This window comes from Triturus cristatus, chromosome 3_1 (assembly GCF_964204655.1).
Source record: "Triturus cristatus chromosome 3_1, aTriCri1.1, whole genome shotgun sequence".
In the NCBI taxonomy this organism is placed as follows: Eukaryota; Metazoa; Chordata; class Amphibia; order Caudata; family Salamandridae; genus Triturus; species Triturus cristatus.
In genome coordinates, this window is record NC_140583.1 from 249,261,913 (window position 1) to 249,511,710 (window position 249,798).

Below are 249,798 nucleotides of genomic sequence, written 5' to 3' on the forward strand. Positions count from 1 at the left end.
AGTCTGAGAGCAGAGGGGCTCCTCGGCGGCGGTGCGGGGTTCTGGTTTTAGAGCTCCGGGGCTGTGTCTCGGAAGACTCGGGTGCGGCTGGGACTCTGCGCCGGTTTCAGAAAACTTTGTGGAGGGGCGAAGGGCTATTCCCGAGTCCCCGGGCGTGCCACGGCGCCAGACGCCCAAGCTCAGGTACCGAGATTCCCCGAGGACAGACAGACTGCCCAGCTCTGATTCTGAACTCGGAACTCCTGATGCTCCTCTGAGGACAGACAGACTGCCCGGCTCTGATTCCGAACTCTGAGGACAGACAGACTGCCCGGCTCTGATTCCGAACTCTGAGGACAGACAGACTGCCCGGCTCTGATTCTGAGCTCGGAGCTCCCGAGGCTCTTCTGAGGACAGACAGACTGCCCGGCTTTGAATCTGAACTCTGAGGACAGACAGACTGCCCGGCTCTGATTCTGAACTCGGAGCTCCCGAGGCTCCTCTGAGGACAGACAGACTGCCCACCTCTGAATCTGAACTCCCGGCTATCTAGGCTCCTCCTCCGAGGACAGACAGGCTGTCCAGCTCTGATTCTGAACTCTCAGCTCTCAAGGCTCCCCGAGGACAGGTGCACAGCAGTGTTTTGACTCTAGACTCTGCGTCCTCAGCTTTCAACTCTGACCTCCCAGGTCTCTCGTGAACTCCAAGCGCACGAGGCGTTCCAAGGCTCACAGCGGCCGGATCTGCACCTCCAGAATGGCGTTCATGGTGAAGACGGTGGTGGGGGGCCAACTCAAGAACCTCACCGGGGGTCTGGGCAAAGGAGAGGAGAAGGGCGAAGGGGAGAAGTCTGCGGCGGAGGCCCAGGGCATGACCCGGGAAGAGTATGAGGAGTACCAGAAGCAGCTGCTGGAAGAGAAGTAAGGCTGCTGTGCCTGTTGGTGGTTATTTATTGTGCAGATGTAATAAGCGCTGCGAGGCTGCACATTTAATAAGCGCTGCAAAGCTGAACTGTTCCATTTTTAGGCACCTCTTGAAGCGCATGTGGTTGAATCCAAGCTACTGGTCCGCTGTACTATTCTTGGGTCCCTGTGCATAGATGCTAGCCTGCTTCTAGTTACTGGACTGAGTACTTTTTATGGGTGCTAGTTGTGTGTAGTGACGCTGGCCCTGGTTAGCGGTTTGATTCTTGTTCTGGATCTTGGCGCTAGCTCTTGGCACTGTTACGGTTTAGTGGTTCTAGGTAGTGATGCTGGCTTCAGTCCTGTCTCTGGCTCCTCGGTGCAAGTACTCGCTCTGGGCAATGGCTCTTCGGACTAGTCGATGGTACCGGGCCTGGCTAATTAATATAGGCAGTGGTCATGATAGTTAGTTCTAGTTCCTGGACCTGGCACAAAGTTTAGGGCACAGGTCCAGAATACTGGCCATGGTAACTGGTTCTGAGCACGCTTGTTAGTGGTAATAGCTACACCTAGGCACTGGCCCTAGTTTCTGGGTCTAAGTACGGAAACTGGTTCTTAAAATATATTTTGAGTGCCGGGGCTAAATTCTTGCTCTCTCTTTGATAGCTTTATTTCGGTCGTTGACCATAAAAGCACAGATAAAATATGTACATACAAGATAAAACATAAATATTTATACATGCAGGTAAAAAGTTATTAAACAGAAGTTATCAAAGTTGAAATTTACACATCGATGGTTTAATTGATAAAAGTGGACCTCCTTCGCCACATGCTATGCAAAAAACGGGAAACAGTGAACACGATAGGGGGTGAGGTATCATAACGCAATATCCTGCATGCTTGTGCACATTGTTTTAAGCCTAAATTTCTACATAGTGGCACAAGCCATGATCTACGTATTTCTTTGTAAGCAGGGCAGAAGAATAGGATATGAGCTAAATCTTCTTTGGTTGCGTTACAAGCCGGACAAAGTCCCTCACTTCTTCCTGCCCATTTGCAGGTAAAGTCCCCGATTGGAAGGCAACCATGCCTTAGCTGAATATATAACTTCTTGGCAATCGGGGGCTGGATTTGGTCTAAGAACTCCTCCCTGCTGGGTGCCATCTTAACTTGCAAAACGTCTGTAGTCAGCCTACCCATAGTCTGTGAGCGGTATAGCAGAGTTAGTTTGTGCTGTTTGAATAGGACTAGCAACTCCTTCTTCTGTACCGCTAAACAGCTCACCCCTGGTGACTCCCAAAGTTGGGGCAGGCCTATCTGGTATATTAAGGCTTTAAGGTGGGATAACCAGGGTATATTTTTGGCCTTCAATTGGTCCCAGATTGCTAAAAATTCAGCTCTATAGTCGTTAAGCTCGGGCACTGTCCATAACCTTCTCCAATATAGGAGGGGTCGGTTTGATAGAAATTCAGAAATGGGTTCCAGGTCTAGATCTAACCTCATGGGGACGAGAGGTGTACTCTGGGGGAGCCCTAGCAAGTTTCTAACAAATGTGTGTTCAGCCTTTGATAGGGGTGATACACGAGTGTGGCCCCAGAGTTCTGCACCGTATGTAGCTGTAGGTCTTGCTTGAACCCTATACATTTCGAGGGCTGGGGAAACTGGTTTGAATTGCGTTTTCCTGTGAAACTTGCTGATGCCACCAGCTACCTGTGTCAACTTTAGGGCAGATTTGGTCACCTGGGGGCCCCAGCCGAAATCTTCGGTCAGGGTAACACCCAGGTAAACAAAGGTTCTGACCCTTTCGAGCGGGGTACCATTCAGAGATGGGCAGGGGCGGGTGCGCTTTGGTGGGCCGAAAATCATGTACTTTGTCTTATCTAAATTCATTTCAAGTCCCCGCAGAGCGCAGAATGTTACAAATCCGTCCAGGACCCTCTGGATGCCTGTTGATGTCCGTGATAACAATAGAGTGTCATCCGCGAACATCAGAGCAGGGACCCGCCCAGATGACAGGCGAGGGGCGTCATTATTCCTGACCGCATCCAGGTCACCAACCAAGCCATTTATATAAAGGCTGAAAAGTGTGGGTGCAAGGGCACAGCCCTGGCGTACTCCTCTGGTGACGGGGAAAGGGTCGGATAAATCACCGTTCTTCCCACAGCGTACCTGGGCGTAGTTCCCTTTATGGAACCGCTTTAGAAGCTCTGGTAAATATGGGGGGAGCTTTAGGTCTTCCAATACCCTCCATAGCTTTTCCCTGGGCACAAGGTCGAAAGCGGCCCGTAGGTCAACAAATACCAGGTATAAGCTACAACCCTCCAGTATTACCGTCTTCCAATACAAAACCTGCAACCTAAAAAGCTGGTCCAGGGTCGAAATCCCGGCTCTGAACCCGGCCTGTAGGGTGGTTAATATTTTATTTTCTTCTGCCCATTCTAGAATTCTGTCCAAGATAATCCGACCCATAAGTTTCTGTGAGGTGTCCAAGAGGCTTATCGGTCTATAATTTGAGGGTACCAAGGGGGAACCTTTTTTGAATATAGGGACAATTTCAGCCCCGGCCCATGTGTCTGGGATGTTAGCTCCCTCAAGTACTGCATTAAACAGTGCTGCTAAATAGGGTGCCCAGATCCTGGGTTGGGAGTGGAAGAGGTCGCCAGGGACTTTGTCAAGGCCGGGTGCTTTGTTATGGGGCTGCCTGGCGATGGCGTGCTCTACTTCCTTAATTGATATTCTAACAGTGCTTTCTGGAGCTACCCTGACTCTAGCATCTACGTGGTCCGGAAGTTCCGCAGATATCATAGATCTTCGCGTACTGGGCTCACTCTGGTAATCCGAGTTTGTTAACGTACCAGTGAAGCCATCCGGATGAGGTGCCCTCTCACCGACTTGGTGTACCAATACTTCCCCCGGGGGGGAGCTGTATAGGGTCGCAAAATGGGCTTCCCACACTGCGGGCGAAATATTTGGGAGAAAAGATTCCGCACTGTTTCTCCTGGTATTATTCACTAAAGCCCAGAAAAGTTTGGCGTCCTTGAGGTTCAGGGCATTCTTCAATTTTCCCCATGTATCCTCTTCCCAATCCAGCCGGCTCCTGCGTAGTTCCTCCTTGTATGCCTTCCTAAGGGTTCTGATGTCTGCCTTATTTTTTGACTTAATTGCCATTAAAAGTTCCCTGCGTAATCTCCTACAATCAGTATTATACCAAGGGTGGGTATTTGGTATGTGTTTCTTGGTACGGGTTACAGGATGGAAAACATCCGCCAATGCCGCATCTAATTGTTTATGAGTGCCCAGTATTTCGCGTACTCTTTACCTTCGGCCATCTGAGCTATAAATGGCGTGGCCAATTGGTAAATTTTGGCAAGTTGTTGAGGTGACTGCGCAAATGGGGCCATTTCACCCGTCTTCTATTATTGGTTAGTACGAGGGGGTGGGTTGCTAGAGCAGGATTAGTCGCAGTATTTTTCAGGCCAAAAGACCCTGGCTTCAAAGTAAGGATCAGTGCGTTGTGATCACTGTCCTGTCTTTTCTCGATTCTGAGATCCAGCAGCTTGCCCCAGTTTTTAGCCTCAACCATTACATAGTCAATGATGGAGACTTTGTTGGATCGATTGAATGTTCCAGCTGCTGGGCGATCGGAATCCAATCTACCATTGCATGCCCGCAGAGACATTGCAAGGGAGAAGGATTTTATTTGTAGTGCCAAGGGTGTCCAGGCTCTGACTGGTGCAATGTCGAGAGTAGGGATGTGCCACAGCTCATCTACTTCGTCCTGTTCACCCAGCTCGGCTTCGCCCAGCGGTTCGCACTGGCAGTTAAAGTCCCCTCCAATCACTAGGGCAAAAGAGGGATCAAGCCCTGAAATAAATGAGGCCAGGTCGCTGATTACGGGTGATTCTTTACCGCTTTTGGTAGGTCTTGAGTATACATTTATTATTGCCACTGGGGAGTTACCTAAGGGTTTTAAGAGGACACACTGGAAGTCCAGGGATTTTGTTGGTACTTGGGTGGCCTGGACTCCCAAGTGTGTGGCTATCCAGATTGATAGTCCACCAGAAGGCCGACCTTTGCCTGCGAATGATGCCAAGATATCGTAGGTGGCAAAGGTTGTGCTGGCGCTATTTTCAAGTGCCCAGGTCTCCTGCATAAGGCAGATGTCAAATTTGGCCATAAATCCTGCCCACTCCGGGGAAGGCAGTTTATTTTTGATACCGGCTATATTCCATGAGACCAGATGAATACAGCATTTGTTCGGATCCTCAGAGCCCATATTATCCCCGGTGTTGGCATTGATTGCCCTTTCCTTGGGTCTTTGTTCAAATGGTAAGGTGGTTATCAGATTCTTGCCACTAGTCATGGTTCTAGGTATTAGTTCAGGGTACAGCTAACGGGCACTGGTCCTGAGTACCCGTTCTGAGCACTAGTAGGTGCCATCCTCTGTTCTCATCTTGGGCACTAGTCTGGGCACCCCTGCCAAACTCCAGTAATAGCTTCCAGTTCCAAGTACTAGTAAAGGATAGTAGGGCCTGGTTCAGTGTTTGGCTGTCAGGTACTCTGCCACAGGCGTGAGTACCTTTGCCACCTTACTACAAATGACGTGGGATATGATCAGGACACGAGTCGGGGGTACACCCGGGTGGACGGCGTCCACCCACTTCTTTCACAGGGTGAACGCAGTCCACCCTGCCAAGAATTTGGGCCCCACTGAATAATGTGCTGAACTCTTCCCAGTGTTATTTTTAAACACCTTCACACTTTCAGCAGCGCCTGCACGTGTCTGCTTTACTTCTGCAACAAGCAACAGCGTGCAGGTGCAGGAGGGAGGGGGCTTTCTTAGTTAAGACTCCTGCTGAGCCCATAACAAAGGCCGAATTTGAGGGGTCATCAGGCCGCCTTTTGTTCAAGTCTCTTGGCTGGGAGCAGTCAGGAGCCTCACACCTGATGCAAATGAAGCGGAGGGGAAACAAAGGCTGCACCTTGTTAGCACTTCACACATACTCAAGAAAGGCAGCTTTTCGCTCTGTTCGGTCCCTGTTTAGGTGATCTGCATGCACTGTAAGAATATCAGATGTCTTGGTCTTTCCCAGTATTTACACAAATCAAATTGCATTTAAATAGAGCTTACTACACCTGAGGAGGCGTTGAAATAATTAAAGTATCACTATTTTTTCTTGTATAACGCTACTCATCCCAATGCAGGGTGTCAGAGAGCTTTACATCAACACGTGCATATTACATGTACAATAAATTATATAAGTTTGTAAATGAATGTACAGGATGTGTTACATAAAACTGGGGGGTTGCAAGGTGTAGAAGTCACATATCTTCTTCCATAGCTCACTGTGCTTAGTATCCTCACAATGCACCAAAACATACACATGATAGACCTGCTAAACATATATGTGAGCGCTTTAGATCTGATGTCGGTTCTTGTGATGCCACTTCCTGTAAAGTCGTGGTTTTTGATGCCACTTTCTATGATGTAAATTCCTGTGATGCCATGTGTGATGCCGTGCGGTGTGATGTCATGCACCGTGATGTCATGCGCCATGATGTGGCGCGCCATGAAGTCGCACGCCATGATGTCACATTCATACTGCCTAACTAGGTTAGTTAGGTTAGTCCTCCCACTTCTTTTTTTAGGACTTGTTTCCTGGATATGATGGATTTGAAATATCACAGACCGGAAGTCTGTAACGTTCGTGATGGAGTAACCGGTCCTCAAAACTCCAAACCAGGCCCTTAGATTAGATAATAGTCTCGGATACTAGTCTGAAGACTAGCCCAGAGCACTGGCCCTGTGTACACGAGCTCTGGGTACTCCGCGTCTGTTTCCTGGTACAAGGGCCGGATTGGTAGCCCGGGCACTCGGGCAATGGCCGAGGGGCCGGTATGGAAGTTCCAGCTGTGGGCCGATTTGGGCTGTGTCTGGTTTGTTCAGATGTCTCCAGCAGCCCAGTGGGGCCCTGAGTGGCCTTTCTGGAGGCAGATGGGCGTCCATTACCTCCCTTTTCTCAAGGACAGAGGTGTCACTCCTTTTCTCTCGCTGGGCCGCCAATTAATGTGTGCATACTGAGGGGGGCAGGGGGCCTGAGCAGAAGTGGCCTCACTTGTTTCCAGGTGCTTCGCCAAAACAGCGTTTTGAGGAAAGGCAATAAGCAAAGTGGGCCACTTTGTTTTTTAGCTGCTGGAGCCGATATCTAATCCCAATCCAACCCTGCCTGGTACTGGTCTTCGATACCGGATGTCGCTTCCCCCACCCCCCCCCCTTCCCTCCGAACCAAAGTAACATTTGTAGTTATTGTCCTTAAAATCCGTCGTGTTAATCCCCGTGCAATCTGTGCGCCGGGGGCGGGGCGTGGCGTCCACGGCCACCCTGCCCTGTTTATCTACATCCGCGCCCTCTGAACGTGAGGCTACGGGCAGCGATTAACAACGTGTTTCTAGGAGTGAAGGGCGGGCGGGAGTGGAGGGGGTGACGTGTGAAGGGCACTGAGACAAGGAAGGGGCAGTCAGAGGTAAAGAGAGAGCGGGAAAGGGGCAAGAAAGACACGTCGGTGCCTTCAGGCCCTCTTTCTTTGTGTGTCTGTTTGGGGGGCTCTAAGAAAGGCCCTCTCGTCCGAAACCCCCAAATACAGCAGCAGGGGGAAATTTTATGGCTATTAACAAATTTGCCCCCCCCCCCATCCCCCCACGTCAATTTGCTTTAGCCAGTGGCAGAGTGAATGAAAAAGAGCGAGAGAAGCAGAGAAGTTAAAGGGAGTAATACAAAGGGGGGGAATGGTGTGGCGGAGAAAGGTAGTAAAGGCGGTGTTTATAGCACTTTATGTTTTAGTTTTTGCAGCTACACCAGCTACAGGGCGTCTGGGTGCTATAGATAATTAAACACGCATTTAATCATGCATTTGAACAGATCTAACATGCAGTGGGCTTGGTTTAGAGGTTTCCTGGCAGGCTTTGCCACCCTCATCATGGGTGCATTCCCATCTCTGCCCAGGCTGCAGGGGCAAATCTGACCCACCCCCAGTGGTGCAATAGGCAGCTTTCTCCACCACCGGGGCTGCACCCACGGAATGCGAGCCACTTCGGGGACAGAGCCTATGGCGGAAAACCCACCCGTGCCCGGCACTGCTTGCAGAATAAAGACCTCCAAACGTGGGCACCAGAAATCCACCCTCTGAATAGTGGTGCCCTCTGCTTGCCCTCAGATAGGTCCTTCCTGCCACGTGGGATTTTAATGTAGTGAACTCAGTCAGACAGAGGGATCTCCAGAGGCGGCAGGCGTTACCCCTGTCCCACTAATGCCCCAATTACAAATGCCCCAGGCAGAATTGAGGTAGTTATCAGATATGGTTGAACCGACACTGCGCTGCGAGGTATATATTGTGTCCAGTAAATACCTTCTATTCTGTGTTTTCTCCTAAAACCGCAGCACAGCATGTAGTAATCAGTGCCAACTGTACCAAGTTACGCACGTCACAGTAATTACCCTGAAGGCTCCCCTGGTACATGTTGGCAGCTTTGGCCTGACGTCATTGACCGCAACTGACCCGGGAAAATGGCGGCCGTACGATACCGACTGCACCTGGTAACTACCCTCGGAATTCCAATCTACGACACAACAGGAGTTTGCACAGGTATCGAATGTGCGCCTCACACCTCACGAGGCCCTAGATGGGGGGCTGGCACCCCTGGGGCGTCGGGAGCACAGAGGTAATGTGCCACTTTTTGGCAGAGCCGCCCACCCTTATCTTGGCCCTTATGTCTACAGTCCAACTCAACTGTTATATATTTCTCTCCCTCCTCCCTCCAGACTAGCCTAACACACTCACTCACTGACTGACGCGCACGGTTCTAACCTACACGGAAATGGGAACCGATGTATGAAGACAAAATGAAGGAGTTGGGGGTAAAGGAGAGACACAGTAAAAGAAGAGGCTGATGGGAGTGATCAACAATCAGGGAGAAACTCCTTTGTAGTGAACATTGAAAGTTGAGGGAAGGAGAGAAAGGGAAAGAAGGAATAACTGAAGGTAAAGCAGGGCTCATGGGACGGCTGCTGCGCTCATCTATTAGCCGAGACAGCGATGTCTAAATAACACCTCCTTTTCCGGATCAATTTAATCCAATTCATGGTGCCAAAGTGGTGTTTACCAGAAATAGCTGCCCGGGCAGAGCCTGTGTGCGTTTGCGGTTATGGGGTGCATGAGTTAATGCGTCCCTGGACCCAGGCTTGGCCATCCCATATACTGAGTAAACTCCCAGTACTGAGTATACACGACGTGGCACGCTGAGTGCACACCCCACCGTAACATGCACACACTACTATAGCATGCACACCCAACATAAGTTCTAGCATGCACACATCACCCCCAAAATACGTAGATTACCCTATTATGCACACACATAATATACACACATTATCAAATGAGGGCCCCGGCAAAGTATCACGAGCAACGTCATAACACGCGCACATTACCATCAAGTGTGTACACCACCGCAACTTGACATGGGACCTAAACATGCGCACACCATCCCTAGCTCTTAGGATTGTGACCGCATAAACCAACAACTCATTAACAAATCAACACGACATGCACCCACCACAATACACACAAAGACCACCATCGCATGAAGACAGCACCAGAGCATGCGCAGAGCACCACAACCTGTGCACACAACCACGCCAAGAATATCAGACAGGGGAGCAGCATGCACGCAGCACAGCAATGTGCACGCGCGCACACACTGCAAGGTACACACACTTCAATCGTTTGCACACAATGCAATACCATGCACACTTCATCGTGACATGTATACAACCCTGGAACGCACACAAATAACATACAATGCACACCCTATAACAGGCACACTTCATCCCAACCCAACAAGCACAGAACTGTAATCCCTGCACATTAGCACAGCGCACACCCACTGTTGTTCCTATCTCGTAAGCCTCGTCGCCAAGTTGATCTGTGGCCTGCCTTTGACTGCTCATCTGGTTGGTGCTGTTCTGGGCGTTAATGTCCCCTCCTGGACCTCCTGCTCTTTCAGTTTCATATGGGGTGACATGCTCACAGCTGCTTCTGAGGTGGCGTCAGACACACATGCACAGATAAACACACACTCCCACACACACAGACGCACACACAGCCACACACACACACACACACACGTACACCCACTCCCCAGGCACACAGAAGTGCACCCCACATAGCACACCACTACTGTAAAGACTGACACCAGGTAACATCTACTCACGGACACCTTCATATGTCCGCCCATTCTTCTGCTTCTAGGCGCACGTCTGGTACTATTAAAGGCTGGGTACAGGGCGGGAGGCTGCTACCGCCGTGTGCCTGTCCTAGAATGGGACATGCAACAAAGAGGACCTCCCCTCTCCCCTCTCTTACCTCTAACCATAAACAAACTCAAAACACCCCACGTACTACAAATAAACATTTATCTGTCCTTCGACCAGGCCTACGTTAGGGCCTTTTGCAGCCTCTGCTTGGTCTGGCACTGTCCGTTGGCAATGCCCCTCGGAACAAACCTGGCGATGGCCTCTCCTGGTGACTTATGGGGTCACTCACGTCCTCAGCTCGTTGTGGGTCTCCCTTTGCTGTGCTGACCGTTCTCTGCTGTCAGCGGCATCGGGGCTTTACTTCCTGCCACCGTTCTCCTTTATCCTTCCATACCAGGTTACATGAGGATCCTGCCTCCTTGGTGATGGATGCAAGAACCCTTTTTTGCTTCCTCAGTGACATCACATCTACATCTATGTACCCTCCACGAGTCAATCTCGAGGTTGTGATACCACTATTCTAGTGACAATAGCACATGAGCTTCCACCACATTCATTGCTCGAACATCAGCTGATGGGTGACACGACACCAGTTCCACGTGCCATGCTCCATTACGATGACTAGAGGCCCTGCAGGGTTGGCATACGCCCTCATCTGGTTTTAAGGCACCTCCATGCATGGAACATTCCACCTACAAATTTCTAAGTAGATGATAGGGTGGCATGTAGGGTTTTACTCCAGTCTTCCAGAGGAATTCCAGGAAACCGTTGAACATAAATTATGACAATCAGTCTCGACAACAAAGTTGTGGCATAGAGCTGCCATGGTTGTTTTTCTCCTTTTGAAAACACGGGGACAGTCCTCCAGCCACTTTGAGGGTGCATCCTCCTGCACCAGATGAGGCGTACCATACAGGGGGCTCTGCAGAATCCACTCGTGACTAGGCTTTTCTTGGTGGCATTTAGTGCTGCCCTGGACACACTCTTTGCAAATGGTCAGGTACAGTACCCCATCTGCATCAAGGTGAGACAGGTTTACCGCTACTTGGACTCCAAGTTTGATCAGGTGTATTTCTATGAGGCTCCAGGTGCAATACCCATTGAGTCGCAAATAACAAAGCTCCATCGTATGTGTGCTGTGGTTTCTGGGGTGTAAATGGGGCTGAATCCGGATGTCTGTGTCAGAAAACACTCACTTTGCAGTCTGCATCCAACTAGAGCGATGAATGTTTCCACACGTCTCCGTATCTCCCGCAAACCAAACGCGGAAGCAATATGGTGGCTAACCTCAGACCAAGGGAAAGGGGAATGGGATAAGAGAGAAAAGAGAGACCCTGGATATCACCACTCTACATTCATTGATGTCTGCGGGTCATGGCAGATATCTAAAGACAAGATGAATATCTTTAATATATGATCTCTATATTGAGTCATATATCATTTACTATGGAAATGATACACCGTAAGAATATCTTTATGTTTCAGACTTTGTGTTTAAATATTCCTGACAAAGGATCATAAAGAATATATTATGTAATTATGGTTATACAAGTCTCTGACATAATCTCACTAGTCTCCTGAAAAGGTATCTACCTTCCATTTTTATGAAAACAGGCTCTGCGGTCCCTGATGCACATTCAAGGTTGACTTTTTAAAGTGCCTGGAAACCCTCACGGGTGATTAGTGTGCTATACAAATAGACATAACATAGCATAGCATAACATAACATATAACAACATAATATAACAACGTATAATATAACATAAACTGTAATTTTTTTACAAGAATTCAACATATATCCATAGCTTGCTCCGATACCACTTTAAGTACACCCCTTAACACTACCACTACCTTTAATATATTATGCACAGCATGAAAACTCAACACTCTTTTAGAGTAAAAAGGATCCTTTTCGATTCCTCGAGTAAAATTTGAATCACTACTTCAAACTATTCTACTTGGTTTCCAAACATGACTTAAATCCTGCGAATATTTATCTATGTTCAGCGTCAATTTTCAAACACTTTCAAAGGAAAATAAAGAGTCTCCAAGGTTTTCACAAGTTCTGATAGCAAGGTCATGGCTGCACCAACAAAGTGTCTCGATTGCTTAGGAAGGACGCTGTGAAACTCGAGGAAACGTATACACACATTTTCAAACCTGCCCAAAAGTTTCCCAAACAAAATGAGAGTTTATTGGATTCAAGAGAAATGTAGTATACATAAGAATGCAGATGTATAGGGCATCCTCCAGGGATGGGAACCTTTTACCAAGCATGCTGACATTCCAGGACCACTGTCAGCCTTTCTCTCTCCAGAATAAACTTAGTGCAGGTGAGTTTGGGGTACTGCACTTGCACCCCCACATGGCGCGGGAAGGTCAGCCACAGGTCAGGCTCTGACGGGCAATCCTGCAGCGCATAGTCAGAGATCTAAGACAGCATGCTGTGATGCAGCATCGCTGTGGCCAATGATTTAAGGTAAGAATATTAATTGTACACTTACCTATTTGCACTTACCTTCTCAATATTTTGGTCCTTGATTTTTTTGACACGATATTCTGTCCACACGATATTTTTGTTTCCAATATTCTGTCCGTGATCCACACAGGCAAGTACTGCATCTGTTAATCGAACATCCAGAGATATAGCTCATAATGTACAACAGCACAGACCCTAGCCCATAGGACAAAGCATCGTACACCACCTTCCACAGCTTTTCTACATGGTAAGGCACCATCATCCAGGAAGCTACGTATATCTCTATGGTGGCCTGAAATACTCTCTGACAATGAATGTTCTTCTTGCCGGGAGTCAAGGCCATCAGAAAACACTTTTGGTGACGTAGCGCGGCAGGATATCAGTAGACCCTGGTATCATTCCAATCACATGATATACTTGGTGTGAGTACCTTAGCCAGGGCTTCATCCATGCCATGTGCCAGAAGCAGGCAGTCCTTGTACACTATTTACATGTTGTGTTTATTTCCGATTTACTTTAACTTTATAAGACCATATCACATAAAACATGATGTGAACATTTTAACTTCATGAGTATTCATCACCACAATTAATTATTAGGAGTACACTCTTGTTTCAGTAACCCTGGACACCATCAGATATGTGCCCTTCTGCAAGGAGGTGATTACTAAATTCAAAGCAGCCTTCCATTATTCAGCATTAGTATTCGGAATAAAGAGAAAATGATGTCATTTCTAAGATTGTTAGCTGCAGTCCAAAGGGAAACACACAAGGCTGTATGTTTCTCTGTAACATCCACACTCTCCTCCTTAGAGATGCCAGGCCAAGTTCATACAACTGCTAAAACAGGAAGTTAGCTAAGTATAAAATCAAGATACTACAAAAGTGAGTGGTCTGAGCAGATAATTCAGGATCTGTCCTTGAACCAGGCTCCATATTTTGCTTACCCTAAGGATTTGCCCTCTCGGGACACACGGTCTTTGGTTGCAGAGCTCCTGTCATTGAGCCACCTTTACTCAGAGCCATAACCAGCCCTTCAAACTCATGTGTAGGTTTTTTCAAGGCCTTTAAATGGTCTGATAAGTTTTAGGGCCATATTACGAGTACCGCGGTCAAGGGACCCCCGAACTCGTGGTGGCGGTCTGACTGCCACCACTCTGGCAGTCCAACTGCTGTATTACGGTGGTGACTGTGAGATGGTAACAACACCGCTGCCTCCTCCGGGATCCAGGATCCCACAGCGGTGGCAGTGTGGAAAGGGGCTATATGTACTGTCGGTGCCGGTGCCGGCACTGCAAAGTATATTGCGACTTGGATTTCCACCACCCATTTCATAACGGGGAACCCATCATGAAAAGGGTGGTGGAAATGCAGGAAATTCTGTCCATTGGGGTGCATGCGGGGGTGGGGGCACATGTTGTGCCCCCTTAGAATAGCACCTATGTTCGTGCACTGTGTGGCATGCATAACATGGTGCATGCTAAACCATGCACGAACGTGCTGTAGGTGCGGTCACTGTGGCAGTATACTTTTTTTAGGCTCTCCTATAAGCCTATCATACCCACCAGCATGATACCGCCATGACACAGCCACAGCACTGAAACAACAAAAAGGGGGGGACGGAGGACCTTTTTACACTCAACTAGGAGTAGAGAGGTCCAGCATAAAAGGGGGGGCCCAGGAACTGGATTTGAAAGTGAATTTATGCTGTTCCTCAGTGATAGGTTATTTTGCAGAGTCACAATACTCTCTATCCCACTATTGCCCAGGATGGATCAAAAGGTGGGAATCCATATGTTGGATTCGAATGCCCTCACACACCTTTGCAGGTGTCATTCTTCATCATATGGGCTGCTCCTCGTGGGGTCGGCGGTGCAATACCCCACGGGCTCTCTATAGTAGGGGCTCTTTGTCGGAGATCTTTTATCCAACAGCCGTATGGTGAAGTGCGGGTGTGGGGACAAGGCTATGTAGACGTGGTGCAGTGGTTAAATAGGATTGGGAGTACCTAGAGGGGCAATTTTATTCTGGGGGTCTCCTACCCTAAATAAAAACAGTGAGCGAGGCACTAGATTGAGTATTAAATCTCACATGATGGTGTCCTCGTTTTAAAGCATGTGGGTCAACTTGTTTCTTGCTGTGTGTTTTAATCAACTTGCGATTCTTCTGGACCGAAAACAAGTTAACTATCTACATCTAAGGTTTGTGGCATCAAGTATTGCTCATGACATTAGGGTTTATTACTAAATGTACCTGTTTGTAACCTGGAACTACCCAATATGTGTGGGCCCTAGGCATCAACAGTACCTGATGGATTCACACACAAGGCATGGCTCCTGTGTGTGATGGAGATTGTAGCAATGCGCGTTAATCTCTCGACCTGCCCAATCCACCTTTTGATCCATCCTGGGCAATAGTGGGATAGAGAGTATCGTGACACTGTAAAACAACCTACTGCCACAGCACTGCCTGCCCTTGAATAAACTTGTAATCCGGCGGGCAGGTTCACCACGGGCTTGGCAGTCTTCCTGAGACTGCCACAGTGGGCAGTCCCAGGGGAAGAACGCCAAACTCGTAAATAACCTTATTGCAAACAAGGGATTCTCTTGTTGGCATTCAACTATCCCAAATAAACTGCCCTGCTTGCTTGGAACAACACAAAGGATACGAATAGTGTTGTCTTTATAGCTATGAAGTTTATAAGTCCAGATCAAAATTGATCAGCTGGAGCAGAGTTGACATTCCATCATACTGGGCTGGTGCATGATAATTATTTACCCTGCCAACCAAGATGCTTCAGATTTTGCCATCGTACTTCTGCACCCTGCCAATGATCTTGCACTGTGTTTCTTTCACAAGCATGTCATCTTACAAACATGTTTTAATACATAAATTACACACAGGGGCGGCTCCTCTGATAAGGTGGAGGAACATTGCCCCACTGCTCTTTGGGCAGGAAAAATAAAATGATATTAACGTAGTTATTTTTTGCAGGAGTGCAGCTAGGTTTCGGCAATGCGGGGCTGGAGTAACAGGGGAGGAGTGGTTTGCACACTCCAAGTGCGCATGACTGCTTGGCCGGCCGTCGTGGCAATTAAATTAATGTACTATAATATCATAAAATAATGTTCAATATATTTTTAGAGTTTATTAAACTTTTTACATATACTTTGGCATGTGGAAATCTACAGCCAGACTGCAGAGTTCCATGTGGTATAGTCTAGAGAAAATTAGAAAAGTTCCACAGGCAAGCACACCTCGGCACGCCTCGTGCCAAGTCTGTAGGAAATATGGAACAAGGTCTGAGTGTGCGTGCTTATCTCGCAAGCGACCATCAGCGAGTCGCCCAGTGCGCTAACTGCACAGATTCTTCTGCTTTCACGGCTATTCTCCGGTTTGGCTAGTAATTAGTTCCTGAGCGTACCTGTGCTTTTATTCTGTTCTTCCAAGCGCGCTCACAGGCCTGAAGAGTATCTGTTCCCGTCCTCCAACTGGACGTAGGACGATGGGCCTTCCACCGCGCTCTCTCCGATCTTTGCGATGCTGAAAGGAGGCCCCTCCTGCTCCCACTGCACCTGGGGAATCCACTGCCAAGCACTATGTTACTTTGTCGTAGGGCAGTAATGGGCCCACACCGATAGACTGTCACCGCTACTATTTCCCCGGTGTCACGCCCTTCAGTGTGCTGTTGATCTCCAGACAATGACGCGGTTCCCGCGTTTCTCTATTAGTCTTCCCTTCCACATTCATGCGGCCGGCCGTAGACGCCTCCCAGTAATTTCCACAGCCCCCGACATTTCTTGCGCCATAAGCGCTACACTCAAGCGCTCCTCCGCCGCTGTAGGCGTTGTCAAATGCAGCAATGTAGGAAGACTCGAGGTCCGCTGTGTCCTAGTCGTCACCCGAGGCCGCCTCAGTCACCCCAGGCCTTAGCACAGCTTCCTCACATCCTCCTCTTCCATCTTCACTGCCAGGCCGCTTACCCTCCACACTGCTGGGCGATGAAGGCCGCGCACCAATCGATTGTTTCTCCTCGGCAACGTTGTTCGCGCCTTCTGGCCTTTCCAATCCTCAAAGACCGCGCCCCCCCCCATACACCGCTTCGCCGCCACACAGCTCCACAGCACAGGAGAGATATCCGCGGTCTACGCGTTCAGCTCCCAATCTCTTGCAGACCGGTTCAATATTCAGCCAGATTACGGCACCGCTGGCGCCAGCAGCAGATCGGGAACATTTCACTCACACTCACGATCATTTTATAGTGAGTGATGCAGGATAAATGCCGGATTGTTGAGCCAGCCTGCGGGAGCCTCACAGATGTGCGGCCATTCCGCTCGTGCGCCACCTAGCGCCCCCCCAAAATTAGAAAAGTTTATTAAACTAAAATAGAGTACTAAACTATTTTTATAATAAGTAATAAGGTAAAATAATTTTATATACTTTCTTAAATATACAGTCAAATACAATAATGCTACATCACTATTAACTTAATTTTGAATACATATTTAATAATTGTAATTATAATACATTTACTTAACATATTCCTGAAGTTTAAATCAGAAAATAAATTCCCACCTAAAGGAAAAACTTATTTTTTTTATTATGCATAAGAAATATTTAAAACAATGTATAGAATTTATTAAAAGTAATGTAGTTATATTTTAATGCAATTCATTATTCTATTAATTTTTAAATGCCGAAATGGTTATTAAAATGTTTTATAATTAAAGTAAAATGTTTCTGATTTGTAGAAATGATTTGTAACATTAAATTATATTTATTTATATTTATTTATCTATTTTAAATAATGTAAATTAATTTAACATTGTTTCCCATGGGATTTTATTTTAAGTTTTTAGCTGTATTATTTTCTATGGGAGTGAGCTGTAATACCAGTGGTTGACAATGTTTAGTGCTAGGCGTATTCCATTTCTTAGCTGGAGTAATTTACTACTGTTTTTTTGTTCCTTTTTGATTGTATTAACAATAGATGTGCAGTTACCTGTGGGATTACTCTTTTGTGGGTTGGTTGTTGTCCCTCCCAATAACCGTCCCTCGCCTGCTCTGACACGCCCTAATCCCTCCTTATTACTCCCTTAATACCTCCTCTTTATTTGTAAGTTTCCCCATTTTCTAGCCATTTCCCTGTGTTCCTCCCACATTTACTACTAATGTATGCCTACGTGTGGAAGACTCCACAGTGTGGGTGGAGATCACTGCACAATAAGTATAGGACAGGAGGAGGTGTAAACTCCGCACCAAGGTGGCTGAATTGCATTTAAGAGAACATTTATTATCTCTACAAAATGTAGTTTGAGAATTGTCCCAATAATGGTTTCTGGTTGAGGATCATTGATACAGCATTTTTCAGGTTTGGCTGGCTCAATATTTACAATACTTACACTACTGTGTAAATGTGCTATTCTTTTGGTGTTCGCAAACAAACAATTTAATAGGAACCATACGATTACAGAGACTCTGCTGTCGCAGTTGTAAAGTTACTATTAAGTTGTTTGTAAATACCGAAAAGTGTAAACCTACACAAGGTGTGCTTACCTTTGTAAATCATGCCCTGTGAGTCCCAGAGATTATGGTACTATTGCACTGTATTTGCATAACTTTACGCTCTTGACTTTCCAAGAGTAACTGGGTTGCTCAGCCGTTCAGAGTTAGATATTTTAGAAACAAGAGATCTGTGAGTGATGTTATGGTGTAAGGATGTGGTTGTATATGGTGGCTATCTTCAAAAAGCCATGGCTGTCAACCCTTTTACAAAAACTTAGTTTAAATGCCAAGGGATATAGAACAAAGATAGCAGACAGAAAGGGTTCATTGTATCAAGTAGGCTATGAAAGTTTTGTCCTAGAATCTCAGCAGCTCTAAATGGAAGTGGGAACAATTCAGAAGATTTGAGCCCAAACTGCTGGGAATCTGCGAAGAAGTACACAAAGCAGAAAAATACTTAAAACGTCCTAAAAAACCGCCATCCAAAAATGAAGAGAGTGGATCATGGTTGTTTTATTGAGCGATCTCTCAGCAGGACAGGTATCCCACGAACAACGGGGTTCATTTCAGGTGATAGAGGACGCGCTGGACTCACCTGTTACGAGAAGTTGTTGAGTGTCTGGGATTTAATCTCACTTTTAAGTTAACCTCAGCCAGCAGGGCACTGTCCTAAGGTAAATTGTGAAAGTGAAAAGCCTAAGTGTCCCTCTCAGGCTGAAAACCATAACATAGCATGGGTATTTGTAGAGAGCACCTCATACAGCTTCTTGGCTCTAAATAACAGATGTTTATATTGACTCAACTGACTGGCATTTATTCACTTGATCGACCACAGAAGGATAAGAGGCTGAGGGGATTTGCTGCGGTTTGAACCTGTGACCTCAAGATCAAGCACAGGTTTGTGGAGTGGATGCGTTATTCCACGGAGCCCCCAGATCCGACAAGAGGTGAAACTGACTCCCACACTGATAGGGAATGCCTCAAGGTAGGCCCGTGAGGGCAGACTCCCCGCACTCACTGTTCTGGCATGTATCCTACAGGACCGCGACCCTCTTGTGGGGCAGATGGCTTTAGTTTGGTTCTGGCCAGTGGGTGGAAGGCTCCTGTGATTATTGGGTGGCTTGCTTCCTTGAGATGACCTCTGCGTAGGCTCCGGTTCTTGAACCATGTCTTCCTGGTGAGGGGTCAGGTCTTCTCTGTGCTTCGAGCAGAACAGCTTCTTCTTCTGGTAGGGCAGTCCTCAGCAGAAAGTCTTACCTTCGAGTGTTAGACTTGTTCTCACCCTTAGGTAAAGAGCCCTATTCCCGTCACATGTCTATCTGTGCTGGTATAGCAGGACTTCTCCAGAAATATCGAGGATTGCGAGCTACTGACTGGAGATGGGCAGTGTTTATCTAAAACTGGGGTACTGGTGGTTTGTATGGGCACTGCAAGCTGGGGTGCCAAGTTCAAAGTCATAACCCCAGCCAACCAAAGTAAAAGACATCTTCATGTGTGTTCTCCTGGGCCTTCATAAAGAAAGAGAAAGGTACCAGATGCATAAGAACATTTTTCTTGTTTTGTGTTGTATCAATGATCTGGGTTTGATATATCAAAGCTGCTCCCCAGACTGGGGCAACACTGCCCTGGAGTCTTTAGGGACGACGGAAAGCCTTTATGCAAAGCAGAGAACCAACATCCTGTACCACATGCATGTAATTTCATGCAACATGTCCTCTCAGAGGACAACATTCATACTGCAAACTGCTTCATGCACAGCACATTTAATTCAAGTAACACAACACACACTTATGGGGAAAAGAATGACCTAGTAACAGGAGACTGAATGGGTTTTAACTGTGGAGGGATGAAGTCATCCACTCCCAGGGATAGAGGTAAAATGCTTTATGCCTCGTGTAGATTCTCAGCATACATTCTAGTGAGTGGGGTGACTGTGCCCTTTGCATGCAATCCCATTCCAGCATAGTGTTGTCCTCTGATTGTCAGCAACATAAAAACACACAAAGCCCCTCGAGTAGACGCACAGATATAAAGTCCACTCAGGAAGAAAACCAATGCCGGACTGGCAGTACGGGGCACCAGGTGTTTCACTGGTGGGCCGGAAAGGTGGGGCCCAGTTTTAGACCCGTGAGGGCCATTTTTGTAACTGGGGGCTGGTTTTGCAGCAGTGCTGCAAAATCGTCCCCTTGTAACAGCTCAGCAGTATTGTTCCCTCTGAATTTCACCAGTTCACCAGTTATGGTTAGCCCAGCTAACTATAACTCGCACTCTCGTCATGCACTGCTTATGACTTCACATATTACATCACTCATGACAGGTTCTATGACATCATTGACAACATCAGTGATGACAACTGAAATTGAATACTTGATGACATCACCTTGCATGTCGAGGGTGCATGTTTTAGTAACATAAGCTAACTATAATTGGTAAATTTCAGTGCTTTTTTTTTTTTAGTTTAAATTGTGAGGGGCTGATTGACAGAACTAATCTGAGATAAAATACTAAACTTACTACTTTTGGTATTCACAGAAGGCATTTAGTAGTAGTAAAGTTAGGACTCCTAACTTTACTACTACTAAACTGAGACAAAATCCTAACTTTACGACTATCGGTATTCACAAAAGGCATTTAGTAGTAATAAAGTTATGAGTCCTAACTTTACTACTACTAAATGCCTTCTGTGAATACGAAAGTAGTAAGTTTAGGATTTTATCTCAGTTTAGTAGTAGTAAAGTTAGGAGTCTTAACTTTACTACTACTAAATGCCTTCTGTGAATACCAAAAGTAGTAAGTTTAAGATTTTATCTCAGATTAGTTCTTTGAATTGGCCCCTTAGGTTTTAACTTACATTTCCACCTAACTATAACATCACTTTGAACTTTGTTTTTAAGTGAACTTCTGAGGTTTTTTTTTTATTAACATATTAATATTATATTTATTTGTTAATAAAACATATATTAATGTATTGGTAATTTTTTATATATATAAATATATATAATATGTTATATATTAACATTTAATTAACATTTAGATAATGCTAATATAAAATGTAAATATAGAAAGTTGATATCTATATTATAAAATGTTAATATATAATGTTAGGTAATAAAATGTATGTATACATATATATAATAATGTTATAATGTATCTGTGAATGTTGTATTGTTACATTTATTTAACATATGTTAGTGTTAAATAAAACATATGTTAATAAAACATATTATTAACATACCTAATTATAACATCACTTTAACGTTTGTTTTTTTCAGTGAATATATATATATGCAATATACACTGTGTGTGTATATGTTGGGCCTGACACCCTTAGCGTGGTTTTACCCCAACTTTTTACCTTCTGTCCTCCTATTTTTGCTGATTTCATTTTTCTGGATTTAGGATACTACACTTTTATTACTGCGAACCAGTGCTAAAGTGTTTCTGCTTTCTCCTCTAAACATGGTGAAATTGGGTTACACCCAATTGTCACATTTAATTTACTTGCAAATCCCTAGTAAAAGGATACTACATGTACCCAGGGCCTGTAAATTAAATGCTATTAGTGGGCCGGCACCACTGATTGTGCCAGCCACCTAAGTATCCCTTTAAACATGTCTCAGGCCTGCCATTGCTGTGTGTGCAGTTTAAATTGTCTCTTTGACCTGGCAAAATAAACCTTTTGAAGAAAAACTCTAGCCTCGTCAGGCTACGAGCACCAAGATGCACAGCCAAGGAGATTGATTTTCAATCATATTCAAACACATTCTTCCTTTAGTAATCTCATTTAATCCATGTGTAATCCAGTCTGGAATCAAAAGTATTTTATTTGTAAAGTTCATCATTAATTTCTACAGGTGCCTGTCAGGCTTTCCCAACACAAATCAGTTCACTATCCTTCATAGCACAGTCAGGGAGATGTGGACACAATGCATTTCAGCTGGAACTACTCTTTCTCAGGGGTAACTACGATAAAAACATCCCATCAGTATTGATAACAATCATTTTAAATATAGATCTTATTTTAAAATCACTTGAACTGCACTTCCAGTCAACAAAACAGGTGGCTTCTAATCAACCAGGTGCCCATTCTAATCATAAACGTGCATTATTAAACCATCAAAAAACAGTGTCCATCTTCATGCTTATATGTTACTAGCATCCCACTTTCAAGTTTGTGAAAATAAATCTTTTTGTCAGACCTAACCCTTCCTTTTTAATTCATGTAAGTCACCCATAGGGTAGGACCGATACAATCCAGAGGGAAGACTGCAGTGTATTGAAAATGTTATACATGTCGTCTTAACCTTTACATGTCCTGGTAGTGAAAAATCATTAAATTTGGCTTTCACTACTGCCTCTCCCATAGCAAAAAATTGGGTAAAAGTAATGACTTTTAATTGGGAGTAGGTATGAATATCAAGTTTGGTCTAATTGTGAATCCTATTTCATGGTAAAGTAGGATTTAAAATCACAATTCTGAAAATGCCACTTTTAGAAAGTCGCCATTTTCTTGTCCTAACCATTTGGTGCCTGCTGCCTGTAACCTCGGTCACATGACTAGTTGTAACTGGCAGTTGCTCTTTGTATATTGCTTCCAGGCATTGTAACGGAGGAGAATAGTAGCTGACAGGAGGTGCCATCTCTGACTTGATGGGGGATGTCACCTATCACACTTGCACATCACACAGCCTCTGCCCAGCACACCCACAAAGGTTTTTGGCACTAGCCTTTTGTGGCCCCAGACAAGCTGGGACCAGGGCAGAAAGGGAGGAAATTCTAAGCACCTCAGGGGGTGAAAATCTCCTGAACCGTCTCCTACTTAAAAGTGGTCACAAGGTATAAATAATGGACCCTAAGATCCAACTCTTCAGTACACCTCTGGACCTGTGGAAGACTCAGGACTGCTGTGCTGCTCTGCAAGAAGGACTGCTACTCGGTTGCCCTGCTGACTGAGTGAAAGGACTGGACCCACATCTTGAACCCAGGACCACCAGAGTCACTCCGAGGGCTAGTTGGTGGGCCTCCTGATTAGAGCCTCTGGGACAGAAAAGGCTCCAATCACCATAAATCTGCTGTAAGTCTTACCCCCCAAGTGGTGCCACCCCAGTACTGGACTCTTGGAAGTGGGCCTCCTCAGCGCAGGCCTTTACATCGCAAGCCCCTCATCGACGGCACATTTAACGACAATACAGGAATCCACATCGAGACTTTTTCTGGACCACCGTTTGATGCATGCTCAATACAGGACTTCACATCGCAGCCCTGTAGCTCCATGTAACCACTTCTGCGTGTTGCATCTGTGACGCGGAAAATCGCAAGGCTCCGCAAACCAGGATTTAAGGCCTAACCTAGTCCATGTATCTGGCCCTGTTCCATCACAGTCTGCCTGAACTTGTGACTTTGTTCCGATCCGGTGTGATCAGATAACCACAGTTGGTTCTTTATGCTTCTAGGCACTATTTACACCTAAATATTTAAGATTGCTAATTTCCGGTTCTATTGTTTGATTTTTTCGTCTTTTGTTTTTAAATAATTTATACATTTTTGCTCTATTTTTCTAAATGTGTGTGGGGTTTCTTCTTGTGTTATGTTTTCACTTTATTACTATTTGAAGTGCTGCATAAATACTTTACATATTGCCTCTAAATTAAGCCTGACTTCTTTCTTTGTGCCAAGCTACAAGATGGTTAAGCACAGGTTAATTTGGGCTTTGCTTGCATTTCACCTTGCAATGGATTGTGGTTTCTGCGTGAGTAACCCAATTTCATACAGTATAAATATATAGATCTGTATATGAATATCAATCAGTGCCACTGCAATTATGTGGTAAAGCCCTGCCTGATATTGCACCGTGTTTTAAAGGTTCAATGCATTATAATGCCTGCGCAGTAAAAGCATGTGTGGTATTGACTGATATTCAATGCACAGACGCACCCATAATATGCCCATTCCAACATATAATACGAACATAATATGAACACATAATACATGTAGCATCATAACATGCACAGAACATCATAACCTGAGGCAACAATAACATGCAGACACGACCATAGCATGCATATATCCTATGTCTCACACACAGGATTAAAAAGGACAAATACTGTCACATGCAACATGGCAACAATAACATATAATACACCCAAAGATACCGCTATATCATGTCACCATTACATGTAACTCCTACAACAATATGCTCACAACATAATAAGATGCTACCACAGCATGCCTGCACCACCTTACCAACCAAACAGCAACATAAACAATAGTCATGAGTATTACATACACACATCATATAATGAATGCATAGGAACATGCCTGCACCGCCATAAAATGTACACATGACTGTTACATGCATACACCATAACTGCATACATGCACAACCATAGAAAGCACGTTTCCATAATGTGTACACACCACCACACTATATACATGCCACCAAAATTCATATGCAATATATCCATAAGGTTCAGACTAGAGGTGGGCGAAATGTTTCTTTCTGCCCATAGAATTTGGTGACCCTGTGTTACTCTTGCAACATGGAGCTCTTGCCAAATTCTGCCAATCTGCGGAACTTTTTCCAGCGAGGCTCCATAAATGCGATTTGCCATACCCTAGCACCATTTTCTAAAGCGGGCGGTAATGAGTGGTCGCAGTCAGAGGGCTGCTTCTTGAGTAGAATTGCTACCGCTCGAGTAGAATTCATACTCGAGCAGCAGCATCATCAACCCAAATGGCTGCTCCCACTTGTGCACCACATGGTTCCATTCGTGCTGATTGTTCAGCGCTACTGGTGCTAAATTGCAGCGCATGCAGCACGAGACGCATATTTCCGCCCATTGGCGGAACTCCGTGGAATTTTACAGAGTTTTTATGTAACTCCACCGAATTCTGCTGAGTGAAACTCTGCGAGTTTCTCCGAACCTAGTTCAGACACAGCAAATGTATGCTTATACAACAAACATGCATGTCATTATATGCAAGCATCATAACATGCACGCACCATCATACTTCCTAGCTGCAACTGCAACATACACGCAGCAATGCACCAGCCAGTCAACACTCTTTTTTTTATATTTCTTTTTATTAACATGCATCGACATAAACATACAGTACAGTGAATAGGGCATTTGATGACACAGTGGAGACCAATTACAATCACAAGTACAATAGGATGTTACATTGGGTGTCATGGAGAGGGGACGTCATCACAGTCAATGCTACAGGGCGGGACACATATATCGCCTCGGAATGAGTTCCAGGAGTCCCAAATCTTAGACCACTTGCGGGGGCAGCCTTGGGCTATGTAGACTGTCTTTTCCCTGTGCATACACCAGTCGAGATCCCTCTTCCAATCTGCAATTGTGGGTGCATGTGTAGCTCTCTAGAGCCATGCGATATTCCTTTTGGCCTCCATGAGCCCGAGTGTAACCCATTGTGTTTTGTAGGTGTTGAGATCCGTAGGCTCTCAGATGTTTAAGAGGCACCTGCGCGCCTCTGGGCGGAGAACCACTGCCTAAACCTCACTGACCACTTCATGCACCTTCTGCCAGTAATGTTGGATATGTTCGCAGTCCCAGAGTATATGGATGAAAGTGCCTAGCTGAGTACACCCACTTCTACAGTGCCCTCCCCCGGCCACTCCCATGTGTAATAGTTGAGGCCCCGTGACATAGATCCTGTGGAGGATTTTTTGTTGTATTAATCGGAGGCGTGCTGGGATTGCGACTGTCCTAGGGGAAGACACTGCCTCCTGCCATTCCTCATCTATTTCGATGCCATCTCTGACCCATTTTTCCCGCAAGGTACGGAGAGGGTTTTCCATGTTGTTTATAAGTTTTTGGTAGATGAGGGATATGGTTTTCTAGGGTAAGTGTCCATCGAGTATCCTGTCCTCTAGGGGGGATGCGTCGGTGGGGGGAAGTCCCTTTCTGCAAGATCGATCGGAGAGCATGTTGGGCCTGCAAGTATCGGAACTGTTCCAATTCCGCCAACTCATATTGGTGTTGAAGCGTGGCAAAGGATTTAACCTCACCCTTGTCCCAGAGGTCCTTTATACATGAGATACCTATTAGTTCCCACCTGTCAAAGCCCCTTGATTTCCACAAATCACCCAGCATCTGAGAGTCCCATAGGGGCGTTGCTCCAGTCAACACTCTTGCACAACATGTGCCAAACACCATAGCAAGCACACCAATGCATTCACCTTCTACAACAGACATGAAGTGTGGCATTTTGAGAGCTCTCAGTTGCTCCGCGGTAGAGGGCGGGGGGGGGGGGGAACAGTTTAGGTTAGAGAGAGGAAGTTAGGGGGTGCAGGGACCCAAAGCTAAATCATAAATGGGGATCACAATACAGCACCAAATGAGTAAGAGTAAGAATGCAGGCCTAGAAGAAATCACTTACGCCGTCCACCAGCAAAGGGGCAAATGACTGGGTTTAAAGTAGTTTCTGCAGATTGAGTTTTTATTGTAAAATGTGACAAAATGTGCTTACTTTTCTCACCTGACGACTCATCAGGACTCGCAAGAGATATGTCATGAGCTCACTGCGCTCTAGGGTTGAATGCCTGCTAGCGTTGTAGGAAAAAAGACAGGTCCCTGGGGGTGGGGAGGTCTCTGACAGATGCGGGGTCATTTAAAGGGATCCGCGAGGGGACAGGAAGCCAGGGCAGATTTTCCAACTCAAGGAAGATCGGCTCTCGTCGTTTCTGACCCAGAATAACCCTGGCAGCAGCATCCTGCAATCTTCTGATCAAACAGAGTGGGAGACCTATATAGAGTGACACAACAAGCACTTACAGCCTGTACACAACACCATAAGATGCACAACCCGATAACACGGGTACACCCGATAATAAAAAATGCACAAACCACAACAGACTACACATGGCAATGTAGCATGCACCCAACATAGCATGGATATATCACTACAACAGGCAGACACCACCAAAACATGCTCACACATCACCATAAAGGGCACACAGAACTGCAAATTGCACGATAATATATACTCATCACCATAACGTGCACAGTTCACCGTAACATTCACAAAGCTTCCTAGCATGCATACACCACAATAGCAGGCACACATATCTGTAGAATGCCCTCACCACTGTAGCATGCCCTCACCACCATAACATGCCCACACTGCACCCGCTTGCACACATCGCCATAAGACCATGGTGTATAGCCAGAGACACTGGAATTATGCGATTCTGCATTTTACACATAATTATGGATTGGCTGCACTTCACATATAATACATCATCTACTGCAAAAGCTGTAGATTTTAACAAAAAAATGTGTTTCATCCTCAAACTCAAACACCTCAAACGTTACACGTGTTGCCACGCAGTGTTAACCCTTTGCAACCGTCAACCGGTCATCTTTTAGTTGCTGATTGCTGTATTTAGATGTTAAACTAATACTAATGCGGTCAAACCTTCGCCCAGAGGGTGTTAACGTGTTGCAAATGACAAAAAGTATAGGAATATTGCACAAAATGTCCCGTATTATACGGAATGATCTTTTTCTTGCTTCATAATTTAGTCAACCCTGCTGCATAATTCCAGTGACTCTGCATATAGTACTATAATCAACAAAATATATATTTTCACTCATATACAGCGTTATCCACAGCATGGGGAAACGGCCTAAACCACGCGTGCTGTTCAAACACAAGCGCAACCATGCTTGCCTGAACCACGCACATGTGTGGCTAAGGCAATCCGCAGTCTAGATGCTGAGATGGGCGGGTCCAGAAACAGGAATGATCGGGAGAGGTAATTGGATATAGGGCTGGGTTTTGGGAGGGGTGGGGATAGCTTTTAAGGGTTGGGGGTAGTTTTGAGGGCTCAGGGTTAGGGCTGGAGGACGTCAGGTTGTTTTTAGGGCTGGGGGGGCGGGGTAGCTTTTAATGCTCATGGGTGGGGTTGGGTAGTTTTTAGGGCTTGAGGAGTCAGGGTAGTTTTTAGGGCTGGCGGGGTCAGGTTGCTTTTATGGCTTATTAGGGGGTCGGGGTAGTGTTTAGGGATTGAGGGTTCAGGGAAGTTTTAAGGCTCGGGGGGTGGTTGGGTTTGTTTTAAGGGCTCAGGGTGGAGTCGGGTTACTTTTCAGGGCTCGAGGGGGTTGAGGTAGTTGTTAGGGCTGAGGGTAGGGGCGTAGGATATGATCTTTATCACACATCCCTATATCAGGCATGCCTTTACCACGAAATTGCATGGTAAAGGCATGCATGGTTAGGGCATGCATGGTAAAGGCATGCGTGATAAAGGCATGCGTGCTAAAGTCATGCGTGGTAAAGGCATGCGTGGTAAAGGAATGAATTGTTCAGATGTGTTCATGGTTTAGGCAGAGTAGTAGAAGAACGCGTGGTTTTGCCATGTGTGCCTCTGTCATGCAACCCACAGCATGCACAAAGCACAACACCATAACTCATGAACAGAGTTTACAGCATAAGGCAACTATAGCATAGATAGGCAAGGAAGCAAATTCACATGAACGCCCCCTCCCCAGCCCAAACCTCCACTTGCAGCTAAAGGTGCTAGAAATCACACTCACTTCCTTAAAGGCTCAGCGTGCCTGTTAACACTCACAGGAGCTATTTTAACACAAAAAGTCAGGAAAGTGTCACTTGAAACATTTTTGGGCTGGTTTCAATTATCACTTGTATTTTATGTGAACATTTTTTTTTGAGTATGAAGTTGATGCGTTTTTGTATTCATTGGAAATCAAAACAATTTTTAATGTGAAAAATAACATACACAGAAGGTACTCCCACACCCCCACACACAGCACGATCTGCACGTTGGCTGTTGCCACGTCGCCTTTTTTTCCATAAAGATTTCCTGCTGGAAGAAGACATTTTAATACATTGCTGCGGAAATGGGGGTAATGCATTTTTTAATGAAAGGAGCTGTAATCCCCTAATCCGCTTTGGAGCCTTGGATGTGGGAGTGCGTGCGTGTTTTATTATAATCCAGCAACAACTCCGCTTTGTCTAGGAAGGTACTGCATCCTCTCGGAAATAAAATGAAGATGCATATTTACAGGATCTAAGTGAAGAGGCAGCCAAAGTCTATTTTTATTGTCCTATCTGTCGTTTAGCATTACAGTAATAGTTTACAAAGTGGACGGGTTAACCCTTAAATGCCTGCAACATCTAAGGAATTCATAATATGAAATATACATGGTTGAAACACAGTTGAGAGGATGTTTAAATGAGGGAAATATTATGGAAGTAGGTAACATTATGTCTGACCTTGCCTTTCACTTAATTTCCGAGTATCTATTGACAAGCCAAGTTAACTTTGAAACTTCATGTCATCAGTTAATTAGATTCAACTATCAGGTCACTGACAGCTGTGGGTAGATCTGTAGAAATCTGCAGGAGTCAGTCAGTGCCTGGCATGTGCCTGACTCTCACTCTGTCCTGGACCCTCTGAGAATCAGGATATTTCCACAGGTGATGGGTGCGATGCTTTAAACAACACCTGTCATTGGATAGTGACCCGAGTCGCAGTCCATTGTTATTTTGTGCCACAACAGACAGGACCATCCATATGTAAATCAGCATCGAACCCCTCCAATAGGAGCAGTCGAGAATTAACTGCTAGGCCACCCCCACCCCCAATGATCTGCAACACAAGTAACTCCAAAACATTTTCAGCCTTTTGGGCCTTATCAGTGAAATGGCCCTTGAGTCACATTCTTTACCACTGGAAATGACTCCGGCCGCATTCCAGTACGTCATTTTTCAGTCACTTTGTCACTACAAATAGGGACTGACCAAATGCAACTCAGAGCTCCAGAAATGAGATATATTTCAAATAGCATTCACTAGTTTGGCAAATGTAAAAGCTCAATTACTTCATATTGATCTAGATACATGTTTTACATGTTTCACAAGTGGATGAGTGTATAGTTTTATTGCACTTTCAATTTTTGTGCAAATAGATAGGATTCTAAACTAGTTACCCATCAGGCTAATATTAGAAGTTGATTCATGCTGAAAATCATGATAATTCCTCTCAGTTTTGAATTCAGCAACTTTCTACAGCATACAGGGAACACATTAGGTGATAGAACATTTAGAAAGCACATATGAACATGTATTTGTCTGTGTTAACAGACCATTGGAGAAAACATTTGCTGATAATTCTAGTGAAGGTGGACTTAATAGTTACTGGACCATGAAGAATGTCGATCAATGCAAACGCAATAAGATGATGGACGGAGCAATGAAACTTTTCAGACACTCACCCCTCAGTCACTATTAGATCTGGTTTGAACACATTATCGTTCTTTAGCTCACTTTTCCACCCCAGTTTGGACCCAGCCATATGCAAATCAGTCTTGACCCTGTGCCTCAAGAGAACTGTCCAGCCTGAACTGCCAAGCCATGTCTTCCCTGGACCGGAAACAAGCATCTTGGGACCGGTTTCGGGCTAACAGCCCACATCAGCCAGGCTAGCTTGAATCCAGTGGCAAAGTGAGCAAGAAGCCACGTCTGGGCATACCCTGCCAACTTAGGGCAAACAAAGCAAACACAAGGAGATGATGGACGAGGCGCTGAAACTTTTCAGACACTCACCCCCAGTCACAGATCTGGGTTGAATCCATCATCGTTCCTTACCTCACTTCGCCACCCTAGTTCAGACACAGCTATATGCAAATCAGTCTTGACCCTGTGACTCATGGGACCAGTCTAGCCCGAACTGCCAAGCCACATCCTCCCTGGACCGGAAACAAGCATCCTGGGACTGGTTTTGGGGTAACATCCCTCATCAGCCAGGCTAGATTGAATCCAGTGGCAAAGTGAGCAAGGGACCCACGTCTGGGCATACCCTGCCAACTTAGGGTGAACAAAGCAAACACAGGTGACAGGTCATTGACTCAATGGAAGAGCATATTGTAACTCTGATACAATGGCTACATTGCTCATAAACAAGTGTGAAAACAATTGGGAAGGTCGTTCTATACAAAACAAAATAATTACCAGAACGAATGCCTCACTAGTTCTAAGCTTAGTTCCTGGTTAGGACTAGACCGACTAAGTCCTGAGGCCAATTTTAAAGCTTAAGGACTCATTTAGAGTGTTCCAAATTTGGGACATTTGCCAAAAAAGTATCTGCTGTCCTGTTCACCATACTCGTGGTTACCCTGCTCTACTCAGAGGTGCATATTTTCAAGGGCTTATCGGCACCGGAACGTCACTTTTTATGGTGTTCTGGTGGCGGTAAGCTCTTTGTCTTATGTACAAGGCGGGGTGAAGCCATTTAACGTGACTTAACTCCACCTTGTAAATAAGGCCCCTTTTCACCCAGCACTTAGCATGAAAGGGGCATGCAATAGGTGTTGCAGTAGGCGTTCCATCGCAACAGCCATTGCTTTTGGCGCTGCCACCTATTTGCAAGGGTGGCGTAAATATTGGGAAGTGCCAACAATGAGACCAGAAAACCCCAGTCTTAACCAGGCAAATGATACATTTCTCCTCGTTTTTGCTGTTTCTATGTGTGAAGAATGCAGCACAAAAAGAAAGAGCAAAATGCCACTAGTGATTGTTCATTTGTAGGAAGGCGTCCCTTCCTGCACATAAACAATCATTAAATAATGACGTGTTGCAACTTCTATGTGTGCTGCACAAAGCAGCGCACATAGAAGTTACAAATTGCCATTAGTGATTGTTTATGTGCAGGAATGGACACCTTTCTGCACATTAACAATCATTCCCTGCAACGCAGGCACCCTTGCACTATGATGCAAGGGTGCCTGTGTTGGCGCTAGGCAGGTAGATTTTGCGCCAACACTAGGGGAAACTTAAGGACGCACCGAATTCTTGTGAGTTCGGTGCATCCCTGCTTTTTTAAACTAAAGTAGCACAGCGTTAGCAATTTTGGAACTACACCGCGCTCCGCCAGTTTATTTTAAATATGCCCCGGAGTTTGGGAAGTGCCATATCTCTAATGGAAGAGCCTCTTCTGAATCTAAACATTTGACAGATGGCCGGTCCACCACTGGTCCATCAGTCAGTATATGTCAGACTGTCTGCCCTATTTAGGGCAAATGGTCTCCTATTCATTTTTCATGTTTGGGATCACTAGTGAAAGCTTGGCAGGTCACAATAGTAACCCAAAACAATGATCGCCACCCACTAGGAGAAAACTCCCAGCACATCAGGGCCATTTGTTTTCTTTTGTTTTTCCCACTCTGGGAGTTTGTTTTTGAAAAAGAAAAAGCTCTGCAAAGCTGGCATGGTAAATATGTTCCCCACAAGGCAATGCTTGAGTGCCTTCAGCTGAGTGGCTGCTGAAGCCCAGAGCTCCCCGTCTTCTTGGCTGGCATGCATTGTAGGCAGTCTACCAGCTCGGTAGTGGAGGGCATCCCTCCCCTGACTTGAAGGGGTGGCAGGATGCCCGCCATACTCTTGAGAAGCCCCATGCCTACAATTCTATCCAGCCAGCTCACTTTTTTTTTGTTTAAGAAATTTTTATTGAATTTTCAGGAAGAGTTAAACAAAAACAATCACAGAATAAAAAACAACACCATATTACATACAATAATTAATCAATTAATATGAAAATGCAAAATATAAAAACAGAAGAGAGAAAAGACAAAGAGGAGAGAAAAGGAAAGAAGAGGAGGAGCAAAAGTGGACAAGATATGAAATATGCTGGAACCTTATAGGAGAATAGAGAAAGAAAGAGATTTAGGACATCGGAGCATGTGCAGAAAGATAAGATGTGAATGGTAGCCAGAGGAGGTCAGATTTGATTTTTTGAGAAAGAATAGGAGAAGAGACATTGGCAATTCTATGTTCATCACAAATAAAGTTCCACCAAATCAATGAAGATACTTTGGAATTATCTTTACAAGCTGACAAAATAACTTTGAAAGCTAATGCGATAAATAGGTCAAATAATAAAGAAATAGAGGTGGAGTCATCAAAATCGGGTGAGGAGGAACCTAGAAAAACATTTTGTAATGTTAATATAATATCACAATTAAAAACTTTCATGCAAGTAGACCAAACAGATTTCCAAAAAGTCAACACATTAGAACATTCATAAAGCTGATGTGTCAAAGTGCCGGTGTATTTAGAACAAGACCAGCATAAAGAAGAAGAGGAAGGGGAAAACTTGGATATACAAACAGGAGTAATGACTGCTCTAGTGTAAATAAAATACAAAGATTGGGTTATACGAGCCGCAGCAGAAACTTTAAATAACTTAGACCATAATTTGTCCCACATAGAAATAGAGAATGAAAGGGACAAGTCAGTTTCCCATGCAATTTCAATAGGAGATTTAGGTCTTTCAATAACAGGTAATAACGATGATTTATAAACAAGAGCAGCTTTAGGTCTATGCAACCGAAATAAACTATATAATGGTGTGGGTGGAGTAAGAGAAGGTATGACATTGGGCAGGCCGTGAGAGGCCAGTTGTAATTGTAAAGCGGTTGAAAGTAAGATGTATTCATTAAGAGATGTATTAGGTAATTGAAAGCGTGATTGTAATTCAAGGAAGGGGATAACAGAGTTTTGATGAATCAATTGATAAACAAAAATAATTCCCTTCTCCTTCCAGTGTTTGTAATAGAATGATTTGCCCTTATATTTAAGATATTTATTATACCAGATAGTAGAGGATAAAAAACATTGAAATGGGGTTAGGCCATTAGTGAATAGATTATACATTAAATTGCGGGAATATTTTAAAATAGGGTTATTGGATATGAAAGTACAGTTGGACATATACATTACATCATGGAAAAGAAAATCCTTTAATGAGGAACGTTCAAAAACAATCCATCTGGGTATCGGTGTATCAGCAAAATCATAAGATATAGCAAAGGATTGTTTAATCAAAAAAGCCGAGTGATATGCTTTAAAATCAGGAAAACGTACACCACCCTCAGATTTAGGACGTTTGAGTTTTGTAAGTGCAATTCGCGGGTGTTTCTTATTCCATAAAAATTTTGTACAGATGGAATTGATTTGTGAAAAGTATGAAATAGGAATGTGGTATTCGTTACATAAGCATTTAAGCATTTAGGTCTTGTCTCTTTAATTAGAACATTCTGTGTTAGAATACAGACTAGGTCATAGGCTTGTGGAGTTCAGTGTGGCAGTTATGATTTAACCAGGATCCAGATGAGACGCTCATCTTATATCTCTTGTAACCTGATATCTAAGCTGCACAAGATATAAATGGCAATAAACCTATATTGGATTTATCTTATCGTGTGAGTTGGAGTTCGTGTATGGTGGAGCTTGCCACAATTTGGTACCAGGAGTGGGGTTGAGTCATCGTACTGCAAATCAACACGGTTGATCTCAAAGGACCTCACTGGACTAATTAAACTTCAATTCACGGTACGTTTCAACATGGATATTAACTAAGCCATTGTGTTCATCTTACAAACAACTGGATGAGTTAGCGCCTGGTGGAATTGTTTATTTGATTACTCGATACTTGAATTTTATCGTGACAACCTGCAGTGTGAAGTATATTCAATTGCCAAGTTGACGATCTTTATCAGGAAGTGCCGTATTGTATGATTCCAGTTTCTTGTGGCCATTGAGTGTATTCGAGCGCATCCTGATTGGGAAAATCGTTGACCGGCAACATTTTAAATAGCGCTTACCTTCTGGCATCGTTCGGACGCAGGAATCACAGGCGGAGCTCAAGGTTCCATGTTCTGGCGTCCTCTCCATTTCAGCGCTCTTCCTCATTCTCTTCGACTGCGGTGCATTCTGGGATAAAAACGTGCTGACGTCACGCGCACGTTGGCGGCCATCTTGGATTGGGAAACATTTCAGACGAAGCGTAACGAGAGTCATTTCCAGGTGGAAAACAGTAGAAAATACATAATCGGAATACACGGACGACCTACGCTTATCAGTGTGACGGTGATTCACACACCATTATCCAAGGATTTGTGCACTGTGAGTTTTTTAAAGAACATTGTGGGGAGGAAATAATAACTGTGTCAACAACTATAATAATACCAAGAATCAGTTCATAATGGCATCCAGCCAGGGTGTTATCCAACCTGCGCCATTCCTACCAAAAGCAGGCAAACCTGATTTAAAATGGGTAGAATGGCTCAGAGATTTTGAAAACTACCTCACAGCCATAGATGCAGACAATTACTCGCCTAAAAGGAAGTTGGCTTTGTTGGTTAATCACCTAGGAACGGCAGGCCGTAGGGTCTTTGACAATTTACCAAGACATCCTGCTCCCTCAGCTGAAGACACAATTTGGAATGTATATGCTGAAGGGAAACTACGTATGGCTAAACAATACTCGGACACTCCGAGTGTTCTCCTAGAGCGATATAACTTCGCAATGTGCAAACAATCCAGTGAAGAGTCAGTTGAAGACTACATAGCGACTTTGCGTGTTTTAGCTGAAAAATGTGAATTTGGATCCGAAATTGACACTTATATTAGGGACCAATTTGTTTCTCAAAGAAAGTTCAAGAACGTTTACTTGCTTCACGTAACCCTAATTTGACTGAAACAATTGATATAGCGAAAAGCATAGAGAGATCAATTGTTACTTCCAAAGTATTGTCAGGGCAGCCAAATCAGACTTTAAGTACTGATTTACAAACATCGGTACGACCGGTGTGTGCTTCTAATGTAAGTTTGGTTTCTGATGAGAACATAGTGGGTGCTATCAATAATAGACAACCATATAACAGGAATAGAGGTTACAAAAACCAGGCTCAAAGGGGTCAATTGGTTTGTTTTCGATGTGGGTCAAGAACTCATATCGGGAACAACCTTAATTGCCCTGCTTTGAATAAAAGGTGCACTAAATGCCAAAAAATTGCCCATTTTCAAGGCTCTTGCAGGAGTAATGTGAACCCTAGCTTGAACAGAGTCAGAATATCTAACATTGCATTGGATGAACAAGAGGTTCAGGAGTGTATGACAGAATTTGAACACATTGTAGTCACCATTGAGGTACCGGAATCACTTGGTAAACCTATAAAAGGACCGTTAGTTGACATGAGTATAAGTGGTAAGATAATCCCAGCAATGGCTGATTCAGGAGCACCTGTCACTATTCTTGCAGAGTGTACATTTTATCAGCTGTGGCCCAAGGATATGTCTCTTATTGCTCCTGACATTAATCCCAAAGCATTTGGAGAGCAAGACATAGATCTTTTGGGTTACTTTCTAGACAAACTAGAGTGCTTAGGAAGGGCTGTCAGGACAAAGATATATGTAGCCATAAAGGGAAGAAACATCATAGGTTGGAAGGATCTTGCCTTGTTAGGGATCATACTGCGGCCTGGTCAAGACCCTCCAATTGTTCTTGGTGATCTCCCTTCGAGCATGGTGGCAAGTATTCAAATTGACATGAAGGTGGAAAACATCACGAAGTCCTTTCCCAATGTGTTCAGGAATACTGTAGGTGAGGTAAAAGGGTATGAACATAGCATAAAGCTAAAAAAGAGCCCAGTACCAATAATACACAAAGTTAGACCAGTACCTCTTACGGTCAGGAAGGAGTTGAAGGTTTTGCTTAATAATTTAGAGGCTGAAGGAATAATATCGCCGATTGATTCATCAGAATGGATTTCTCCGGTGGTTTTGCGAAAGAAAAAGAGTGGGGATCTCAGGCTGTGTGTAGATTTAAGGTCATTAAATCATAATATCCTTGTGGATTGTCACCCACTACCCCTTATACACGAGATGCTAGCGAAGATAGGGAAATCTAAAATCTTCTCCACTATAGATCTACACTCTGCTTATCATCAGATTAAACTCACCCCAGACTGTCAAGCACTCACTGCGTTTGTAACTCCCTTTGGAGCTTACAAATACTTAAGATTGCCGTTTGGGTTGGCATAGGCGGCAAGTGTTTTCCAAAAATTGATGGATGGTCTTTTTGGGGATACACTCGAATAAATAAGAAAGTATGCTGTTCCTAGAGAGAATTATTGGTGAGTAAAGAGATAAATGTGTCCCCGAGGTCAGGAGGAGAATCCTCCTTTAGGAAAAAGACCCTCACACACCCGGCATACTAGCTGTCATATGCCGTCAGCATGTGGCCCAGATGTTAAGTGTCATCATCGGGTCTGCTCCGAATCGGGGCGGCGCTGCAATCCCCGATCGGTGACCCCAATGGCGCCTTTTAGTGGAGATCTTTATTCCATAGTTGCCGGTGGGTGAATGCAGGTGAGGGCCTTCAAGTGAGAAAGTGTGTGGTGAAGGGAGTGTATTAAAAATAAGTAGTGGGGAACCTGAATAGTGTTTATTAAATGACTGGGGTCCCACTCTTATAATAAAAACAATAGAGTGCGTAATATTACAGTTAGATTGACTGTATTACGCTGTGGTCATAGATGGTCAACATGTTTCTTGCTTAAGTAAAGTAACCGCAATTCTTCAGGACCAGGTGATTCACACACTTATTGGTAGTGGTAGTGGCTACTGTGGCACTTACCACACATACAGCACCCTAATAAGTGGTGACTAGTGCGCTGGAGGCAGACACCGGATAGTACAGTGTCAGAAGTCCGTAGTACAGGACGCCTATCCACCTACCCTTGATCCACGCCGACTCGGGGGATCAAGGGTAGGTGGATAGGCGTCCTGTACTATGGACTTCTGACACTGTACTATCCGGTGTCTGCCTCCAGCGCCAGTTCGTTGGATCTCGCAGCCCTGCAGTTAAGGGTATTTTACCTAACCTGCACTAGTCACCACTTATTAGGGTGCTGTATGTGTGGTAAGTGCCACAGTAGCCACTACCACTACCAATAAGTGTGTGAATCACCTGGTCCTGAAGAATTGCGGTTACTTTACTTAAGCAAGAAACATGTTGACCATCTATGACCACAGCGTAATACAGTCAATCTAACTGTAATATTACGCACTCTATTGTTTTTATTATAAGAGTGGGACCCCAGTCATTTAATAAACACTATTCAGGTTCCCCACTACTTATTTTTAATACACTCCCTTCACCACACACTTTCTCACTTGAAGGCCCTCACCTGCATTCACCCACCGGCAACTATGGAATAAAGATCTCCACTAAAAGGCGCCATTGGGGTCGCCGATCGGGGATTGCAGCGCCGCCCCGATTCGGAGCAGACCCGATGATGACACTTAACATCTGGGCCACATGCTGACGACATATGACAGCTAGTATGCCGGGTGTGTGAGGGTCTTTTTCCTAAAGGAGGATTCTCCTCCTGACCTCGGGGACACATTTATCTCTTTACTCACCAATAATTCTCTCTAGGAACAGCATACTTTCTTATTTATTCGAGTGTATCTGGGCTATGTATGCTGGACCTGTCATAAACAGCCCCTGTTCCTCCTCTTTTTAAGTACCTTTTTGGGGATACACCACAAGTACAGGCATATCAGGATGATGTACTAATACACACTGAAACTGAAGAGGAACATATAGAAATTCTAAAGAAAGTTTTGTCCATTTTACAAGACAGAGGCATGACAGTTAAGGCCAATAAATGCAAATTGTTAGTTGATAATGTTGAATATTTAGGCCACAACATTTCATGTGAAGGTATAAAACCTAAATTCTGCAATGTAGAAGCAATACGCGATGCACCACCACCCACAGATAAGGATGCTTTGCGATCATTTTTAGGCTTGTGCGAAGATTACGCTAGGTTTGTTCCAGGCTATGCACAATTAATTCAACCATTAAGACTCCTTTTAAAAAAAGGAATGAAATTTGAATGGAATGACATATTGCATGGAGTCTTCAAGGAAGTTAAGTTGTTAGTTATTAATGCCCCAGCTTTACACCCATTTGTTTCAGATGCAAAATCTTTCATTGCAGTGGATGCCAGCCAGAAAGGTCTTGGTGCAGGTTTTGGCCAATGGATAGATGGAAAAGAAAAAACTATTGCGTTTGCCTCTCGCACTTTGACTTCCACAGAGTGCAATTACAGCACAATTGAGCGGGAGGCACTCGCTATAGTTTGGGCGGTACAGAAATTCAAAACGTACGTTTGGGGTACTCGTCGTGAGATTTTCACAGACCATAAACCGTTGGTTTCTTTACTGAGTGGCAATGGGTTGGGGAAATCTTCAGCGAGACTAGTTAGATTATTGTCCAAATTGCAAGAATATAATCTAAATATTGTGTATATTCAGGGTGGTAAAAATACTCGGGCTGACTGTTTGTCTCGTATACCTCTGCCTGATTGTGGTGAAGGTGAGGATGACTGTCACAAGGATTGCGTAGTAGGTCTCATAGATGCTGTTGACAAGTGCAATGGGAGCATTTCTCAGGAAGAGTGGGCTGCTGCAATGGATATTGATGAAACACTCAAGAAGGTGGAGATTTTCAACAAAAGTAAATGGCCAGCTGAAAAGTGGTTGAGTAATGAGTTAAGAAGTTTTGCTCAAATCAGTGAGCAAATTTCGTTTGAGAACGGGGTTTGTGTGAGGAATGGATTGTTTGTCCCTCCTGCATCGTTAAGGAATAAGATCATAGATATTGCACACGAAGGACATTTAGGAATTTCTGCAACTTGTAAAATTCTTAGGAACATATTCTGGTGGCCATCCATGGATAAACAAGTAGCATTGTTTGTAGAGAATTGTCCTAGTTGCGTGGTATCAGACAAACACTGGAAAGTTCATGTAAAACCTTTGATCACGGTACCCTTTCCAGAGCTACCTTGGGACAAAATCGCTCTAGATTTCTCAGGTCCATTCAACATATTGCCCTCTGACAAAAAATATTGCATAGTGGCGATAGATTATCATTCTAAATGGATTTATTATTCATTTGTTGAAGCAGCCAATTCGAACAATGCTATTTTATTTCTTCAAAACATCTTTAAAAGTGAAGGTACTCCCAGTTTTGTAATTACAGACAATGGCCAACACTTTACCTCACAGCAATTTACCAATTTCCTTGAGAGTGCTGACATAAAACATTGCCGTGTAGCGCTTTATAGTCCATCATCTAATGGATTAGTTGAGAGGGCTAACAGATTTATTAAAGAAGGGGTACAGACAGCCATTGCAACAAAGGTTGAAGTAGGTGCTTTCTTACAAAAGAAAGTATGGGCTTACTTGACAACACCTCATTCAACTACTGGTGTTTCACCCTTCGAAGCACTTAGGGGAAGGGAAGCCAGATCTAAATTGGTGCCACAATGGTTTAGGAATGTGGAAGCTGGCTCTTTGTTGTTGGAGAAAAGGAACATCATGACGAATCTTCAAGAGGTGAAAACTAGGGTTGAAAACAAGCAATTGGTTCAAAAAAGGAACTATGATGGCACTTCTGCTCATCATGTTCCTTTTATCAAAGTTAATGATTGGGTTATCATAAAGAAACCTTTTAAAGTGGTCAAAGGCCAATCTAAGTTTACTTTGCCAGTTAAAGTAGAGAAAGTTACCGAATCTTCTGTGTTCTTAGGTAATAAGGGGTGGTGGAACAAAAACAGTGTGGCAAAGGTTTCTGATAATCAAGTTAAGATTTTCAACAAAGTTTATTCTGATGTGCATAATGAAGAAGATGATGGGTTTAATTTTGGTCCTGATTTGAATGACAACTTTAGTCTGGATAACATTACTCCCAATCATGATTTGAATGTCAATCCTGATTTGGATGTCAGTATTGATTCTTCAGATCAGGGGTACTCATAGTACGGCCCGCGGGCCGCCAGCGGCCCGGCAAGCCTTCCCTGGCGGCCCGCGGACCTTGCAGACCTGTACCTGCAGTGGCGTCACTAGGGGGGGTGCGGGGGAGCGGACCGCACCAGATGACACCATCCCATGGGGTGACACCGCCACCGCGCCGGCAGAGGACGAGCTGCTCCGGACATCTGCGTTCATCACAAAGTCCTGCGCAAAGTGTCTGTAATCAATTGGAAAATTCCCTTGAGACAAAGTTAGTGAACTGTGAAAAGAGAAGAAAGGAGGGAAGCAAGGGGGGGGGGGGACTGTGGAGGCAGACAGAGACTGCAGCAAAACCACTCTACAGCAAAGAAGGCTGAGGCGCTGTTACATATATTAAGTGCTGGCGGAACACACGACACAATGTACAACAGGCCATGCACGCGATTATTACTGTGCCTTACAAACATGGCAAAACAATAGACAACCTTGTTGAACACTTTCCTTATAGTGCTTAATAGAAATAAAATATGTTTCAGAGCGCTCCAATATATCATCAAAACGGGCATGCAGACAATTAGGCAACCTCAGAATTCATTTGAGGGGGCAAAGCTACAATTCCAGATTTGCGATTTTACACAAAGCAATTTAGCCAGCAAAACACTTGTCACTCCTAATGGCCAAACCACTGTCCTAATATGTCCAAATTACGGAATATATCAGCAGTGCGGTGTTCGAAGGGAAGGGAGAAGCGCGGGGTCACAGAATGGGCAGGGGGTGGCAGGAAGTCTGACCTGGGCTTCTGTGGGTGAGCAGTGCAGGGTCTGGGACGGAGCAGCTCAAGAGAGATGCGCACAGGATTTAATGTAGGAATATTGCACCCTGTCCGGGGGTGACACCACGAGTTATGGCACTGGGTGACACCAACCCTAGTGACGCCGCTGTGTACCTGTGCAAGAGCTATGGGGGCCGGGCGATTCTTTTAAAAGCCAAGTCACTTGTTAATGAGGCTTTGTTGTATTTCACCTCTTCTAGCGCCCCTGCATCTCCCCTCTGAATGAGTGGAGATGCAGGGGCGCTAAGAAGAGATGAAATACAACAAAGCCTCATTAACAAGTGACTTCGCCTTTAAAAGACCTGTGAAGTACTTGGTTGCGGCGGCTGTTTGTGTTCCAGGGAAGCGGACTCAGCGCCGGGTGAGGTGAAGGACAGGGAAGGGGGGGGGGGGGGCAGCAGCTAGTGAGAGCAGCCGGTGAGTTTAAAGCGGGAGGAAGACAGAGTGCGACAGAGAGAGGGAGAGGGGGAAGACAGAGCAGGAGACAGGGAGGGAGAGACAGCGAGAGAGAGACAGACAAGTTGGGAGAGGGAGGGAGACAGAGGGAGGGAGGGGGACAGAGGGAGAACAGATGGAGAGGGAGGGAGACAGAGAGGGACGGAGACAGAGAGAAAGGGAGACAAACTGATTGAGAGAGAGAAGGAGAGAGATAGAGAGAGGGAGGGAGACAGAGAGGGAGGGAGAGAGAGGGAAGGAGGGAGAGAGAGGGAAGGAGGGAGACAGAGGGAGGGAGGGAGACAGGGAGGGAGACAGAGAGGGAGGGAGACAAACACAGTGAGTGAGGCAGAGAGAGAGGAAGAGAGAGAGGGAGGGAGACAGGGGGAGGGAGAGAGGGAGACACAGAGGGAGGGAGACAGAGGGAGGGAGATAGAGGGAGGGAGACAAGAGGGAGGGATGGAGGGAGGGACTGAGACAGAGAGAGGGAGGGAGATAGAGTGAGTGAGGCAGAGGGAGACTGAGGGAGGGAGAGAGAGAGAAATAGATAGAGAGAGAGGGAGACAGAGACAGAAAGAGGGAGAGTGATAGAGGGAGGGAGGGAGACAGAGCTAGATAGATAGATAGATAGATAGATAGATAGATAGATAGATAGATAGATAGATAGATAGATAGATAGATAGATAGATAGATAGATAGATAGATAGATAGAGATGTGTGAATGCCGGGTCTGGTGGCTCAGTGGACGAAGGCGTCTGCTGCAGGGGCCTGTGTTCAACCTCATGGTCACAGTTTTTTTTTTTTGCTCTAGCCCCGCCCCCTCCCCCACTGCCCCCGCCCCCACCGGTGCGGCCCTCGGCCACAAACCACACTGTAAATTTGGCCCCTGAGAGAAAGTTTGTGAGTACCCCTGCTTCAGATCAAGCCACCTGTTCCATGGACGAGGTATCTGCACGTGATCATCGTGTTTGTAAGATGCCTCAAAAATTCAATGACTATGTAATGTATTAATTTTTATTATTGTTTTAGGCTTTGTTGTTTTTGTTTATGGGGGGGGGTATGTGGTATTCGTTACATAAGCATTTAAGCATTTAGGTCCTGTCTCTTTAATTAGAACATTCTGTGTTAGAATACAGACTAGGTCATAGGCTTGTGGAGTTCAGTGTGGCAGTTATGATTTAACCAGGATCCAGATGAGACGCTCATCTTATATCTCTTGTAACCTGATATCTAAGCTGCACAATATATAAATGGCAATAAACCTATATTGGATTTATCTTATCGTGTGAGTTGGAGTTCGTGTATGGTGGAGCTTGCCACAAGGAATTCGAATGGGCAACATTGATAATGTATATACAATATGGGGTACAATCATCATTTTGATAGTGTCTAATCTACCCCACCAAGAAAGATAAAGGGGAGACCAGATAAGAAGGAGTGACTGAATTTTGGTGATTAGTGCATTAAACGTATATCTAATTGTGGTAGAGAGAGAAGCGGAGAACCAAATACCAAGGTATTTAATTTTTGTGGGGCACCAAGCAAAATTAGTGTCATTAAACATATGTTGGTAGCATAAAGAGTTCAGAGGTAAAACTTCTGTTTTAGAGAGTTTTAACTTATACCCAGAAATACTGGAATATAACCGAACCTCGTCCAAAAATGGAGGAAGTGAAGTATGAGGATTGGACATGTACACTAGTATAACATCAGCATACGCTGATATTTTAGTTTCAATGGAGTTTTGTGTGAAGCCAGAGATATGTGTATTAACACGGATACGCTCAAGGAAGGGTTCAAGGCATAGAACAAATAATAAGGGGGAAAGGGGACAGCCCTGACGTGTACCTCTAGATAAAGAAAAAAATCTGGAGAAATGGTTATTTACAAAAATGCTGGCGCGAGGGCATGAATATAACAGTTTAATATAGGAAATGAAAGTAGGACCAAAACCAAACCATTGGAGTGTTCTAAACATATATTGCCAATTAATACGATCAAAGGCCTTTTCGGCATCTAAAGACAGCGCTGCCAGTGGGCAGTTAAACTTTTTACCATATGAAATAACATTAGCAAACATTCAAGCATTATCTGAAGCCAACCTTCCCTTAACAAACCCAACTTGATCAGTCTTAACCAGAAATGGAATAATACTTTCAAGTCGAGAAGCAAGAATTTTGGCAAAAATTTTACAGTCATAGTTAATTAATGAGATAGGGCGGTAGTTTTTACATAGGGAGTGATCTTTATCAGGTTTAGGAATAAGAACTATTAAGGCGTCCATAAAGGAACCAGAAGCTTTAGCTTGATCAATAAAGGAATTAAAAAGATGCAAAAGTTTGGGAACAAATATGGAGGAAAAAGTAGAATAAAATTCAACAGATAGGCCATCTGGACCTGGTGCTTTTGATTTTTTTAAAGATTTAATGGCATTAGTTATTTCTTGAACAGTAACCTCTCCCTCTAATGACTCAAATTCATCAGGCATGGAAGGAGGGGTGGGAAGGCCGGTGAAGAAAGTATCAAAATTTTGATTAGATGGATTTGTGTCATCGGAGTAGAGTGATTGATAATATTCATGAAACACATTAGCAATATCTTCATCTGAGGATGCTAAACTTTTAGTGGATTCATTTAAGATAGGACCAATAGGTTTACGTTCAGATTTAATTTTCAGGTAATTGGCTAACATTTTACCAGCTTTATTTTGTCCTCCATGGTACTTGGATTTAATTTTAAGGAGTATATTACATGCTTCAACTGTAGCAAGTTTGTTAAGTTCAGATTTAGCCCTAATCAGCTCATGAAGAGCCAAAGACGATTTAGTAGTGAAATAATTATGTTCCAATAATTTGAGCTGATGTAACAGAACTGCATACTTATTTCGAAAAAATTTCTTTTTCTTTGCAACATATGAAATAGTGAAGGCACGAAAGGAAGCCTTGAAGGCGTCCCAGTTATTGGAAATAGAGGTGGCAGAGGGAATATTGAGCTGAAAAAACTCATTAATAAACGCAGTGGCTTCTGTAATAAACACATTATCTGATAATAGAGAATTATTAAGCTTCCAGCGGTTAAATTTTGAGGAGCTTAAGGAAAGGTCTAAGATAGTGAAAACTGGTGCATGGTCGGAGATAAAAATAGATCCAATCTCCGATGATTGAATGGATGGGAGTAGGGATTTACTGACCAAGATGTAATCAATCCTGGAACGTGTTTGGTGAACATTAGAAAAAAAAGTAAACTCGAGAGAGTCAGGATTACAGGTCTTCCAAGCATCATATAATGGACGGGAGGCAATGGCCGACTGGAATGCTTTGTGGGATTTATCAGGGTTAAACTTATATTTAGATTGTCTGTCAGAAAAGGGGTCCATCCATTGGTTAAAATCTCCAGCAACAATAAAATTAGGACATTCAATGGAAGAAAGTAAAATCTTAATGTCATTCCAAAATTCGGGATCTGGTCTGACCGGGCCATAAATATTTAATAAAACCAGTTCTTTTTTTTGTATAACCACCCTGGCCATTGCCCACCGTCCAGCAGCATCATTTTGCGTAGAAAGGATTTGTACAGACAATGACTTATGAAACAATATAGCAACACCCCCTCTTTTACTAGAAGCAGGAGAGTAAACAACTTGACCAACCCACTGTCTTTTTAACTTAAGCGATTCCGCTTCATTACAATGTGTTTCTTGAATAAAAGATACCTGAGAGTTTAGTTCAGATAAGTGAGAAAGTACCTTTTGACGTTTGACAGGGTTTCCAAGACCACGAACATTCCACGAAACAAAATTACACATGATAAGAGAGTGTGGGGGAAATACAAGGAAAACGTTGATACACCTCAAGGAAACATCTAGAAAGAAAAAAATACCACAAATGAGATATATAAATAACACATGTTATAGAACAGCAAACAGCACAAATGGACACATGCCATAGATTGAACAACATGAAATAGAGAGAACAGAAAAACAGAAAAATGATAAAAGAAAAAGAGGAAAAAAGGGATAGACATAAAAGAAAGAAAAGATAGATCAAGGAAAGCCATCCAGATCTAAGCGAAAGCAACAATAACTGATGCATGGGGCGCAACAGTACCGACGAAAGATGGAGCGACAGAGAAAAGGTAAAAAAGAGTAGAAAATAAGAGACAGCCGAGTGAATAAGATATAGAAAGGAGGCAGGGATTCAAGGGCGATACGAAGAGCCAGTTGCAGAATTTATAGGGAGGGATTGGAGAAAAGACCTCAATTTAAGAGGATCATCAAAAGAACGAGTAGAACCATCATGAGTAATTTTACATAAGCAAGGATGAAGGATACCATTTTGAATATTCAATTGTCTCATTTGAGGTCTAAGAGCCAAAAACTCTTTCCTTCGTGCATTAGTGGCGCTGGAGAGGTCCTGTGATAAAAAGATGTTATGACCAGACCATTTGAAGTGACGTTTTGCTCTGGCAGCAGTAAGAACTCGCATTAAGTCAGTAAATTCCAGAAACAACATAATGATTCCTCTAGGTTTGGAAGCATTAGGTAGAAGACGACCAAGACGGTGCGCTCGTTGAATATTTAATGATTGATCCGGCGGAAGGTCTAAAAGTTCTGGCAAAAATTTATTCAGGAAGAGAAGTAAATCTGGACCTTCAAAATTTTCTGGCAGGCCGTAAAGACGCAGGTTGTTGCGTCTATTACGATTTTCAAGGTCCTCAGTGTGGAGCTTAAGACGCTGAATTTCCTGTTCCAAAGATGGAATTTTAGTAGATACATCATGAAGATCACTGATGCGTTGTTCCATATCCAACACCTTGGCTTCCATGGTAATCCATCTATCCTCTATTTGCTGAAGCTTGTCATTAGTCGTGGACATAAAAGATTTAAGTCCTCTCACCTCATCCAGAATGATGTCAAGCACAGGATTTTGAGAGGATAAGATGGGTGAGGGGGGATCATTTTTGGCTCTCTTGGGTTTGGTACCTAAGGACGAGGCTTTAACAGAGATTGGAGCTTCATTAGCCATCTTGGAATGCGGAGGACGAGAGGTGGTTATTAAGAGAGATTTCAGTCTGCCCATAAGACACTCCAGTAATTAATGGGGTTCACACACCAAAAAAAAAACACTCTCCGTCAGCGCTCAAGTATCCATTAATATGAAACCAGGCAAAAACGATGTAGCATTATGTGATGACAAATGCCATTTAACAAGAGGCTAGGAGGTGTAGCAAGGTCAGAAGCTCAAAAGATACAGAGATGGGCATCATTCTGAATGACCATGCATTTTGAAATAAGAAATATGCAAATTGATATGCATAATGATGTTAGCTTGAGGAGAGGCACAAGCATAGGAGCACTAGCTGGAGCAGGACAGAGAAAAAAAGAAAGAATATAGCTGCTTTGTTTTAAAAAAAAAAAAAAAAAAACATTACAAGAGAAAGTCTTCTGCAATAAGTCAGGAGGAAGAAATGAAGATGTAACGGTGCCGCGCGTTCAAAAATAGAAACGCCGATATTACCTTGAAGAGAGGAGAGGATATGCGGGCGACCGATATAAAATGGCCGCCGTCACTCGCATTTTCTGAGGAGATAACACCGCCTCTGCTGCTGGTTCGGCAAATGCATGAAAAACGGTAAAAGCGGTCTCAATCACCGCTCCGACCCTTCACCCAAGATACTCTGCATCTGAATCCCTCGCGGGAGGCAGAAAGCCGGCTGAAGTCCGTAAATTCGCTCCGTGTACGAGCGGAGCTCAGAGGCGAGCCGCCATCTTGTTCGCGGCACGAGACCACGCCCCCCCCAGCCAGCTCACCTTTGCATTGACAATAATGGCAGCACCATGTATTAAGAAATGGATAACGTCAACTATTAAAGGTGAGAAAGATCTGCTTCCCATGTTATCACTTAAACCATCCTGCACATCACTGATTTATCCATGGACGTTTTTGAGATCTATATGGATCTTTAATCAAGGGTGTTATTGAATTGTAACCTTAGGTAATTGTATTCCTTGAAAAGTTCCACTTTATAAGTGAATGAGTGCTTGTTCATGCATTTCCAAAGGTCATGACCTTATTTTGTAATTAATGCACTGTTAAGAAGCTAGAATTACCTTACTACATTCTCTACTCTTTGAAGTAGGTGGTGTAATCCTATTGCTGTGTGAACAAGCAAGATCATATTACCCACCTAGAAAAGTGTGAGCAAGTTAATGATGCCTGTTTTGGGAGAAAGACCATTAACTCTGACAATATGTAATATGTCTAGCAGAAGAGTGTCCTCAGTCCATGTACTAAATTAAATCCACAGTCAGTGCCTCCTGGCTACTGAATGTACATTCTCACCATGCTGTGTTAGCAAATCAGTACTCAAAAATAGTCGCCACCTAAATGACCTGCTTTCAAGGCGTGGCATTCCATTACCAATTGTTTAGTAAATATACTGAAGACTCGCCAATGCCGTTACATAGAGGGTGGAGCAGAATATACGACTATAAAATATCTACTAATAAGTTGTCACACGTAAGTGGAGGTGTCCTCCACCAGGGCAGAGGTCTCAGTATTGTAATGTGTAGGGACATTTTTCTGATATATTTTTCTACATATAAAATAGATCAGGAATATTAATTTACATTAATATTCCTGATCTATTTTATATGTAGAATCAAATAAAAACGATAATGCAATAGTAACTAAATTTTGAAATCAATATTGATTAATTTAATATATTAATTGAATATATAAAATTAGATTAACATTATCTTTATTGATTTACTTTAAAAAAATCACACCTAAAATAAAATGTACATGTTTAAATATTATGTGTTACAAATTACTTAAAATTATGTACATCATTAATTTAAATTAATATGTTTAAAAAAAGTGACATTTATTTTTAAATTAAAACGTTAGCAAAATGTTTTATAATAAAATAATATATATATATATATATATTTTAACATTTAACTTTGTATATATTTTTTATAAATTAATTTATTCCCTGTGTGGTTCTATTTTAAGACTCTGCCTCCATTATTTTCTATGTGGAGTGTGTTGCAGTACTAGTGGTTGGCCATGTGTAGAGTTGGACTTACTCCAGGTCTGAGCAGGCATACATTTATGACTATTTGGAGTCCTTTTTGGCTGTAGAAACTTTAGAAGGGCAGTTTGTGAAAACCAATATGCTACTCTTTTGTTGGGGGGTGGTTGTCCCTCTCCAAAGTCCTTCCTTAACTGCCTCTTTCCACTCCCTAAACCTCTCCTCCTTATTAGTAAGCAGTCTCCATTTTCCAGGCCACGTCCTCCATCCCTCACACATTTACTACTAAAGTGTAGGCGTATGAGTGTTGAGATATCTGCAATCGGGGCGGAGAACTCCCACAGCAAAGATAGGAGAGGTGAAGGCAGAGACCTATGCACATAGGTTAGAGAAAAGCATATTGTAGCATGCGAGTAGTACTATTAAATGCACGGCAAAGTGCAGTTTGTGATTAGGCCCTAGAAAGGGCACTGTAATTTCTAGCAAAGACCATTAGATTTAATTTATTTTTCTCAACCAGGGTGTTAAGAATAGTGTGGCGGGAGCTTACATGATCACATTCTTTCTCACAATAACTTACCAAAGATGGTAAAAGCAGGTTCAAGCATCATGTGAGGTAGAAGTAATGTTTACTGTGTTATCAATGGTTTCTGGTAGAGAGTCAAGGTGGGTGTCACTGTTTCCAAAGCATGTATTTACCATATTCACCACATTTATGTGGTCGACCTCCACTTCCTTTAGGGCAAGAGAACCTTTAGTCAGCAGGTCAAAGTCATCTTGAATGAGTACACATGTGGACCCGACAGCATGCAACCATATTCCAGTCAATATTTCAATATTGTTTGTTAGCAAGGACCTGACATAAACAGCGTTCTGTGGTTCCCTACCTATTTCCATCATGTTACGTTCAGCCACATCATTCTTTCATGGAATTGTAAGGCAGGTGTATGAATATTAGTAGTAGGTAAAGGCAACACCGGAAGGGGATGACTGCGGCCGCTCTACATTGCTGAAGTGTTTCGACTGGTAATACGGGGTATAATATTAAGTGTACATGCAACAATCCCAACACATAACAAACCAGGCGGGCGGTAAAGTATGGAGTACGTAGTTCACTTCTCACAAGGTTTGCAATGGCAACTGAAAGCTTCTCAGGAGTTTAAATGTGCTTAAAATCTGCAAGAGTCCTTCTCAAACCGACATTGTTGCATTGTGATTGTTAATTAGACGTAAATGCAGGGCTCCCAAAAAAAAAAATGAGTTGAGCAGATGGTCAAAATAATCAGTAATTTACTTGGCAGCCATAGAGTCAGATATGGTGATTGAAAGTTCCTCAGGATCTGAAGTGTGCCTACAGTTTGAGGAGACACAAAATGCTTGTTCGGGCTGGAGTGTTCCCATGAGGCACAGGGTCAGGACTGATTTGCATATGGCTGGGTTCAAACTGGAAAGGCATGGGGTGAATGTATGACATTGTTCTGCATTCTGTCCATCAACCGTTGTTTTTGCATTTACAGTTTTAAGAGATCTTCTAAATTTAGACCTTGTGACGTATACAACTTCAGAATTTTGGTTGTCAAGTTAACAGCTAAGGTAAAAACATGTAGGGCCAGATGTATCAAAAACCAAATTGCGAGTCAAAATAGTGATTTGTACTGAACCGATATTTGAAAATCACAAATTGCTATGCAGAAAAAAAATGGTAACATTTAGGGTTCGGTATATTAGCAATTCTAAATACAGAATCGCAATTACAGATTCGTTATTTGCGAGTTCGCAAATTAAGAAATCGCAAATTAGCGAATCTGCAAATCTGTTGCAGTTTGATGACATCACAAGCAGGAAGTGAGACTGCCTATGCTGTTTCTGAGTGCCTGATGCTGTGGGAGAGGCTGAGAGCAGGAGCACACCACTCAGGAGCCCATCAGGAGTGCTAAGACAGGCACAAAGTCACATCATGGCCATACCGGAGAAGGGAAAGGAGCCTGCAGGACGGAAAAGAAAACATAAATTCAGTGAGAAGGAATTGTAGGTCCTCATTGAGGAAATGGTGAAGAGCTATGAACAACTCTTTGGCAAAAAATCACTGCACATACCTGAGTCTGAGAAGAGTAAGATCTGGCTGACAATACAAGCCAAAGTAAATGCCATTGGGGTCACACAATCCTCCATTGAAGACCTACGCAAGCGCTGGTGCGACTTGTGCTCAAGGGCAAAAGAGAAGGTGGCAAAAAGGCTTGAGGACGCAAAGAAAACTGGTGGAAGACCATCGACAGAGCCAGCGACAACACCCCTGGAGGACTTGGTGGAGTCCACCCTACAGACAGAAACCACCAGTAGCATAGCAGAAATTGACAGCTCAGCCACAGTCAACACCAGACAACGTAAGATGGATACTAAATTCCCCCTGAGCCATCACTCACCAAACTCCCCACTCCTAAAAGACCCAATGACCCAGTAAGATTGCCACTACAGACCACATTTTGTTAACACCCAGCAATGCATCATGGGAGATGCAGTCCCAAACATTAGATAGCAAAGCAGTGACACAGAGAAACATATCCGCAGTGTACTCACACCAGTCAATGAGCAAGCGAAGCGCAGTATTTTGGTATACTGATTCGATTAAATAAGCTTTATCCGGTTAAAGTGTAGCAACCATAAAAGCAAGTAATTACATACACAATAATAAAATCCAGTTACAACTTCATAAAAGACATAAAAGTATATCACAGTTCATAAAAACATTAAAACACCATACTTTTCCTTGCATGAATTGATTTTAGAATAAATGTTACAGCATAGAAACAAATCTCAGGCTCTCTTAGTGTAAGCAGAAGACTCATAGCAGCATTAGTGGTTATGACATTATATATGTTTTTAAAAGAGGTTTTAAAAAAACAATTTGGAAGTTCAGATACAAATCGCATAAAAGGAGAAAGTGCAAGGTGCTTTGTTTAGTGTGCCCATCACATGGACAAGGAGAGACTGGTCGCTGTTTCATACTAGGGTACGCTACTAAATAGTGGGCAAGGCCTAGTCTCATTCTTGTTAAAACATAGCAATGTGAGGGTCTCGTAACTAGGGATAGATAGGATTGAAAACCATTAGAATCTATGTAGAAATGATAAAACTGGTAAGTTGTTTGCTTCCCTACAGATCTCAGTCTGCACTCCTTCTTATGGGACAGAAAAGTATTCTTTATCTCTTGTTTAGACAGCCCTGTTACTTCATTTGGATTTTCCATGATCATACTTTTAAAAAGGTCTTTTAACATATTGGCTATATATTTGAGCCAGGGGATCTTAAGACAGTTGTCCAGTTGCAAGCAGTCCTTGATGATGGATTTAAATGTTGTCTCCTCTTTTGACCATATTGATCTCCAAAGTAAAAGCGGTCTGAGTGCAACCAAGTCTATCAGGTAGTTAAGCCCCACCTCACAATGGATATGTTCAGAGGATGCTGAAGCAGGCAGACATAGGAGCTGTTTAAGAAAATAATTTTCCTCTATTTGCAGTTCTTCGCTGGAATGATAACCCCATACACCTGCACCATATAATGCAATAGAGGTACATCTGGCTTTGTAAATATGTATCCTGTCTTTAATTCGGCGATCCCCTAGTTTGGAGGCGAACCTGAAGACCCCATGCAGACTTTTAGACATCTTAGACTGAACGTTAGACATTTCCCGTGTCCATTTACCATCCCCAGTTAAGGATATCCCCAGGAAACAAAAGTTATCTGCAGTTTGCACTTTTTGCCCATCTATAAAAAACAATTTCAAATTCCTTGATTTCGGACCACAGACCATGGTATATGTTGTGGCCTTGTTGATAAGCAGTTTCCTCTCCTTAATGATATCTGCAAACCTATCAATCAACCACTGTAGGCCTACTGGTGTTCTGGATAAGAGTACAGCGTCATCTGCATAAAGCAGAACCGGTACATACTGGCCCTCAACTCGGGTGGTGTCTGCCTGGACCAATTTTAGGGCTGCGTCTACTTCGTTAATAAATGAGTAAAAAGCAATGGTGCTAGGACGTGGCCTTGGTGGATGCCATGTTTTACTTTGAAGTTAGGGGTACATTCGCCCCTTTTGCCAAACAGTACTCTAGTGATAGTTTCTCATATAGCCTGGCTAAAAAGTAAACAATGGGCTCTGGCGCACTAAGATCAGCAAAACATAAAAAGAGGCACCCTTGCTTAGCACATGTATATTTTCCAATTAAAAGCTCTAAGTTGATACACTGTTCTAACGTGCCCAACCCCTTTCTAAAAAACCATATTGGGCCTGTGTCAGTATCCCCTTTTCCTCAACCCACTCTTCCAATCCTACTAATAAAACCCTGCTCATCACCTTTACAGATGAGTCTAATAAGAAAATTGGCCTATAGTTCTTGGCTTCGGATTTGTTCACCTTTTTATAAATGGGGATAATGACGGATTCGCTCCAAGTGGTGGGGGCTCCCTCCGTCACTGCGGCATTAAAAACTCTAGCGAGTATAGCGCCCCAGAGGTCTGGCACAGTTTTATAAACATCTATGGGTACACCATCCGGGCCCGGGGCTTTTCCTCCTTTGCTGCATCTAATTCCTTGCTCGACTTCATCAAGGGTAATGTTTAGGGGGATAGCGGGCCATAGACTTGGGTTTGTGGAATCCTCAGTATAGGTATGCGGGGGTTAAAAATGCTGGAAAAATGTGCCACCCACTCCTCACTGCAAACATTGCATAAACATTCGGAGTAGGATTCATTTATTTAGAAATGTTGAGTTAACAGTTTCCCAGAATAACCTATTGTTAGATGAATCTGCAGCCAGTGCAAGTTTATCCCAGGCCTCCTCTTGGAGTTCCCTCTTCCTCTGTTTTAATGTTAATTTATATCCTAGTCTTAGCTTGTTAACTAACACTTTATCCCTGGGGCTGCTGGAGAGTGCTTGTTTCAACTGGTTCAGTGAGTCGGTACAGGAATGGCTGAACCAGCCCCTAGTTTGAATATGTTTCCTGCTCGGTGGTGCAGTTAGTAACTTATCAATAGTAGCGCTGATTTTACAGAAGTTAGTTAGTATCAAGGCTGGTTTCTAAACTGTTGTGTATCTCATAACCACATTCTGAAACAATATTTTTGAAGATCTTATCAGAGTTAATACCTTTCCATCTTATTCTCGTGCCGTTTGGTCTACACGGGGCAATATTACCTGTGGCCGTTAGTTATAATATAGATCTATTGCCCCATACCGCCATAGACATGATAATACAATTATGGTCGCTAACCAACAATTCAACAATCCACGGGGCGTAACAAAATTGCACAATGTTAGCGGATACTAGTACATGATTAATTATGCTGTCAGCATTTCTACTAGTGAAAGTTGGTATCTCCCTCCCATGCCCCTCTCGTGCACATTGCATTATATCAAGGTCGTATTTGGCCAAAGTAGTGTTTAAGGTATCCCCGTAAGTGTTATGTGGGAAATGTACAGTCATCACCTTCGTCACTCCTATACCCACACACTCTGGTCATGGACAAGGTGCAAGTTGGAATGTTAAAATCTCCGACCCATACAATATCGAAGTTAGTATTTACTTCTGTGACTACCTTATCTACTTCCATCTCTAGTTCGGTAACTACGTTGTGGCGGGTAGAATCCAATATGTTATTGTAGAAGTTAATCAATAAAACATCGCGATCTTCTTTATGGTACAGCCACAGCATCTGTGAGTGGGACCCTACATTGATAGCCCTTTTAACTACTAGGGGCAGTTTATTAGACAAAATGATTAGCAGCCCGTCCTTAGCTCTGCCAACCGTGGAGGGTGATGCTGGTAAATCATACGATGTAAACCCATCAAAATAAGCAGGGTCGGTACTCCATGTTTCTTGTAAGCAGATTATATCGTGTTTGTTGATAAAATCCATCCAGCCTAACATATCTTTTTTACTAGCTAGTCCGGCTATGTTCCAGGTGACAATGGTATAGCCGCTGACCGAGGGACTTCCTGTACTATCAATAAGTTGAGCATTTGTACACATACAGCCCTCTACCTCGCTGATTAAAGGTTCCAATAGGGGTAATGACCTTTTCAGTTGATTGTCCTGAATTTCCATCCAGGTTGGCCCCTAGCACCCTATTTGATAGGTTTGGTGCAGGCAGAATTATATGCCCGTCCGTTTTAGGTACACTATCTACTGGTAACCCTGAACCCGTCAGCCCGGTACCTACAAGTCCCACCCTCCCAACCGGTAGACGGGCAGTGCTCTGTCAATCATTTTCCTCTAGTGTTGTTAGTGGGTAAAATCTATTGGATGTAGGTAAAGCATAATGCGGCTGGGGTAACAATGCTAATTTAGTTCTACGTGGCTCCTGATCACCTCCCATATTGGCTGGTGGTCTTAAGTGTCTATAAAAGAAACCTAGGGGGAGAAGTGATATTTTGGAATCATTGCATGGTAAAGCCGCTGCTCTCTCCAGTGAAGTCCTAGCCCAGTTGGGGTTCCTAAAATTAATAATTACGCAGTCACCTTGTGATGTTTTCCTTAAGGGTCCTATCCAGTTTACTCTTCTGGTCAAGAGTATCTGGTCTGCATGATCCACAGGGTAGCTACATTTTTGATTTAACCAATGCACCGCCTTATTTTTTTAAATAAGGTGCGTTGGGGCTGTCGTCCTGCTCCGGAGCTCCCGCCGAGGTCGGATATAGCACCGGCCACCAGGCCGTCATTAGCATCGACGGTACCCGAACTGCTTTCCCCAGAGTCCCGGGACCCGAAATGCCTGCAGCGGTGAGGAGTTCGGCGGCCGAGGGCTGTTTTCGGCACAGGTGACAGGAGGAGGCGTACGGCGGCGCTGAGACCGCGCAGGAGAGACCAGAACCGGCAGGAGCACCGGAGGTCTGTGGAGCCGCGACGGAGACCTCTTGTGCCTGGGGCAGAAGGTGAACGACGGTGATCCCCAAGAGTAGTGGCTGTGAAAGAGGTAAGGGTCCCCGGGAGCCGGCGACGCGGTGCCGCGACCGTGGCCGGGTCCGGCCCGCCATCTTGAAAAGCCGGGAGCGGCGCTGGAGCCGGGGCGGAGTAGCAGGAGGCCCGTTGCGGGCCGCGGGGCCTGGGCCTAGACCCGACGCATTGGCAGGGGACTGCGGGGCTAGGAGTCATGCGCCCCCGCTCCGAGGCAGAAGACGAGGCGGAGAGGAGCGCGGAAGGCCGCGAAGACAGGCAGCACAGGGGAGCGATTCATACCCGGTGAGAGCCGAATCGGGATGGGGACAGCGGTGTCCGGGGGCTAGTTGTGTGCTCCCCCTCCACCCCCAGCGGCGGCGCCATTGTCCGGGGCCTGGTGGCAGCCGGCGTGGGGACTCTGGGGGCCTAGGGCTCGCAGTCCGGTGGCCCATTGGGTCTGGAATGCAGAGTTTGGCCCTCGCTGCCGGAGTCGAGCACGGCCTGAGGCACTGGCCACGACGAAGCAGGAAACAGCGGGGCGCAAAGACGAGCGGCGCCGGAGAGGGACCTACCGTTTGAGAGAACAGAGCCGGAATTGGGGCGGCGGAGGCCGGAGGCCTGTCGCGTGCTATACTTCCTCTCCCCGGTAACGGTGTAATAACCTGGAGCCCATTCGCGGCTGGCACGGGGCCTCTGGACGTCTGGGCTCCGCGGTCCGGCGGACCCCTGGGATTGTGGCGCCGCGCTGGGCCCCCGCCGCACAAAGGAGAGCGTGGACTGGCAAGCCAGGGGCACGACGGGCAGGCAGCGTACCTGTCAATAATAAAAGAACAGACACCGAGTGCCGGAAGGGACAAGGAGATTGACGTTCGCATTAGCAGTGCGGAGGCAGCCTGAGGTCGCAGACGGATCGAGCGGGGGCAGAGGTGCATTCAAGACATACAACACGCCTACAGGGTGCAGGGGCAGGAGCGCCACAGGTGGCTGAGAACGCTGGAGCAGCTTAGTGCGGAGGCAGAGACTTTGGGTCTTGCGCAACCTTTCTAGAAATCGGCCGGGTCCTGTCCCCCGACGGAGGACTGGTGAAAAAGGGATAGGGCCTCTGCACGATACTTCTGGGGTCCCGTGGGAAGCGCTATGTCCACCTCCAGGAAGCGGCAGTACAAAACTATTAAAGATCTGTTCTCCAACACCCTGGACGGACAGATGGCCGCTGCTGAGGACTCCTGGGGCTCAGGGCGGGGGACGCCGGGGGCCGGGGGATCGGAGCCCATCACCAAGGCCTTTCTGGAGTCGATGTTTGTCGCATTACGGGATGATATCCAAACCTTCAAGCAAGAGTTCACGTCTGAGCTCAAAGAGGTCCGTCGCGACACGGATGGCATCGGTGAGAGGGTTGCAGATCTGGAGGGTAAGAGCGATGGAAGGGATGAGGAAATAGCGAATCTACAGCAGGAGATCATTCGACTGCACGATCAACAGGTGGACCTTCAGGTCCACCTTGAGGACCTTGAAAATCGCTCCCGTCGCCACAACATCCGAATCAGGGGAGTGAAGGCGGATGACACCTCGAGGGATCTTTTCACCTACACGAGGGAGCTCTTCAACCACATCCTGGACCGACCTTTGGACACGGACTTGGGGATAGATCGGGCGCATAGGGTGGGTCCCCCTAGAGTGCCGTCAGCCCCCCCCCCGTCGGACATTCTAGTGTGCGTGCAGGACTACCGCACTAAGGAGTTGATAATGCAAAAAGCACGTCGTTTACACCCCTTACAGTTTTGTGTACCAGGACTTATCCGCTCTCACGCTGCAAAAAAGGCGCCTATTCAAACCCATTACGACACACCTCCAACACAATAACATTCCCTACAGCTGGGGTCACTACTTCCGCTAGGTGTTTCGTAAGGATGACAAGCTATACCAGTTGCTCTCTCTGTCTGAGGCCAGCAAATTGTTAGGGGTGGACCTCCCGGACGAGGAGGGAGGTGAGGGGGCCTCCACGACAGGAACAGAGAACGCTGGGCCTCGATGGCGTCAACAGGGTTGTAAACGCCATCTCAAGAAACCACCAGCTGCGGAGATTACGAAGGGCCGACTATCGGCGCTGGAAGCTGTGTCCACGGATTTTTCTGGTTCTAATCTTGGCTGACCCGGTTACGCACGGTACCTGAGAGACTTCCTTCCTTACATCCAGATCTTTGGCGGGAGGGGGGCTTTCTTCCACTGTTGGTGGACACACCCCAATGACTTTCACCAATCACAGACGAGTGATGGACTATATGTTTCCAGTTATTACGGTACTCTGTTTTTTTTGTTGGGGTTTTTTGGGGTGGGTGAGGGAGGGAGGTTAGTGCTCCGCGTCCACCTTTCCTTTAGGGTTAGTGCGGCCCCCTGCGCCCCCGTGTCTCTGATTCGTTTACACACCGGATGCTCCGGAGCCACAATACACGACGCTTCACAGTTGCAGTGTCTCCCATGCGACACATATCATGCCACCCACCACACTTAAGATACTGACCCTGAACGTCCGGGGTCTTAACAACCCAGTTAAACGTAGGGCTGTCCTATCATGCTTAGAAAATTCCCACGCAGATCTTTGCCTGCTGCAGGAAACCCACCTATTAGCGCGTGATTGCCATCGTCTTAAGTCCCGGAAGTTTCCCACGCAGTTCTTCTCCTCCGGGCCTACTAAAACAGCAGGGGTGGCGATTCTAGTGGCACAGCAGTTTCAGGGGGAAGTTCTGCATAAAGTGGCTGAGATCAGGGGGCGCCTACTGACATACCGCTTTGCCCTCGGAGGAGTATCGTTCACGATTAGCTCCTTGTACGTCCCGAATGAGGGATCCGAGCGATTCTTACATTCAGCACTCTCAGAGGCCACCGCTACACCTGATCGCAATGTCTTCCTTGGGGGGGACCTCAATTTGGTTTTCGATAATGCTCAGGATAGATCCAGCCAGCACTCGCATCAGGCCGTGGCAATTTCTGGGGCTATGCGATCTATGGCGCAGCATGCATCCTCGAGACAGAGAATACTCCTTTTATTCTAATGCGCATAAGACCTACGCCAGACTAGACCATTTCTTAGTATCTGCCTCGGCATGGGCGCTCTCGACAGCAGCCGACATAGGAGTAGCATCTTTATCAGATCATGCTCCGGTGACTGCGACTTTCACCCACCCGCCCACGTCGCGTCCATCCAGGGTGTGGCATCTTAGAGACGCTCTCCTGCATCGGGAAGAGGTGGTTAAACGCATCCAGCTCCACATTCACGACTACCTCAAACATAATGATAACCCAGACACTACACTTGCCACGCAATGGGCAGCGCTGAAGGCGGTTCTTAGAGGGGAGTTCATCTCGATCTCGGCGGCGGACAATAGAGAACGAGGGTGCAAAAGGGAAGAGCTTACACAACAGGTCCGGGAACTTGAACGGATGCATCAGCGGACAGGAGCTCCGAGAATATGATGGCAACTCAAGGCCGTTCGCCAACAGCTAACGGCACTCGACCAAGACAGGGCAGAGTTTGCGGCACTGAGGCTGCGACACGCCTACTATGTGGGTGGGGACAGGTGTGGGCGCCTCTTGGCCCATAAGCTTAGAGAGGTTCGTCAAAGACAGGGAGTTAAAATGATCTCTCGGGAGGATGGCACAGAAGCAACGGAGGATAGGGATATCGCAGAGGGATTCCGAGATTTTTATGCGACTTTGTACGCGGAGGCCCCCTTGGACTGTTCTGATGGGACGGCTCTCTTAGACTCCGTCACACTGCCGGCTCTGTCCACGGCATAGGCCGACCGTCTAGATAGAAGCATTCAACTGGAGGAGGTAGTGTCCGCCATTTCTCATCTCAAACTGGGGAAGGCCCCTGGTCCAGACGGCTTTCCCGCTATCTTCTATAAGAAATTTTGTTCCCTGTTAGCTCCGATTCTTACCCGGTTGTTTAACTCCTTTGCTACTCAGGGAGCTATCCCAGGCGACCTCTTAGAGGCTTCGATAGCAGTAATTCCCAAACCCGGGAACGATTGCTCGCACTGCGGATCTTACTGTCCAATATCCCTCCTTAACATAGATTTTAAACTATACGCAGGGATACTAGCCGCCCACCTCAGCCCCCATATGCCGGGCCTCACGGACCCGGACCAAGTGGGTTTCATCCCCTAACGGCAAACGGCAGACAACACGAAGCGGATTTTGCATCTTATTGAAAAGGCTAACCGGGTCCCGGGGGAATTTATGATGGTGCCCATCGACGCTGAAAAGGCGTTCGACCGCGTACACTGGCCATTTTTGGAACAGGTATTGGAGAGGGCAGGAATAGGCAACCGGTTCCGCACGCATGTCCTTAATTGTTATAAATTCCCCACAGCTGCAGTCAGGGTGAACGGCTACACATCCTCTCGCTTCCACATCGAGAGGGGCATGAGGCAGGGGTGTCCGCTGTCTCCCCTCCTCTTTATCCTTTACATGGAACCCCTGGCTCAGAGGCTGCGATAAAACCCGGAGATCACGGGGATACGGTTCGGGAGCTTCGTCCACACAATCAGTCTATACGCGGATGACGTATTATTATCGTTATCTGATCCGATGTCCGCTCTCCCAGTGTGCTGGGCGGAATTGGATGCTTTTGCTCAGGCTGCCGGGTTCAAAGTGAATACAGGGAAATCCTTAGCCCTGGACTTATCGTTATCTCGTCCCACCCGAGATCATTTGCAAACCCGGCTTCCCATCCGTTGGGCGACAGACGCGAAACCGTATCTAGGGATTCAATTGGCCCCGTCGTTCTCTAAAGTGGTTCACACGAACTATACACTGCTGCGCAACAGAATCCGCCGGGAACTCGACAGGTGGCGGCACTATCCCCTCTCTTGGTTGGGTGGGTTGCAGCGGTCAAGATGACCATTCTCCCACAGATTCTCTATCTCTTTCGCACTATACCTCTCCGTCCGCCTGTTGGATGGATTCGAACGATGCAGTCAGATCTGTCCCGGTTTATCTGGAACGGGCGGAAGCCACGAATGCGGCGAGCGCTGGTGGTATTAGCACCGGAAGCGGGGGGACTTGGGGTTCCAGATCTAGGACTCTACTTTCAAGCAGCCCAACTGAGATATCTAGTGGAATGGAGCAGATGGGAATCAGAGAAACATTGGTTGTTTCAAGACCAAGCAGTAGCGGCGCGACCTTTGCAGGAAATTCCTTTCTTACGCAAACACCACAGGCCTCCTAACCTGTATGCCTCTTATATTACGCGGGTCCCTCTTGAAGTCTGGGACGCCACTAACCTCACGCACAAACTCACATCCTTCCCGTCTCCGCTTACCCCGTTGATAGGCAATCCCGACTTCACCCCTTGACTGGAGGATGCCGCCTTTGCGAGTTGGAGAGCTGCGGGCTGCTGGTCCCTTTGTCATGTTTATGGGGAGGGGGAGGTATACTCGTTCGTCCAGATGCAGAGAGACTTTGGGCTGCTGGAGACAGAGAGGTTGCTGTATATGCAGGTGAGACACTGGGCGCTCCAGCCACAGGTTCGCTCCGGGGCGGAGAGGCGCCTCTCCCCCTATGAGCGATGGCTCATCACACGCACATCAGACAAACACCTCATCTCCTATCTCTATAAACAATTGCAGATTCAATACAAACACTCATATAACTCTAGCAGGAACCTGTGGGAGAGAGAACTGGGAAGAACACTGAGTCATAAAGAATGGGAGGGCATCTATTACAGGGCGCGGCATTCTGCATACCACATGGGGCTCACGGAGACTTTTACGAAGATTGTGACATATTGGTACTACACCCCGGAGCGCTTACATGCTAAGGATCGCTCTCGGGAGGCGACGTGCTGGAGGGGTTGTGGCCAAGTGGGCAGTCTAGCTCATGCACTGTGGGAATGCACACATCTCCAATCCTACTGGATGCAGGTTTTGGATGAAGTAGAAAAACACTTTGAGACGGGGATACCGCGCTTCCCAGCTTAAGTAATCTTAGGACTGCCCAATCGCCTGACCTATCCATTGCGTTCACGTAAGGGCAGGCTGATGGCCATCGCGCTACGGTCAGCTATACAAAACATACTCACTCACTGGCGTACATCCCAATTACCAACCTTCACAGGGTGGTTACATCGTTTGTGGTATGTCTTGGGTGTGGAAAAATTAGCACTAACCATGGCAGGAGAGGGGGGCAGATATGGGGAGTTATGGCAGCCCTTCTTGTCGCTCTTGGCCTCTGAATTTAGGAAAGTCACGTGCCCCCGATATCTTAGGCTGTTGCGTATCACAGAGATTCCGGAAGGAGGTGGGCATTAGAAGTTCGACGGGGCTTCAGGGAAGACGCGGAGCACGGGGGGAGGAGGGATGGAGATAGGGGGAGTGGGAGTTTTTTGGGGCCTGTGTTTCTGTTTCCTTTACATTCAAGAGTTCTGTTCGACCAAAGTGGTTATTCAGCTATGCACACTCTGATTACATGGAACACGATAATGACCTGTTTAGCGGTTATATCATAGCAATGTATGCTAGCGGCTAGGTGCATGTAACGTTGTTTGATAATCAATAAAAACATTTAAACCATAAATAAGGTGCGTTTCCTTTTGGCCGGGCTCAAGTTGGGGTACATTCACCAAGACTGCCACGTATGGGCAGCATTCAGGGGGTAAAGTAATCGTCATTCCGATTGTACCCTCTGGGGCCTCCTTTTCCCTTAATTTTTAGGGGCCTGGGTCGTCTCTGCGTTTATAGTCTTAACCTCTTTGGTATAGCGGGGATTGTTACTCGTTGATGCTTGCTGTCTAGGGCCTAGAGGTGTCTTGTTCGCGCCAGTTTGGAGTGCATGAGGGTTGGTGCCTTGCTCCCCTCGGTCGTTAATATTCCTGGTGGTGGTGGGTATGACACTAGTTGGTGTGTTTACAGTAGTTGTTCCTAGTTTTTGGTGTACGGTGGGCTCCCCTGTGGCCCACTCGCATTCTCCCTAGGGTATACTGTAGTATGTTTTAATAGACTGTTAAGTTTAACAACTTCTTAAGTTTATCTATATTATCGTGTAGTGGTTTAGTAAAGGCTTCTAATTTTAGGGATAGAAGGGCTACGATTTGATTAACTTGCGCATCGGTCAAAAGTCCTATGCTAGGGGATTTCTCTAATGCCATGGTGGAAATATTTAGTGGTGGTCCTCTTTTGGCTCTACTAGTGGTCCCTGTTTTTGCTTGGCTTTTTCTACAGCTCCTTTTCCTTTTCGGTGTCGGTGAGCCGCTAGGTGAGTGCAATCGTGGTACTTCGGAAGGGACAGAGGGATCTGGGTCAGGATCCAGTGTCCCACTATTCGCAATGGGGATAGTATCTTGCACAATTCTTGGGGTAGACTCAACTTCCAGTCTGGTAGTTTCTTCAATTGCTGTGCCTACACCTAGTGAAAGGCGTCGTTCGGCCCTATCTTTTTCGACATTAATAGCGCTAACCGCCCTCACTAGGTAGGAATCAGTGGTGGAGCAAGAGGGATCGGCTGCGACTTTATGGGTTTTGTGCAATTTGCGCTTCGACATCCTGGTAAGGGGTACTATATCACCACAATCTTAATTAGGTGGGCCACAGGAACACGTGGCGGGATCCAAGGGAACCAAAAAACCTATTTTATAAGAGGGTCAAGAAAGGGACTTAGTTTTAGGACTAAAACACCTCCAATCCCATCTAGACATTACAAATAACCATCAGAAGGTGCACAGTCCATATAAAGAAGAATAGCTAACCAATAATTACTGTAGAGGAATGCATGAGATCCTACAGGTAATTGGGACACCACCTAGCAGGAGGTAAGAGTCCATCAGCCCACCCTTATTGGCGGAGCATCGTCATTTGGAACTCTAAGGAATCACGGTCTGAGCCCAGGTCGCGGGTCACCAAAGACTCTGCTTGGTGCGCAGGCCAGTGATACCCAAGAAGAAAACAGACTCCTGCCAGGGTTTGTACCCAAGACTCGAGGACTCAAGTGATGTGCAGTGCTTATATGTGATGTGAAATTAAAAATGAATACTTGGTCAAAAAATATGTTTAATGAGAATTAAACAAGTTTCATATCTAAAAGAACCTATAGTCTTATTAAAATTCTATAGACTAATTCTTGGTTCAATTATAGTGTGGTCGACATGTTTCAGCCGGAGTGGTCACTTGACCCGGCTTTCTTCAGGACCGAAAAACACAACTAAAATGCTACTGCTAAACTAATAATAAGTGAAAAATCAAAACCCATGCAATCCAAATGTGAGTGTTGGGTAAGAAAGTGGCAAATGCCACCCTACCAGACAAACAGTCTCGTGCTTGAGCGCAAGAACAATGTCTCCATTCCTAGAAAAAGAATCCAAAGATAAAACATCGGAAGTAGACATCATGCACAACAGAACAGCACTACAAGTCGCTATTCAGCAGAGCTATTTCAGCACTGCCCTTATTTCAAAGAAACTCAAAATGATGTTTGCAAATACAACAGTATCTAAATCATAATGAAAAACTCACCCAGCTTTTTGTGGGAGAACTGCCTCACCTCACCCGGCTGACTGCTCGGAGAAGGAGGCACCGCTATGTTTAAATGTGGAGAAAAAGCCAGACAGATTGCATATTGATACCTATCTACTTCAGACTCAACACATATACCTTTAAACATTTCATAAAACCTTCAATAATAAAAAGTCAAAAACCTCGAGACAACCCATGTGTGTCATTTGTTAATTGATGAAATCTATTTACAAAACCCTGTCATCATCTGGTATGACAAGACAAAAAGCAGAGCTACACTTCATTGTTGCCTATGTGGTTTGGAAAGGTGTATTCCTCCATTGTACTCTAAATGGGTAAATGGTCTGATTGGCCCAGTGAGACAGGGCTATGGCCAGACTTAAAAAAGACTTAAAAAAGACCAACTTGCAGGGGAGTAGTTTTTTACTCTGCACAGTCACAAAGTTTCCCAACATTTAGGACGTAAGAAACCACTTCATCGTAATTAAATCCAAAGCTTATGAACAGATAAACCCCTGACAAGAAACCCTCTACCCTTACCTGTCCGTCGATACCTCAGACTGGCCCACGAGCTGTCTGGGAGGTATTGGCAGGAAGGGGAGGGTTCTTTTTGTAGCGGTCGCGATTGACGTAATTGCTATCAATCATATTCAGGTGTGGGTTTTAGCCAAAATACGTCCCGTGAACATTTGGACGAAAAGCGCATGCGCATAACTGAGATGCATGCCGCCACAGACGAGCACTAGTCCAAGACCTAGTGCGCAGGCGCCAATAATCAGCACTACAAGGCAGCGCAGTGCGAAGAAAGCATGTCTTGCTTCCGGCGCTGTAATTAGAGAAGTGAAGATGTAGAAACCTTTCCCAGTCCCTATTACGGGTGGCCATATCGGGAAATGGCATCAGTCTCGTAGTGAGAGTAGAGACATACGAAAATACACAGCCAGGGACACAAAATGTATCGCGCCGAAGGTGGACACTTCGTCAAACCTAATGCGCAGGCGCCAGTTATCAATTCCACCTCACAATGCATGCGTAGTGCAGAAGGGGGATATCTTGCATCCGGCGCTACAATAAGAGGAGTGAAGATGTAAAAACCTTCCCCAGTCCCTATTACGGGTGGCCATATCGAGAAATGACATCAGTCATTTGCACTTAAGCTGCAATTAAGGGAATACAAATGTGAGAACTTTCCCCAATTATTATTACGAGTGTCCATCCAGGGATATCACAGACTTCTCCTGGAAATGGCAGGGATATGCAGAGTGCTACAACTGGAAACAACCCGTAAAGTTGCAATCCCTTCCTGTGCCTCAAATGTATGTTTAAAAGTGGGTAAATATATATATATGCATCGCTGAGACATGCACACCGATGTAAATGGTGGCGGGCAGTACCTACTTACAGACACAAGACTTTTGAAAAGCATATCACTTCGTCCTCTCTGATTCATGTTGTGTACAGCACTGCCGCCTTGGTTAAAACAAAACAAGGGAGGAAAACGAGCCAATGATGACTAGCTTAGACAGGACCCGTTACCAGATGAAATGCCAGTAGATAGCTCATTAATGTGTTTTCATTATGAGACTCCCTATCGGAACAAACAGGACTTTCAAAGAGTATTTAGGGACAAAAATGGCCAAATACAGAGACAGGTCAGCAGAGAGCCGTGTATTCCAGCACAACGGTGGGTGCTGTATCAAAACACATCTGACTCAGTATAAAGGTGTCTTTTAAGAAGTGTAACAACTATACCCAGGAGATGCCATATAAGGTTGAATATCTAGTCACTCAATGAGAAAAACAGATCTCGTGCTACTCAGAAATAACAGAAGTGAGTCAGCTCTCAAAGTTTATTCTAACTTGACCAATCTCCAAAAAATGAGTAAGTTGATTGATTGACTTAAGCGTCAAAAAGAAGCCCACGGTATGCTGTCATTTAATCCTTTTGTGTCTGTCTTCAACTTGAAAATCCATCTTTGTTCTTTAGAAAATAAGAACTTGGAGATGTCCGTTATATGCTGAGGGATAAAAGGACGTTCCAATACGAGCCACCTTAAATCCTCGGCCTTGTGTTTCTTGGCTAGGAAATGCTCGGTCAGACAGGTGGATTGTTTCATGCAACGGATGGTGCTTTTATGCTCGCTGATGCGGAGCTTGACTTTGCGTGTGGTGTATCCTATATAATGCAAAGTACAGGGGCATGTAATTCTGTAAATCACACATTCCGAATTACAATTTGTGTGATTACGTAATATCCAGGGACGATCTGTCCCTATGTCCACTGATGTGGGCTTAATGGTCTGAGGACAGACACTACACGTGCCACACGGAAAATGGCCTCGAACTGGAGGTAATGACCACAAGGTGTTGGTCTCACGTGTGGGGAGCGACAGCGGTCGTGTGTGGACCAGGCTGTCGCGTAAGCTTGGACCCTTCTTGAATGCAAATAGAGGAGGCAAGATGTTGTCAGCCGCTATATTTAATATCTGCCAATGCTTTCGTACTGTTTTTTGTATATGGTTGGACAAAGTACAGAAAGTAGTGACAAAAGTGAGTCTCTCATTGGTAGTCTTGGGCATGTTAGTGTCTAATAGAGCATCACGATTGTTGTTTGATGCCCGTTTCCAAGCTTGTCGCACTAGACGTTTGGGATACTGTCGTGACTGTAGTTGTGTGGCTAGTTCTTCGGCATGCTTATCAAACAGCTGTCTGGTGGAGCAGTTTCTGCGGATTCGCAGGAACTGGCCAACTGGGAGATTTTCCCGGAGGGCCTTGGGATGATGGCTGTTAAAAGACAAAAGGGAGTTCTTAGACATGGGTTTCTTGTACAGTTCAGAACAAAGTGAATACTCATGGACAAAAATAGAGATATCCAAGAAGGCCAACCGATATCGATTGTATTCGATGGTAAAGCTCAAAAAGGCATTCTGTTGGTTAGGCACTCCCACGGTTCACTGGCAACCGGATCAGACATTTCCGAACACTCGGAGCAGGAGGGGCAATCAACAATCATCAACGAACCCGACCAGCGAGTGAATGACCTCGTGGTCAATCTCAGCTCTAAAATTCTTACGCCAGATGAACAAAGTGTCCTTAATAGAGGTCCCTGGATATTACGTAATCACACAAATTGTAATTCGGAATGTGTGATTTACAGAATTACATGCCCCTGTACTTTGCATTATATAGGATACACCACACGCAAAGTCAAGCTCCGCATCAGCGAGCATAAAAGCACCATCCGTTGCATGAAACAATCCACCTGTCTGACCGAGCATTTCCTAGCCAAGAAACACAAGGCCGAGGATTTAAGGTGGCTCGTATTGGAACGTCCTTTTATCCTTCAGCATATAACGGACATCTCCAAGTTCTTATTTTCTAAAGAACAAAGATGGATTTTCAAGTTGAAGACAGACACAAAAGGATTAAATGACAGCATACCGTGGGCTTCTTTTTGACGCTTAAGTCAATCAATCAACTTACTCATTTTTTGGAGATTGGTCAAGTTAGAGTAAACTTTGAGAGCTGACTCACTTCTGTTATTTCTGAGTAGCACGAGATCTGTTTTTCTCATTGAGTGACTAGATATTCAACCTTATATGGCATCTCCTGGGTATAGTTGTTACACTTCTTAAAAGACACCTTTATACTGAGTCAGATGTGTTTTGATACAGCACCCACCGTTGTGCTGGAATACACGGCTCTCTGCTGACCTGTCTCTGTATTTGGCCATTTTTGTCCCTAAATACTCTTTGAAAGTCCTGTTTGTTCCGATAGGGAGTCTCATAATGAAAACACATTAATGAGCTATCTACTGGCATTTCATCTGGTAACGGGTCCTGTCTAAGCTAGTCATCATTGGCTCGTTTTCCTCCCTTGTTTTGTTTTAACCAAGGCGGCAGTGCTGTACACAACATGAATCAGAGAGGACGAAGTGATATGCTTTTCAAAAGTCTTGTGTCTGTAAGTAGGTACTGCCCGCCACCATTTACATCGGTGTGCATGTCTCAGCGATGCATATATATATATTTACCCTCTTTTAAACATACATTTGAGGCACAGGAAGGGATTGCAACTTTACGGGTTGTTTCCAGTTGTAGCACTCTGCATATCCCTGCCATTTCCAGGAGAAGTCTGTGATATCCCTGGATGGACACTCGTAATAATAATTGGGGAAAGTTCTCACATTTGTATTCCCTTAATTGCAGCTTAAGTGCAAATGACTGATGTCATTTCTCGATATGGCCACCCGTAATAGGGACTGGGGAAGGTTTTTACATCTTCACTCCTCTTATTGTAGCGCCGGATGCAAGATATCCCCCTTCTGCACTATGCATGCGTTGTGAGGTGGAATTGATAACTGGCGCCTGCGCATTAGGTTTGACGAAGTGTCCACCTTCGGCGCGATACATTTTGTGTCCCTGGCTGTGTATTTTCGTATGTCTCTGCTCTCACTACGAGACTGATGCCATTTCCCGATATGGCCACCCGTAATAGGGACTGGGAAAGGTTTCTACATCTTCACTTCTCTAATTACAGCGCCGGAAGCAAGACATGCTTTCTTCGCACTGCGCTGTCTTGTAGTGCTGATTATTGGCGCCTGCGCACTAGGTCTTGGACTAGTGCTCGTCTGTGGCGGCATGCATCTCAGTTATGCGCATGCGCTTTTCGTCCAAATGTTCACGGGACGTATTTTGGCTAAAACCCACACCTGAATATGATTGATAGCAATTTACGTCAATCTCGACCTCTACAAAAAGAACCCTCCCCTTCCTGCCAATACCTCCCAGACAGCTCGTGGGCCAGTCTGAGGTATCGACGGACAGGTAAGGGTAGAGGGTTTCTTGTCAGGGGTTTATCTGTTCATAAGCTTTGGATTTAATTACGATGAAGTGGTTTCTTACGTCCTAAATGTTGGAAAACTTTGTGACTGTGCAGAGTAAAAAACTACTCCCCTGCAAGTTGGTCTTTTTTAAGTCTTTTTTAAGTCTGGCCATAGCCCTGTCTCACTGGGCCAATCAGACCATTTACCCATTTAGAGTACAATGGAGGAATACACCTTTCCAAACCACATAGGCAACAATGAAGTGTAGCTCTGCTTTTGGTCTTGTCATACCAGATGATGACAGGGTTTTGTAAATAGATTTCATCAATTAACAAATGACACACATGGGTTGTCTCGAGGTTTTTGACTTTTTATTATTGAAGGTTTTATGAAATGTTTAAAGGTATATGTGTTGAGTCTGAAGTAGATAGGTATCAATATGCAATCTGTCTGGCTTTTTCTCCACATTTAAACAGAGCGGTGCCTTCTTCTCCGAGCAGTCAGCCGGGTGAGGTGAGGCAGTTCTCCCACAAAAAGCTGGGTGAGTTTTTCATTATGATTTACATACTGTTGTATTTGCAAACATCATTTTGAGTTTCTTTGAAATAAGGGCAGTGCTGAAATAGCTCTGCTGAATATCGACTAGTAGTGCTGTTCTGTTGTGCATGATGTCTACTTCCGATGTTTTATCTTTGGATTCTTTTTCTAGGAATGGAGACATTGTTCTTGCGCTCAAGCACGAGACTGTTTGTCTGGTAGGGTGGCATTTGCCACTTTCTTACCCAACACTCACATTTGGATTGCATGGGTTTTGATTTTTCACTTATTATTATTTTAGCAGTAGCATTTTAGTTGTGTTTTTCGGTCCTGAAGAAAGCCGGGTCAAGTGACCACTCCGGCTGAAACATGTCGACCACACTATAATTGAACCAAGAATTAGTCTATAGAATTTTAATAAGACTATAGGTTCTTTTAGATATGAAACTTGGTTAATTCTCATTAAACATATTTTTTGACCAAGTATTCATTTTTAATTTCACATCACATATAAGCACTGCACATCACTTGAGTCCTCGAGTCTTGGGTACAAACCCTGGCAGGAGTCTGTTTTCTTCTTGGGTATCACTGGCCTGCGCACCAAGCAGAGTCTTTGGTGACCCGCGACTCTGGGCTCAGACCGTGATTCCTTAGAGTTCCAAATGACGATGCTCCGCCAATAAGGGTGGGCTAATGGACTCTTACCTCCTGCTAGGTGGTGTCCCAATTACCTGTAGGATCTCATGCATTCCTCTACAGTAATTATTGGTTAGCTATTCTTCTTTATATGGACTGTGCACCTTCTGATGGTTATTTGTGGGATCCAAGGGAAACCTAATTCGGGACCTATTGTGTGCGGAGTTGCAGTATGCAGCCCTTAGAAGTGCTGAATGCCAATGATATAGGGTGAAACTAGAAGTAGAGAAGGAAGGGAAAATGCCAAAAATACAAGCACTACTACCCCGGAGCAAAAGGTAATAAAAGGCTGCGTTCCAAAATGAGCGATATGAGCTAAAAGATTAAAACCAATTAATTCATGATATTTATTAAAGAAATATATACCATTAACAGACAAACAATACTATGCTAAACACATGACAATGAATGTAACTAATATATTAATAGCTGGTAAGCTACACAACCCTAGCTAGGATTTATATATACCCAGCTTATTGATCCTCAAAAATAAAATCAATTAAGATCACAGTGGTCACAATCACAATGGCCCAGACTCTGAGCGGAAAATTCAAAGGGGTGGATACAGGGGGATAAGTTATTTCAGAAAATGTCTCACCGGAGGATATCCAGGTCCAGATCTGATGCCACCCTAGCACAATATCTCGGGCCTTAGAGGGGTGGCCCTGCCCTGCCTCTACCGGCCGCAGATGGGCGCAGATGTGCCCGCCCTTGGCCTGGGCTTTGCCCGGGCGTGTCCCGGGCACGCCCGCGCGTGTCCCGCACTGCGGGAGTGTTGTGGGCCTTAATAGCGCCTCCGGGCGCAGCGGAAGAGGGTCGACGGCGTGTCCTGCCACTAGCGGTGCTGGGCGATGTGGTCCATGAGCCCTCCAGCCTCCGGAGTCTACTGGTGTCCCACGCTGCGGGAGTGTTGTGGGCCTTAAAAGCGCCTCGCGGTGCAGTGGAAGAGCATCAGCGGCGTGTCCTGCCGCTAGCGGTGCTGGGTGATGTGGTCCTCGGACCCTCTAGCCCCCGGAGTCTGCTGGTGTTCCGCGCTGCGGGAGTGTTGTGGGTCTTAAAAGCGCCTCGCGGCGCAGCGGAAGACCATCGGCAGCGTGTCCTACCACTGGCGGTGCTGGGCGATGTGGTCCATGGGCCCTCTAGCCCCCGGAGTCTGCTGGTATCCTGCGCTGCGGGAGTGTTGTGGGCCTTAAAAGCGCCTTGCGGCACAGCGGAAGAGCGTCAGTGGCGTGTCCTGCCGCTAGCGGTGCTGGGCGATGTGGTCCACGGGCCCTCCAGCCCCCGGAGTCTGCTGGTGTTCCGTGCTGCAGAAGTGTTGTGGGCCTTAAAAATGCCTCCCGGTGCAGCGAAGAGCGTCAGCAGCATGTCCTGCCGCTAGCGGTGCTGGGCGATGTGGTCCACGGGCCCTCTAGCCCCCGGAGTCTGCTGGTGTATCAACTCATGTACATTTAATAGTAAATAACAGAAAGCAGGACACACAGTAAATAGTTCTCTTGTATACACAGGAGAACCTGCACCACAGGCAGAAGACAAACAAATTGATAAGGCACCTGAGCAACAGCAACAGGCAGGGGAGGAAGAGTCTGACACAAGAACACACAAACAACACCTGCACCAAGACCACACAGGTACACTGTGGCTCCACTACAGGAGTTTGAGGAAGGAGTGGAAGACATCCAGGATGATCCACAGTCAAGCCCGAAGAGCAAGCACAGCGTCAAACTCATCAGTCTCCTGTGCAGCGTAGCAACAGCAGTAGCCTCAGTCGCAGAGCGAGGTCACAACGTGTCGCTGACCGGGGGGGGGGGGTGATTCTACTGTCTTCTCTGGGCTGGAGGGCACCATGGTAAATGTGCAGCGACTGCAATTAAAAAGCATGAGATCAATGCAAAGGCAGCTGGTGTCCCTAAATCATAACGCGACAGACATCAAGGATGGCATCAGGGAGCTGAACAACACTGTTGCAGAGGGTATTAGGGCTAATGCAGAGAGTATCAGGGACATGACTGTAGCAATCAAAGAGATATGCACCACCATGCAGCGGGAACATGGCTCTAGGCGCTGTGAAAAGCAACGCCTATTTAGCCGTATGGATGGGTACACACAGGCAGTCAACCGTCTGTGCAGTGCCACAGCTGTCCTTACCAGACACACCGTGTCCATGCAGGTGGAAATGGCCCACTGCAGCCAGGATGTTGCCAGGGGATTGGTGCAGGTCACCAATGCTGTTGAACAGCTACAGACAGCCAACATAGCTGGCACAAGTATACTGGGTGCTGGGGACAGTGAGGAGGCCTCCAGCCGCAGCAGCATCACTCCACCAGTAACTGAGCCCAGACGGCAGAGTGTAGGGCAAGGGACAGCATCTGAACCCTCATCAAGGGAGGCTAGTGTGAATATTGACAATTCCAGAGCTGCGTGTGAGCGCAAGAAATAGTTAGTGCTGTGGCTGAGGCATGCAAATGGGTGAGGTAACCCATGACATAATATTAAAAGGGTTGTAAATGTGCATGGAGTGTATATATGCCATGATGTGCAACTCAAGGCACACAGTGGTGAGGATTTGGAGGCTGTGTGCACACATATTACCTGATGTCAAGGTCAATAATACACAGTTGTACAACAGTCATGATTTGCTTTGTCTCATTACTCACCTAGAAATTGTTGCGTGTGATCTCATCACGTCTGTGTCTCACATCTGCGGCACCTACACCACCTACTGCTCTGCGAGGTGGCCGTGGGTCATCATACTCCTCTGAGTCAGAATCTGTGGTGTCCAATGGGATGCCGTTTGTTGTTGCTAGGTTGTGTAGCATGGCACAGGTAGCAATGATTTTACAACATATCTCTGGCCTGTACTGCCGTGCACCTGCACTTTTCTGCAGGCAGCAGAACCTACTCTTCTGCAATCTGAATGTCCGCTCCACCACATTGCGCGTCGACTTATGGCAGCATTGCACCTCCTTTCACTTGGGGTCGCTGGATTGAGATATGGTGTGAGTATAAATGAACGCACTGCATATGCGTTGTCACCTACACGAGAAAGGAAAAAACCTTAATCACTGGCCAATTTCAACAGATACAAGGTGTCCATCAGAGTGAGTGTCAAGAATTTACCTAGCAGGTATCCTTCTCCAAATGTTCCCCCAGTGAGACGTGTATATATTCCACTGTGCCTGAAGATGTAAGAGTAATAGGTACTACCCGGAAATTTGGCCATAATGTCAGTGATGATGTGTGAGGCATTACATATGTCCTGGACGTTGATGGAATGAAATGATTTCCTGTTCCTCTACTCATTAGCTGAGGGGTGACAGATTGCGACATGTAGCCCATCAATGCCCTCAATGACATGTGGGAATTGTGCCATCTGCTAAGAAATCCAATGTTGTCTTCTGTAATTCCAGTTGCGTAGTGGAAAACCTAATGTAATGGTGCATTCTCTGAACCATTGCATCCAGGAAAGAATTAAAAAAGCGTGACAGGCAACTTTGGGAGACCCCTCCAGCGACAGCTATCACCCCCGGTAACTCCCTGATGCCATTAGGTACAGTGAACACAGGACCTGCACATGTGTTAGAATGGCTTGGGTCCTGCGGGTCTGATGCTCCAGTTTTGGGTGTAGGTAATCTATCAGGTCTCGTATAGTGGCGAGTCACAATTTTGACTTCACAAAGTTCAGATTAGCAAAATTAGAAATTGCAAATTTTGGAAATTGTATTTTTACGATTTCTTATTTTGCGATTGGGTTTTGCTTTCATACATTGCACACTGCGATTATCCACTCGCAAACGGCCAAAATCTGCAAATTTCACCATGTGTGATCGCAAAATAGCTTGATACATCTGGCCCGTAATGCTGTAAGTAAAGTTGCTAGTATTAATCAGTCCTCAGGACTGACATTGTGAGTCACAGCGGGCTTAAATATGATGTCCATTTCATATTTACTTTTATCAAGTGTTCATCAACCTGACTCATGATAGTTGCTGGCCTTGATGAAGCTCTATGGTGCAATATGCTGGAGCAAAACACGTGCCAGCGGTGACTACTCAGGAGACGCTGGATTGTATTATGAACTGAAAAAAACACTAAACACCCAAATGGTGCTTCATCAAATCTTTGACTAATGATCTGTTATTACAACTTTGTCGCTGCTACTATTATCCAATTTAGGATATTCAAGAGTGCCACTCTATGCAGCTTCATGCCCCTTGGGCCAAACAGCCCGCTGCAAAGGTGGGTGTGTTCTGCCATACGAATGCAAACTGTGTGCTCTTGGGTCCAAGAAGGGAAAGATTATCAGGGCATATTACATGCCATTATTCTTACTCGTTGAAATATTATTTTCAACTAAGTTCGCCCCGAAGTGGGTTGCGGTTAACATTTGACCTCATAGTACTTATTACGTTTCAGGGGAGCACTGTGTATAAAAAAGGGGTGAGGGGACAGATACAAAGGCAAGACAGCTCGGTTGTGTGATGGAACCACGCATGCGATTACCACGCATGCCGGTTCAACGCAGTCTTAACTACGCAAGTCTTAAATACACATTCAGTTTCAATTTCAATTAAATATGCGTAGCTAAGACGTGTATGGCAAAGACATTTGCGTGGTTAAAACTTACAACCCCTGCCCACCACCCTGAGCCCTAAAACACTCCAAGGGCAAAAGTTTACACCGACCCCAGACTTGAGGTCCCGCACTGACCCCTGCATCCCACATTGAACCCTAAAACGCCCCCCCCAGCCCAAAAAATTAAGCCGATCCATGGCCCTGCCCTAAGCCCAGAAACAGCCCCCAGGCCAAACAAAAACCCGCAGGGCAACATCCCTGAGTCCTAAAACGCCACAAGGGCAAAAATCTACTGCCCCCTCGGCCCGCCAAATCTAAAAAACTAACCTGATTCCTGCCTCCCCCTGAGCCCTAAAACAGCCTCCAGGCCCAAAAAAGGCCACCAGGGCAACACCCCTGAGCCCTAAAATACCCCCGGACAAAAACTCTACTTCGCTCCCAGCCCCCCCTTGCCTTAACCCCTGCACACCTGCCCTGAACCCTAAAATGCCCCCTCCAGTCCAAAGAACTAACCCGATCCCTGGCCCCCGCTCTGAGCCCTAAAACTGCCCCAGCCCTAAAACGTTCCCTTCCTCACTGCCCTGAGACTTAAAACTACCTCCTCCCTCCTAAAATCCAACCCCCTCCCCTGACCCTAAATACGTCCCGGCCCCCCCAGGTCTAAAAAATAACCAACTCCCCCCCCCCCCCCCGAGCCCTAAAAACTACCCGACCTCCCCAGCCCTAAAAACTTCCTTGACCCACCACCCGAGCTCTAAAAACTTCCCCTGACCCCCAGCTTTAAAAACGACCCCCAACCCTTGAAAACTACCCCCACCTCCCCCAAAACCCAGCCCCAGCCCCACTTACCTCACTGCATCCTCACCCGATCCTTCCTGTTCCTGGACCATTTCGGATATGTAGACCGTGCATATGCCTTAACCACGCATATGCATGGTTAAGGCATATGCATGGTAGCGCTTGTGTTGTTTGGGCTTGCGTTTCTGAGGCCGCTTTGTCCCAGCCGTTTCCCAGACAGCTCTTCTATTTTCAAGAGCAATTGAATGATGACCCCTTGAATAGTCCTGCCCTGCAAGCCCATACCAACTTCGCCCTTGTGATCGACCTCTTTCCACACACTCTCTAGCCATCTACCATGCCTTTTTATACACTCTCCTCTACACCAATTCTCTGTTTCTCACTTAATCCATCTTCCTTCCCGTTCCACTCTTCTTTCTTTTAGATTATCTGTCCCCTTCTCTCTCCTTACCCCTCTACACAACTCCCCCTCCTATTCGTATAAGTGCTCACTCCCCTCTACATCTCTCCTACTCAACTCTCCCTTTGTAACCCTCCACATCTTCCACTGCTCTCTTATCCACATCTCTTCACACCCTCTTTTTACGTCTGCCTTGACGGAGCAGCTGTCTACAAGACATTTTGTCACCAGTTCTTTAAAATATACAGAAAATGGACCTCATGTCTCTTTCCCTATTGAGTGTGTGCATTCGACCTCCAATAGAGTACGTGCATTGTAATGTATACCCGACTATTTTACATCTCAAGATTACTCTAAATAATTACAAATGAAAGGCCTTATTTACAAGTCCATTGTGCACCCGGTGCGTCACTTTTTCTGATGCACCGGCAGTGCAATGGGCTTGCCCTTTTTAACAAAAACACCTGAAGTCACCCTGCATGACTTTTCATGGCCTTGTAAATATAGGCCCCTTTCACGCATTTCTCCGTGTGAAAGGGGCATTCCAAGAGTGCTGCTGTGGGAGTTCCAGCACATCATCCATGGAACCGGACACATTCCCAGATTTACAACGTTTCATACAGCTGGGAATGCGTCAGAATCCGACGCCTCCCCAGAGGAGGCATAGGAGTGGGGCAATGAGGCGAAATACTTTTATTTTTCCTTGTTTTTTCCTCTTCCTAAGCGTGGTGCATTCTGCTGCACACATAGAAAGAGGGAAATGGCATTAATGATTGTTTTTGTGCAGGAAGGTGTTTCTTCCTGCACACTACCAATCCTCTCCGCAACGCAGGCCCCCTTGCCACATGACGCAAGGGCGTCTGCATTGGCACTCGGCTCCTATTTGTGCGTCAGCGCAGGAGAGAAGGGCTGGAATGTTGTAGATACGGCGCATTTCTGCCCCTTTTGCAGGCGCATGGCAGCGCAGCAGGAAGGCTTGCTGCACCGCCTTGCATCAAAATATTGTAAATGAGGCCCTAAATTCCTTAGCTCACAGATGTATTGTATTGCTCATAGATGTATAGGCATTGCAAAGCAATCATTTGTACTGCAGCAGGCTGTTTTTCGATTCTTTTCATTCTCTCTCTCTCTGCCCACCACGCCTACCTTGCCCATGTGCATTTCATGCCCTTGTTTTCTTCTTGGTTGGTCTTCTCATTATTTCTTTCTTGCTCTGAGTCTTCATTTTTTAATATCCATTTTTACGTTTTATTATTTCAGCCCCCCCCCCCATACTCCTCACTTTCTAGGGTTTCTCTGTGTCTATGTTGCCCTTTTGTCATCCATCTTCTTTAATATCTGTTTCTCTGCCTCTCTCTATCTTTTTCCGAGGAGCTGTTAGGCTGGCACCCTCTCCTTCTGTGCCCCCTTCAGGTATCTATCGCTTTCTTTCACATATTCCCCAATTAGATTCACTATATTTGTCCTCATTTTTGTTACACAAAGTTACTCTTCCATTTCTCGTTTCACCTCTGTCTACACGCTAAAGAAAAATGTCCCCTTTCTCACTCAGGCAGCGACGTTGTGTGGTTATTGCCAGAGCCCGGGGCAAGGCAAGTATTAGACCCCCTAACGCGTGGACCATTAGCACTTCCTCAGTTCTACTAGTACGAATTTTCTTTTTCTTTTAAAATGTTGTCCCTGAATAGATTTTGCATCCGGGGCCACACCCCTGTGGCCCCGCCCACGCTACACCACTGGTCACAGGGTCTGGAGGAGTGGGGGAGAAAGAGAAGCTGACAGGACCCGGCAGCCTCAACTTAATACTGGCAGATCAGTAGGCTGCTTTCGAAACAAAAGCTTAGCTCCTGCCAGTGCTTTAAATGGCAAAAAATAAGTGTAGGTACTCATTAAATCGAGCTAGGGGCGTGGCTAGTGGGCGGGGTTAGAGGCGGGGCGTGACATGATGATACTAGGACATTTCTATAGAGTATTCATTTTGCTTGTGCATTTCCTTTGATAGTAGCTTCAAACATCCCATATATGCAGATTAACAGCTGCATATCGTGATAAAGAGTGGTGTGAATACCTGCTGGGAGCAGGCCCTAAATCATAATAGAAGGAGCTTTTAAATCAATACATTCAAGCCATCAACCGCACTATTCAGGCTAATTATGAGTGTGCCTCAGAATAAAAGAGATTCTGGAATACCAGCATTAATAATGAATACTACGCCAGTTGCAGGACATACCAAAACATGTGAGAAAAGTATCAATATAAACAAAAAAAGTGTTAACTCATTACACAAAATAAAGACCAAACACGATATGTTAAGGTTTGCTTGTCTTGCAATATTTCCAGCTTCTCACTGTCATACTGTTCCTACTTGGTTGCTATTGGCACAATACTTCAAATACACACAGAAACAAGCAGACAATGCACACACAAAAGCATTCCACGCATTTCTTTAAAACTACCTCCTGAGATTGTCCACATTATTTTCCTCTCTGAGCTCTCTTTTTCTCTCACACTGAAACATACACAGAAGCAGGCGCGCACACCAGGTGCGCAATGCCCATTGGGATCGAAGGGCTTCAAGCCCCCCCCCCACCCCTCCATCGTGTGTGTCAGCCCGGCCGAGACAGCTTCCCTGGCACACACAGAGCCACACCCGAGTACTTCACAGGTCTTTAAAAGACCATTTGCATGTGCATGAGGCTTGGTTGTTTTTTTCACCCCTTTTAAGAGCCCCTGCAGCTCCACTCTGCCTATTGGTGGAAGAATTACCCCCCAGAAATTTGCCTCTAGTTGCGCCTCTGGTGCACACGCACACACACACTCTACACTTGTGTGAATGTGATTGATAGAGAAGGGCCTTAATGGGCCCTTCTCTATCAAACACAGCAGGGCGTGAAAATTCCAAAACAGGGACATCCTTTGCATAAAGCAGGAATCGCTGCTGAATGGTTCAGCCGTTACTCACCCACGAGCTGGAGAGGCGCTTTGGCTGTCAGAGGGCCATACAGATCTGCTCCCCTCTGACTGCCTTGAGCTTCGCAGCACTAAAACCAATTAATTTACCTCCAATGAGTACCGATACTCTCCTTAGCAGTGAAGAAGTGCCGGTACTCTGATCGGTAAAAATAAGAAGTGCCGGTACTCAGTACCGGTGAGTACCGGCCCATTTAAAGCACTGGCTCCTGCCAATACTTTCTTAACCTCTGAATACATTTGGAATGCAAGCCAAAGACCTGCGCCAGATTGCCAAACCAGCTTAAACCCATTTATTTAATATTCATACGAACACTGATACCGCCCTTACACGAGCATCTGCAAAAAGTAGCCTGATGTAGGGGATAATCATAGTGCAGCATGAGTCACGGTAGTATATGCATTACTGAAATTCAAGATTCACTTGCCACATCTCCCTTTTTTAAGTGGACCTTTTTCGTTAACAAAATTGTTATTTTACAACTTTTTTTCTATTCAGCTTTTTCAAAATACGTATCACCCGATTAATATTTGTTTTTACTCTTGTCCTCTTTTGCTGTTGTTCCCTTGGGCTCCACAACCGTGTAAACCCTGGCCTAGAGTAGACAAAGGGGGCCCTACCTGCCCCCTTGTGCCTCTGTGCCCTGTGTATGCACACAAGTTCCAGCACGGCATGGATGTTAAAGCAACAGAAAACACTGTCTTATATGTCCCTTTTGGTGCCAAGCAATGAGGTGAAATTATGGCAGGCTCTCTGATTCTGTTCATTTTATATCATGGTTTGAATTCTAGCAGGGCTCTGATTTTCCCACACTTCCACAATCGTACGTACAAGAGCCGGAAGTCGTGAGACGTGGTAGCTCCAGGGCTGAATGTCCTGTGAGTTTGTGCACTCTCACTAACTTGCACGTTGAAGGGTATTCATCAAGCCCTTTCCACTCTATAAAAGTTGGTAATGTATTAATTGTAAAGGATTGTTTGTAAAGGAAGAATTTTTCCAGGATGGGAAAAAAGCGGTTGTAGCAATAGTGAATTTTTAATCGCTCTCCTCATTTTTGCTCAAACAAATATAACATGACAAGTGTATTGATAAAGCGTACATTCACCCTAGGGTCTCTTGGTGCTGAAATAATACATTTCTATTGTCACCCAACTGGATACTCGCTTCAATAGCCTTGGAAGGTTGGAAGACCCACCAGAATTCGAACCGATGACTGTGAATATTTACTCATGTGAAAAAGGAATTCACAAAGGTTTGTTAGGAGTAAGGTTTCCAGGCATACTTCGGTAAACCGTTACATATCCTGAAAGGTATAAATCTGTAAAGCAAAGATACATACCTGCAGGTACCCCTTTCTGTCTTGTTTTAAGAATTTGGCCCTAGCTTATTTTCATGATTGTCCTAATGGATTTCCACAGTTTCTCCTTTAATTTAGATTTTACATATTGGCATACATCAAACATATTCTAGAAGATGCATCAGAGAAATAGTATAATGCAAAGTGCTTTTTCAAATTGCAGTTTTGTGTGTGTATTTTATTTTGAAAACAAAAAGACACAAATCTTCTGTTCAGGCTTCTTCATATAATCAGGGAGCATTTTAAGTATTCTCAAATTATTACATTTTGCAAATACTTATACATGCTTTATAATATAATGCAAGCTGAGCTCACAGTTCACTGCATTTACTTACAGCACTGGCACAAGTAGAAAAGTGTGTGTGTTAATGAATCATATTTACAAGTTAAAAAAATTTAGACATCTAAATAAAAATCTTGCTTTAATGTCAGACAGTCCTTTTACACATCTGTGCTGTAAACTAGAAGCCAAAGCGTATGTGTTTCTGGTGTTTAGGCCTATTGGCCCATCAGAAAAATTAAACCTGAAAACCTGTTGTCTTTGATCCCAACAATATGCTCTGGGCATCGGGCAATAGGAATTACACACCACTAATCGGTGCAGCAAAATATCAATCTATTTAGCAGAGTAGGAAAGAAGTTTATCAAAATTCTACATTTTTGTTTTAGACAGAGTTCATTTTCATGCACTACAATTCACTTAAAATAAAAACACGCATGTTGGCTAGTATGATCATGAGGTTAAACTTTTCTCTTAACCAAATTACAACATCAGTATTTCTTTCTTCTCCTTGCGGCTAAATAAACAAAGACAGTAACCACAATATATCATACCAGAATACATTATCACTGTAAACATTCATATCACCCTAAAACCTAATGTTTGAGTACAAGAAGTGAGATACCATCATTTATAAGAAAATACAGACAAAAGATAAAAGGAAGGAGAAAATGTTCCTAAAAAGAAGCCAGATTTGACCTGATTGTTCTAATTCACTGTTCCAAAATCCAAATAAATAGGCTGTGAGAATTCACTCAAACAATTAGTAATGCTGCTGCGATACACTCACAATATTAATGCATTAGTCATACAAATGAGGGAATCACAGTGCTTTTATAACTTCATCTGATAGTAATCCAAGTGGTTTCCTCATACATATTCCAGGATGATCAGCCTAAATTACACTATGGTGGCGTTCCTACAGCCACTATGTGTTTTGCCAGTCGTGTTTCTGAAGCAGGAAAAAAGAGAATCAAGAAATAAGTTAACAGTTTCAAACAGATACATATGGATCCCAGAAGAAGATTACTTGACTGTAAACCAGCATGTACATATAACTGCTCATCATAGTTCTAATCATCTGGAAATGTACTGTTCAAATCAATGATGTGATGGAACCATAATCTCCAACTCTCAGGATTTATCGTGTTAAGACCAAAGAAACATAAAACGTCAGGTTTCTGTTTGTGCTTTGTCTGACAATCTCCCCTTTCCTAAGGGCCCTCAGATGTTCAGGCCTATTTTGTACTGGAAATATTGTACTTCCTACCTACTATAGCTTGCAAGGGCATTCCACAAACAATAACTTGAGGTACTTGTGATAAAACATTTGATCAGTTTTTAGGTGTATATTTTCCGTTTGAGGGACTGGTCTTTGCTGTTTGCCATTGCTGGGATTACCTGGATCCTTACCTCAGATCTTTGAACTTCCACCGCGCCTCGCGGCCCCCGCTTCGCGGGAGCCGCTCGAGGGACCGGGACTCTGTTGTTTGCTGCTTGGAGTATTATTGGCGACCTGACTCCACGCTGTCCGGTCTGCTGCGTTGTGCCTTAGTCCGGTGAGGGGACGTTGCTGGATGCTCGTATTGTTGTGAGCGCCCGGCGTACTCGGGACTGCGAGGACCAGGGTGCTGCGCGTGACGCTGAACAGCCGCACCTGGTCCTCTTCCCGACTCCTCCCCCAACACCTTCATCAGGCGGTGCAGCCCCCGCTCCACGGGCTCCGTTTGAGGGACTGGTCTTTGCTGTTTGCCATTGCTGGGATTACCTGGATCCTTACCTCAGATCTTTGAACTTCCACCGCGCCTCGCGGCCCCCGCTTCGCGGGAGCCGCTCGAGGGACCGGGACTCTGTTGTTTGCTGCTTGGAGTATTATTGGCGACCTGACTCCACGCTGTCCGGTCTGCTGCGTTGTGCCTTAGTCCGGTGAGGGGACGTTGCTGGATGCTCGTATTGTTGTGAGCGCCCGGCGTACTCGGGACTGCGAGGACCAGGGTGCTGCGCGTGACAGCCGCACCTGGTCCTCTTCCCGAGTCCTCCCCCATCACCGTTTCCCTTCATCTTATAAACACTTCCTTGCCTACACGCGCTAGCGGGACGCGCGCGGGTCTCAGCACGGGGCTAAGACCGGGCAAAGAGCGGGCCGTTTGAGGCCGTTCGAGACTGGAGACACTGGGCTGGGCCACCCCCCTTTTGGTTTTCTTTGATACCAAAATTCATTGAGGTATTTGTGTTTGATATAGGTAGGAGGAATGTCCAGGGTTAAAAGTACTGTAGCTGGTTTAACTATGGCAGGGACGCTGGATAATTTTATTGTAAGAGCTGCTAACCTACTAGAGCGAGAAATAGATCTCACTGAGCGTCGTCTCTCTTTAGATCCTCTTACCAACAAACGCTCATCACTAGGGAAGATTGCTCTATCTGTTACACCTGGGAGAAACATTCCAAAATCTACTACAAATGATTGTCTCTTTAGCGAGGCCGAAAGTCCTGATAGCAGGAGGGTCCTAACTTTGGAAAGAAAGAGGGGTAAAGATGTTAGAAGCACAACTGGGCCTTTAACTACCTTAACTGATGCTGCTACTAACCAACCAGAAGGCGTATCTACCCGTGCCCAAATACACGCAACCTCTGAGCCTATTTCCCTTCCCCCTCCCTCCGTCCCAAATGTAGGAACCAAACCTAAACATAAAGCTGCCCCGCGAGCAAAAAAGGGGAGCCAATCTAGACCGACCAAACTTAACAGCGCGAAGCCTGCACCTAATAACACTCCGGGTGCTGTTGACCATTCTTTGATCGAAGTCAATTCAGATCCAACCAGGCAAATGAATGACGGCTTTTATTCTAAAATTATGGAAGTTTTTGAAAATATAACCCGTCCGATTCTGGTCAGACTCATCAAAATTGAGGAGCGTCTTAATAATTTAGAACAGACCGTCTCTACTAATCTTGAATTTAATCAATCACTGAAGACAACTTTGATCGGTGAGCTTCGTGAACACCTTCATTCTCCCAGTGTCAACTCTGCATGTGTTCCTGGAGAGAGAGGTCTCTCCTCTTTGTCCTTGCCCTCTTTTAATCGGCACCCGGGATTACCTCGGGATAACTGTGTAGACACAGTTTGTGCCGAAAACTCTTCAAGTACTAGTGGTTCCAAAAATGTACACGTAGGAGAAAAACCCCAGCAGAAACCTATTGATGCCAACATAAAGGTTAAAAATGTTATTGCACAGGATACAGACATGATAGAAAACAGATCCGATGCGACTCACAGCGATGCCCTTAAGTTACCCATTTTAGACCTTCCACCGGAATCCTCACCTTATGTCATCATTTTGACGGGGGTACCTGGTTTGGAAGGAAAATCCCCTGAGACATATCTTGAGCTGAAGAACAAAACAATGCATTGGCTCAAGACTAACCGACCACTCCCTCCCTATATTCACACCAAAATTCTGTTTGTTCGGAGAGTCAGTTGGCTGGGTAGAAGGAGCAAAGATATACCGGGGGACTGCATAGTTGTCAATTTTAAGGATATGCAGGCTGCAAAATACATCCAGCAGGCAAAACCCTCTCGATCTAACTCAAACATCACCCCACTACCCCTTGATTATTTTTATCCCCACCAAGTAATTAACAGTATTTGGGAGCAGGTAAGGAGGGGCAACACAAATATTAACCTCGAAAGAGGCAGGCTGGCCTTAACTGACCAAGGCTGGTTGGAGACTTTCCCAAGGTCAAATAGGTATAGTTGCTTAGATATGGTCGATTGACTACCTCATAACTTTTATGTACCCGAACTCGTAGAGGTAAACATAGCCGGCGACGTGCCAACCTTATCGCCCAACTTACGGCCCGCACAATTGTCAACTTCCTCAGTGGAGAAACTTGAAATCATTCTCATTAATACCGAGGGTGAAGGGATTATTGACCACCTTACATCGCTAAGTAGTGGAATCCCTTCAAGTGTGGTTCCCTGTACAACTTCTGCCGTACCTACGCCGTCAGAAGGCGATACTGGCTATGCCCTTACACTCCTTTCCTGGAATGTGGCAGGGTTGTCTTCTAGGCTAAGTGATCCAAACTGTATTTCTTTTTTAAAACAATTTTCGATCATCTGCCTCCAGGAATGCTGGTCGGTCGATCCCATCCATATGAATGGTTATCGTACCTATCATACGCCGGCAGTACATACCTTAAGAGGGAGAAATAAAGGGGGTTTATGTACTTATGTCTCTAACTGTTTAAAAGAAATTAAGATTTCTTTCTTTTCTGAATCTGCTTTTTATCACATTCTGCATATAACATGGGGGGGTAACCAACACATAAACTTGGTTAACTTTTATAACAACATTCAGAAAGAATTATGGGCCTCGATCTTTAAAGAACTAAACAAGACCCTTAACAAATTAGACGAAAAAGAACCATCTGACATCTGTGTGATCTGGACTGGTGACTTTAATCATACCCTTTGTCCATTTAGTGATCAAGACATATGTGGCCTGGGCGAGATGGACGATGTTTCTCCGACACATTTCTCCCATACAACTCTGGGAAACCACCTAAATGACATACTCTTCTCACTGGGTCTGGGTTTCGTTAACGAACTATGTTCTCCTTCAGTCCCGTTTAATCCTACATTTATTGGACGGGGCTGTAAATCAACCATTGACTTTATGCTTATATCTAAACGATATCTCCATTACATCCTTGCGTTTGAAACTCGTGAGATTGCAATGAGCGACCACTTACCACTTAGTATGTCCCTTGCTATACCAAGGGGGAAAAACAATACCGCTTCTACGGTCCAAAATCTGTATGATTTTAGACTGGAACTTGCCAAGAAGAATGGTTATACCCTAAAATGGGACAAAGTGGAACCAGTGGCATTCCTTGATAACTTAATTTGCTTCAAGGAAGTGGAATTTAATACCTGCCTCGCAGAGAATGTCGAACCTCTCAAAGTCAGTGATGCTTTTCTTAAAATCTCAGAGGAAATTAGAAAGTCACTCACGAAACCTTTGCAACCTGGGATGAAAAAAATTAAGAGATGGTTCGACAGAGAGTGTAGCAAGACTCATGCTTATTTAATGGCCCAACTAAAAAGAGACCCTAGGGAAATGGTCGAAGTCAGATCTGCTAGAAACGCCTACCAACAGGCAGTCAAAAAAAGGAAGAAACAAATCAAACAGGAAGCTTGGTCTAATCTACAGGAAGCATGTCATTCTAAAAATAACATTGCTTTTTGGAAAGCGGTGAATGCTCCTTTTTTCTCTAATGACGCAACAGCCTCCATTGAAATAGCTATTCCAGAGGAGACCTGGGTGAGCTATTTCCGGGAGTTATATACAGAAGACCTCTTGATAGAGATAGAAAGTGGGCCAAATTTAGTAACTCAGAATGTAGCCCACTTTCCAATGGATGTTGTTTTTTCTATAGAGGAACTTCTGATAGCTATTAACAAGAGCCCAGCGGGAAAGGCCCCGGGACCGGATGGAATACCCGTGGACATTTTTAAGGCTAATTATGACCTATGGGCTCCACTTTTAACTAATGTACTTAACAGCTTTACTAAAGTGGGATTTCCACTGACCTGGCAGGAAGCTATTGTGGTTCCTATCTTCAAGAAAGGCGATCGTAATACACCTAAATGTTATAGACCGATCTCCTTACTTGATTCTCTCATGAAGATCGCAGGGAGAGTTATACTTAATAAATTACAACTATGGGCCGATGATACAGGTATCCTCTCTCAGTACCAATATGGTTTTAGGGAAGGTTTGGGAACCGTAGAACAAGGTTTGAACCTAGCACTCCTAGTTGCCAAATACGTCGAGGCCAAAAATGAGAACTTATTTCTCACATTTGTTGATTTAAGCTCGGCCTTCGACTGTATTAATCACAATAAACTCTGGCTAACTATGCAGGACATGGGTGTGGACTCAAACCTCCTAATATTTATCAGAGAATTATATCGGGAAGCAGGTGCCAGGGTACGCTTTGGGGACAAGGGGGAATGTACTTCCAAATTCCCTATTGGAAAGGGCGTGAGACAAGGCTGTATTTTAGCCCCTTTTTTGTTCAATTTATATATCAATTCAGTCGCGTCTCACCTCCTGGAAGATAAACAGGACTACCCAAAAATTGGCAACTCATTTATCCCCATTCTTTTATATGCAGATGATGCAGTAATCATGGCCCGGACCCAAATTGGCCTTCAGAAAACACTTAGTAACTTTTCAGAGTTTATGGGTAGTAGAGGCCTAAAGATTAACATCAGCAAAACTTTTAACATGAGCTGCACAAAAAAGAAAAACCTTAATTGTAATATATTCTTATCTAACACAAAAATCGAGACTGTAAATACTTTTTCGTATTTAGGTATTAATTTTGAAAAAAAGGGATCTTGGACAGCAGCAGGTGAATCATGTAAACTAGCATTTTCGCGAGCAATAGGGGCTGTTCAACACTTTTCTAATAGGGTAGGTGGCCGGCCAGTACCAGCCTTGCTTGACATTTATAGGTCTAAATGCGTATCCACCGCATTATATGGCGCAGGAATTTGGGGGATATTGAATACCCCAAGCATTCAGACCTGTCAGAATGTCTTTTTACGTTACCTATTGGCAGTGCCTGGGTCTACCTCCTCCTACGTCTGTCATCAAGAGTTGGGTGTACCTTACATAACGGACCTTATTAAACTAGAGCCAATTTTGTTGTGGCATAAAGTTTGGACCGGAAATGAGACAGGCCTGAACAGGGATTTAATCATGGACTGTCTAGGTCTCGATGGAGTCGCGAAAATTCGTTGGCTTAATTACTTAAGAAATTTCTTCATGAAGATGGGTCATTCCGAATTTTTCGACTCTCCGGATAGCATGATGGGCTTCTCAAGAAAGAAGCTCAAGCAAATCTGCTTGCATTATCTAACAGAGAAACGCTGGCTGTTAGAGAAATGCAAGCGCTCTGTCATGGCCAATCATTTATTGATTACAAATCAAGGCATTCAACCTTATTTGAACCTAGTCCCTAGCTGTCATTGCCGAATGTTACTGATTCGCTTCAGGGCAGATATCTTTTTTAGACTAGTTACCTTCCCTGAGAAGAATTGTTGGTTAAAGGAACTCATTCCCTGTCCTTGTGATCAAGTTTCTGCCCAATCTTCCCTTCATTGTATTTTCTTCTGTAAATACTATTCAGAACCCAGAAAAAGTATTCTCCGACCCGTCCTAAAAAAGTTAGGGCTGAGACAATGTAGAGTGGCGCTGGTCAGATTGCAAATGTTAGATGATGAATTTATTATTTTCTCTGTGTCGAAGTTCCTTAAAACTGTTTTAAGATTTAGGATCTCCATGAATTAGACAATTTTTAAATGGTATTATTTTGATGTTTTAATTTTTTTTTGCTGTTTTCTTGCCAGGAATGAATTGTAATATATGTGCGCTTTTATGGTTTTGTTTTTAAAATCGAATAAAGCTGTTTCTGATTCTGATTCTGATTCTGATTCTGACATGCTTTACAACTACCGTATTGGTAGACATATCTTTAGGATCCCCAGCCAGCTGCTTTGATTACATGGAGCACACTGGCTGTACAGAAGCACATCTCTTAATGATTTTGGTTTAAGGTATGTGATCAGGACACATGGGCCTATAATCTTGCCTATAATGTTGTCAGCCTTAACTAGATCCCAATGTCTGACTACAGTTTTGCTTGCTTCACACGACTCACCGTTAAACATTGATTTTCTGTTTTAGTTTTTGTTTTAGCGGTCCCAAATAAAAGGTTTTACCTTGTTTATAACTGGACATAGCACATGCTACCCTCAACACAACCTCTGGCCTTGAATTTGGCTGTTATATGCAACTCTGCTCCCTCATATCACTTAGGGGTGTGTTGCGCTCTCAGGCACCCCTTATAAAGGACACTCTACTTCAATTGTTGGGGTGATAACTTTGTGCCTGTAAAACACTATTTCACATTGTTTCCTTACAGAAACATTTCTTTGTCCTTTCTGTATTATGATCATAATATCTAGCAGTCTATTTCTGTGCAGCTCATCTAATGCAAAGGAATCAATCAGATTGTTGTTTCCTACAGCTTGTATGAATTCATTTGCTAATGTTGCACTTCTTTCCAAACTAACTAAAAGGTATTCTATATATTGTGCCCTTAAAATTATGTATTTTGACATGTCTTCATTTTGAAGTGTCCATTCCACCTACTCCTCCTACAAGCCCATGAATACATTTGTGTACCTGGTGGCGAAGCAGGTGCCCATAGCAGTTCCAGAGAGTTACCTATAGCAATTACCATCAAATAATGAACTGTTTATTTTCCACGCTCAGTTTCTACATGCCAAGCAACATTACAGATTGGGCATATTAATGCATTTGTCTTCTCTTGATAAAATATTTGACAGCTAGTATGCCTGATTGGTGTTGAATGGGTGTATATAATGACATAAATGAATTGTGATCGTTATGTAACTTGGTTCTCAAAGTAGATCTTATATCTTTATCAGAAAATCCTGACAGTCTTTACAGTACAAAGGCAGATTCAAAACATAATGTAGTAGAAAATGATCTAGTTTGATAGATGTGTTCTGTAACAGGCTCCCATTTTTAGGAAACAATAGGTCTCCCTGGGGGGGTTCACCGCATTCTTATTCATCTTTGGGAGCAGATAGAAACAGGATATTTCCAGTTTTTCTGTCTTTAGGAAAGTTAATTCATCAAAAGTCAGAAGTCCCTGCTCTTTCCAATCCGATAGTAAATCAAAATAGGTATGTATCGTTTGTTTATATGTCAATATTGAAACCAATTCATAGAATCACGAGTACTCCAGTTCTCTAGATGCTTCCCCTTTATACTTCATTGCATCCAAAACAAAACTTGTTGCCCCCTTTATTTGAAGGCTTTGTGACATACCAGGGATCCCTGCACTGGATTTCGGTTGATTGTCTTCACTTAGCAGTTAGATTTGATGCAAACCTATTCTACCTTCGGGTGTAACTTTTCACGGCCCTTAACCACTATGTCATGGAAGGTGTCATATCAACATGTGGAGTAACAGGGTTACACTGAGATTTTATTCTGATGTTTGTCTTGCACGCTCTGTTGGACTCAATTCCCATTTGTGTTAGTGGTTCTCTCTCTGTTGTCCAACTATCTCCTTCATCTTGGATCTGCGTCAAAATGATTAAACCATTAAGGTCTCCAACACATAAATAATTCTATTTACAGTCTGATTTCCACATATCAGCATTGGTTTACATTTTTGATGTTGGTTAAACATTTGTAACAATTTAAGTTTACTAACAAATTAAACAAATCTACACCGGGAGGCTTTGTAATCAAAATTAGCAGTAGGGAAAAACATGAGTCCGTGTTCCAATAGCGAATGTACATCGTCAGTTGAGACATAGATATTTTTCTCATCCATGGATATTTCTTTTTAGTCTGCATGTTCGCTATCCTTAAGGTGTCTTGTCTCTTCCTGGGAGATACACCACTGCTCTGCGCCAGCGGAGAGGAAAAACACAAAGGAGTAGCGTGTAACTCCTTACCACATTTGGGAGCACAGAAGATGGTGTTACCAGTGAATATCTTCCCATCTAAGCCTTTGGCCTGTTTCTGTTCCTGGATTATCTGTCCGTTTGACCTCTCCTTAGAAATTGGCATTGGCAGAGCCAATAGATCTTGTCTATGCAAGCGCTATTGGCTTTGCTAATATATCTTAGCCATGTTGTGCACCGACGTGGCTGCTGTTCAGCATGTCTAAATGTTAGTGGCGTAAAGTAGAGTGGCATGGAGTGACATTAGGTAGATTGTCGTGGAGTAGAGTGAAGTGTTGTGGAGTAGCGAGGAGTGATGTAGAGTTGAGTTGAGTGGAGTGGCGTAGTGTTCGTAGAATGTTGTAGAGTGGAAGGGGATGGAGTGGGGTAGAGTGTCATCGAGTTGAGTGGCATAGAGTGTCATAAAGTGGTGGCATAGAGCAGAGTGGAGTCGTGTAGAGGATGTTGCATAAAGTAGAGTAAGGTTTTGTAGAGTAGAGTTGCATTGAGTAGAGTATATTATCTAAGAGCGGAGTGGCATAGAGTGTAGTAGTGTAGTAGAGGGAATGTCAGAGCGCGCACAGTATTTTAGAGTGAAGTGGCATAGAGTGTCATAGAGTAGAATGGCATAGAATAGAGTAGTGGTGTGGAGCAGTGTGTCATAGAATAAAGTGGAGTAAAGTGGCATGGAGTGATATAGAGGGAGTTGTGTAGAGCGTCGTAGAGTGGAGCAGTGTCATAGAGTGAGTTGCACGGTTCCTACCAATTAAGTAGAACTGTGCATCTGGGCAACATGAGCAGCAGAATATGGTGAGTCCACTCATTGTCAGAGTATGTTGGTCCAATTCCTGAGTAGCTCACAGCGCGCCATCTGAACCCGTAGTCTGACAGAATACCGGATGGTGTCTGCAACCTCAGAAAATGACCACTCTAATTTCCCCAAGGAAATTGTAGAAACAGATCTACCCTTTCACTGTTACTTAGGCATTCCCAAAGGAAAACACAAGAAATACACAAATTAGAATTGTAACCATTTATTACAGCAATTGGATTCATGAGTAAAAACAGAGGTGTGGAGTGGCGTAGAGTATAGTGGCGTAGAGTACAGTGGTGCAGAGTAGATTAGAGTAATGTAGAGTGCAGTGGCATAGAGTGCAGTGGCGTAGAGTTCAGTGATGTAGAGTGATGAAGAGTAGAGGGGCATAGAGTGCAGAAGAGTGGCGTAGAGTTGAGGGTGCAGAGTAGAATATAGTTGCCTAGAATGCAGTCGTGCAGAGTAGAGTGGTGTAGAGTTCAGTGGCAGAGAGTGCAGCCTTGCAGAGTCGAGTGATGTTGAGTACAGAGGTGTGGTGCAGAGTGTATTTGCATTGAGTGCAGGGGTGTAGAGTTGAGCAGTGCAGAGCAGAGTGGTGTAGAGAACAATGGTGTAGAGTACAGTGGTGCAGAGTAGAATAGAGTGGTGTACAGTGCAGTGGCGCAGTGTCCAATGGTGTAAAGCGGCATAGTTTGAAGTGGTGTAGAGTGTTGTACAGTAGAGTATAGTGGCGTAGAGTGCAGTGGTGCAGAATAGAGTGGAGTAGAGAGGCAAGGATTGAAGTAGCATAGAGTGGAGTGGTGCAGAGTAGAGTTCAGTGACGCAGTGTGGTGGCATAGAGTGAAGTGGCATAGTGTGAAGTGGTGCAGAGCAGAATGGAGTGGTGTTGAGTGGTGCAGAGTAGAGAGGAGTGGGGTAAAGTGGATTATACATGGTGTGGTAGCACACTGGCATTACAGACAACACATCTTCAAATGAAATGACCATTATCTTTGCACAGATATACAGTTTTACTGTTAAAAGTATGCAGCACACAAACGATAATGTGTGGAAATAGCATCACCTATTGTACTGATTTTATTTTATCGTATTAAAATATTTGTTTCCACCACACTTCAGAATTACCAAAACATTTACTTAATTTGTGCTTCCCTAATTACGTTATATTTTTAAATATCTGCACAGTTCATTTACAGACATTTAAATTTTGCTGTGAGCTAGGGAAAAATAACATTATACAGCATTCCATCCAGCATACCCCCAATAGCTATCATGATTGTCACATAAAACCTCTCAATTAGAAGAAAGAGAAGGAAAAGTAAACACCAAGCTCCCTTTGAAGACAGAGCCTGACAAATTACATCTGTCTTTGATAAGAGCGTGATTTTAAGGCCTTTGTACAGAAATCGAGCATTGATGGAAGGATACCGTAAATAGCTTATGGACCACGGAAGGGGCAAACTCAAGCTAACCAGGCATTTCGACCTAAAAACATGAACTGCTCCACACTGCAGGCTTTTATTTATCTAGAGATAACATCTGTGTTCATTCTCCAGCTTTTACTCATGGTATCTCCCACTGCGGTTTAGGAGATCAAAGGCTTGAACTTCCTACAATTTCATGCATGCTTGGTAGGTGTAATCTCCGGAGAATAAATTCAACGCTGACTGGGCCATTGAATAATTGCAAATTAATGCACACACAGGACAACATTTTGAAAATACTGTGATGAGCACACATTAATCTTGATGACAATTTTATTGTAAAAATAGTGCCAGCACATCGTCGCATGTTTCTCTGCAGTGCACACACTTTACAAAGTGCCCAACATTACGTCTGTGATGTGAATATATGTTGTTACAACACATGCTTTAGATCGCATGCCAATACAACGCTGTTGTTACAATGGCCGCGTTGTTACAACGCAAACCATTACATCGCAAGTTGTTACAATGGCTTGCTGTAGGGGGGCACACTGGATTTAGGAATAGTATAATTTACTATTCCTACTCCAGTTTGTGCAACAGCAGGGAAGGTGTTGGATTGTATATCCAACACCTTCTGCCCCCTACAGCAAGTTGGTGTAACAACTTGTGATGTAATGGTTCACGTTGTAACAATGCGGTTGTTGTAACGACCACGTTGTAATGGCATGCGATCTAAAGCATGCGCTGTAAACGCTATTTCCCCTGTGATGCGTGCATATTTACTGTAGCTTTTTTTAATGATTATATAGAGTAACCGCATCATTGCATGTTTCTGAGATGCGTGCATATTTTTTCAAGATCATATTAGCAATTCTGTAATCTGCAAACATAATGTGGCTTACAATCCTTTGGTAATCCCAAATTCAATGATTGCATTTTATCTTGGTTCTATGATGGGCTCTTCCGTAAGTCTGTGGTGCTCACTCACATATGTATAGTGTGACAATACCCTGAGACACTATAGGGGTGTGCATAAAACATCACAATTTTCTACCTTAGCATAAGTTTTAAAATATATACAAATATATATGATTCATCCGTGAAATATTGATTTATATTGCAATATTTATGAGATTCAATTGTATGTTCGTTATACATTAGAGTACCATTCAGAATACATTTTGAGCTACCTGCAAATTTTTTACAATCAAAATGAGAACATCCACGCTCTTGGAACAATTAACAATTGGAAAGAAGAGGTTTTTTTTTTTTTATCAATCTTTTTATTAAGAAAACACAAAATAACAATACAACAAAAACAACAACCTAAAAACGAGCAATAGTCACGATTAGCACATCGTTCAAAATAGACATATCACATATACGACTAATAAAATTTAAATAAACAATATCAATAACGATACGGGCACACAATGACATTAAATCCTTAAAGTGACTCCTTGTCTACATTATATGGGGCGTCATCCGCAAAGGGGTACATAAAAATCCTCTATATTCGTTCCATGGGCCCCATATTTTAGTCCATTTGCCTGGGCAGCCTCTACTCTTGTATATCACCCTTTTGGCCTGCAAGCACCAATCCATGTCCTCAGCCCAATCCGTGCGTCGAGGCACGACTCCCCCTTCCATGTTCTGGCAATGTTCCGTTTTGCAATAATACAGCCCAAGGAGACCCATAGTTGTTCGGCGCGGTTAAGATTGGTAGCATCCCAAAATTTATACCTTTATTTCAATGTTCAGGTCGGTGCTCAACCACCAGGCACCTGGGTCCAGGGTGCAAATATAATTGTGTAAGAGTGCAATCTGAGAATCAGATTGCAGGTGGGGGCTCCTGTTCTTTTAACACTACTGGGGAGTGTTTTATCCTGGGCTTAACCTTAAATTTTTTCAAGTTGTAATTGAAGAAATACAATCATCATGTTGACGTTTAGAATAATCTTTGTCGTTTATTCTCCATGAATTAAAAAAATTCCGAAACATTTCCAAAATAACAGTATCCAGTATTATACATCCATGTATTCTGCCCAATGCATTTCGGGTCTTTTCGTCAGACCCTTCGTCAGGGGTCATGGAAAACTGTAAACAGAAACAAGCCAGGGAGGCTATTATACCTAGTCGTTTTGAACATTCTAAGTAATAATACTCAAGTGTGACAACTATAAATGATAAAAAATCCCAACATGGAACGTAAAATTAACTTTCGGAGATCTAGAGGATGATAAAAACAACATGTTTTTCTCAGGACTGGGCGAATATTATTGTAACTTCATCGAAAAATGTTCTAAAAAACTGGAACCTTTGAGAAACATGGTTAGAAAGGGAACAACATTCACTTGGAGTAAAAAACAACAATAGGCACTTGGGAACATTTCAAACTATATATCAAGGGCTCCAAACTTAAAATCGTTCTGTGATTGAAAAAAATGCATGATAACAGTTGATGCAATTCAATATGGCTTGGGGCAATTTTCTCACCAAATGCAGGGTTTGATGAATGCAACAATGTGATTGCATCACATGCACTCAATACCACTGAAAGAAAATATGCAGTCATTGAAAAGGAGTTGGGTTACCCTGTCCACCCTGGATGGAAAGATGACTGACCTTACTTCTGCAGTCAAATCATTATGGCAGGAGGTGACCACTTTTCAATCCCACCTTGACACAATTGAGCATAGATCAAGGACTAGCACAGTACACAGCTCTGCCAGACTGTGCCAGAGACCTAGACTTTCTCATGAACAAGTTCACTGACTTGTAAGATAGGTCATGACAGAACAATATATGCATTTTGGGGTCCTTGAGGAAGCAGAGTCAAGTTTGTTAGCCAAGTCACTTGATTTTTTTCAAGAAATTGTTTATCCGAGAATGGTTTCCCAAGACCATAATCACTGATAATGGTGTACAGTTGATGGCTTCTATAATCCAAGATTTCCTGAAACAGTGTAGTATTAAACACTTCACCACAAAATTGTATGATCCTCAGTGAAACGGACGATTAGAGAGATTCAACTGGATGATGAAGATAACATTGTGTGGGCTCTGTCCAATGGACTAGATTGGAAGGAATATTTGAGTGAGAAATTTTGGATGTACAGAGTAACCCCTCATAGTAAGACAGAAGTGAGTCCATTTAAGATTCTGAAGCGTAGAAAGCTTCCTTCCAGATTTTGCCCATGGTGTTTTGAATGAAGAGTTTCTGGTTGTGATAATATATCTGAATCTTTACATGAGGGAATGCTAATTGGATCAAAAGAAAACTATTCTTGACCACATCTAGATTTGTTAAGAGGAGGGGTGTGAGTATGGAGAGTGGTTATGTGGGAGATTCTGTGCATACATTGAGACCTGGATTCATATGGAAGGCTGAATAAAAGTTTAATAGTCAGTGGGGTGAAAATTAACAAATATAGTACAATTACACAAGACACAAAATTATTCAGTTTGAGGAGAATTGCTTAGTGTGGTGTGATGGTGGGAAAGGATTCTATTGCACATGTGAATAAAGCTCCTTTAACAAAAAAATAACCAAGCGTAGGGGTAGCAGAGGAATTGGGAGACTACCTTGATAGTTCTAGGGGGTGGAAATGCTGATACAATTGAATGTATTCTGCTTGAGAGGCTGCAAGGAGAAAGTTAAGCCTCCCCGGTGAAATCCTTCAGGACAGAGCGGTTTAAACCTGCTAGACTGAGAGATTTGTTTTTATTTGTTCAAAAAGAAAGGAGGGACACTGGCTTTTCATGTTGTCTGAGTAACCTTTGAGTGGGAAGTAAGAGGAAGAATAGTTAATGGGTTAAGTGGGGTGTTTCTTTTCATTTAAAAAGTCTTTGCCTGTTTGTCAGAGCAGGGTCTCTACTTGTGATAATTGTTACAATCTGATGAATCCTTTCTGGTTGTTCTGTTTTGAGATATTATATAAAATGTCTTTCAAGGAAAATGGGAAGAATTGGTTGTACTGCAATATTCCCATGATTCATTATCATTTATTTGCTGAGTCAGTATTAAGATGTGTGTGTTTCCTCTTGGTTATTGCAAGTGTTTTTCATTATTATTACTGCTCATGCATGTCTTTGCTGTCGATGCATTGGTTTACTGGTATTCCTTTCAGTTGATATAGTGCTGTGGTTAGGAGTGCAATTCATCTGCTCCAACTTGAGTTTGTTAAAAACTAGGGTCACAGTAAAGTACGATTTACCAGATTATGGGGCTTATTCATGAGGTTTTGGTGCAGGGCAGCGTCACAAGGAATCTTGCTGGGCAGCATCAAAAGAAAAGAGTAGGAATGCGCTGGATCTATGAGATACGGCACATTCCTGTCCTTTTCCCCTGTGCTGGGGCACAATGGTCTGCCATGTGCCAACGCAGGCACCTTTGCACCATCGTGCAAGGGTGCCTGCGTTGCGGGGCCTATTGATTTTGTGCAGTAAGGGACACCTTTCTGCACAAAATCAATCAATTGAGGCGATGTTTTCTTTCTATGTGTGCTGCAGAAGGCAGCACACATAGAAAGAGAAACAATCATTAGAAATGCAATAGGTATCGCATTTGTTTGAGTTAGAGCTATTGGCATTGTAAATGGCAATGTCTTTTACTTATGTGTTATGGAGTGTATGTATGTGGTGTGTAGTGGAATTATGAGGTTGGATTGGATTAGTTAGTTGGTGTGGTGTGAAGTGGATTTGTGTAGTGGAATTATGAGGGATGGTGTGATGTAGCATTATGTGGATAGTAATTATGTGGTATTGAGTGTACTGGCATTATGTGCAGTGGGATTGTGTGTTATGGAGTGCAATTATATGGAATGGTATTTTGTGTAGTGGAGTCGTAAGTAGTGGACGTTAATTATGTGGTGTGCTGTTGAATTTAATTGCATGATGTGGAAATTTTTGGTATGGATTGATTGTATGTGGTGTGTAGTGATAGTTTTGTTGAGTTGCTTTATGTGGCTTGGTGTTGAATTATGTGGTGTGGATTGGAAATGTGTGGAGTTGAATTGCATGGCATAGATCTTTGCAGTTTTGGTGTTGAATAAAACTCAAATAGGTCGGAGCTTTGCTTTAGATATGTGCCTTTGGGTTTTAAAAAAACTTGAAAAACTGATGTCTGGACACACAAGTGGAGCGTTTATGGCGCTCTTTGTCGCTTCTCCATGGTGACCATAAAGATAATGACAGAGGCAAAAGGTGGCACCTACCAGAGGAGAAAGGTAGTAGAAGAGTTACCACAGAAAGAAAGAGGCAGATGGTCCCACCAACCAGAGGAGAGAAGCTATTGCATGACGGCTGCCCCAGAAAGGCTGGTGCCTGTGCTGTACATCAGCATGCACCGTGGGCACTACAGCATGAAGGCTCAACATGACAATACACACAGTACTTACGAAAGAACTAAGTGGTGCTCACAGCACGGCAAACCCAGCTCAGCAATGTGTACTGTGCTCCCTATACAATAACACACAGCACTGCCCACCCTACTAAAAGTACTGAGCAGTGCTCCCAGCAGCATTACTGTTTTACACAGCATAACAACACCATCATGACAAAAACACTGTTGCGCCACACAGCACTGCCCACCTTGCTCACTGCAGCATTACCACCCAACACAGCACTCCACCCAGCTCATTATAACACCGACATCTCCATATGGAGCTGCACACCCAATGCTGTGGGCCCATAGCTCACCCAGCTCTGTGCAAGCATCCGTGTCACACACAACATTTAAAAGCTGAAAGTTCAGTCAAAACAAACGAGTGGGAGGAGCTCCTTGAAGCGGAGGTGAAGGGGGGGCAGCCTGCCAAAATGAAGACACAAGATCCTATGGGAGAAAAGGCGGGTGGAGAGAGGCGGGGTGAGGAGGGCGGAGATAGGCGATCGAAGAGATGCAAGACTAGATACAATTTCAGAGGTGGAGACAGAGTGACACCAGAGGAGCTAGATCTGTAGAAATTATCCAAGTAGGATCATGTTGGGAGTTGAGAGGCTGCGCTGGGACTTGCATAGGGCAACCTCGTAATTGGGCAACCTCGTAAACTGAATCACCTCTATCCTCATGCTGGCTATACGCTATGGTCCTATGCCTACAAAAGGTGCAGCTTCATTATTACTGAGGTCCTGGATTTGCCTTGGTAAAAGTGCCAACTGCATGAGTATATTAAGGCTCGGTCCATGAGCTCAGAAGCGACATCCACTGGTGTATTGCTGCTGAGATACAAGATCTTCTGAGGCATCATACAAGACAATGATATTTGAAAGTCTAGTCTGCTCCATGAAATACGTGAATGATATTTACATGATGTATTATGGTCCGATTTCTAGGCTACACTTCCGGTGTATTTCTGGGATGAGTGGAATATATCAAACAGCACGGGTGAGACTGAATAGACAACAGCACCTTCTTCACGAACCATGAAGTGCGATGTCCGTGCAGCTGGGAGAAGGGGTGGCATATTTTTAAGTTATAGCGCGACGTCCATTAAGCGGGCGCCGTGCTGAGTTAGTAAAAACCGTTGCGGGAGAGAGTGTCCTGCCTGCAACAGCAGGCGGGAGAGAGTGTCCTGCCTGCAACAGCAGGCAGGACAACGCGATTTAAGAAAATAGTGCTTGGAGGTTGAAATTAAGACCTACTGAGTAACAACACAAGTAAGAGGGCAGTCCTCATCGGAGGATTCAAAAGGAGAAAAGGCAGTACTAAGGAGGGACTACTAAGCCTAATCACAAATCAAAAGCAACCATTTAGAAAGGACAGTAACAGGAGCCAATTGAAAAGATGGGCGAAAAATTAGCAGAGCTACAAGTCCATACCTGAATACAGCATGTCTCAAACAGACAGCACAATGGCTGCCTAGGCGAGACCTAAAAAACATTTCTTCTTGTTGCACCTCTCTAATGCCACCACTGGGGTGGCATTAGAATTTGATACATTGCCAGGTTTGCGAATCCTCGTAAATCTGGGAATGCTTCAGATTCCATGGGTGTTGCGTTGGAACACCCGCAGCAACACCCATGGAATGTCCCTTTCAAGCAGTGTTCTCCATGAAAGGGACACATATTTACAAGGCCATGTAAGGCCACATAAAGTAGCTTTGCGTGGCCTTGTAAATATGCTGTGGCACATTGTGCCACCAGAGCATCAAAAAAGTGACATTCCGGTGGTGCAAAAGTGCTGCAGGTGGCCTTATGAATGAGGCCCTATATGAGGTATATGGGTTAATGTAGGGGTAGCGGTCAGGGTTAGGATGGGACAAGAGTTATGGATTGGGTAATGTAGTGGGTTAAGTTTATTTTAGGAGTTGTGGGGACAACATACTTTTGATTCTTGTTATCTTTTTTTTGTAAAAAGCACTTTTTCTTAATGTATGTCCAAATCTTGTTCAGATCTTATTAACTTCAGAAAAACAATTGGTGACAAACAAACAGATCAACACGAGTTTCACAATAACAGTAACTTCTTCAGTGTTGATGAACATATAAACATACCAAAATAACAAGTGATATCCGCGTTAATTTACATTTCCATTGTAAAGATCACACCAGTTTGCATTTCTTTGCAAAGTTGATATCTGGGATCTAACAAGGTGTGCTTTGTTTGACATACAAAATGTGGGCAAAAGTAACTATTTTGTATAATGCAGCCATTCCCTTCAGGGAGAGTGGGAGTTTCCTTCAATGTTCCACTTCCTCCCTGAATCCCACATGAAGTTTAGACAGATTTCAATCCAGGGACCTCTCCCTATCTTTAGTTGAGAATACGTTGAGGATAAATATACCTCTCTATTTTAATGGGGTGTCACCAGCTTTATGGCAAACACCACTCTGACTGGGAAAAGTATTGATTTGTCCCAGCTAATACAAATACTGGAATATCGTCAATATTTAGTTACAACATTTAATCTCCTTTCAGTGGACATTTTGGTGTCCGCCACATAAAGAAGTGTATCTTTCGCATATGAGATTACATCCTCCATGTCACAGCTCCGTCCCAGGCCTCTCACTAAGGCAACTTTCTTATTCGAGCATGCCATGGGTTCTATAGCTAGCGTGAAGAGGAGTGGAGAAAGAGGCATCCTCGTATCCTGTCCCTATCCAGTGTAAATAGTTCCAAAACCTCTTCATTGACTCTTCCTTGTGGTCTGGGGTGTTTGTATAGCAGCAAACCCTAGGATAGAAAGAATGGTTCACACCCCATCTTTTCCAGGATGACCAATAGGAATGGCCATTCTACTCAATCAAAGGCATTTTTGACATCAAATGACAAGACAGCATCTGCTTCTAGTATTGTTCTTGCACGATTAAGGCAACCATTGGAACGTCATAGATTATGGGCATTATTTCTAGTTTGGCAGAAGGGTTACTCTGTCACAAACGTGACAGTTATCCTGTTCATCTGGTGCATTATATCCACTGGCACTTGTAATAACATCAAGTTGCCGATCGCGAGCGTGGAAAATAAACCTCCTGGCAAGCTTCTCAACGCGGGGAGGTCAGGTGTCTCATTGCGAGTGGTCGCGTAGGCTCACGACCGCTCGCGATGAGAAACTACCAGTCCGCGTTGAGAAAGCGTTGAGAAGCTGCCACTCGAGTAGAAATTTACTCGAGCGGCAGAAAACGACCGCTTGCACTGTACAAGATGCAGTTTTCACTGATTGCACAGTGCGGACAAGCATCCGGCACTGTGCAATCAGTGCGAACAGCATCTTGCACAGTGTAGTACGCAGTTTGCGAAGCTACGCGTAGCTCTCGTAGCGCAAAGTGCACTTCGCGTAGCTACGCGTAACGCTACTTCGCGAACTACGCCCAGGGTAAGTAATAAGGCGGGTGGGATACCTGTAACGTTTGTGATGCAGTACCCATCCGACATACTATAAATCACGTCCTAATTCTTGTTGATCTGTCAGGCATACAACCTGACTAATTTGGATGTGATTGGGAATCTATTACCAGACATAATCAGCTGGCAAGGGCTTTTTGGAGTGTTTTATTCTCAACATTCAGCAGAGATATGGGTCTATAAGATGTACACTCTTCCGGCTGTGTGCCAGGTTTATATAGCAGTATACTTTTCACCATATAGAAGTCTGGTGGTGGACTACCTTGTTTTCAAACCTCCAACAACATTTTGTGGACGTGCAATATGATTTTTGCTTGATAAACGTTTAACTATTTCCTCTGTTTTACAATCTCAATAAAAATATGCAAAAAATAAATATATACCAAAATGATTAGTCATCATAAAAATTACTTTTCTTATGAACTAATGTTACAGTACTTGTCACAAACAACCTTGCAAATGCATGAAATGAAATGAATGAAGTTCTCTATTTGAATACAAGGGTTAGCTATCTCAAACCTTCCTACCTTACATAAATTAATGTAAATCCAGACAACTTATCCAAGATTGATAGATCCTGCTGAAACTAACATAATTTGCTCTAATAGTATTTCCCTCACCCATCAGAATTGTAATGGCGCCAAAGGGCCTACCGTAAGCAAGGAAAATGCCCCCTCTTCATCCCCTTGCATGGCTCACACCTGCCTCCACCCCTTTACCCCGTTCTTTGTAAGCCCTAAAGCTGTAAGCAGCACATAGGCCTTTACATAAAGAAATACATGATTGGTTTATATATAGAGTCGCTTATTCTGCTCATGAGCTCACACATTGACATCGGAGATGACCTCCCAGTGCCATGATTGATATGTGACATCACTGATGACATCATCCGTGACAGCAATGGACTTAATGCAGGGACTAGTACACATTGGATTTTATGTTCTCCCCCCTTACTTGTAGCTCACAGAAGATTTAGCCCTCAGCGCTGCCCCTTCCCACCTAGCAGAACGCTGGAAAATATATAAAAGGTATGGCCTGCAACTAAGATCTGCATGTAACAGACAAAAACCTAAACATACATGTACACAGAGAATACCGTCCATAGCCTTTTGCCCTGTATTGTCTGTTGCCTGCCTTTCACAGTGCCCTGAGCAGGCTGCATACACGGCCATATGGAATACTTATAGTAGTGGTAAACTGGGGGACATGCATATTCTGCGTCCTTTAGGTGCACTCCTATTGGGCATGTAGAGAATAACCTGTAGCTGTCCCCTATATGTTTCACTATGCAGGGCCTGTGGACTTGCACTGTGCACACATGTTCTCAATTGTTGATGGGTGAAATGCCACGAGTGATGTCATTGATTATGTCATTTGTGAGGACATGAACAAGGCAGGAATGCTTGTATAATTTACCATAGCCTGGCACATTCCATTAGTTTTTATGGTCTGGCTTGACAGCGCAGCTGTCACCAGACAATTATGTGAGCATCACTGGAGAGGGGCGTTGGCTCCGCCCACATGTTGTGAGCCAAGAGTACATGCTTTGAATGGGCTGTAGTTGTGTGCTTCCACAAAAAAAGTGATTGCCTTCCATCCAAGTGTGATCTTGTTTATTCATCCAGCTGCCTACCCATGAACTTCCAGGGGCACAAACATGACACAGTAGTGCTATTGAAGTGTGCTAGATAACTCTATAATATATGGTATTTTCTCTGGCAGCACCACAGACAGGAGGGTGGTCTTTAACTCACATGGCTGTTTACCTCCATCTTGACAGTGCACCTGTCACCTGACCTTTTAACCTGCACCAATATTATTCTACAGTTCTGCTTCTGCACAAATAAATATCTATTTCCATCCTATTTACTTGTAATGCGTCACATTACCAGACAACATTCCTTTAAAGCCAGACTGATTAGCAATGCCAATTGTTGTTAGGTTTTGCAGTGTAACCACAATGCCATTTAAATAAAGATTTTATTTTTGGAAATGAAAGTTACATTTCTTTGACACACCATTTGGCCACAGTGGCTACTGGGTAATAGGCGTGCTCTCGACCATGACCTGCGCTCGCAATAGGCCAAGAGCACGAGCTTCGGTCACTGCCTGCAAGTACTGATGCAGGACATGGTCGTTACCACCCACTGTCCAGCATGTACCGAGCATTTATTGGGCTGGAGGTCTTCCTTGGCATCAGGCCCATTACTCACACCAGCACTTATTAGAAACCTGATAATGCTTGTAATTAGAAAAATAAATTGAATCATAATGACAGAAGTGCTATTTCTGCTCACAAGTGTTACATTTTCCCTTTAAATTCACGTAAGAGATTTTCGTACACCAAGAGAAGATTTCAGTACACTAAGAGAAGATTTCAGTACTAAGAGAACATTTTAGTACACTAAGAGAACATTTCAGTACACTAAGAGAATATTTAAGTACACATAGAGCAAGAACCTCCAGATGAATTAACACCAAAGCTGGCATGAAACAGAGTCTCAATCAATCAATCAATCAATCAGGCGTTTGTTGAGCGCGACTACTCACCCGTAAGGGTCTCAAGGCGCTGGGGGTGGGGAGGGAGGTGTGCAGGTTCCAGTCCATCAAGGAGGGGGTCTGTCGAAGAGCCAGGTTTTGAGGTTTCTTGCAAAAATGGGGAGTGATGTTGTCTGTCTGAGGTGGAGCGGAAGGGCGTTCCAGGCTCTGGCCGCGAGGAAGGAGAAGGAGCGGCCTCCCGATCTGGTCTGTCTGGTGCGGGGGACCACAGCGTAGGAGAGCTGGGCTGATCGTAGGGTCCGTTGGGGTGCATGGAATTTGAGTAAGCTGTTCAGGTATGCTGGTCCGGTGTCGTGGAGGGCCTTGTGTGCGTGGGTTAGCATCTTGAAGGTGACTCTAGCTTTGATGGGGAGCCAGTGGAGTGTGCGCAGGTGCTGGGACATGTGACAGTGTCTTGGCAGGATGTTCTTTAGCTTGCAGGAGAGGTTTTTGTTTATTCCGGCATAGAGTGCGTTGCCGTAGTCGGGTCTGCTGGTGACGAGGGCGTGAGTGGTGGTCTTTCTGTGTTCGAGGGGGATCCATTTGAATGTCTTACGTAGGAGGCGGAGGGTGTGGAAGCAGGAGGACGAGACGGAGTTGATCTGGCAGTCCATTTTGAGCTCGGAGTCCAGAATGATTCCCAGGTTGCGTGCATGGTCCGTGGGGGTGGGCGGGCTTCCGAGGGCGGGGGCCACCAGGTGTCATTCCAGGCGTCGGGGTTTGGGCCCATGATGAGCACTTCTGTTTTGTTGGTGTTTAGTTTAGTAGGCAGCTGTTTTTCGTCCATTTGGCAACGGCTTCCAAGCTTTCTCGAAAGTTGTGTCTGGCGGTGTTGGGTTCGTGGGATAGGGAGAGGATGAGTTGGGTGTCATCTGCATATGACACAATGTTGAGTTGTAGGTTCTGACCATGGGGGCGAGCGGAGCCATGTAGACGTTGAAGAGCGTTGGGCTGAGGGAGGATCCCTGGGGGACTCCGCAGGTGGTTGGTGTAGGGTCCGAGAGGAAAGAGGTAGTCTGACCCGCTGCGTTCTGCCAGAGAGGAAGGAGCGGATCCAGTCGAGGGCCTTGTCCTGGATCCCTGCATCGTGGAGTCTGCGTATTAGGATGCGGTGAGAGACTGTGTCAAATGCCGCAAAGAGGTCGAGGAGGACGAGGGCTACTATTTCTCCTTCGTCCAGTAGGGTGCGGATGTCGTCTGTTGGGCGGTTTCCGTACTGTGGTTTTTTCTGAAGGGAAGAGTCGGATTGGGAAGAGTCGAGGATGTTGTGCTCTTCGATGACTGTGGCGAGATGGCTGTTGATGGCTTTCTCAATGACTTTCGCTGGGAACGGGAGCAGGGAGATGAGTCTGTAGTTGTTGAGGTCGATGGGGCCCGCTGAGGGTTTCTTCAGGAGGGGGTTGACCTCTGCGTGTTTCCAGTCATCAGGGAACGAGACGGTTGCCAGGGAACGGATGATGGTGTGGCGGAGCATGGGTGCGATGGTGTCGGCGGCTCGGTTGAAAATGTGGTGGGGAAAGGGGTCCGTGGGGGCCCCGGATTGGATTGACTTTGTTGTCTTCAGTGTGTCTTCAGTGGTGAGGGGTGTCCAGTTGTCAATCGCTGGCTTCAGGGTGTCGGAGGTGGTTGGTGAGGGTTCAGTGTGTTGGTTGTCTTCGTTGAAGTTGTTGTAGATGCTCTAGATTTTGTGGTGGAAAAAGGTGCTGAGTTTGTCGCAGAGGTCTTGTGAGGGGATGTCAGTAGACTTGCGGGTGGGTTGGGCAATCTCCTTGATGATGTTGAAGAGTTCTTTGCTGTTGTGCACGTGTGTGGAGATTCTGTCTTCAATCGCTTTTTTCCACGTTTTTCTGATGAGTTGGTGGCGGCTCTGAAGTTGTTGTGGGCTTCTGTGGATTTGGTGTTCCTCCAGGCCTTTTCGAGCCGGCCACAAGTGCGTCTGGACTCTCGAAGTTTGGTGGTAAACCATCTGGCTTTCTTGGCGTGGGTGTTGTTTTTCTTGAGGGGGGCTATGGTGTTGGCACTGTCGGAGATCCATCTGTGCAGGGTTTGGGCTGCGGTGTTGGGGTCGTCGTTTTCCGCGATGGTTGGGGTGGAGTTGCTGAGTGAGGAGGTGACCTGGTCGTTGGTGATTCTGGTCCAGTTTCTTTGTGGGAGCAGGTGCTGGTGTCTGTGGATGGTGGGTGTTCTGAATGTGAAGTGGACGCATCGATGGTCAGTCCATGGGAGTTCGGTGGTGTGGCTGAAGGTGATGGAGTTTTATGTTCGAGAGGGGGTCGAGAGTGTGTCCTGCTGAGTGCGTGGGTTTGGTCACGATCTGGCAGAGTCCAATGTTGTGGAGGTTGTCCAGGAGGGATGTGGTGTGGGGTCCAGTTGGTTGTCGAGGTGGGAGTTGAGGTCTCCCTGTAGGGTGTAATTGGTGGATGCAATGGCATGCGGGGAGATGATGTCCGTGATGGAGTTGGCGAAAGGTCCGCGGGGTCCAGGGTGTCGGTAGATGAGGGTTCCTCGGAAGGTGGTGGTAGGGTTGGCCAGTATCTCGAAGTGAAGGTGTTCCATCAGGTCTGTGGGCTCGTCAGGGAGTGTTCTCAGGCAGAGGGGGATGTGTGGACGATGGCGATTCCTCCTCCCGGGCAGGTGGGGCACTTCTTCCTGGAGATCTTGTATCCTTGGGGAATGGCGATGGCGATGTCCGGTCCCGAGGTGGTGTTGGTCCAGGTTTCGGTGAAGAACGCTACGTCCGGGGTGGTGCTGTCGAGGAGGTCCCAGATTTTGGTGGCGTGTTTGTGGAGGGATCATATGTTGAGGAGGATGCATTGCAGGGTCTTCGGTTCGGTTGTGTTCTTGTGGGCGGGTTGTGCTGGGTCCGTGTTCTTGGCGGTGGTGTAGGTGTGCTGGCAGCAGTGACAGCTGAAGGGTCCGTGGGTATCAGCCGGTGACGCTAGCTTGCAGTTGTTGCTGCGGCCTGGGTTGAGTTTGTGGAGTGCCGCTGGGTTGTAGCGTTGGTGGTGCGGAGGTCCAGGGTTCCTGGCGCTGGCCGCAGTCAGGCGCAGATGGGCTTGCCTTTGGTGCGCCCGCTGCATGCACCCACCGCGCAGTGGCCACAATGAAGTAGGGTTCGTGGAGGGCTGTACAGCTGGGAGGCAGGAGCGGGGAGGAGAACTGGAATGGGCCAGTCATGCGGGGGGGGAGCGGCCGCGGGGGCAGCAGTGGCGGGGAAAAAACAGGCGGAAAAGGGCCGAAAAAAAAGAGAAAAGAGTGGAATAGGGCAGAGAAAGTGCAAGAAAAGTGGAGGAAAGACACGAAAGGAGAGTGACAGGGGGAGATTGAAATGAGGGAAACACGAGTGAAAACGGAGGAAAGACACAGAAGGAGAGTGAAAAGGGGGAGATTGAAATGAGGAAAAAGCGAGTGAAAATGGAAGAAAGACACAGAAGGAGAATGAAAGGGGGAGATTGAAATGAGGTAGAAACGAGTGAAAACGGAGAGAAAAAGTGGAGCGAGAGAAAGGAGACAGAGGTCCACTGGACCACCAGGGATGAGGCGCAGGAAAAACCTGCATGTGGAGGAGGGACTTGAACACCAACACTCGAGAGTGCAGGGGCTCGGGGGAAGGCCTCACTTAATGGTGGAGCTGCGAGGGAGAGAGAGCAATTTCACTGACAATGACAAAGTCTAAGCCAAGGGGAGTGTTTCATGGCTTGGTATAAATCCATCCAGCATTTTTGTAAATGACTTGAGAAACCCAATATGAATGTGTGGTGCCATGTCCCCTTTTCACTGTTAGAATGAGAACACTGAACATTACGAGCACAGGGTGGTTTACAAAGACTAGCTTCTATGGCAAATAAAGGACAGATGGGAATATATTTAGGGAAGACCTGCCAGACCCTGCAACAATTAAAAATAATGAGGTTGTCTAACCCATATCTATGTGTACCTTGTTTACTGTCTCGTATTAACCTAAAATTGACTAAAGGAAAAGTCACAGGCACCTTCTACACACAAGAGTATTAATAGTCTTCTCTGATGATTTCCAAAAGCATGAAAGGTAATAAAAGATTTCCAGTACTCCCTGAGCAGTACTACCAAAATTACTGAACATTACCTGAGGATGTCATGGTGGCTACTTGGCACTTTGCCCTGGGCTTGAAAGAGGATTAATGTTGAGAATATGGACTACCTTGAGGACCTGGCATCTGGCCACATAAAAGATAAGTTGCAACAGGTTAAAGAGTGAGCTTCTAGAACCTGCTAAAACAAAAAAATCATTGGAATGCATCAAAGATCATATTATAAAGTGTGTGTACACAATCTATTCCACTCTAGGAAGTAGACAAGAGAGCAGCCATAAGATGATGGTCCACGCAACAAATTAACAGTTAGGGTACAACATGTTGAAAAGGGTCCGCTGAGTGTGTATATTTTCTTTTGCAAGAACCGTGTGCTGGTTTAGCATTTGTAGCCCCTTTACATCGAGATGTGTTAGAAAGTGTAAATAGCTAGATAATAATATACCAAATAGGCCTCATGTTTTGCACAATATTCAGCAAACTTTGCCTTTCAATGCTGCATTTTCCTGCCACACAGTTTAGTCAACCCTGCCTCCCAGGCTGGGCCTTCACTGAGCCTCCTTCCAAGGGCCCTGGTCAAAGTGCAGAAGAAGGCACATTTCAGAGCATCAGAGTCTGCTGAGAGCAGAGAGGGCCTTTGCTAATGCGCTGCTTCAAAAGACCAATCATGAGAGGCAGGAAAGCACCAAATGCATGACTGCAATGGCCCATAAGGGCAGAGAACAGGCAGGCAGACAAGGGTTCTGTGCATTCACAGGTTTGCAGTGTGTTCACAGGGTGAATGATGTGTGAGCACGAGGCTGCAGGGGGAAAGAAGTGCTAGGGAGACATTCGCCCTCGTGCACGTTAGATGAAAGGCGCGTACTGAGAGCTTGAAATAACACACCAGTGTGCTATGTAACACTTCAGGGGAGTATGGCAAGAGTGTACCTGTTATATCCTCGCGGACAGGTGTATTTACCGTTCTCCTCTGCACTTCTATTTTTTGCTTTCCCCTTATAACACATGGGGGGCCTATAATCCGTGTATAAAAGCCAGTTTTATGTCATTACTACAGGGAAGTTGTGATGTCTGTAATGAAGAAATGGTGCAGCTGCTCACACCTAAAGTGGCTATAACAAATATACATCTAACAGCCAGGGTCGTACCTTGGTCAGCAAGAGTGGGGGGGGGGGGGGCGGGGGTGGAGGGTCATATTTTCCAACAATCACGTTGGCATATCATGTTAAAATGCATTACACAACAAGCAGGGCACATGGGAGGGGGGGGGGGTACGAAGTGACATAAAACATAATAATTAACAAACATATTTAAAGACTTTCAAGGCAGCGAAAGGGAGAAAGTGTGTATATAAAAAATCCTTGTGATTTTTGATAGACACCTTACCATACCCGACAGAAAGCAGCTGTACCAACTATTTACCAAAACATGCATTTATTGGGGGGTGTAACACACCAAACACTCCCCCGAAACTACTACTCTGCTAACTGCGCTAGATGAGGCTGAATAGCAACTTCTTTGCTGTTGAGGTTTAACCTCTGTGATGTCCATGCCACCTAATTTGGGTGAGGGGTCCACTTCATTTTTAAAGAAGGCCTGAATCAGGAACTCATGGCAGTCCTTTAGGAATGCAAGGTAGTATTTCTGCAGATTAATATGACAGACAGGACTAAATTGGAAGGCTTCGATCATCATGTGTGCCAGAAAACAAATAGAACCCTTGGCTGCCATCTAGGATTTCTGCCCAGGGTTGGATTGGGATTAAAAATCGGCCCAGGCACGTTAAAAAAAACTGGACCACATTTGCATATTGTCTGTCCACAAAGCACTGCTTCGGCGAAATTTTGTTTAAAAAAATGGGGAAGGGGGGGGGGGGGGGGAGTAAAAAAATGCAAGTATTAGTTAACACTGGTGAAACACACCTGAAAACAAGTGAGGCCACTTCTGCTCAGGCCCGTGCCCCCACTCAATATGCATACATTAATGGGCCGGCCCAGCCAGAGAAAGAGAGTGACACCTCTTGCCATCGATAAAAGGGAGGTAATGGGCGCCCATCTGCCTCCAGAAAGGCCACCCAGGCACCCATGGGCCGCTGGCGGCATCAAACAATGCAGAAACCGCCCAAATCGGGCCCCCAGACAGGTTAAAAAAGCAGCCCACAGCTGGAACCGGACACCGGCCCCTCGGGCATTGCCCGAGTGCCCGCGTTACCAATCCGACCCTGTCAGGAATCCTGCCCTGTGTTAAGCTCCTCCCCCGAGATGGAGCTGGAATGCTGCCTGATGACTCCGGATACTAGCTCTATGCGCTATGTGCTGGTGGATTACTCACAGTGACCTCTGGGGATCGCGATACATTCACAATGTAGGAAGGTGCTATTCTGTTGTCGGTCAGCGCAGGATTGGTCACACTACTACACCTGTTGTATCAGGTTCTTTACAGTGTGGTACGAGCGTCGCCTTCTGGCGGGGATCGGAAGGTGCTCATTTCTAAGGAGCATCTCCTGAATTGATTCCCCGCTTGGTCCTTGCTGTGCCCTCTTCCCTTTTATAGAACCCCGAAGAGCCCTTGGTTTGTAGGGACCCTAGGCCTTTGGCCAAAACCCTCGCGCAATTGCTAGCGAAAGTTAATTCGGATAATAAGATGCGCAATGGCGCCCGAGGAGTCAGTCACGAGCCTCCCGGGCCCAACATCCCCGTCAGTCGGAGGAGGCTCGCTGAACTGTAAACTAAAGACGCCACAGCGGTGACTGTCTCTCACTGGTCCCCGGGTGAGGAGGGGGCTCTGTCTCCCCAGCCCCTCGCAGCAGCGGATTTATTCATCCACATGAATCGAGTCAGAACACGAGGGAACTGCTTTCAGCTTCCTCGGAGGGATTAGCGATACCAGCAGGTGGCGCTCTAGGATGGAACGGAGAGCTATCCTTGTACAACAGGAACGGGCTGCAGGTCGGTGCTGTCAACGCAGTGTGTGCATGGACCCTGAGAATTGTAATTTCATTTATATAGCGCTTCCTGCCCCAGGCGAGGCGTCGAAGCACTTTACGGTGAGTTGCAGGCTACTCCGGAACCCCAAAAGGGTTAGTGGTGAATTAGTATAGGGTAATATGAAAGTAATTTGAAGCTGCAAAAACGCCTGGCATGCGGAAAAGAAAGGGGATACCATCAGGTGCCTGAACAATATTTAGCGGTACAAAAGGGGGTGGTGATGGACGGAGCATCAGAACCAATCAAACACTCACACCCAGTCAACAGATCTGGGTTTGATCCATCACCGTTCTTTAGCCCACTCTGCCACCCCAGTTCAGACATGGCCATATGCAAATCAGTCTGACCCTGTGCCTCATGGGAACAGTCCAGCCCGAACTGCCAAGCCATGCCTTCCCTGGACCGGAAACAAGCTTCCTAGGACCGGTTTCTTGCATTTCAGCCGTCTTCAGCCAGGCTTGCTTGAATCCAGTGGCAAAGTGAGCAAGGGACTCACGTCTGAGCATACCCTGCCAACTTATGGCGAACAAAGCGGTACAAAAGGGGGTGGTGATGGACGGAGCATCAGAACCAATCAAACACTCACACCCAGTCAACAGATCTGGGTTTGATCCATCACCGTTCTTTAGCCCACTCTGCCACCCCAGTTCAGACATGGCCATATGCAAATCAGTCTGACCCTGTGCCTCATGGGAACAGTCCAGCCCGAACTGCCAAGCCATGCCTTCCCTGGACCGGAAACAAGCTTCCTAGGACCGGTTTCTGGCATTTCAGCCGTCTTCAGCCAGGCTTGCTTGAATCCAGTGGCAAAGTGAGCAAGGGACTCACGTCTGAGCATACCCTGCCAACTTATGGCGAACAAAGCGGTACAAAAGGGGGTGGTGATGGACGGAGCATCAGAACCAATCAAACACTCACACCCAGTCAACAGATCTGGGTTTGATCCATCACCGTTCTTTAGCCCACTCTGCCACCCCAGTTCAGACATGGCCATATGCAAATCAGTCTGACCCTGTGCCTCATGGGAACAGTCCAGCCCGAACTGCCAAGCCATGCCTTCCCTGGACCGTAAACAAGCTTCCTTGGACCGGTTTCTGGCATTTCAGCCGTCTTCAGCCAGGCTTGCTTGAATCCAGTGGCAAAGTGAGCAAGGGACTCACGTCTGAGCATACCCTGCCAACTTATGGCGAACAAAGCGGTACAAAAGGGGGTGGTGATGGACGGAGCATCAGAACCAATCAAACACTCACACCCAGTCAACAGATCTGGGTTTGATCCATCACCGTTCTTTAGCCCACTCTGCCACCCCAGTTCAGACATGGCCATATTCAAATCAGTCTGACCCTGTGCCTCATGGGAACAGTCCAGCCCGAACTGCCAAGCCATGCCTTCCCTGGACCGGAAACAAGCTTCCTAGGACCGGTTTCTGGCATTTCAGCCGTCTTCAGCCAGGCTTGCTTGAATCCAGTGGCAAAGTGAGCAAGGGACTCACGTCTGAGCATACCCTGCCAACTTATGGCGAACAAAGCGGTACAAAAGGGGGTGGTGATGGACGGAGCATCAGAACCAATCAAACACTCACACCCAGTCAACAGATCTGGGTTTGATCCATCACCGTTCTTTAGCCCACTCTGCCACCCCAGTTCAGACATGGCCATATGCAAATCAGTCTGACCCTGTGCCTCATGGGAACAGTCCAGCCCGAACTGCCAAGCCATGCCTTCCCTGGACCGGAAACAAGCTTCCTAGGACCGGTTTCTGGCATTTCAGCCGTCTTCAGCCAGGCTTGCTTGAATCCAGTGGCAAAGTGAGCAAGGGACTCACGTCTGAGCATACCCTGCCAACTTATGGCGAACAAAGCGGTACAAAAGGGGGTGGTGATGGACGGAGCATCAGAACCAATCAAACACTCACACCCAGTCAACAGATCTGGGTTTGATCCATCACCGTTCTTTAGCCCACTCTGCCACCCCAGTTCAGACATGGCCATATGCAAATCAGTCTGACCCTGTGCCTCATGGGAACAGTCCAGCCCGAACTGCCAAGCCATGCCTTCCCTGGACCGGAAACAAGCTTCCTAGGACCGGTTTCTGGCATTTCAGCCGTCTTCAGCCAGGCTTGCTTGAATCCAGTGGCAAAGTGAGCAAGGGACTCACGTCTGAGCATACCCTGCCAACTTATGGCGAACAAAGCGGTACAAAAGGGGGTGGTGATGGACGGAGCATCAGAACCAATCAAACACTCACACCCAGTCAACAGATCTTGGTTTGATCCATCACCGTTCTTTAGCCCACTCTGCCACCCCAGTTCAGACATGGCCATATGCAAATCAGTCTGACCCTGTGCCTCATGGGAACAGTCCAGCCCGAACTGCCAAGCCATGCCTTCCCTGGACCGGAAACAAGCTTCCTAGGACCGGTTTCTGGCATTTCAGCCGTCTTCAGCCAGGCTTGCTTGAATCCAGTGGCAAAGTGAGCAAGGGACTCACGTCTGAGCATACCCTGCCAACTTATGGCGAACAAAGCGGTACAAAAGGGGGTGGTGATGGACGGAGCATCAGAACCAATCAAACACTCACACCCAGTCAACAGATCTGGGTTTGATCCATCACCGTTCTTTTGCCCACTCTGCCACCCCAGTTCAGACATGGCCATATGCAAATCAGTCTGACCCTGTGCCTCATGGGAACAGTCCAGCCCGAACTGCCAAGCCATGCCTTCCCTGGACCGGAAACAAGCTTCCTAGGACCGGTTTCTGGCATTTCAGCCGTCTTCAGCCAGGCTTGCTTGAATCCAGTGGCAAAGTGAGCAAGGGACTCACGTCTGAGCATACCCTGCCAACTTATGGCGAACAAAGCGGTACAAAAGGGGGTGGTGATGGACGGAGCATCAGAACCAATCAAACACTCACACCCAGTCAACAGATCTGGGTTTGATCCATCACCGTTCTTTAGCCCACTCTGCCACCCTTAGTTCAGACATGGCCATATGCAAATCAGTCTGACCCTGTGCCTCATGGGAACAGTCCAGCCCGAACTGCCAAGCCATGCCTTCCCTGGACCGGAAACAAGCTTCCTAGGACCGGTTTCTGGCATTTCAGCCGTCTTCAGCCAGGCTTGCTTGAATCCAGTGGCAAAGTGAGCAAGGGACTCACGTCTGAGCATACCCTGCCAACTTATGGCGAACAAAGCGGTACAAAAGGGGGTGGTGATGGACGGAGCATCAGAACCAATCAAACACTCACACCCAGTCAACAGATCTGGGTTTGATCCATCACCGTTCTTTAGCCCACTCTGCCACCCCAGTTCAGACATGGCCATATGCAAATCAGTCTGACCCTGTGCCTCATGGGAACAGTCCAGCCCGAACTGCCAAGCCATGCCTTCCCTGGACCGGAAACAAGCTTCCTAGGACCGGTTTCAGGCATTTCAGCCGTCTTCAGCCAGGCTTGCTTGAATCCAGTGGCAAAGTGAGCAAGGGACTCACGTCTGAGCATACCCTGCCAACTTATGGCGAACAAAGCGGTACAAAAGGGGGTGGTGATGGACGGAGCATCAGAACCAATCAAACACTCACACCCAGTCAACAGATCTGGGTTTGATCCATCACCGTTCTTTAGCCCACTCTGCCACCCCAGTTCAGACATGGCCATATGAAAATCAGTCTGACCCTGTGCCTCATGGGAACAGTCCAGCCCGAACTGCCAAGCCATGCCTTCCCTGGACCGGAAACAAGCTTCCTAGGACCGGTTTCTTGCATTTCAGCCGTCTTCAGCCAGGCTTGCTTGAATCCAGTGGCAAAGTGAGCAAGGGACTCACGTCTGAGCATACCCTGCCAACTTATGGCGAACAAAGCGGTACAAAAGGGGGTGGTGATGGACGGAGCATCAGAACCAATCAAACACTCACACCCAGTCAACAGATCTGGGTTTGATCCATCACCGTTCTTTAGCCCACTCTGCCACCCCAGTTCAGACATGGCCATATGCAAATCAGTCTGACCCTGTGCCTCATGGGAACAGTCCAGCCCGAACTGCCAAGCCATGCCTGCAATGTTCAACACTCCGTCCATCATTTCCTTTGGTTTTGCTTTGTTCGCCATAAGTTGGCAGGGTATGCTCAGACGTGAGTCCCTTGCTCACTTTGCCACTGGATTCGAGCAAGCCTGGCTGAAGACGGCTGAAATGCCAGAAACCGGTACTAGGAAGCTTGTTTCCGGTCCAGGGAAGACATGGCTTGGCAGTTCGGACTGGATTGTTCCCATGAGGCACAGGGTCAGACTGATTTGCATATGGCCATGTCTGAACTGGGGTGGCAGAGTGGGCTAAAGAACGGTGATGGATTAAACCCAGATCAGTTGACTGGGGGTGAGTGCTTGCAATGTTCAACACTCCGTCCATCATTTCCTTTGGTTTTTGCTTTGAACAATATTTAGAGCGGAGATGATGACCATCACTCTAGAGCCTTGATTGTTCTTTCCATGCTGCTGAGCTATCCATATCTGTACTTTACTGTGTAAAGCACCATCGTCTACATGTATGTGTCAGCAGCCAGAGCGCCACTGGCTAGAATCATAAAATACCCTAAACATGAAGTAAGAGGAAGGAATAGTAAACACAGATGTCTCTTTTAAAAGAATCAGCAGCATTTTGTCTAACAGAGTGGCTGCCAGTCTAGCCAGTCTGTGCTTGAATACAGGACTCTTCCTTGTTAATTCTCCATCTGGCCTCCAGCAAGAATTTTTTGGGGTGCTGCAGCACCCTGCACACCCCCACAGTGCCACTGGGAATGTCAAAGATGCCCGAGCACAGGCGCCATTAGACCCGAATTTAGGCAGCGGAGGGAGATGGACAGGGGCTCACCAGTCAACCACTGGAGGCAGAGCTAACACTTCAAACAAGGGGGAAGAGCTATCCCTAGAGCTAATACAAGCATTGGCATAGCCTATAGGTCTCGCTTTTGGGACCTTCTAAGTATTTAGTTATGCAGAACAATATCCTTGGTGCAACCACATCAACTGTTGCGTGGCTAAACACATATAAGGTCCCAAAGGCGAGACCTATTGGCTATGCCAATGCTTGGTGTGGGTGTGTGTGGTTGTGTGTGTGTGGTTGTGTGTGTGGTTGTGTGTGTGGGTGTGGGTGTGGTTGTGGGTGTGGGTGCGGGTGCGGGTGCGGTTGTGGGTGTGTGTGTGGATGTGTGGTTGGGTGTGGTTGTGTGTATGGTTGTGTGTGGTTGTGTGTGTAGTGTGTGTGGTTGTGTGTGTGGTTGTGTGTGTGTGGTTGTGTGTGTGCGGTTGTGTGTGTGCGGTTGTGTGTGTGTGTGGTTGTGTGTATGGTTGTGGTTGTGTGTGGTTGTGTTTGTGTGTGGGTGTGTGGTTGTGTGTGTGCTTATGTGTGTGTGGTTGTGTGTGTGCTTATGTGTGTGCTTGTGGTTGTGTGTGTGTATGTGTGTGTGTGGGTGCGGGTGTGGTTGTGGATGTGTGGTTAGGTGTGGTTATGTGTGTGGTTGAGTGTGGTTGTGGTTGTGTGTGTGCTTGTGTGTGCATGTGGTTGTGTGTGCATGTGGTTGTGTGTGTGTGTGGTTGTGTGTGTGTGTGGTGGTGTGTGTGTGTGGTGGTTGTGTGTTTATGGTTGTATGTGTGGTTGTGTGTGTGGTTGTGTGTATGGTTGTGGTTGTGTGTGGTTGTGTGTGTAGTGTGTGTGGTTGTGTGTGGTTGTGTGTGTGCGGTTGTGTGTGGTTGTGTGTGTGGTTGTGTGTATGGTTGTGGTTCTGTGTGCTTATGTGTGTGCTTGTGGTTGTGTGTGTGGTTGTGTGTGTGTGGTTGTGGTTGTGTGTGGGTGCAGGTGTGGTTGTGGGTGGGTGTGTGTGGATGTGTGGTTGGGTGTGTTTATGTGTGTGGTTGAGTGTGGTTGTGTGTGTGGTTGTGTATTCATGTGGTTGTGTGTGTGTGGTTGTGTGTGTGTGTGGTGGTGTGTGTGTGTGTGGTGGTTGTGTGTGTGTGTGTGTGGTTGTGTGTTTATGGTTGTATGTGTGGTTGTGTGTGTGGTTGTGTGTATGGTTGTGGTTGTGTGTGTGGTTGTGTGTGTGGTTGTATGTGTGGTTGTGTGTGTGGTTGTGTGTGTGGTTGTGTGTGTGGTTGTGTGTGTGGTTGTGGTTGCGTATGTGTGATTGTGTGTGTGTGGTTGTGTGTGTGGTGTTGTGTGTGTGTGGTTGTGTGTGGTTGTGTGTGTGTGTGGTTGTGTGTGTGTGGCTGTGTGTGTGTGGTTGTGTGTGTGGTTGTGTGTGTGTGGTTGTGGTTGTGTGTGTGTGTGGTTGTGTGTGTGGTTGTGTGTGTGCGGTTGGGTGTGGTTTTGTATGTGTGTGTGGTTGTGTGTGCGGTTGTGTGTGTGGTTGTTTGTGTGTGGTTGTGTGTGTGTGGTTGTGTGTGTGGTTGTGTGTGTGGTTGTGTGTGTGGTTGTGTGTGATTGTGTGTGGTTGTGTGTGGTTGTGTGTGTGGTTGTGTGGTTGGGTGTGGTTGAGTGGTTGGGTGTGGTTGTGGGTGTGGTTGTGCGTGTGGTTGTGTGTGTGGTTGTGTGTGTGGTTGTGGTTGTGTGTGGTTGTGTGGTTGTGTGTGTGTGTGTGGTTGTATGTGTGGTTGTGTGTGGTTGTGTGGTTGTGCATGTGTTTTAAGGTTGTGTGTGTGGTTGTGGTTGTGTGTGTGGTTGTGTGTGTGACAGTAATACTAAAAGTATCTCAAAATAAAGGAACACAAACATCGACTTTGTGGAAAGAGAAGGCACGTTGTAAGTCAACCGGGCGCTGCAAAGCATTAACACAACAACAAAACAAACAAGATCACTTAGCGTGAGTGCTGATAATGGATACACACAGCCCATCATCTTAAGAGTTTGATTGCAGCCAATGTGCACTCAAACCTCCCCCTTCTTGTGAGTTGCACCCCATATTTCATGTGTTGTAACTTCTGCACCCACCATAGCGCTTTGAGATCTAAAGCGCTACATAGGTCTAATCTATTAAGCAGTCGCCAACATGCTGTGCTTTTAAAGAGAATGTGCCAAAAGTTTCCAGCTTCCTCATCATGTCCTCATGAAAGTGCCAACGAAAGGACTCCCTGAGTGGTGCAACGGACATGAAGCAGCCGCTGCGATCAGAAATAAACACTGTGAACGTTGTCCAGTTTCACAGTAACATTTCTTTAAAGTTCTTTAAGTCACAAAACAGTAATACTAAAAGCATCTCAAAATAAAGGAACACAAACATCGAGTTTGTGGAAAGAGAAAGCACATTGTAAGTCAAACGGGTGCAGCAAAGCATTAACACAACAGCATGTTCTTTGATGTTTGATGTTCTTTAAACGAGAACACCAAAGGGGCGCCGTGAAAGTGATCGCGGGCGAAAGTGAAAGTGATCGCGGGCGCTTAATGAGCATGACGAGGTTTGCCAGCCTCTGCTCCTAAGCGCGCGCCCGCGCACATGCACTGTAGCTCTAGGCTGGCCATGGTAGCATTTTTTGAGCACTCACAAACAGTCTCGCCAGACCAGTGCATGCGCTGGATCAGGCGAGACCTAACAAGAAAAAAGAGGGACAAATTGCACATTTCAAATATTGATTAGACCTGATAAATATGTTTAAGTTAACCAAGAAATGGCATGGCAGAGTTGTAGGTCTGGATTTAAGGTGCTCTGCCAGAGCCATGTATAGTACAGTGTCGTAGCAGAGTACACTGCCCATCAGGGCCAAGGAACCTTGGTCTGCCCGTGTGCGAAGTATAGGAAAGAGATGTCAGGAAAGCTTATCTGCAGGTCAGGATGGCACTTTGATGTAAATATGTGAGGTTTATAGAACGACATACCTTTTGGATGGACTATTGGCATCAGACCTAAGGATGGTTTATTGGCATCATGAGCTGTGGGCTTATTACAGGGCACAACTCTGGCGAAGAGGTAGGACAGAGAGTGGCCAAGGCTGGCCTCTGTAGTGGCGCAGGCCTTCACTGGGTCACTCACGAGTCCATTTTTCAGTGGGCATTGTTATTGATACTAATGTATATAGAGCTGGCCCTTAAGGGAGGCTGAGTAAAGTGACATCTACACATGCTGATACCCACAATACACTGCTGCACCCAAGCATTTCTCTGGCAAGCATATTGGACACCGTGGAAGCTCATGAGCTGTATAACGCCAGCGGTCATAATATAAGGATGGTGCATTGTCCCACTCTGCGCTATGACACACACGTAAATGGCTGCACCAGGCACATACTGGGATAGAGCCCCCTATCACAGTCAATGCACTGTTCACAGTGCTGGAGTGAACACTCACCTGCACTGTGAACAGCGCAATAGGGGAAAGCGAGCCAGCCAGCCTGCTTTAGGCTACAGGTGAAGACCCAGTTTCACATTTAAAGGGGGAAAGGGATCTCCCCTAGCGAGGGGGTGGGGGGGGGGGCAGTCAGTGAATAGAGGTGCATCACAAGAGATGCTCTCTGACCTGTTTATCCCCTGACAGCATCCTTGTCTCTGTGTCTATAATGAAGTGTCTGTGTTGGCTTCTTAGTGTGTATATGTGTGGGTGTTTGTGAATAAAATATGTTCATGCTTGTTATCTAGGCTTTAATTAATCATGTAATAAGAATGAAATGTGTAATATTTATTGCATTTAAAGTAAACTCTCCGGAAAGCAATCTGCGCTAGCTATAATGTGATTGCCGCAGCATCTTTGGGTTGCTGGGTTGCCCTAATAAAGTCTATGCAGTAGTATGGCATGGACACAAGGGCAAAGGATTCCCTTGTGATAGCACTGACACACATTTAGCGCTTAGAAAATCCATAATTCAGAGGGTGCCGCAAAGGGCTGTGCGGCCAAAGTGATTGCAACAACAGGTACACACATCTGTTGAGCCCCAGAGCAGTCTGTATAATATGGTCCCAGAACAGACCAGTTGGAGAGGGTCTATAGCAGCACCTCTGTCTAACTGGAACACGTCGGCATGGTACAAAAGTTCAAGTACCATCACCGTGCCAAAGATTCGCAGGGTCTTGAAAATGGGAGGCGGCCAATCAGCTCCAGAGGTACCAAGATGGGGTCTAGGTACTGTGGCCGCAGATAGCCCTAGACAGATCTATTCACTACTATGGGCCACCGTGAGATAATCACTCGCTGCACTAAGGCGTTCTGAGCCTCAGAAGAGCGAAGTCCCAGCACAGGTAGGTGAAAAAAACAGTGGTTGAACTGAGCACCTGAAACTAGAGGGTTTGGACACTCATTTGTTCATTGCATCATTTGACTTTTTTTTTAAAAACAATTTTTATTGAATTGTTCACGACAGTTTACATAGCTGTAGTTATAGCAATTGGCACGATTATCATAATTGCATATTACATGTCTACCGGTCAACCAAGGGTGTGGCATTATACGTGAGTAGCGGGATTGGCCATTGGTCCCCCTGCTATGGCCGTGCAGTGTCGTGGTGTGTCTTAAAATAGTTATAATAGGAGCTATATAACTTGGACGGTATCCAGTCCCTGAAACTACCGGTATGGACAACCAACAGGGGGTGAGAACCTAGGGTGAGTGGGGCAAGGCCAGTTGGAACCTCTTCATCCGAGGGCGCCGAGAGGTGGATGGATTATGTTGCTGCGTATATTTTGGAGGGGGTGGGGAGTGGGGCTTTCCCAAAGTGTGTCTCAGACAAGTGCAGGCGTTGTGTGTGGGTCTCTTTTTTTCCTGGGGGTACTGCCAGGTCATGGACTATCGTGATGTCCGGAGGTAACTGGTGTTACCGGTATTTGGGGTGGACTGGGCTTGTGTATCTTGGCTTGGCGCTTCAGTTGTAGTTGTCTGTGTTGGCCTTTGCTGGGAACTTACTGCGTGGTGGCGGAATTGGTACAGTAGTGTAGCCCTCTCCGTGGAAATATGTTTCTAAAGCACACCTTGTACCTTCTCCCGCCTGATTGCGTCCTTCTCTGCTGATCCCCATTTACTAACTGCCCCTGTCCAGGCTGCCAGTGGGGGTCCTTCTGGGGTTCTCCAGTACATTGTGATCCCTATCTTCGCTAGTAGAGGGGCTAGAGAGGCAAAGTGCGTCTGAACTTTACGGGTCTTTCGTCTGCGGAATATCCCGATTCTGCTGTCCTCCCAGGTGTGAATGTCAGTGAGCCCTGTTAATTCCCGTAGTGTCTCTTGTATTGTACTCCAATAGGACAGTATCGTGGGGCATAGCCAAAGCATGTGTTTAAATGTTGCATCCAGGGTTTGACTTCTTGGGCAGTGGAATCCAGTGTCTGCAGCATGGAGAACTGCATGTTTTTAAACCGAGCGTTGTGGGACACTTTCTCTGGGTATTCTAAGGCTTGTTCCCATTCCTTATCATGTAGTAGGCGCCCTATCTCCTCCTCCCACTTCTGTCACAGCGGGGTAAGTGTAGTGGCAGTGAGATCCTGGATTGCTTTATAAACCCATGCCCATATGGAGTATTGCGCAAAGTACCGGGTGTGTTGCGGGTTCCCACTCTGAGAGGTCACAAAGGCAGCGGCAACTAAGGATCATTTCTCTATGGAGCAGGAACTGCCGTGGTGGGAGACCAGTTTCCCCAGAGAACTGGTGGAACTGGAGCAGTTGACCCTCCGTGAACATGGAGGGTCCCTCGAGATATGCGGTGAATGCGTAACATGCATATATGTTCTACCGTCACCTGTATAGGATATGTCGACTCAGGACGTGTGCCGGGGAGGAGCAGGTGGCAAATAGCCTGGGCCGTCATGGATCCCATCTCCGAGGCAGTCTCCCCCAGATGTAGCCCCGCTGTCCATCGGGCTTCAAAGGATGGCACCCCCAGTCCTCCTTGTTCTGTCAGAAGTTGTAGCTTTGAAAGGGCTACTCTCTGACACCCGTTTCCCCATAGGAGGGAGTTCAATAAGGTATCCAGTTCGTGAAAGAAAGAGCGAGGGGGATGACAGGGGTATTGGCAAAGTCATAGAGGAATTGCGGCACTAAGATCATCTTCTCTAAGGCTATCCTGCCTATTAGGGGCAGAGCCTTCCAAAAGTTTACTTGGGCCTTGGCTCCCGCTACGGCTCTACGATAATTACCCTTGAATAAGTACGTGGGACAGTGATAAAACTGAATGCTAAGGTATCGTGGGTCGCAGTTATTCCAGGCAATACTCGAATCTCCGACTCTTATCTCTCGCGGGGCAAGGTCTGGGTGCAGGGGGTATATAGTGGATTTTGCCCAGTTGACCTCTAGCCCTGCTGCAGCTGCAAAGTCCGAAAGTGTGTTCCATATGGGACAGAGATCCACTGGGATATCCCGTACAGGGACACAATGTGCGTAGTACTTGCTTTTGGGATGCCCCAAGCTTCTTCCTCCCGGCGCAACCGTATCATGAGAGGCCCCATTGTCATGGTGAACAACAGGGGGTAGAGGGGACACTCCTGCCTGGTGCCTCTCTCTATCTGGAGGGGCGGTGAGATGTATTTACCCAGTCGTACCCTGGACGTGAGATTTGTGTATAACAGTTTCACTTGTCCTCTGAAGGTGGGTTCCAGTCCCATCAGTTTCAGTGTCTCGAAGAGGTATGGCCAGGTTAAGGTGTCAAATGCCTTTTCCAAGTCCAGGATCAGGCAAGCTGCCCTGGGGTAGCGGCCCAGAGCCCAATCCTGGACATGAAAGAGCCTACGGATGTTTTGGGATGTATTCCTACCCGGCACAAACCCGTTCTGGTCAGAGTGTATTAACGGCAGGAGCATTGGACCTTATCGGTCCGCCAGAATCTTGCCTAGAATCTTGCAATCAGCAGACAGTAACGTTATAGGCTTATATGAGTTCAGCTGTGTGCGTCTCACTCAGGCTTCAGGTTCGAGACCATGAGAGATTCCCGCAATGAGCCAGGTAGTTCCCCCTCCTCTAGCGCTGCCTCGTACATGTCTGCCAATTTTGGCTCAAACAATATGGTGAAGGTGCTATAGTATTCTAGAAGTAGGCCGTCTTGCCCAGGGGCTTTGTTCCGGGCTAGGGCCTGAATTGCTTGCTTTACATCCGTGGGTGTGATCACTGCCTCGAGGAGAGCCCTGTCCTCACTCGGAATTTGGGGTATGTCGAGGGTTGCTTGGAAGTGGTCGACCTGTGTCTGACAGCCCTGTTCAGGGTTCTTGTATATTGTTGTGTAGTGGTCCTGGAAGATCCATAGGATATCTTCCTGGGAAGTGGCAACCCTGCCAGCAGGGTCCACGATTTTAGTAATTGGTCGTGTGTCCTGGTTCTGGCAGGCAAGCCAGGCGAGAAGTGCCACTGATCTGTCTCCCTCCCTATGCTTCCTGAGTGCATACAGCTTGAAGTTGTATCTTCGTAGGTCTGCTAATACTTCCGAGTACGCTGTATTGGCTTCCGTGACTCGGGCTGGGGTCACCGAGCCCGTGTCTGCTGCCTTGGTCACCTGCCAGCTCTTGTTCAGCTTTCTGCAAGCTTTGGTCATTGTATCACTTTACCTGTGAGGGTTGAGAAGAGCCAAAGGTCATTCTAAGTGGAAAACACAAGTTCAAGAATTTAACATAACATCAGGTATACATTCTGTCATTTTTTTGGTCAGTTTTGATCGCCAGAGCTTTTGGCTTTAGGCATTAAGCCTGTATGAAGACAGGGATGAAGAGGTTAGAGTCTTGCAGGTATGGGAAGAGATCTGGGACTAACATCTTTCAGTTGTGACTCCTGCTCTACTTGGAGACCAATTGAAGACAAATGTACATAGTTTTTGTTTCCTGGTGTTTCATGGTTGAACTGTTACTGTAATACAGAGATCAGTGTGTTCCACAACCATAGGTGTTGCACTCCCAGGACCTACATCCATGTTTCAGATGCCTGTTGAATCATTAGTTGATGACATGTGCAGTTGTTAATTGCAAGATCCTAGGTCCACCCTGGTGAAATGGCACTTTTTCTAGGTATCCTGAGACTTTGCCGAAGTAGGCTTTTTTCCGGCAGAAATGACTACACTCTTTCGTTTCATTCACCAGGATACTGTAGTGATTTCCCTTTTGGGCCCACTTTGGTCCTCCTTTAGTTTTCGGTTTTAGGCGTTTTAGGCTTCCGCTGCTCGCTCTGCATAGGCACATATAACATATTTGTTTTTGCGACATTATTTTGAGAATATGCTGTAAATGTTTGTTATAAAGGGACTGTGACTACACATTTTCCATAAGGTTGCTTGGAATACATAACAACATAGTGTACTGTTTTCTTTGTTCGTTCAGCAACAGCTCCTAACATTTAGACATAACATAGTCGCACAGCTGTACCTCCAGCACAATCCTTTTATCATATAAACGGTGTTCCGTCCCCATGGAGGCAGGGAGGAGAATTCCGGCAGAGAGGACCATTCTGGAACGACAGCAGTGCCTGACATATAGCCCTGCGTAAACTAAGTTTGCACTCATAATGCAGACCACCTAACTACATACACCAGGTATGGGGTCATAGCCCAACCCCAGAGATCGCAAATATATCCTGTGCTCACACAGTAAGGGTAGACCTACACAGATATATAATTTGCCATGGTTGGGATGTTTGCACTCTACAGTCAGTACTGCTAATACATTTGTTTGCATCTGCCTAATGATTGAAGCACATTTGCTTCATAATAGACTACGATAGTTTCAATAAATGTATTGTAAACTTTCTGCATGTCTTTCTTATGTTTATTACGGGCATGCAAAAGGGAGTAAGTGAGTAACGAAAGGAGAGGATCTGTTTCCACAGTGCCCTTAGGAACTAGAGGGTCATGTTCGAGGTTGCCAAAATCACGTGTTACTCTGGGAACGTTAGGAGTTCAGGTGAGGCACTGTGAGCTAGCCAGGATTAGGCCAGCAAGTACTGATGCTATAGAGAGACTCAGTCCCTACATTCTAAAGTCCTGTCGTCATAACACACAGTTTTGCGTTACTAGCAAAATCTGTGCAACAATACCATGAGTTGGGTTTTATGTAGCCACGCTTTTGGAGATTGAGGGACATTACAGCTGACCACCTTTGTATGCAGCCTGCCAATGAGTGTCTGTGATACCGTATCAATTTTCCAACTGGAAGTTGAATTGGGGGTCATCGCACTGCATTTAGAAGTCTACTTGATACATTTTCAGGAGCTTCACTGACGGGCACACATAGATGATGAACAGGTTTCTTAGTAAGGAAAGATTGGATATGCTCTAGGGCAGAACTTGACAAACTCATCATTTTCAGAACATTCTCAGAAATATGATCAGATGCAAGGCTAGTGTCTGCCTTCAAGTCACTCAGGATGTCTTTTCTGAAGCTGGCCAGAGCAATTTCAATGTTTCAGTGTCCCTTGTGGGTCTAGGACCTCATATTATCAAAAAGATGCATCAGTTTTACATCTACAGAGATTGTCTTATAGCAATGGATATTAATTTACTAAAATGACATTGGGCTTGCAAGTACCTTCATGCAACCTCCAAATCCTGATCGCATTCACAGGGCTGACCCACTGCACCATCAGTAGCACCTTAGCAGCCTCCTATTGGCTGCTTAGGGGCGTAGGGAAAAGCAAGGAATAGGCATTTCCATAACTGACACTACTTTCAAAAACACTGAGACTAGAAGTGGTAGGCCAGTGCCAGGGTCACCACAAGGCGACTCTAATTGATGCCTGTTCTTGTAACCACCGTGTCCATGATTATGTTGCTATGAGAGGCTGGGTTGGAGATTAGCCGGTCGTAAACCAGGATTTTCGGTCTCTTGATGGTTTTTTCAAGGGTAGAATGATGGTTGGATATGCAGGGGTTTGAGATTAACTCCACTTAGAAGGGATGTGTTGGTCAAGCATGTGATGTTTGTTACAAGTGCAAAAAGGAAATGTTTCATTATGATGCTAGGCATGGCTCAAGATGCAAGTTGAAGATTTGGTTTTGGAAGTCAGTGTTTGCACATCCTCCTCTATGATTTAGAAATGGGTAAAAGTAGATTGTAGCGAAGGGGTTGGGTGGTTATAGGGAGAGCAGAGAACAGAGTCTGGGTTCTTGATGATGGAGCCATGGATTTTGGTAACTTTGAACTTCAGATTTTAAAAATGTCTTTGGAATTCACAGGGTTTATTTCTAATGTACATCAATCAGCAAATGTCTGATAAATATCAAAGATCTCATTTCTGATTTTTTTGGGTGAAGTAGGCCTTTGGGCTCTGCCCCCGTTGTATGGTAGCCTCTCCGTAGTCTTATTGAGAATCATATAGCCCTTAGTCATTGGCTTGCGCCACAATATCTACACTAGGTCCGGATGTACAAAACTGTAACCTTCAAGCAGGGGTTTAAAGGTTTTTGTTTTTTTTTAAATGGATGGAGCCAAAATGTCAAGCGTGGTGGACACATTGCTGTAAAGGTTATCAAGCGAGGCTTCAGAGGCAGTGGCATTTAGTAAGTCTATTTTCACAGCTGTGAAGTCTACCCCAAATTTTACTTTGCTAATTGATCTCCAGTAACTGACAGGCATACTAGGAAACTCTCTGCTTCTTTGAGAGGTACTTCTGTTTTGCTAATACGAGAGATGATTGTGGATCAGAGAGTTTTCCAACAATATTTGAGGTAATGCCATCATGCTGCAGGTTTCTATCATGTTTGTAAGACCTAGGTTGAAGATCTGGTCAACTGTGTGCATTGTTCAGCTCTCTACATGGTTGAATCCCAGAATCTTCGCGTTGTTCAGGCTGCAACCCTTGAGGGGCTGGGAGTCGCAGGGGTCACGTGGACCCCTCGGTACTGGCCTCCATTGCGGTGCCATTTTAAGGATTTTTTGGGGCAACGGGAAAAAAATATTTTGGGGCCCTGCTGTCTGTAACAACTTGAAATGCATTACCTAATTTCAGCTAGTCCAGAAACAGGCAGGCAAAGCAGCTGAAAGTCCAGCTGTCTAGAGTTGGCAGCGTCTCCTGTCATTTGTTGGCTTTGTTTATCTTTGACCTATACAAAGGTGCACAGACTCTTGGCTAGGCTCACCCTGTAGAATTATCTCATACATATAATATAAAAAGATACAAGGTAAAAGGAACAGTGGGGTAGAAAAAGGAGAAAAATGGGAGGAAGTATTGAAAGACAGGTCAGGTAAAAGGAAGACAGATAGAAAGGTAGAGGAGAGCTGAAAAAGATGAAGTAAAATAGAGAGGCAGAGGTGAGGTAGAGAGTTGAGGGAGAGAGTTGCGGTGGAGAGGGGCTGATTTGAAATAGTGTAGATGCACAGAGAGCTGATAGAACGAGAGAGTGAATGTAAAAAAAGAGTAAGGTAATGCAATGGGTGAGGAGGATGGAACAGAGGTAGAAAATTAGAAAGGGAGACAAGATAGGTAGAGAGGTGAGGTCGCGTGGAGAGGGCTGATTTGAAATAGTGTAGATGCGCAGAGAGCTGATAGAACGAGAGAGCGAATGTAAAAAAAGAGTAAGGTAATGCAATGGGTGAGGAGGATGGAACAGAGGTAGAAAATTAGAAAGGGAGACAAGATAGGTAGAGAGGTGAGGTCGCGAATGAATGGAGATATGAACTGAGAGGTCAGTTAGTGACAGAGAGATGGGTAGGAGTAGGGAGAGATGAGATAGTGAGAGGGGTGTGACGTGAAAGACATGAAGTAGTGAGCGGTGAGGTTGAGAGGTGAGTTTGAGGGCGAAGTGAATTAGCTGGATGAGGATGCGTAGAGGTGGACTTGAAAGAGAATAGTGAGGTAGAGGGATAGGTGTGAGGTCGAGGGAGAGTGAGTGCTGTAGAGTTTGAAACAAGGGTGGTAAAAAGAGAGGTGAGGTGGTGAGAGAAAGATAGGGTAGAAAGAGGTGAGAGAGAAATTTGAGCTAGAGAGGTTGAAGGCAGTGCTTAATTTGAGCCGGTGGTTTCCGGTGCTGAGCACCGACACTTATTTGTCAGCACCAGTGCTTATGATAGTCTACCACATGGTGGCGATGTCTGCCTAATTTAGGTTCGAGCACAACAACAGCAGTTTATTAATAAAATATACATTAACAATGACTAATGCGTGCCACCCACGCCATTCGTATACCTTTGGAGGCTTGGAATAGTATGAAATGTCACCCTTGTAGGAGTGTGATGATTAGTAGTTGTGTCATTCGCAGCACTAGCAGGGGCAATGGATGGTGCAAGCTGCAGGGGCCTCCTGACGAGGGCCCTGGCACTTATTTGTTTTTACAACTCAAGCACTGGTACATGGAGAGGTAGAGAGAGGCAGAGAATGAACTAAAGGGAGAGGTGAGATAGAATAACTGAGGTGAAGTAACGAGACACAGAAACATCATTTGTAATGTAATCATCCCCAACTCTCTGAGAGCACTAGAGTGAAGGAAGTCCAGGGTCAGCTGCCAAATTAAAAGGTAATCCGTTTTTTATACCCATGGTTATCACTTTACCGGGGAGTCCCCAGGAGGGTGGGGGCCCTAGGCAGCTGCTGACTTTGCCCAATCCTTAAAGCTGCTCTGCCTCCAAGGCTCCATTGGTTGCAATCCCCGGGGCATCGCCCGCAGTTCGTCCCTGTGTCCCTGGCCTGGCACCAGCAGCTCCTGCATTAAAGGTCTCCCTAGCGGCGAATGACTGAAGCTTCAAGAACCGGAAGTTCAAAAGAAGGGAGAATAGTCAAGTCTTTGCTCCAAATCTTTTAATTTGGCAGATGGTCTTCAGCTCAGACAGCTGTTTGTCACACTGTCGGCTTCCCTGCAGCAAGTATAGGCACTCATTACATGAAGGTAATCGCTGCCCATAATCTACAGCTCCGTTGTAATCACAGGGAACACAAGTGCATCTGTGGAATCAGTACCAGCGCCTTGAGAACCTTACGGGTGAGTAGTCGTGCTTTACAAGCCGCTTGATTGATTGATTGATTGAATTACCACAGAGTGGCATATAATGCAGCCAGCTGGCGCATGCTTCCTTGCACTTAATAGGGAAGCAAATACTGCTGAGGATACAAATTGCCACCTGGCAAAAAACAATACCAGCAGTCAAAAATAAATGTCGATTTCAGGGTCCCTGCAGAACAAAGTACTCCAACATTATTGGCTCAGTGTTCTGGGCCACATAGTACGAAGGCTTCATTCAACCTGTGTGAACTGGTTATTTAAGGATAGCCCTCAGCTGATCCTATTTGCAGCCGTTTTTTTCTGTAATGGATTGCTGAAAGTAATACAATTACCACTGCAGTAATGCATTTTGTCATTGTCAGTAATTGTACTCACACTAGTAGCCTACCAGGCTGGGTTTCAAGGTCAATTCTGGAAAAACAACTAGACTGCAATAAGAAAATTACATACAGTTTTGTTTACATGTATGGCAGACCTGGTGGTCCAGTGAAGTAATGCATCCAGTGCAGGAGTGTAGATATACATGCATGTGGCCTTATGGTTACAGGACTCCCAGTGGGTCCACCCAGCACTTCATTCTTCTGAGGTCGATAAAATAAGTACCATTGAGTTGGAACACAATGACCATCCGTTACTGAGCGCCACAATACCCTTCTGGGTAAACATGAGCGATACAAAAACCCACTGATGCAGCAGCAGCTGCTCCCTGGCATCAGTAGTGGGGCGGGAAGGAGGGGGATTAAAAATATTTAAAAAAGAAAAGATCTCTTATCTACCGGCTGGCCACCACCTCTCCTCTGTCCTCTCCCTTGTGTGAAAAGAAAGCTGGAAGTGCCCAGACTCCCCAAAGCCAATCACAACACTGCAATGCAGCGCTGTGACTGGTCAGAGCGCCGTGGTTCGGTGCTCAGACGGGGCCTGAGAGGCTGGGCATATTCTTCACTCAGGCTGTACAATACAGCCGCCGGTGGAGAACATGCCAAGTGCACATGACTGGCCAGCCCAAGACGGCCGGCCAAACAGTCATGCTCACTTAAGGTGCAGGCACCACTCCTCCTCCCTAATCGGCCCAGCCCAACCCCACCCTGCATAACTGCCTCTGCACAGTGCTGTGCTGAAAAGCAGTGGGGCGACGCTCCTCCACCTTAGCGAAGCAGCCGCCCCGCACTTATGTTCATATTATAATAGTGACAGGTACCAGTGAGAAGATCCTGCGGGCCTATTAGCACGTGAGTTCAGTAAATCAGAGAAGACTGCGGTACAAAAATAAGCCTAGAAAAGCAAAAGGACATGCGGCCCTGGCATCATGCGTGGTGATATCGGGCTTCAAAGACTAGCTGGTTGTACAGGAGGTCTCTGTCACTCCCTTTCCTGATAATGTCATGTGGCTAGAATGTATATGCTGTGCACAGAAACTCAGCTCATAGTTATATATTACGATGCTCACGGATTGATTATGATGTAATGTGTGCTTTTGCCTGCAAACTTAATAAACAGATTTTATAAATAGAAAAGCAAAAGGACAGACCATCCCATGAACATGTAAGATGATAAAGAATTTGTTGATTCTTTAGGTGAAACGTGTATTTGTCTATTATCATAGGCCTATTGACGATGCCAATCGGTCGGGCGACTGGCCGCCATCACAGCTGGAATGAGACCACCTGACAAGGAGTTAGCAGTCCCACCTGGAATATTAAGATAAGACCACCTTTTTCTACTGCGTCTTGTGCTGCAGCACAAGCCGTAGTAGAAAAAAGCTCTTGGTGCACATCCATGCACCATGTGCCAGGCACTATGTGGTGCCTGGCACATGGTGCATAGATGTGTAGGGAGGCACTAAATATGCCCCCCAGGCCACTTAGCAGTGGCCCATGGGGGACGGAGCCCCTGCTTGGGGCCTCCAAAGTCCCTTTGCGACAATCTTTATATTGCAGTGGGACCGCCATGAAAAGGCTGTCTGAAATGGGCATCGTAATCCTGACGGCGGTGCCTGCTCAGGCACCGCCTCCATACAAGATCACAATTCCGACTGCCACCACGTCAGAATCATTAGATCCTGAGGGAGGTGGCGGTCCTTCCCCGGTCAGCCAAGGGTCCAACTGCCTGCATCGTAATGCGGCAGTCAGCCCGAATGGCTGTCTGTTGGTGGGACCGCCACCGATGTCCTGGCAGTGGTGAGTCTTACCTGCATCGTAATGATGCCCATAATTTGGACTCTTCCATGGCTTCCATATCGGAGTCATTCACCGTAAGCCTCTCTAGCCGAGAGCTCACTCTTCTAAGTGGTAATCTCTTATGGAAACCACCTTCTCCCAATTATGCTAGCCTACCAGTGGGCCCGTTTACTGTCAATTATGGCAGACCCGCTGCCACACCCGCACTGACCACAAGCACCTGCAGGGATTCCAGTCTCATGTTAGGCCATACATAGGCTTAATTTTAAGAAAACCAGGGCTGATAAAGCCAACAGTTGTGGCTTTTGTGTAGGGTCTGCACCAAAGCTGCACAATATATGACCACACTTAGAGCAAGAAAAAATAGACATAGAGCAACACGTCTATGGACATGCATGTTTGCAACAACCAACATACAGGCATTAATGCACAGATTCAAAAACAGGGTGAATTGCGTCAGTGCAGCACAGGATGATGGGGCGCACGGTGATGTGCTGCTAGAAATTACAAGTAGATGCTCGCGAGAGAATCTCTAGGAACGGACCCCAGGGGAGCACTGGGCGAAGTACCTCAAAGAAGCACAAGCTGCATTGAAGTGTCCTTTGCTTTGTTCTTAACAAAAGAAACCGTCTCTCAAGCAACAAACTCACTTATTTTTCCGTACTGTGGCCCTTTTAATCCTTTTCATATCTTGCATTTACATTTTATTACAAACACGGAGGGGCATATTTACAAGGTAATGGCGGCACACAGATGTGGCAAATTTTGCAGCGCTGCGCTCCGCCATTTCCAAAATGCAGGGATGCATTTTGGATTTACAACAGTATGGTGCACCACTGTGTTTTCTCTAGTGCTGCCACTAAAAATAGCTGCCTAGTGCCAACACAGACCCCCTTGTGCCATAATGCAAGGGAGCCTGAGTTGCAGGGAATGACGGTTTATGGGGTGTCCGGTCCTGCACATAAACAGTCGTAATGTCGATTTGTTACTTCTATGTGTGCTGCATTCTGCAGCACACATGGAAGTAGCAAATCACCATTATTTAATGATTGTTTATGTGCAGGAAGGGGCACCTTCATGCACATAAACAATCATTAATGGTGTTTTGCTATTTGTATGTGTGCAAAGAAAAAGCAAAAACAAGGAGAAATATTAATATTTCTCCTTGTTGCGCCATTCTAACGCCTGCTATCGCGGTGCTTTTTTGGCACAGCCTCAGACGTACAGATACTTGGAAATCTGGGACAGCGCCAAAAAGTAATGGGTGTTGCGGTGGAACGCCCGCAGCATTTACCTTTCCCATAAAGTGATGCGTATAATGGGGTCATATTTACAAAGCGGCATTAAGCCACTCAAAGAGGCTTGGTGCAGCTTCTAAATATGGAGAAGGGCATAGTGCCACCAGAACGTCAGTAAAAGTGATGTTCTGGTGGCGCCATGCCCTTGTAAATACACCCCAGAGTGTCTAATGAGAAAGTATTTGCATGTGAACGCCACAAGTAGAATTATAAAGCCAACCCTTAACAGCAGTGTAACTGTGGCTACGAGGGTGGGTGAGAAGAAGGGGGGCAGTGAAGGCGACAGCTGTGTGTCTGGCACAACCATGGGTCTACCAGGATTGTTTAACAGTGGAAGTATTCCATTCTAGCTTCTGAACCTGGGGTACGGGACTGCTCTAATAGTGGATTCTCAATATCATGTGGGGCTGCTTAAGTTGTGGTCCCCACCTCATCCCACTTGTCAGCAGTAGGACCCTCCCATAAAGAGCAGACACTGCTTGAGAAACTGGGACCCACCAGCATGATGAGTCTTAGAGGTGGGAGACAAAGGTGACAGGCCCATGATGCAAAGTACGCGTGATATGGGCAGCATTCCTGTGTGACTGAATGCTTGTCCCCAGTGGGTCTTCATTCTAACTGCACAAAATAGTGACAGGGGCATAAACAGCTAGCACAGGTCAAAACCAATGGCTATTCCCAGTGCAATAAAACCGAAATGGACTCACAATTCAGCAGAAAATATTTATCCGCAAATATGTTTCCTATCACTTGGTAAATGCTGGTATATGAACACTATCTTAGTTGAAAGTCAGTCAGTCAATATCTTTATTACAGCCTAAAAGGCCATAAAAGACCAAAATAAATATATAAATGCAGATATCTGAAAACAATTAAAAATGCAGAGCAAGTAAAAGAGAGAAAGAAGATCTGACTAAATATATTACAGTAAAACCAGGATGAAATATGTTAAAACGTTAATTGCAGCAGCATTAGCGGGACACCTTTTTCTGTCTTACCCTCCACATAGACATCAGATACCGGGAGACTGCAAAGTCAATGGACTGACTTTAATTACGTTTGAGTATTCTAAGGGCTATGCTGTAATTCCTGGTACTCAAATTATGACAGGGTGGCAAAACCCACTTTTTCCCGGACCATGATAGGACTAACAAAATAGAATGACATGTTCACCCCAGGGCAGAAAGGGCATGTTTTGCCAGACTCGGAGTTCCCAAACCTCCTCGCAGTGGTAAAGGCTTGAATGGGGAGAATTCCTGAATGGAACTTTTAGTTCAGGGTTCTGGTATGGGGGGGCAGGGTACCATCTCATCCAAAAATGATTAAAAGCAGTAGTCAATTTTGAACTCCAAGAAGGAATCAGCGAGGGAGCTCACCCTAGAGTTACTTACAGTATGTTGGCCCACATATGGCCAATGGGCTCTTTTCAATGCCTGTTTGGAGACCTGTGCAACATCAGTTGGTGTTGACCAGAGATTGCCAGAACCAGTCTGTCTCAACCGATCCCTGACTACCCTAAACCAGGAATTCCTACTGGACTGATCAGTGAAAAACAACAATTCAAGTTTTTTAGATCTGAGTTTGTCTTAATAAAGCGAAGTATTTTTGGTGGATGGTTTCCCCTAGCCATAATTAATTTCCACCAAAATATGGAAGGAAACGCCAAAATGTTCCTGAGCTAAATGAGTTGTAAGCATATACCTCAAATTATGACCCACCTCTTATGCCGCTACGTATCCCCCCTACATGCCGTTACAGCTGAACGTTTGTTGCCTGATTTGACTCCTCTTCCCGTCATTTCTGGATGCTCCTTTCGATCTCCCTCTCCTTGGTGTGCCCAGACAATGTCCATCAGCGGCAACACCAATCAGGCTGGGACATCTCAGTGGTACAAAGTAAGTGTAATTGCCTGATTGGTTAAGAAAGAAGACACTCCCTGGAGATCTAAACCTGATGGGCAAGCCATGAGTGCCAGCTCTACCTAAAGTCGGGGATACCAGCAGAAACGTTTTAAGGCTTGGGTAAAGTGGGCCCTGGCCCAATGCCCCCACTTTCTAGGAGCCCTATCATTAAACTTTCAAGACAGTCCAAAACAGTGACATAAAGCAGAAATGATGGGGCCACCTGGACAACATGAAGAGGAGCTCACAGGTCTCCAATAGCTCATAAATATTAAGCAGCTTTGCTCTAAATGGGGTCCCCTGAATGACTGGGGACCCCTTCAAGGTTTGAGGTCAACAAAGAGGGTTGTCAATGATCAGACCATAGTTGCTGAGGGTGTGAATGAGCTGCAAATGGATAGTAAATTCAGAGTTGTACCGAGCAGGGGGTTCCAAATAATGTTTGGTCCGCGGCCCCCAATATCTTTAAGATATCCCTGCCTTCCAGTGTGATGTGAGTGCCACAAAGTGGCTTGTAGAGAGTACTGCTGTCCTAAACAGCTACCCTTCTGGAAAGTTAACTATCTCCCCCTTCCTTTCACACAACACAATACTAAAATCAAAGGGACAGTTAGACATTTTGCTAAACGTAGAAGGTCCAAAATGTACTCCAATTGCACTTGGTACACTGTATAGTTTAATGTGAACAGCCATCTGGCTAAAGATTGGAAAGAAAGACACTGAAAAAAGCAAATCTCCCATGATCCAAGTAAAATGTTACTTTTCTTCGCAGGATGGAGAGAGACGCCCAGTTCACCCAGAGAAAAGCGGAGAGAGCCACACTAAGGGGGCACTTCAGGGATAAGTACCGGCTGCCCAAGGTAAGGATCTGACCTCACACCGGCATCTACGCATGGCCTTCACCGGCACCCACATCTGTCTATAGTGAGTTGTCCCCATGGGAGGTGTATCTTTGGTTACTTTCTTTCAATAGATGATTCAGAGGCTTTCATCTGGTGAAAGGGGACTGGTCGACTAATTTGGTGGGCGTGAGGGGCTTTGAACTTGCTGCATCACTGAGATTTATCCAGATTCATGTACTGTTAGGGTGCCCCCTAGTTGTGTTCGAATGAGGTCATTGGTGGTGTTAGTGGGACCCTTTTGTATTATTCCCACAGCATTTGCTCTTGGATGTTTACTGGGGCCCCAGACTTTACTGACAGAGGACTGCTTTAATAATGCAGTTAATAAAGACACATCATGCCAGCCAGAGTTGTAGCAGTGGACCTTTATTTGGAGGTTCCATTGGTGCAGCAGATGCAGTGGCACCGGGGCTCAAAGAAATGAGGGGCCCACTGAACCCTGATTATTGCTGTATTTCACTTAAAGAACCGGGCAGTGTTGCCTACTTACTTCCTTGCACTATGACCCATGACGCCTTACCTAGGTCACTAACTGACAGTGGCGACTGGCACCACTAGAGAGTGGTGGGACGGGAACATGGGTGGTGGGTGAGGGACATAGTAAATTAAGAAAATTAAAAATAAAGAAATAAAGACAAAAACATATACCTGCACGAACGTCCTCTGTGCTCCTGTCCGGTCTTCATCTTCTCTTCTTTTCCTCCAGCACAGGACCCTCAACAACTCCCCTAACCAATCCTGGCACAGCCTTCATGCTGCATGGGAGCAGTACCAGGACTGGAGGGAGCGGTCCTGTCTTGCCGCTCCCGAGGACACACCCCCTGCACCTGCTCGCACCCAGCTGTCTTAAGAAAGCTGGGTTAGAGCTTTCAAAGTGCGCATGTCTGGCTGGCCATCCCAAGACGGCCGGCCAATGAACATGCGCACTTTAAAAAGTATACAGGCAGGCCACCCTCCTCCCTGCTACTACCACACCGTAAGCACCGCCCGCCCCAACCTGACACTCGATTTGGGACAGGGAGGTTGTAAAAAAATAGAATGGCAATTTATTGCCATTTTATTTTTCATCTCTGGGGCATTTTGGGGCATTTTGGTTAGCTCCTCCGCTCAAGCAGTGGAGCTGCCCCTGCGACTGATGTGATTATATCACACTTTTTCCTTCCACCCCACTTTCGATGCAAAGGTCTGTGATCCAGAGTGAGTCAGCAGCCACTGGGAGCTGACAGAGTGGGCGCATGTTTCCTCTTCATGCTCTCTGCGGAAATATGTTTTTGTTAACGTTGGCCGGGTGCACTTTTGCCTGATTATCCTCTGGCTGGAGAGAAATCCTTTTTGGCTCCAATGCAGGATGTATTTTGCCTATTATGTATGTCTCAATTCTCCCACATAGGATGGTGTTGAACAATGTCTCCAGGCTGCTTCTCACTAGACACTCCTGTTATTATTCGGGGCCATGTGGTCCCCATTTTTATAACGAGCAGTTAAGTGCTTCTTGCCACGATTCATAGTTTTTCTGATGCTGAAGGCAGCTCTGATGAGCTGCTGCACTGCACCGTGTTATGACTGATGGAGTAAGAGTCGAGTTTTTGCCTTTTGTTTCTCGTCTTTCAGTTGCTCCTATCAACCTTTCTTGTCACTGAGGTGGGTAGTGGGATTTCTGAAGTGTTTAGTTGCACTTTTTGCTTTGTGAATGAAGTTTCTGATCTTATGTCATTCACTCCCTTTTCCTGAATGTGTATACATTTTGGCATACTCCGGTTTGGGATGCCTAGCCCCCTCCCTCTACGTATATGTCCTTATTCCTGTATTTACTTCACAATTTGCTCAATGTTCAAGCTAGAAGTGTTTCTGCATTTAAAACTCGTTTTCTTAAACCATCAATGCGCTGAATGTTTCAGGGTTCTTTGTTAAGCGCCAGTCACTCGGTTCCCTCTGGTTTTTCCTGGTTTCACTCTTTAGTGTGGATGGCTTTCAAGTCAAGTAGAACTAAAAGAATAAAGTTTTTTCTCTGTTCTTTCACTCTATGTGGCTGCGTTTTATTTAATGATGAGCTGGAAACTCTCTTCAGGATGTTTGTGGCACCCCTGGTAGGATATTGTCTCTCACCTGAATTCTGGCTGTTCTGTCTCAGTACAAGACGTTCTACTGAGAAGAGACAGCCGCACGGTGAACCATTGTGAGGCGCATTAAAGGGGTCATCCAGTGTCGAGGGAGAACAGTCTCTGTTCCTGCCCAGCACATGCATCTCTAAGAATCAGCAACAATATAGCCTTAAAACCTGCTGCCGAGGGCTAAACCAGTTGTTAAAGGCCATGAATCCGAGGAATAGACCTGAGCCGCAGTCGGGTCCGTAACCATGGTGAGGGTCTTTAACAACTGGTATAGACCGATGCAGAAGGGCTATAAGGCTTAGAACATTCCAGACTCTAAGGGTAGAAGGTTCTAAATTAAAAAGAGGCAAACAGAAAGACAAACATTGAAATGTTGGAGCTCTGGACTTATACTCGCCATTAATGGGCCAGAGCTACTCCATTTTCTTGAATGGAGCTCTCCACATTCTAATGTTTTCAGATGCGTTTCTGAATGTTCCTTGGTGTCATGATATCTGCTTGGGACATAATGTGAGGTCTTTCATCAGATGGACCCTTTAAATCCTATAAAATCTTGATCACTATTGCTCTGTTAGCCTACTTTGCTTTTAAGGTCGAGTCCGCCAGCAAGTTGGTGACCTCTTCAAAATTGTCAAAGAACTCTGAGCCCCCAAAATACTCAACCTCCGTTCAGGCTTCCAGCGACCTCGGCTGTACACTTTTGGAATTCTTTTAGGACAAAAGTGTTGGGAATTATCCTTCTTTGTCTCTTGTGCCCTACTCTAAAAGTCACAACATCATCACAGCTTCTACCACACTCAGCCCTCTTGTAATGGATGCCACTGCCTCTCCTTTGGACTCTGCCCTGGCCATGCACTAACCAAGGCGCTTGACGGCATCGGTACTGCGATCAGTTCACTTTGAAATCCGCCTCCCTCCACTGCCAAGGACTCCTCAGAATGGAAAGCGGCCAGGATAGCTCATGCCATTGACACTAAATATTCAGTCATTTCCACCCTATGTCGCTGCTTCCTTTTCCTTCCAAATGACTTGAGAAAGAAGTCAATGGATAAACCTCACCTGCGACTAAGGATGATAATGTCGATGATCCAACTCAATTTTGCTTTTCGCTCCTACATGGAATAGAGAACCAGCACCGATTGCAGTCCCGGTAGCATGAGGCTCAGAATATCCTGCACTGAGACAGAGGCGCTGCCTTGATCCTCTTACCGCTCAGTGCTGCTTTGGACTCAGTATCCCATGCTGTGCCTATCCATTTCTTACAACAAAGTGGCATGTACCGCAGTGCTCGCCCCTGCCTCACATCTTTCTGGACTGACAAATCTCTGGGTTCAATTCCCTCCTTTTTGCTCCTGCTGTAAGTCTCTGCCCTGCAGAATCAAATAGAGCTCATCTCCCACCCCCATGGTTTTCAATATTTTTTTATTTTTTCTTTAACTCCCTTGATTTGGTGGTTTGGCTTCTCTCTTATGACCTACATTGATGACACGTTATCACATTATCATTTCCTTTACTAATGTTCTGCCTATTGCGCCACTGAAGTTATCAGTCTGTATATCCACTTTATGGTTGAAACCGGTCTTTTACCGGAGCCCAACAGCCACACAACTGATGTCCTGATGTTTAAAGGTGCGCGTCGGGATCGGTCCACTCCATGGCTGCCAACTGGGATAGGCTCCTGTACCCCAGTAAAAGCAGCTAAAAATCAGGGCTTCATTTTTGATCATTCTCTAATCAAATCAAGATTGTTTCCTCGTATTGCTTTTTATCTAAGAACCCTATTTCAAGAGTTTTCCTCTCCACCAAGTTTTCCTCTCCTCCGAGTTTTCCTCTCCTCCCATCCAGCTGTGCAAGCCTTTAATCTTGTCTGGTATAAAATATTGCAATTCGTTGTAGTTAGGTTCAAGGACTTTGCTTCTCCATTGCCTGCAATGAATACAAACTTGAGCCTGATGTTGTGCTTGCTGGCATGCGCTTCCACCTTCTTGTCTACCCCTTACTTCCTTCCCCTCTCCCCTTTTATCTCTCAGCTCCTCACTGATTCCCATTAGCTGGCGTTGTTTGATAAGCCCCTGTGTGTACCATATGACTTTTCATAAAGGCCAGTCTATCTTTAGGAGCGGCTGCTCCATCGCCTACCACCCAGAGTCCTACACTCAGCCTCAGCAAACCCTCTGTAAGAAAAGAAAAAAAAGAAAACATGCCTACTTGCATGTTCGTAGTCGTTCCTTCACATTTCTTTCTGCTAAACATTGGTACTTTCTTCCATTATCTTTTTTCTCCCGTATAACCATCTTTACTTCAGAATGAAGCTAAAAAAAGTGGATACCCTGTTAGAGTAAGAGTGCGCTACATCAGAATGTATCATTCCATAATTCTTTCATCTTCCTGCTGGTGAGGGTTTGCTTTCGTTGACCTCGGCGGAGGTTTACCTGCTTGGTGTTGGATGGGGGCTGAGCCATTTCTTTTAGTTCCTTCCTGGTTTCATACAGAATCATCCTCGTGTATCTCGGGTTGGTTGTGCTCTCAGAGGTGGGACTCGAGCTACAGTTAAGTGCCTTGATGTTTGATGGTCTGTTAGTGATCGCATTCTGTGACCGGGATGGTTAGTTTAGGACACTGGGTGAATGATCTCAGTGGACGCTGCCAATGAGATGCAAGAATTTGTTTGCTATTTTTTGTTGGTCTTTTGAAAATTGGAGAACTGGTCTCTACCATGTGCTTATTCCCCCCAGTGGTGGTGATGTTTACTTCTGTGCATGTTCTTGGTACAGCTCTCTAGTTATCAGAATGTTCCTCGGGCTTTAGAAGAAGAGGGCCTCTGACTCTGCAATGTGCAGGGCCTCCTTGGCATAGTAGGCAGATTCAGCCGGCGGATGTTTACTGTGCGTAGGTGAATTCATGCCATTTGTGAGAATAACTACTTCGATGACCGGTCTTTGTTTCAGATCACATATGGTTGGCATTAAATATTTGGGCAATTCACATTTGTAACCTTGTTTCTGACCCCTCAATATCTGCCTCATTTCTGTTTGTGGATTTTCATTGGTTGTAGATCCATTTCTTGATATTCGGTTCTGCCCCGTGTCATTGACGAGGTGCCAAGAATGAAATTATCCTGCAATGGTTTGTTGGACAAACTCTTTGTCACCAACAATGGTTGATTTCTGGCCTTCAGAGCGCCAGTTTCTGAAAGGGCCACATTCAGATACGATTCTTAAATTGTAGCACAAGTCGGTGTGCGACACTAGGATTGAAGACCAACATTTGTCAATTGTAGCACCGATGTGGAACACTGAGACTCATGACCAACATTCTTCGAGAGGTTAGATTAAGGATTAATGTCACATCACGTGTAGCCTTCTGGTGTGCAGATATACCACATACCAGGCCATACCACTCCTCCCCCCTTTTTGAAGATTTCATATTTGAAACTTGCAAAAAAGCCCAATTGGTACTGGTAAGTTCGATATGTTGGACCCAATGTGTACCTCTTCCCCAGTTGCATGTTGTGAGAATCATTTATCACTCCAACGTGGTGGTAATTGATTAATAGTTTGCAACCAAAATACTGGTCTCGAATTGTTGATGAATAGGGTACCTGTTTGAGAAGGGGCATGCCAACAAACTGCGAGGAGCTATACATTTCTGAGCACATTTTAGGAGTGGGTTAGACTTCACCTACTCTAAAAGAGGTTTAGTACATAGCAAATAACTTTGTCTGCAGTTGCAATCCCTCTGATTTTGCAAATCAAGGGCCTGTGACTGCTAAAAAGTTAAGTACATCTGGTCCGTATTATTATGGTTATTCGCAGATCGTACCCCACAAGACCTTGGTTGTCAAGCACAGAATGAATTAAACTACATACTTATCAAGTCCCAAAGTCCACCATGATAACATACATCTAGTGCATCACTGCTACGCATTCAGCCACATCCGACTGCATCCTTCCTTATACAAAAGGCCCAGCCTGTCACCGTCTAACCTCCCCTGTATGAGATCCAACTTGGTGTTTTACAGATCATCTGTAGGTACTTACATTTCCTTGAACTCAGTACCTCTCTCCTTCCACCTTGCATTTTTTCTTGCTACTCTCTTCTCCTCTCCCTTTTGTAATCCCTCTCCTGCCCACTTCTTGTTTCTTCCCCTATACTTCCTCTTCACTCTCTCTTGCCTCAACGATTTCTTGTCTCCCCCTTACTTCCCTCCCCTCTCCACTTCTCTGATCCTCTTCCCTTCCCTCCTACAACCTTCTTGTTTCCCCCTACTTTTCACCCTCTCCACTGCTTTTCTCTCATTTCTCCTCTTCCTCCCTCCCATCATCTTGCATCTCTTATTTTCTACTTTCTCTCCTTCCTTTTGTGCCATTCTCCTGTCCGTGACCTTACAGTACTCTCATCTATTCTCCTTTTTCTTTCTCACTAAATCTGTATATCTCATGTGTCACTGAAGACTGGCATCACTCTTCTCTTTTCTAGAGTGAGCAAGATGAGGCCCAGATCCAGTTAGCTGGGGGTGACGTGGAGCTCCCGAAAGAGCTGGCCAAGATGATCGAAGAGGATGAGGAGGAAGAGGACCACTCCGTCATCGGCCAGCTGACCAGCATGCAGAATTTGGACCTCGACTCGCTGAAGGACAAAGCACAGTCAACAATAGAGGACATTAAGCAGTCGGCTGAGAAGTGTGCAGTCATGTGACTCTGCTCTCAGCGGAAGACGTCATGTGAACCCTGTTGTCACCTATGTGACCCTCCGCAGTCAGCTCAGAAACGTGCTCTCCCTAGGAGCCCACTTCCTGCGTCCAGTGTGAGGGGAAGTGACTTCTTATAACTTGACCAAGCTCAATTATTTTGGAGGTGTAGATGGATCTAAGCCATGTGACTGTCCCACCAATAAAGTAATCACCCTGATAGACCTCCCCCGTCATGAAGTGAGAACCATCCTACGAGTTTGTCTTGTCTTCCCCAATAATGTATTACAAAAGTCTACTGTATCTGCTGTGACACCCTTCCACAATCCTTACCCCATTCTGGAGTCAAACTATCTACCAAGGCACAAGAGCCTGTTGACCCCACTAGTTTGCACATAGATTAATCTGATGAATTTGTGTCGTCCTCGACAGGCGATTCCTAGATCAATCTATGATCACCACTTTCCAGCATTATTGCTGTCATGCACAAGGCAGTCTCTGGCAGTCTGAGTTCTCTGAAGCAGCATGCTGCTGCACGTGACACTGTGAAAGTCAATCCTTAGCATTACATGAAGTTCAGAGAGGTTAGTGACAGTGCACCCCATCTCAATGCTTATCCTAATCTTCTGACATGTCAATTGATAACCGTAGCATCTTAAGCCCTATCAGCTGAGGGACATGGGGTCACTAACTTGGACTTGGAAAGTCCTTTCTCTCTGTCACTGATGTATGGCCCAGCACCAGTACATGATTCTGTGAGCATTGATTCAGTCTTCCTCCTTAAATATTGGCAGTTTCCATGTGAAGGGGAACACAGGGATATCACGACTTGGATTCTCTGTACGGTGAGTGTGAAAGCCTTGAGCGAGGGGATTACCTTTATTCTCTTAGTAATGGGCCACTAGAAAGTTACACTGGTTACAGGTGTACATACGAGGTCCTGATTCATGAAACAGACCAAATTTACTTATTGGACATCATGTCTTCAGATTATCTGGTCTTTGAACATTAATTTCTAGCTAGCTTTGATCAGGGGCGGGGCCAATTCACTGAGAAGGCAATGCATCAGTGATGGGACCAAGTCACTGAGTGGATAATTCAACAGTGATGAGACCAAGTCACCGAGTGGGTCATTCAACAGTGATGGGACCAAGTCACTGAGTAGATAATTCAACCGTGATGGGACCAAGTCACTAAAGGGTAATTCAACAGTGGTATGGCCACAAGTAACTGAATAGAATTGGGGCCCAGTGGTTTGTCGGACAATTTACCAAGTCATTAGGTAAGATTTTTGCCATGCCACCCAGAAGGAATCTTGCCAAGTACCAGGACAGGGGTGTGGCCAGGTCACCTAGCAGGAGTGTGTCTTATTCACTGAGGAGGGGCGTGTTCAAGTCACTGGCAGTGGTGTGGCTAATCCACAGAGCATAAGTCTGACCAAGCTAATGGTCACAAGAAGTCTTTATCCACGAGTAGGGTCATGCCATTGAGCAGCTGTGTTGCCAAGTCATAGATCAGAAATATAGCAAAACTACTGAGTAGGCACATGGCCAAATCAGTAAGACTGGATGTGATGATGACATACCTAAGCAGAGGTATGGCCAAGTCACTAAGCAGGGGCATGAGCATATCATGTGTGACGAAGTAACTGAGGACTGGTGTAACCAAGTCACAAAACAAGTACAGCCGTATCAGTGAACAGAGGTGAGACCAATTCATTTACCAAAGGTGTGGACAGGTCAGAGGGGGGGGGGAGGGGGCTTTACCACATCACAGAGCAGCTTGGTAGCCAAGTAACTAAACCGATGTATGGTCAAGTCACTAAGTGCAAGTGTAGCAATGTCACCAAGCAAAAGTGGGACCAAGTTAGTAAGAAGAGGTGTCTCCAAGTCAAATAGCAGGATTTTGTCCAAGACACTAAGCACTAAAAAGGGATGTGGCCAAGCCACTTTGCCTGGGGCACAGCCAAGCCGTCCACAACAGGTGCCATTTAGTCATTGAACACTATGGCCAAGCTACTGAACAGGAGTATGGTTAAGTCACTTAATAGGGATGTGGCCAAGTCACTGGGCTGATAGTTAGCCAGGCCACTGAGCAATGGTGTAGCCTATTCACAGGGCGTGGATGTTACTAAGTTGCTAAGCATGGGTGTGACCCCTTCACCAAGACGTGAGGTGATGAAGCCACTTGTGGCTAGGTATGACTCATAGGTGTGACCGAGATCTCTTTGAAGGAACTCACAGTCCTCAAGATACAGGTGCCACTGATGGCAGAAAGTTTCTTACACCTTCTGATCATCAGAACATCCTACACCAATGCTTTGGCTTCCTAACATGTGCTACAGTGGCCCACAGGGGGTTCAAAGACCCACCTGGAGTAAACACTCCTCTCTGGCACCTAACTATTGTGGACTCCATTACCTTACTGTCTTTAATCCAGATTTGTGTGAAAGGGGCTGTGAATGGTTAGGTGCCCCAGTTGAACATCCAACACACTGGGCCTCTAGTGGGGGAGCGTACGGCCCGCTGGCTGCTGTTGTGGTAGTAGAGTCTCGCCACGGTGGAATTTAATCCTTTTGCTTCACCCTCCCACCTCTTACAAGTGCCACCACTACCCACATCAGCCCACACCTATCCCCTTGAGAAGGAACCGACACTGAGCCCTCCATGGAGCCTGAGGACTGAACTTCTCCTGTTGTCTTAGCTTCCAGAAAGTGAACCTGCTGAGACTGCAGTCCAAGTCACAGCTTTGTTTTTATGTGTTGAATAAAAAGAAACTGTACTTTAATCTATGATTTTCAGACTTTTATATGGCGGCAGTTATGGAACCTTGTGAAAAGAAAGACCCGCTGATACTGACATATCTTAGCCAGTCAAATGGGAGGATGGCGGGTGGGAGGAGGTGGTGAGAAGGACTGAAGGGTGAGTATGAGGTTTCCCAACCAACACTGTGGTACATGCAACCGAAATAACCATTGGCAATGCAACAAGTCTGTTTTATAATTCAAAGTGTCTCTTCAGGCACTCAATGATGACGCGCCCTACATGCACCCTGTCCCTCAAACTTGCACTCGAGCATTCATTCATTCATTAACTGACTCATTCTTGCACTCCTCCACTCACCATTCAAAATAATTCCCACAAACACACCAAGCATGTACTATATAAGTTAAAAGAATAAAAGCAGAAGAAAGAAAAAATGCTGACACCTATACATAATGATCATACGCAATATAAGATAGGTAAAAACGTGAACATAAGCAGTGGGTAGCCACCTTAGAATAAGATACCACAACACAACCTGTGTATTTATAAAGCACACGTTCACCCAAATGGCATCATGGCGCTGAATAACAGATGCTTATTGTTACTCAACGGTACTCATTTTATCGACCTCAGAAGGATGAGTGGACTCACCAGGATTTGAACCTGTGGCCATGAAGTCAAACGCATGCTTCTTCAGTAAATGCATTAGTCCACTAAGCCACCAGACCTGGCATGGATTAGTATTGTACTTAGCGCATCATTGTTTTAAAGTTCGAACATAGCTGTTACCTTTAGAAGCAACATATGTGCCATTGTGGAACAGTAAAACATTGATGCTCTAGAATAAATACTATTTAAAGATCGTCACTCAGGAACGTTGCAGCGGGCAGCCATCTTGTAATGGTATTGTTCATAGCATATCATTGTTGTACAGATCAAAGATGGATGCCCTATTGCTTCTAAATGCGGCAACAATCTTGGCTTGGTAAACTGTGGAGAATATATTCCAAGATTGCCACATCCAGGACACTGATCGAATGAACAGCAAACCCAGTAGCAATCTGGAAAGTTGCTAGGTGCCCTAAAAAACAAATACAATTAAAAAAAAGAAAAAGTAAAGAAAGAAAATGGGAATTATAAAAGGAAGTAATTGAATACTAAAGGATTTGCCCTCCAGCCCAGCCACTGAAGTACATTAATTTTCAGGTGGAAAAGAACATGGGATCTGGGAAAATAACATCACCCACAAGGTAATAGTCCCAACAGTTGAAGTGGCAGAAGCAGATTGTAAATGACTCTGGAACAAAGCAGAGGATGAAGAGGGCTGTTACAAATGCCCTCTTTGAAGGTATATGTATGTATGTATGTATTTTTAATACATTGTTCTGATTATGAAAGTCTGACAAACTGCTAAAGCTGTGAATCTGGATCGAATAAGAACTTTAATGCACACACAGCTAAATACTATGGTTATAATTACAAATGTACAAAATTACAGTTGGCAAAACAATATACAATCCCCTAAAAGTGTCTAGTGTACATTATCATAGTGCAAATATTCTACACATAGGGTTTGTTAGACGGGGTAATCGACATCAGGGGTCTCATTTATGAAAAGTGAAGCATCGCTGCGCGAAAAGAGCGTTGCATCACTTTTCTTTGCGCCCTCCTTGCGAGATGATCGATGCGTCATATTTACTGTATGACGCATCATGTCGCAAGGAATGACAGATACGTCGGTTTTACTGACGTATCTGTCTGCGCAAAAATGATGCATTGCTGGAGTTGTGTTGGAAGCTTGACGCAACTCCAGCAATGCAGGAGGAGGGCTATGGATATAGCACTGTGTCACCCTTACGCCTGCCATGAGGCAGGCATAAGGTTTTAACGCATTTGCGTCCTAGAAATGGTGCAGTTAAATCTCATAGATTTCACTGCGTCAGTTCTACAAGGCTTACTTACGTGGGAACGCCCACCCCTGCATACATTATACCTTGCGCAGGTATAATACAGCGCAGCGGTTTACACAGTTACGCATCTGCTTAGATGCGTCACTTTGTAAATAGGGTCCAACAAGGGGCATGTTTTACGCCGCAAATGTGTCACAAAAAGTGACGCAATGGCAGCGCAAAACTGTCGCAAGGCCTCATATATAAGGCCCCAAATTCCTTGCCAACTACTGTGAGATTCTGTTTATCAAAATACTTGCATACAGACTTTAAATAAGCGTTATAAACAACCTATCCTTAATGGCATATTGACTTTAACTTCTGCTTTTCACAATTGGTCAGACCTACTCCCTTGAGCATTGCCGTGCCATCATAAGGAACTCAGGCCTGCTGTGTTGAGTGAAATACAAGCACTCTATACATTGGAAGCACAAATATCTGCCCACTCAAAAGTTTGTAGTGGGGTAGATCAACAAGTGGAAGATGAACATGTGGGCACGGCCCTCCCCTCCTCAGGATGGCGTCTTGAAGTATTTTTCTGGTGTTTATAGAATGTTTGTTCACAGCTGTGCTGCCACCCATGAAATGTGGTGCAATGATGGGAGAGGCTTGCGTCCATGGAGAGATGGCAATTGTCTTTGAGGTTATTGGAGCTTCTGAGGTAATAGGGGTGCGAGTGAGAGGGAGGAATATATTCCCAAAAGTCAAAAACATTTTTGAAGCCCTTCAAATCCATCCAAATATTGATTTCTTTGTGTGTTGTATAAAAGAGCTTGAGAAAAGCTGACAATGCATCAATGAGTCCAGTACATGACATGACGGCTGTGTCAGTTGTAGGTTTCAGGCTCAATTTCTATGGGATAACTCAGGAGTCCGAGTGTCGGAGATATTTATTTTCTGCACTCCCCAGGGAATCTATATTTACGTAGCCCAAAATTTCACTACCAAAAGTAGATATGGGAATACACTTTGCCCTATAGATATCCAGCATAATTTTTTAGTGGCTTTTGACTCATGCGAGAAGAAAATTCATTCACCACAGCACAAGCTCTTATAAGATTGCCAGTGTTCTTTTTGAGTAGAGGTTGCCAATTAAGTTTTGAATCTAATAAAATACCTAGATACGTGATGTTATCAACCTTAGATAAGGTATGACCCTGGACATAAAAAATTGCACTTTTCATTTTCTTCGGACCCAGGTTCATCACATTGGATTTGTTAAAGCTGGTACGTAAGTCCAGACTACTCGTGAAGTCAACAAACAGACCTAAAAGCTGCTGTAGGCTTGTAGCAGTACGAACGATTAGGACAGCATTGTCTGCATATAAAAGAGCCGGAAGCATCCTGCCACCCCGCTCTTGGAACATGCATGCCCAGAGCCAGAAGTGCTTTCTCAAGGCGGATTAACATACATAATAAAAAGAAAGGAGGCCAAAATACAGCCCTGTTGGACCCCCTTCCTAAGTGCCAATGGCTGGGTACATTCACCATTACCACCATAGCGAACTGAGGCCATCAAACCTCAATGGAGAGCCCAAGGAACCTAAGCAGACACTCATTGTATTGTATTGTATTGTATGGAATGCTTATATAGCGCGGCTGTCACCCAACGGGTATCCTGGCGCTTAGAGACCTGATGAATGTAAAATTAGGTCAGCGGAAATCGACTGAGCTCTTAAACAGGAGGCTTACTTCATAGTCCTGGCAAATAGCCAGGTCTTAAGGTCCTTCCTGAATCCCATCACGGAGTCGGCTTGCCTGATGTTTTGCGGTAGCCTGTTCCAAAGACATGCTGCTGCTGTACCAAAGGCCCTGCCTCCCATCCTGGCCATCCTAACTCTTCCAATAGAGACCAGACTTTGACTGGCGGATCGAAGAGATCTTCTGGGCACATACCAGGAGAATCTCTCTCTCGCAGAGCCATTGGGCCCATGTTATGTAGAGCCCTATATACCATGCATAGTGACTTAAAGCTGACTCTGTCTCTGATGGGTAGCCAGTGGAGGTCCCTAAGAGCCAGAGCAGCAGACGAGCTGCGCTGTCTATTAAGGGCCAGTTTGGCCGCCATGGACTGGACTCTTTGCTACCCCTGCAGGATGTATTGGGGAGCACCCAGATACAGGGAGTTGCAATAGTCCAGTCTACCTACAATTATGCTTCTAACCACTAGGGGTCTGGCCTCGCTAGGCAGGAGAGGTAAAATTCGCTGAAGGGCTCTTGCCAAAACAAAGCAGATGCTAATTGTTTTATTAGCCTGCGATTGCATCTGTAGGTCGTCATCCACCAGCACCCCCAGGTTGCGAACCGTATTTGTAGCCACCATAATATCCTCCTCAGGCCTAAGCCTGAATTCACCCAGTAGGGGTTTGGACCTTCTTGTTGCAGAGTAATACAGCAGCTCTGTCTTCCCCCCGTTAAACTGTAAGGAGTTGGCCTTCAGCCAATCCGAGACCTGGCCCATACACGCCTGAAAGATGTTCATAGGCACCGCATGTTTTCCTTCCAGAGAGAAGAATAATTGGGTGTCATCGGCGTAATTAACCAGGTCGATCCCATAGGATTTTATGATAGGGATCAGAGGGCATAGGTAGATGTTAAAGAGGATCGGGCTAATTGCCGATCCCTGAGGTACTCCATGATAGACCGGAGACTTCGAGGAGGCAAATGGTACCATGGTTACCACCTGTTGTCTATTTGATAGGTAGGACTGCAGCCACTTTAAAGCGCAGCCTCGCGATCAGTACTGCGTGATTGACTGTGTCGAAGGCAGCCGACATGTCCAGTAACACCAACACAGAGGAGTCACCGTTATCGGCACGCGTTCTTAACTTTTCCAACATAGTTGTCAAAGCAGTCTCCGTTCCGTGCCCTGGTCGGAATCCAAACCGGTCCCTGTCTAATAGATGGTTTTCTTCCAGGTAACACGACAGAGACTTACTGACCGTTTTTCTACAAGATCTTAATAGGAAATGGCAAGAGGGATATCGTGCGGAAGTCCACCCAATAGATCCCAGCTATGCTCAGTTTCTCTCTGTTGACCAAATCAAATGCAGAGCTGAGGTCCATGAAGGCGAGATGACGAGACCCCTTCTTTACCATGACATGTTTGTTAACTATGAAGATGGAGATTGCGGTTCGGCTCGACTTTACCCCTCCACTCGTGAAACCCATAATGGATGTTTGACAATATGTCCTGTGCTTCAGACGGTTCTGTTAACCCATTCAAAATGGCAAGTCGCTCAGAATCCACTTCGACCCTGGTGCCTTATCCCCCAGTAGAGAAATGATTGCATCTCTAACCTCTTCCCACTGCAATGACAATTAAACGCCCTGACCCAAAGGGGGGGAGGTTCATAGACTGGGCAATCCCCCTGATATAAGGCAGAGAAGCGATCCTCCCACACGTTGGCTGGGATTAAAGCCGCTAAGTCAGTCCCCCTATTTTCCTTAAAGAACTAGCCAAAATCACGTCCTCCCACAACTCATGCTTTAGTTCTGTCTTCCTATTATTGATTGCTACTTTATAGGCGGCCATACAGCCTCAAACTTGCTTCCCATCTCGTGTTGTGTTTTTTAGTTCAGCAAGAAGTATCGTTCGTGCCCCAGTACAGCTGTCATCAAACCAACGACAGGGGGGGGCTAAGCCAGACCTCAGCCTGAGTTGAAAGGACTGTGTTAATATAGCATCCAGTCTTGTCATAGACCATCAGAATGCTATGACTAGAGGCCTGTAGTTCAGGCAAGACTGAATCTCTGTGAGACAGGTGTTAACTAACTTTTGGTAAATATCTCAGGGGTGATGTTCTCCCATTTCAATCTTCACCCCTGATCAGTGATCTTAACTTGGGTCTTAAAATGATGGCAAGTGAGGGTGTGATGATAAGAATAGACACATAAGGGCCCTCTATGGCTCGGCTTGTGTGTTGCCAAGCGTCGCATCGCCAACGCCTGGAAGGATACTGCGGCCCTATCACTGCAGGGCTGGAAGATGAGGCTGGGGTGCTGTCTAGGCTTGGAACAACCCATTGTCCCCGCAGAAACACAGCAAGATATGGAAGGGCTGGGGCCAGTACCGGGGGATCCAGGTGGAGCTGTGCCATCAACGGTCTAGGACCTTGGACTGCGAAATACATGTTTTCGAGATTCAGGGAGCAGACTGACAGAGGGGGGGGGGGGAAGAGGGGGGAGATGCTCCTCCGTCTCTGTAAGTCAGTATCTGTGGAGGCGCGTGCGATGGGCTCTAGTTCTGCAACGGTCCATACTATACGAAAGGGAACTCTTCATTACGAACTGGATGGTTTGTGTGTGAGTTTAACTCTACTTGTGGCAATAAAATGTGTTCATAAACAAAAAAAGTGAGTGCATGAGTAGAGTCACAGTTACACTTCCCACTTACATACATAAGCTTAACCGAAGGAAAGGAACACCCTCAACCCTGAATCTAATCTCTCTTATACCAACCCATGGCGGGCACCCTTTATGTTTTTCTAAAAGGACTCTCGCCTACTGGTTTTACTAGGGGCATGCGTCATCAAACAGTCCACACCAGATGCCTAATGTAGCTGGGTGGGCTCAACCTTCGTCTTCAAGCAAACTTTTATTATTTTCATTGATAAAATTACCTAGTGAAACCCTCATTTACTACTTTTTGGCATAGGGCAGTGCCGCAAGTCTCCTTGCTGCACTGCCCTGCGTCAAAAGGAAAGGGCAGAAATGCGCAGTATTAATAAAATACAGCACATGCCTGTCCTTTCTGCCTATGCCTGCGAACAAGTGGGTTCCTAGCACAAATGCACTGTGGTGCAAGGGTGTCTGCGTTATAGGCACGATTGCATCTGTGCAGGAAGGGATAACTTCCTGTGCAAAAAAACTGTCAATGGAGGTGTTTGCCTCTTTCAGCACAAATAGAAAGAGGTAAAAATGAGGAGAAATAAAGTTATTTCTCCCTGTTACGCCTCCCCTAGCGAGGCGCATAGTTTTGACGCATTCCCAGGCTTGCTGTTGTAAATGTGGGAATGTGTCAAAACCCATAGGTGTTGCAATGGGAAACACACCACAACGACCATGGAACGCCTCCTTAATCTAGAATAAAGCAAGGCAGCACTATGCGTTGCCTTGACTTACTCCTTATCTATGAGGCCATGCAAAGCCACGCAGGGTGGCTTTCTGTCACCTGATAGATATGATTGAGAGGCCTGTGCCACCGGAGAGGCATAAAGCATTTGCACATAACCAACAGTAATACAGTGTAAGCACTACAAAAGGACACCACGCCAGTTTATAAAAATATCCAATATTTTTATATACTTAAGACAAGACCAAAAATAATACAAATCCACAATACAGAACTTAAAAATCTTCGGTTATCAAAATATGCTTGAAAAATAGTTCCTTGATGTCGATAGCTCCGTCCGGGGCTATCACGGCGTCGTGAGCAAACAAATCCAAACAGTTCTGGCTGACCGCGGCGTCGCAGACCAGCTACGATGTCGGGAAGACCTGCAAACAGTACCTTTTAGAAATGCAGGGCGTCGGCGACCTCTCATTGAGCTTCCAAACGCACAGAGTCTGCAGGCGTCAGTTCCAGAGGTCGGTGCAGGAGTTGTCGGGGCCCTCGAAGTCACATGCGTTGCAGATCGATCTCCTCTCTGTTAAAGTCAGGAGCGCTGGTGTCGGCAGGCGGTGCGGCGTGCGGTGCCCTCAGGTTGTGGTGCGAGCAGCGGCTCAGTGGCGGCGTCAGATGGCGTCGTCAGTGAGACCAGGGTCACGGTGCGAAGTGAATGCGGTGCTCATCGAGGTGCTGGCAGGTCGCGGTGCAAGCAGCGGCGGCGTCGTTGCTGAAGCACTGTCGTCGGCTGACGAACTGGAGTCGATGGTGCCGGCGTCGGTAGGCCAAGGCTGCGGTGCGGGATGAGTGTGGTGCGTCGTGAAACTTTACGAGCGGTGCCCTCGAACCACAGTGCAAGCAGCGGCGGAGATTTCGGTGTCGTGCGGCTTTGTTGGGGATACCAAGGCGGCGTCGTGAAGCGAGGCGGTACAGAGTGTGGTTCCCACAATTTGCGGTGCGAGCAGTGGCTCGGTGGTGGCGTCAGCAGGCGTCATCTGTGAGACCAGGGTCGCGGTGCCCTCTGCGGTGCCTTCAGGAAACGGAGTCGGCAGCGGCGTCGTAGACGTCATCGGGTTGCTTTTCTTCTGTTGCAGCACAAAACACACAGTCCCCATTGCTGAGGGCAGAAGAGCTTGAAGTCTTTGCTGTTCCTGCGACTTCTTGAACAGGAGGCAAGCTCTACCTCAAGCCCTTGGAGAAACTCACAGAAGTAGATTGTAGAAAGTTCGATCCAGTCCTTTCACTGCCCAAGACAGAAGCAGCCACTGCAAGTCAACACAGCAAAGCAAACAGCAACGTGGTAGTTCCTCCTCACAGCTTCTCCAGCTCTTCTTCTTGGCCAAAAGAGTTCTAAAGTTCAGGGGTCTTGGCCCCAATATTTACATCCCAAAAGCCTTTGATCTCTTACGATTAGAGTGGTCTGTGCCCAGCCAGAACCAGTTCTGCCTTCTCTGGTGTGACTTCCTGGCAGGAGGTGGAGACGGCATGGTCAGAGGCAGACCAGGCCCTTTGAGGTGCAAGGAAATCTCCTCCCCCTTCCCCCTTCCCCAATTGCAGCCCAGGCCTACTCAACCTTTTCCGGACCCATCTAGACTATCTGGAGCCATTCCTGCTCCCAGCCTTCTGTCATTCAAAACCCAGACAGGCAATCCACATTCCAGCAGAGGCACACGGGATGACTGAGCAAGAAAATACCTACTTTCTAAAAGTGGTATTTTCAAACACAGAATATAAAAATCACCTTCACGAAAATATGCATCTTTAGATTCTGAGTTCAGGCATACTAAACTTTATTTTCCTACCTAATTCCCCGGGCCAGTTATGTTTATAAGATGTTATAAACAAACTCCCCATTCTGTCCTATCGGTAACAGGTAACCTTGCATTGGCGAAAAACGAACTTAGCGGTAATTCGCTATCAGGACATGCCACACACACCAGGGCATGTCCTACCTTTCACATACACTGCACCCGGCCTTCAGGGGTACCTTGGGCCTACCTTAGGGGTGGCTGACATGTAAGAAATGGGAAGGTGAGGGACTGGCAAGTGGGTGCACTGGCCAAGTCGACATGGCAGTTACAAACTGCACGCAGACCCCGCAATAGCGGGTCTGAGTTACCTTTTGAGGGCTACTCACGTGGGTGGCACAATCAGTGCTGCAGGCCCACTAGTAGCATTTTATTCACAAGCCCTGGCACACTCAGTGCACTTTACTAGGGACTAACAAGTAAATCAAATATCCATTCATGGAAACACCAATCCATAACACAATTTACCACAGGAGCGCTTGCACTTTACCACTGATCAGCAGTGAGAAAAGTGCGCAGACACACCACGCCAGCAAAAACAGAGTCAATACCGGGAGGTCAGAAAGCAAAAACTCAGGGGAAATGCTCCAAAAGATGCCAAGTCTAACAGGCACTTACAGGTTGCACAGTACATTTGTGTTGTTGTTTGTTTAGATAACCAGCACCTGTGTGTTCTGGGGTGTCACCTGGCAGTGCTGCCTCACGTGACATGCGCAGCACGGCTTACGGAGCACAGTAGCCAGTTACCTTGCCCTTGCCCTAGCCTGAATGACGTGTGCGCATTTGGCATTTGGGGTAGTGGAGCATTATCTCAGGTAAGAATAGGAGGTACCAGCACCAACTGGAAGCACCAGCACCAATTGGGGTGGCAGCAGTGGAGTTGCAGTACTTGCAACTTGATGGGTTTTGCACCTTGGGATCTTCTTCAGGCCCAGACAAAGACCCACCAACTCCAGACAAAAACCCACCAACCAAGCAAGGTGAGTGCCTACCCCGGATGGTCCCGGTGAGTACTTAGTCATTCATGGTCATGATACTTTTGCTTCTTTCATTGGGACCGCAGACTTCAGTCTGGTTGCTTGAAGTGCATCATGGTTTCTTGATGCTTAGCTCCAGAGTCGGAGCTCGGACAAACTATACTTGTATTCCACAGTACCCTCCAGTTAGGTCACGCTGTTGAGACCCATTGATGATGACAAGACCTCCAAGTCAAAGTGTGGTGGAGGTCCTTACCTGGTACTGTAAAGTATGCCTTCAGCTCACCCCGTCTCTGTACCTTTACAGCCCCTGTCCTTCTAAACAGTGTCTGTTTTAGGCAAGAACATCTCCCACCAAGCATGCATCTTAGATACCACTTTAATAAAAATGGATCCAAGTGTGGATATGGCTACCTGCATCATACATGCTCTATACACTCATCTACACACACTATACTACATGAACATGCAACATTCGTGTCTCACCTAAATGATCGTAGGACCAGGTCGCAAGGTACTGGCAGTTCAATTTAAAAACGCCAGAGTCCACTAGGCCACTCTCCCTAACAGGTAAAAAGTCCTGCCCTGCTACTAAAATCACATTGCTACCACCATTTAGTTCCTACATATCCTGCAGCGATAACAATAGTTTCACACAAAGGGGGTGCATATAGCGAGTCTGTCTGAATACAGTGCCGATATGAGATAATGCTTAATCAGTCCTTTTGATAGAAGAAGGTGCATTCGAGGATTCTTCTTTCAAATCTGACTTCATTGACTTCTGATGTCCTGTGTCAAATTCTGCAAATAAGTTGAGTGACAGTAGTGCAAGCAATATTGTTTTGCAAGCAGTCGATGATCAACCCCTCCCCTGGCTAGGTTCGAGAATGCACGTGCTGCAGGCGTCCCATGCTCCTCCCTTCGCACCATCATTGTTGTTGCTGCATGTGATCTATGATCTGTGATCCGTGTTCCTAAGACCTCTGGACTTCAGGACTTGATAACTGATCTTTCACTGACTTAACCTGGGCCACTATTGTGGCCGCAATCTTTTTGGTTTTATTATTAATGGACCTGCAGCTACTATTGTTGCCACTTGTAGCCTCCTTTGGTAAGTTGACATTTTCAGCACCTTTCACTCAGGGTTATCTTGTCCCTGGCCCCGCTGCGTTCTGTTTGCCCGTTGTAGGACCTGACATCAATGGTGGGGTTTTCCCAACTTTTCGCCTTCCGTCCTCCTGTTTTTGCTGACTTCATTTTTTATCACTTTCGGAGTCTGCAAACATTACCCTTTTTAAAGTGCTTGTGCTCTTTCCTTCAAACATGCTAACATTGGCTTGCTTCCAAATGGAACATTTAATTTGCTTGTAAGTCCCTAATAAAGTGGTACTACATATACCCAGTGCCATGTAAATCAAATGCTACTAGTTGGCCTGCATCACTAATTGTCGCACGCACCTAACTAGCCTTTACAATATATCTCAGGCCTGCTATTGCAGCCAATGTGTGCAGTTTTACACTGCCATTTTGACCTGGCAAAATAAACCGTCCTTTTTAATACCTATATGTCACCCTCTGGATAGTCCCCTAAACAGCCCAGGGTGCAGTGTATTTAAAATGTTGGTGTTGGACTTGGCCCTTTTTGGCAGGTTCACCCCTGAACTTTTTACCTTAAGCTCTGACATGGTGGTAGTGGTTTTAGGCCTCTGGGCACTTTAGCACTGTGGCCCAGTGTAAAGTGCGTGCGCTCTCTGAGTGCATGTGGTGAGATTGGCCTGCCCTCCCATAGGAATGCATGGGGGATATGTGTGTCCATGGTAATTCTTGGTATGAGGGAGTGCAGGGTCGCTTTTAGTATGTATGAAATCGCGAGAATGAATGCTGCGCAATGGTATGCGCAGATCCGTTATGACTATATGAGAAATACCACTTTTAGAAGTTGGCATTTCTGTGTGCTGTGTGTCTGCCTGCCTGATGTGAATTGCATGTCTGGCTTGTGATTGATAGGAGCTGAGAGGGATGGGGAATTCCAGGAGCCAGGATGGGTCTGCCCGGTGGTGAATAGGGAGATCTGCATGTAGATGGGAAAGAGGAGTTGCACCTTGGGCCTGAATAGGGCTGTGCCTTCCCTCCACAATGCTGGCTCCACCTCCTGTGGTGCGTCTGATGTCCCTGGCCTGTCCTGTGAAAGGGAGAGAGGAGCTGAGCAAAAAAAAGTGCTCAACAGCTCACCTGAACCAGTTGTATCTGGTTCCCCCATGCCCTACACTTTGAGACAAAGGAAAATGCTGTACAAAAGAAGGGGCTGTGACCCCATGAAAATGTTCTGCTCTTGGATCCTGAGAGAGGGGGGTTTGCTACTGGTGGGGCCCTGGAGGGACCGCCATGGGGGCTGCCTCCCTGCTGGAGGGCCCTGTGTGCTGGCCCCTGGGCCCTACATTGCCCCCTGATGCCTCCAGGACTTCTTGGACCTTTTGCTTTTTCTTTGACTTTGCCTGATGCTGCTTCCTTGCGCCCTGGGAGCGCTGAGATTTGGCTCCAAAAGGAGCCCTGGAGCTTGGCAGCGCTGAGTTGCATATTGCCCCGAGGGAATCCCCAGCCTAGCTATCCCCCCGATATTGCTGGGATTAGCGGGTGCCCACCCCGTGACTTTGCCCTTAATTAAAGCAGGGACACCCCTGTGATGTCACAGGCAGCGCCGCACTGTGATTGGAGGAGCCCTAGCAACCGGAGGGCTCACAGTCTGAGGGAAGCTTGGTTGTATCCTGGAGAGGACGGGAACCTACCCCGCCTCCCCGAGTGCTGGTGAATAGCTGGGCTGCCGCGGGCAGCGCAGCACAGACGGAGGGGAGAGCCCTGCGTGCCACAGCACAGGGAGATTGAAGGCGGAGGGGGCTAGAGGCACATTGCCGGTGCCTGCCCCCGCCCCCATGAAGATTTAAGCCCGGTGAGTGAAGAAGGGCTGGGGGGCTCGGTGTAGACTATTGATGGTACCTGATCGAGGCACAGTGTTATTTCTGCTTCTGAGCAGCCCCGTCTTGCAGCGGGCTGCTCCAACCTTTGACCATATTTTCAGCTGCCCCGCTTACAAAGGGGGCAGCTGCAACGTTGGGGGAGAGTGCTTCTTCGTTGTTGGCCTCAGTATTTCAGAGCCTACGTGGCTCCAACAAGGCAGGCATGTGTTAGTGTGAGAGCCTGTGCGTGGCTCCACCATGTGCATATTTATTTAAAGCGCCAGTACGCTCCACAGTGCTTGGGGGCAAGTTCTTCTTCTTCTTTATTGGCGCATAGTAATTTTAGGTGCCCGTGCGCTCAATGGGGACATGTTTATTTTCAGAGCCAGATGGCTCCAACGTTGGGCACATTGGGTTCAAGGGCCATTGAGTGCCCAAGCCTCATTTGTAACTTTCCCAGCTGCCCAGCAAGTAGTGGGCAGCTGCACCGTTTAGGCGCACAGTTCTTTGGGGGCATGTCTTGCGAAGTTAGGAGCGAGATGCCCCATACTTTCCCAGCTGCCCAGCAAGTAGTGCGCATCTGCTACGTTTAGGTTTGCGCCGTGGCGCACCCTTGACTCTTGCTGCACAGGCAGCACGCCCTGACTTTTGGACAGAGGGAATTTGAGCCCCTTTGGAGATGGCCAGTTGGCCAGGGAGATTGTTAGATTTGTAGGGCACCAGGCCCTAATGCGATGTGGTGCTAGGAAATGTGATGTATGTAGTATAATTACGCATCCTGTGTTATACCTCTGAATGTGGTTTATGATTATGAGGTTGTTTTTGCATATCATGGTTTATGCTAGGGAGATTATGTTTCACTGTGTGATTTACGCCCCTAAGGTGAGTTATACTTAGGAGGTTAGGGCCTAATGTGTTTAGACTTCTGAGATGATGGCATAATATGTTTATGCTGGTGAGGTTGGTGCAGAATGTAATTCTCGCCTGATATGATACTTTACATGATATGATTTATGTTACAGGATGATGCTGAGTATAGTGTGCCACTAATTACTGGTTGTGTTCTACGTTGATTATATGTCTACATTTATTATCTTTACTATATGATGATTCTGACAGTGGCCCACGTGGCCCTGTCATGTGTATATAATCCCCTGTAAATATTGCCCAGTGCCAGTTGGCACAGTGTATATTGTGTGATTACCATCTAATGTGTTTTATGATAATACAAAGGCTATTTTTGATATAACCTTGTGTGGAGTTCCTTTTGTGGTGTGCCTAGTATGTTGTTGCTGTGTGTGTTGTGCAAATGCTTTACACATCGCCACCGGGATAAGCCTGCTCATGCCAAGCTACCAAGGGGGTGAGCAGGGGTTATCTTTGGTGTGTAACTCCCTTTCCCTGATTAGAATGGCGGTCTCCGCCTGGCTTTGGCGCAAGCCTTAGCCAACCAGAGATCCCATTTCTAACAGTTGGACATTTACTTTTACATGTCCTCCTAAAGAAAAACTCTTAAATGTGTTTTTCACTACTGCAAGGCCTACCTCTCCCATAGGATAACATTGGGTTACATTCCTACATTTAATAAGTGCTCACTTTCAATTGGGAGCAATTCAGAAAATAGAGTTTTGTGTTGTAAAGAATTGTAATTTAAAACGGTCCTTAAAGGTAAAATTGGATTATAAGTCAAATTTTTTTTGGTACTAATTGTTTAGTACCTGCAGCCTGTTTCCTGGTTTACATGACTAAGTGTAGCTGGCAGTTGGTCTTTGTGAATTTCTGCTCCCAGACAGTGAGACAAAGGGGTTGGCAAGTTGGTCCATCTCTGACTTGATAGGGGTGAGTTGCTCTCAGTAACCACACTTACACATCACAAAGGCGCTGCATGAGCACACTCACATAGGGTAGTCTTTAGTGACCCCAGGCCAGCTGTAGCCGGGGCATGGAGGTAGGAAATTCAAAACACTTCTGGGAAGCAAACCTTCAGCACCATGTCCTACTTCAAAATGGGCACCAGGTATAAATAATGGACCCTCAGACTGACTCTTCAGTACACGTCTGCACTCATGGAAGACACAGAAGGACTGCTGTTCTGCTCTGCAAGAAGGACTGCTACTCTACAGCCCTGCTACCTAAGCCAAATAGGTGAACCTGCATCTTGAACCCAGGACTCCAAGGGCTAGTCGGATGGCTTTCTGATCAGAGCATCAGAGACAGAAAAGGCTCCACCACCTTGAACCCAACACCTGGCCTCGGTCTACTGTGAGTCCGACCCCTAAGTGGTACCAGGCTTGTCCTAGACCCTTGGAAGTGGCCATGAAGGTGCTCTGCCAACCCGGCTGTGTGCCTGTGGGCAGAACTGAAGAAGCAAAACAAATCTCCTTGTAGCTCCACTTCAGAACTGCAGGAGCGTGATGCATCCTCAACACAGGACCTTGCATCGCAGCCCGCAATCTCCTCGGAAATACCGCTGTGCGTCGCATCCACGGCGCATGCCTTCTCATCACAAGCCCCTCATCAACAGCATCCTCAAGAATGATGCAGAACTCTACATCGCAGCCCACAAGCTTCTTCTAAACTACCGGTGTGAAATGCATCTTCAATGCAGCACATCACAAGCCCCTTGTCAAAGAAAACCTCAACAAAAACATAGGACTTAGTATCATAGCTCCGCAGAACCGCAGCGCAATGAATCCTTGATGGGGTATCTCGCAATTCTCTGCAACCAGGATTTAAGGGACTTTGGGGCACATGCATCAAGCATTATTGCCATCGTAAATAGGCAGATGCACAGAATCAGCCCGTCTGCGAATGCAAAAAATGCTTTTTAGATGCAGAAAACCCTAATCTGCGATTCGGTAACCTGTTACCGAATCGCAAAATGGTTTTGCGTATTGGTATTTGGAAGGGGCGCGTTGAGGGAATCCTTTACAAATACAGAATCCTAACTGTATGCATGAATGTTTTGTGACCATGAATGCAGTCGCAAAACATTCACATATTACCACCTACTTCAAGTAGGTGGTAACCCATTTGCAAAAGGGAAGGGATCCCCAAGGGACCCCTGCCCTTCTGTGAATGATTGTAAAAGCATTTTTAAGAGCAGGCAGTGGTACCACAGACTACTGCCATGTTTTGCATGATGCTCGCAGTGAGCGCTCTTTCTTGGTTCCTAATTGCCCTTCATGATTTCCCTCCTAGACCACAACCTACTGGTGTGAGTCTGAGGTGTCGGCTGACACCTCCATGCACATTGCTTCCAGTTGGAGGTCGATTGACTAGCATCCACTGACAGCGGTAAGCGTGCAAATGCTACCACACCTTCCCTGTGACTTAATAAATTGTGTACACACCAATCTGATTTTAGTATGGAATTTATTCAACGGGCTGTCATCCCCTTCCCCTCCCATCCTGATGAAGACCCGCTTCGGATGCCCATTAAACCGCACCATTTTTTAGGGTCGAAACGTCGACGTTACCGTCACTACTAGTCCACGCAATCCCCCTGACCTGAACAGGAAATTATAATCCCTGTAAGAGGGTTATGCTTTTACTTTGGACCTGACCATAAAGTTTCCATCCCCCCTATTTGTATACACATGTCATCCATGTCACATTTTGTATAGCACAACTGTCACCCATCATGATAAGTCACTAATTGTACACTTGAGCCCTTTGCAGTTTTGTCTTATGTGTATTGTGCCACAGACAGCCATCTCATTATACTTTGAAAAGTAAAGAGTACCATTTACTGCTTATCTAAGTTGTGTTCTCTTCGTGTGTTTCTTGGAAATGTTTTTAATGTATTGAATACTGTGTACAAATCATTTGACCTACCCAACAGAACACATTTTTCCTCATATTGTACTTACCCAGGTTTTGAGGGACACAGGATTACCCGATTATCTTTAATAGCATCTCAAATTCAGCCGTTGAACTTTACCCAACATGATATTAACATTGAGTGCTCTGCACCTATTTTTCTATGTGCCACTCCTATAAAGTCTCATAAAGCCACAATAAACGTATTCAGTAGCACACCAAGTATTGAATCTCCATAGGTCCCTGAGTTATCAGTAACACTGGAAATTTGTCCACTTGTAACATTCCACGCATTTATGTTTAGTACTATGAAACTATGCATACTAAGGAAAGAATTTTGAGCCAGATGTATGTAGGAACCGTTTTGCGATTCCGTAATTGCGTATCCATTTGATTCACAATTAGGGAATCACAAAACGGCATGTATGAAAGTGTGTTGAACACTTTCTACGATTCCTAGGGGGTCGCAAATGACCTACCCCATGAATATTAATGCAACCCCCTAGGAATCGCTAAAATCACAGGGATGGCGGCCTGCAAGGGGTCAGCAGACCAACATGCCCATGATTGCTTTTAAATTAAGCAAACATTTTTTTTATAATGCAGTCCATTTTTCTTAAAGGAAAATGGGTAGCATTTAAAAAAAAAATACAAGTTTTTTTTTCGTTTTCTGAGATCAGGCAGTGGTCTGTGGGACCACTGCCAGCTCTGAAAAACGTTTTGCTGCCATTCCCAAATGGGAAGGAGTCCCTTCCCTGTCCCTTGTGTACTTGAAGTAGGAGGTAAAATGCATATGTTTTGCAGCCATATTCATGGTCACAAAACATTCATACATATCATTACGGTTCGCTATTTAGAAGGGACGCCCTAAACACGCCACTTCCAGATAGCGAATCGCAAACCCATCTTCTATTCGGTAACAGGGTTACCAAATAGTAAAATAGGGTTTGATACATGTGAAAAGCATTTTTTACGTTTGCAAACGGGCCGATTCGAATAAAAATGCTTGATACATGTTGCCCTACATCCTCTATCTTAGCATTATTGGAAAGATTTACAAAAAACTCTGATCACATTCTGGATACTCTCACAGCAATTCTCCAAAATCTGATGCCAAGTGTTACGAATGGTTCCTTCAAGAGAGTCCAGAGCAATTTGCAGACTGGATTACATCCTGACCAAAATATGGGAAATTCATCCTGATTAGAATGACCGTCTTTGGAATGACTTCATTCTAACACATCGGTTAAACACTTCACAAAGTGTACCCTGTCACGCTGGTAGCTATAAAATTGATAAAAGAAAAAAAAAATAGAAAAAAAAAATTACAATGTCCAAATATATTCCCTTAGAAAGCTCTTTAAAGAGGCCCATGTTGATAGCATTTCACCTTGTCCTACAAAGGTTCCAATTACTCCTCTGGCATATTAACCCCTTTGCTGCTAGGCCTTCCCCCTGCCCTCCCCCTGTGCTAAGCCTTTTTTTTTCTATTTGGGGTAGTTCGCGCTTAGGCCCCAGTAACTTTTTGACCACATAAGGTATCCACGCCAAATTTGCATCCTTTTCTTCCAACATCATGGGGATTTTAAAGGTACCCAGAGTTTGTTAATTCCCCTGGAGGGGACCCAGAAATTAGCCAAAATATAGCTAAAGTTTTTTTATTTTGAAAAATGGAAAAAAGGGCTACAGATGAAAACATTTTGTTTTTTCCCTGCAAATGGTATCAACAAAGGGGTTGTGGTGCTGAAATTACCATTTTCCCAGCTTTCAGGGACAAGCAGACTTTTGTCACAAAACCAAAATGTTTCACACAGTTTTGGCATATTTTTCCGGGACATAGCCTATTTTTGCTATTTTTTGTCCTTTCAACCTCCTTCCAGTTAATGGTCGAAATGGGTAAGAAAGCAATAATGGATCCTGGAAAGCTATACATTTTAGAAAAGTAGACAACATTTTGAATTCAGCAAGGGGTCATTTGTGTAGATCCTTCAAGATTTCTTTATAGAAGCTAACAGTTGAATAGAGGAAAAATTGAAAATTAGTTGAAAAAAACAGCCATTGGTGTCAACGTTTTCACCTGTAACTTCTAATTATGACAGCTGTTTGAAAGCAATATACCGTTACATTTGCTGGACCTTTCTGGTTGTGGTGATATATAGGACTTGAAGCTTCACCAATGAACCCAGAGCCAATAACTGGGCAGTGTCTTGCAATGGCTTTTTATTATGTACGGGGTGTATAGCAAATAATTTGGAAAACTATATCCATGGAAAAATCGGTATGAAAGACACCTATGTATTTCTGAAATAGGAACAAAATATAGAGTTTAGAAACAGTAGATATTTGCACATTTCCGAAATTGTGAGTACTCATACTAGCATGAGAATTATAGGTCAAAATGACTTCTTTTTCACACATTGTCTTTCATTTGGAAGGAAGAAATACATCAAAAGTCAATAGGTAATAACAGTTGCTCTAGAATTCTGTGTTACCATAAGTCTCCTGATAAAAATGGTACCTCACTTGTGTGGGTAGGCTTCGTGCCCGCGACAGGAAACGGCTCAAAATGCAATGTGGACACACTTTATTTTTACAGTGAAAACTGACCCTTTTTTTGCAAAGTGCCTAGCTGTAGTGGGTGTGTGGGTGTTCAATGCAGAATTGGCTAAAAACTTATTTTTTTTAAATGTAGCACTTAGAATTGTTGGTGCTATACCCTAAATCTCTATGTTTTGGGCTCTTCAGTCACAGGCCCTTGCCCCACCCACACAAGTGAGGTATAATTTTTCTCGGGAGACTGAGAGGAACGCTGTGGGGTAGGACATTTGTGCCGGCATGGTAAATCCACCGATAAATATGCAGAAAATGTGTTTTTTTAGCTAAATTTGAGGTTTGCAGGGCATTCTGGGTAGGGAAACATTGGGGGATCCACGCAAGCCATACCTCCCAGGAATCCCCCGGGTGTCTAGTTTTCAGAAATGTGTGGGTTTGGTAGCTTCCCAAGATGGCCGCCGAACTTGGGGCCAAAAACCCAGGTGACCCCCCTTGCAAAACCAGGTGGATCCACGTAGATTCCAGAACTTTCCCAGACAGAAATTTGAGAAAAAAGTGAATTTTTTCAGCTAAATTTGAGGTTTTGCAGGGGAGTCTGGGGAGAAAAACGTTGGGGGACCCACACAAGCCATACCTCGCTGGACTCCCCCAGGTGTCTAGTTTTCAGAAATGTGTGGGTTCAGTAGTTTCCCAAGATGGCCGTCGAGCCCGGGGCCAAAAACCCAGGTGACTCCCCTTGCAAAACCAGGTTGTTTTGTGCTAGGTAATTTTGATGTCGCCTCAATAGGTTTTGGGTCCTTCCCTGTCGCGGGTACTTGACCCACTCATCCGAGTGAGGTACCATTTGTATCGGGAGACCTGGGGAAACGCGGGGTGGTAGGAAATTTGTGGATCCGCGCAGATTTCAGAACTTTCCCACACAGAAATTTGAGAAAAAAGTGATTTTTTTCAGCTAAATTTGAGGTTTGTAGGGTTTTCTGGGTAGAGAAATGTTGGGGGACCCACGCAAGCCATACCTTGCTGGACTCCCCCGGGTGTCTAGTTTTCAGAAATGTGTGGGTTTCATAGGTTTCCATAGATGGCCGCTGATCCTGGGGCCAAAAACTCATGGGACCCCCCTTGCAAAACCCGTTTATTTTCTGATTGGTAATTTTGATGTCGCCTCAATAGGTTTTGGGCCCTTGCCTGTCACGGGTATTTGCCCCACCCACATAAGTGAGGTACCATTTTTCTCGGAAGACTTTGGGGAATGCGGGGTGGGTGGAATTTTGTGGATCCACACAGATTCCAGAACTTTCCACCACAGAAATGTAAAGAAAATGTTTTGGTTTTTTTTACAAATTTTGAGGTTGCAAGGGATTCTGGGTAACAGAACCTGGTGAGAGCCAGACAAGTCACCCCATCCTGGATTCCCTTGGGTGTCTAGTTTTCAAAAATGTATAGGTTTGCTAGGATTCCCTAGGTGCCGGCTGAGCTAGGGTTCAAAATCTACAGCTAGGCACCCTGCAAAAAAAGGGTCAGTTTTCACTGTGAAAATGTGGTGGGTCCACGTTGCGTTTTGGGCCGTTTCCTGTCGCGGGCACTAGGCCTACCCAAACAAGTGAGGTACCATTTTTTTCAGAAGGCTTTGGGGAATGAGGGGTGGGTGAAATGTTGTGGATCCACATAGATTCCAGAACTTTCCACCACAGAAATGTGAGGAAAATGTGTTTTCTTAAAACAACTTTTGAGGTTTGCAAGAGATTCTGGGTAACAGAACCTGGTGAAAGCCAGACAAGTCACAGCATCCTGTATTCCCCTGAGTGTGTAGTTTTCAAAAATGTATAGGTTTGCTAGGTTTCCCTAGGTGCCGGCAGAGCTAGGGTTCAAAATCTACAGCTAGGCACTTTGTAAAAAAGTGTCAGTTTTCACTGTGAAAATGTGGTGTGTCCAAGGGGGGGGCAGAAAGACTGTGGCTATTTTTTGGGGGGTAGGGGCATTGGTGTGCCCATTCTGGGCAGCCCCCACCCCATGCATAAAAAAACCAACGTAATCGCTGGCTCATAGTGGGCTTTCTGCCCCCCCGGGGGCAGATCAGGGGCCACTGCCCAGCCCCGTGAGGCAGAAAGACTGGAATTTCTGGTGGTGGTGGGAGTATTGTCATGCCCATTTTGGGAAGCCCCCACCCCTACATTAAGACAAAAAAAATCACTGGTTACTAGTGGGCTTTCTGCCGCCCCGGGGGGCAGATTGGGGGCTGCTGCCCCCATATGACCCCCCCCCCGGTGGGCAGAAAGACTGGAATTTCGGGTGGGGGTAAGGTCATGCCCATTTTGGGCAGCCCCCACCCCTACATTAATATAAAAAAATCACCGGTTTCTAGTGGGCTGTCTGCCGCCCGGGGGGGCAGATTGGGGGCTACTGCTCCCATCTGCCACCCAGGGGGTCAGAACGACTGTAATTGTTGTGGTGGTGGGGGCCATGGTATGCCTGTTTGGGCAGCCCCCAACCCTTATTGTAACTGTCCCAAAAAATCCCTGGTTTCCAGTGGGCTTTCTGCCCTCCCGGGGGAGCAGAAAGACTGTAATTGTTGCAGGGTGTGGGTGGGGTCATTGGCATGCCCATTTTGGGCAGCCCCCATCCCTAACTGAAATTGGCAAAAAAAATCCCTGGCGTCTACTGGGCTTTTTGCCTCCCGGGGGGCAGATTGGGGGCTACTGCCCCCATCTGGCTCCCAGGGGGACAGAAAGGCTGTCATTTTTGTGGGGGTGGGGGCATTGGCATGCCCGTTTTGGGCAGCCCCCACCCTAATCGAAATTGTCCCAAAAACAATCCCTGGCTTCTAGTGGGCTTTCTGCCCCTCCACCCCCCTGGGGGGCAGATTGGGTGCTCCTGCCCTCATCTGCCCCCCAGTGGGGGCAGAAAGACTAAATTTGGCCAATTTTTTGGGGTGGGGGGGCAAAGGCCCTTCCCCAAGTGGCCGCTCCCCCCTCCCTGGTGCCTAGTGGGTGGATCCCTACTTGGGGATCGCCCTCCCCTTTCCAATTATACCTCTCCCGTCTTTCTACATGTTCAGGGGGCTGAGATAGCCCCCTGAGCACGTAGAAAGCAAAACTGTTTCGGTTCACTGAAATGACGTCAGCGCGACATACGCGCTGATCGTCATTTCAGGAAAACTAGGGGGGGCCTCAGGAGCTGGGGAAGCACTTCCCCAGCTCCTGAGGCTGTTGGGGGGGGGGGGGTAAAGGGAATCCCTCTGGTGCCCGCACCAGAAGTATTCCCTGTGTCATGGCGTCGGACGCTCGGGAGCCATCCGACGCACATAACCACATATGTGTCGGACGCCTCCTGCGAGTCCGACGCACACAAGGGGGTAACCAATTTTTCTTAGAAAAATGAGAAAGTACTAGTAGCAGAAACTAATTCCAGCTCTTGTAAAAAAAAAAAAAAACATGCAAAAGTATTAAAATCATCAAGCGACTCCTCTATGTTGTTGAAGGTCTCAAAAACCAGCCTAGTGATTTAGACAATCCCAATTTTACAACCACAAATCACGTAATGGGACATTCTGATTCAGTCAATCCTAAAAATAACTGATCCTGAAGTTTGCACAAAGATGGAAGGGTTGTCTCATGGTTTCTCCCAGGACAATAACTCTAGGGTCAGCGGTGAGTTTAATTATCTGCTTATACATCTGGTCTAAAATCGCAAAGCATTCAACACCTAAATATTCCAGCTTCTGTACAATACCGACAACTTTAGACTTCATTATTCTATTTGACAATCCAAATATTTTTGGGAGCAGATCGTTTTTGTTGAATTATTGGTGAGAAATTGATGCATTAAAATGGTCAGAGGCAGTGATATTGACGTTGGTACTATTCTGTATTCGTATTATGGCAAATGATCTAAAGTAACCTTTAACTCAGAGATAATTGCAAGGCTGATTATGTAAAATTGTGAATATTTTCTTAGAAGAAGAATTGATGTCGTGCCCATTTTCTTTCCATCAAATAGCCAAATGCTCTGCTCTGATTCTCTTAAGGAAAATGACTTAAGTAGTAGTAACTGTTTTCCCACTGACAGACTATTAAAAAAATGTGAAACATACAATAATATTTATGGTCCTTCTATCTTGGAAATCACTCCTCCAATTTAATGCAATGTGTGAAAATAACTATAACAACACCTGATAGCTGACAGTTCTTATAAATATTCTTGACTCCTGATTAATGTGCATATACCCCTAGTTGAAAAAAACACGTTTTGACCATACTGCTGATGCCCATTTAATCTAAAATCATTGGGGCATGTTTACAGGAAAATGTAGGAGCGCAGAGCTGTGCCAAATTTGGCAGTACCGCGCTCTTTCAAAAATGCAGGAATGCGCTGTATTTACAAAAATATGGCACACCTCTGTGTTTTCTCTAGTGTTGGTGCTAAAATTAGCTGCCTAGTGCCAACACAAACACCCTTGCACCATAGCCAATAATCATAGGGAATGATTGTTAATGTGCAGGAAGGTGTCCCTTCCTTCATATGCAGTAGTCAGCTGCAACTACTGGGTAGAATGTGTTGGGGACCACCTGCTCCTCAGACACTAGCCGACAACTGACAGCTGTCACACTGACTCCAGTGACACTCAGAGCTTCCACACTATGGCCATTGATGGTCACCCACTGCCTGTACTTTTTAGTGTTATCAGTCAGATGAGCCCTTGGTACCATCTCACTGTCTCCTAAAGAGACCACGGTAATTTCTGCAGGCCCCCACCCATCCTGGGAAACCGACTCCTCCCCTAAGGCTACACTAGCCAACTCACAGGGTGGAGCACCTGTGGGTGCAGTAGTGGCTTTCTTGAGACACCTAGGATCCCCTATGAAGTGGCCCACCTGACCACAAGCATAACATACCCGGGGGCCTTTCGGCGAAGGCTTACCTCCGGGGACCCATGGCTTCTTCTCACTGGGGGGCTGGGACCTTTCCCTTGGTTCCCTTGGGAATTGCTTTGGGGCCCTTTTTGGAACTCTTTCTGTTTACCCGTGTCCCCCCACTTTTCTAATGGGACCCTGCCCTCCTTTGGCGAAGTCTCCCACATGATCTATATGGAACCTGGTCCTGTCCCAGCGGTCCGCCTCCACAGCAAGCTTCCTGGGGTCAGTCCGCCTACTGTCAATCAAGTGCTGGCATAGCTCTGGAAAACAATTACCTGACAAGTGCTCCCATGCAACCAAATCATAGAGCCCCTGAAAATCATTTTCCTGGCTACCGTTCACCCAACCATCCAGTGCTCTGCAAAAATAGGACACATATGTCACCCAAGTACTTCACTCAAGCTTCTTACAGGCCCTCAACTTCTGCCTGTACAACTCTGGTGTCAAAACATACCTCCTGATTAAGGCTTCCTTTGTAGGGGCTTAAGACATCTGGGCCTCACCTAGTAAGGTGTCCCTCCCTTCTGTGACAAAGCGACTCCACAACCCCGCTCCCCAGTCTCTCTCAGGGATTCTGTGGGACCTCATTGCTAACTCGTACGCCTTGAACCACTGACTAATGTCCTCACTCTTTACAAAGACCTTAATGACCTCCTTAGAGATATGCACCCTCCCTTCTCCAGGCACTGGCAACAGGCTGCCACCATTGGAACTGGGCGCCACACTCTTGGCCTTTTTTTTATGTTCTTTAAACCTCTCTGATGCTCTGAAAGCATTCTCTTTTCCTCCATGGCCAGTTTCTGCTTCTCTAACTCCAATTTCTTACTCTCCATGTCACTCTTCTTGCCCAGCCTGAGCTTTGGAAGCTCAAACTCATGCACTCTGCTTCTCTCCCTGTCCTCCAACTCCTCTGGAGACAGACCCTTTGAAGACACTCTGCTGCCCCCCCCCCCCGGATGGTAACTTCCCTCCAGGCAGACCCAATAGCCCATCCTGCTGCCCATCTAAATTCTCTTCCTCCACCATAGGTTCCTCGTTATGCTCACTGGCATTCCTTGATTCCAACCAGGCTCTCAGTGCCTTTTGCAATTTCCTCCTTTCTGGTGTGGGTTCTTACTGACATTTTAAATGTCTTGCAGACAGCTTTCAATTGTGGCACAGTATGGGCTTCAATCCTATCCTTTTCAAATTCACTATTATTATTAATTATTATTAAAGAACTTGTAGAGCGCGCAGCTACCCAAAAGGGTCTCCCAGCGCTAGAGCAGACAGCCACAGAGTGCATAAGCCCGAAAGCAGAATCCACTGAGCTCACTTAGAGCAGTTGAAGAGTAAAGTCTTCAGATTCTTACGGAACGTAAGTAGAGAATGGAAATTCCTGACAGCCATAGCAAGGGAGTTCCAGAGTTTAGGGCCTACGTATGCAAAAGAGCGGCCTTTCATGCGAGCCATGCGAAACCTGGGCATGGTACATAGGGCGAGGTTAGCTGATCTCAACGGTCAGGTGGACACATAGGGTAAGACCAGTCTTTGGATGTATGAAGGGGTGAGGCCGTGCCTAGCTCGGAGCCTGTAGCATAAGGCCTTAAGTTTAATATGCTTGTCTACCTTAAGCCAGTGTAGTTTGTGGAGCAAGGGAGAGACAGAAGTATGTCTAGGCAACCGAAAGGGAAAGCGGGCAGCCGCGTTCTGGATGATCTGTAAACGGTGGATCACTGATTTATCGGTGCCCAGATACAAAACATTCCCGTAGTCCAATCTGGACGTTACCAAGGCCTGCAAAACCGTTCTTTTGGTATTCAAAGGATTCAGCCAAAGCATTTTCTTGAGCCATTTGAGAATGGAAAAATAAGAGGCTGTTAGTTTGGAGACCTGCGGCTTAAGTGAAAGAATCTTATCAAGAGTAAAGCCAAGATTCTTAACTTTATCAACCAGCATGGGTAATGGTCCCAAAGAGACCGGCCTGTGGCTGACTCCCCAGAGTTTGCTATTATTGCCCAGGATCATGACTTGGGTTTTATTGCCATTAAGTTTTAAAGCATTTCTGTTCATCCAACGGGTGACACTAGTCAGACCTTGCCTAAGTGGGGAAGGATCTGGGTTCTGAGCATCAGATAGTGAGAAAATAGTCTGGGAATCATCAGCATAACAAAACAAAGTGAGGCTAGACTCCTCAATCATGTCCATCAGAGGGCGAAGGTAAATGTTAAAACGCAGGGGACTCAAAATAGAGCACTGCGGCACCCCATAGGTCAGTGAGAGGGTCTTGGATGTGTTATTAGCTGATGAGATCTGAAAATATGATCTTTAAAAAAAAGAGGACATCCACCTCAGGGCTAGGTCCACAATGGCTAGCACCTCCAATCTGTCCAGCAGGATAGAATATAGAACCGTGTCGAAGGCCGCATTCAAATCCAAAAGGATAAGGGCGGCAGTCCCACTGGAGTAAAGTTCTTGCCTAAGAATGTTCTGTGACTCCAACTAGGGCGTATTCCGTACTATGGCCTGCCCTAAAGCCAGACTGAGATGGATAGAGCAGATTACAAGTAGCGAAAGAGGAGAGTTGAGTGTTGATATGCTTTTCAAGAATCTTAGAAAAAGCAGGGAGAAGGGAGATAGGCCAAACATTGGACCAACAGAGAGGCTCAAGGCCATCCTTCTTGAGCAGAGGGGGTACTACATTATGTTTCCAATTCTAGGGAACATAGCCCATACTCAAGGAAGAGTTGAGGAGATCAAGAATTACTGTGAGGGCAGCTCCAGCAAGTGATGCTGGTTTACCCATGATGAAAATTGGCAGTTCTCACTGCTGACCACCAATGTTAGAAATGAGGGTCTCTAGTTGGCAATGGTTTGCACCGTTGTCCAAGTAGGGACCCTTTTTCCTGGTCAGGGTAAGGGGGATGCACTTCTAAAATAACTCCTGCTCACCCCCTTGGTAGCTTTGCACAAGCAGACAGGCTTATCTCAGAGGCAGTGTGTAAAGCATTTGTGCGCACATACAGTAATACAGAGAAAGCACTACAGCAGTTTAGAAAAATAAGTAGTCTTTATCTAAACCAAACAAGACCAAACATCAACAAAACAATCCACAATACTGTAATAAATATATGACTTTCAAAAGGTAGAAACAGTTCTATTCAAAGCAAATTGTAGATGTGACACTTTCCAAGTACCTTGGATGCGTCAAATTCAAAAGCAAGAATAGCTGCAGGGAAGGTGATGCAGGTGATGCGTCAGTTCCTCACTGCCACGCTGGGGAGGTGATATGTTGGTCCCCTACTGAAGAGGAGGTGATGCGTCAGTTTCTTACTGAAGGGGAGGTGATGCATCTGTTTCTTACTGCGGCCCGATGTCTTTGTAGGCTTGGTGCCCCGGTGCGATGTATGAGGAACGGGGATGCGTCGGTTTTCAATGCGGCAGCGGCAACGGCACTTGGATTCGTTTCTTCAGCCGCAGTCCTAAAATGCATTGGTTCTTGCACCCGCATAGCAGGGCCTGCGTCGGGATCAGTGCTGTGATTTCAGCCTTCGTGGATCTGTGCACTCAATGTAGCATGCAGCGATTTCTCAAGCTGCGGGCAGGCGCTGCATCAGTTTTTTCGCCGATGCATCGGAAACAGGTACGGATGTATCATGCTTATCCTCGTTGCGTTACTTTTCCACCTTCCAACTGCAGAAACAACCTCCAGCGTCCCAGAACAGCAGCATGGCACCTCTTGGCAGGTCGTAACTCTCAGCAAGAGAGTCCAGGGGAGCTGGGGGTGTAGTTTTTGCATCCCCAAGACTTCAAAACAGGAGGAAAGCTCTACTTCAAGCCCTTGGAGATCTTCCTCAAGCAGGGTGCACAGAACACAGCAAAGTCCTTGTCCTTTCCTTGGCAGAATTCTTATGACAGATCTGTGGTATGGGTTATAGGTATAATGGCGCCTCAGAGAAAGTGCACATCAGTTCTTTTACTTCACTTATATGACGGTGCTGTAAGGCGTAGAGAAACCACACACTCTACAATGGTAAGCAAAAGCTTGGCAACAATAATTTCTAAGTCCTCAGCACACGTAAATAGTATAAACTTTCAATCTATATATTGTAAGGAAACATCAATACAATGAGAACAGAACACGAATTTTATATGAGAAGTCTTCTTCTTGTCTTCTTTGTTGTTTAGGATTGTTCAAGCGAAACATCAAAGTCACAGCCAACACGTGTTTCGTCGCAATGGGAATGTAGTCCCACGACTTTCTCAAGGCTATCTTCTCACTAGAAGTATTTTGAAATGTGGTTGTAATTCCGTCCCACATGGGGGTCTGACGTCTAGGCGAGGAGCGGGGAAATTTATATTCCTGTAACCACAAGGCTCGTGTGTGGCAAAAATTCTCCGATATCAGCCCGTATCCCGTGCCCTCGTCCTCGTGTATCCGGATCGGTGCGGGTTCGCCGAGTACAGCAGCCCGTTGCTCGAGATCTTCCTCAAGCAGGGTGCACAGCACACAGTAAAGTCCTTGTCCTTTCCTTGGCAGAAACAGCAACTGCAGGCCAACCCCAGACAGCACACAGCAAAGGAGCAGTACGTCTTCTTGATTTCTCCATGTCTTCTCCTTGGCAAAGGTCCTCTTGAATTCCAGAAGTGATCTAAAAGTCTGGGGTCTGGGCCCCTCTTTTTAAAATACAAAATCCTATGTTCTCTGTGGCAGAGAAGCTCTTTGCCCAGCCACAATCAGTTCTGTTCTCTCTGGTGCAGCTTTCCGGCTGGAGGTGGAGACAGCATTGTCTAAGGCAGACCAGGCCTATTCAAGTGTGAGAGAAATCTCCTCCTCCTTCTCTGAATGCAGCCCAGGTTCATTCAGCCCAGCCCTGACTCACCCTGGAAAGGCAGGACACAACTTACCTCCCCCAAGTGGCTGTCTGAACAGAATGCACATCCCCAGCCACTGTCACTCCAAAGCCAGACAGTCAATACACAACCTCACAGAAGTACACTGTATGGTTAGGTAAGAAAATACCTGCTTTCTAAAAGTGGTATTTTCAAACCCAGATTGTAAAAATCCCCTTCACTAAAAGATGCATCCTAACATTCTGAGTTCAGGCATATCAAACTTTATTTTCCTATCTTGTTCCCATGGGCAGCTATGCTTATAAGATGTTAGAAGAAAACTCCCCATTCTATCCTATTGGACAGATAGCCTTACAATAGTGAAAAACTAAATTGGCAGTATTTCACTATCAGGTCATGTGATGCACATTTGGGCATGTCCTACCTTTCACATACACGGCACCCTGCCACATTGGCACCTTGGGCCTACCTTAGGGGTGACTAACATGTAATAAAAGGGAAGGTTAGGGCGTGGCAAGTGGTTGCACTTGCCAGGTCGACATGGCTGTACCAAACTGTACACAGACATTGCAGTGGCAGGTCTGAGTTACATTTACAGGCTGCTCATGTGGGTGGCACAATCAGGCCCACTAGCAGCATTTGATTTACAGGCCCTGAGCACACACAGTGCACTGTACTAGGAACTGACTAGTAAATCAAATATGCCACTCATAGAATCACTAGTCCATAATAACAATTTAAAGGAAGCACTTGCAGTTTAGCACTGAACAGCAAATGAAACTATATGATTTAAAATGTTTAATTAAAAAGACTAAAAAACTTTGGGGCCTATTTACAAGCCCCTTGCGCCTCCTGTAGCTGTTTCAACAAGCTTCATGTTTTCCAAACAAATTCATATTATAAAATACATGCATATATTATCATATATAGCAGGGCTTTTGTTCTGCCTTCTTCATCCATTGGTCTATGCATGTGTCATTTACATTTCGATGTCACCCACCACAGCATACAACATGTGGCCATGGGTCAGCCCACTTTAGCCTATGACCATCTTCAATTTAAGTGACAGTATTGTGCAAGTACACATTCACCTAAAAAGTAGTACACTTTAGTGCCAGGGCTGGTGGGCCAATTTCTGCTTTCATTGCATATTGTCTTTATTACTTTTGCAGTAGGTGACTTTTTTACTTTATTGTTTATGGAATGCCACCTTTTCGCAGAGTAAGGCAACACAGCGATTTGCGTATTTGTGAAGCCATTCAAAGCCATGCAAAGTGGCTTTGCGCTGCTTCCTAAACATGACTTGGAGCTTTGCACCAAGCAAGCATGATGCAAGGCCCTCGTAGATATGCCCATTAGTGGGTATTACATATATTAGATTTTTTTTCCATTTTACTATTTCCTTGGTCAGCCTAATCTCCTTTGCCAATCCTTGTTTATGTATTTCTGTCCTGCCAGCCTTCTCCACTAATCTATCTCCCGCTCTCTCTATCTCCACATCATTACCGCCATCAGCGCCATCCCCGCCTCCTTGAAGTAAAGTCGATGTGCCCAGGCCCGTCTGTTTGCAGCCGGAGCACAAAAATACAAAGCCTTTCATTCCTTGGAATTAAAGGATTTTTTGTTTGAAAGCAGCGAGTTTCCTCTGTCGTCCTGGTACAGTACACGATACAGCCATCTGGCCCCCTGCATTTGCCGACTCCCCCGTAGTTGGAAGTTCTTTGGAGATGAACCATCTGCTCGTGTAAAATATGCAATATTATCAGATGCACCGAAGTATAAACCAGCATCCGAGACACCCATTTAGCCCAGCGACCAACACTAGTGCGTCAGCGCCGCCTGGAGCATATCTATGGAATGGCAACGAGTTGGGCTCCAAAGACAGCCAGTCATCTTTCGAGTGTACTACGCACGCCTCTGGTGTCTATAAATATTGGGAGGAAAGAGTAGAGCGCAGAGGTGGTGAAAATTAGGGAGAATGGGTGGAAAAAGAAGTGTGTGTTAGAAGATGCTTCACTATATGCCAGGGAGTTAAGTGAAAGGTGCAAGGAAGGCGTGACGTCCAGAACTGCCCACTTTGGATAGTGACGGCTGGCATATAAGGAGGATGGTGTGAGCGTAGGGAGAAAAATAAAAGTTATAAATAAATAATAATAGAAATTACACTTAAACTTTCAATCTTGGTGCGACGTCATCTCGGTCGGGTCTTGTCCATGCAGACAGGCCCCAGGAAACTGCAGTAACCAATCCTGGTGCTGCTCTCATGCTGCATGAGACCAGTGTCAGGATTGGAGGGAGCAGCCTCTCTTGCCGCTCCCGAGGATGTTGGTGTGAGTAAGGTGGAGCGCCTGCAATACCACTGAGATGATGCCCTCCTTGCCCAGGCGCAGCAAGTGCATAGTTTTAGAACAACCTAATGAAACATGGCAAGACGATGTTGCCATGAATGCTGTATAAATGCTAAGTAACATTGTCATATGTAGCAACACATAGGGGCATATTTACAAAGAAGTGACTGAGCACGGCATTAGCCTTCTTGGCTTAACGCCATGCTCCGCCCCTTCTGAAACACAGGGCATCACCGTACTTACAGCAATAGGGTGCAGCCCGGTGATTCCCCCAGTGCTGGCGATAATTTCAGCTGCATAGCGCAAATGTAGGCACCCTTGCACCATAGTGCAAGGGTGCCTGCGTTGTGGGGAATTATTGTTTATGTGCAGGTGCAGGAAGGTGTCCTTTCCTGCACATAGACAATCTTAAAGGGCGATTTGTAACTCCTATGTGTGCTGTTTTGTGCAGCACACATAGAAGTTGCAGCTCGTCATTTTTAAAATGATTGTTTATGTACAGGAAGTGACACCTTCCTTTCCAAAAACAATCACGCATGGTGTTTTGCTGTTTTTATGTGTGCTGCACAATGCAGCACACATAAAAATAGCAAAAACGAAGAGAAATAAAGCAATTCTCCTCATTGTGCCCTGTTCAGACCAGGTTTTTCCTGGTCTTAATTTTGATGCTGCCTCCTATTTACACCACCCTTGGCATCAAAATCAATAGGTGTTGTGGCAGAACGCCCACCGCAACACCCATTGCCAACCCCTTTTATTCTAAGTATAGCGTGAAAGGGTGCCTTATTTACAAGGCGGCGTTAAGCTGTGTTGAGTGGCTTAACGCTCCCTTGTATATAATGCAAAGCCCATATCGCCACCGCAACATCAAAAAAAGTTAGGTTCTGGTGGAGATAGGGGCTTGCAAATATGCCCCTCTGGGGCATATTCTCAAGGATTTAACTCCGAGTTATTGGCATGTTATCGCAGCCAAAGTCGTGATAAATTTATCGCCCCATTCACAAGCTAGTGCTAACAGCCCATAACACCAGTTTACCCGTGACAGCAGTCACAAAAAACATCGCCACAGATGACCCTGGCAACTAACGCTAAAGAGATGCAGAGTAGGCGTTCCCGTGCAAAAAGCCGCAACAACACCACGTCACAACATTCTCAACGACCAACCAGATCTGTGATAAGATCACAAAACAGGTGATAAGGCACGTTAGCAGCAGGAATCTAACACCTGCTCTTACCTGGTGTAAAGTCGGACCACAACCTGCACCAGAAAAGGAAGCCCAGCCCACAGCCACACCTGAAGAACAACAGATGCCATGGAGCCAACGATCATGCAGCTCGGACCCCCAAGAGGACCACAACACCCACAGACCCCCCTCACTCCCTGGGCACCCCCGACTTCACCCCGGACCAAGAGATTGCACATCAACGTCACAAAATCATGAACAAAATCATTCACATGATGCCGCAGAATTACAACAAATAACAGTCATTTGAGTGCCGAAAAGGCAGAATCAATTATTCACCATTGAAAATCCAAACAAAATATCACAATCAAAATTGCCTCCAAACTACTATTTGAAATAGTCATGGCGGGTCATCCCTGGACAATCTGTAAGTGACAGCCTGCAAGACAATATCCAATATAAGAAGGTGTGTCAGGCACTCATCAAAGGACAGAGTGAGAGAAAGAGAGAGAGAGAGAAAGAGAGAGAGAGTGAGAGAGAGAGAAAAAGAAAGAGAGAGAAAGGGAGAGACTGAACAAGGAGCGCAAGGCCAATCGGGCCCTCGGATCATACATGCCAACTGTTGCATTTGTTCCGTAATTGGTGCACCCTAAATCTAAGGCCTGGCATCAATTTCAAAGCGAAGGCCACATCACATTTCAGAAATGCAAGCAGTAGTTAGACTAAAATTAGGCATGAAAGCTCCTTTGTCTCAATACACAAGGCGGAAGGACATCCGAACCGCCGACCTTGGTCCTGAATGCGTCCGGCACCCCGAGAGAGATATCATACAAGACTCTGACGACTCCCACACCATGAACTGCGCTAATGAAAGACCGTGTCCCCACCCCCCACACACCTGTCCCTGCTCGAGGTACACCTGCATGGGATGCCCTTGACACCTTGGTAAAAAATTACCCATACGTCCAAACATTGAACACACATACGACTCATTGCTCCGAGCTGTGGCATATCGTCCACAGAACTGCCGCCGGTCTGAGGAGTGCTGGTGGTACAAGACCAACAAACGCAATGGCAGGCAATCCCGGGCACATGCACAACCCCTGTCACGTGGAACTGTACAGTGCATGAATGTTGCATCTGCTGGGATCACTGCCACTGGCAGTTTTGCGAATCAGTACCGTCTGAGTTTCCATCTTGCGTACGTCACATGCTTCCAGCCCTGGTTCCACTGTCGATCATGCACATTCTAGTGGCCCATGGAGGTCTGCCTATCCAACACAACTGTAGTTGAACTGGATTATGACTTGTGTGTGCACCCCCTGTTGGCCCACGAACAGGAGTGCAACCGGGATACCCGTGCATGGGATGCCTTGATCTGTGGCGTATGTGCTGGCAGTAGTGGATGGGAGATTGCACAAGTCATTGTGTGCAGTGACCAAATCGAGGTCCTCTCCTATTGGGCTGTGTTTCCGATTGGTGCAACTGCGTGGATGGAGCACATCTGTCCGGACCAGTTAATGGATTGGCTCTCCCTCGTGTTCCCTGAACCCGAGAACGACGTACTCCTGGAACTGATTGCCTATGAAGCTGTGCTCGCATTCATGGACAAGTAACTACGTTCCTGCAGCCACAACTGATTGACACCCAGAGCACAAATCCCAACACCTTGTTGCATCGTGGAGGAATGGTCACATATACCAGAACAACAGTGGACATGTCTGCATTGGCACGGACTCAGAATGCATGTGCATGCACCTACGTGTGTTGTTACACACAGGTGCAAGGTGATGCAGCCCCATGGGCGGAGCTGCACAGCGTCGTATGCTAACGTTCATAAATCGGACATACTGCTGGAGGGAGACTACACACATGGCAATGTAGCACGACATGTGACCTTGTTGGTCCCTTTCATCTGCTCACTGTCAGCAGAGCACACAGTCAGTGCAGTCCGGTGGTACAGCTCCATGCAGATCCCATGGGCTGTGAGTCATATCCCCTGACACGGGGCAATGAGCAGACGCCAAACATCACATGACTCATCCAGCAAGGTGGGCTGAGACCGTTGTTATCCGTAATGATGTGTTCATTTTTGCCTCTCCATTTCTTGCACCTCTACATGTTCCCATGCTGCCTGTAAGTGTCTTAAGCATTTGTCTGCATGTTGTGGCCCTTGCCTTGCCCGTACTGACACATGCTGATAAAGTCTACGCAACTTCACCAGTGTACAACTGTGATGAGTGTCGATCAGTATGACAAATCGTTTGCCCCAACGAGCATTGTCCGTACACAGGGAGGGACAAACTGCCGCATGTACATTGGGGGTGAGTCCCTATTGGCAGCTCCACCTCAGTGAGCCAGACATTGTGTTTGGGATTGTTGCTGGTAGACCTGTGCTCTTACGTGTCTTCAGCAATGTGAGTATGGTGTCCAACTTATTGCCATGTGGATCAATGTGATCCATCAAAACAGGTTGTCTCCACACTGATGTGTGTGAGTAGGTCATGCAAAGAGATGTTCTGTAGCCACATGCGATGGGGGCACTACTTCAGGCGTGCTACCGATTTTGACATTTCTACACACAGCCCTAATCAATACATGTACGTGGGGCTACGTTGGGGTTTTTGGAGATTGTTGTTCATGTGCAATGATGCCACAGCTAGTTCACACCTTCACAGTCATCTAATTGGCCATGTTGGTCAGGGTCAAACATGTACATTGATGACATTTACCAGGGTGTACCTTTTTGTGCAATCAATGTCCCTACATTCAGCCATACTTTTATACGTAAGTGAACATAGACATGACACATCTGTGTGATTTGGAATGTTTAATTCACATTCTGGGGAGTGTCGGAGCTGGAGCAGTACATGGCCATTTCAAGCCCACATAATATGGTTGCCCAGTGGTGGGCCAACCAGAGTCCTTGGGGCGAATGCAAAGTTAAGCTGCAGAGGAAGAGTTCAGTCCGCAGCCGGATTTCTGTGTGATTGGTACCAGAGCAGATATGGCAGGCCATGTCAGGATCCAGGTGAATGTCGCAGAGAGTTTCGGGGGACAGTGGGAGGTGTTGTTCCAGGGCATAATGCATAGGGCTGAACCAGGCAGGGACAGGCCATGTGGCGGGGATGGATGCTGCTACCTCCTTCCTCACACAGTCATTACCCTACACATCTTACTCCTCTGAGACGTCTTCTGTGTCCGGTATGTCAGGTGTGTGTGGTGGTGTTATGGCTGCATCACTGTGTGCCACTGACAAATCAGGGTGCGAAGGTGATAGGGCTGCATCACTTTGTGCCAATGACACGTCAGGGGGTGGAGATGTGTGTGTCGAGGTTCATGCAGCATCCATCTGGCTCAATGGCAGAAATGGCAAGATGAGGATCTGCAAGGCATGGAAGATCCTAGCTACATCTCGCTGGTGTTCAGCTGTGGCAGCCATACTTCCAGGCTGTATCTGCCCCATGGTCTCCATTGTCCTCCGCATCTGTGCCAACTCTGTGCTGTCATCGCTGGAGCCTGTCCGACTAGACAATTCTTGTATCTGAGTGATGGCCCCAGCAAGGTCAGCCAAGGTTTGTTGGTGAGCATGGTGCGGACAGTAGGTGTCCGCTAGGGACTGTAAGTGGTCCCTAATGGGACTCAGACACCCACGTATGGCATCGAGTTTGGCTGCCATGAGGTCAAACCCCACACACAGCTGATCAGCCATCTTCTCCTGCACTATAACACACGGCGTTGGAATTCCATGTTTTGGTCGTGGGGGTCCTGGGAGCCAGCCGTGGTGGTGTGTGCTTTCTACTGTGTGGTCTGTGCAGGGTGTGGGGTCACCGTGATGCAGCTGGGCTGCCCTGCTCCTGGGGGTGAGGTACGGAGGCTGTCTATTAGCTGTTGGAGGGTGTCTGGGCAAATGTGCAGGGTGTCCTCTTCATCATCACTGTAGAGATGTGTGGTCGGCTCTACAGGAGTTGTTAATTGTCCCTCTGCAATGTAAAGGGGAGATGCAGGTTTACAATGTGTTCCATGTATGTTGACGCATTGCAGATGTTTACAATCAGACTGCATGATAATGTACATTATGACAGTTTTGGTGAGGCTGGCTATTTGATGGGAGACAGAGGACATTTCGACTACATGACGGATGTGTGGTTGTACTCGTACATTATCATCTCACAGTGTCATGCAATGCCAGATGTGATCGGCCAGTTTTTACGCACGAGCGGCACCAGTTGTGTCCTCTGTCCTGTGGTGTAAGGGTTGCACTTTGTACCACATTGTCATCAATGTTGATGTACTGTGATTGCTATGTGTGTGTGCTGCATTGTTGGCGAGTCGCCCCTGTAGGTCTGAATTGGCGGCCCCTTATCCCTTTGAGTCATTGTGCCTTTGACTTGTGTGCTTTTCGGGTGCTGGGGTGTTTGTGACTTGGGTCATTTGTGCTCTTGGACAGTTTTTGTACTCTTGTGCATTGTTTGTCTGCAGATGTGTTTATGACGTCATGGGTTGTAGGTGGCCGTGGATGTGTCAGAGTGTGACCTGCTCCTTTATGGATGTGGTCCACACTCAGCCACCTCACTGTCGTCTCGTGCACCATGTCATGTATTGTGACTGCAGCCATGCTATCTGTCATGCAGTGTAACTTGCATTGTCAGTGTGGCTCACAGAGCCTCTGCTTTTCTGGATTCAGCACATGTGCATAGGTTGTTTGTGGCATTGGTGATGTGGAGGGGGGCCCATTTGTGCACATTGTGGACAGGGGCCTACTTGGTGTTTCTATGTGTGCTGCAGTGTGCCAAGGGTATCCAGGACATGTTTCATACTCATTATGGGTGTGCAGTGTGCTGCACATGATTGTGCATGTGTGCCATTGTGCCCATCTCCCTTCGTCCCCCCAGTCCCTTGTCATTACTCACCCTGTTGCTGTTGGGTCAGGTCATATCGAGCTGTGTCCAGGCCCCGACTCCTTGCACCGTCTCCACATTGATGACTGTGGCCACCATTTCCTCCAGTTCCTCCTGTGGCGCTGGACTCCCACCTCCAGTCGCATTTGCTGCCTTCATGTTGGCAGTGAGTTTCTCCTTGGTTTGGCTGTGCACTTCATGCCAGCGCCTCTTGACCTCCTCCTTTGACATCCTTGACACTTCGACTACATTCACATTGGTGACGATGTACTGCCATTTTTCTGTTTGTGTTGCCAATGACGCAGTGGAGGTGACGAACAGTTGTTGGTAGTGTTCTATCACCTCTGTGTCGATGATCCGGTCTTCCTGCGGACTGAACCCCGTCTTCCTCTTTCTCTTCCCCTTGCCCTTACCCGTACACGGGATTCCTGGCTGGTCCTCCGTGGGGCTTGTGGGGTTCGGGTTGTCCTCTTGCACTCGGTCAAGGTGCATCCATGGTGCTACGCAGTTTGATTTGGTTTTGGTGTGTTTTTTTTTGTTGCTTTTATAGTGCATTTTCACGCATGACGCGTGGGAATTGCAGGCTTGTGGCTGGTTGTCGCTGATTTTTGTATCGCGATTTGGGGCTTCGCAGGTTTTTTGGCGTTCGTGTTTCGCATTTTTGCAGCATCATGTTAATTTTAATGCGGTCATTTGGCACGTTATCGTGGGACTATCGCATGGTGCTGCCGGGTTGAGAATACTACGTTAACATGGTGTTATTTTCCCGCGATGGACTGCGATGTGGGGAGTCGCGTGAAGCTAATTTTGCGATGATTAACCCACGTTCTTGAGAATATCCCCCTCAGTTTATTAAACCACATATATACGACAGAAAATTTAAAACTGGGTCCGTTCTAGTTATTCCCAAATTCTGCAGTTGAGGAAATAAAAATAAGCCTAGTAACAAAAAGGTCAAATGCTTTGCCCAGAATCATACATTTTGATCAAGTGCGGAAGTGTTGTGATTGGAATCCAATTTTCCCAGTTAAGTTGAAATGTCTGAACTTGAGACCTTACATGATAACCTGGTATCTCTGGTGTTATGGGATGGGCCATCGATTTATGACTAGTTGTAGTTCAACAGCCAAACAAGTAAAATTCTGATGAATTGCAAAATAATCTACAGTCACGTGACATCAACCTGACACTATATAAGATTATTTTAGAGACAAATTGGGAAAATCAAGAAATGCTAAACCTAAAAACTGCCAAGAACATATAATACTGATTATCTGTGGAATTAGTGTAAATCAAAGTGCATGGCTTCAAATAAATAAATCATATTGTTCTCGTCCATACTGCATAATTCAACGTCATGCAGAAGACGTCTGTGAACATCACGAGCCCCCCTCCCTTGAAGTAACCAATAGAACTACTTCAGGAAGGCCCGAACTTACAATAGTCCGTTTAAAAGATTCTTAAGACAATGAGTTTGAACGGAACATAAATAGTCCCAGGTTACAAAGTCTTCCTAGGACAGACATGCGCACTTCAGAGGGGCTGCAACACAATCTGGGATACATTATTCACAAACATCAACAGATTGTTAGTAGTTTTCAAAAATATACCATGTGTACAGGGTGATAAGGAGTTTACAAAATATAAAAACGTTCAATTAACTGATGTCATCACAATCATGTTATAGATATTTGGAATATAACTACCAATAAACAAAATTAGAGCAGGTCAGAGGAGTGTATCCGATGCCGGGAGTGGTCGAGGGAAGATCAGAGCTAAGAAAAGAGAGGGGATTGGTTGGGGGGGGGGGCCGTGGGGTAAGGGGTCGCTTAAGTGAACTGAAAAAGGGGATATTTGGAGGTTAGATATGAATGTATTAAAACAAGCTGCCACCCATAGCTGGTGAGTGTTATTCCAGAGAATGAAGCAAACAAGAGGTAGGTCTGGTTTTCCCTGGTTTATGGATGAAATACTTTGTAGGGTCATTTGGTTGCTGCTACATTTCATCCTATTCTATACTTGGGTTCTCATTGGTTTCAAGAAAGGGGGATTTCACAACCCGCCAAAAGGCGGTGCTGTCCTTGCTTTGACTAACCTCTTGTAAATCAGCCCAGGCCTTATCTTTAAGTTTGCTTTTACGTAATTTCAGAGCATACTTATATTCCCTTAGATACTCCCTAATTTCCTTACAGTCCCTGTTAGTTTTATGTAAGGCTTCTTTTAGGTTTGAGTATGCTTTTGTGCATTTGTGGTTAAACCACCCTAGAGTCTTACCCTGGCCTTTGATCTTTACCTTTAGTGTACTTCTGATTATCTCCGCGATCTGCATGTAAGACTCCATGATTCCTTCGGGTGATGCAGACACATCTAAGCAAACTTCAAAATTTTTATTACTTTTTAAGATTTTCCCAATAAACTCAGTGGGCTCTGGCTTATCCCATCTCAGGGAATAGCTGTTATGTTTATCCAAAACTAAGTCATGGGCCGCATAAACCCTTTTTCTCTGAGAGTAGCGCAACTTGGTGAGTTTAGATATAGTAATGCTCAGGGGAAAATGGTCACTCATAACGTTCTTGTGTACTTTATAATCAAGAAGTCTGTTTGCATATCTATTTGAGATGAGTATAAAATCTATAATGGAACTCAGGTCTCTTCCATTGAAGGTCTGAGTGAAGGGAATTGATGGTGAACATAGTAAATTAGCAAAATCTAGATCTAATGCAAATATCATTTATTTGGAAAGTCCCCATATGGAGAATGCGGGAAATGAGGTAGATTACAATGATTATCGTCCATTAATCCAAAAGTAATATCATTGACCAATGAGCACAGTGCAATATTAAAATCCCCCCCAAATAATAAAAACATCATCTGCCTGATCGGTCTGTATCTCATATACATCATTCATGAGTACTTTCAGAATAACCACCACACTTTCCCTTGGAGCATTATTATAGAAATTGATCAACGCAAAACAATTCCTGTTACTAAACTTTAAGATCACAATTTGATAGTGCGTTTCTGACTTTGTGAGTAATGTTTTGTGCGTGCTCAACATATTTGAAATATAGATGCTAAGACCCCCCTTCGGCCTTCCGTGACTTGATGGAATGGCAGGCGTGTGGAAGGTCTTAAAACCATTTATGTGAAGTGGATCCACAGACCATGTTTCTTGGAGACAAAGTATATTAAAATCCCCAACAAAGTTAAGCCATAATGGATTAGCCAATTTGGATCGTAGGCCCGCGATGTTCCAGAATAGAACAGAGACACTAGACCCATGATTATTATACCCATTTTCCAAAACTTGCAATGTGATGTCATGGGCGGAAGCCTCGTCTCTCAGGTTATTTGCTAGAGCAGGTCCTATATCCCTCCCTGAGATATGGATGTCTGCCCCCCATGAGTGCTTCTTGCGCTAACACCCCCACTTTCAATGCCTGCTCTGAGAGTTCTTAGAGAGAGCACCCTTAGACTGGGACCGGTTGTATCCGGAGCTGGTGTTATATAATCATGCGGTCTATCATTAGCAGTTGTGAGTCTATTTCTTCAAGAGAAGGGAGGAGTTCTAAGCGATTTCTCACTGCCACATTATACACAGAGCTGTTACGCTCATTAGTGGCTCTTTCAGGCTTGTACCTCCAATGTCAAAATGGAGGCTGGTAAAAGAAGCCCAGAGGAAGTATGTTGATGCCAGTTGGCATTATTGTGTCACTATAAATTAACAACAGGAGAGAGAGGGAGTTTTTTGGAGCCACTCTTAGTCCCCCAGGGCTAGTATAAATCAACAACAAAAGAGTGTGTCCATCAAATGTGATCAAGTGCAGGGAAAATTAGAAAAGTGAATCACTATGTTTTTAAAAGAACCCTCACTCACCAACCTAGTTGGTGACATGCTTCATCATTGGGTTCCCACCGGAGAGACTGAATGTCTCCCCGGTGTGCTACGACGCCTGAATTACAGCGGAGCAGGTTTTTTGTGTGTGGGTGCAGTGCAAAGAGTGATAGTGTAAGTTTAAAATATGTCGCAGTTTCAACCAATAATGAATTTAATAGTGGTAAACCGGACACAGTTAAAATGGTGTGGCGGACGATAGGAACTGGTGATAATTAGACCAGCTACGTCCTAAATCAAGTGCATAGTGAAAAAAGTGGTCAACATGTTTCTGCTTCTTGCGTCAGTGCACGAAGCATTCGTCAGGACCTAAAGTGAGACCACCACGGCGGTATACGCACGCTAAGGCGTACCCTAACCTGTGGGGTCAGAAACCGCTTGAGACTTACGGTCGAATTTACCCTTCAGCAATTTCTGAGAGGTTCAGTTCTGTTGGAATAAAATAGAAAAAGACAACACAGAACAAACAAACAGTGATTCACATCATACATATATAATTGCACATGAAAACAGGCTTGAGCTAAATCACACACGTGTCGTGAGGATATTTCATGCACACACATGGTGGGAATTTCCCATTGCTTTGAAACTACGGGTAGCAAAATTCACTAGTATTAGCCCGTGTTCAAATTCTAAAGGCATGTGGTGCTCTTTCGCACTATCACTAATTGTGCCGATAAAGTGATACACCCTGTTTTTTTGGGGGGGTGATACGGCAAAGCGACAAAAGTATATTGCCTTCACATTGATGGTCAGCACTGCATTATAGCCGATCTGTAGGAGGCGATAGAGAAAATAAAATGCTTGGATTGTGATGGAGATTCAAGGGTTAATGTATCAAGTGGAATTGTGAACATCGCAAGAGCCGATCACAGTGCTTACGTGATGTTCAATTCAGTATCACAACATGAGTCCGGGTGGGAGGCGGGACTTATAGTCACACTCTGGACGTGGAGTGAAAAGAATAAGAGAAGTTAAAAACTTACACGGTTGGAGTGAAGGTATAGAAATCAGTCCTGCAGCGCCATTACTTACTACTCCAAAGTCACCAGCCCTCTGCAACACCTATTCGGCCCTCCTGCGGACTCGGATGTTGATATCATGAGCCGTCGAGAGGAAGAAATAGTGAGCGTTTTCCAATAGGGACGGCGTCACGTCATCACGTGAATCACGTGGGACGTAGACGCGGGGAAAACAGACTAGACTGCTGCTTGTCAGGGGCAAGGTGAATACTTAGTACACTTCCGGGAAGCATCGATAGTTGTCTAGCGGTTTAGTGACAAAAGGCTGAAAAAAAGGTGGATATTTGCCTTAACCTAAAAAAGCGTACAGCCTGAAAAAAATGTTTCCATATCAACTCTATCTACGAGAGAGAGTTTATTTGTGGAAATATTGTTTTGCGTGTTGCAGTATTTTAATTATAGTAAAAATTGCGCCAGAGGATCAGTGTCACGATCATTGCCTCGTGTGTATTCAGTGGAGGCGGGGCTTAGTGTAGAACATGTCCCATAGTTCAGTTCCTAGTGTTGCAAGCCAGTAGAAATGGAACTTAAATTAGTGTTGAAACACATTTCAATAAACGCAACGGTAAGATTGTGTGGAATAGTGCCTCCTGGGTGTTCAAAGAGGCCTCAAATTGTTCATTTGAAATGCATCTACAACGAGGAACACAGTTACGTAGTGTCATAAAGATGGAGCAAGGCCACAAGGTGACTGGTTAGGAGTTTCATTGGTATATTCTCCATATGGCTTATTATCTTTTTAGTACTGTGCCCCAGGGGATGTTATCGTTGAAACCTGTGATGTGACTGGACAGGCGATAAATCCAACGTTGTTCCTTTTCGAACAGAATGTTGGTCGTTCTGATTCCTGGATTAATTTGCTCAATTATAGTCCAGGTTAGGTCGTCAGGGGTGTGTTTGAGGGCTGAGTAGTGTTCTGTCATTTTGGTGATACTCTTTCCACAGCGGATTGTACTTCTATGTTCGACAATGCGTTGTTTGATTTTACGTGTAGTCATTCCAACGTATCTAATGCCACACGGACATGTGAGTAGGTAGATGACATTGGATGAATTGCAGTTTGTGTGGGTACGTTGACTCCACACTTTGTCTTGTTCCAGATTCAGAGTTTTGCTTGCTTTTGTGAGGTGGCACACACTGCACTGCCCACAAGGAAAATGCCCTGTTACTTTGGGAAGGCCCCAGGATTGTAGGACAGACGGGATGTTGTCAGGTGGTGATATTCGTGGTCGCGTGTGTACTAGGGCATCTTTTATGCTTCTTGCCTTCCTGAAAGAAAATAGGGGTTTTTCCCATTTCAAGTTGTTACTCAATAGGATGCCCCAATTTTTGCGAATGGATTTGGTGACAGCATTGGAAGCCGTGCTGTAAGTCGTTACACATGTTAGAGGGACATCTTCCGTTGTTTTTACTGAATCCTCAAGTAAAGCCTCTCTGTGTTGATTTTTAGCCCTCTTGCAGCTGCGTTTTAGAATTTTATCCGGGTAACCCCTTCTTTTCAGTTTTGTTGAAAGGTTATCTGATTGAATGCGAAAATCTTCCATGCGACTGCAGTTGCGTCTGATACGCAAAAATTGGCCAAAAGGGAGGTTTTCCCTAAGCAGTCGTGGATGGAAACTTGAGAAGGCTAAGAGGTTGTTTTTTGAGGTCGGTTTATAATAAGTTTTTGTGACGAGCTTGTCTTCACACTTAGTAATGGTAAGATCCAGAAAAATTATTTCATTCTGGTCATATGTGTTGGTGAACTTCAGACTCGGATCGCAGGTGTTGATCCATTCAAAAAACTTGACGAGTTCGGTTTCAGGTCCTTTCCAGATCACCAGAATGTCATCTATATATCTTTTCCAAAAAGATATATAGAGAGAGAAAGGGTTGTTGGGAGTCAATATGTACTTCTGTTCGAAATCGTACACGTAAAGGCCTGCCACACTAGGGGCAAAGGTACTCCCCATGGAAGTACCGGTAGCTTGGAGAAAGAGGGTCCCCTTGTATTCAAAGAAGTTCTTTCCTAAGGCTAGGGTTGCACAGTCAACAATGAACTGTTTCGAGGTCTGAAAGTCCCAGGGACTCATCTCCAAAGTTTTACTAATGACCCTGATGGTATCTTCCTGGGGAATGCTGGTGTATAGACTTTCTATGTCTAAAGAAACCAGGAAGGTTGGGTCGTCTGTCAAGGTTACATCCTGTAAAAGTACCAGCAGGCTCTTGGTATCTTTCAAGTAGGTGGATGTGCTCTGGATCAAGGGTTTCAGGAAAAAATCACAGTATATTGAAAGAGGCTCCAGAAGGGAACCAATTCCAGAAACAATGGGACGGCCAGGCGGAGGGGACTTATTCTTATGAGTTTTGGGTAACGTATAAAGGTAGGGAATGATCCCTTCACTTTTAGTTAAGAAGTCAGCCTCGTGTCTGCTTATATGGCCGTTGGACTCTGCCTCCTCCACCAGGTTAATAATCATTGTCTTCAGCTCTGGGGAGGGGTCAATGGTTAAGGGGGTGTAACTGATCCTGTCCGCAAGGAGGCGTCTGCATTCAGTATCATAAGCTGATGAATCCTGGATAACAAGACCCCCACCCTTGTCAGCTGGTTTGATGACAATGGAAGGGTTGGACTGGAGAGTTTTTAGTGCCTGGAACTCATCGGCACTCATGTTCTTAAAGGTGCCAGTGTCCTCATAAGCCTCAATGTCATTGAATACAGCCTGCTCAAAAGCAATGAGTTCTGCTGGGACAGTATGAGGTGGTGGAGTGAAGGTAGATTTTAGTCGTAATCCTGTGTCGCTCTCTGGCAAGGAAGGGCTACTGGCTTGATGTTTTTCAAAGAAGTGTTTAAGTTTTAGCTTTCTAAAGAAATCAGACAATTCACAGTGTAAACGAAAACGGTCAAGGCGAGCGGTTGGAACAAAACCTAACCCCTTCTCTAAGACTCGTTTTTCAGTGTCTGTGAGTACGAGGGAAGATAGGTTAGTCACTAAGGTCTCTGGTTGCTCGGTCCTGCTTGCTGAGCCCCCGACTTGCTCCTCGTGTTGATCCCTGTTTCCTCGTCTGGTCCCCAATGTACCTGATTTCTTCTCCTTCCCCTGCCTCTGCGGCCTCTCTCTAAAAAAGGGGGACGGTACATATTGGGTGGATATGGGGGAATCGGCATGAAAGCTGGACTCCAACCCATCATGGGGAATTGTGGAGGTTGATGGTATTGGTTAGGGAGGTTGGTGCCTTGATTAGGAAAAACAGGCCAATGTTGTTGGTAATTCTGGTACCTGCCCTTACCCCGACCCCTCTGTCTGCTCTTGAAACTACCACTGCTTGAACCACTGGTGGTGGATGTGTCGTCATCAGATGTATTGTCTGAATAGTTGGAATTACGTTGCGGTGGTGTATAGTTTGGTTCGGCATAGGGGTATACTTTGGTGAATGCAAAGCGCTTAAGGTCTTTTTGGAACTTTTGTGCCTTGGATTGTGTCAGGTTATCTTTATACTCGTTTATTTCTTTATTTAGTTCCTCAAGCTTCTTTTTATACCCTGTCAGGGTTGTTCTGAAATGGGTTTCAGTGAGTTGGATCTCGACCATTAATGCTTCGGACAGCCTCAGGGCCGTCTTAATGATCAAGACCAACCAGTCACGGGTACAGTGCCAGGCTATTTGCGCCCACTCTTTCCTGAAGACAGAGTCTTCTAGAAAGATGCGCGGGGCATTGGTCACCAATAAACCTCTAGGAGCTATGTTGTTACGTAAGTATTCAGTAAGGATGGTGCCGTGTAAGATGGTGCGGATACGGTCACGCTTTTGCTCAGATAGTTTATCCCATTCTGTTGTTTGTGAGATAGTCTGGGCAATGGACGGGTCTGAAAAGAGGGAGGGGTCAGCCAGCAGGGCATCGACCTCCTCATCAGTATAGGTTAAACCAGGATTCTCCATATTGAAACCAAGCAAAAGGACAAAGTAATTTCAATTTTGAACACCAATTTATGGGTCAATGTAATTTTGTCCAAGAGAGTAATATTTCAAAGAAAAACTCTCGCAGCTGTGCGCTGCCGAAATATAAATTAACAACAGGAGAGAGAGGGAGTTTTTTGGAGCCACTCTTAGTCCCCCAGGGCTAGTATAAATCAACAACAAAAGAGTGTGTCCATCAAATGTGAACAAGTGCAGGGAAAATTAGAACACTGCCTGCCCTCCCTAAAATATTCTCCACTAACTGCGGGGTCTTGAATGTCAATATCACGCAGTCCCCGTGGAGGGTTTTATGGTCTTTACCGATCCAATTAACCCTACGGGCCATCTTGAATTCCATGAAAAGTTGTTCCTCAAGCCCTATTTTTGTGCCCAACCAGTGCAAGGATTTGTTTCTTAAAGTATCCCATGCTTCTGTCTCTTGTAACCTCAGTCTAGGTACGTTTGCCAAGATAACTGTGTATGGTGTTGCTGCTGGGGGCAAGTCCAAGCGGACCGGGTCAGCTTTATCTGGCTTAGAGGGTATGGGTCCGGAGGTGTAGTTATTCTGTACCAGCCTTGAGTTTCCTACACGTGTATCGGTGACCGTATTTTCCCTGTATGACTTTTCTTTCAGTTGGGGATTATTTAGAAAGGATGTAGTAATAGCTCCCAGCATCGTAGGTTCTGTCCTGGGGTAGTTAGCAGTACTGAGCCCTCTAGCTTTTAAGGTCTGCGATACAACGTGAGATTCAGTAGGGTTTACTGGCCTCTGGTTGCAACAAGGTACCTGCCCTGGATTACTGTGATGTGCTGTCTGATTGACCGCCCCTTGGTTAACTAAACAACTGGCCAGTCGCACTTCTATCTGGGCGACTCGTTCCTCCAGAGATGTCACTGAAGTCCGTACAAAGGAATCACATTTTTCCACAAAGGAGGTTAAGTTGCCCATGTTATGAGCCAGGGATTTAGGCTTCTCCCTGCTTCCTGCTTCAGACGGAATACGTTTCAACCTAACTTTGGGAGTTTTTTGCGTGTATTAGATGAAATATGCCTAGGTGTCATACTAATTACCACATCCTTATCTGGGATCGCGCTTGTCTGACCCACATCAGTAGGTATTTTGTGGTGCTTTAATGAGGGCTGAATGGTGGAATCTTCATCACTGAGTGTTATGTGATTTAACGTGTTAATAATGCAACCGTTCTGAGGAACGATATCATGTGGGGACGTTGAAGGGGCCACTACGGAAACTTCAGGGACTTCATCACTTAATACATCCTTTAAACCTAGTGTTCTTGTAATCAGTGACTCCTCCACAGTAGATATCTGTTTCTCAATAGCCCCCATTGCCCCCGTGAGGTAGCTCATTAGCGTGTGATAGGTTTTTGCTACTGTCTTTTTAGCAATTTGGGGGCTAACAGTGGAAGCCTTTCTCGTCCCCATTCTTAGATCCCTAGATGCCTAGACTCCTCCCAGAAAACACAATAGGTACTAAAGGAAAAGGTGGACCAAGCATCCGGGTCGAAATTTTTGCATGTACACTGTTAGACCTGTCAGCCCTTTGGGTGGTCCCTCCTCATCATTATTTATTTTGTCCCACTTTTGCCTCAAACCCTGTTTGAATTTTTCCTTTTTGGGAACCACCAGATTTTTTTTCGTGTTGCTGCAGATTCAGGGAGCCATTTTAGCTACCCCTGAAACTTCTGTCCGAGGGCCTGGGGCACAAAATGGTGGCCACCTGTGACATCACCAGCATCCACTGGAACCTGCTAGCACCTTCCAGAACATTCCAGAACCCTGTGACAGTTGGAGGCGATTTAGAATGTTGGGAAGCTAAGACAGAGAGTTGGCAGTTGGAGCTGGCAGTTGGCACCTGACTGGTGAAGGGTGAGCAGCAGAAACTTGAAGGAGGAAGGAGTGAAGCAGCAGGGGTGGAAACTTGTGCCTGGAGTGGGGTCCATAAACCCACCCTTGATACTAGTCCCTACTGACTGAGCCCAGCCTGGAGCCCTGTGTGGGAAGAAGCCAGAAAAACCATCCTAAGGACCTGGACAGCAGGAACAGGCCTTAGAAACAGAGAAAGCAAGATCCTGACCTGGAAACTGGTTTCCCTGGAGTCCGACGTCGAGTAGCCTGAGACCTGGAGCCCGAGGTGGAGAAGCGGCGCTGACTGGAAAAGCAGACGTCGTACCCGGAGCCGCCGGAGGTCGAGAGAGGGCGCCGTCAGAGGTCGTGAGGAGTACCAGAGGTCGAGGAGGAAGTCACCCGAGGTCGAGTGAGCGGCGTCATCGGAGGAGTGAAGTCCGCCCTCCGGAGTCGTCGGAGACCGAGGTGAAGTGTAACGGAGGTCGGGACTGAGGATCGCACTCCGGAGTCGCCGGAACCTGTGAGAATCGTGCCGGAGGTCGGGAGTGGAGGTCGCACTCCGGAGTCGCCGGAAACCTAAGGAGAGGAGCACCGGAGGTCGGGAGTGAGGTTCGCACTCCGGAGCCGCCGGAAGTCGACATCGAGTCAAGGCCGGCCGACGTCATCGAAATCGAGGTCACCATCGGACCGGAGCCGCCCGAAGTCGACATCGAGTAAAGACTGCCCGACGCCATCGAATCGGAGGTCGAGATCGAACCGAGGTCGCTGACATCGAGACCGGAGCCGCCTACCGGCGTCGTCAAAGAACTGACATTGTGCCGAGGCCGCCGACATCGAACTGGAACCGCCTCACGGCGTCGACACGACTCCAGCGGCGTCGGAGCATCAGAAAAAGGGCAGTAAGTGGAGTAGAGGGCGCCTAAGGCCCTGTGGAGACCTGAGAGACTGCTCTAAGGGGCTAGGGAGGTGCTGGAACCAACCTGACTGTGCCAGGGGTGAGCTGGGACTAATCTAGAGAAGCTGTGTGGAGGGAGAGAGCCAGGTCTCTGGTATTCCCCCCTTGATCTACCTCAGTTTAGGCCTCAGCCTTGTCCAAGCCAGGGAGTAGACACCCCCAAGCCTTCCACATCCCCACAAGCTGTGCCTGGGCCAAATCAGCCCTTAGGAATTCAAAAGTGAACTGATTCTATGAGTGTCACTGTCAGCTTTTAAGTATTTATTAGGGGCACTGTATTTATTGTATTTAACCTATTTATTGCTTCACTGTATTTATTGGTCTACAGTATTTATTGATGCACAATATTTATTGGTTTACAGTATTTATTGCCTCAGAAAATTTAATTGCCTGTATGTATTGCACTTATATTTATGCCTTCCTTATTTATGATCACCCCTATTTATTGAATCATTAAGCCAGTATTTATTTGACCTGCACTATTTAAAGTTTGTATATTGTGATTGTTATTTATTTTATCCAATCAGCAACTAAGAGAAAAAGAAGATAAAGAAAGATATTTTCATAATTTTTACGGTGTAGAGTCGTTTTTGGAACGGATGCACGCATGGTTATTGTTTGGGTATGTCGTATGCTTAGCACGGAGCCTGTTTCCTGACCACTCGAGCCAAGCTACCACGGTGTGTCCGGAAGACCACCACCACCCTTTCAGAGTGGGAGTGTGGTTTTCTAACATAATTGGTGTTCAGTGGTGGGATAGAGCTGTGCCTACGTATACTCGACAATAACTGTGGGTAGTCCATAGGCCTACACCGGGAGTTTTCTCAAAGCGGCCTTCCTAATTGTGGGTTTTTGTTTTTTCCAAATTTACTCTGGTGGTGGGAGGAGGTATTATATAAGGTACCCCCCTGCATAGTTACTGCACAAAACCTGTCCTCTAACCTGAGTGGGCGAGATGGAGTTTGTACTAGAAAATCTAGAAACGTACACTGTGGCCCAACTCAGGGAATTTTGCCAGCGGGAGGGGGTGTATTGTCCCCCAGGAGCAAAGAAGGGTGCACTCCAAACCAGCTTAAGGGCTTGGGGGGAGGCACGCCGAGAAAGCAAGGCTGAGGAGGAAGACAGGGATGGAGAGCCTGACACCGAGGGGGCTGAGATGTACCAACCTGAGGTGGGGAACCTGTCAGCGGGGCCCAGGACACTTTCTAAGAAGGGCAGCACTGTCTCTAGTGGTGGCTTATCTGAAGTGGAGTTAACAGACCGGAGGGAGAAGAGACAGCTCACATGGGACTTAGCAAGGCTGGAGAAGGAGAAGGAGGAACAGAGGATGGCTCATGAGAAGGAGAAACAGAGGATGGCTCATGAGATAAGGCTGAAAGAGATAGAGCTTCAGATCCTAAGAATCGGGGCACAAACTGTTCCTAATGGTGGCAGCAAAGACCAAGAAATCACCAGGGAACCCAAACCCTACCTGCCAAAGGACATAGTAGCTAGCTATGGGGTGGGCGACGATATCGCCAAGTGGCTAGCGGCCTATGAGGTCTCGTTGAGGGCCCATGGGGTTCCAGAGAAGTACTGGGGAGGGGGATTGTACAAGTACATGCCTCCAGCTGGTAGGGATGCTTTATTGGCCCTCGAGGAGGATGAACAGACCCACTACCCCACCATGAAACTGGCGCTCATCAGAAAGTTTGGACTAACACCTGAAAAGTACAGACAGAAGTTCAGGGGTAGTCACAAACTGGGCACACAGAATTGGGTGGACTTCCTGGACTATGCAAAGAAGGCACTGGAAGGTTGGATTCAGGGCAGTGAAGTGAGGAACTACGAGGGGTTGTTTGACCTAGTACTGAAGGAACACCTGCTCGAGAAATGTTTCCCTGAACTGCGGCAACACCTGGTGGATAGCAAGCTGACCAGTCCCCGGAAGCTTGCTGAGGAGGCGGACATTTGGGCTAGTACCCGGGTGTCCACAAGGGGGACTGGAGGGGATACTCAAAAGGCCGGACAGGGCGCCCCCCAGAAGAAAGAGGGAGGGGAAAAGAAAAAGGAGTTCTCCAAAGGCCCCCAAAATAACTTCCAAGGGAAGGGAACAGGATTCACCCCTAGGGCTAACCCACCCAGAAACCCTAATCCTGGCCAGAGTCAGCAGCCAAGGGTTGTCCATTGCTATGAGTGCGGTGGCGTTGGACACTATAAAGGAGATCCGAAGTGCTTGAAACGACCACCCCCTCCCACTGGAGGAAAGACCCCCGGAGTAGCTAGTGTAGTGCTCGGGGAGGAGATGCCCTTAACTAAGGGAAGGGAGTGGGCGGGTGTCACTTTAGTGTCCCTGGGAGAACGGGAGATGGTTCCCAAGATCCAGGTGCCCGCAAATACCGCAAAGTATGGGCAGTGGGTCACCATCAACGGCCAAAGAGGGGAGGCTCTGAGAGACACAGGAGCCAGTATGACTATGGTGCGTAGCCAACTGGTGTCTCCAGAGTAGGTAATTCCCGATGTACTCCACCCAGCCGCGATGGCTGACGGCAGAACAGGCCACTATCCCGTGGCCGAGGTTCCCTTTGAATGGGGGGGGGTTGCAGGTTCACTTCGAGTTGCCGTAAGCCCTGCCGTGCCAGTCGATTGTCTGTTGGGGAATGACATGGAGCACAACGCTTGGAAGGAGGTGGAATACCGGACTCACACCGAGATGCTGGGTACACCTGATTGGGCCTGTGTTAGCACAAGGTCCGCGACTACCCGAAGAGGGAGTTCATTTCGGCTGGAGCCTGGAACAAAGGCCCAGCCAGCTGCCAGTCAAGGGAAGAACCGAGGACAGGAGGAGCCTGCCTCGGCGTCCCCACCCCGTAGGACGGATAGGCCACCGGAGGTGGTGGACCAGGAGTCTGCGGTGGGGGATGTTACCAACCTGGAGGACCTACCCATACCGGCCGAGTGGCACGTGGAGGGAGGCCCGTCCAGGGAGGAATTCTGCCAGGGCCAGAGGGTGTGCCCTACCCTTGAGGGGCTGAGGCGACAGGCCGAAGCCCAGGCAGCAGGGAACGTTGAAGGGAACTACAGTGTTTACTGGGAGGATGGCCTCCTCTACAGTGAACCCAAGGCACCCCTACATGGATCGTCACGAGCCTTGGTAGTCCCTCAACGTTATCGAGCCTTCCTTCTGGAGTTGGCTCACGAGATACCATTGGCAGGACACCTGGGGCAAGACAAGACCTTCGCCCGTCTTGTCCCACACTTTTATTGGCCTCAGATGAAAGTGTCGTCCGATACCTACTGCCGGACATGTGTGTCTTGCCAAGCCAGTGGGAAAACAGGGGTGAAGCTGAAAGCTCCCCTGGAACCACTTCCTGTCGTTAGCACCCCCTTTGAAAGGGTGGGCATCGACATTGTGGGTCCGTTAGATCCACCGACTACAGCTGGTCACAGGTTTATCCTGGTTCTGGTGGATCATGCCACACGGTACCCAGAGGCAATACCTCTGAGGACCATAACAGCACCTGTTGTGGCTAGGGCCCTGATGGGAATCTTTACCCGAGTGGGTTTTCCCAAGGAAGTTGTGTCCGACAGGGGGACCAACTTCATGTCAGCGTACATGCGGGCAATGTGGAAGGAGTGTGGAGTGACATACCGGTTCACCACTCCTTACCACCCCCAGACCAATGGTCTGGTGGAGAGGTTTAACAAAACCTTGAAGGGCATGATCAGAAGTCTGCCTGAAAGCCTGCGGAGGAAATGGGACGTCCTCCTACCCTGTTTACTTTTTTCCTACAGGGAAGTGCCACAGAAGGGAGTGGGCTTCAGCCCCTTCGAGCTTCTGTATGGGCACCCTGTACGTGGACCTCTCAACCTGGTGAGAGACGGATGGGAAAGAACTCCCAGAAAGCTTCCCCAGGATGTGGTGAGCTACATGCTGGCCTTCCGGAGCCAAATGGCTAAGTTGTGGAAGCAAGCTTCTGACAACTTGGAAGCCAGCCAAGCAGTGATGAAGGCGTGGTATGACCACAATGCTCACCCGGTGGAGTTGGAGCCTGGCCAGAAGGTGTGGGTGATCGAACCGGGAGAGCTTAGTGCCCTCCAGGATCGCTGGTCAGGACCCTTTGAGGTGTTGGAGAAGAAGGGTAAGGCTACCTACTTGGTGGACCTGAAGACCCCTCGTCAGCCCCTGCGGGTGCTGCATGCCAACCGCCTCAAACCCCACCACGAGAGGCCCGAAGTCATCTTGATGATGGTGACTGACGGAGGAGAGGACGTGGAAAGCGAGCCTCTCCCTGATCTGTTTGCGTCTCAAGAGAAGGATGGGTCGGTGGAGGGAGTGATTCTCTCCCCATCTCTAACTCCTGAACAGCAGGAGGACTGTCGCCAGGTCCTGGGGCAGTACTCTTCGTTGTTCTCCCTTGTCCCGGGTAGGACTCACCTGTGCGTCCATGACGTGGATACAGGAGACAGCCCACCTGTGAAGTCCAAGATCTACCGGATGTCAGACAAGGTGAAGGCCAGCATTCATAGTGAAGTCACTAAGATGCTGGAGCTAGGAGTGATCGAACCTTCTAGCAGCCCCTGGTCCAGTCCGGTGGTGTTAGTACCAAAAGCTGCACCACCGGGTGCCCAACCGGAACTGAGGTTCTGTGTGGACTACCGGGGACTGAATTCAGTGACCAAAACTGATGCTCATCCGATCCCTAGGGCGGATGAATTGATTGACCGGCTGGGAGCTGCCCAATATCTAAGTACCTTTGACCTTACTTCAGGGTACTGGCAGATCTCTTTGACTGATGGAGCAAGGGAAAGGTCAGCCTTCTCCACGCCCAATGGCCACTACCAGTTCTGTGTGATGCCCTTTGGGCTCAAGAACGCACCTGCCACGTTCCAGCGCCTGGTAAACCAGATCCTCACCGGAATGGAGAGTTTCTCTGCTGCTTATCTGGATGACATAGCCGTCTTCAGTAACAGCTGGGAGGATCACTTGCGTCACCTGCAAGCTGTTCTCCAGGCCCTGAGACAAGCTGGATTGACGATCAAGGCCAGCAAGTGCCAGATCGGGCAGGGGTCGGTAGTGTACCTTGGACACTTGGTGGGTAGGGGAGCGGTGCAACCCCTCCAGGCGAAGATCGAGGCCATCATGGCCTGGGAACCCCCCAAGACACAGACTGAGGTCCGAGCATTTTTGGGCCTCACGGGATACTACCGCCGCTTCGTGAAGGGGTACGGTACCATCGTAGCCCCCCTCACGGAGCTCACGTCCAAGAAACAACCTCGACGGGTAGTCTGGACGGAGGCTTGTCAGCAAGCCTTTGAGAGATTGAAGAAAGCCATGTGCGAGGCCCCGGTCTTAAGGGCCCCAGACTTTTCCAAGGAGTTCATTGTCCAGACAGATGCATCAGAACATGGCATTGGGGCAGTGTTATCGCAACTCAACGAAGAGGGTCTGGATCAACCCGTGGTCTTCCTATCCCGGAGACTACTTCCCAGGGAACAGAAGTGGAGTGCAATAGAGCGTGAAGCCTTTGCAGTGGTATGGGCTCTGAAGAAGTTGCGGCCATACCTGTTTGGCTCGCACTTCCTAGTTCAGACCGACCACAGACCCCTTCGTTGGCTGATGCAAATGAAGGGGGAGAATCCCAAGTTGTTGAGGTGGTCTATTTCCCTACAGGGAATGGACTTTCAGGTGGAACATCGGCCTGGAGTGGACCACGCCAATGCAGATTGTCTCTCAAGGTATTTCCGCCTTAGTGATGAGAACTCCCAAGGGGTTGGGTAGCTCTCCCCACTTTCAGCTGGGGGGGAAGCGTGTTAGACCTGTCAGCCCTTTGGGTGGTCCCTCCTCATCATTATTTATTTTGTCCCACTTTTGCCTCAAACCCTGTTTGAATTTTTCCTTTTTGGGAACCACCAGATTTTTTTTCGTGTTGCTGCAGATTCAGGGAGCCATTTTAGCTACCCCTGAAACTTCTGTCCGAGGGCCTGGGGCACAAAATGGTGGCCACCTGTGACATCACCAGCATCCACTGGAACCTGCTAGCACCTTCCAGAACATTCCAGAACCCTGTGACAGTTGGAGGCGGTTTAGAATGTTGGGAAGCTAAGACAGAGAGTTGGCAGTTGGAGCTGGCAGTTGGCACCTGACTGGTGAAGGGTGAGCAGCAGAAACTTGAAGGAGGAAGGAGTGAAGCAGCAGGGGTGGAAACTTGTGCCTGGAGTGGGGTCCATAAACCCACCCTTGATACTAGTCCCTACTGACTGAGCCCAGCCTGGAGCCCTGTGTGGGAAGAAGCCAGAAAAACCATCCTAAGGACCTGGACAGCAGGAACAGGCCTTAGAAACAGAGAAAGCAAGATCCTGACCTGGAAACTGGTTTCCCTGGAGTCCGACGTCGAGTAGCCTGAGACCTGGAGACCGAGGTGGAGAAGCGGCGCTGACTGGAAAAGCAGACGTCGTACCCGGAGCCGCCAGAGGTCGAGAGAGGGCGCCGTCAGAGGTCGTGAGGAGTACCAGAGGTCGAGGAGGAAGTCACCCGAGGTCGAGTGAGCGGCGTCATCGGAGGAGTGAAGTCCGCCCTCCGGAGTCGTCGGAGACCGAGGTGAAGTGTAACGGAGGTCGGGAGTGAGGATCGCACTCCGGAGTCGCCGGAACCTGTGAGAATTGTGCCGGAGGTCGGGAGTGGAGGTCGCACTCCGGAGTCGCCGGAAACCTAAGGAGAGGAGCACCGGAGGTCGGGAGTGAGGTTCGCACTCCGGAGCCGCCGGAAGTCGACATCGAGTCAAGGCCGGCCGACGTCATCGAAATCGAGGTCGCCATCGGACCGGAGCCGCCCGAAGTCGACATCGAGTAAAGACTGCCCGACGCCATCGAATCGGAGGTCGAGATCGAACCGAGGTCGCTGACATCGAGACCGGAGACGCCTACCGGCGTCGTCAAAGAACTGACATTGTGCCGAGGCCGCCGACATCGAACTGGAACCGCCTCACGGCGTCGACACGACTCCAGCGGCGTTTACCTATTTATTGCTTCACTGTATTTATTGGTCTACAGTATTTATTGATGCACAATATTTATTGGTTTACAGTATTTATTGCCTCAGAAAATTTAATTGCCTGTATGTATTGCACTTATATTTATGCCTTCCTTATTTATGATCACCCCTATTTATTGAATCATTAAGCCAGTATTTATTTGACCTGCACTATTTAAAGTTTGTATATTGTGATTGTTATTTATTTTATCCAATCAGCAACTAAGAGAAAAAGAAGATAAAGAAAGATATTTTCATAATTTTTACGGTGTAGAGTCGTTTTTGGAACGGATGCACGCATGGTTATTGTTTGGGTATGTCGTATGCTTAGCACGGAGCCTGTTTCCTGACCACTCGAGCCAAGCTACCACGGTGTGTCCGGAAGACCACCACCACCCTTTCAGAGTGGGAGTGTGGTTTTCCAACATACACAAAAACAAACAAGCAAACAAGTTAAATTACTAAGCAAGAATGTTAATCTGAAAAGTCATTAACCCGAGCGCGGCTGAGTATGTATGAATAGGTCCACAGTCAATAGACAATAGTCAGTGGCCACATATGGTCCAAGATAGAATATCCACTGTTGACAGTTAATCGCCGCTTGTCAGAGGAATGCAGACCGTGTACAATATCCAAACAGCCAGGACTGCGCGTACCTTCTGTTTCAGAAGTGGGGAAGTCTCCCAGGTCTAGCAATCCACTGACTTAGAGGATAAGCCCAGCCCGGCCTCGATCGGTCGCTGACGGGCGCAGATGGGCCTGGCAAGCCCGGGCCAAGGCCTGGGCACGCCCATGCATGTCCTGGGCTGCGGGAGCCCGAGCTGCTCTTTAAAGCACCTCCAGGTGCTGGAAACTGACGTGAGCGACTCCGGCCGCGTTGAAGGCTGGAACCGGTAGTGCGTGTCCCCCTCAGGCCAGGAAACAAATGCAAATTGCGGCAGTGAAGAAACGGGCGTCCCCCCTATTGCTGCTAATGCTTTTGCTTAAAGAAAGTGATAATAACATGGGATAGAGTAGAAGTGGGTGGTGAACAGTGAAAAATATGTATTTGAGAAATTAACATGTTTATGATTCCTTTATTAGTAGTCTGGGCCTACTGTTACTCATAATAAAAGAAAGATGGCGGCAAGAAGGAGGCAAGCTACGCATGCGCAGTGAAGTCATGATGTGACCCGATTACCGCATGGTTGAACGGCTGCCAAGATTCAAGGACAAAAGTAGTGTGAAAATTAATCTTGACTGTGGAACTGCATTTAAAAATGTTATTTGATTTGCAACATTAGATATATGGGAATTGTTGGACCTGTCAGCCTAGGGTGGTCTTCCCCTACCTTTTTGCCCTTGTGCCTCCCATTTGTACCTTTTTGTTGGGCTTAGGCCTCTGGGCGCCTCACCACTGCTAAACAGTGCTGAGGTGCAGGTGCTCTCCCCTAAAACATTTCGACGCTGGCATATCTGCCACAAGCCCCTGCTACTGCAGTGAGGCTGAACCCTCCATAGGCTAACATTGGGAACCCCCCTTATGGGTTAATTTCTGACAGGGACCTAATAAGTCTGTCGTGTTTGGTCTTGTTGAACTCGGGGCGGGGAACCCTTTCCAATGATATATGGGGTTTGGGCACTACTCCTTTAGCTATCCCACTTTTAGAAAGTAGATATTTTCCTGCCTACACTTAGTCTGGGCACTGCAGACTCCCCCCTCCCATCTACACACTGATAGCTGCCTGGGTTGGGAGGTGGGAGTGGTGATTCGCACCTTCTCCCCTTGAAGGGGCTGTGAATGGCTGCCCACTGTAGCCTTAACGACCCTGTATCTCGTCACTGTGACAGCCAGGTCAGGGAAGGCAGGGAACATCCCAGAACTCCCTGGACTCTTCCAGAAATCCCCTGCCCCCAGACCCTTCCAGAGACTTCTACCACCTTCCAGTCACTAGACCACAGGATATATAAGGGAGGGTCCTGGCCTCACATTCTTGTTACACTGCTGGACCTGGAAGAATCCCTGCTGGAGTGAGGACTGCTGCGCCAGGAAGGATTTCCATCTGGAAGGGGGCTGACTGCTCTAAGGAACTGCTGCCCCGACCTGCTGAGCTGCCCTACTGCCTGCTGATCCTGCCCTGCCAGGGAGGCCTAAAGAAAACATCCCCAGAGTGTCTCCACAACATTCAGAAGAACTGCCTTTTTGGGACAGCACCCTCTTTGATTTAAAGGAAATTGCATCTGCCGCACTCACAACTACAACCACGGTTTTCGTTCCTTGGAAACTACCTCTGCGCTTTTAGACTGCCTCTGCGCTTCTGAACAGCCTCTGCACTCTAAACCCTGCCTCACAGAGCGTGTGTGGTCTGCACCCCGTGTGTGTTGAAGGGCCGCTGTGTGCCTGGGAAATCACCGCCGCCATCCGGGGACAGGATTGCGCTGAGAAGCGCTGTGCAAGGATTGAAGCGCTGTTGCGAAGGAGGACTGTGTGGCTTATCCAAATCACCCCGGGGCGCTGAGCGAGAGTGTCTGCACTCCCTTGGGGCATCGGGAACACTGTGCCCGGGCCACCACCACTGCGAGCCCAAGTGGGCAAATTCAACCGGAGCGCTCCTGAAGTCACCGCCGCAGCCTGGGCGAAAAAGCACACCAGGACCGCTTTTAGACTCCCCTCCCCCGAAATCACCGTCACGGCCCGGGAGCCTCGGGAGATCTGTGTACAGCCCCTCTGACGTCAGAGAGGGGCCGCGCTGGGATTGGTGATCAGCGTGGAGCGTTGCCTGGCAACGGGGGCTCGTCTCAGCGCAAGGCCGTGCTGAGACCGGAAAGAGCTTCCCCCCTCCTCGGCTACCCGAGCACAATCAGGAGCGAAATCCCCAGGGCGGAGAGGAACTCCGGGACGGTGCCCGCTTCACCTGGATCCCAGGTAACCCCTTTGCGCGTGCGCGGAGGCCCTGCCAGCCGTGCTGCTTGGCGGGGTGGGTGCTAAAGACTGTATGGGCGGAGGAGTGAGCATAGCTGCCAGGGACTGCCTTAAAGCAATAGCGGGACCGCCGGGGCCTTTGGATTGTGTCTCCTAAGCTCCAGAGACAGTGTGGAGTTAGGGGCGGGCTGCCTCACACTACTCGGGCACCCTTCCCTTCCATGGTGATTATCCCGGGCCGCAGCTGCATGGGAGAGAGTTGCGGTGTCTGGTCTATATGAACCTGACACTCCTGGCCTCCAAATAGGTCAAAATTGTGGCATCGGCAATACAAATAGAGCGGACATAGAACGCATTATTAACCCTGTGCCTCTCTATTCCGGGGAAACTGTTTACCTTAAAGGATCAGAGACTGGCTCATCTTACTGCGAGTGACTGAGGAATAGTTTTGCTGGCCCTATTTTTCTCCTACTAAGAGACAGTAACAGCCATCCCAAAAGACACTTGACTGACACCTTTGGATACTTCTGATTATTGACCTGCCTGGAAACGGGCTTCAGTTTATTATTGATCAGGCCTGGAACCTGGATTATTTTGATTATTGATCCGGCCTGGGATTTGGATTATTCTGATTATTGACCTGCCTGAAACTGAGATAAAGATATATTTATTTTTACAAATCATTGGTGTAGTGTCTTTTCCTTTGTGCGTGTTTTGCTGTGGACTGTTGGTGGGTGTTGCACAAATACTTTACACATTGCCTCTTAAGTTACGCCTTCCCGCTCTGCGCCAGGCTACCCTGTCAGAAGCGGTGGTCCCTACTTGGACTAGGGCGCATACCCCGGCCAACTAGAGACCCCGGTTCTAACATTGGTGATCGAGCGGTGGGATTTGGACTTGTGCTTGTGTAACACCACGCAGTGGCTCAGTGTACACCACAACTCTACACCTGACTCCACTGACATTTTTTTGTCTACCCTCTCCAATTGGCATTTTTATTTTTAAATTCTCCCTGACTGGCTGCTCTTTTTTTTCTTAAAATCCTTTTGCCTAAGTCCCATTTGATTTTCTCCGCAAAACGTCTGAGGTCCGACCTAGCAAGATGGAATTTGAGCTGGCCAACCTGGAAGCTTACACAGTGGCGCAGCTCAAAGAATTCTGCGAGGAGAAAAGGGTGCCCTTCAAGCGAAGCGCCAAGAAGGCGGAGCTTCAGAAAGCCTTGAGAGCATGGGTAACAGCCCACCCAGAAGGAGAAGGGGACGGGCAGGAAGCAGAGCACGACGCCACAGGAGATCTTGACCTACTGCCCTTGGGCGAAAATGGCAATTTGTTACCAGGTACAAGGGTACCTTCCAGGGCAGGCAGTAGTGTGTCAGTAAGGACCCTGTCCTCAGAGGAATTGGAGGACAGAAGAGAGGAGAGACAGTTTAAATTGGAGCTCGCCAAGTTGGAAAGAGAGCGCGAGAAAGAAAGGTGGGCCATGGAGGAGAGGAAACTTGCCCATGAGCTCAACCTGAAGGAGCTGGAGATTCGAGCCCTACAAGTAGGGGCCAACAGCAACAAGAATGGTGGCAGCGTATCGACTGAAGCTTCACGTGAGTCCAAGGTCTTTATGCCTAAAGATGTGATGGCCAGTTTTAAGGTGGGGGATAATATTGACAAGTGGTTAGCAGCCTATGAGGTGTCCCTGAGAGCCCATGGGGTCCCAGAGAGTTACTGGGGGGGTGGTTTGTACAAGTACATACCTCCAGAAGTTAGGGACACACTCCTTTGCCTAGAAAAGGATGACCAGACCAACTATTCGGTCATGAAAGCAGCCTTGCTCAAAAGGTTCGGTCTTACCCCTGAGAGGTATAGGCAGAGGTTTAGGAATAGCCACAAACTTCCCACGCAGAACTGGGTCGATTTCCTGGACTACGTCTAGTAAAGCTTTGGAGGGCTGGGTGCGGGGCAGCAACGTGCATGACTATGAAGGGTTGTATGACTTGTTCTTAAGAGAGCACCTTCTAGAGAAATGTTTTCCAGAGCTGCGCCAACACCTGGTTGACCGCAAGCTGACCAATCCTAGGAAGCTTGCGGAGGAGGCGGACACCTGGGTCAGTACCAGGGTGTCCAACAAGGGTTCTGGGGGGGACTCCCAAAGGGGTGGTCAGGGTTCCAACCAGAAGAAAGAGGGGGGAGATAAAAAGAGAGAGTTCTCTAAAGGCCCCCAAAACAATTCACAAGGGAAAGGGTCTGGGTCCCAGCCCCAATCTGGCCACCAAAAGCCCACTTATCCTGACAAAGGTCAGCAGCCCAGAATTGTCCGGTGCTACGAGTGTGGTGAGATTGGACACTACAAGGGGGATCCCAAGTGTCGCAAGAGAGCACCACCTCCCACTGGAGGTAAAAACCCCGGAGTGGCTAGTGTAGCGCTTGGGGAGGAGCTGTCCCTAGATAATGGGAGTGAGGGGGCAGGGCTGGTCCTAGTATCCCTGGGAGACAGCGAGATGGTCCCTAAGATCCATGTGCCCTCAAATACTACCAAGTATAGGGAGTGGGTCACCATCAATGGCCAGGGGGTGGAGGCCCTGAGGGACACAGGTGCCAGCATGACTATGGTGAGGAGTCAGCTGGTGTCCCCAGAGCAAATCGTTCCCGATGCATTCCACCCAGTGGTGATGGCTGACAACAGGGAGGGTCACTATCCCATAGCACAGGTTCCCTTTGAGTGGGGAGGGGTTTCAGGGCTTCTAAGAGTTGCTGTGAGCCCTGCCATGCCAGTGGACTGTCTGTTAGGGAATGACCTTGAGCACACTACCTGGAAGGAGGTAGAACTCAAAGCGCATGTGGAGATGCTGGGGTTACCGGAGTGGATCTGTGCTACCACACGGTCCATGGCTGCCCGGAGGGGAAGTCAACCCGGGCTGGAGCCTGGAAGAATGGCCCAGCCCGCTGCTAAGAAGGGAGGAGCCCGAGGGCGTGGGAAGCCCGCCCCGGGGCGGTCACCCCGTGAGATGGATGGGGCACCTGAGGAGGTCGCACCGGAGTCCACGGAGGGGGACGTTGCTCCCTTGGGGGACCTACCAACCCCTGCAGAGTGGCAGGTAGAAGGAGGGCCCACCAGGAAGGAGTTTTGTCGGGCACAGAAGGAGTGCCCCACCCTTGAGGGCATGAGGCGACAGGCCGACGCCCAAGCAGCCGGCAATGCCTCCGGGAACTACCATATTTACTGGGAGGACGGCCTCCTTTACAGTGAGCCCAAGGCTCCTGTGCATGGGTCATCGAGGGCCCTAGTGGTCCCCCAATGCTACAGGGCCTTTCTGTTGGGATTGGCTCATGAGATCCCATTGGCAGGACACTTGGGCCAAGACAAGACCTTTGCTAGGCTTGTCCCACATTTTTATTGGCCGCGGATGAGGGTCTCCTCAGATACATTCTGCAGGACCTGTCTGACCTGCCAAGCTAGTGGTAAAACAGGGACTAAGCTGAAGGCTCCCCTGGAACCACTACCTGTCGTTAGCACCCCCTTTGAACGGGTGGGCATCGACATTGTTGGGCCAATGGATCCGCCGACGTCTTCTGGTCACAGGTTTATCCTGGTTCTGGTGGACCCTGCCACCCGGTACCCAGAGGCTATTCCTCTGAGAACCATCACTGCACCTGCGGTGGCCCGGGCCCTGATGGGGATTTTTACCCGAGTGGGTTTCCCCAAAGAAGTTTTGTCCGACAGGGGTACCAATTTTATGTCTGCCTACATGCAAGCGATGTGGAAGGAGTGTGGGGTTACTTATAAGTTTACCACCCCTTACCACCCACAGACCAATGGTCTCGTGGAGAGATTTAACAAGACCCTAAAGGGCATGATCAGGAGTCTGCCTGAGGAAAAAGTGGGACATCCTCTTGCCCTGTTTGTTGTTTTCCTACCGGGAGGTACCGCAGAAGGGGGTGGGTTTCAGCCCCTTCGAGCTTTTGTACGGTCACCCGGTCAGGGGACCTCTCAGTTTAGTGAAGGATGGGTGGGAGAAGACCTCCAGGAGGCTTCCCCAAGATGTAGTGAGCTACATGCTGGCCTTCCGCAGCCAAATGGCTAAGTTGTGGAAGCAAGCTTCTGACAACTTAGAGGCAAGCCAGGCGGTGATGAGGGAATGGTACGACCAGAATTCTCACCCCGTAGAGCTAGAGCCTGGACAGAGGGTGTGGGTCATGGAGCCTGGAGAGCTCAGTGCCCTCCAGGACCGCTGGACGGGCCCTTATGAGATATTGGAGAAGAAGGGTAAGGCCACTTACCTGGTGGACCTTAAGACCCCCAGGCAGCCCCACCGGGTACTACACGCCAATCGCCTCAAACCCCACCATGAGAGGTCTGAGCTCACCTTACTGATGGTGACTGATGGGGCAGAGGAAGAGGAGAGTGAACCTCTCCCAGACCTCTTTGCTTCCAAAGAGAAGGACGGATCGGTGGAGGGAGTGGTCCTCTCCCCATCCTTGACTCCTGAGCAACAGAGGGACTGCCGCCAGGTCCTGGAGCAGTTCTCTTCCGTGTTTCCCTTATTCCTGGGATTACCCACCTGTGTACCCATGATGTGGACACAGGAGACAGCCTCCCTGTCAAGTCCAAGTCTTACAGGCTGTCAGACAAGGTGAGGGCCAGCATCCAGAGTGAAGTCGCTAAGATGCTGAAGTTGGGGGTGATAGAGCCCTCCAACAGCCCTTGGTCCAGTCCGGTGGTTCTGGTACCAAAAGCTGCCCCACCGGGCACCACACCAGAACTTAGGTTCTGTGTGGATTACAGAGGACTGAATTCTGTGACCAAGACTGATGCTCATCCCATCCCCAGGGCGGATGAGCTCATTGACCGGCTGGGGGCTGCCCGGTACCTGAGTACCTTTGACCTCACATCAGGGTACTGGCAGATCACCCTGACGGACAAAGCCAAGGAGAGGTCTGCCTTCTCCACCCCCGAGGGCCACAATCAGTTTAGGGTGATGCCCTTTGGACTGAAAAACGCTCCTGCCACCTTCCAGCGGCTGGTGAACCGGGTCCTCTCCGGTTTAGAGGCTTTCTCTGCTGCCTACCTGGACGACATAGCTGTCTTCAGTAGCAGCTGGGAGGACCATCTGTGTCACCTCCAGGAAGTGCTCCAGGCCCTGCGGCAGTCGGGCCTGACTATCAAAGCCAGCAAATGCCAGATAGGGCAGGGGTCGGTAGTCTACCTAGGACACTTGGTGGGCGGGGGTAAGGTGCAACCCCTACAGGCCAAGATAGAAACCATCCTAGCCTGGGAGCCCCACAAAACACAGACTGAGGTCAGGGCTTTCCTGGGCCTCACAGGATACTACCGCAGATTTGTCAAGGGTTATGGCACCATCGTGGCCCCCTTGACTGAGCTAACCTCTAAAAAACACCCTAGGAAAGTAATCTGGACAGAGGCTTGCCAAAAAGCCTTTGACTCCCTAAAGCAGGCCATGTGCACCGCTCCTGTGCTCAAGGTCCCGGATTTCTCCAAAGAGTTCATTGTCCAAACGGACGCCTCAGAGCATGGCATAGGGGCAGTACTTTCGCAAATCAATGAGGAGGGCCTGGACCAACCAGTGGCTTTCATCTCCAGGAGGTTACTCCCCCGGGAACACCGGTGGAGTGCTATAGAGAGAGAAGCTTTCGCTGTGGTCTGGGCTGTGAAGAAGCTGAGGCCATACTTCTTTGGCTCCCACTTCCTGATTCAGACTGACCACCGGCCCCTCCGGTGGCTCATGCAAATGAGGGGCGAAAATCCCAAATTGTTGAGGTGGTCCATTTCCCTACAGGGGATGGACTTCAGGGTGGAACACAGACCCGGAGTAGACCACGCCAATGCTGACGGTCTCTCCAGGTTCTTCCGCCTTAGTGATGAGAACTCCCTAGAGGTTGGGTAGTTCTCCCCACTTTCAGCTGGGGGGGACACGTGTTGGACCTGTCAGCCTAGGGTGGTCTTCCCCTACCATTTTGCCCTTGTGCCTCCCATTTGTAACCATACGTTTTTGTTGGGCTTAGGCCTCTGGGCGCCTCACCACTGCTAAACAGTGCTGAGGTGCAGGTGCTCTCCCCTAAAACATTGCGACGCTGGCATATCTGCCACAAGCCCCTGCTACTGCAGTGAGGCTGAACCCTCCATAGGCTAACATTGGGAACCCCCCTTATGGGTTAATTTCTGACAGGGACCTAATAAGTCTGTCGTGTTTGGTCTTGTTGAACTCGGGGCGGGGAACCCTTTCCAATGATATATGGGGTTTGGGCACTACTCCTTTAGCTATCCCACTTTTAGAAAGTAGATATTTTCCTGCCTACACTTAGTCTGGGCACTGCAGACTCCCCCCTCCCATCTACACACTGATAGCTGCCTGGGTTGGGAGGTGGGAGTGGTGATTCGTACCTTCTCCCCTTGAAGGGGCTGTGAATGGCTGCCCACTGTAGCCTTAACGACCCTGTATCTCGTCACTGTGACAGCCAGGTCAGGGAAGGCAGGGAACATCCCAGAACTCCCTGGAATCTTCCAGAAACCCCCTGCCCCCAGACCCTTCCAGAGACTTCTACCACCTTCCAGTCACTAGACCACAGGATATATAAGGGAGGGTCCTGGCCTCACATTCTTGTTACACTGCTGGACCTGGAAGAATCCCTGCTGGAGTGAGGACTGCTGCCCCAGGAAGGATTGCCATCTGGAAGGGGGCTGACTGCTCTAAGGAACTGCTGCCCCGACCTGCTGAGCTGCCCTACTGCCTGCTGATCCTGCCCTGCCAGGGAGGCCTAAAGAAAACATCCCCAGAGTGTCTCCACAACATTCAGAAGAACTGCCTTTTTGGGACAGCACCCTCTTTGATTTAAAGGAAATTGCATCTGCCGCACTCACAAATACAACCACGGTTTTCATTCCTTGGAAACTACCTCTGCGCTTTTAGACTGCCTCTGCGCTTCTGAACAGCCTCTGCACTCTAAACCCTGCCTCACAGAGGGTGTGTGGTCTGCACCCCGTGTGTGTTGAAGGGCCGCTGTGTGCCTGGGAAATCACCGCCGCCGTCCGGGGACAGGATTGCGCTGAGAAGCGCTGCGCAAGGATTGAAGCGCTGTTTCGAAGGAGGACTGTGTGGCTTATCCAAATCACCCCGGGGCGCTGAGCGAGAGTGTCTGCACTCCCTTGGGGCATCGGGAACACTGTGCCCGGGCCACCACCACTGCGAGCCCGAGTGGGCAAATTCAACCGGAGCGCTCCTGAAGTCACCGCCGCAGCCCGGGCGAAAAAGCACACCAGGACCGCTTTTAGACTCCCCCCCCCCTCCACCCCGAAATCACCGTCACGGCCCGGGAGCCTCGGGAGACCTGTGCACAGCCCCTCTGACGTCAGAGAGGGGCCGCGCTGGGATTGATGATCAGCGTGGAGCGTTGCCTGGCAACGGGGGCTCGTCTCAACGCAAGGCCGTGCTGAGACCGGAAAGGGCTTCCCCCCTCCTCGGCTACCTGAGCACAATCAGGAGCGAAATCCCCAGGGCGGAGAGGAACTCCGGGACGGTGCCCGCTTCACCTGGATCCCAGGTAACCCCTTTGCGCGTGCGCTGAGGCCCTGCCAGCCGTGCTGCTTGGCGGGGTGGGTGCTAAAGACTGTATGGGCGGAGGAGTGAGCATAGCTGCCAGGGACTGCCTTAAAGCAATAGCGGGACCGCCGGGGCCTTTGGATTGTGTCTCCTAAGCTCCAGAGACAGTGTGGAGTTAGGGGCGGGCTGCCTCACACTATTTGGGCACCCTTACCTTCCATGGTGATTATCCCGGGCCGCAGCTGCATGGGAGAGAGTTGCAGTGTCTGGTCTATATGAACCTGACACTCCTAGCCTCCAAATAGGTCAAAATTGTGGCATCGGCAATACAAATAGAGCGGACATAGAACGCATTGTTAACCCTGTGCCTCTCTATTCCGGGGAAACTGTTTACCTTAAAGGATCAGAGACTGGCTCATCTTACTGCGAGTGACTGAGGAATAGTTTTGCTGGCCCTATTTTTCTCCTACTAAGAGACAGTAACAGCCATCCCAAAAGACACTTGACTGACACCTTTGGATACTTCTGATTATTGACCTGCCTGGAAACGGGCTTCAGTTTATTATTGATCAGGCCTGGAACCTGGATTATTTTGATTATTGATCCGGCCTGGGATTTGGATTATTCTGATTATTGACCTGCCTGAAACTGAGATAAAGTTATAATTATTTTTACAAATCATTGGTGTAGTGTCTTTTCCTTTGTGCGTGTTTTGCTGTGGACTGTTGGTGGGTGTTGCACAAATACTTTACACATTGCCTCTTAAATTACGCCTTCCCGCTCTGCGCCAGGCAACCCTGTCGGAAGCAGTGGTCCCTACTTGGACTAGGGCGCATACCCCGGCCAACTAGAGACCCCGGTTCTAACAGGAATGAAGTAGAATTATGTTATGAATGAGCTAAAGGGGAAGGGTTTGTCAAACAAAAGAGGATTATTAAAAAGGGAATATGTCAGCATGAGGTGACAACAACTCCCCTGCCCCTGCCCAATCACAGTCCGTATCCCATTGAGATTTGCAACTTTTGAGGGTGGGACATGCAGAAAAGAAGACTATAACTAGAGTGACTTAAAATTTAGTAATTACCATGCGAGCGAGTTATTCGAGATTGACATCGATGCTGAGAGAGAAAGATTCGAGAGAGGCGAGAGTTGCTGCTGTTGAGAACAGACTGGGAAGATTCACACCTGAAAGACAACTTGATTAGATTGAAGATTCTGGAAGAATATTGAGGAGGGAGAGAGTGTAAGAGAGGGATGTGCCCTGGTACGTCAGGTGACCTCCTCCAGTCCTTTGGCCAGAGGGCTGGTTTTTCCGTTATCACCATTGGGTAACTATTATTCTGTCTTAAATTTGCATATCTTTTGCAAATGTATGATATTTATGCCTTTTGTCTCTACAACTATCCTCTCTAATGCATTGATTTGTTGAATGAGTCTGTGAATTTTGAATGTATTTGCTAAATTAATTTTGTCTCCCATGAAAGTTGATGGAGTTTGCACTGTGAATTTGTACTAATGAGCATGTATTTACGACTGAGATTAGATACAAATTCTTTGAATCTTACCTAGAGTATGTGGTTATTTCGGGGAACAGCCTTTACAACGCAACTTTTACAACGCACTACACTTACAACGCATTTTTTACAACGCACAATCCATTACAACACATGACATTACAACGCAGGACACTACAATGCATTTTTAAAAACTACCTTTACAACGCATTCCATTACAACGCATACTACCATTACAACGCATACCATTACAACGCATAATATAGTAATTTTTACCCCTATACTATCCAACACTTACCCTACTGTTGCACCCCCTGGAGTTAGAATAGTAATTTTTACCCCTATACTATCCAACACTTACTCTACTGTTGCACCCCCTGGAGTTAGAATAGTAATTTTTACCCCTATACTATCCAACACTTACCCTACTGTTGCACCCCCTGGAGTTAGAATAGTAATTTTTACCCCTATACTATCCAACACTTACTCTACTGTTGCACCCCCTGGAGTTAGAATAGTAATTTTTACCCCTATACTATCCAACACTTACCCTACTGTTGCAACCCCTGGAGTTAGAATAGTAATTTTTACCCCTATACTGTCCAACACTTACTCTACTGTTGCACCCCCTGGAGTTAGAATAGTAATTTTTACCCCTATACTATCCAACACTTACCCTACTGTTGCACCCCCTGGAGTTAGAATAGTAATTTTTACCCCTATACTATCCAACACTTACCCTACTGTTGCACCCCCTGGAGTTAGAATAGTAATTTTTACCCCTATACTATCCAACACTTACCCTACTGTTGCACCCCCTGGAGTTAGAATAGTAATTTTTACCCCTATACTATCCAACACTTTTCCTACTGTTGCACCCCCTGGAGTTAGAATAGTAATTTTTACCCCTATACTATCCAACATTTACCCTACTGTTGCACCCCCTGGAGTTAGAATAGTAATTTTGACCGCTATACTATCTAATACTTACCTTAAATGCAATTTAATATTATGCGTTGTAATGGTATGCGTTGTAAAGGTAGTATGCGTTGTAATGGAAATGCGTTGTAAAGGTAGTTTTTAAAAATGCGTTGTAGTGTCCTGCGTTGTAATGTCATGCGTTGTAATGGATTGTGCGTTGTAAAAAATGCGTTGTAAGTGCATGCGTTGTAAAAGTGTGCGTTGTATCGACATACATCCGGTTATTTCACTTTAGTTATCTAAAATTAGTTAGTTAATTGTTAATATCACCATCAACTACTCAACTAATGGTCCATCGACCAGAGGAAAGAGTGTTGATCTGTGAAGATTAGTTAGGTATTGAAATAACTTCTTTAAATGATTGGAGGTTACAGTAAATTAACTAATCAGAGCTGAAGTGGAATTATAAAACTTGACCCCCAGCGAAACAAGTCAAGAAAGTTGAATGTGTATATGGGACCATATACATTTTTCTTGACTGACAGGTGTTCAACCCTGACCTTTTGCTGGACCAATACTTCTTCTGTTCTGTGAGGTGCTCGTAGGGATCTCTGACCGAGGTAATGGAGTAGGCATATGGAAGACTGACCCACTGGGTCATGGTTTGCCTAATGTACACCCGTGTGCTGGAAAGTTTCTAATATATTTATTCAGATACAACAGCCTGTTGAACACAGGTGTGGGTGTTCAGGTACAGGTGGTGTATAGGAGCTGCCAAAGGCACGTTGGCAGGAGATACCACTGATGACTGAAGTTAGAATCATTACCATTCAAAGGGGTAGCACTAAAACAATGCTGGGCGAGAACTTTAATGTGTGCTCTGCAGACTGCATCTATTGATCTATTAACTTAGGGCAGAGGTCTTCAAACTGGGGGGTGGGCCCCCCCTAAAGGGGCCTCAAGTGATCCCGGGGGAGGGGGGGGCAGTCTCTGGCCAGAAGAAACATAATGCTTTGTTTTTAGCCCAAAAAAATGAGCGGCAGCAAGCTCGTCTGTAATGGGCCATCATCAACATCCTTTGTCATTTAAATCCTGGCTGGGAGAAGGTGTCAAGAGAGAAGGGACTCCAAATTTTCTCCGAACCCCCCACTACCATTTCGAATAATCACACTGTGGATACTATTACACATTAGTAAGGCCTGCCTCACCAGAATAGTATGTTTGGAAATCCTGTATTTGTTTGCATTTCTAAAACAGAGACAGAACTTAGCTGCAATGTTTAAATAAGTCTAGAAATATTTAAACATTGCCAGTTAAATAGAATAATTGTGAAAAATGTTGAGGGGGGGGGGTGATGATTTTTTTTTCTACACTGGGGGGGGGGCACGGATTTAAAAAGTTTGAAAACCACTGACTTAGGGGGTATGTGAGGGACCAGATCAGTGACCTAGAGTGCAGTAAAGAGACCAAACTCTGAAGCATTTCAGCTAATGAGTTGATACAGTGATATAAAAGGTGGCCTATCTCTTTAGTCGTGTTATGTTAGAGATGCAAACCATATGTGGATATCTAACACTCCAGGAGAAAACACAGAGGCCATAGCTGATCATCGATCACTGCTAGGGTTTCCTCAAAGACCATACCCTGGGATCCATCACCTTAAAAGATGTACTTCAGACAATAGCCATTGACCTTTGAAGCACATGCTCAGCTTTATGGTTTCAAACAGCATCGGGGTCATGCATAGGTTTCTTCTGCACCTCAGCCTCAGTTCTAAAACATCCATCGGCCCCAGTAGTGTTACTGGAGAACAGATTGCCCATTATTTCTGGAGAAATAAGAGCAAAGCTGCCCACCAATTGCAGGAAAAAGTGTTCCATGGCAGCAGGTCTTCCCCCGCCCCCCTCCCCCATGCCCTCACAGCAGAACAGTTGCCACTTCTGTTATTTCTGGAGAGACACCCACAAAGTAGGGGTCCATTCCAAGGAACAACAAAAAGAATGCATCCCATGCTGGGAGTTTTCATTTTTATGTTTTACTTACTGGTCCCAGACAGAAAAGATGAAGATAGAAAAGTTGCTTCCTCTGGCACCATTTCCACCGGTGCATTGGCCCTGATGGCAGAGCTCTCAGTGGCTCCTGAATTAGGAACATTGCCTTTTCACAACAAACATTTTTGTCCAACTTATACACTCAGTTAATCCAATTTAATAATGTGTGCCCTCTGACCCAAGAACACAGTTTCAACTCTGACAATTTTGCTGATATCAACAAACATGTATATCTGTCCCAAGACCTCTGGATCACTTGTAAACCAGTTCCACACCAGATTGTGTCTCACTTTTAAAAAAACATTATTTAAATGAAAAAATTCGTCATCATCCTTTCCTTTCCAACTGATTCATAAATATATAGTCACTTATAACATACTTTGCTTACTGTGGTGGTGTCGTTCTTCATATTTCGTTAACGAACAACTCAATGCGTTCCAGGTGACAGACCCTTCATCAGGGGCATGCTGCAACATAAAAAACAACAGACGTTTGACACAAGAGAGCAAACTGTAGTTTAATGAATGTGAAACAATGTTATAACATGCAAACAAAATCGTCATCATGTATCTGTTGTGAGTCATGGTGCACATGAATTGCTAGCACATCAAAACCCCAAGGGGCTTACTTACAAGCCCATTGCACCACCGGTGCGTCGCTTTTCTTGAGGCACCGGCGGCGCAATGGGCTTGCCCATATTCACAAGGCCTTTCCGTGGCTTTTCATGGCCTCATAAATATGGGATGCTTCATGTGACGGAGGCACATGATGACCCCTATCTGCTCCCATGTTAAGGGTGGGTTAGTAGCCTTACTCCTCCTGAACTCCTTATCATATTCCTTCCAGGCCATCCCACCATACTTGTCATGAGTACGCACAATCCTTCTTTGGAAGCACGCGAGTGGAGCACCCAGATTTCTAAAACGCTCCACCAAAATGGCTTCGTAGATCGAGAAGCCTCCTACCCAGGTCTTTAATGTCTCCTCAACTTTCTTCTTGTGGGGCCAATGGCCACAGTCTCGACCATTCCTTGAAACGTTCGGCTTCTTCCCTTTCAGATTCATCCAACAGCAACTAAAAGATAGCCACATACTCCCACTTCAAGATTTTTTGCCTTGACCTCCATTGCAACATGCCTGCCTAGCTGCTCATGCTCTGTGCATACCTCCCCAAAACCCACGGGTGGTAAATAAGCCCTTGTACCTGATTCTGATGTTCCCTGAGCAGGGGCAACCGTCACTGTAGAGGTCCCGGGTGCCCGGTCCCCAGATGGGGAGCCCGATGCCATTGGCATCTGGCTTGCCAGCTGTGAGGACCCACCCCCAAACCTTGTTGCAGTGACAGCCCGAGCACTCCCACTGAATACCCGTAGAGGCTGCCGCAGTAACAGGATGCACCCCATTGGCACCAGCCGTATCCTCTCCAGCGCAGCAGTCCTGTGCGACACCTGAACGCCCCCCCCCCCCCCCCCCAGCACCTTCCAGGTGAGCCACCAAGTGTCTGGCTCTCTTCAAGTCATTGCCATCACTAGTACACGTGAGGATCCCCCCTCCTAGGAGAGCAGTAAACATCCCCACTCTGGAGACCAACACGCTCCCTAAATTAGCCACAAGTCCGACTGTGCAGGTCCCACCATGGGCGTAATCCCGACACCTCTTTCCATTCTGTACAATGCCACCAACTCCCGTTGTTCCCATTACCACCATGGCAGAACCATACACTGTAACTTGTCACCTTCCAGCGTGGGGGCGTCCTGAACACCCAACAACCCAATGTCAACCACTGTCTGACCCAGCACAACTCCTTTATGCCTGCCCTGTGTACAGCCCCTACTCAGGACTGGGGGAAATCCCTCCTTGGGAGGCACTCCTGCCCTCTCAAGCTGGTTTCCAGGTGCCACCTTCACGAGGGCTGTGACTTCAATGCAGCAATCGCCTCATTTCCATGGACCAATGCCTCCAAAAGCACCTCAGTCCTTGAGCTCTGGTTGTCCTTACGTGCACCAACAGACATCATTGTAGTGGAAGACAGGCAAAACAAACAGACAATATATGTGCGCCGGTCGATCACGCAAGGAATCTGAGAGCCACCTCCCACGTCACTAGTCAGGCCTAGAGATCCCCCCAATACCAGCAGCTAGCACCAATGAAGCCCCGCCTTCCTGCCAATAATTGACCACTATATCAACAAAGGAGACGATATGAACAGATACAGCAAACTATGGTACTCAGGTCAGGTGAGCAAAGCCGAAACCCGTATGGCCCCGTACAGGAGTCGGCTGTGCAGCCATTTCCACCGTGCGGCGCGGAGCGCGCTGAACCTGGAGGGGAGGGAAAAAGAAGAAGAAAACAAAGAAATTCCTTGTTCGCCAATAGAGAGGGAGCAGGCGCTCGGCCGGATTGGGAACAGAAACCAGCCCTGGCAATTACACCCGCCAACCCCGGGGGATGCTACAGAGATGCTTCAGCTCCCGAAGGGCGGGTGCAAAAGGACTTTTGTTACAGGGGGCCAATATTGCAGCACTGCTGCAAAACTGGCCCCCAGTAACAAACGGGGTCAAAAACTGTCCCCCACCCTTCCAGTCCAACTGGAAAATGCCCGGTGCCCGCTACGGCCAGTCCGGCCCTGAGCAGGCAGCTCCCTTGCGAGGCAGCAGGCTGGAACGAAAGACCCGCCCGTTACCCTGTGTCCCCTTTTATTGGCGGGGCTCTGTGCCTTACCCGAACACGCAACCTGATTTTTTTTCATTAAAATTATCTTTAAAAATGTAAGACACAATCTGGTGTGGAACTTATTTACGGAGGAGTGTGCTTATGGACCAAAAATGCGTTTTGGCGTCTCGTCAGGGGTAGTGAGCACTATATAAATACAATTACAATGCAACACAATACACGTGACCCAGCCTACGGCAGTATGCAATGCAGTGCGTCTTGGGACTGATGTGCATGTTTGTTGCGAGCAGGAAAATTGTGTGAACATCACCTTTTCCCTACTCTATATGAGGCTTGAGGTCAAGAGGGCAGTGACCTGGAGATGCACATATTTTAGTCAAATGCCCCATTACCTTCCAACCGTAAATGAAGAGTCTATCAGGGATAATCTAGTAAGATTTTTTTCATCCAGCCTGCTGCCATGCCAACACATCGGAAGAGACAGAATAAAAGAAGGAGAATACATTTCCAAGCACAGCAGGCTTCCAGAAGTCACCCCGAGGACAGACAATAGTTTTCAAATGCAGAAAACAATCCACTGAACACTGGAAACCTTTGAAGATGGTGTGCCCCGAGCATACCTTCTGCAGGTGACAAACACTACAGCTGAGTGTCTGACATCCTTTATGTATTCAATGCAGAGTTTCAAAACCCCTTTGATGTTCAAATTAAGAAGCGTGTCCTAGGGCGTATTAGTGTGAGGGTTTGAAAAAAATATGCAGGTGGGGTGGAATCATCTGGTTCAAACAGAAATTTGAGACAATTTTTTTCTTTTTTTTAATTAAAAAAGTGGTTTGTCCCTCATATTGGCCTTTCCCTGAAAAAGAAAACTACAGGGTGCTGAGGCCAAAAATACTTGAAGCTCCATTAAACGATGAAGTCAAGTGGCACCAAATGTGAAAAATATCTGCTTGGAAGCAACGTGGGAAGAAATGTACCTTTGCGGTCCCACCTGAATTCTGCACAAAAGCCCCAAACTCTGTGGAATTTCAACTTGGTGAGAAAGGGCAAGCTCGGACATTTTTTCCTGGTAGGCAGGAGAAAATCTATTCGATTTTTTGGCTTTTCTGTTCATGAATGGAGCCTGAAATGGAATTTTCAAGAAATTTTGGAAAGAGTCTCTGTATCCATGTATGTATGACACACTTGCAAGGGATGGGGTGTAAAAGTTAGAGATGAGTGTTGCGAAGCGAGCAATCGAAGCACTATCATTATAGGTGGAGTTGAAGGGAGTGGGGGCTTCCCCCATACATTTCTGGAAAAAAAAAGATGGGCAAATGGTGCCTTTGCAAACACACAGCTGTCCATGCTGAAATTTATATTTTTTTATTTCTTCATATTTGCAAGCAGAAGATCACATCAATCAAATCAACAGCAGTGTATTATTAGCATGATATATGGAACACGTAACAGGTCTTTGACTTTGTCAATTAAGTTGAAAAACTTTTAAATTTATAAGTGGGTAAATATGTGAAAAGGAATTACGACAGGACGGTGTAAAGCCGTGGGCTCTGGCCCACATACTTAGAAAATATGACACGGACTCTTGGTATAGTACTCAGAACTGTCCACCAGCACGTGCACCCGGGCCCTTGTAGTAGCATGGCCACATCACTCGTGACGCCTGTGATGGATGGGTGTGGGGTGCATGTGTGTCCGCTCCCCCAAGGGATTGGCTAATGAACTCATTGTCTGCTGAGACACTAGAAAGTGTCCAGCAGGGCACTACAGAAAGGACAGAAGAGAAACAGTCTATCCTTAGCATTTGGAAACAGCATTTTTCGACGATTCTCTGAGCTGCAAGTAACCCTTTTTCGTGAGACGGCAGTGCCGCATTTTGTTCACTCGTGTGTTTAACACTATCCAACAGCCCTCAAGCATAGTTAAGTACTACTCCACCACAGTCGTCAGCTCATTATTTTAACCACTTATACTGTGTCTCCGACATCTGCTGCCTTTCGGCCTGGTAATGGTATGCAGGTTGATGCAACACAGAAAGAACACCTGGTAGCGGCTATGCGAGGAAAAGAGGTTAACAGTAAGCTCAGCTGAGCTGCGAATCAACGCAGGAAAGGACAGGATCAGAAAATCCTCTCTCCCTGGCATTTTTTTAAATGGGAACAATATTCTTTCACGGCGACTAGTCTGTGATCCTGAGCTCAGCTGAAATTAAACATAAACTCCTTGTGAGAGACGGCAGTGTGCCAGCCCACATGTGCCTCCATTTTGTAATTCATGTACCTGATCCAGCAATTTCTGGGCCCACTTTCTTAGCTTTGGTCCGCCGATGGACGTTTTCATTCGACTGAGAGGTGATCGGAGTTAACATTACATCAATCAATTTCAATTGATGGTGTAACCAATTTGGCTACCCAATAAAGACCAGGAATCAGTGACTATGGTTGAGAAGATCAATTACAAATTAGCAGTCAAATTACAGAACACAAATATTAGAGCTATAGTCTAAAGATACAGGACAACACCAGGGAAGCCCAAACTCTGGAAGAAATTGAGGTAGACTAATACAAAACAAACCAGCAATTCAGTCACTGCAATACAAAGAATAAGTAGTAAGAGTTGATGCTCAGAGAAGAGTTTGCTGTTTTCTCTCCGGTACATGATTATATATAAATTAAAGCCCACTAAGAGGATAATTGTATCTAACATAGTCTCTAGCTAAGAAAATTCCATAAAGGAAAGAACTAGAACGGGATTGTAAATTAGGAAAAATGAGAAACTCGAGAAGAATAGGGAAATCTAGAAGAATAGGAAGGTGTCATCATTGCAGAAGCTCGATCAAGAGTCTTCTTGGGTCAAAGGAATAAGTGTTAGCCTGAGCCACACTCAGTAAAGACTCAAGGGGAAGCATAGAGGTCTAAATCTGTAACGTCCAGGGGAAAGAGAGGGTCTGGAAAGGTTTGAAAGAGTTCTGAAGGGTCTCAAAGGCATCGGGAAAGCATCTGCCGGGTATCTGCTTGAACACTAAGTTATAACACACAAGAGTCTTTTTGGGCAACACCCCCTTTGCACACATCATCAGGGGTCTATTGTCTTTCTCCACTTCTCACACTGTGGACTGTAACAGCCATCAAAGATCGTCCTTTTACACACAGGACAGGTTGCAACACTGCTAAATAAGCCTTTCAGTTAAAGCTCCGGCTCTCCATGTTCTTCTTGTCAAGGTCTTCTTTTCAGGCTCTTTCTCTATCCCTAATACAGTAAGCAACTATTCTTCGACTAACAATGTGTGTGAACGTCTGCAAGAAATATCATTTTAGCACAAAGTGGAAAACAATATTTTATGCAGCACATTAATCAGGCCTACCAACGACAACTTAAAACGTTAACCCGAAGGTACGCATTGAATATGCATGTGACCATTTAAACACAAATCTATATGAGCAATCAGTACATTAATCTCATCCTACATATGGCATACAATAAAATCTTTATATCAACAGGAGTAAGAATGCCTAAGAACTACATTTAAATGAAATGTATGTATAACATCAGTGCATATTACATATAATTTGTAATTTCTAGAGTACTCATGTGCTATATATATATGTGGAAGGGTGTCTATTTAGTCATCTAAACAGCAAATGTCAAATAATGTTTTAAAGCACACATTGTATAGAATGACTTCATGTTATAATGGGCACATGTCCACTAAGTGAGGATGATTTATTAAATCACCTGAACAGAACAGTATGAGGATGGTTCTCATCAGATGTCTAAATAATACATCATTTAATATTATTAGGGCACACAATCAATACATGATTTCTCCAGTTCTGCAATGAAAGCACTTTAATATAGATGTCGAGTGCAATACTCAGGGCCATCGGAATTATGCGATTGTGCAGCTGCAGTGATTTTCGCATAATTATGGACTTGCCACACTTGCTACATAATCCATCATCTTCTGTATAATTTAAAACAAATGTGATTGTTATGTTATGTTATGTTATATCAATTTATAAAGCGCACAGATACTCAGCAGAGTGTCCCAGCGCGAACTAAGAAAAGGAGCCGCAGGCCAAAACATTATTCAAAGAGAAGGGTTTTTAATTTTTTTTAAAGATCACAAAATCTTGAGTGCTCCATAGCGCCAAGGGTAAAGCATTCCAAGCCAGTGCAGCCTTACGCATAAGGGAGCTCCTGCCTAGCCTCTGGCGTTTAAATCTAGACGTCAACATCAAAAATTGGGAGGAGGACCGCAGCCACCGGGAGCCAGTGCAGAGAGCGCAAATGAGCCCGCACACTACACCTGTGAGATATGCCCAGCAGGAGTCTGGCGGCCGAATTTTTGATGACATGTAGTTTGTTCAGGAGGTAGCCAGAAATGCCAACATAAAGTGCATTGGCATAGTCCAAGCGAGACAAAATCATGGCACGGACAACCCTTTCTTTGGACGGTCTTGGAAGGAGGGGTAAAAACTTCCTCAAAGCTTTCAAAATGCCAAAGCACGTCCCAGCCAGCTTTTAACCTGGGTAGAGAAGGACAAATTCTCATTGTACCAAACCCCCAGATTTGTTGCAGCAATACCCATTGCTTTGGGCAAGGGAAAGCCAGGGGGCCATAACCTCTCTCGAACGTTATCTGGGAAGACACCAAACAAGAGGACCTCTGAATTCTCCTCCTTACATTTAAGCTGTGCCTGAGCCAGCCAACCAAAAACCGAAGAGAGACAGTGTTGAACCGCCAAAATTGAATCATCATCCTTACCCCAAGAAAACAGGAGCTGAGTATCATCCGCATAGGCCAACACCTTAGCCCCAAGAGACTCCGCTAAATAAATCAGCGGAGTAACATAGATGTTGAAAAGGAGAGGGCTAAGAGATGACCCCTGTGGGACACCCGTAGCTACACGCTGCAACACCGAGGCACAAGGAGGGTGCCAGATCTGCTGTGAGCGGTCTTCCAGAAAAGATTCAATCCAGCGCCAAACTGAGCCAGAAATCCCAATCTCTGAGAGGCGATCCAGAAGCAAAGAGTGTGGCACCGTGTCGAATGCCGCCGAGAGATCCAGCATTACCAATGCTGCTCTCCCGCCGGCATCCAAACACTCATGAATTGCCTCTGTCACCTCAAGCAGGGCAGACTCGGTGCTAAACAAGGCACGAAATCCCGATTTGGCCGGATGTAACAGACCCGACGCCTCAACAAAATTAGTCAGTTGCTTGGTGACAATCTTCTCGCAGACTTTAGACAGGCTGGGCAGCAGTGATATAGGGCGATAATTTCCCGGTGTCATTGGGTCAAGGGATGGCTTCTTGAGAAGAGGAAGAATCAGTGCCCGCTTCCAAGAAGCTGGAACAAAACCCTCCTGCAAAGACATATTAACGATTTTATTAACTTCCGGATTGATAGTATCCGCAATCGAGGCCAGAAGTCTGGCGGCGCAGGGGTCAGTTGGAGAGCCCGACTTCAAGGACTTAAGAGCAGGACAGCTCAGTAGGCTCAAAAGTCGACAAGGTATTAGTAGGCGTAACGGGCGAGAAGCTAGACAGAGAAACCGTGGATGCCAAAGTGCAAGAGGTAAAACTGGCTTGTATAGTGCAAATCTTGTCCCAAAAAAACTTTGCAAGAGTATTACACCAAGTCTCCGAAGCTGGAACAGTGCGGGTTCGGGCACTAGGAGACATAAAACTTTGCACAATGGAGAATATTTCTTTGGAGTTGTTCGATACGTAGGGAGTAATAGCAGCCTTTTGCGGCAGCTATGGCAGTGTAGTAGCTTTTTTGTTTAACTCTCAGTGTGTGTTTAGCTAGAGGGCAGTAGCCACTCGAGCGCCATGCCCTTTCCAGTATTTTACATTCGTGTTTTAAGGCTTTCAGCTCAGAAGAGAACCAGGGTTTGGAATGGGAATTTCTAGCGAGCTTATGCCGGCAAGGTACAGAAAGAGCGGACACAGAACCAGAAATCCAGTCAGTAAACCTAGATAAATTTCCCTCGAGATATGCCTGGAGAGAAGGCCGAGACGCAGCCAAAGAGCTAGAAAACTGAGTGGAGTCTATTTTGCTGAAAGTTGGTGGGCGAGGGTCAGCAGTTTGCCTAGCAGGCTGAGTAATTTCCCAAGAAAAACATATGAGAAAGTGGTCTGACCAAGAGATAGGCGAGGGCTTTACCACCTGAATCGGGAAGTTAGAGCACACGGGTTCTAAAATATGGCCCGCCTGATTGGTAGGGTGGAAAACCCATTGAGAGAGATGCGCCAACGGAAGAGAGCTAAGAAATTTAGCCGTGTCTCCCGAGTCAAATTGATCAAGATGAAGATTAACATCTCCCAAAACCAAATAGCGGGAAAAACGCAAAGCTTGTTCGGCCACCGCATCCCCACATGCTTTAAGAAAAGCCTCTGACGGACCCGGAGAACGATAGATAAGAGAGCCCGCTAGAGTGAAGTGAGGCGAGAGCTGTATACTAAAGTCCAGCACCTCACACTCATCCCACCCAGCGGAGGCCTCACCATGCAGCACCCAGCCCTCCTATATAAAATAGCCAGGCCACCCCCTCTGCCAGCTAAACGGTCCACCCGATGAAGCTTGTAGCCAGAAGGTGTTGCCAATGCCAGAATAGGATTGGAAGAATTGTCCAACCAAGTCTCAGTAACAAACAACAAATCCAGAGATTTATCAGTGACCAAGTCAAACACATCCAGACAGTGCTTCCTTAAAGATCTAGCATTGATCAGGGCAGCGCTGATGCGCACCACCTTTTTAGCTTCATGGGGCAGATGACCGGGGTGCAAAGCAGACATCAATGTAAACCCACACTCTAGACAAACATAATCCGACTGAAAGGACATAGGAAAACCTCCATGCGAAGGACACGGGGGAGGCCGGAGGGTTTTCAGTAACTCACCAGAAAACCGCCGTGAATTAGCAGCAAAAGGCCCAACTCAGGCAGCATAACTGGCCCTGGCCGCTGACTTGGCGCGGACGGGCGCAGACGGGCTTGCCTTAGGCGCGCCCACTGCGCGCATCTGCTGCCTGTCTGAGTAGAGGCCATTAAATAGCGTTAGCTGAGGGCGGCGTGCAGCGACTAGAGCGCTGACTGCAGATGACAAGAGGCACAACAAAATGGCCGCTGAGACCGAAACTGGCCTCAGAAAAAAGTGCAAGTGCAGAAGAGAAAGCGAAGTGTTACACACTCCGAACACAGGAGAGCAGGTAAACATACACAACACACAAATTATGAAGCCCCCCAATGAATTCCCCAATCGCGAGTCAGGTAAGGGTTAAAAAATACTTAGATTTAAAAGCAAATTCCAAATACACAGTATACAGCGCCCCCCAATAAATTCCCAGATCACAGATCAAAAAATTACAAAGGAAATGAGCATTAATTATATTTTTTTTAAAGCGGAGCCATAAAAAAATTGACCTTTTCAAAGCGCTGCACGCCCAAGCACAGCCCGTTAAATAGCGTTAGGTGAGGGCGGCGTGCAGCATGCAGCGACTAGAGCGCTGACCGCAGATGACAAGCGGCACAACAAAATGTCCGCTGAGACCGAAACTGACCTCAGAAAAAAGTGCAAGTGCAGAAGAGAAAGCGAGGTGTTACACACTCCGAACACAGGAGAGCAGGTAAGCATACACAATACACAAATTATGAAGCCCCCCAATGAATTTCCCAATCGCGAGTCAGGTAAGGGTTAAAAAATACTTAGATTTAAAAGCAAATTCCCAATACACAGTACACAGCGCCCCCCCAATAAATTTCCAGATCACAGATCAAAAAATTACAAAGGAAATGAGCATTAATTATATATTTTTTAAATCGGAGCCATAAAAAAATTGACCTTTTCAAAGCCAAAGCTCAAAGATTGTGGCTCAAAAGGTTCAAAAGTTATTAAAAATGCAGCGGCACGTGTTGCTGCATTGTAAAAGGCCCTTTGCAAAGCTGGACTGCTCCCATTTTTGTTGCCTATGCTAGATTCGGGTTTGAAAAGGATGAAATAATGAAGTAATACTATTGTGAAATGTGCTGCATTATGCTGCAAAATTGGCATTTTCTTGCCGCATAATTTACTCAAACCTGACGCTTAATTTGGCCCTTACTTGCCACATAATTCCAGTGGCACTGGGAATACTTTACATTAGATTTAGGGCACATAAGAAACATGTGCTAAGTGCACGTATATGTCCAGTCGCGGCTGCTACCTGGAAGCAACAGTGGGGCAGGTGTGGGGGGAAGGTCCCGGGGCAGGGGGGAGAGATTGTGTTAAAAAAACACACTTACATTCATTGGCCGGCTGCCACCGCCCCCTCTCATGCATCCTCTTCCTGACTTCTTGGGAGAAACAGGAAGCACCAGGGCTCCCACACTTCGGCAGCCAATCACAATGCTGCAATGCAGCGTTGTGATTTGTCTGGGCGCTCAGCGAGGGGCTGAAGGGGTGGGCATGTTCTCCACGTAGGCGGTAATTCAGCCTGCTTGGAGAACAGGGAAAGTGCGCATAACTGTTTTGGGTGGCCCGAGAGGCAAACAGTCATTGCGCACTTAGGAGAGGGCAAACCACTCCTCTCCAGCTTGCAGCCCCGCCCTGCCCCCTCACGCAAGCTGCCACAGCAGGAGGACAAAATAAAACTATATTAATATTGCGTTATTATCGTTTTCTTTTTTCCTTTCTTTTGCTGCTTCAAGGCAGTGGGGTGACGCTCCTCCGCCTTAGCGGAGGTGCCGCCACCGTATATGTCATGAATTTTGTGACGTGTAACGGGTGGGCAAAATGATGCTTCACCATAACTACTGCTGGAGCAGTAAGTTGAGGTGTACTGTATATTTGATTTAGACACTGGCATAGAATCGAATAAACTTCAGGGATGTCGCACAATCTACAGTTCAGTCAAGCAGCTGCAGCACATTGCCACAATGTATATCTATCATCATTTCTATTGTCAGCCACAATCTCATAATAGTTGCTATACGTTGCCACGCAGTCTGATCAGACTGACGTCACTGACTGACTCTGGATAGCTATGATATTTATATACCGAGGGCTTGAAAGCGAGGCGCGCGGACGCTGTAAATACTCCATTAAACTCATGTCATGATTACATTAGTATTGAAATAATTAGTTCGAGTGAGTCACGGCTGATTTTTGAAGGCACGCGCAGCTCCGCGCTCAGTGCCTTAAGGCCCTTCTGGGTTGTTGCGCTCATGCCTTGCCTGGCAGTGGCAGGAAACCAGCAGAAACTGGCACTTTTCATGCCAGGGGGAGCGAGAACGCCGTGACGTGACGTGACGTGAGCTGCCTCCCGAACTGAGGGAGAGAGCGGAAGAGCCGGCTCACGTCACGTGGACAGCGACGGATACCAACTTTGACACTGCGCGTTGATTTAGAAATTGAAGTCAGTCTTTTGCAAAATTAAATAAAGGCGCAGTAAAACACAGCCCTCAACGTAGTTTTACCTCCTAATCTTTTTTTTGTTTTTTACAATGTGGCCTGGTGTCTCCGCCTCCAAGTGCCGCCTTGCCCTTTGAGCCAGAAAGGTCAGGAACTTCTGAACCTGAAAGGAATAGTCTCTCATCTCCAGTGCCGGATTAGGCCCTGTGGAGACCCCTAGTAAATCGAAATTTCGAGCCCCCCTCGCAAATTATCTCTTGAAGCCCAATGCACCGGATTTTTTTTACAAACTGCCGGCTGCCAGAAGATGAGCTTTTAAAAGTCAAACTGTTATGTGAATCTGATGTCTCTGTTTTATGTACTTTAAGTTGTTAATGGGACATTACACTGATACAGTATTTTCTCTATAGAGTCTTGAATGTAAAGTTTTCGTTTCTTTAAGTTGATGAATTTTTTTTCTATCTTTTGGAAAACATTATTTAAGAAAGCTTGGTTGTAATTTTCTTTCAAGATCAAATCAATATTATTTTGACCCCTTGTTGCGGGGTCCCTAAAGGAGTAGGTCCCATAGGCCGTGCCTACTTTGCCTATTTGGTTATCTGGAAATGCCATCTCCATCCTCATGCACTGTCATTACCGGCTCTGCACACAAAGAGGAAAGAGGGCAAGGGACAGAAATGGCCAGTCACTGCACAGCTGCATAATAAAGCCATGCAGTGATTGGCCATATTCCGTCGACCTGAGCCCCCCTACCCCCGTGCTGCCTCATGTGCAGGACGGACCTCTGGAGCAGAGTGCAATTTAAAACAGGCTGCATGATTTTCAAGGCTCTAAATGAGCTTTGCCCCCTGTATCTAGCTAGGAAACTGAAAGCATATACTCCTATATCCTCACTTAGGTCAGGATCAAAAAAACTTCTCTCTGTTCCTAGAATAAACATAGCCCGTTCTGGCGGCAGGGCCTTTTCCTATCTGGCCCCTTTGTTTTGGAACAGCCTTCCCCAATATCTTCGTACAGAAATGTCCCTTCTTCAATTTAGAAAGCTGGTGAAAACGCATCTTTTCTAGTGTCGAGATGGTCTGCTGTTGCAAGCGCAGAGATACCCCTTGGGGTGATTCAGCGCTATATAAAATTATAAAAATAAATAAATAAATAAACGGTGTGTCCTGAGCCAATCCAGATGTGGCTCCCTTGTTGTTTTGTTACCAAAACTAGTTGAGAGCAGGACTGGCTCGGGCAGGTGAACCCAGCGCTCATTAGGAGTCCAGGGGGCTGCAGCTGTGATCCTCCGGCTCAGTAACTGCGCAGCTGGGGAGAGGTCTCTAGTGCGCATGTCGGGGTGGTCACTGAAAGGCAGCCGTCCAACCCGACATGCGCACTTTAAGAGTGTCACCATGGGTGAGCCTAAGCCTGCATGTTTAGTGTGCTGTCAAACATTTTTAAGCCCCACCCTTGCACGCCATGCCGTTCTCACTTATCAAGCAGAAGCCCGGCTCGGAGCTGGGAAAAAGCCCAGCCACGGTAAGAAGAAAAATCTATATTTTTGATTTAATATGGGGGCTGGCACCCAAATCGAGGAGGCGCCCCTGTGTAAGTATATGGTTCGTCTGTAGCACAAACCTAGGCAAAAGGCAGCAGAGTGCTATACAGGGTCAAAAACACAGTCTAATTTCAACGAGTAATCCAAGTTGAACTATGTACTTTAAATGCATTGGAGGGATGGAAAAGAAACTACAAATGTAAGACAAAGAAACAGGAAGTATTAAGTGGTGGAAGAAAGAGGCATGAGGTGGAATCAAAACTAGGCATCCTTGATGTTCAGCAAGCCCAGCACTCAGCAGAGCTGGCGGCGGTCTCCTGAGAAATTTGCTGGCCCCTTTATTTGTTTTTTCACAAATTAAACACTTCTTGCACCTAAACTACAGCTATGACCTCTCTGTCTGCATGTCGTCGCTTGGCATAAGCCAGATGAGCTAAAAAGACAGTCCTTTGATAAGTAAGGAGACACAGGTAGTCAGACCAGCCCAAGACTTCACACTAGGGCAAGCCTAGACATCTCTAGTTAGTATCTTCTTTCAGAATATAAAAACCCAGTAATTATCACACATCCCAAGATCATTGCTGAAAGGAAAGCATCTGAAGCGTGGGAGGCCTCATCAAGGGAGAGTTCTCTTTAAGTGCAGCAGAAGGTACTAGTGGTTTCAGATAAGATGCACATTTTTGTGATACAAAGGTATAACTAATTGCAACACAATATGCAGAGCCAGCTTGAATTCTTATAATGCATTTAAAAGAGACTCCCTTCAGATGCAATCTCTGTCACATATTTATTGCCTTTGGCCTCAGCTGTCAAGGGGAAGGGAATACACACACAGTGCTAAATATGCCATGCATTGCAGTGGTCCTTACAACTTAAAGGTGGGCGGATGATGGGTAAAATGTCAGCCAAAGGAAATTCACCAGCCAGAGTCATAGGGGGAAAGGGCCTATTCCAAGATGGCTGCCATTAATTATATATTGTCTGGGACAGTGTCTGGAGGGTGGAAACTTGTAGGATCTCTCCCTTTAAAAACAAAACAATGTATTGGCCATTTTGTTCTTCATTATCTTACAATCCACAGTTTGTGCTATGTACAATAGTAGTGCCTTCAATATGACATGTTTTTCATGCAGACGGTATAGGAGTAGAACAGCAGAAAGCATAAACATATTCAATGTATGACTATATTTCTTTCTTAAGCTTCTTACATGTCATCACAGTGCATTGTCTACTCTATAATTTACTCTCATGCTCCTAGCTAGTAATGGTTCGTTTGGGGAGTGTGTCGCATAGGCTGCAAATATTTTATACCCATGTCTCTCTATGAATATTTATCATTATTCTTTTCCTCCCTTCCTTTAGGAACAAAACCTCCAAGAACACAAAGAGAGAGAAAGAAAATGTGAGAAGATGGCCTGGTATATGATGTCAACTAATGTAAGTGGTCACCTTGCACCAGTCCAGACAACCCTTCTGGTAATTTAAGAGGTCTTAGACAACCTTAGAAAGCTCTCTAAGTGGTAGCTGTGGAGAGCAGTCTTCAGGCTTAGTCCAGAAGGAGTGTAAAGCAGCTTGTTTTACCAGAATGCAATCTTACAGTATAGATTAAGTGAAAAAACACACAAAATAGTTATAAAAATAGGTATTTATTATATACCACTCTCTAACACATAGAAATATCCCCTACCTGGAGATATGCACAATGCACACAATAATTTTGCTAAGTAACACAGTAAATAGCACGAAATACACAGTGGCCCCGGGGGGGGGGACCATACCATATACTAAGAAAGTGGTATAAGAACCACGACTGTAGTCAAGACAGTGTCAAGAGGGCGTAGAAATGCTGTGGACCCAAGAAACCACCCAAGGTAAGTAACTATGAACCCCACTGAGAGCGTGTGCAGTGTGAGTACACGACTGCATGCTCCTTACAACTCTACGTGTAAGTCGCGGTTGGATTTTTAAAGATTAAGGACCCTTCCCAGTGGACCCTGAAGAAACCCCATTAAAGACAGAGGGTTGGAGAGCCACCCCACCCATTGATACCCTAGTACCCACATTACCTACACCAGGGAAGCCGGGTGCACATGTATAAATCGGTGTCGGAAACCGCCGTCATTTCCAATTAAGGACTTCAGGAATGTGCTCCTGCTGGAAGAGGAGAAAGTGTCAGGTGGAATCCGAAGGTGGATTCTAAGCAAGAAGTACCTGCAAGCAGAAGGGACAGAGTGTATGTCACTCAGGAGTGACCAGGAGTCTTGTAAGACGAATGCCCTCTGATGTTGGGTGTTGCAGGATGGATGACGTGACCTTATGTTGGAAAGGCGTTCGCCGGAGGGGGGTTCGATGCCCGTTTTGCCCACCCCTTTGACCCACCTCTCCCACGTAGGCCGAACTAGGCGCGCACACCCTGATAAACACTACGAACAGAGTGACACCACACGTATTCTTTGTAGGACGATAGGTTCTTTTATCGATGATTTTCAAGGGATCTTTATGATCCAAGATGCAAGTAGTACAGCAGTGGCACAAAGTACCACAAATCGGTCGTGGGGAATGGGGGTAGCGGGACAGTCTTTCAAGATAGTGTCTCTGCGAAATACCCTGCGGATAGCTCACAATCCTCGAGCTGGAGGGTGTCGAGTCTCTGGGCGATCTCTTACCGAGTCGTCCTCAAGGGGGAGCGCCGCGAGTCTCTCAGCAGGCACAGGTGGTCGGAGTTCGGGAGCCGCGATTCCGTCAGCAAGGCTCAGATGGTTCAATAGCTGGGGGCCGCGAGTCACTCAGCAGGCCCAGGTGGTTCAGTGCTCGGGAGCCGCGACCTCGTCAGCAGGGCTCAGATGGTTCAATAGCTGGGGGCCGCGAGTCACTCAGCAGGCCCAGGTGGTTCAGTGCTCGGGAGCCGCGACCTCGTCAGCAGGGCTCAGATGGTTCAATAGCTGGGGGCCGCGAGTCACTCAGCAGGCCCAGGTGGTTCAGTGCTCGGGAGCCGCGACCTCGTCAGCAGGGCTCAGATGGTTCAATAGCAAGAGGCCGCGAGTCACTCAGCAGGCCCAGGTGACTTCAGCGTTCAGGAGCCGCGACAGCGTCAGCAGGCTCGTATGGTTCCAGGTCTTCTCTACCTTCGTTTCTCCGGCACCCCTTGTTATACTCCGCTTGCTCTTTGAAGTCCGGGGTCCTCGCAGAGGGGGGACTGGGGTGACGGAGGGGGTTCGGCGGGATTTCCTGCCGCTCACTTCTTTGGTCTTTTCAGGTGGGTCTGGGAGGGACCCCAGACGCTCGGCAGGGGAGGCGCCTGCTCCCCAGGGGCCTGGTGGCCGATCGAGTCTTCCCGGGGAAGGCGACCCGAGGTGTGACTGGGCTGGCGTCTTTGGGTCTGGCTCGAGGGTTCCCGCTCCCTCGGTCGGACATGCGTGGTAGGGTGTCGAGTCTGTCAGGGCTCTGGCCGGCCCTCGGATCTGGGTGGCTGGGGCGGCCGGAGTCGGAGATGTCGTGTCTTGAGGGTGGTTGCAGGTTGGTTGGATGATTGGGAGGGCAACGCCGTGAGGCCGGTCTCACACCTTAACTCTACAGCTGTGAGGACCAGGCGACGCTGAGGAAGACTAGGAGCTGTGCACAAGCTGTCCTACAAAGAATGTCGAGTGCTGAAGGGTCAGTGTCCAGCAGGAGCTCCAACAAACCTTGGCATCAAAGAAGGAGCAAGGTCAGGACCAGCAAGTCCAGGGAACTCACCAAAGGCAGGGGAGTCAGGGCAGGCCCCAAGCAAACAGGAGAGCCCAAGAGGAGCAAAGCTGACCCTCAAATTGACCCACAGGCCGGAGGCACAAGAGTTACGAGAGGACCTCAAGCAGCTCACCAAAAGATGCAGGCCATGATGCGGTGTGGCTGAAGATTCTGGTCACACAAGATGCTCGAGATTGGGGCTTCTTAGAGCCCGAAGTTCTTTTTGGATAGAAGTCAACAAGTGTTTGCAACTGCAAGTTGACGCAGTACACAGGGGTTTGGTTATTGCAACCCCCACAAGGAATACTGGCCTCAAACTTGGTGAGAGGGTAGAGCAGGCCTCGGGAGCTGTGGAAAACCACCACCTGTGTTGAAGAAACATTCAGAGTCTGTAGGAGCTCAGGATCTGCAGACAGGTCAACTTAGTTGCGGTGCCTGCGAATGCAGGGGAGTGACTCCTTCACTCCAAGGTAGATTTCTTCAGGTGTCTTTGATGCTTCACAGGCCTTGGAAGGTTCCTGTATGATACACAGGCACAGGCACAGACGATGCAGCAGACTGGAAGGGAGACGAAGTCAGGCCCAAACCAAGTCCAGCAATGTCCGGAGTGCCCAGGCGGTCAAAGTTCAGTGGTGTCTGATCTGAATCTTATCCCACGACAAATCTAGGGACCTACACCCAGGTAAGCCCTAAAGTACTGTAGGGAAAGGTTTAGGAAGATTAAGGGGTCCCTCCCAGATGAGGGTCTGGACAGAATGGGGGGTTACTCCCATGTCCTTTGTCCAGTTTCGCGCCAGAGCGGGAGCCAACGGCTCCCAGAACTGATTTGAGCTGGACTATGCACAGAGACACCAAATGTTCCCCTCATGCAAACTTAGTGGCGCTGGCTAGCGCACCCACCCCATCCCGATACACTAAAACCTGTCTGGGAGATAGTTGTACCTCCCTGTGACAGGATGCCTATTGTTCTGCCTTCTCCTGCTCGAGCTTGGCTCAGCAGCAGGAGGGCAGAATCATCTCTCTAGGCGGCAGCAACCATTTTGTGCTGTCCGGGTCAAGAAGTCTGGTACCAGGAACACTGAGAGCCTAACGGAGGGCTCTTCCAGTACTTGGAATTATACCTCCCAAACCTACCACACCATTTACAGGAGGTATGTTGATACCAAACATGATAGGATTAGCTTCAGCCGTTTTGGAGATGTCATCGCGTAATTACACGGTGCCCCTCTATATAGTATATGGCTGCTTCACTGACAGCTTGGGAGAATGGACTCCGTAGGCTGCAGGGGTGTCCTGCTCATGCAGGGGCACCCCCTCACTAAGAACCAAGCAACCTGCCTTCAGGATTGAAAAGGCATGCTATTGGGGTGACTTATAGGTTTTAAGCGCAGTGACCCTAGATATAGTAAACCTATATCTTTAGTAAGCGGTGCTAGCACCATCTTACACAGGCTGCAATGGCAGGCCTGTAGATCCATTTTGAATGGTCTCTCATGGGTGGCAAAATACATGCTTCAGCCCATGGGAAACCTATGGGCTACCTATGCCCTGGGTACCTTAGTACTATGTACTAGGGACTTATAAGGGTACTGCAGTATCCAATCTGGAATGTACCTAAGTACCTCAACACAACAGTTAAGAAAAAGCAGATAGACTGTGGTCCTGATTAGCAGGATCCCAGTCATACTAGTCAAAATACAGCTTAGCACCAGACATAAAAAAAAGTGGGGGTAACCATGCAGAAGGATTCTACCTTCCTACCGAGAAAACAAGGGGGAAAAGGAAATCAAACAGTGAAGAATTTGTTAAAAAATATATGAAAACCCAACTACTTCAACCTGGGGTCAACAATCTATTTACAGTTTCCTATTCTGTGTGTGTGGGGGTCTGATCTGGTTGTATCTCACGAACCTCCAAGAGGGGTACCGGGGGGGATCTCTCTCCAGATTGACCCTCTTGGTCGCTTGCCCACACTGTCTACTTGATATGGCACTTATCCAGCATCTTGCTAGGCAGGTTCTTGATTGGCATTGGCGTGTCCTTCTGCTTCAGGCAGAGGGTACCCATTTTGGAAATCTGCAGCACCCGATCCTCTCGTTTCCCATGCCCTCAATATTTCCGCCCATGTTTCGGCCAATGGTTTGCGTCTTTTAGTGGTTTTGTCTTCTCACATCAACGCCTGTTCTTCTGCCCTTGCCCAAATCAACACACCCCTCTCCCAATCTGATATTTTGGAGCCCACATTTGCCCCCAATCTAAGGGCAATCAGTTGCTTCGCCAGTAGTAAAGCTAGGTCACGACAGGCAAACTTCCGGACAGCATTTATTGTGCGTGCCAGGACTCCATTTATGGTCTCCACGATTGTTTTCCAGTACTTTTGGAGCATCGGGCAGCTCTATATCATGTACGCAAAATTGGCATCTAGTTCTGCGCATCTGGCACATTTTTTATCATCTTTCCCGTACATGATGTTTAGCCTGTGTGGTGTGAGGTAGGTGATGTGTATTATATTAAACTGTATAATTTTAAAATTGGAATTCCTTGATTTTTTTGGGGCTCCATAAGACTTTTTTCTATTCCGCCCCAGTTAATGGCCTCCCAATCAGATTCCCCCATTTCTCCTGTGCGTGAGGCAGGGGCACATCCGTCAACTCCTTTATCACTGCATACAACCAATTCACTAAATGTTTCGGCATTTTCCAGAGTCACCATTGCTTGAAGGGATATGTGTTTGGAGGGCTAGTGTGTGTCTTTGCCACATAATATGGCAAGTGTCCCCCGAACCATGTGGTAGTTTAAGAACTGCCCTGGCGTTATTTCATGATACTCCAGGAATTCCACTAATGGGAGTAATTCTCCATATTGATAACAGTCCCAGACTGTAATCACTCCAGCCTCCTCCTATCCCTGCAACTGGTCCTGGGTAAAGGGGGGCCAATCCCCATCCGTGGTAATCCCAGTATTGGCATGTCGAGTGCATACAGGGGGCTCCCGCTGCTCGTTTTGTATATCTGTCCCAGCATGCTAATGCTACGCTAAGCAGCACGCCCATGTTTTTAATCTTGTATTTGGGGAATAACATCCTAGTAAGCAATGTCCCCCAGGAGTACTGTTCTGGGAGTTAGTGTCTCCAGCCATTGGGCCAGCCATTGAAGCTGTGCCGCTAGGTAGTACGCCTCCAAGGCCGGGGCGCCGAGCCTACCCCACCCCGCACTGTTAAGGGTTGTCGCAAACATTTTAGGGAGACCCTATTTCGCCCTCCATCCCAAACCAACTCCCTCAATAAGGTATCCATATCTCTGAACCACTTTTTGGGGATCACCACTGGGAGATTGCTGAAGTAATATAGTAGCCTGGGTAGCACCACCATTTTGGAGAGAGCTGTTCTGGCCATAACCAAGAGTGACCAGAAGGTCACATTTGCCCATAGTGCTCTAATGGCTTTGCCCAGGTTCCCCTACAACAAGTCTATTTTTGTATGGAACACCTGAATTCCTAGATATTTAAAGGAGTCCGGGGTCCATGCGGGTCCTACTGGGAAGTCTAGTGGTCGCACCTGTGTGAATCTCACTGGGAATATGTGAGTCTTCCGAGTGTTAACTTGAAGTCCTGACAATTCCGCAAATTCCTCCAAGACCTGCTTCACCTTCCCTATGCCCCGTGAGCCATCTCATATGTAGAGCAGGATATCATCTACAGACAATGACATTATATGCACTGTTCCATTTAGCTTTAGTCCATGGTCCCTGCCCTCATGCCTGAAGCATTCTGCTAACGGTTCCATCGCCAGTGCAAAGAGCAGTGGCAATAGCAGACAGCCCTGTTGTGTTCCTCTGTATAGGGAATAGGGTGCAGACACCTCTCCGCCCGTGCAAACCCTAGCTGTTGGGTTTGTGTAAAACAGGCAGACCCAGTGAAGCCATTCATCTCCCAGGCCCATTTTTCTCATCACCTGATACAAGAAATCCCATCTCAAGGAGTCGAAAGCCTTTTCTAAGTCCACCGCCATCACCACAGCATCAGGGAACTTAGCCAGGACTGTCACGTGGCCCATAGGGACATTGTCGTCTTCACTAAGTTAGCATGAGCACGTTGCAGTCTGCCTGCTGCTTTGCGCACGTTACTACATGTCTTTTTTGTGTGCAATCATTTCTATGGCTGTTTTCATATGAGGGAGACGTTTGCTAGAAGGATGGGAAAGGGAAACATGTAGCAGGGTATGGGTCAGGAGGCCAGTGTCAAGGGAACTGTTAGGTAGCATAATAGGAGTCCTGCCGTAGATATGCAGAGGGAGGGGAAGACAGTTTTGTTTTCAACATTAATGTCAAGGATGTTCTTTGGAGTTTTCAGGATGTCTGAGCTGTTGGGGAAAAAAGGAGTACAAGGGTTGGAATGGACAAAGGTGGGGTGTTGGAGAGGGTAGTGCAGTAGCTTAGAGTTGCAACTTCAATAATCTAAGACAGACCAGAGATTTAAGGAGAAGACAGGGGCAGTAGCGGCCCATGCAGGAAGGTCTGTGGGGTGGTGAGGCGGGGAGGGGAAGGGTGGAGGGTAGTAAACTCCAGCTCACAGCCGACTGGGTAATGTAAAGAAATAAATAAATAAAACGAATTTCATTGCACGCACTGAAACGTATTTGGCGTTTCAGCGCGAGTAATGAAATTCGTTTTCTTTCTTTATTGCTTTACATTACTTTGGTCGGTCATGAGCCGGAGTTTACTATCCCCCACCCTGCCCCTCCCCTGCGCCCGCCCCACCCCCCACGGCACTCCCTGCACGGGCCGCTACTGGACAGGGGTGTTACATGCTTTCCCAGATGCAGGCCTGTGCCCGGTCTGGTGGGCAGCTGAGCTAAAAGTAATCTGTGGTGCTATTCATGGTGCATTATTTTGTAGAGATAATGGGGGAATTGTGACACTTGGGCAGTTACTTTGGGTCATCTGAAAGGCAATGGCAAACCTGGGGAAAGCCCCAGGAGATTACGGGACACACCTGTTCATGATTGGGGTGGCCACGGAGGCAGCTCACCAAGGTTGGGGCAGGGACAGGATAATGCAGTTGGGGCATTGGTCGTCAGATTGCTTTCGCTGGTATGTTCGGTTGGGGACACAAGGATGTTGATGAAGGTGTCAATTTTTGGTTCTCATATATGTTCTTTTCAGGTGCTGTGGTGGGGCCTGAAGCGGCCGAATTGTCTATTTGGATCCTAGGACACTCATTTGTGAAATGGTCCGAAAGGCATGAAATCCAGAAGGGGCAAGGTTTGAATCTTGGGCGCGATAACCGTTTGTTTAAAATCACTGGGCATGGCAAAGGTGGGATGAGATGGTGAGAATTGTTGGAATGTTTAAACAAATTGTTGATGCGACACACAGGCCTGGATCTATTGATCTTATATTAGGGGGAAAGTTACTTGGTGGTATGTAAAGGTTTAGCTTTGCCAAAACAGAGGAAGAGGGACTTAATGGAAATCAGACAACAGTGGTCCAGATGCTTTGTCCTGTGGACGGAATTTATCCCAAGGAGGCAGTGGAGAGGGCAGCGAAGCCCGCCAGCATTGACAAAGCTAGGTGAAAATTTAACAGAGACATGCAGGTGTTTTGTAAGGACAAAGGTTTTGGTTGGGCGGAACACCGGAATTTGAAGTATGAGGTGGTTGATTTCTAGAGGGGAGATGGGGTTCATTTGTCTCACTCCAGGATGGAGCTTTATTTGATACAATTAAAGGAAGCGCTGGACAGGATCTTGAACATCAGAAGATAGGATAGCTGTGCCTAAATGGGGTGGTCAGAAACGTCTGAGCGAAGGGGAGGTCCTTTTCTGAGTGGTGGTTGCCAGCTACTTTTGACATGTGTACAGGATAAGATTTGGGTTGTGAACAGAGGTGAAACAGGAAAAGGGCGGGTGGCAGGAAAGTTACACCGAGAGGAAGCAACAAAGGATAGGTTATGTAAGATACTCAGGGGCATATTATCAAGAAACGGCGTTAAAATTATCGCCGCTTTAGCGGCTGCCGCTAAAGCTGCGATAATGGGCTTGATAATATGCCCTTGAGAATTCCCATAGAAGCCCATGTTCAGGTGTCAACATGGGCTTCTATGGGAATTCTCTGCGGCATATTATCAAGCCCATTATCGCTGCTTTAGCTGCAGTTTTCTACCGCTAAAGTGGCGATAATTTTAACGCTGTGCTTGATAATATGCCCCTTAGATAGTTAGATGTTAATAGAAGTAGGTTAAAGATTACAGAAGTGTAAAGGTCAACAATTAAATACAGAGTAGGAGTTAAACAGTTGTAAGGAAAGAATGTAAAAGAGGTGGGAATGTTAGGGGTGAGAGAAGTAAGTAAAAATAGGTGAATAATTCCATAGTGAGGTTTAGTTTTGTAAGGCGAAGGGATAGGTTAATCTGGTGATGTGCACCTGTCTTCAATAAAGCGGCGTTTTCCACACAAATGAGCCTGTTTGTGGTCTGTGCTGCGCCCTTCTGGCCCAACGGGTACTCCGATGCGGCCTCTATCTTGAGTCGGTCGGTCGGGAGGTGGCAGCTCCGAGCAGCCTTCCAATGAACCTGCACTCTTGGAGTCTGGCTGGTGAAGTTGGCATTCCGACAAGGAGAAGCTGGGATTTCGACAGCCACTCTCCCTGCAGAGTCAGCCGTCTCCATATGAGTTCACCATGCTAGGCTATCCGTGCAGGCAGACCAGGTGCAGAGCAGCCGGCTCAGGCGACCATCATGCTCAGGCACTAACCGCACCCCCGTATCTCACTGCTTTTTAATGTTCTTGGACAGAGTAATTCCCTTTCCAAGTCTGTAGTGCTGTCCTCTAATTCCGCTTTCCTATTCTGTAGTCCCTTCCTATTGCTGAGATTTCTTTTATCTACAGTAGTTTATAGACCTTTGACCATTTGTTACGCTTTCCATGGCAGTGATTTTGGCTACTATAATCCACCCTTACAGCTTTGGGTTTCCATATTTAGTAATGACGTCTACTTCTGGTAGGCCAGAGAGAAGTAATTTAGTCATTCTGTGGGTTTGGGATTACACAACAATTGTGCATCTCAGAATTGAGCCGTCCCGATTTACTCTTAACTTACTTCTAGGCTCAGTATGACTTTATCTGACCATCCCTTACAGAACACTGATGGTCATTTATGACATATTAGTGGATTGTTCAAGATTGAGGTCTGTAAGAGTATATTATTCGACTGAGGGAGTCTATTTACTCTCAAATGTGCTATTAAATGTTTTTGTTAAACTCCCTATCCCTTGTGTTAAGTAGACAAGTGTTTATGCGAGGTGTCCATTGAGGTGCTCTGCTCCAAATGTAGCCACAATGCCGGATACCCGTTTTGTGTTGTACTATTCTTAGAGTCTGCTATAAACTGAGGCATCATTGCAATTAAATCAAGGCGCGTCCTTAAATGTATGATAACAGAATCTTACTGTATCTGTAGATAATTGTATATTTTCCAGTTCAATGTGTTCTCATCATATTTACATAAATATTCTTTCTATTTTGATGAAGCATTTGTTTGGGAAAGAACATGGAAACGTATTTTTTATTTTTTTATTTTGGTATTTTCGACTTATTCCTTAATTCAAAGAGGTGAAAATACCCTTATAATCTGTTTTTAACATTATTTGAGTGCACTTGTGATCAGAAGCAACAGTAAGTTAAGTCGGCGGGCCCATTGGTACTTGCAGTAAGAAAAATCGATTTTGGTAGCATGCAGAACCGTCACCAACTACTTCTATACTTGGACAAAGAGATATTCTCAGTATTTTTTTGTAATACAGACTATTGAACCGTGAGAGGCACAGAAGCTGATGAAACACCTTACAGTTCATTGCAGATAACTCCACAATACAAACTATTAGAGATACTGACTCGGGTTACTGGCCCATATTCTGGCGGCTCATATCTTTGCCCTGTAATCATAGAGAAAATATTGTATCAACATGTGTCCCATTGTCATATGCACATTACAAAACATGTATTATGTTAAGAATTCTCATTGAATTTCGCTCACGTTACATCACGCGTGACAATAATATTTTAAGTCAGTGCATTCTTGACCCTTCGGAGAGAGGACATTTCGACTTTAAGGTCGCCTGTTGGCTTTCTGTAAGGTCACAGTCTAAGAATACCCTGGCTTCTCAGAAACACACACTGCCCTTGCAGTCAGCCCCGAGCTATCTGCTCTCTGCATTCGGGCAAGCAGGCAAATAACCCTGTTCTCTCCTCACCACGCAAGCGTTTCAGTGCTGATCAGTTTTAGCCAGGGAAGAGGGAGTTTGTTTAATGTATATTGTGAAATATGCATGTATGTGGTATTTCTCTAGCACACACCTAACCAAAGGGCAGCAAAACACTGTCCAGGGATAAAAACAAGCATTCTGTAAATGTCTGATCGAAGAAGCAGCTGGTGTGTGGACTGTTAATGCACTGTGCTGTAGTGTTCTTTAAAGAGTTGTGTCTTCAGCTCTTTTCTGAAATGAAGCAGCTTTGGTGCGGTCCTGATATATACGGGGATGTTGCTCCAGATCCTGGGTGCATAGATGGATATTTTTTCCTTTTTTGCACTTCCTAGTCTGCAAGCTGATGGTATCCTGGCTGTGCCAAAAACCACCAGAGATAGTGAGATTCGCTGCAAGATAAATGGGTGTGCTGGTCGTGATGGCTTTGTAAATAATGCTGCTGGTTTTGAAGATGGTGCGGGATGGCAAGAAGAGCCAAGGGAGTTTCATCAGAATGGTTATGATGTCATGAGGTTCCTTCAGGCCCTGGTGGAGAGGGCAGTCTATAAGAGTCGGGCTGTCCCAATAGGTAGACTATCTGTACTTATGACTTGCCCAAGATCAGATTATGGACCCGATGTTTTATTCCGACCTGAATTGTCATTACACTGCAATGTTTATTTGATTTGCTGCAATCAAATGTCTACAAAAAAAAAAGTCTATGTTTACCTTTGTGAATCAGGTTCTCTGTGTTCTTCCTGTGAGGAAGGAGCATATCCAGTGAGGGCCAGTCTTGGATGACCTTGTCATGCAGTCTTCTGATGAGGGTGAAGTGCAATACAGTATCAAATGCCGCAGAGAGGTTGAGTAGGATTAGGGCAGCAGTTTCTCCTCGGCCCATTATTATACGGATTTCATCCATGGCTGTGATGAGTGCTGCTTCTGTGCTGTGGGTTCTCTGAAAACCTGATTGGGTGTGGTGGAGTAGGTTTTGGAGTTCAAGGTGGTTAGTGAGTTGCTTGGTGATTGCCTTCTTCATCACTTTGACTGGGTACAGCAGCAGGGAAATGAGTCTCGTTGGAGTCGGCTGATGGTTTAGAAGGGCATTCACTGCTGTATGCTTTCAGTCTTTGGGGAAGGTGGTTGATTTGATGGAGGAGTTGATGATGTGGGGGAGGAACTTGTTGATCTGTGGTCCTCCCATGATGTAGACGTGATGGGGCTAGTGTCCGTTGGCACCCCTGAGTGACCTGTTTTCATGATAGATGTGGTGTCTTCCTTGGTGAGTGATTTCCAGTTGGTTAGGTGAGTGTTTTTGTTGGCAGTGGGCAGGTTGGCGATGAGATCTTTAGGGTTGGGTTGATGCTTGAAGTTGCTGAAGATCTTTTTGATTTTGCTGTGAAAGAAGTTGGATATGTTGTCGCAGAGTTCCTATGATGGTATGATGGAGTTGGCTGTGGCCTCTGGCATCGTAAACTCCTCAGCGATAGTGAAGATTTCTTTGCAGCTTTTGGGGTTTGTCTCAATATGTCTGGTTAGGGCTCTTCTCATGGCGTCTCTCAGGAGATGGGTGTAGTGCCTGCAGGCAGCTTTGTAGTCGGCTCTGGAATCGGCTTCATGGTTGGATCCCCATTTTCTTTCCAGCTGTTTGCAGTGTCATTTGGATTCCAGATGGTCATCTGTGTACCAGTTAGCCTGTTTGTTGGTTATGTATAGTCTTTGAAGTTTGATGGGTGCGAGTGAGTCTGCACAGATCTTGATCCATTGGTGTAATCCTTATCTAAGTTGTTGGTGGTGTCTGATTGGACCAACTTAAGGGTGTTGTGCCATTTAGCTTCTGTTATTTTGTTCCAATTATAGCTGGGCAGGTTGATGCTGGTGAGTGCCTTGGCTTGCAGTGTGAAAATTCGGAAGTGTATGATGGAGTGGTCTGTCAATGTGAGCAGTGAGGCAGAGATGTATTTAGTTGTGTTCCTAGTGTCGAAAATTTAATCCAGAGTGTGGCCTGTGATGTGTATTGGGTCTGTGATCGGCTGGGAGAGTCTGATGTTGTTCAGGCTCTCTACGAGGTTTTTGGAGCAGGGATTGATGGGGTACTCCAGGTGGAAATTGAGGTTGGCGTGTAGTATAAAGTCCTAGGAATCAATTTTGAGGGGAGTGATGAAGTCTGTGATGAAATTGCTGGAATTGGTTTGTGGTCCAAATGATCTGTGTGCTAGGGTTCCTTTCAGGGTGAAGTTGGGAAGAAAATCAATTGAAAATATTGATTTTGCGGTGAAGATTGAACCCATCGATACCGTTTTTTAAGTACTGATGAAGTTCCTACTGTTTGGAACGAAACACTTTGGCTGAGCAGTATGTGTTATTAAGGATATATGTTCATTGGAGAAATATAAGTACAAATAAATGTTTTGAAACAACAAGACTGACTGGACTTCATAACCTAGCGCACCCCTATTTGCTTTATCGATTAAGGATCTGGAACACAGAGGCACCATGCAACGGCAGGTGCCGGAGTGATAGTGCGCAGGACTTTTGAATTAACAAAACTAGCGTGAGGTGCAGATCTATAAGTCCGCCGTTGGGTTCTTTTCAATTTTCCTTTCAGGGTGAAGTTGTTATTTGTTTGTAGGCTGAATTGCATGTGTTTCATAAAGGGGGTGTCTGCGTCCATGGTTGTGGGGCATTTGATGGTGTTTTTGAGGATAATCACGACTTCCCTTACTGGTTTGTGAAGATGATCTTGGCGTGTGATCTTGTAGGCTGCTGGGATGGCCACAGTGATGTCGGGTGTCGATGTTGGGTTTTACTAGATTCCGGTGGGGAAGAGGAGGTCTGGTGCACTGTTGCTCAGGAGATCCCAGATTTCGATGGATCAGGAGATCCCAGATTTCGATGGAGTGTTTGCTGAGCGAGCAGGTGTTGAGGAGCATACACACGAGTGTCTGTTGAGACACTCGTGAGTGTTGAGATCTTGGTGCGGCATGTTGGGAGGTGATAGTCTGAGTTGGTGGTGTGGGTGCTGGATGTGGGGGTCGTGTGCAGGTGTGCTGTTGCAATTGAAGCAGCAGTGGAAGCAGGAGAAAGTTCCTACCACGCTGTGAGCGCCGCAGCAGCATGTGATTTGGCATCCCAGGTCAAGTGAATAGAGGGTAGCTGCACTGTAGTGGCGTGGGCTGAATCGGAGCAGGGGTTGTGGTGCTGGGTGCAGTTCAGGTGAGGACAGGGGCAGACTGGCTTGCCTTTAGCACACCTTGAGTGTGCCAGCGTCACACCCACTGTGCATGTTGCACAGTTGCTGCCATTAAGTGGAACTGGGATGGGGAGAGTGTGAGGGGGCCATAGGTAGGGCTAGAAAGGGCGGTAAGAAGACATGGGAAAAAGCAACAAGATGATGGAAGCAGGTAAGGAGCGTGGAGGTGGGAGGTAAAAAACTGTGGGAGGGATAAGTGGGCCTAAAGGGGCAAGTGGGGTGAGAGAAGAGGAGAGAAGTGGCACAAAAGTAAACAGCAGCTGAAAGTAGAAAATGAGAGAAAGGTGCAGAAGAGGGAAAAGGCCCAAAGAGAGGCACAAGAGTGGAGGGAGGAGAAGAAAAGAGCAGAAGGCTGAAAGGCACTTGGGAAATGAGAAAAGAGAGGCACTAAAACATTTGAGAAAAAGGAGGGGAGGCATTAAAGTAGGAAAAATTAAGAAAAAGAGAGCAGAGAGTAAGAAAAAGCGTGAGGAAGAGGGCCGAAGCCACATAGAGCGGAAAAAAGACAGACAAAAGAGAGAAAGAGGGCCTGAAGAGAGAGGGCATGGGAAGATGAGTACAGGCATGAGAGAGAGAGTGAGAGGAGAGCGAGTATGAGAAATAGGAGAGAGAAGGCTGCAGGAGGCACAAGGCCGGGTCCGAAAAGGCCTAGACTGGTTGGAAGACCAGTCACAGGTAAGTGATAGGGGAGCTGGGCCTAGGCACTTCCAACAAAGTAATGAGCTTAACTTGAACAATTTTTCAACCTGCCTCCCCTGGACTTGCAACCTTTTGCATATAGGCTACTGACAAAACATGGCCGCCAGCAGTACTATTGGGGGATACCGAAGGATCATTTCGACACAGGAAGACAGACTGCAGACCTGTCGGAGCCGCAGCGTTCTGGTCCTAGCTGGCACACGGGTACACTGCTTGCCATATTTTCAGTTCAATGCCATATTTGCGGGAAAGTTTTTGCCAACGAGGTAGGATTTATTCAAGTGAAAATGCATGTGGGGGGAGCCACCATGTTAAGGCTGCCTGTTCACCATAATTGTTTGTTTTAGAAACACACCCCTAAAAGCATGGTGAATTACTGAAAATCAAAACAGCAATGACCTTGACATGCAGGGAGTTCTCGGCAGATCCCCCACCTCGAAAGGGGTACCACAGCTGGACATCAGCCAGTTCAATCCCAAAGTGTGCCAACTCTGCAGACCACAGTCATTTGCTTTACTAAGCCAGACGAGTCTGAGGAAGTTTTTGCTCTTTTCGTTTTGTCTGGGGACAGTCTCATTTACAGAGTGTCCGTCAAAGAAAATCCTAGTAAATATTAAGGCATAAACCAGCTAAATGGGAAAAAGAAGGATCTGTTTCATCACTGCATGTGTTTGTGTATTGCTCCCTGATGGGTATTCCATCCTGCATGTTTATTGGCCTATCCAACAGTGGGCTATGATTTAATCTTCAGCTGCACATGATCTTGCATGTGGAGCTGCCCACCCAGATCCCTCCTCTGGAATATGTAGATGTATTCTTATGATCTGCATCTGGTAAGATGTGTAATTGCTATTTTACATAGAGTTCTTCACTCTTTCTCTCAAGCTAATTACCGATCAGCTCCAGGTAGCTGAACTTCGCGAACTTGAGCGGAATTTGAATTTGACTGTGGTAATAAGTTTATTGGTGTGGCCATGCATCTCTTCGCCAGCTAGGTCCATTAAAACATGCATTGGCTAAACCCAATGAATCCAAGCCTTGAGACCATTACCAGTCACATGCTGAGGGGCTGTCTGTCAATAAACTGTTGGGGCTGATTCACCATGGGACTCTGCACTGGTGGTGCGGGCCCCACACTTGTGGCCGAACCACTGCAGTGGTTAACTGCAGTACGGAGATCCCGTCACGAGTGCGGAGGCCCCGCACTTGTAGTGGGACCTCTGCAATTGGTAACTGCAGTACAGAGATCCACGACACAAATGTGGACCCATGCCATAACTGCAGGGCCTCCGCACTTGTGGTGGGGGACCCACACTCGTTGCGGGACCTCTGCAATGGGTAACTGCAGTACGGAGAACCTGCCATGAGTCCTGGGCCCGCACCATGACTGCTGGGCCACGAGCAAAAGTGCGGAGGCCCTTTGTGAATCGGGCCCAGAATCAACAGTTCTGCTAACGTTTTTTGCTTCTTTCTTTTTTTCCAGTTTCCTAAATGCGGTTGCAGGGATAACGATAAAATCTTGAGCCGCAGAAGTGAAGAAGATCCATCAGCAATACTGGAATCTAACAGGTATCGACAGTAGCAACAGGAATCAGCAAGGATGGTGAGTCCTTTCCGGTTGCAAGCCAATACCCAAAGAAATGCAGTAAGCTTTGGGTGTGGTTTATAAAATAAATACGCCGATATTTGAATTCTCTTGAGATCATCTTTTACCCAAGATCTTGTAAGCATTCGAACAAGAGAGTCTTGGAAATACTCATGGGAAGCCGGAGCAAGCATGAGAGCCCTTTGCAAGTCAGAACGTAAAGATTGTTGCACAGTATTACTACAAGGAGGGATTGAGAAGGTCCCTCGAGGCTGTATTGATGATGGATCCTGGAGCTGGGGTCCTGTCCCAACATCACTACATGCGCAGAAAACATAAGCTTAGAGTCAGGGAACAAAAAGCTCTTTTAACTACAGTGCAGGATGGCAAACAGTCGCTGCCTTTTACATGAACCGGACGCCACACTGGTATGCTGCAGGAGCAATTGCACTCTAATCTTTTATATACAACAACCAACTTTAATATTCATCGAATTAGGAAGTAGAAATGATGACAACATATGTACTAGCCCTGAAGAAGTCCTTGGCGGACGAAACGCATTGGCTACTGCTCGATTGATGTGATTTTAAGAAAAAAGAGATGAATAAAGATTTACTGAAAGAAGAAATTATCTTCATATCTGTTTATTGAGACTAAATGATGACATTGTTTGAAGTTACAAATTGTGTATAATAGACACTATGTACATCTAACCAATTTTAAAATTGAGTGCTAAACTACTATCGAGTAGCTGCAGTGGTAACTGGTTTTCAAAAGTTTTGAGGTTGGAGTTCCCAGAGCTGCAATGCCGACGGTCCTACTGGAACCCTGACAGCAACTTGCAAATGACCCACTACTTATTAAGTATTTATGTTGTGTCCAAATAATTATTCCAAGGGCCACACTTACCACTGGCCCGCAATATTATGTAAAATAAGGAGCAGTTGGCAACGTGGAAGGTTCAAACGTTTATTAGCCACCACAGAACTCTATATAGAGGAGCCTCATCGATCCTCACCCATCAGGTGCGCCGAGGAAGACTGCTGGCTCCTTGACAGTAACACACTTTTATACATTATCAGTACAGCATACAAAACCTTATATGTGGAAAAGTACCAGTTAGTCCTAGCGCCCCTAATGAGCTCATGCCTATTTCTAGTTTCGGTTACACATACAAAGGGTTACTATCTTTACAGAGAAGGTCAAAAGGGTGACTCCCTTCTCGTCCCAGGTCTAGAGGAATTTGCTTGATACTCCCTTTTAGCAGATGTGACCTTGCTTCTCAGCAACTCAGCCTGTCTCCTAATAAATGCAAGAAAAGGGGGAAGCAGAGGGTGTGCGGAAGAGACCACGTGATTCCCAAGCGAAAGAGCCGCAATCCAAGATGGAGGCGGTTCGGTTCTCGGCCCTTTTTGTCGTGCTAAACATAATTGGGGATTTCGAACCGTTTAACACACCGTAACTAATCAGACTATCATTTAGATATACTGCGCTAATCATACCATAGTGACTTGAATACCTCAGAACGGCCCTTTTAGCGCAGCATAGCTAATAACGGGGTCAGTCTTCAAAAATACCCTCATCGATCTGCATTAAGTCATGCATCTCCTTCTGAGCCCGTTGGGTATCTATTCTGGTTTGGATGGGCTTGGGCCTAGGGATGGATCGGCGAACCTGAGTAGCGCAATATGCACAGCAAGCAGGCCCGCACTGTAGACAAAGGCAGCAGGTGAAAATGAACCCTACTGCTCCCAAAAGAATCATAAATAACTTCCATCCCCAGGTGGTCACCAAATCCCAAAACCACCCGGACAAAGACCAAGTACCAGTCTCAGTGTGAATTTCAGAGGCTAGCCGATGCAGTTTCTGGATGGCTAAATGGACAGAAGGGGCGGAGTCAGGTATATATACACAACAGGAACTGCCGATGACTCTACAAGCTCCTCCGCGATCAGCTAGGATAACATCTAAAACAAGACGATTTTGAAGGGTCACAAGCCGGGTCGCCTGGAGCTCCACTGTGATATTAGTTAATATTCCTGCAGTAGTATTAACCACCCCTTCCACCACTCTAGATAGCCTCCTAACTTCTTTACTATTGAGGATGGGTCCCCATATGGGCAACACCCCTTTTATGATATCAACGAAGTGTTGGGCTGGAGTGTCAGTCTGGTCAGTGGCGTCATTACTGGCGGCTTCAGCTTTCAGGCTCCGCCGATTTAAGGAATGAGACTTATGATAATCAGAAGGAGCTATGTAGACCGGTGGGTAAAGGAAAGATAAGTAACATCGACCTGCCCATCCTCTGGGTAGCCAAGTGTATGCGTTTTCACCGCACACAAAATAAACATTGGGAGGGGTGAGTGTTGGGGGACTACTGAAAGTCTGCAGTTTATAAGTGTAATTACATCTACTATAACCTACGAATAAATGTCCAGTACCCTGCACGCAGAAGGAGGAGGATGTATTCAGTACCGGGACCGGAATGATTTTCTCATCTGAGACATTTCGCTCCTGGAAATACTTGAAATACTCAGTAAAGTTAAAAGTCATGAAATCCAATACTTCATCCCTCAACCAGGTATCATTTTCATGATCAGTATATACGTTCATGCAGGCGGTAGGATCAAGGGTACCATCCGTTCCCTCAGCATTAGGAGTAAAACCTTGGTGTTTCTCTATATAGGCTAGAATCAAGGCATAATCCTTCTCTGAGAATCGACGTTCATCTATAGTGTAGTGTTCATATAGCATGGATAACATTTTGAACCAGGCATCGCA

The 249,798-nt window shown here is 46.4% G+C and overlaps 1 protein-coding gene across 1 annotated transcript; it reads left to right on the top strand.

Annotated features, from left to right (window-relative positions):
• Window positions 1-328: 328 nt before the first annotated feature.
• On the top strand, window positions 329-144,957 carry CPLX3 (complexin 3). The gene is made up of 3 exons (XM_085643803.1): window positions 329-899; window positions 135,240-135,327; window positions 141,960-144,957. The coding sequence occupies exons 1-3, from the start codon at window positions 736-738 to the stop codon at window positions 142,176-142,178; spliced, it is 471 nt and encodes a 156-aa protein (XP_085499929.1). The 5' UTR covers window positions 329-735; the 3' UTR covers window positions 142,179-144,957.
• The last annotated feature ends 104,841 nt before the right edge of the window (window positions 144,958-249,798 follow it).

What these genes read in the sequence shown, in the direction of transcription:
- CPLX3 (XM_085643803.1), top strand. Translation starts at nt 736, where the DNA reads ATGGCGTTCATGGTGAAGACGGTGGTGGGGGGCCAACTCAAGAACCTC. An exon ending in AAGCAGCTGCTGGAAGAGAA is followed by an intron (nt 900 to 135,239) that starts GTAAGGCTGCTG and finishes TTTTCTTCGCAG; the next exon opens with GATGGAGAGAGACGCCCAGT. An exon ending in ATAAGTACCGGCTGCCCAAG is followed by an intron (nt 135,328 to 141,959) that starts GTAAGGATCTGA and finishes TCTCTTTTCTAG; the next exon opens with AGTGAGCAAGATGAGGCCCA.